The 266,155-nt window shown below is 47.0% G+C and overlaps 16 protein-coding genes and 1 pseudogene across 23 annotated transcripts; 10 read left to right on the plus strand and 7 right to left on the minus strand.

The window, feature by feature from the left end:
• The first annotated feature begins 2,899 nt into the window (after nucleotides 1–2,899).
• Nucleotides 2,900–4,370, plus strand: LOC117656807 (olfactory receptor OR9H1-like). The gene has a single exon (XM_087873191.1). The coding sequence runs from the start codon at nucleotides 2,906–2,908 to the stop codon at nucleotides 3,863–3,865; it is 960 nt and encodes a 319-aa protein (XP_087729317.1). The 5' UTR covers nucleotides 2,900–2,905; the 3' UTR covers nucleotides 3,866–4,370.
• Nucleotides 4,371–10,664: 6,294 nt separating this feature from the next.
• On the plus strand, nucleotides 10,665–11,615 carry LOC132710965 (olfactory receptor 5T17-like). The gene has a single exon (XM_060688641.2). It carries the CDS (start codon nucleotides 10,689–10,691, stop codon nucleotides 11,613–11,615), a length of 927 nt encoding a protein of 308 aa, XP_060544624.2. The 5' UTR covers nucleotides 10,665–10,688.
• Nucleotides 11,616–17,030: 5,415 nt separating this feature from the next.
• LOC132710995 (olfactory receptor 5T7-like) lies at nucleotides 17,031–18,402 on the minus strand. Its single transcript, XM_060688729.2, has one exon. It carries the CDS (start codon nucleotides 18,376–18,378, stop codon nucleotides 17,419–17,421), a length of 960 nt encoding a protein of 319 aa, XP_060544712.2. The 5' UTR covers nucleotides 18,379–18,402; the 3' UTR covers nucleotides 17,031–17,418.
• A 6,822-nt stretch (nucleotides 18,403–25,224) lies between these two features.
• LOC117656816 (olfactory receptor 5V1-like) lies at nucleotides 25,225–26,151 on the plus strand. The gene has a single exon (XM_034404994.3). The coding sequence runs from the start codon at nucleotides 25,225–25,227 to the stop codon at nucleotides 26,149–26,151; it is 927 nt and encodes a 308-aa protein (XP_034260885.3).
• A 1,255-nt stretch (nucleotides 26,152–27,406) lies between these two features.
• Nucleotides 27,407–85,134, minus strand: LOC117656814 (src substrate cortactin). 3 transcript variants are annotated; one of them, XM_087873549.1, is made up of 34 exons: nucleotides 84,861–85,134; nucleotides 80,328–80,609; nucleotides 78,700–78,852; nucleotides 77,128–77,283; nucleotides 76,179–76,319; nucleotides 75,189–75,311; nucleotides 74,249–74,362; nucleotides 73,096–73,498; nucleotides 70,024–70,109; nucleotides 64,710–69,565; nucleotides 61,151–63,089; nucleotides 59,531–59,712; nucleotides 59,229–59,310; nucleotides 58,654–58,791; nucleotides 57,264–57,422; nucleotides 56,848–56,933; nucleotides 55,807–55,941; nucleotides 55,173–55,278; nucleotides 44,628–44,711; nucleotides 42,817–42,890; nucleotides 41,115–41,244; nucleotides 40,825–40,935; nucleotides 39,230–39,284; nucleotides 38,490–38,600; nucleotides 38,295–38,405; nucleotides 36,994–37,104; nucleotides 36,800–36,910; nucleotides 34,608–34,663; nucleotides 33,613–33,682; nucleotides 33,135–33,274; nucleotides 31,906–32,004; nucleotides 30,920–31,244; nucleotides 28,866–28,937; nucleotides 27,407–28,564 (listed from the first exon to the last, which is right to left on the minus strand). In XM_087873549.1, exons 2-34 carry the CDS (start codon nucleotides 80,415–80,417, stop codon nucleotides 28,428–28,430), a joined length of 10,746 nt encoding a protein of 3,581 aa, XP_087729675.1. In that variant the 5' UTR covers nucleotides 80,418–80,609; nucleotides 84,861–85,134; the 3' UTR covers nucleotides 27,407–28,427. The 3 variants fall into 3 exon arrangements, with proteins under 3 accessions (XP_087729675.1, XP_060545247.2, XP_060545261.2); XM_060689278.2 differs by lacking the exons at nucleotides 27,407–28,564; nucleotides 28,866–28,937; nucleotides 30,920–31,244; ... (11 more) ...; nucleotides 42,817–42,890; nucleotides 44,628–44,711 and adding an exon at nucleotides 53,425–54,750; XM_060689264.2 differs by lacking the exons at nucleotides 55,173–55,278; nucleotides 55,807–55,941; nucleotides 56,848–56,933; ... (13 more) ...; nucleotides 80,328–80,609; nucleotides 84,861–85,134 and adding an exon at nucleotides 50,168–50,249.
• A 6,561-nt stretch (nucleotides 85,135–91,695) lies between these two features.
• On the plus strand, nucleotides 91,696–106,816 carry MIOX (myo-inositol oxygenase). Its single transcript, XM_034404998.3, has 10 exons — nucleotides 91,696–91,789; nucleotides 95,322–95,402; nucleotides 96,214–96,294; nucleotides 96,935–97,097; nucleotides 97,628–97,695; nucleotides 98,131–98,240; nucleotides 99,590–99,657; nucleotides 101,322–101,371; nucleotides 102,103–102,215; nucleotides 105,235–106,816. Exons 1-10 carry the CDS (start codon nucleotides 91,772–91,774, stop codon nucleotides 105,341–105,343), a joined length of 861 nt encoding a protein of 286 aa, XP_034260889.1. The 5' UTR covers nucleotides 91,696–91,771; the 3' UTR covers nucleotides 105,344–106,816.
• A 2,358-nt stretch (nucleotides 106,817–109,174) lies between these two features.
• Nucleotides 109,175–114,988, minus strand: LMF2 (lipase maturation factor 2). The gene is made up of 7 exons (XM_087873496.1): nucleotides 114,903–114,988; nucleotides 114,070–114,166; nucleotides 113,123–113,305; nucleotides 112,165–112,333; nucleotides 110,660–110,771; nucleotides 110,239–110,347; nucleotides 109,175–109,525 (listed from the first exon to the last, which is right to left on the minus strand). Exons 1-7 carry the CDS (start codon nucleotides 114,986–114,988, stop codon nucleotides 109,175–109,177), a joined length of 1,107 nt encoding a protein of 368 aa, XP_087729622.1.
• LOC117656813 (uncharacterized) lies at nucleotides 110,719–126,621 on the minus strand. Its single transcript, XM_060689282.2, has 12 exons — nucleotides 126,350–126,621; nucleotides 121,331–121,584; nucleotides 120,524–120,552; nucleotides 119,108–119,304; nucleotides 117,110–117,288; nucleotides 116,441–116,579; nucleotides 115,575–115,700; nucleotides 114,903–115,008; nucleotides 114,070–114,166; nucleotides 113,123–113,305; nucleotides 112,165–112,333; nucleotides 110,719–110,771 (listed from the first exon to the last, which is right to left on the minus strand). Exons 1-7 carry the CDS (start codon nucleotides 126,619–126,621, stop codon nucleotides 115,586–115,588), a joined length of 1,185 nt encoding a protein of 394 aa, XP_060545265.2. The 3' UTR covers nucleotides 110,719–110,771; nucleotides 112,165–112,333; nucleotides 113,123–113,305; nucleotides 114,070–114,166; nucleotides 114,903–115,008; nucleotides 115,575–115,585.
• On the plus strand, nucleotides 126,117–147,108 carry NCAPH2 (non-SMC condensin II complex subunit H2). 2 transcript variants are annotated; one of them, XM_060689286.2, is made up of 20 exons: nucleotides 126,117–126,818; nucleotides 126,956–127,057; nucleotides 128,240–128,295; nucleotides 128,631–128,715; nucleotides 130,275–130,346; nucleotides 131,418–131,497; nucleotides 131,616–131,770; nucleotides 132,592–132,687; nucleotides 134,367–134,479; nucleotides 134,579–134,650; nucleotides 136,251–136,317; nucleotides 136,775–136,882; nucleotides 138,695–138,748; nucleotides 139,827–139,897; nucleotides 140,870–140,969; nucleotides 143,232–143,300; nucleotides 144,627–144,682; nucleotides 144,878–144,979; nucleotides 145,629–145,778; nucleotides 146,778–147,108. In XM_060689286.2, exons 1-20 carry the CDS (start codon nucleotides 126,309–126,311, stop codon nucleotides 146,916–146,918), a joined length of 2,259 nt encoding a protein of 752 aa, XP_060545269.2. In that variant the 5' UTR covers nucleotides 126,117–126,308; the 3' UTR covers nucleotides 146,919–147,108. The 2 variants fall into 2 exon arrangements, with proteins under 2 accessions (XP_060545269.2, XP_060545266.2); XM_060689283.2 differs by having other exon boundaries at nucleotides 126,635–126,818; nucleotides 140,849–140,969.
• On the plus strand, nucleotides 143,305–144,621 carry LOC148112739 (uncharacterized; annotated as a pseudogene).
• Nucleotides 147,109–148,473: 1,365 nt separating the features above from the next.
• SCO2 (synthesis of cytochrome C oxidase 2) lies at nucleotides 148,474–151,050 on the minus strand. Its single transcript, XM_034404983.3, has 2 exons — nucleotides 150,960–151,050; nucleotides 148,474–149,575 (listed from the first exon to the last, which is right to left on the minus strand). Exons 1-2 carry the CDS (start codon nucleotides 151,018–151,020, stop codon nucleotides 148,662–148,664), a joined length of 975 nt encoding a protein of 324 aa, XP_034260874.3. The 5' UTR covers nucleotides 151,021–151,050; the 3' UTR covers nucleotides 148,474–148,661.
• A 9,543-nt stretch (nucleotides 151,051–160,593) lies between these two features.
• Nucleotides 160,594–181,725, plus strand: LOC132710967 (uncharacterized). Its single transcript, XM_087873497.1, has 12 exons — nucleotides 160,594–160,655; nucleotides 161,469–161,542; nucleotides 162,105–162,202; nucleotides 163,646–163,783; nucleotides 165,010–165,124; nucleotides 165,750–165,835; nucleotides 174,033–174,205; nucleotides 174,634–174,707; nucleotides 176,722–176,819; nucleotides 178,939–179,076; nucleotides 180,168–180,279; nucleotides 181,545–181,725. The coding sequence occupies exons 2-12, from the start codon at nucleotides 161,485–161,487 to the stop codon at nucleotides 181,628–181,630; spliced, it is 1,176 nt and encodes a 391-aa protein (XP_087729623.1). The 5' UTR covers nucleotides 160,594–160,655; nucleotides 161,469–161,484; the 3' UTR covers nucleotides 181,631–181,725.
• Nucleotides 181,726–189,743: 8,018 nt separating this feature from the next.
• LOC117656806 (C-type lectin lectoxin-Phi1) lies at nucleotides 189,744–196,969 on the plus strand. 2 transcript variants are annotated; one of them, XM_034404984.3, is made up of 6 exons: nucleotides 189,744–189,805; nucleotides 190,671–190,744; nucleotides 191,732–191,829; nucleotides 192,624–192,761; nucleotides 193,961–194,075; nucleotides 196,736–196,969. In XM_034404984.3, the coding sequence occupies exons 2-6, from the start codon at nucleotides 190,687–190,689 to the stop codon at nucleotides 196,819–196,821; spliced, it is 495 nt and encodes a 164-aa protein (XP_034260875.1). In that variant the 5' UTR covers nucleotides 189,744–189,805; nucleotides 190,671–190,686; the 3' UTR covers nucleotides 196,822–196,969. The 2 variants fall into 2 exon arrangements, with proteins under 2 accessions (XP_034260875.1, XP_034260876.1); XM_034404985.2 differs by having other exon boundaries at nucleotides 189,772–189,842.
• Nucleotides 196,970–201,227: 4,258 nt separating this feature from the next.
• On the minus strand, nucleotides 201,228–207,595 carry LOC117656803 (C-type lectin 1). 2 transcript variants are annotated; one of them, XM_034404980.3, is made up of 6 exons: nucleotides 207,542–207,595; nucleotides 207,061–207,134; nucleotides 205,822–205,919; nucleotides 204,120–204,260; nucleotides 203,089–203,203; nucleotides 201,228–201,461 (listed from the first exon to the last, which is right to left on the minus strand). In XM_034404980.3, exons 2-6 carry the CDS (start codon nucleotides 207,116–207,118, stop codon nucleotides 201,355–201,357), a joined length of 519 nt encoding a protein of 172 aa, XP_034260871.3. In that variant the 5' UTR covers nucleotides 207,119–207,134; nucleotides 207,542–207,595; the 3' UTR covers nucleotides 201,228–201,354. The 2 variants fall into 2 exon arrangements, with proteins under 2 accessions (XP_034260871.3, XP_034260872.3); XM_034404981.3 differs by having other exon boundaries at nucleotides 207,506–207,589.
• Nucleotides 207,596–213,824: 6,229 nt separating this feature from the next.
• Nucleotides 213,825–217,409, minus strand: LOC117656802 (lithostathine-1-beta-like). Of its 2 annotated transcripts, none has more exons than XM_034404979.3 (6): nucleotides 217,360–217,409; nucleotides 216,709–216,786; nucleotides 216,210–216,316; nucleotides 215,861–216,004; nucleotides 214,887–215,016; nucleotides 213,825–214,235 (listed from the first exon to the last, which is right to left on the minus strand). In XM_034404979.3, the coding sequence occupies exons 2-6, from the start codon at nucleotides 216,773–216,775 to the stop codon at nucleotides 214,162–214,164; spliced, it is 522 nt and encodes a 173-aa protein (XP_034260870.3). In that variant the 5' UTR covers nucleotides 216,776–216,786; nucleotides 217,360–217,409; the 3' UTR covers nucleotides 213,825–214,161. The 2 variants fall into 2 exon arrangements, with proteins under 2 accessions (XP_034260870.3, XP_060545284.2); XM_060689301.2 differs by having other exon boundaries at nucleotides 217,352–217,404.
• Nucleotides 217,410–230,837: 13,428 nt separating this feature from the next.
• On the plus strand, nucleotides 230,838–237,436 carry CIMAP1B (ciliary microtubule associated protein 1B). The gene is made up of 7 exons (XM_034404977.3): nucleotides 230,838–231,005; nucleotides 232,300–232,440; nucleotides 233,873–234,076; nucleotides 235,184–235,285; nucleotides 235,430–235,551; nucleotides 236,466–236,606; nucleotides 237,314–237,436. Exons 2-7 carry the CDS (start codon nucleotides 232,332–232,334, stop codon nucleotides 237,392–237,394), a joined length of 759 nt encoding a protein of 252 aa, XP_034260868.1. The 5' UTR covers nucleotides 230,838–231,005; nucleotides 232,300–232,331; the 3' UTR covers nucleotides 237,395–237,436.
• Nucleotides 237,437–246,174: 8,738 nt separating this feature from the next.
• Nucleotides 246,175–264,623, plus strand: TYMP (thymidine phosphorylase). 2 transcript variants are annotated; one of them, XM_060689291.2, is made up of 12 exons: nucleotides 246,245–246,465; nucleotides 249,015–249,081; nucleotides 250,675–250,708; nucleotides 251,044–251,193; nucleotides 252,712–252,914; nucleotides 254,256–254,354; nucleotides 255,243–255,372; nucleotides 257,867–257,985; nucleotides 260,149–260,311; nucleotides 262,189–262,419; nucleotides 263,817–263,957; nucleotides 264,331–264,623. In XM_060689291.2, the coding sequence occupies exons 3-12, from the start codon at nucleotides 250,678–250,680 to the stop codon at nucleotides 264,579–264,581; spliced, it is 1,518 nt and encodes a 505-aa protein (XP_060545274.2). In that variant the 5' UTR covers nucleotides 246,245–246,465; nucleotides 249,015–249,081; nucleotides 250,675–250,677; the 3' UTR covers nucleotides 264,582–264,623. The 2 variants fall into 2 exon arrangements, with proteins under 2 accessions (XP_060545275.2, XP_060545274.2); XM_060689292.2 differs by lacking the exon at nucleotides 249,015–249,081 and having other exon boundaries at nucleotides 246,175–246,465.
• Nucleotides 264,624–266,155: the final 1,532 nt, after the last annotated feature.

Consider the following 266,155-nt stretch of genomic DNA (forward strand, 5'->3'; position numbering starts at 1 on the left):
TGAACTTTAATAACCTGAAAATTCATTATAATGTAGAAACCACAGAATGTAGATGACTCCTAGTCAGGGAGGAGAGATGCAGCTCTTCTCAACCTGCCAGGCGGTCCCCCAGTTTTGAGCCCTCCGATGAGGAGAGATCGAAGTGGGGCCGCAGAGGCCGCGGTCCAGTTTACGAAGGCACCGGAAGTGCAACCGGAAGTCCCAAAGAGTTGAACTTTAATAACCTGAAAACTCATTATAATGTAAAAAAACCGCAGAATGTAGTGACTCAAGAAACCTTCTGGCCGTGTCCCCACACTGCAGAAGCTCCAGCTGTACAGAGGCACAAATTATAGAGCAGAGATGCCCAACTGCAGAGCTCCACTGCTCCATGGAGACCAAAAGCTTTGGTTACTAAGTCTCTTCAGCAAAGTAATCAGATTTAACAGATTAACAGAGCTGGAAGGGACCTTGTAGGTGATCTAGTCCAACCCCCATCCAAGCAGAAGACCCTACATCATCTGTGGCAAATGGCAATCCAGTCTCTTCTTGAAAGCTTACAGTGATGAAGTTCCCACAACTTCTGAAGGCAAGCTGTTGCATTGGGTTGATTAATCCTTGGCCTGCTATATCTCAGAGCCTGCCACAAGATTTCAACTCATCTCTTTCCCAGCGGCAGAGATGGAGGAAGTATGAGAACTGAAAGCAAATACATCTTGAAGGCACCATGCATGGAAGGTTATGTCCTGGACATATTCCCATAAGTCCAGAGGATATTCATTCCATCCTTTTCTCTGTGGTTGTTGGTCTAAGTTCTCTGCTTCCAGACTTTATCCCAAAGTTTCAAAGCTTTCAAAAGTAACTCCCAAGTGGGAAGCACATAGGTGCTTCAGTTCTTCTCCTTTGTGTTGCAAGTCATCATCTCCAGGGACAGGTCAGGTGCCATAAAAATTGTGTCGCTTCTTTCACCAGCATCTGTGACACAGGATAAACACAGGGCAGATGTGGGATCTCCAATGCCTGAAAGAGGCTGAAAGCAAGTAACTGAGACTCTCCTCAAAACAGAAAGGTCTACGGAGGAGTTGGGAAGGAAGAAGAAGCTATACCTTCTAGCTTCACCCAGGTAAGGAACTCAAGGGGCAAAGGGGATGCAGATCCACTTAGAGACAGTGTGTGGGGGAAGGGATTAAGGTGTTAACCATTTCAGATGCACCTGGACACCAACCATTGACTGGAAGGTGCAAAAATTGCATGTTTTTTGTGAGAAAAAGCTCACCTCTTTTTTTTTTTTTCATGCCTAGGGGAGCTAAGCTTTCTCTCCCACTCCTTTCCTCCTCCCCCCAAAAGGAGAAAAGGTCCTTTCTGATGTTCCATTGAACAAGCTACACAAGTTGGGAAAAATTGGAAAGGCTTTCAACCTAGAGGTTAAAACATATCAAGAAGGGTTGCAGGAACTGGGACTGGCTCTTCTACTGAAGAGAAGGACCAGGGGAGACAGGAGAGCATCTTCCAATATTTGAGGGGCTGCTACAGAGAGGAGGAACGGGGTTAAGCTATTTTCCAAAGCACCTGAAGTCCAGACAAGGAACAATGGATGGAAACTGACCAAGGAGAGGTTCAACCTGGAAATAAGGAGAAATTTTCTGACAGTGAGGACAATCAACCCATGGAACAGAAGTTGCCTTCAGAAGTTGTGGGAGCTTCATCACTGGAGGCTTGCAAGAATAGACTGGACTGCCATCTGTCAGAAATGGCGTAGGGTCTCCTCTTAGGCGGGGTGAGGGGATTGTACTAGATGACCTACAAGGTCCCTTCCAACTCTGTTTTTCTGTTAGCCTGTGTAGTAGGGAAGACACAGAGGAGAGGAGAAAGTCCAGAGAGCTGATGAAGGTCTAGAGAAGGAGAAGGGACAGAAGCAAGGCAAGGAGACAGTCTCTTCCTGTGCAGCCCCTCCCCCCTTTTCATCCCAGTCACATTGGGAGGAAAACACCCCTGAAGTCTTCCTTAGAAGACAGCGAAAATCCTTTCCACCTTTCTGTCTCCTGACAAGGCTCTAAGCAGACTGAGTAGCTGCACCTCCTCTTCGTTGGTAACACTGGTCTCGTTTTCATCTTGGTTTTAGGACCTTGCGCTGCTGCCTTGACCCAGGCCAGTGGTGTGATTGTGGCTCCAGGGAACCAGAAATTGAGCTAAATTGACAACCTAAGTGGGCTACACAAACAAAGACTTGTGCGTTACCAATGGCGGGTGATAGTTCCACACCATGCAAAGGTATAATTCTTGTCACATTTTATTCTTTGCTCAAATTCTCCTAAATGCTGGAATCAGTAATTTCCTTTTGTGACTACAGGGAAATTTGCACCGTAATTAGAGGTCTATCCTAATGATCCCCAAGATTGTGTCTGCCCCAACGATCAATATTTCATTACTATCACTCCTACATGTCTTACTACCTGGAGCCGCCCCCCTCTATTGGATGAGTTTATGGATGAGTCCCTTCAGCGAACCCCCAAAACAGGTGAAGGATCTTGGAAGGACCCAGTCCGTGGATTCATTCCCAGCTGTGTCCATCATCAACAATTCCCATTCTGCATCTTTGCAAAGGGTTGCAAATGGGGAAGCAATTCATCACGCACAGCTTGTGTTAAATGTCTTTGGGGCAGAAATGACTGCAAAGGTTAAGTTCAGTTTGTATTTGCAAACTTACTTAATTAAACCCATAAACACCCCCAGAATCATCTCTCTCCTACCTGATGGTTTTGTTATTCATGCAATGCATTGTTTAATTATTCCAGATGGCCTTTTGGGAATTCTAGAGGTTCACTCCTGCTTGGGAAGCTTCGTCTTCATGCCATGATTTGAAAGGAGCAGCTACTCCTGAATTCTGGCGCATTCCAACCTTGTGAACCACAGCTTGAGGGACCTCATGGAAGGTGTCAATCAGACATTGCAGGTGACCAAATTCTTGTTCCTGGGTTTCTCTGGCATGCCCAGAGGCCGCCCCTTCCTCTTTCTGCTCTTTCTGGCCATCTACCTCATCACCTTGGTGGCCAACTCAATGATATTCATTTTGATCCAGCTGGATTCACGCCTCCACAGTCCCATGTACTATTTCCTCAGCCATCTGTCCTGCTTAGACATTTGCTATTCCTCGGTCACCCTCCCCACCCTCCTGGTGAACGTCTTGCGCCAGCAGCCCACCATCTCCTACAACGACTGCATGGCCCAGATGTTCTTTTTGATGAGCTTTGCAGGAACTGAATCCGCCCTGCTGGCTGTGATGGCCTACGATCGCTATGCGGCCATCTGCGAACCTCTGCACTATACACAACTCATGAGTAGGAGGGTGCGAGTCCCTCTGGCTACGGCTTCGTGGTTCTGGGGCATGGTGGACTCTGCCATTCACACTGCCCTGGCCACCAATTTGGTCTTTTGTGGAGCCAACCAGATCCATCACATTTTCTGTGATGTCCCCCCACTCTTGAAAATTGCTTGCAGTGACACTTATGTCAATGAGATGGCTCTTCACACAGCAAGTGCCTTTGTGGGTCTGAGCCCTTTCCTCCTCGTCATCATCTCCTACGTCTACATCTTATCTACAATTCTGAAGATCCGTTCTAGCACTGGAAGGAGAAAGACCTTCTCCACCTGTGCTGCCCACTTGATTACGGTCATTGTCTACTTTGGGATGATCAACTTGAATTACAACCGTCCGAGTGCGGGCTACTCCTTGGGAGTGGACACCCTGATCTCCATCTTATATTGTGTTGTCCCACCTATGCTAAACCCCCTCATTTACAGCTTTCGAAACAAGGAAGTCAAAGGGGCCCTACAAAAGCTTCTACAAATTCAGGAAAAAGATGATGCGTCTCCTGGAAAGCAGTGAAGGAAAAACGTTGGTCTCTTTCCTAGTCTCTCGGCATATCCTATTTAGTAGACCAGCAACAGTTTTTCCAAACTGAGGGGTTGTGAAGATGTAAATTCAAATACGGTTGATTGGTTCAATGACATTTGGGACTCTACTGGCCATATCCTTCCTTCCTATGTCCTCATTTTGATTTGATCCCTTAAAGGGGAAAGGGGGAAAAGATCTGGAGTACTTTCTCCCACCAACCTGCGATACTCTGTTCAATGTATTTCCAGAAGGATCTTTTCCCTCTTCAGTGTCCCCTTGACTTCTTTCTCCCTGTGGTTCTCTCAGATTTTGTAAAATGATGAACAAAAATTACTGAATGTCCATCACCTGTTTGGGAGCCAATTAAGGACAATAGAATCCCATTATTCCCAAATACTAGATTATGATATTATAACTACAAGGAGAAGGCTGTGTGGGGCAATGAGTGGAGATAGATGATGGGTAGAACAATTGGAATAAAAGATGTATATCTTGGACAAAAGCTATGCTTGTTTTTCTGAATTTTCATTGGTTTCATTCTAAATGCATCCAGAATTAATCACGTCAATGGAAGAGCAGGAATGAAGGACCTGGAGACCCAAAATTTTATTAGGAAGAAGAAGCTTCTGATAGCCCACTGCAAGATGAGGCAGCTCTTTTCCACTTCCCCTACCTCAGGCAGGGTCGTGGACTGTTGTGTCACCTGGCAAGCAAGACAAAGGAAATGAAGAAGTTGGGGATGGACACCTTTCATTGTTCCTTTGCGATAGTGGGGAGTATCTGTAGTTTGTGTGGAGGATGAGGGTGGAGGTTCATTCTCTGAGCTTATGGGTTGATTTCCAAACATTTCGTTACCAGGTTCGGTAACATCTTCAGCATGACCCAAACCTAACCCATCACAAGACCCATCACAAAACCCTCACCTAATGTGACCCTCACCTCATGTGACCTCCCCATCACAAGATCTACTGACCACATGAAGCCCTTATCAGCAGGAGAACATCAACACTGACCTCCCCTAAACTCCACTGAAGATGTTGCTTAGCCCAGTAATGAAATGTTCAGAAATCAATCCACAAGCTTGGAGAAGGAAACTCCACCCTCATGGAGGGTGGAGATATTCCTTCTCCATTGATGTGTTTGTCATTCTCATTCATCTCCTCTCTACATATGACCAACGGTCCTCTCTTTTTCCCATCCACATTCTTTCAGCATCCCTCATTCTCTCCTCTTCTTCTTCTTCTCTCCCACATAGAAATAGGCCATTCCTGCTGCATTTATATAAAATATATAATATAATCTTCTTGTCATTTTTTACTGTGAGCACACTGGCACACATTAAAAATGAAATTCTGTTGCCTGCTCTCAAAAGTATACAGTTATATAACACACATGTAGACATGCTATATACATACATATGTACGTATATAGCACAATGTGATTACACATTGCTCCTAGAAGCATGAAGCCGAAAACACCAGCCTGAAGATGACAAATGAGACTTCACCGAAACATCGCCAAGACACTTACAATTTACGCGGGAGAAAACATGAATAACCAAAGACCTACATACATATGTATATGCCTACACCCATACATATAAATACGTATAAATATTCATCACTGTCCATCTTGAATATATAGAGGAAAGAGGTAGCTTGATGCTATATAGAACCCAGCTGTGACTGAATCTGGATGTTTTGCTTCGGGTGTCCTGAAGCCCCCTCCCAGAAGGTAATAAGGAAAATGGGTCATGGAGTAACAGGTCATGGAGAGGATGTGTAACATCCCAGACAATCCTGCAGACCCTACTCAAGCCTCACTAATACGTCATATCCTGAATAGAAGGGAGTGAACTCCCAATGATCTTTTCTGCTGTCCTCACCACTCTCTGCGGTGGATGTAGTAATGCTTCCAAACCAGACAGTCATGCAATATGACAAGATGCTCTCGACTGTCCCTCTATAGAAAGTGGTAAGGACAGGAGAAGGAAGGTGTACTTTTTTCATGTCATGCAAAAAATGCAGGCACCAGTTTCTCGCTGTTGAGCAACCAAGCTCCAATCAAATAAAATTAGTTTATTGTTTTTCTCAAACAAAGTTGGGAGCCAGTCACTACAAACAGAGAAAAACAAAAATAATTAAGACACGAGGGGCCCTTGGTGCTCTCTGAGCTTGCTTGTTTTCTTGCAGATATTTCATGACCCAAACTAGGTAACATCATCAGTACTAAAATCGGGGCGGGGGAGGGGGAAGGAGAGGAGGAGGAGGAGGAGGAGGATGACTATGGCATCCTTGGAGTTTGGTTATGTTCTTGCAGACGTTTCATGACCCAAACTAGATAACATCTTCATGATGTTACCTGCAAGAAAACAAGCAAGCTCAGAGAACCACAAGGATGCCTCATTTCAACCCTGAGCTACAAAGATTCTCCTTTGTTGATAACAAAGACATACCCAACGGGATGCCCTGTCCCTATTTCCACTGTTCTGTTTTCTCCTTTCTTGCTTTAGTTTTATGGTAATGAATCCAGTGTGGAGATGCTACTTCCTGGTTTTGTTGCTATTAGGGAAAAGGTGCTGCCTGTTTTCCCCCTCAAAATTTATTTATTTATTATTTGAACTTGTATGCCGCCCTATCTCCGAGGGGACTCAGGGCAGCTCACAACAATAAAAACAAGCCAAATCAATGTTAAAATACCCAATAAGATTATAGAAAAACCATTAAAATCACTTTAAAACCCCCTGCAGTCCAAACCAGCCAGGCAGAATAACCAAGTTTTAAGGTCACGGTGGAAAATGTTGCCTGATCCTGCCTTCAGGAGGTGTTTGGGCTAGAAGAGCTTCCAATCTCAGTACAATATATGTGGTACCTGACTCAAGACCAGTAACTGAGAGGGATCTTGGAGTCCTAGTAGACAATCACTTAAATATGAGCCAGCCGTGTGCAGCCGCTGCCAAAAAAGCTAACACAGTTCTAGGCTGCATCAAAAGAGGGATAGAATCAGGATCATGTGAAGTGTTAATACCAATTTATAAGGCCTTGGTAAGGCCACGCTTGGAATCCTGTATCCAGTTTTGGTCGCCACGATTGTAAAAAAGATATGGAGACTCTAGAAAGGGCGCAGAGAAGAGCAACAATGATGATGAGGGGATTGGAGGCTAAAACATATGAAGAACGGTTGCAGGAATTGGGTATCTCTAGTTTAATGAAAAGAAGGACTAAGGGGGACATGAGGGGAGTGTTCCAGTATTTGAGGGGATCCTATAAAGAAAAGAGGGTCGACCTGTTCTCCAAAGCACCAGAAGGCAGGATAAGAAGCAACAGGTGGAAACTCATCAAGGAGAGAAGCAACTTAGAACTAAGGAGAAACTTCCTGACAGTTAGAACAATTAAGCAGTGGAACAACTTGACTCCAGAAGTTGTAAATGCTCCAACATTGGACATTTTTAAGAAGATACTAGATAACCATTTGTCTGAAGTGGTGTAGGGTTTCCTGCCTAAGCAGGAACTAGGGGGTTGGACTAGAAGACCTCCAAGGTCCCTTCCAACTCTGTTATCCTATAATGTTCTATGTCTGGTAGAAAAAATAGAATAGAATAGAATAGAATAGAATAGAATAGAATAGAATAGAATAGAATAGAATAGAATAGAATAGAATAGAATAGAAGTTGGAAGGGACCTTAGAGGTCTTCTAGTCCAGCCACCTACTATTTCAGATAAGTGGCTGTCCAATCTCTTCTTAAAAACCTCCAGTGATGGAGGACCTTCTGGAGGCAATTTCTGTTCCACTGATTAATTGTCCTCACTGTCAGGAAATTCCTCTTTAGTTCTAGGTTGCTTCTCTCCTTGATGAGTTTCCATCACTTGCTTCTTCTCCTGCCTTCTGGTCCACTGGAGAACAGGCTGACTATTCTGAAGATTATCTACTCTGCAGTCAAGTCTTTGGAAGTGCTAGAGAATGCAGATGACTTCAAGAAATCATCTAACCACATCTACATGGTACAGAAGAACTGAAGTGGCAAAGAAATAACTGTGGAGATGTCTACCTCTATTGTTCCATTGCAGACCTTAAGCTCTCTCCCACAAGTCTTTCCCTATCTAGGACCCTCCAAAATTGGTGTTGAATACCAATAATGCCCAGCCATGGAAACTAAGACTTTATGGGAACTAAAGTCCAACACATGTAGAAGATCCTAACCTAGGAAAATTGAGAATCTACATAACCTAGGAAAGATAATTTCATCTCATGTCTTGGACATTCCAGTTTTAGGAAAAGCAGAAGATACTCAGTTCTCCCCTGAGAGTCCCTCCTTCTGGGTGTGGAAGTTGTCCTGAGTTTGAGGTCCCACCCTTTGCCCTTCACTCCACCCTTCATAGGGAGGAATCCCTAGTGTGCATCTACTTCACTTTCCTGCTTGTGGTGCATGTTGATCTTCAGGGACATTCAGATGCCATAGAAATCATCTCTCTTCTTTAGCCAACATTGGCTCCAAAGGTAACATAGACAAGATTTAGGGCATCTGATCCCTCAAAGAGGCTGGAGAAAGAAGCAGAGATCTCCTCCAGTCAGAAAAGGATATCAGGGAGAGCATGCAAATTCCTATCTTCCTTTCTCTCCCACTCCCCTTCTTGGTAGCACTGTTGGATCCCAAGGAGAGAGCTTCCTTGTGACTTCCCTTCCCAAAACTGCAGCAGCAGCAGAAGGAGGAACAGCAGCCAGATGTGCCAGCTTCATTCTGGAGGTTGTTACAAAGTGAGGAGGCCACAAGAAAAGGTAATATTGAAGGACATCAGACCTGGCAAAGCCCCCTGCAGCAGGGCATGAGGGTGGGTGGGATGCTGAAGGAAGTATTTTTCATGCACCCTTTTTAAATTAGTCTTTTTTGCTGTTCTGTAAGGTTCATGAATTGCATCTGATTCAGATTGTTCAATAAAGTCTCATTCTTTTCTGATGTCCGAGAGAGGAGAAAAATATCAAAAATAAAGTATTGGTGAGGAGACAACCAAGAACCTGGATCTTCTCTCTGGAGATCTTGACCCTAAACATGAGAATGGTGAAAATTGACTTCTTGATGTCAAGTCAAACATTTTGGGAAGGGACTCTTGGGTCATCTGCTGAGTACCAAACTCCCCACACCTTTTAAACTCCCCTTTACACAGACACACAAACAAACAAACACAGACACACACACCAGTGGAAACCCCTTTCTACATGGGTTAGAGAAAAGTTGCGTGTGAAGGAAAGGAATTTGGAAAGAGCATAGAAGTGTTGGGGAAGCAATGGAGATTTTGGGAGTGAGGCGAGGAGGAGAAATTCCAGAAGAGGATTTGCTGGCCAGAAGAAGAAGCTCAGACCGGTCCTGGATTCCTCCTGAGGACCAACATGGGTGGTCATTGATCAAAGCAAGAAAAAAATGAGCACCTCACTGGTCCATCAAAAGGGGGGTTGGGGTCACATGGAGGAGTTTGAAGTGTGGTTGCAGAGAGAGAGAGAGAGAGAGAGAGAGAGACAGAATAAATTCCAGGAGGACCATCTCTTAATGGTTGCTACTTCACACAACCCACTTACCAAGAAAGGGGAGACCTGTTTCATTTGGGATGTCAGTTTACACATAGTATGTATCTCAAAATGCTTTTGGGGAGAGTTAACTGGAGGGACATGGCTGTCATGAATTCCCCCCACTCATTGAAAGGAACCATGAAAACCCCCAGAAGCATCTCCCCCCCCAATGAAGGCTAAGCATGCAAAGCAAAGTTCAAACACTCCAGAGGGTCCTGGAGAAGCTTGTGAAGCTTCTTCTCAATGCTGTGATTTTAAATCTTCCCCCAAAAACTATTGTGAGGAAAACAAAGTCTTTGAGGAATGAATGTGTGGTAGCCAAATAGAAACACAGAAGGAATGTGTGTAACTTGGGGCAACCTTGAAGTCCTCATTTCTCAGAAAACGTCCCGTTCTCCGTAAGCTTTGTCAAACCTTCTATGGAAATGTAACTGATATCATTTATTTGTATTAAGACAATATTTTTTTCCTTGATGATAGTAACAGCAGAAGAGTAGAGAATGAACTTGAGGGTTGATTACTGTCAATAACTAAATTCACATCACCTATTATTTATGCAACTGTATGACTGTATCACTTTCTCCCCCTTTCCCAAAAAGTATGCCTCCTTTTGTCTGTAGGAATCCCTCCTGTCATAGTCTGGAGAGAATTTCTCCAGTCCACACTGTTAAGCAAATACTGCAGTGAGGCTGGATTATGGGTTTGGGGGTCCTGAGTTTGATTCCAGACGATCCCACCCAGTTGCTCGTCCTTGGTCTCCCATGACAGCTCAACCAGCAATGGAACCACCCAGAGATGCTCAGGCCTCTTGACGCTCAACAGTCGGAGATGCTGCTTTCTTCTGAGTAACCAGAAAGAGCAATTTCACCTTTAACTCCAACCCCAAGTAAGTGAATGGATTGCTTTGGAAAAGGGAATTTTGCTGCAATTCCTGGGGGCGACCTTTGAACCAGGAAATAGTCCACTTAATAGTCAGAGTCAGAGTCAATTTTCAGGCAAATCTTCCTGCTCCTATTGGAGTCAATGGATTGCATTTCTGCTGAACTATGTTTTTTCCCCAAAGCAGAACCAGCTCAGCTTGGCTCTTTTAAGAGGAATTAATGACTACATTCTTTTAATTTAAGGAATGGGAAGGTGATGGCAAATGATGATGTTTTTATCTCCTGGTGTGTCACAATTATTGTAAAGAATGTGAATACTTCCATCGCTCCCTCCTAAATTCTGTTCCTTGCAGCTAACTTTGAGGGACCTCATGGAAGGTGGCAACCAGACCCTGCAGGTGACCCAATTCCTGTTCCTGGGTTTCTCTGGCATGCCCAGAGGTCAACCTTTCTTCTTTCTGCTGTTTCTGGCCATCTACCTCATCACCTTGGTGGCCAACTCGGTCATACTCATTTTGATCCAGTTGGATTCACGCCTCCACAGTCCCATGTACTATTTCCTCAGCCATCTGTCCTGCTTGGACATCTGCTATTCTTCGGTCACCCTCCCCACCATCCTGGTGAACCTCCTGCGCCAACAGCCCACCATCTCCTACAACGAGTGCATGGCCCAGATGTTCTTCCTCATGACTTTTGCGGGAACTGAATGCGCCCTGCTGGCTGTGATGGCCTACGATCGCTATGCGGCCATCTGTGAACCTTTGCGCTATTCTCAACTCATGAGTATGGAGGTGCGAGTCCCTCTGGCTACAGCTTCGTGGATCTGGGGCATGGTTGACTCTGCCATACACACTGCACTGGCCACCGATTTGGCTTTCTGTGGAGACATCAAGATACATCATATCTTTTGCGATGTTCCTCCGATCTTGAAAATAGCTTGCAGTGACACCTTTGTTAATGAGGTAGCTCTTCACACAGCCAGCGCCATTGCGGGTCTGTGTCCTTTTGTCATCATCATCATTTCCTACATCTATATCCTATCAGCAATTTTGAAGATCCGTTCTAACACTGGAAGGAGAAAGACCTTCTCCACCTGTGGTGCCCACTTGATTACCGTCATCCTGTACTTCGGGATGATCAACTTGAATTACAACCGTCCGAGTGTGGGCTACTCCTTGGAAGTGGACACCTTGGTCTCCACCCTGTATTGTATTGTCACCCCCATGTTGAACCCCCTAATCTACAGCCTCCGAAACAAGGAGGTGAAAGGGGCTCTACAAAAGCTTCTGAATGGTTAGGACAGTGTTTTTCCCAACCTTGGCAACTCGAAGATATGTGGACTTCAATTCCCAGAATTCCCCAGTCAGCATGTCAACCTCTGAACCAGAAGCTCCTTAACCTTGACAATATGAAAATGCGTTGACTTCAACTCCCAGAATTCCCCAGCCACAGAGAAAGCCCTATTTATTTCTTTTTAATGGGACTCTATTGCTGTGTCTCGCATGGAGTGATGAGGTATGGAGGATCCCTGGTTTGTCTATGGAGATTCTCAGTCATCCAGGTCATGGCTGTCCCAAGGTGTTTTTTCAAGAGGCAGCTGGACTTTCTATGTTTTTCCTTGAATATTTATTTATTTATTATTTATTATTCATATTTCTATGCCGCCCACTCTCTGAGGACTCTGGGCGGCTTACACCAAAGACAGTATCCTAAATAGCATATTGCCCCCAACAATCTAGGTCCTCATTTTACCCACCTCGGAAGGATGGAAGGCTGAGTCAACCTTGAGCCAGTGAGATTTGATCTGCTGATCTGCTGAACTAGCAGTCAGCTGAAGTAGCTGCAGTACTGCACCCTAACCACTGCACCACCTTGGCTCTTATGTTTACCTTCTCATCCAAGAAGCTTCTTCAGTTGGGACTGAATCAGTGGTGAAATCCATATTTTTTTACTACTGGTTCTATGGGCATGGCTTGCTGGGCGTGGCAGGGGAAGGATACTGCAAAATCTCCATTCCCACCCCACTCCAGGGGAAGGATACTGCAAAATCCCCATTTCCTCCCCACTCCTGGGTGAAGGAAATTGCAAAATCTCCATTCCCACCCCACTTTGGGACCAGCCAGAGGTGGTATTTGCCGGTTCTCTAAACTGCTCAAAATTTCTGCTACCAGTTCTCCAGAACCTGTCAGAACCTGCTGGATTTCACCCCTGGACTGAATCATGGAAGATTGAAAGATATATATTCCTTCCAGTCATCTGGTTGTTAGAGAGTCATTGAGGCCATTTGGAGGTTTATCTGTGTCCTCAGGGGTCAGATACGACAACAGCTATCTCCTGTTTACAACGCAGTTACAAACAAGTTCCATACCCATTTGAACTTTGATTCAGGTGAACCTCAGGTCACAGTTAAACCTCCAAGTGGCCTCAATGACTCTCAGAGAGAGTACTAATGACCAGATGACTGCAAGGAACATAAATCCTTCCATTCACCATCATTCAGTCCAAACCAAAGAGGCTTCTCGGATGAGAAGACGGAGGCTGACAATATCTTCAAGGAAAAAGAAAGAAAGTCCAGTTGCCTCATGAAAAACACCTTTTAGACAGTCAAGAATTTTGCTTAGAATATTCAAATGGATCAATGGGATCAAAGAAAACAATCAACGTATCAGGCTAAACCCAAGAATTATATGGAACAAACAGAGTTCCATTATTTATTTGCTTACACAAAGCAGACAGAATCTTGCCAGAGTAAACCCTTACTATTACCTTAGCACTATTTTATTTTTTATTACATTACATTACATTGTATACATTGTAATATAATATAAATATTATATTATATTATATTATATTATATTATATTATATTATATTATATTATATTATATTATATTATATTATATTATATTATATTATATTATATTATATTATATTATATTATATTATATTATATTCATTTTATTTTAATTTATATTTTATATTTTATTTTATAATTCTATTTTTATGCTGGCCATCTCACCTGGTGAAGACTCTAAGCAGCTTGCCTTCATTAAAAAACTGGTTAAAAACATCAAAACATCAAATGTATTTGAATCCAGAATTTTCTACTTTTTTTTACACATCCACCAAGCACAAGAATTTCCAACATGACTTTGATGAGCCCTTATACACTCTAGACAATTTCTCTGGTGACATAAACCAACAGTGCATTCATTTATTTAAAAAAACTTTTACATTATCATATAAACCATTTGTGTTTGCCCATTATTTCTCCTCTACAAACTATTCCCCTAAATGAAATAAAATATTTACAATTCTTTATACCGCTGTCTTTATTTGAGCCCACAATCCTTCCATCAAATGGTCATCCAGACATTCCTTCAGTGTGACTTATGCTAACCCTAACCCAGTGGTCAGACTTCCCGGATGGGCAGCAGGATGATGGCGTTGAGCATCATTGGGGAGAGAAGAACTGGTAATTGTTGACATTTCCATAATGGCAAACAAATGATTCCTCAACCCTGGGCACATCTGGATTATGTAGAACATAGAATCAAAGGACAGGAAGGGACCTCACAGGTCTTCTAGTCCAACCTTTGCTCAAGGCAAGAGACCTTATATGATTCTGGATGAATGGTTGTCCAATCTTTTTTTGAAACCCACCAGTGATGGAGCACCACAACTCCAGGAGGAAGGCTGATCTATCATCTATCTATCTATCTATCTATCTATCTATCTATCTATCTATCTATCTATCTATCTATCTCCCTCTCCCTCTCCCTCTCCCTCTCCCTCTCTCTCATCTATCTCTCATCTATCTATCTCTCAATATATCTCTATCTCTATCTCTATTTCTATCTATCATCTAGCTAGCAATCATCTATCTATCTTTATCTCTTTATCTCTATATCTATTATCATCTATCTGTCTGTCTATCTATCTATCTATCATCTAGCTAACTAGCTAGCAATCATCTATCTATCCATCTTTATCTCTATCTATCTATCTATCTATCATCTATCTATGTCTATCTATCTATCTATGTATGTATCTATCTATCTATCTATCTATCATCTAGCTAGCTAGTTAGCTAGCAATCATCTATCTATCCATCTTTCTTTATCTCTAGCTAGCTAGCTAGCTATCATCTATCTATCTATCTATCTATCTATCTATCTATCTATCTATTTATCTATCTATCTATCAAATCTATCTAATCTATCTTGTATAATCATAAGGCTGGAAGGGACCTTAGAGGTTTTCTAGTCCAACCCCATGCTAAAGGCAGGAGATCATCTAGTCAAATGGTGCCTGTAACCAATTAATTCCCAGCACAATGGTGATGGGAGCAGGAGAAGAGGGCCCCTCTGAGTAATGTTTCCAGTAACAAGGAACCCCTTTGATTAATGTTTCTGGTTCTTTGAAGTAACAAGCAAGAATGTGAAATTCTGATAAGGACCAGCCAGAGACAAGAATGGCCCAAAGAGTTGAACTTTAATAACCTGAAAACTCATTGCAATGCAAAAACCAAACCTACTGAATATAGAACTGGTCATTAACAAGATCATGCTTAGAATATTATGGGATCATATGAACTGCTACATATACAAAGCTACTGAGCATGCTCACTGTATCACCATTGAGTCAAATGACATTGTGAATATGTTTGAACTATATATAAAATTATTCTCTATCTTTCTAAGTTGCTCTTCACCTCTTATCCGTCAGGCGCCTCTTCTTGCTTAGACATAAATAGAACAATATTAATCCTATTTGGGCTAATGAATCTTGCCAATATAACCGTAGAAAAATCTTTTTTTTCCATTGTTTAAATGGAATATCAGTTCTCAATATCAGTAACATCTGAAATACAAGCAGCATCTTTGGTAAAACATTCATCTTAATTACAGAAAATTCTACCCAGTAAAGATAATTGCAATTTGTCTCATCATAGTAAGTCTTTTTTTTAATATTATTCAAAACAGGCACAAACTTATTTTAAAACGAGAATTTATATTGGTCAACATTAGCCCCAAGATATTTCATCTTTTTCTCCACCTCCAACCTTCTTGTCAAAGTTTCACAATCTTGAACAGTTGTATTCTTAGCCACTTAGTTTTTGTTTTCTGTTTATTTAGCCTGAAAACTGCTAAAACTCCAAAGTCATTGAGTTTCTTCCTCAGATATTCCTTTGTACTTTCTGGGTCTTGCAGAAATACAACTAAATCACTAGCAAAAGTGTCGCCTTGGTTTCTTAGGAAAGAAAGATTCCCTACTTCATTTGTGTGAAAAGACATGCTTGTACTAAAGACCAAGTGGTTACAGTACAGCAAAGCCAGAATTAAAAGTTTGTGCATGAAGAGTCCCCAGTTAACTTTCCCTTTCCTGTTCCTCCCCCCCCCCCCAATTATCTCTTTATTATCCAGTTACATTCAAAGAATTTGTTTTGCAAATGGTCCCTGCATTAGTGGACTACATGTGCTTTCCCTCCCAGGCCTCTGCCTTGGGGTGTTGAACCGATGTCTCAGGATAGTATGATGAATAGTTTCTGTTTCCCCCCACCCCCTTCCCTGCAACTTGAGCAATTCCCCCCCCCCCCATTGGTTTAAGGCAAGCTGGGATCTAGCAAAGCGATGCTGAAGCTGGAGATGGCAGTTCTGACAAAGCGTTCTCAGTTTACAAATTTTTTTTTTATTATTTTTACACCCATTTTTTGGTCATATTGGATAATTAGAATTCCCAGCTCTAATATAAACAACTGTGCAGTCAAAGGACATCCTTGCCTCGTGGAAAATACCTTGAAAAATATTTTGGAAATAGGTGGGAGAAAATTCTTCAGATCTTTTTTCTTTTCATTCCTACCTTTTTTTTTCAAAAAGTTTTTTATTTTTATTCTCATAAGCATATTTGAGTGTACAATCTTTTATCCATCATTTTCCATTCATCTTATCTTTTAACTTTAATTTTTAGTTGTTCGGGGCTGCTCTTTTACCATTTACCCTCCTTTATTTTACCACAAACTTTCCTCTTCTCCTCCCCTTCTCTTCCTTCCTCCATCTCTTCCTACTTTCTTCTTTCTTCCTCTCCTTCTCTTTCTTACTTTCCTTTCCTTTCCCTTCCCTTCCCCCACTTCTCTCTTCTTCCTTCTTTTCTAACCCTCTCTCCTACTCCTCTTTCCCCTTCCTTTTCTTCTTCCCCTTTTTCCTCTCTTCTATCTCTCCCTCTCCTTTCCTCTCTTCTCCCTTCCTCTCTCTCTACTCCTTTCCCTCTCTCTTGTTCTTTCCCTTTTCAGTTCATTCTAGAATGGCATTCGAGCAGCCCCAATTATCTATTTACATCCATCATTTCAGTTACTTATTTGTTTAGTAGTTACATCTATTTCATCATTTGTGTATGCTTTTATAATCATCTCACTTTTTCCCTCCCCCCCCCACTTTTCCCTTTACCTAGGCATCATCTGGGTTTCTATTCTTCTAATTATTTTTGCTCTTTTTCATCTTTTCCCTATTTTATCTCCATACTTTTATTCATATTTCTTTTCTAACCAATCATAAACTTTTTCCCATGTCTTGAAATACATCAACTCCTCTTTATCTTTTATTCTCAGTGTTAGTCTGTTCATTTCTGCACATTCTAAAATTTTCTTTCTAATTTTCTTTCTAACCCTTCCAACAGAATTTTATTTGCTTTCCAATTCTGTGCAAATACAATTCTGGCCACTGTTATTATATGAATAATCAAATATATATCTTCTTTATATATTTCTCCGGTAATATTCCCAATAGAAATATATCTGGTCTTAACTCTATAGGTTGCTGCAGCATTCCCTCTAACCATGTCTGTATTTTAACCCAATAGTACTTTGCTTCTTTGCACGACCACTTCATATGATAATATGATCCTGGCAATTGGTGACATTTCCCACCTTAAACGGTTAAAGCAAAATGGGGACATAGGAAAGAAGGATACTGGCAGGAGAATCCCAGAGACATTGAGCAAATGTGTCATATTAAAGTTTGCAGTTACCCAACCCCCCATTTGGGAAAACAAAGTTGTTGGCCCATAGACAGGGATAAGCAGAGAAGGTAGGAAGGTTTTTCCTTCACTGCTTTCCAGGAGATGCATCCTCCTTCTCCTGACTGCCCAGAAGTTTTTGTAGGGCCCCTTTGACTTCCTTGTTTCGGAGGCTGTAGATTAAGGGGTTCAGCATGGGGGTGACAATACAATAGAGGATGGAGACCAGAGTATCTATGCCTAAGGAGTAGCCCGCACTGGGACGGTTGTAATTCAAGTTGATCATCCCATAGAAGAGAATGACGGTAACCAGGTGGGCACCACAGGTGGAGAAGGTCTTTCTCCTTCCACTATTAGAGCGGATTTGCAGAATGGAAGATAAGATGTAGAAGTATGAAATGACAACAAGGAGGAAAGGACACAGCCCTACAAAGATACTTGCTGTGTGAAGAGCCATCTCGTTGGTATAGGTGTCACTGCAAGCAATTTTCAAGAGTGGGGGAACGTCGCAGAAGATGTGATGGATCTGGTTGTTTTCACAGAAGGCCAAATCAGTGGCCAGTGCAGTATGAAAGATAGAGTCAACAAGACCCCAGACCCATGAAGCTGTAGCCAGAGGGACTCGCACCTCCATACTCATGAGTTGAGAATAGCGCAAAGGTTCACAGATGGCCGCATAGCGATCGTAAGCCATCACAGCCAGCAGTGCGCATTCAGTTCCCGCAAAGGTCATGAGGAAGAACATCTGGGCCATGCACTCGTTGTAGGAGATGGTGGGCTGTTGGCGCAGGAGGTTAACCAGGATGGTGGGGAGGGTGACCGAAGAATAGCAGATGTCCAAGCAGGACAAATGGCTGAGGAAATAGTACATGGGACTGTGGAGGCGTGAATCCAACTGGATCAAAATGAGTATGACCGAGTTGGCCACCAAGGTGATGAGGTAGATGGCCAGAAACAGCAGAAAGAAGAAAGGTTGACCTCTGGGCATGCCAGAGAAACCCAGGAACAGGAATTGGGTCAACTGCAGGGTCTGGTTGCCACCTTCCATGAGGTCCCTCAAAGTTAGCTGCAAGGAACAGAATTTAGGAGGGAGCGATGGGAGTATTCACATTCTTTACAATAATTGTGACACACCAGGAGATAAAAACATCATCATTTGCCATCACCTTCCCATTCCTTAAATTAAAAGAATGTAGTCATTAATTCCTCTTAAAAGAGCCAAGCTGAGCTGGTTCTGCTTTGGGGAAAAAACATAGTTCAGCAGAAATGGATTTCCTGACCCATTGTCTTCAATAGGAGCAGGAAGATTTGCCTGAAAATTGACTCTTTGACTCATATTTAGGTTGACTATTAAGTGGACTATTTCCTGGTTCAAAGGTCAAGCCCCCAGGAATTGCAGCAAAATTCCCTTTTCCAAAGCAACTGCACAGGGATCCATTCACTTACTTGGGGTTGGAGTTAAAGGTGAAATTGCTCTTTCTGGTTACTCAGAAGAAAGCAGCATCTCCGACTGTTGAGCGTCAAGAGGCCTGAGCATCTCTGGGTGGTTCCATTGCTGGCTGAGCTGTCATGGGAGACCAAGGACGAGCAACTGGGTGGGATAGTCTGGAATCAAACTCAGGACCCCCAAACCCATAATCCAGCCTCACTGCAGTATTTGCTTAACAGTGTGGACTGGAGAAATTCTCTCCAGACTATGACAGGAGGGATTCCTACAGGCAAAAGGAGGCATTCCTTTTGATACATTTTGGGAAAGAAGGAGAAAGTGATACAGTCATACAGATGCATAAATAATAGGTGATGTGAGTTTAGATATTGACAATAATCAACCCTCAAGTTCATTCTCTACTCTTCTGCTGTTACCATCATCAAGGAAAAAAATATTGTCTTAATACAAATAAATTATATCAGTTACATTTCCATAGAAGGTTTGACAAAGCTTACGGAGAACAGGACGTTTTCTGAGAAATGAGGACTTCAAGGTTGCCCCAAGTTACACACATTCCTTCTGTGTTTCTATTTGGCTACCACACATTCATTCCTCAAAGACTTTGTTTTCCTCACAATAGTTTTTGGGGGAAGATTTGAAATCACAGCATTGAGAAGAAGCTTCACAAGCTTCTCCAGGACCCTCTGGAGTGTTTGAACTTTGCTTTGCATGCTTAGCCTTCATTGGGGGGGGGAGATGCTTCTGGGGGGTTTCATGGTTCCTTTCAATGAGTGGGGGGAATTCATGACAGCCATGTCCCTCCAGTTAACTCTCCCCAAAAGCATTTTGACATACATGCTATGTGTGAACTGGCATCCTAAATGAAACAGGTCTCCCCTTTCTTGGTAAGTGGGTTGTGTAAAGTAGCAACCATTAAGAGATGGTCCTCCTGGAATTTATTCTGTTTCTGTCTCTCTGCAACCATACTTCAAATTCCTCCAAGTTACCCCAACCCTCCTTTTGATGGACCAGTGAGGTCCTCATTTTTTTCTTGCTTTGATCAATGACCACCCATGTTGGTCCTCAGGAGGAATCCAGGACCGGTCTGAGCTTCTTCTCCTGTCCAGCAAATCCTCCTCTGGAATTTCTCTTCCTCTCCTCACCCCCCAAAGCACCATTGCTTCCCCAACATTTCTATGCTCTTTCCAAATTCCTTTCCTTCACACGCAACTTTTCTCTAACCCATGTAGAAAGGGGTTTTCACTGGTGTGTGTGAGTTTGTTTGTTTGTGTGTCTGTGTAAAGGGGAGTTTAAGAGGCGTGGGGAGTTTGGTACTCAGCAGATGACTCAAGAGTCCCTTCCCAAAATGTTTGACTTGACACCAAGAAGTCAATTTTCACCATTCTCATGTTTAGGGTCAAGATCTCCAGGGAGAAGATCCAGGTCTTTGGTTGTCTCCTCACCAATACTTTATTTTTGATATTTTTCTCCTCTCTCGGACATCAGAAAAGAATGAGACTTTATTGAACAATCTGAATCAGATGCAATTCATGAACCTTACAGAACGACAAAAAAGACTGATTTAAAAAGGGTGCATGATAAATACTTCCTTCAGCATCCCACCCACCCTCATGCCCTGCTGCAGAAGGGGGCTTTGCCAGGTCTGATGTCCTTCAATATTACCTTTTCTTGTGGCCTCCTCACTTTGTAACAGCCTCCAGAATGAAGCTGGCATGTCCTGCTGCTCTTCTTCCTTCTGCTGCTGAATCTTTCCCAGTGAACATTTATGGGATCCAACAACTGAGAAGGGGAGTAGGAGAGAAAGGGAGGAAGGAATTTGCAAGCTCTCCCTGGTATCCTCTTCTGACTTGAGGAGGTCTCTCCTTCTTCCTCTGAGCCTCTTTGTGGTATCAGATGCCCCAAATCTTGTCAGTGTCACCTGGCTGAAGAAGAGAGATGATTTGTACAGCATCTGAATGTCCCTGGAGATCAACATGCACCACAAGTAGGAAAGTGAAGTAGTTGCACACTAGGGATTGCTCCCTGCAAAGGTTGGAGTGAAGGGCAAAGGGTGGGACCTCAAACTCAGGACAACCTCCACACCCAGAAGGAGGGACTCTCGGGGGAAACTCCATGAGAACAGAATTACAAACAAATCCACGAAGCGGGGGGGGGCTGCTCCTGCAGGGAAGGCTTTCATATTCATGAGTGTCCACCCCAGCTTCTCCACTGCTTGCCATGTGACACAGCAAGTCTCAATCCCTTCCTGAGGTAGGGAAAGTGGAGAAGACCTGTCTCCTCTTGAAGTGGATCAATCAGACATTTCTCTGATGGGTCCTCGGTGTGCACTGGGCTAAGAACCTTACTGTTGTTTGTGGGTAAAATTGGGGTCCTGCAAAGAAGTCATCACGTAGAGCAGAACAGTTTGACATGTGTTAAACTGCAGCCATTCTTCATATCTGTTCAAGGCCTGGAGACTAAAACATATGAAGAACAGTTGCAGGCAGAGGTGAGATTCAGCCGGCTCACACTGATTTGAGCAAACCGGTTATTAACTTTTTGCCCAGTTTGGAGAACTGCCTAATCCCACCTCTGGCTGGCCCCACCCGCCCAGCCCCTCCCAGGAGTTGGTTGTTAAATTATTTGAATCCCACCACTGGTTGCAGGATTTGGGGTTGGCCAGTCTAGAGAAAAGAAGGATTAGGGGGGGACATGATAGCATATTTCAGGGTCTGCCCCAAAAAAGATGGGGGGGTCAACCTATTTTCCAAAGCACCCAAAGTCAAGACAAGAAACAATGGATGGAAACCAACCAAGGAGAGAAGCAACCTAGAATTAAGGAGAAACTTCCTGACGGTGAGGACAATTAACCAGTGGAACAGTTTGCTACCAGAAGTTGTTGGTTCTCCATCACTGGAGCTTTTTAAGATGAGAATGGACAAACATTTTTTTCTGACGTGGTGTAGCATCTCCTACTTGAGCAGAGGGTTGGACTAGAAGACCTCCAAGGTCCCTTCCAACTCTGATATTCTGTTCTGTTCTGTTCTGTTCTGTTCTGTTCCGTACCATTTTTATTCCTATTCCTATTATTTCTATTTCTGTTCTATTCTAGTTCTGGGGATCCTGTGTTTTGAGGGGTCAGACCCAGATCCAGCTCACAGCATCCTTCCATCTATTCTCTCCACCAGCATTGGCCTTTCAAGGGCTCTGGGTGGATAAATCAAACTCTTCCACGGAGGTCTCATCTCTGCAATTGGCTGTCACCCCAGGTTTATCAGAGCAGAAAGTCATATTTTAGGAAGCTGAATCTAAACCAAGAATAACAGGAACAGTAAAGCATAGGTAGTCCTCAACTTACAACCATAATTGGGAACAGAACATCCAGCATTAAGAGATATAAGAGCCGTGGTGGCTCAGTGGTTAGAATGCAGTATTGCAGGCTAACTCACTGCTCACTGCCAGCAGTTCAATCCTGACCACCTCAAGGTTGACTCAGTCTTCCATCCTTCCGAGGTCAGTCAAATGAGGACCCAGATTGTTGGGGGCAAGAGATTGACTTTGTAAACTGCTTAGAGAAGGCAATAAACCACTTTGAAGCAGTATATAAATCAAAATGTTTGGTTTTTTTTAATTTGATTTATATGCCGCCCTTCTCCGGAGACTCAGGGCGGCTTACAAGGCGTTAAGCAATAGCCTTCATACTTTTGTATATTTATACAAAGTCAGCTTATTGCCCCCACAAACTGGGTCCTCATTTCACCTACCTTAGAAAGGATGGAAGGCTGAGTCAACCTTGAGCCTTGGGAGAGATTCGAACCAGCAATAAATTGCAGGCAGCTGGTATTAATAACAGGGTGCTTTAGACCACTGTAGTACCAAGGCTCTAATGTTATTGCTAAGTGGGAAGGAAGGAAGGAAGGAAGGAAGGAAGGAAGGAAGGAAGGAAGGAAGGAAGGAAGGAAGGAAGGAAGGAAGGGAGGGAGGGAGGGAGGGAGGGAGGGAGGGAGGGAGGGAGGGAGGAAGGAAGGACTCTGGTGGCACAGAGGTTAGAATGCAGTATTACAGGCTTACTCTGGTGAGTGCCAGGTGTTCGATCCTGACCGGCTCAAAGTCGACTCTGCCTTCCATCCTTCCATGGTGAATAAAATGAGGACCCAGATTGTTGGGGGCAAGATACTCACTCTGTAAACCACTTAGAGAAGGCAGTAAAGCACTGTGAAGCGGTATATAAGTCTAAGGGCTATTGGTATTGTTAGTGCTATATAACTAAGTCCAGAGGACATCCATTCAATCCTTCTATGTGTGGATGTTGGTCTAAGAAGTTCTCGGCTCCCAGCCCTTATTCCAAAGTTCTTAAGTTTTCAGCAAGGATCTCCCAAGTGAGAAGCATGGAGATGTTTTGTTTTTCTCCTTGGTGGTGGAAGTCATCTCCAGGGACGTGTCAGGCGCCATGAAAAACACAATTTTTTCCCCGCAAGTATTGACTCTGTTCGTGACACAGGATGAATGCAGGGAAGTTATGGGACCTCCAGTGCCTGAAAGAGACTTGAGAGCAATAAACTAAGACCCTCTTCAAGACAGTCCCTTGTCCCTCCTCAAGACAGAATGGTCTACTGGGGAGTTTGCAAGTGGTGGGAAAAAGGAAGGAGAAAGAAGCTCATGTCTGCCAGTTTCATCCAGGAGGCTCTGAACAGGTGAGGAACACAAGGGACAAAGAGATCTCAGATCAACCTGGAGAAAAGGTGTGGGGGGGGGCGAGATTAATGCACGCACAACCCATTTCAAATGCACCTCAACACCAGACATTGTCTGGAACAAGGGTCTCCAACCTTGGCAACTTTAAGACTTGTGGACTTCAACTCCCAGCTTTGCTGGCTGAGGAACTCTGGGAGTTGAAGTCCACAAGTCTTAAAGTTGCCAAGGTTGGGGACCCCTAGTCTGGAAGATGCATAAACTGCATGTTGATGGTGAGAAGAAGCTCACCTCTTTTTCTTGCAAAGCTTTCTCTCCGCCTCCCCTCAAAGACAGAAAAGGTGTTTTTGTTGAGCAAGCTACACACATTGAGAAGAGACCTGGAAAGACTTTTATCTTAGTGGTGGAGTAGGGAAGACACAGAGGGGAAGACAAAGTCCAGAACATGAATGATGAAGGTCTGGAGGAGAAGAGGCTCAAGTGAGGCAAGGAGACAGTCTCTTTCGATCCCCTCCCCACCTTTCATCCCAGGTATTTTGGATGGATGACCTCCCACCCCCACCCCAAAGTCTTCCTCGGGAGGGAGGGAGGGAGAGAACCCTTTCCTCCTTTCTTTCTCCCTGAGGAAGACCAAGTGGCTGCATTTTCTCTGTAAGCAATGATGGGCTAATTTTCATCTTGGCTTTTGGTCCTTGTCCTGATGTCTATGGACCCAGCCCAATGGTGAGATTGCGGCCACAACAGGGATTGTGGACACCCAGGAATGGAACTAGTTTTGTAAAGTGACTTAGGTTGTTGTGCATACAAAGGCTTGTGGGTGATCAGAGGCAGCTTGTAGCTCCATAATTACAAAGAGGTTATAATTCTTGACATATTTATTCTTTGCACAAACCCTCCCAAATGCTGGGACCAGAAATCTCCTCTTGTGGAAGTCTGTAGAGATTCTCAGTCCTCCTTTGGTTGTCCCAAAGGCGTCTTTTCTGGAGGCAACTGGACTTCCATATTTTTTTCTTCTGAAGACGTTTTGCTTCTCATCCAAGAAGCTTCTTCAGCTCTGACTGGATGGTGGGGAAGGGAAGGGCTTATATTCCTTACAGAGAGCTGGAAATGTGCATCCTTTTAGAGGGTCCTTGAAGAATTTGCATCCTTTAGAGGGTCGTTGAAGGACCCTCTAAAAGGAGGCAAATGACCAGCTGTCTGCAAGGAATATACATCCTTCCATTCCCCTCCATCCAGTCAGAGCTGAAGAAGCTTCTTGGATGAGAACTGAAACGTCTTCCAAAAAAAACCCCCAAGAAAGTCCAGTTGTCTCCTGAAAAAGCACCTTTTGGTCTCCTCTTGTGGCTACAGGGAAATTGGCACAGCTATTAGGATTCCCTCATAATGATCAGGTGCAAGAACTACTCTTGAACCTTTGTCTCCATCACCTTCTTAACCCTTCATTTGGGGGAGGAAGATTGGGAAGGAATTCAGCTGTTCATTCCCAGCTGTGTCCATCATCCACCCTCCCCATTCTGCATCTTTGCACAGAGGTGTGAAAGGGAGAATGCCAGGTGTAACGGACTGCCACTCCACTGAATCAAACCTATAAACATTCCCAGAATCATCTCTCCTACCTGATGATTTTTTTTATTCATGCCAACCATTAATTATTCCAGTCCAGTGATTCACTCATCCTTGGGAAGCTTCTTCTTCATGCTGTGATTTGATACCAGTGGCTACTCCTAAATTCTAGTGCATTCCAACCTTGTGCACCACAGCTTGAGGAACCTCATGGAAGGTGTCAATCAGACGTTGCAGCTGACCGAATTCCTGTTCCTGGGTTTCTCTGGCATGCCCAGAGGCCACCCCTTCCTCTTTCTGCTGCTTCTGGCCATCTACCTCATCACCTTGGTGGCCAACTCAATGATAGTCATTTTGATCCAGCTGGATTCATGCCTCCATAGTCCCATGTACTATTTCCTCAGTCATCTGTCCTGCTTAGACATTTGCTATTCCTCGGTCACCCTCCCCACCATCCTGGTGAACCTCCTGCGCCAACAGCCCACCATCTCCTACAACGAGTGCATGGCCCAGATCTTCTTCCTCATGACATGTGCTGGATCTGAATGCACGATGCTGGCTGTGATGGCCTATGACCGCTATGCGGCCATCTGCAAACCTTTGCACTATTCTCAACTGATGAGTAAGGAGGTGCGAGTCCCTCTGGCTACAGCTTCATGGATCTTGGGCATGGTTGATTCTGCCATTCACACTGCCCTGGCCACCGATTTGGTCTTCTGTGGAGCCAGCCACATCCATCACATCTTCTGCGATGTCCCCCCACTCTTGAAAATTGCTTGCAGTGACACTTATGTCAATGAGATGGCTCTTCACATAGCAACTCTCTTTATAGGAGTCTGTCCTTTCGTCCTTGTTGTCATTTCCTACATCTACATCTTATCTACAATTCTGAAGATCCGTTCCAGCACTGGAAGGAGAAAGACCTTCTCCACCTGTGGTGCCCACTTGATTACGGTCATTGTCTACTTTGGGATGGCCAACTTGAATTACAACCATCCCAGTGCAGGATATTCCTTGGGGGTGGACACCCTGGTCTCCACCCTGTATTGTATCATCACCCCCATGTTGAACCCCCTCATCTACAGCCTCCGAAACAAGGAGGTCAAAGGGGCCCTACAAAAACTTCTGAATGGTTAGGACATTGTATCCCAACCTTGGCAACTTGAAGATATGTGGACTTCAACTTCCAGAATCCCCCACCCATTTAAGATCGCTCTACTTATTTCTTTTTAATGGGACTTTATTGATGTCTCTGGCAGAGAACAATTCGGTGTTTGTCTTGTTGTGTTCAATACGGAGCACTGAGAACTCTTCCTTCAGAAAGAGTCTCAGGGAAGTTTCAGTTCAATCAGAACCCTACACAACTGAAGCATCAACATGGGTTTCATTTCCAAGGTGCAACACCATGAAGTGCCCAGAGTCACTTTGTTGAGTTGGGCAACTATAGAATATGAATGAATGAATGAATGAATGAATGAATGAATGAATGAATGAACACTGTGGGAAGACTCATCCACTTGGAACCTCCAATGTTATAAAATTTAGGAACCTCCAATGTGTGGAAGCCCCTCCCCCCTCCTAGAAGAATGAAATATTTTGGGGGGTATTAAAAAGGAAGAATATTGTATTCCCCTAAAGGAGAAATGGAGAAACATGCTCTTCAAGACAGAAAGCAGACTCAGTCTTTCTTTCTTAATAACCCAATATTTTGTGCGCCCATTAAGAAAGATCGGGCCAGCTTATTCACAAAACAAAAGAACTTCACCTCCAGCGATGGGATTAAAAATTTACATTCTCCTCCATCCAAATTCTAAGAACAGGACATGACCATTCAGGACATAATAAGATTAACCCACTACCATTTAGCGCAGTGTTTCTCAATCTTGGAAGCTTGAAGATGGGTGGACTTCAACTCCCAGAATCCCCCAGCCAGCTGGCTGGGGGATTCTGGGAGTTGAAGTCCACCCATCTTCAAGCTTCCAAGATTGAGAAACACTGATTTAGGAGAAGACACAGAGCTCATTACATTGCACAATTTGCTAAGGGCATTTCACTCATTGCACAAAACACATACACACACAGAGAGAGAGCAGCATTTCAGGACCTGTACAAAAATCCTGGGGCTCATCTAGCTAATTGTTCAGCTGACCCAGAACTGCACCCGGTCTCTGCGTGTGGGTCTGTTCATCAATAACCCTTCTCTCTGATCAGCCTCCATCTTCTTCCCAGCGTCTTTCTCCCAGCTTGGAGCTAAACCAGGGGGATTTCCCTTCCAACAAATGATAATTGAGCTAACCAGTTAGATCACCAGATGCCGTTGTATTTTGCAGCTATAAATTTGCAGATCGGAAGTTATCTCATACGTTGACATGTAACTGGGAAATTAAACACCTTTGGATTTAAATACATTTAATGTTGTTTATGGTTTAATATGACACGTCCTCTGTTTGCCACAGGTAGGAGTGCAAGCTATGAGGATAAGAGGCCAGGTGGTCTGCTTCCCACCAGTTGCATTGATCAAGAATTGGGGGGGCGGTGCTGAGCTCCAGTCCAAGTTGGGGAAAGAAAGACAGACACAAGAGGTTAAACAGAGCTTTCCATAGTTTCACATCCAACATTCAGAGATCATCTTCTTTTAAGGACCCCATAATCCCTTGCGGGGCGGAGTCTGGGCAACTGAATGGAGCTGACTGTTTACTGGCCAGATGCCCTTCCTGTCACCAATGCGGAGTTTTATTTTCAGCAGATCTATTCTCATTGTGACCAGTGGGAGAAATATCTGCCTCTACCAAGGATCAAACTCACAGCCTCCTGAGTGTGAGGCGAGAGCTCCACCTCTAGGCCACCGCAACACTCTACCCAACATTCAGAGATGCCAGAGACTTATTTTGGGGCACCTGCTCAAAAGCAGAAGAGCAGTACCCATGGAGAGGCTGTGATAGAGGTACAAGGATCGTCACTTTTTTTTTCAGTGCCATTGCAACTTTGGTTGCTAAACGAAAGGTTATAAGTGAAGGACAACCTGTCTGAACAGAACTAATCTCCATCCTTCTATGCCCATGGAGCTTTCATGCCTGTTTTCTCTTGATCCATGAGCGATTTAGCCAAGATGGAATTAGGAGTCCAGGAAAGATTGGGCAGGGGGAGATTTTGGGGATCCACTGACGGAGATTAAACAAACCAGTTGCAGCCCGAATAGGTTCAGAGATCACCGCGTGACCAGAAGAGCAGAAGGACAGATCCTGGCGATGTACAATTGCTCGAGGAAGGAGAAGCATCTGATTGTTCCATGCAAGAGGAGACAAGTCTTCTCCACTTCTTCTACCTCGGGGCAGGGTTGTGGTCTGTTGTGTCACACAGCAAGTAAGGGTACTGGAGAAGCGAGGGATGGGTGCCTGCCGTTGGGCAGGACTTCATGGAAGGAGCTTCACATAGTTAGCAGGGAATAAGCCAACTCTGCCACGGCAAGATCCACGCCACCAGCCCTCATCCACCTGCTCGATGGATGTGATGGTCTCTCCAGGGTCAAAGGAAATCTCATCATCCCCCTCTGGGAAAAAAAACGGAGAGGGTCATAACTAGCAGGCAACACTTGTTCAGACCAAGGGTAAGTATCTTCCTGACATTTAGAACAATCGATCAGTGGGATGGCTTCTTTCCAGAAGTTGTAAATGCTCCATCACTGGAGGTTTTCAAGAAGAAATTGGACAACCAATGGCAAAGTGTCTCCTGACTGAGCAAGGGGTTGGACTAGAAGACCTCCAAGGTCCCTTCCAACTCTGTTAGTCCTCACCCGTCACAATCACCTCCATGTGCTTCCCAGCCCCCATTATCCAGAAGCATTGACCCACCTCCTTGATAGTCATAGAGGGCCAGAGCAGAGAGGCTTCCTTCATTCACATCATATATATGCTCTTCAACACCTGAAAAAGAAAATTGTAGAGGTCGGGCAGGGGTGAAATCCAGCAGATTCTGACAGGTTCTGGAGAACCGGTAGCAGAAATTTTGAGCAGTTCGGAGAACCAGCAAATACCACCTCTGGCTGGCCCCAGAGTGGGATGGGAATGGAGATTTTGCAGTATACTTCCCCCAGGAGTGGGGAGGGAATGGGCCGAGGTGGCGCAGTGGTTAGGGTGCAGTACTGCAGCTACTTCAGCTGACTGCTAGTTCAGCAGATCAGCGGATCAAATCTCACCGGCTCAAGGTTGACTCAGCCTTCCATCCTTCCGAGGTGGGTAAAATGAGGACCCAGATTGTTGTGGGGCAATATGCTATTTAGTATACCGTCTTTGGTGTAAGCCGCCCAGAGTCCTCGGAGAGTGGGCGGCATAGAAATATGAATAATAAAATAAATAAATAAATAAATTTTGCAGTATCCTTCCCCTGCCACGCCCACCAAGCCACGCCCACAGAACCGGTAGTAAAAAAAAATTTGGATTTCCCCACTGAGGTGGGGTATCTTATTATGACCATCGTCTGACTGATCCTGCCTCAACTGCTCCCATGCTCCATGGTGCAAGAATTTAAATCAAGGCACATCTATCCCAGAGGGATATATTCCAAGTGGGATCTTGGAGTCTTGGTGGACAATATGAGCCAGAAGTGTCATACAGCTTCCAAAAAAAGACAACGCAATTCTAGGCTTCATCAACAGAGAGATAGAATCAAGATCACATGAAGTGTTAATAGGACTTTATAATGCCTTAGTAAGGCCACACTTGGAATCCTGCATCCAGTTTTGGTTGCCACAATATAAAAAAAGATGTTGAGACTCTAGAAAGAGTGCAGAGAAGAGCAACAAAGATGATTAGGAGACTGGACTGGAGGCTAAAACATATGATGAACGGTTGCAGGAACTGGGTATGTCTAGTTTGATGGAAAGAAGGACTAGGGGAGACAGGATAGCAGAGTTCTGATATTTGAGGGGTTGCCCCAAAGAAGAGGGAGTCAAGCTATTCTCCAAAGCACCTGAAGGCAGGACAAGAAGCAACGGGTGGAAACTCATCAAGGAGAGAAGCAACCTAAAACTAAGGAGAAATTTCCTGACAGTGAGGACAATTAACCAGTGGAACTCCTTGACTCCAGAAGCTGTGGATGCTCCAACACTGGAGGTTTTTAAGAAGCAACTGGACAACCACTTGTCTGGAATGGTAGAGGGTTTCCTGCCTGAGCAGGGAATCGGACTAGATGACCTCCAAGGTCCCTTCCAACACTGTAACTCTCTTAATCTGCTACCAACAATGCTTCAAACTGTTGGATAACTTACCCCTTCCCTTCCTACTCTTACCCTTGCAAAGCTTTTTTTGTGATGTTCAAAGGGAATTTGTCTTCCTGTTGTTTAATTATTCTGTGTCCTGCATTCTGAGGGAACTGGGAAGCTCTTAAAGGGGGACCTGGCTGGGGAACTGGGATCATTCTTCCAAACGCAGTCTCGTTCTCAAATCCAACATATTTATTTATTAAGCTTTATATGACCGCCCAGCTCACGGTGATTGTAGATGGCTTACAGAAATAAAATCTCCAATATAAACCCTCATCCACAGGTGACAACAATCAAACCAGCCACTTGATGGGTTCCATATCATTCTTTGGGGTTCCCTGGACCGCTTGGAAAACCAGGGTTTTCAGGGCCTTTGGAAAGACTGGTGGGACCAGTCTTACCTCCGCAGGGATGATGTTCCACAGGAAGGGAGCCACCACAGAGAAGGCCTTGCTTTTTGATCCCACCAGATGGACCTCCTTAAGAGAGGGAACTTGTAACACACCCTATGTTCTGAAGTGACCTTCTCTAGCCCAGCTTTTATTAAGCAACAACCAGCACGTACTACACATTTACGTCAAGACTTGAGTCCCAGCATGAAGGTAAAGTTCAACCTACTCAAGCAACTCGCTCTGCTTCTCTCACCTGAAGAAGTCATTCCTCCAGGCTGGCCGCTGCAGAGTTCCTCATAATCCTGGTCCCCCTCAGCACCATCATCTTTGGAGACGTCCTTGTGGTCTGGCATTTCCTCATAATCCCCCCCTTCGTCGTCAGCTAAGGGAGGAGGTTCCTCGTAGTCCACGTGTCCAACCACCTCCTCATAGTCACCTCCGTCCTCGATGCTTTCCGTATAGATGGGCTGCTCCGGTTCCTGGTGGCCAGGAGGTGGGAGAGGAAGCTCTCTGGGGTCACCATGAAAGTCCAGGCTCCGTGGGGGAAGAACAGGGGGCTCCTCCTCTTCCTCTTCTTCCTGGGAAAAGAAGAACCACGTCCCTCAACAAACTCGCTTCCTATCAAGGGTTATTTTTTGCTGGAGGAACCAGAATTTGACTAGATGGGACACCCACCTAGGACAACTGTTTGTTCATAAAGACAGACAGCAATAGTCCACACTATATGATACCGGTAATCCTTGACTTATGACCATAAATTGAGAAGGAGGAGGGGGCAGGAGGAAGAGGAGGAGGAGGAAGAGGAGGAAGAGGAAGAGAAAGAGGAGGAGGAGGAGAAGGTCTGTAGGGTCCTGGGTGGTCTCTGAATTTGATTATTTTCTTGCAGATATTTCATGACCCAACTAGGTAACATCATCAGTGCTAGAAGGGAGGGGATTTGAGGAGTGCAGGAGGAGGAGGAGGAAGAAGAGGAGGATTGTGGGTGGTCTCTGAGCTTGGTTATTTTCTTGCAGATATTTCATGACCCAACTAAGTAACATCACTGGTGCCCTGATGATGTTACCTAGTTGGGTCACGAAAAGTCTGCAAAAAAACAGCCAAGCTCAGAGAGTACCAGGGGGCCCTCAGATGCACAGAAGCTGCCTGGAAACCAAGGGCTCCGTAAGCTGGTTCCCCTTGATGGCAGCAACATCGTACCCTTGAATTCACATTCAGACATTACTCATTCGGTCTCCCTACCTGGTGTTGGGGAGGCAGAGGGGGCAGGCTGCCCTTTCGGGGGGTCTGTCCAGGCACTGACGGAGGGCTCTGATCTCGCTCTTCACTCTTCTTCAATTCCTTAAAAGAGGAAAACATCCAGCAATTTCTTCCTGCAGACCAACCTTTCTTTGATTTTCCTCCATTGCAGAAGAAATTGCCAACACAAAGACTACTAAGTGCCCATGTGTCTCCCAAAGAAACACTTCCATCCCCATGAAGAGGGGGACGATTCTGATAAGGTCCTTCAGGGTAGAGTCTTCTGGAATTTCTTGGCCTCAACTACTCCCTTAGTTGGCTTAGTATCCTAGTATTTGAGGGGCTTCCACAAATACTTATATTCCAAAGCACTTGAGGGTATAGGACAAGAAACCACGGATGGAAACTCATCAAGGAGAGAAGCAACTTGGAATTAAGGAGAACCTTCCTAACAGTGAGGACAATTAACCGGTGGAACAGCTTGCCACCAGAAGTTGTGGATGCTCCATCACTGGAAGTTTTTAAGAAGAGATTGGACAGCCACTTGACTGAAATGGTCTAGGGTCTCCTGCTTGAGCAGGGGGCTGGACTAGAAGACCTCCAAGGTCCCTTCTAGCTTCATTCTGATTGGCTGAAGAGTATGGGTAGTCTTCAAGTTGCAACAATTCATATAGTGTCCGTTTGAAGATGCAGCAGCACTGGAACAAAATGACTTGTGATTATTTTTCACACTGATGACTGTTGCAGTTAACATGAATGTTTCATTATCAAAATTCAGCCGCTTGGCAACTGACTCATATTTATGACATATGGGTTGTGTGGGTGCTGTGATTCCTTTTTGCGACCTTCTGACCAACAAAGTCAACTGGGAAGCCAGATTCACTTAACAACCGTGTTACTAACTTAACAACTGCCGGGATTCACTTAACAAGTGTGGCAAGAAAAGTCGTAAAATGAGGCAAAACTCACTAAACAGCTGTCTCGCTTAGCAACAGAAATGTTGGCCTTAATTGTGGCCAAAGTCATGGACTGCCTGTACACACATGGAGTGAAGGTGAAGACACATGGCTAACTGGCCCCAGAGGCATGGAAATCAGCTCCACTTCTGTGAAGTTGTGATAACACATAGATATAATCCTAAACCAAGAAGGACTTAACCCCAGAGATTGCCTCTAAACCTGGTTTGAGTTGAATGATGGAGAACCTACCTAGTCAAGACTCAAGATCCTCACCTTTGACTTCTCTTGGCTTTCCTGAAGTTCCCGGGCCTGGCGACGGGTTCGTTCTTCCTCTGCCTTCTTCTTGTTCTCTTCCTCTGCAGACTTGGCCATGTTTTCAAAACGTTGTCTCAAGTTACCCATCCCAGCAGAAGCTGTTTCCAAAGAGAAGGTCAGTAGAGGGGCTTCAGGATTGTGAGAAGAAGCTTCCTCCATCTCCAATCAAAAGAAGACATGGAACTGTCCCTGGTGGGATTGTGTAGGTCCTCTGATTGACTGGTCTTCAGAAAAGTGCTATGAAACATCCAGTCACTCCTTAAACCAAGAGTGTCCTGTCCAACCATGGCCACTTTAAGACCGGTGGACTTCAACTCCCAGAATTGATTCCACATTCCACACATTCCGTGTACGTCTTGCCAGGGATGAGAAAAGGGCATTTTTTGCTCTCTGTGAGATCTTTCCCTTCTTCCCAGGTGCCCATGGATGAACTTACCAGCTTCTACAGGTTTTGTCTTCTGATATGAAGAAACGGGAGCTTCCATTTCACCAAAACCAGCAGCACTCTGCAAGAGAAGTCAAGGGAAACCGATAAAAGACAATGTTTGTAGCCCAGGGTGGGTGCTGTCTGGGCTTGGTGGTTTTCTTGCAGACATTTCATGACCCAACTAGGTAACCTCATCCATGCTAGAAGAAAGGCAGAGGAGGAGGAGGAGGAGGAGGAGGAGGAGGAGGAAGAGGAGGAGGAGGAGGAATGTGGGACCCTTGATGCTCTCTGAGCTTGGTTGTTGTCTTGAAGACATTTCATGACCCATCTATGGAACATCATCAGTGGTTTCCCCACTCACTTCTAGCACTGAAGTTGAAGTCCACGTATCTTCAAGTTGTTCAGGTAGGCAAACTAATCTAGGTTTATTACACCCATTCCTGATTTATCCTCTCCCTGAAAAACCTGAAGATTTTTTTCCTTTTAGGTCAGATTGGAAATGGCTACAATGCAGCTTAATGGCACCGCTTTAAGAATGGAACAACCATGTTAGTTGCAGAGGGTCCAAAAAAGCCAACATGGAGCTCAATCACAGACCCATAGATTTCCCACCCACCCACCCCTCATATTTTACATGGACCCCGGGCAAGACAGACATACAATAAGCAGTGGGGCTTCCATCATGCAGAAATGGACAACATCTCGACATTCTTTTACTTCCCTGTGTATCTCCAGGGTAGCATAAGTCCATCACCAGAGGATAGAAGGAAGTTATGGACACCCTGGCTCTAATGAATGAGAGTTGTAGTCCAACATATCTGCAGGGAAAAAGATTGGAGAAGCTTCTCCTGAAGCCTTGATATCAGGAGAATAAAATCAAGCAGTGGGGCCAGAATGAGAAGCATTCGTGGTAGAGAATTTGAGTGGGTTAATGTCCTCCTCAGCATCTTCTCCCAACCATCAAGACCCAGTTGAGCCCACCCCCAGGTTCAACCTCCATTTACCTTGTCCACTCTGTCTTTCTGCACCCCATAACGGCCTCCAAAGCCTTGAGAATGGTCTGCAATAGAGAAAACAGCCAACTTTTTATGGAAAGTAGAAGCATGAATTGATCTCAGGAATCCAAGCTTAAGATCCTTTCTTCTCAGTTGTCTGTGCAGCTGTCCTAAAAGGCTTGATGCTGCATTGAAAGAGTTATCCCAAAGGTCCTTTTTCCAATAGGCAACTGGACTTCCTTGGGGGTTTTTTTACTTGAAAATGTTTCGCTTTTCATCTAAGAAACTTCTTTGGTTCTTCAGAACGAAGGAGAATTGAAGAGGCTGCTTGGGTGAGAAGGGAAACAGTTTCAATGAAAAAACCAAGGAAGTCCAGTTGCCTTTTGGAAAAAGCTGCTTTGGGGCAACATGACCTAGACAATGGAGAACCTTGAAAGAGTTGACCCTGGGTCCTATGATGATGCTGATGCTTTAAACCAGGGGTCTGCAACCTTAAACACCCAAAGAGCCATTTGGACCCATTTCCCACAGAAAGGAAAACACCGGGAGCCACAAAACCCTTCCCGTGCCTGACTATTTCTCTAGCGGCCACAAAACCAGCATATGTAGTTGAATTAAGCATTCTGTTTTCTTCTGAAACTTTTCTTTTCTTGGATTTATCCATGGTAGCCCTACCGGGGGTTGAAAAGCTCAATAAATCGCATGTAAGTGTCACACATTGGCAGCTGTGAGTGATATTTTGAGTGACAGGGAGCCGCAGCAGAGGGGTGAAAGAGCCACATGTGGCTCCAGAGCAGCAGGTTGCTGACCCCCTGGTTTAAACACTAGTGACCACCTAAGAAATACAACCTTACGATGCATGTCGACACACCAAGACCACTTCGCACAATTAAAATTTGACTGGAGACTTCATAATACATCCCATCTCCTTCTCTAATCCCACCTAGGACTCATGGGTTTGAACCAGGGGTGAAATGCTCCCAGTTTGGACCAGATCACCTGATCCGGTAGCGATGGAGGCGGGTGGTTCAGAAAACCACCTCTTTGGCAGAAAAAAATGCTTTTAAAAGTAAAAAAAAAAGCCTTTGATGATCGCGCGGCTCAGCTGGGATCCTCAAAGGCTTTTAAAAGCATTTTTTCTACAACCTCTTCAGAGGTTGTAGAAAAAATGCTTTTAAAAGCCTCTGAGGATCCCAGCTGAGTTGCCTGTTCGGCAGAGGCTTTTTTTCTTTTAAATGCCTCTGACGATCAGGCAACTCAGCTGGGATCGTCAGAGCCTTTTGAAAGCATTTTTTACAACCTCTTCGCCGAAGAGATTGTAGAAAAAATGGTTTTAAAAGTTAAAAAAAATTGGCCACACCCACCCAGTCACATTACCCCACCACCACCAAGCCACGCCCAGAGAACCGGTAGTAACAAATTTTAGATTTCAGCCCTGGTTTGAACTTCTCCTTAGGTATCCAACTCAGGTTGGATTGAGGGTGATTGAGTCTTTCTGCACCACCACTGTCCTGCCTAAACTAGCTGTACAGATACAGCAGATTTCAGAAAGGCAGAGACACAACTAAGGTGGCTAGAATTGGGGTTCTGGTGGAGTTCTGCGGGTGCCACCTGCCTCTTTGTAGTAGATGCAAATAGCAGAATAACAGAGTTGGGGAAAAAAAACCTTGGAAGTCTAGTTCAACCCTCTGCTTAAGCAGGAAACCCTATACCATCCTGGTCAAATGATGGTCCAATCTATTTTTGGAAACCTCCAGTGATGGAGCACCCACAACTGCTGAAGGCAACTTCTGTTCCACTGGTTAATTGTTCTCACTGTCAGGAAGTTTCTCCTTAGTTCTAGGTTGCTTCTCTCCTTGGTTAGTTTCCACCTGTTGCTTCTTGCCCTGCATTCTGGTGCTTTGGAGAATAGGTTGGCCTCAACTATACACAACTGAGAAACTAGGAGAACAACAGGACCTTTGAAAATAATAAAGGGTGCCAAAAATCTGTTACCCTTGATTGTCCCCTGTATGGCAGAAATACAACCACTCTTTCAGGTTTTGGAGCCTCAAAGTTCTTGAGAAGAACCTGGAAGCTTGAACTTGCAAAAGAAGAACTGGAGCTTGTGATTCTTAACTAAAAGATTTCAGAACATGGTCTCTATGTTGTATATGTATGCTCTTCTAAGAGATTGCCCAGCCCTATCTCCTTCCACAAACCTGTTTGAGATTCATGGGGCTTGACTTCTTCCTTGTGGGCCCATCCCAAGGCAGACTTGTCTTGGCGGTCCTTCTGCACGCCATACTTCCCACCAAATCCAACGGCATGATCTGCAATAAAAGAACATGAGGTTCTTCAGAAAGCTATGAGAGGCTAATTAAGATGAACCAAGGTTGACTTGCAGCTTCCAGACCTGTCTGGGATTCATGGGGCTTGACTTCTTCCTTGTGGGCCCATCCCAAAGCAGACTTGTCTTGGCGGTCCTTCTGCACGCCATACTTCCCACCAAATCCAATGGCATGATCTGGAATGAGAAGACGCAACATTTTTCAGAAAGACAAAGAGGCACGAGAGGTTGTTTGAGAAGAAACAAATGGACTTGCAACTCCCAGGGAGAGAACACAAAACAAATCAGACATTTTTGATGGATAGATAGAATCACAAAGTCAACAGACTGCCAGACTTGGCACAACCTAATAAGCCACTCACAAATGCAAAGCTTAACCTGTGTGAGTGGAGCCACTAAATCTTCAACTGACCTGGCTGCGTGCCCATAGTCAGTATGTTGTGAGGTCCATGGTGCTCTCTGATCTTGGTTGTATTCTTGCAGATCTTTCATGACCCAACTAGGTAACATCATCAATGCTAGAAGGGACTGAGTTTGCAGAGAGAAGGGGGAGGAGGAGGAGGAGCAGGAGGAGGAGGGTGTGGTCCATAGTGCTCTCTGAACCGGTTTGAATTCTTGCAGATATTTCATGACCCAACTAAGTAATTTCATCAGTGTTAGAAGGAAAGGGGTTTGAGGAGTGCAGGAGGAGGATGAGAAGGAGAAGAGGAAAAGGAAAAAGGAAAGAAAAGGAATGAAGGGGAGAAGGAGGAGGAGGAGGAGGAGTCCTTGGTGGTCTCTAAGCTTGGTTGTTTTACTTGCAGACATTTCATGACTCAACTAGGTAACACCATCGATGATAATGAAGAGGATAGTCCTGATGATGTTACCTAGTTGGGTCATGAAACGTTTGCAAGGAATCCACCAAGCTCAGGGACCACCAAGGACTCCACAGTTCAATCCTGAACTACAAATATTCTCTTCTCTTGGAGCCAATATATTGCAAGGTGAGTAGGTTCTAAAGTTTTCTAAGTCTTTCTTTGTGACTTAGGCTGATCATTAGCTCTCAACCAAAGCTATCTCCCCATTTTCATAGGGGGAAAATGGACTTGCCGCTCCCAGTCCAAGTTCCAAAGACAGATGGACTTCTTTCTCTGGGAGCTTCCAAGTGGAGGTTGGACAGCCGTCTGTCTGGGATCCTTAAATTTCTGTTCCTATCCTGAGCCAATTCTAGAGTTCATGTTCATGATCTGAGAAGCTCCTCATGTAGCAGACTAATGGGGAAGAAAAGCAACCCCGTGTACATATTGGCCCCAAGCAAGAGATGGGCCAGCCAAACTAAAGGACCATCAGGCCACAGCTTCAACCCATCCGTCTTTTCTACAGACCTGTCTGGGATTCGTGGGGCTTCACCTCCTCCCTGTGGGCCCATCCCAAGGCAGACTTGTCTTGGCGGTCCTTCTGCACACCATACTTCCCACCAAATCCAACGGCATGGTCTGGAATGGGAGAACACAATGTTTTTCAGAAAGCCATGAGAGATTTAATTGAGATGAACCAAGGTTGACTTGCAGCTTCCAAACCTGTTTGAGATTCATGGGGCTTGACTTCTTCCTTGTGGGCCCATCCCAAGGCAGACTTGTCTTGACGGTCCTTCTGCACGCCATACTTCCCACCAAATCCAACGGCATAGTCTGAAGTGGGAGAACACAACTTTCTTCAGAAGGTCAATCCCATGGATGGTCTGAAAATCTACGGAGATCCTCGGTCATCCAGGTCATGGGTTGTCCCGAAGGTGCTTTTCTTCAAGAGGCACCTGGACCTTCTTGTTTTTCTTTGAAGATGTTTCACTGAGAAATCCAAGAAGTTTCTTCCGTTCCAACTGAATGGTGGTGGTGCGGGGAAATGGAAGGAGTATTCTCAGAGAGAATACTAATGACCAGACGACTGCAAGGAATATAAATCCTTCCATTCCCCACCATTCAGTCAGAACGGAAGAAGCTTCTTGGATGAGAAGTGACAACTCTTTAAGAAAAAACCAGGAAGTTCAGTTGACTTTTGAAAAAGCATCTTTGGGGTGGTCTGAAAAGTTGGCATTTTAAAAACCCACTCATTTCATTCTCAGGGTCCAAGGACACTGAGCACCAGAATAGGAATCTGGGGTGCCTCACCCCTGGGAAGAGATTGATGCATCAGTGAAAGTAAATGGGTATCCTTGGGGCCCTTTTACTGGGGAATGTGCTGTGGGAACTGGAGAAAGCATCCGGGGGCAGAGGGGGGAGAATGCCCAGAAACCTGGGGGGTGGGTTGTCTCATAACTTACCTTTTTGGGAGGTGTGTATTTCTACCTCTCCCTTGTAGTCAAACCCAAGTGCAGACTGCAGGGAAGGGAAAGCAAGAGACGTTATACAGATATCCCCCACCCCTCAGAATAATTATATCCAATAATTGTATTGATCACTTGGAATCAACAACCTCCCATCGACCTGTGCGCTCCCACAGAGAGGGCCTCCTTGGGGTGCCATCAGCCAAAAAATGTAGGCTGGTGACCCCCAGGGGGAGGGCCTTCTCTGTGGGGGCACCTACCCTATGGAACCAGCTGCCCCCAGAGATAAGGAGAATCCAAGACCTCGGTGCCTTCCACCGTGCCCTTAAAACTTTCTCTTTTCAACAAGCCGGGCTGGCTTAACACATTTTTAATTTTTAATTTTTAATTGGTTTGTCATTTTAAACTGGGGCCAAATTAATATATATTCTTTTAATTGTTTTTAATGTTTGTATTGTATGTTTTTATCTGGCTGTACACCGCCCTGAGTCCCTTGGGAGAAGGTGCAGTATATAAATTTGAAATAAAATAAAATAAAAAATAAATAACTTGATGGGTCAAAATAATCAACCATACAGTAGCTTGCCCTCAATGTATTTGTTGTTTTTTGTATTGTAAACTAGCCAGAGTCCCTTAGTGAGATGGGCAGGGTATAAATTTGATTATAAATAAATAATGTTGAGTGGGAAGAAAATAAAATGGGGAGGGAGGGTAGCAAGGGGGCTGGAAAAGAAATAAAGTTACATTCAATTATTTGGGCTGTTGGGAGTCACCTAATGTCAGGAGGAGGAGGAGGAGGAGGACAACTGTGGGGTTTTCTTTGTGTTTTCTTCCAGATGTTTCATGATCCAACTAAAAATATCATCAGTGCTAGAAGGGAGTGGTGTTTGTGAGGAGGAGGAGGGGGGAATCTGAGCCCACAGAAGGAATGGAAGAGACCCTCCCTAGTATCTTCCACCATAAAGGAGAGGGGGAAAGATGTATAGTACTTTCAGACTTGCAAGATTCTGTTACTATAAGTTTACAATAGTATTAGCACCCATGGTGGTGCTTCTTGCCTGAGCTACACTAAAGGGCTGACCTCTAACTTCCAAAGAAAGCCTCTGTCAACTTGCAAAGCTTTCAAGTTGCCATGAGCAGGAGGGAGGGAGAACTGATGGAGCTGATTGACTTCTCTCACTGAAACTACATTCCACAGATGCCTTTCTACCACAATCAGTAGGAGAGCATTGGATTTCACAGCCAGCCAAAGTGGCTAATTGGAGAATGTGATTTATGACATGGCCAGGGAGGAGGGGAGAGACAGGGTCATGGGGGAACGTAAATCTACATGGGATTAGTTCTAACTGCATCCGAATATTGCCGAAATGGTGCTCCTAATTGGCTCGTGGCCCATGAATTAATTAGGGCATCTTTCGGAAACTTCACAGCCCCATTTGTGACTGCAACACCAAAGAACATTGACTGCAAAATTCCATTGAGTCAAATGGATTTAAAGAAGTTAAACCATCCAACCTCATCACTTCTCTTTCACGCTGCAATAAGTATTATAACCAAAATAGTAGGCAGAACAGTAATCAAACGGTTCCAACCTTATCTGCTCGGTCCTTCTGAATGCCGTACTTTCCACCGAATCCCTTGGCTGCGTCCGTCTGGGAAGAGTGCATGCCGATCTCGGCCACATATTCGTGGCCCAGGGCACTCTGGAGAACCAAGAAAAACCAGGGTTATCTCCTGGCACGCTTGTTATTTGGATTAAGTTCTCCAGAAGGTCAAGCTGCCTTGCAGAAGAGCAGCTGTGCGAAAGACCAAGTGGAGATCAGTTGAGAACTTCAAAAAAAGAAGGGGGAAAAAAGAACAGAGCCCCACATCAAGATTGTACCTTGTCCATACGATCCTTCTCGGTTCCAAACTTGCCCCCGTAGCCATAGGAAGCTTTGGGTGCCGTCTCCAGCTCCTTCTTCTTGAGAACTTCATGTTCCTCAGATACCTTGCTTCTGAGCTGGTGGATGCTGAAAAGAGACATCAAATACGTAGCAAATTTGAGAGGAGGAGGAGGAGGAGGAGAACTGTGAGGTCCTTGGTGCTCATAGATGGTTCATGATGCAACTAGGTAACATCATCAATCCAAGAGGGATTTATTGAATGGATGAGAAGGAGCTGAGAAGGTTCTTGTGGGGTTCTTGATGCTCTTTGATCTTGGTTGTTTTCTTGTAGACATTTCACGACCCAATTATGGAACATCATCAGTGCCAAGGAATATGGAGTGTTCGCCACTCACACTGATGGTGCTACCTAATTTGGGTCAGGAAACAGCCACAAGAAAACAACCAAGCTCAGAGAGCACCAAGGACCCCTGTAATTCCTATCTTAGCTAACTTTGATTAATTTTAATGTTTAACATTTAACAATGTTTTATATTGTCATTTTTATACGATTGTCTGCCGCCTGGAATCTCCTCTTGATAGCGAGATGGGCAGTGTATAAATTTAATCAATAAGTAAATAAAATAAGTCAGGAGAAAGCTCAGCGGAGATATTGAAAGAAGAGAAACGGTCACCAAATGCGAGGGCTATGATGTCCTCCAAGATGAAGAAAAGCAGCACTTCTGCCTTTCTCCAAATAAATACATACACAAAAGTTGTCTGAAAAAGAGGAAGGACCTCACTTCCTCAGTTTTTGGAGAACAGAACAAGGAAGCAACATAAATTGTGGGTCACAGGATTCCATTCATGCTGAAGAACTTCACGGTCAAGTTGAAGCACAGCCTGTTCTCCCTGGAGGAACCCCACCAGGTTCTCCAACTTAGTGCCTTCGGGGTTGGATTGCAAATTCAATGCTTGTTTAGGGAAGATGGGTATTATTCTCCAATGACTCTGGACAGGAAAGGGCAGGATAAAGTCTTGTGCAAGGATCTGAGCTATGAGTCTTCAAATATGTGGAACAGGATGGAGAATAAGAACTTCTGAAGTTCTTCTTTCTCCTTCTAATGGTTCCTGGTCCCCAAATTCAGAGACTGGGAACTGTGCCCCAAAATAACACTTTTCATTTGTTGACATGAGCTCCATTGATCAAAGTCAACAAAGTCACTAGTCCTCTTAGTATTTCTCAATCTTGGTAGCTTGAAGATGGGTGGACTTCAACTCTCAGAATTCCTCAGCTGGCTGGGGAATTTTGGGGGTTGAAGTCCACCCATCTTCAAGCTACCAAGATTGAGAAACACTGTTCTTGGACTCCTCGGCCCCAGCTCCCACTAGTAGCTCGGTCTTTCTCTGTAGTTGGCCTTCAAAAGTCTTGGCCAACATTTGGGTGAGGACACCACTTCCTTTCCCTGAGAGAAGCAGACACTGCTATGGTAACCACCAACAGAAGAAATCCAACTAGAGCCTCAGTCCAGCTCCCCTCCCTCCTTCCAACATGTGTGAGACACTAAAGCCCTCCTTCCAACATGGCTCTGGGCTCCATTATGGTCATACCTCGAGGACCGGGGCCAAGGGTTTGGGGGGAGGGTCACAGGCCTACTTTTGACCCAGCAGAAGTTGAGGTCTAGATGAAAGAGAAGACGGGATGGAGAAGCCACTCACTTGATGTGTTCTGCACGGCCAGAGCCTTCGATGGTCTTAGCCCCCCACCTCTGCTCCTTCTCTGAAATGTCGTTCTGTCAACAAGAGGAGATAAGAAGTTACACCTGGTGGGACTCAGGAGAAGGTGTCTTGGTGCCCATCCATGGAACATCATCTCCATGATGATGAGGTCAGGTTGCCTCCATCTCCACCAACCTTCTGGAAGTCCTTTAAAATGGGCTATGTATGTGCCTACATATCGATCTAAAGCCAGACATATCTCTGTTAGGTATACTACCAGAAAAGCATGACAAAGGGGTTGCATATTTAATATTACATGTGTTGATGGCAGCAAGAATTGTATTTGCACAATATTGGAAAAATGAGGAAATTCCTGCAGATGAAAACATAATTTAAAAAATATTAGACTGTGCAGAAATGGAATAGGCTAACGTTAAAGATAAAGGATGAAGAAGATACAGAATATTTTTTTAAAACATGGGATTTGTTTGACAATAAAGGTAGTAATTAGAAGTTGGTGGTGTACCACTATATACAAGTAAATATTGTTACTATTATTGATATTATTTATAAGTAAATAAAATGTTTATTAAGCATTCGTTTATGTTAAAGAAAAATGTACAAATAAAATTTATGAAACGGGCTATGCCTGCAGCCTTGGGGATCTCCAGGGACTGAAGAACTGATAAGATGGCTACAATCAGTGATGGGATTCAGCCAGTTCAGGCCGATTCAGGCGAACCAGTTGTTAAATTGCTGGCTGGCCCCGCCCCTCCCTTCCCTTCCCTGCCCCGCCCCTTCCAGGCGTCCTCATGCGCCCTATTTTGGCTCCTAGGAAAGTGCAAGGAGGCCTACTAGGCCCAAAATGGGGCGTGGGGGGGAGATAAGCAAATAAGCAAATAAACAAATAGACAAATAGAGAAATACAGAAATACAGAAATACAGAAATAGAGAAATACAGAAATAAAAAGACAAATAGACAAATAGAGAAATAGAGAAATAAAGAAATAAATAGACAAATAGAGAAATAGAGAAATAGAGAAATAGAGAAATAAATAGACAAATAGACAAATAAACAAATAGAGAAATAGAGAAATAAATAGACAAATAGAGAAATAGACAAATAAATAGACAAATAGAGAAATAGAGAAATAAATAGACAAATAGAGAAATAGACAAATAAATAGACAAATAGAGAAATAGAGAAATAAATAGACAAATAGAGAAATAGAAAAATAGAAAAATAGAAAAATAGAGAAATAGAGAAATAGAGAAATAGAGAAATAGAGAAATAGAGAAATAGAGAAATAAATAGACAAATAGACAAATAGACAAATAGAGAAATAGAGAAATAAATAGACAAATAGACAAATAGACAAATAGAGAAATAGACAAATAGACAAATAGAGAAATAAATAGAGAAATAGAGAAATAAATAGACAAATAGACAAATAGAGAAATAGAAAAATAGAAAAATAGAAAAATAGAAAAATAGAAAAATAGACAAATAGACAAATAGAAAAATAGAGAAATAGACAAATAGACAAATAGACAAATAAACAACTTTTCTAAAGTTCCTCCTCGTTTCTCGTTTTTTCGATCCCTCGTCTCTATTGGGGAAGGGGGGATGACCTAAGAGTTTTCCCTGCACTGTCGCGATGAACATCTTGGCTTCCTTGAACTGCGCCCTTATAGGACCCCCCTTTCTGCCGCCTCAGAAGCAGCTGTGCCCATCCCTGTGGGAGCCAGGCAGAGCCCCATGGGTCTGGAGCTCCTGAACCACGATCGGCCTGGGAGCACAGAGGACTTACCACAAAATCCGGATCGGTGTCCCAATCATCTCCTTCGGTCTCCACCTTTGCAGCCACGTTGTGGCCCGCCACAGCTTTCCACATCTGGGAGAAGAGAGAAAAGAAAAAAGGAAGGAAGGAAGGAAGGAAGGAAGGAAGGAAGGAAGGAAGGAAGGAAGGAAGGAAGGAAGGAAGGAGATAGGGAGAAGGGGAAGGGAAGGGAAGGGAAGGGAAGGGAAGGGAAAGAAGGAAGGAAGGAAGGAAGGAAGGAAGGAAGGAAGGAAGGAAGGAAGGAAGGAAGGAAGGAAGGAGATAGGGAGAAGGGGAAGGGAAGGGAAGGGAAGGGAAGGGAAGGGAAGGAAGGAAGGAAGGAAGGAAGGAAGGAAGGAAGGAAGGAAGGAAGGGGAAGGAAGGAAGAAGAAGAAGGAAGGAAGGGGAAGGAAGGAAGGAAGAGGAAGGAAGGAAGGGTGAAAGGAAAGGAGAGGAAGGAAGGGGAAGGAAGGAAGAGGAAGGAAGGAAAGAAGGGAAAGGAAGGAAGAAGAAGAAGGAAGGAAGGGGAAGGAAAGAAGAAGAAGGAAGAAAGGATGAAAGGAAAGGAGAGGAAGGAAGAAAGGATGAAAGGAAAGGAGAGGAAGGAAGGGGAAGGAAAGAAGAGGAAGGAAGGAAGGGGAAGGAAGGAAGAGTAAGGAAGGAAAGAAGGAAGGGGAAGGAAGGAAGGAAGGAAGGAAGGAAGGAAGGAAGGAAGGAAGGAAGGAAGGAAGGAAGGAAGGAAGGAAGGAAGGAAGGAAGAAGACTCCAAATCAAGCACAAGATTTTTCAAAATGGAGGGATTTCAGCACGCATTACACATTCATTAAAATGGCTGATGATCAGAACAGGTAGTCCTTGACTTACAACAGTTTGTTTAGTGACTTACGGCACTGAAACAAGGGACTTATGACCATTTTTCACACTTACGACTATTGCAGCCTCCCCGCGGTCCCGTGATCAAAATTCAGACGCTTGCCATTGAACTCGTATTTATGACGGTCGCAGTGTCCCCTGGGTGAGGGGGGATCACATGATCCCCTTTTTGCGACCTTCTGATGAACAAAGTCCACGGGGGAGCCAGATTCACTTAACAACTGTGTCACGAAAGGTCGTAAAATGGGGCAAAACTCGCTTAATGACTGTCTCACCTAGCAATGGAAATTTGGGGCTCAATTTTGGTCGTAAATCGAGGACTCCCCGCCTAGCTGAAGCCAGTGCGCATCATATTCCCAAAACATGAGAAGGTCCCTCCTTGGACAGGGGTCTCTTCCTTCCCCGGATGATTTAAAAATTGCTCAGGAACAGAGAATGTGGAATGTGCATGATAGTAAGTCCTCGACTTACGACCGGTTGCTTGGCAACCATTCAAATTTATGACAGCCCCACAAAAGCTACTTATGACCCCAATTTGAAATGCCAACATTTATCCCCCTCTGCATTTCACAGGCCCAGGTTTTATGGCCCTTTGCAACGCCCTTCCATGAAAACGATAGTCAACCAATGTGTTTGCCAGAAAAGAGCATTTATTCCCAGCGTCTGGCAAAAAAAAATTAAAATGCCCCAGGACAAACAGTGGATTCGCTTAACGACCACAAGGTTTGCTTTAAGGACGGCCACCCAAAAAAAAAGAAAAAAAGATGGCACAATCGGGCACAGTCATGTGACCCCCTCCCCTGGGGCCCCCGCTTTGCCATCGTCACAAATTACAGATTGGATTACGGTTGTAAGAAGAGGACTTCAATGCATCAATTGATCAGAATAGAGCAGGAAGGGACCTCGGAGGTCTTCTAGTCCAACCTTCTGCTTGAGCATTAGACCATTTCAGACATGAGGCTGTCCAGTGTCTTCTTTAAAAACCTCCAGGGATGGAGCACCCACAACGTCTGGTGGCAAGGAGTTCCACTGATTAATTGTTCTCACTGTTAGGAAGTTTCTCCGTAATTCTAAGTTGCTCAAGGTCTCATTGCTTTTCTTTGGCTGCTGAAAAGCGCCACCCACCCACCCACCCACGACAACCTGTCCTTGGAGAGGAGGCGGGGGGTTGGACACCGGTTTCCACTTCTTGTGGCCGTGACCACAGAAAAAAAGCTGAATTGGCGCATGAACCCACAGAGATCTCAGCCAAAGAGCTGCACGTGCCGCACAATGCTTGCAACAGAGCGATCGTTTCCTTTTGACTTGCATCCGGCTGACTGGAGGATGGTTAGCTGAGTTTCCATCTCTCCTCTGCACCACAGTTGCAGAGCGAACAACCATTTAAGGAAGGGGTTACAAGCCCTAAAAATTAGTCCCACACTGCGAGGGACCCACAGCCCAAAGGAAGGGGAACGTGCATCTCTCCGATTTAAAGGAAGAGAGAGACTAATTTTATTTTTTAATTATTTAAAGCATTTATATGCTTTAAATTTAATTATTTAAAGCATATATAATGCTTTAATTTAAAGCATTATATAAATTTAATTAGCACCCATCTTCTCACTAGTCCTGGGCAGCTCCCAATCAAAAGTTAAAACAACTTATAAAACCATATTAAAACTATAAAACTAAACACATTAAAAACAACAATAACTTGGTGCCAAATTGATTCTAATTCATGGTTATTTAATCTTTGCTCAGCGCATGGGGGAAAGCCAGCTCTTCAAAGCCCCATGGAAGGCAAGGAGGGTGGGGGGCCTGCTGAATTTTAGGGGGTGGTCCATGGGGCAGGGGCCGCCCCTAAAAAGCCCCCCCTCCTAGCTCCTATCAGGGGCAGCATGGTGACTCATTGGTTAAGATGCTGGGCTTGTCGGCTGGAAAGTCAGCAGCCCAGGTTCGAGACCCGAGCTCCACGTAATGGGGCGAGCTCCCGTCCTCACCTCAGCTCCTGCCAACCTAGCAGTTTGAAAATGCAAGTAGATAAACAGGTACCACTTAGGTGGGAAGGTAACCGATGGATGGAGACTAATCAAGGAGAGAAGCAACCTGGAACTAAGGCGAGGTTTATTGACAATTAGAACAATTAACCCTAAACTTGGCTCTCTACCTGTTAACTCTTTATCCCGAATAGAGTCTTCGGTGAACCCCCTAAGTTATAGAGGTAATCCTCGATTTACGACAGTTCACTGAGTGGCCATTCGAAGTTACCATACAAGGGACTGAGAAAAGTGACTTACGACCGTTTCTCACACTTATGACCATTGCAGCAAAATTCAGCGTCATTGGAGGCTTTTAAGAAGAAACCGGACAGCAGGGGTGAAATCCAGCAGGTTCTGACAGGTTCTGGAGAACCAGTAGTGGAAATTTTGAGCAGTTCAGAGAACTGGCAAATACCACCTCTGGCTGGCCCGAGAGTCGGGTGGGAATGGAAATTTTGCAGTATCCTTCCCCTGCCACGCCCACCAAGCCACGCCCACAGAACCGGTAGTAAAAAAAATTGGATTTCACCACTGCCAGACAGCCACCTATCTGAAATGGTACAGGGTCTCCTGGTTGAGCAGGGGGTTGGACTAGAAGACCTCCAAGGTCCCTTCCAACTCTTGTTATTCTGTATTCTGAACACATCCAGATGTCTCCTTGGCCCTCACCTCTACACCAACAGCACCACCACAGACACCTGCAAGATGCCTTCACATGGTCTTTGTACCATCATCTCCAAGCAATGCCACTCTGGATTCTACTTGAGCCCACCCACCCAGATTTTGGTCGAAAAGAATCAGCGGAGACAAGGTTGACCTCAGGACCCATAATGAGCTGCAACGCCAGAGAGCCTGGTGCTTCTAGAGACCCAGAAAGTGGGAGACCCGTGAGTTCAAGTCTCAGCCCAGCCCACCTCGCAGGATTGCTGTTACGGGGGGGGGAGGGAACAGAGGAAGAGGAAGAGGCAGGGGTGAAATGCTCCCAGTTTGGACTGGATCGCCTGATCCGGTAGCAATGGCAGTGGGTGGTTCGGAGAACCGGTAGCAAAAATCCCTGCGCCCTCCACCGCCATGCCCAGCTGAGCTGCGTGATTTTCAGAGGCTTTTTTTTTTTACTTTTAAAAGCATTTTTTCTACAACCTCTTCAGCCGAAAAAATGCTTTTAAAAGTTTTTTAAAAAGCCTCTGATGATCGCGCAGCTCAGCTGGGATGGTCAGAGGCTTTTAAAAGCATTTTTTTTTTGCAACCTCATCGGCCAAAGAGGTTGTAGAAAAAATGCTTTTAAAAGTAAAAAAAAAAAAAAAGTTGGCCACGCCCACCCAGTCACATTACCCCCCACCAAGCCACGCCCACAGAACCGGTAGTAACAAATTTTAGATTTCACCCCTGGGATGGGGTGTTGGATCTGTTTGCCACGCCTTGTGTTATTTTGTAAAAAAAAAATTGAAAAAGTGGGATACAAATAAATAAATAAACAAATAAAATAAACTGCCCACAAGGCCAGCTCACAGCGCTGCAAGAAACTTCCTGCAGCTTTTAAAGAATTTGAAAGCATTTGCAAAAACTATGCAGCCAGGAAACGCTGCTGAAAAAAAATCAGAGGCCCCGACTTCCGCCAGACGTCCCTCCCTGCCCTCTCCCAGCCCTTGCGGTGGTCCCTTTTCTGGGACACAGACAGACACCCCCTGGCCTCCCTGTCTCAAAGGGGTCCTTTCTTCCTCCACTTTGCTCCAGATGCTGCCCTGTGGAAGCCCATTGGTGGGCACAAGGCAATGTGGGCAGCAATGCAGCTGCTGGGTCTCCACCTTTGCAGACACACCACAGATTTCCACATCTGGGGGAAGGGAGAGAAGGAAGAAAGAGAGAGAGAGAGAGAGAGAGGGAAAGAGAGAGAGAGAAAGAAAGAGAGAGAGAAAGAAGGAAAGAAAGAAAGAAGGCCCAGAAAGAGAGAGAAAGAGAAAGAAAGAAAGAAAGAAAGAAAGAAAGAAAGAAAGAAAGAAAGAAAGAAAGAAAGAAAGAAAGAAAGAAAGAGAAAGAAGGAAAGAAAGAAAGAAAAAGAGAGAGAGAAAGAAAGAAAGAAAGAAAGAAAGAAAGAAAGAAAGAAAGAAAGAAAGAAAGAAAGAAAGAAAGAAAGAAAGAAAGAAAGAAAGAAAGAAAGAAAGAGAAAGGGAAGGCAGGCAGGCAGGAATGAAAGAAACAAGCAAGCTCCCTCTGGAGATCAGAAGCCCAAGAGCCAAGGGAAGGGGCCCCTCTCAGTCCCTTTGGCCCCCTGCGCTCAATCAACCCACGGAACAGAAGTTGCCTTCAGAAGTTGTGGGAGCTTCATCCCTGGACGCTTTCGAGAAGAGACTGAACTGCCACCTGTCAGAAATGGTGCTTGGGGGGGGGGGGGTTGGACTAGATGACCTACAAGGTCCCTTCCGTTAACTCTTGTTAATCTGCTCCCCCGTGGCTGCCTCTTCCCACTGCTCCTTCTTGCCAGGTCGAAGCAACCCTCCCCGGATCCCACCAGCTCCAGAGATGGACGGGGCCACCGGGCGCCTTGGAGCAAGCAAGATTGACTTTACATCCCCATCCACAGCCCACCCGCGAGCGCCCAGCACCCCCCGCATGCGCTGCGCATTGAAGCCTCCATACCTTGCCCCACAGCCTCAGTTCCACCTCTGGCAGCGTCTCTGCTCGGCTTCCTCTCCCTCCCCACAGTTTGGTTTCACTTGCAAACCTTAAGTTCCTGTTTGAAGTTCACCAAATCAGGAAGGTTTTGCTTCTTCCTGGGCCCGTCTCAGCAGAAGAAGACCAATGGCTTTGGGGAGTGGGTGGGTGGGGGGCTCAGCCCTCCTCTGCCCAACCAGCCCAGGGGTCTAAATCTGAGCCCACGCCAGGCGTGTGGGGAGAGGTGGAAATCGCTGCACGTTCCCAAAGAGGTGACACGACAGGAAGGTTGTAATATCTGAAGGTCTGCCGCAAAGAAGCCAAATATTCAGAACTAACACCATTGGAAGGTACCTTGTAGGTCATCTAGTCCAACCCTCTGCCCAAGCAGAGAAACCTTACACCATTTCTGACAAGATGTGGAGTCTGGCCCCTAAAATTGGAAACATGGTCTTGAGCAAGAGTGAAATCCAGCAGGTTCTGGAGAACTGGTAGCGGAAATTTTGAGTAGTTCGGAGAACCGGCAAATGCCACCTCTGGCTGGCCCCAGAATGGGGTGGGAATGGGGATTTTGCATTATCCTTCCCCCAGGAGTGGGGAGGGAATGGTTTTTTTTTTTAAATTTGATTTATATGCCGCCCTTCTCCGGAGACTCAGGGTGGCTTACAGTGCGTTAAGCAATAGCCTTCATCCTTTTGTATATTTTTACAAAGTCAGCTTATTGCCCCCACAAACCGGGTCCTCAATTTACCTACCTTAGAAAGGATGGAAGGCTGAGTCAACCTTGAGCCTGGTGGGATTCGAACTTAAAGTAATTGCAGGCAGCTGATGTTAATCACAATGCTTTTAGTCTGCTGAGCTACCAGGCCCTTTGGGAGTATCCTTCCCCTGCCATGCCCATCAAGTCACACCCACCAAGCCATGCCAGGCCCAAGCCACGCCCACAGAACAGGTAGTAAAAAAAAATTGGATTTCACCACTGGTCTTGAGGGACTTCTATTCAAGTAGGAGACCCTGCAGCATTTCAGATAAATGAGGGCGTCAGATTCTCCAAAGCACCAGAAGGAACAGGTGGAAACTCATCAAGGAGAGAAGCAACCTGGAATGAAGGAGAAATTTCCCGATAATGACAACCATCGGAACGGCTTGCTTTCAGAAGTTTTGGGTGCTCCATCCCCAGGTTTCCAAGAAGAGATTGGACAGCCATTTATCTGAAGTGGTGTAGGGTTTCCTGCCTGAGCAAGACAGGAAGGTTGGACTAGAAGACCTCCAAGGTCCCTTCCGTTATTCCTCTGCCATTACAGCAAGACATTCTGCCGCCCGAGGATCTCCGATGTGGGGCAAATGGTTTGGCTTCCAAGATCAGTTGCTTAGAAGCATGAAATGGACACTTTGATGGTGTTTGATGGTGTTCATGCAGGGGTGAAGTTCTCCCGGTTCGGACTGAATCACCAGTTCGTACCGGATTACCCGATCCGGTAGCGATGGTGGCAGGTGGTTCGGAGAACTGGTAGCAAAAATCCCTGCGCCTCCCCCCCCCCCCATGCCCAGCTGAGCCATGCAATCATCAGAGGCTTTTTTTTTTTACTTTTAAAAGCATTTTTTCTACAACATCTTCCAACGAAAAAATGCTTTTAAAAGTTAAAAAAAAAAGCCTCTGATGATCCCGCGGCTCAGCTGGGATCCTCAGAGGCTTTTCAAAGCATTTTTTTCTGCAACCTCTTGGCCGAAGAGGTGGTAAAAAAAAATGGCTTGAAGAGTCTCTGACGATCCCAGCTGAGACGATCCCGGATCGGCAGAGAGGCTTTTCAAAGCATTTTTTTAAAAGCCTCTCTGACAATCCCAGCTGAGTTGCCTGATTGTCGGAGGCTTTTCAAAGCATTAGAAAAAATGCTTTGAAAAGTTTAAAAAAAAAAAAAAGTTGGCCACGCCCACCCAGTCACATTACCCCCACACACACACCAAGTCATGCCCACAGAACCGGTAGTAACACATTTTACATTTCACCCGTGTTCATGTGTCTTGTATATAGGAATGAAGCAGAAACCAGAGTCGCTCAAATAATGAGGTGGAATGGCATGTGCATTTATTGCATAAATAGGAAGTGCACTCTGCACATGTTCAGAAGCAAACAAGAGGCAATGGTTCAGTGAAGCACGATGCAAAAATAAAATAAATTTAGGAAGCACCTCAAGGAACGTCAAAGCATCTTCCTCTTACAATGTGCTTCTTCATAGCCAACGTGCTTACCTGTGTAGGGCTTGCCTGCAGGGGCTACCTGTCCCACAGGTGAAAAAGTTGTTCCTCCCCCCCCCCCCCCAAGCAAAGCCAGCCCGTTCCCAACATTGCTTCAGGCCACCCAAAATCCTTTTTTAAAAAAGACTTACCTTTAGATCGGAGGTGCCCGTGCTTGGCCCCTTTAAGACCTGTGGACTTCAACTCCCAGAATTCCCCAGATGGGGAATTCTGGGAGTTGAAGTCCACAGGTCTTAAAGGGGCCAAGCTTGACGCCCAACCCTGCTTTAAATGTTTCTCAGCTTGTATTTTTTCAATGCTTTTGCCCAGGGAATCAAAGTTTGAGGAATCGTGGCGCAGACGCCTTCCCAATTAACGATACCACGTTGGGTTTTGCAGCGGTTCAAGAGGGACCTCATTATGTCCCCGTAATTGCGTACGGCGAGACTTCAAAGCAACCTCATTAATTAATTCTGCTCGATCTCCAGATGCCCCAGTGGAGGTGTGACATTCTGAGGCCCAGGGACTAGCCGGCCTCTAGAGATCTGGGGATTTGCCCTCAAACGCAACAACTCGAAGGCGTGTGGACTTCAACTCCCAGAATTCCCCAGTCAGCATTTACTAGTCGTAGTCCTCGAGTGGTACGGTGGCCTAGAGGCGGAGCTCTCGCCTCACCATCAGGTGGCTGTGAGTTCGATCCTAGGTAGAGGCAGATATTTCTCTCTTTGGGCACAATGAGAATAGATCTGTTGAATAAAACTCCGCATTGGCGACAGGAAAGGCATCCGGCCAGTAAAACACTCAGCTCTATTCAGTTGCCCAGACTCCACCCTATAAGGGATTCTGGGGTTGTTAAAAGGAGATGATTTACTAGTCGTAGTCCTTGACATATGGCAGTCGTTAAGTGAGTCACGGCCAATTGATGACCTTTTTGCAAGCAGACCCCTCCCCCATCAACTTCAGAGCTCCCGATTACCTTTGAACAAAACGCTACTCGCACTCAAGACTCTCAGAAAAATAAACATCTTTATTGCACAACAAAGGGGTGGCAGAGAACCAGAAGGCCGGGTGGAGGGGATAAAGGCACCCCCAGACCACGGGGAGCGGACCCCCATTACGTGCCAATCGAGGTCCGAAAAGCAGATCCCGGGCCAGACCAGGAGAGGCCTTTTCTTCTTCTTGAGTGGCCAGAAAGGGAACCCCCCGACCCATAACCCACAACCCTTCCCCTTCAAGCCGAGGAAGTGGCTTCCTCCTCTGGGATCTGCTGGACAACCTTCCATTAACTGACCGCCAGAGGTCCAGAGACTGGAGGGTCAGGGGCTGTCCAACCTCCTCAAAACGTTGTGAGAACCTAACTGCAGGACCCCCGACAGACCCTTCCTCCTTCTTGACTCTCTGGAACAGGACAGGGGTCCTCAACCCCCTGGCTGCAGCCCACTACCGGACCTTGAGCCCTTTGGAACCGGGTTCAAATGGCAGGCAAGCGTCTGCATACATGCACGCATTCCCACTTGTGTCAGCAGCCATCACGGGCGCACAATGCTCCGTTTGTGCGAGAAGTGAGCAAGCACGGGCGCAGGGTTGCTCACCGCTCGCACAAATGGAGGTGCGTGCACACATGTGCGCTTTCCTGCCACTTGCACGGATCCATCCCCTCTCTCCTGGGCCGGTCCCCAAATCCAGCAAGATTGGGGAAACTCTTTGTCTTGCGGGCAATATTTCCAGCTCCGGGGGCTAAAACGGCGCCCCCCCCCCCCAAACGGTATAGAAAGAGAGAACTGATGTTTAACGTGAGTTAGAAGTCTACCTGTCAGTCAAGTCCCAAAAGAGCAGAAATCTTCTGCAGGAGTCCCACTTTAACTGATTATGATTAGTGCCACCAAAAGGATGGGAGGCGGGCACCTTCGTGGCTCCGCCCTTTCCCCCACCCCAAATCAACGGTGATGCCAACCCCGATTCGGCCGGCATTCGAGGCCCAGAAAGCCCTGGCACTTCCCTGGAAGGAGCCGCACAAACCCTGCATCGCCAATGGCTAAGAAAGGCCGTCGCCTGCTTTAACTAGCCAGGATTGCGTTCGACCTCTGGCAGCCTTGACGACGCCACGGGTGAGCCGGGAGCCTCCCCGTGTCCAGACCGGCAGGGTCCCCCAGGTGTCGAGGTCCGTGGTTCATCCGAGTTCTCGTGCCCCGGTCTTCTCACAGGCGGCCCACGGCGTGGAGGAAAAGCAAGACGTGGATCCCGAAGAGGTAGACGGTGGCCAGCAGGGAGAAGAGCCTCCGGGGGCAGAAGACGGAGCGCAGGGCACGCTGCAGCCCCCTGGGCCCTCGAGCCTGTGGGGGGGGAGGAGGAATTAGGGAAGGCGGGCATTTCGACCCCAGAGCCCCAGCCCAGTGGACGCCAAGAGAAGTGGAAAGGGACGATGAGGGACGCTGTCCGACTGGAGGGACAGTCCACGCCAGAAAGGGGAAGTTGGACTTTCCGCTCTGTTTGTGAGTGAAAGGAAGAGTGAAAGTTCATGATAAGCCCTTATTTCTGCGATCCCCGGGCTGGGGAAGGGAGGGAGGGAAGGGAGGAAGGAAGGAAGGAAGGAAGGAGATGGGAATAAGAGGGAGGGAGGGAGGAAGGAAGGAAGGAGTGTAGGGGAGGAAAGGAAGGGAGGAAGGAGAGGGGAAAGACTAAAATGTGGTGCCTTCTAAATAGGCATCACAGGGACCCTCAACAGTGGGCTGAGGGGTCCCGGTGCCCCCCTTACCTTGCTGAAGGAGCTCTCTGCAGACCCCAGCAGCAGGGCGTGTTCAGAGCTGGGAGGCATGGCAATGCTGGTCTCCAGAGACTGCGCATACTCCTCGGACTCCAACCTGGGTGGCAAGAGGCCTAGATATCAGGGTCCTGTCCCTGAGGCCACCCATGGCCCCTGGCCTCCCCCACCTGCTGCTCCCCGGAGACCTGAATACCCCTCCCCAGAGACCCAAAGTACCCCTTCCCTTGAGCCGCAGCTGGCTGGGGAGCGAGCGCTGCAGCCCGACCTTCCCTGAGCCCTGCGGAGGACCCGGAGACATCTCTGAAGGCCTCTGAAGGCCCCGTGAACCAGGCTGCCTCCTTCCACCCAGGAGTCCCCCTCCTCCCTCTCACTGATCAGCCTCGGAAACGCCCCCCTCGGGGCCAAGCCCACCAGGGCGCTGAGACGGGAAACCCTCCCAGGGGTCTGCAGGGCTGGGAAAGGGACCACGACAAGATGGCTCCGTCCACCAATTGAGTCAACGGATTTAACCCACCCGCTTGGCCGAGGGTTGCCAGAGCAGAGGGGGGAGCCCTTCAGACAGGTTCCCCGGAATAGCCGGGAGGGAGGGAGGGAGGGAGGGAGGGGGCCAGCCCTGCCCCAGCACCTGCGCATCTGCTCCTGGGCTGCAGAGCAAGCCTCCTCAGCGGCCAGGCGCCTCTCCTGCTCCTCCTGCAGCAGCTGCTGAAGCTGAGTCAGGCCTTGCCTGGCAAGGCTTTGCTGGTGCTTGGCCTCCGAGAGCCTGGGAATGGAAGGAGAAGCCCCGTGAGAGAGGCGGGAGGCGGGGGGGAAGCAGCAGCCCCCAGGACGGACCCTGACTCTTCAAAGAGAGGCAGACCGGGCCCGGATGTCCCTGGGATCAGAGGCGGAAAGGAAGAAAACTCTCCTGTTGGGGAGCTGCCAGCCAGGCTGGAAGGAGGAGTCAAGCAGGGAAGTAGCCTTGAATCCTTGAGTAGCTGCAAGAGGCATAAGACTGAAGCCACCCCCAACCTATCGCCCATGAAGCGTTATTTGGGGGTTCCCAGGGGAAGGCAAGAAGTCCGGGCAGATTCTTGTAAATACAGGCACTCCTTGACTTACGACCACAACTTGGGCCCAACATTTCTATCGTTAAGTGATGCAGGCGTTAAGTGAATTCTGCCCCATTTTCACAACCTTTCTCGCCACATTTGTTAAGCGAATCACACTTCATTTGATAATTTAGTCACAGGGCTGGATCCGGGTTCCCTCGTTGACTTTGCTGGTTAGAAGGTCACAAAAGGGGGGTCGCGTGACCCCGGGGACGCTGCGACTGTCATAAATACGAGTCAGTTGCTAAACCCCTGAATTTTGATCGCGGGGCCCTGGGGATGCTACTAGAGGGGCGTGAAAAACGACCGTAAGTCCCTTTTTTCAGTGACGTCATCACTTTCAAACGGTCACTGAAAGAACTGTTATAAGTGGAGGACTGCCTGGATAGGCCGAAGCCAATAAAGCTGCTTGTGTTGGCTATTAGTGGGCGGCCCCGATTCCTTGAACCCGATACCTCCGTTGGGGGTCAGGCCTGGGGGGCTGGAACTGAGACTCCCAAGATCGGTGGAAAATTGGGGCGAAAGGGATCAGGCGGCCCAGGAACCCCCAAGTTATTTCGCTCGCCCGCCACACTCACTGCGCCTGAAGTTCCTGCAGCTCCCGTGCGTTGGTCTCGTCTTTTTCCTGGGGGGCTCCGGGGGCGGCATCGGTCAGGAGGGGTCCCTAGGGTAGAAACCTGGCGTGAAGATGGGGCTCCCTCTGCCTTTGCCGTCTGACCGTGTTGAGCACAAACTCGACTGACGGAGGCCCCGGCTTACGCCAGGCAACCTGTGCCACATGGAAACCAGATGCGCTCACCACACGGGGCAGAAAATGAGGACGACCCCTTCCCCATGCGCAAAGCAGCTGGTCTCTCTCGCTTGGAGGGACAGGGGTGGCAGGAGCAAAGGCCTGGATCCTAGAGTCTGCCTCCCCACTCTGCCCCTCCTGGCCCGAGTGGAACACGGTTGGGCCATGAGATGGGGGAGCCCAGACCCCCTTCCCTGGCCTTACCACGGTCTTCGCCGGCCCCTGCCATTCCTGCAGCTGCTTTTCAAGAGCCGCACAACGGGACAGAGCCTCGTTGTGTTGCTGGCGGCTTTCGCGGAGGCTGCGGCTGCTCCCCCGGAGTTGGAGAGCGAGCGTGTTTTTCTCTTCGAAGACCTGCGAGAGCTGGAGAGATGAGCGACAGCATGAGGCTGGGGGAGGGGGGGGTCTTCTCAGAGTCCCCCCACCCACCCAACGGGAAGCCAGCATAACACATCACTGGAGGCCTGAAAGTAGCTAGCTGGATTCATAGATGTTTGAGATGATATTGGCTGCATTGGGTCTGGGTTTAGTGCGACCCCCCCCCAACCGATGGAGGCCCTCAGCAAACCATGGCTAAAAGAAGCCAGGATTAAGAGAAGGAGTCTTAAAGTTGGCAACTTGAAGAATTGTGGACTTCCAACTCCCAGCATTCATAGCTGGCTGGGGAATTCTGGGAGTTGGAGTTCAGCAGTTGTGATGACCCGGGGCACGGCATAGAGGCAACCAAAGCATCTGACAGTTCAAACCGCCCCTTTATTGCTCTAAATTAATTTATTGCTTTATTGCTCTATTGCTTTATTGCTCTCAAACGCTCCCACACTTCTGGCAAGCCTCAGAACAAAGTGGTCTCTCTCTCTCTCTCACACACACACACACACACCTCCAGCAGCCTCTAGCTGCAAGTAGTCCAGTCCAATGCTGTGAGCACCACAGCTGCAAAGCAAGAAATCCAGCAGGGCAAGTTGAGGAGTCCAGGAAGCAAAGTAACAAGGCAATTAATCCGGAAAGAATGCAAGGAATCCAGGAAAGTTCAAATGCCCCTCCCCACAGCATCTCCTTAGGTCTCAGTCTCCAGGTGTGCCTTGTGAAGAGGGGCGGGGCGCTCTCCTCCCGAGTAGTCGGGTCAGCCTGCGCTGTTCCCGCCTTCTCTCCACTCTCCATGCTCGAGGATCAGGAGGGGGCGGTCCTTGCTCATTGCCTGAGCTCTGTTTCTCATGTTCACTGCTTAGTCATCCTCCCCCGCCTTCCTCCCTGCCTACAAGCCATCTCAATCCTGAAAGGCCCAGGCCTGACTGGCCCTGCTCCTCCCCATTTTCCTCCCAAGCCAACTTGATCTCCGTCGGCTCCAGTTCCAGCTCGTCTTACTCCGCAGATTCAGGTTCCGACAGGGGCATGACACAAGTCTTCAAGTTGCCAAGTTTGGAGAGCCTTGACTCAGAGCACAATGCAAGCCCAAGATCCAGAGGGTTGAACCACTACGAGAGGTTGGACTGGAGATAGCCAGCTTCCCAGGAAGGACACCCTCTCCCCACAGTTAACCCCCTGGAAAAGATCTCCCTGCCCAAGAGAAGGACGCCCCAGATCTCTGCCCCACCTTGCTGTTCAGCTGCTGGATGCGTAGCTCCTTCTGATGAAGGTGCTTCAAGCTGTTCCCAAGCTGGACCTGGAGGTCCTCCATGGATGCCATCTGGCCAGATGTGTCTCTGTCGGAGCTAGTCGTCCCCGAAGACCCCTGTGGAAAGGCCCAGTCAGCTGTTGCCCACATTTTTATTTATTTTTATTTAATTTGATTTATATGCCGCCCTTCTCCGGAGACTCAGGGTGGCTTACAGTGCGTTAAGCAATAGCCTTCATTCTTTTGTATATTTTATACAAAGTCACCTTATTGCCCCCACAAACTGGGTCCTCATTTCACCTACCTTAGAAAGGATGGAAGGCTGAGTCGACCTTGAGCCTTGGAGAGATTTGAACCAGCAATAAATTGCAGGCAGCTGTGTTAATAACAGGGTGCTTAGACCACTGTACTATCAAGGCTCTGTTGTTGGATCTTGTTGTTGGATCTTGTGTTTGCCCAACAAGATCCTCCCACCATCCACTCTGGCCTCGGACGGTTCATAGGTGGCTTCCAAACCTTCCAAACCCTCCTGCCCTCCGGACTGCCTCACTCACCTCCCTCTGCTGCTTCTCTGCCGCCTGGGCGCTGCTGGGTGGGCTCTGCTGCCTGACCTGCTCCCAGCCTGCCTTTTCTTCCCTGGAAAAAACAAGCCCCAAAAGCGAAAGGAGGAAAGTCAATGGGGAGGACGGGACTTGATTCCCTTAACAACTGCAATGATCTGTTTAACGACCGTGGCAAAACAGGTTGCAAGGCCAGGAATGACTCCAAATGACTCTAAGCCTTGCTTAGAAACGGAAATTCCTGGCCCCGCAGAGGTAGTACGTCGAGGGCTGCCTGCATGGCTCCATGGGCTCACCTGAGTTGCTGGAGCTCCAGCTCCACGGAGGTCCTCTCCTGCTTCAGCTTCTCCTGGAAGAGCTCCTCCTGCTGCTCCATCTCTTGCTTCTTCTGCTGGAGCTGGGCCTTCAAGCGGCTGATCTCAGCCGTGTCCACCCCCACCTGGAGATACTGCTGCTGGAGGTTCTTCAGCTCCTCCAGCTGGAGGACAAGGAGAGGAGAACCTGCTTGTCAAGGCTCCCGACGAGATCGACTGCTTCTCCAAAACAGGTTAAGTAAGGGGCCAAGGATCCCCCACAAAAGATTCTGACATCAATGGAAGAGAATATCTGTAGCAGCAGCTCAGGGTTGAACTGGGGGGTTCCCTGGTGCTCTCCGAGCTTGGAGGTTTTCTCGCAGGGGTTTCATGACCCAACTAGGTAGCATCATCAGAGCTGGCCCTGAAGGTGGTACCTAGTGGACCCCCAAGGACCCCACAAAAGATCTCCACAAAAGGTAGCAGGAATTGAGTATGTCTACTCTGACGAAGAGAAGGATTAGGGGTGACATGCAACATAGAACAACAATGGCTCTGATAGCAGCGCTATCGTAACAATGATACACGTATCATAACAATATCATCGTATCACATATCTTAACAGTGATAACAATGATACCCGATAGCAGAATTCCAGTATTTGAGGGGCTGCCACAAAGAAGAGGGTGTCTAGCTATTCTCCAAAGCCCCTGAGGGCAGGACAAGAAGCAACGGATGGAAACAAATCAAGGAGAGAAGCAACCTAGAACTAAGGAGAAATTTCCTGGCAGTTAGAACAATTAATCAATGGAACTGCTTGCCATCAGAAGTTGTGAATGTCCATCACTGGAAGTTTTAAGAAGATGTTGGATAACCATTTGTCTGAAGTGGTTGGACTAGCAGACCTCCAAGGTCCCTTCCAACTCTGTTATTCTATTCTGAACATCCTCAGACTTTTGATCTGCACCCAGCATGATTTTTACAGTGCTACTCCCAAGCATTCACTCCTGAAACTCAATCTAGGGACTGATCTGCTTGGGCTTCCTCACTGGAGCTCCCCCCCCCCCCACTGCAACCTTCTTGCAAGGTGGTTTTGGATTGAAATATGCAGCCCCAACATTTCTAGAGGAACAGTCTTCCTTCAGAACATCCACAGTACAAATGCATTCCTTGCTTGCATTTATGAAGTGGTTTTTTTAAAAAACTGAAGAAAATTTATGTTGAGTTTTCAAGACAAATGGTGGAAGAGTCCAGAAAACCAGGAGATGCTGACATTTCACCCTCCACCTATTATTCTCAAAAACATCTAAAGGCAGGAGAAGAAGCAACGGATGGAAACTAAACAAGAAGGGAAGCAACCTGGAATTAAGGAGAAATTAATTCCTCCTGACAGTGAGGACAATTAACCAGTGGAACAACTTGCCTCCAGAAGTTTTGGATGCTCCATCACTGGAGGTTTCAAGGAGAGATTGGAGAAGAGCTACTTGTCTGAAACAGTATAGGTTCTCCTGCCAGTGGAGGGTTACATGCCAGCATCTTCTGGTTGAAAAAGAAGACCTCCAAGGTCCCTTCCGACTCTGTTATTCTGTTACCTTGCCCACACAGCGGAGATTCAAGACTTACCAACCGGTCTCGGTCGTTCTGCAGGGACGAGAGTGCCTTCTTGAGGCTCGACGTTTCGGCAAGACTGGAAGACACGTTGGCAGCCGACTGCAGCTTCACCTCCTCCGTCTTGCGGGATTTGTCCAGCTGGCTCAGCAGACGGTCTCGCTCAGCCTGCAGGCTGGCCATGGCCTGGGAGAAGGCCTTCACTTGGCCAGAGGCCTTCTCCAGCTCCGACGAGAGGCGAGCAAGCTGCGAGTCTTTGGATTGAAGCTGCTGGTTGAGTTTCTCCAGCTTCTCCGAGAAGCCCTTCTCTTCCGTTGAGTCTCGGAGAGCGGCGAGTTCGGAGGTCAGGCTGTCCCTCTGCTTCTCGAGGGTTGTTTGTGTCTCCTGGGCGTGGAGCTTCTCCTGATGGAGGCTTTGGACCAGCTGCCTCTGCTCTTCCAGCTCTGCAGCGTATTTCTTCTCCAGGGCACGCCGTTCTTCGTGAGACTGATCCCAACTGTCTTGGAGAGAACTCATGGCTTTCTTGAACGACTGGATTTGGGCCTTCAAATCCTGGTTTTCTTCCGTGACCACAAGGAGGTTCTGCTCCATCTGCAGGAGGTCCTTGGCCAGCTCTGCCACCCGTTCTTCGGCTGTCTCGGTCTCATTCCGCAGGAGTCCAGTGTCGTGATGGAAGCTCTTGAGCTCTTTCTTCATCTTGGCTTCCGCGTCCTGCAACTTCTGATGAAGGCCAGCCAGCTCTTCTTCCAGGCCCGCCACCTGCTGATTTGCCAGCAACAACTGCCCGCCCAAACTCTGGATTTCATCCACTTTCTCTTGCAGCTGCAACTGCAGCTCCAACATGGAACCCCCTTCCCGCAGAACCTGCATCTCATCCTGCAACTGGGAGAGGGAAGATTTGAGAGCCTTGACCTCCTGGCCCAGATTCTGCTTCTCCAGCTGCAGGGCCTCCACGGTTCGCTGTAGGTTGGCCGAACCAAGTTCAGACTCTCGCAGTTGTCCTTCCACCCCCACCTTCTCCTTCTCCAGAGCCTGGATCCGGTCAATCTGGGTTTTCAGCAGCTGCTTCTGCTGAGTGTCCTTGATGGAGATGACTTGATTCAGGTCTTCGCGATACCGTACCAGTTCGGCATCCAACTTGGCGTTCTCTGCATGCAAGTCATCCATCTGACCATGGAGGCTCCGAAGTTGCTCCTTCAAGGAATTGTTCTCCGAGGCCGCTTCCTGGATGAGCTGATCCTTTTCTAAAATGGCGGCCAGGTGACGTTGTTCCAGCTGCCGATAGTTTTCCAGGACTCTGTCCCGGTCATCTTGCAGGGAAGACATGGATTTGGTGAAGGAATCTAGCTGAGCTTTGTACTGCTTGCTCTCTTCGTAGATGTTTTTCAACTTCTCCATGAGACCGGTCACTTTCTCCTGAGATTTTGCCTTCTCAGCCTCCAAGGCCACCTTCTCAGCTTCAGCCTTGGCCATCTGGTTCTCCAACTCCTTCAGGTCTTCCTTGTGCTGTTCTTGGATTTCTAGCAGGGCTTCGGCTACGGCCTCTTCCTTGGCAGCCACAAGGCCGACAATCTTCTGCTCCTTGTCGCTCACCTCGTTGTGGAGTCTCTCTGTCAGCTCCTTGGAAGCCCGCAGATCAGCCTCCAGCTGCTCCAGACTCAACCTGCAGTCCTGAAGACTGGCCTCGTGGCTCTTCACCGTCTCTGACCTCTCAAGACGTGCCCGGTCGCAGTCTTCAAAGGAGGCCTGCAAATCGGCAAGCTGCTTTCTCAGAGACCCAAGTTCTCCTCCTTGCTGGAGAACCTGGCTCTGGGAGTGGCTCAGTAACCGCTGGACCTCTTCCAGTTGAAGTCCAAGTCTGTGCTTCTCCTCCTGGAGCAACCCGACTTCTTCTCGATGGTGCTGGAGCTCCTCCTGGGCATGAGACTCTTGGGCTGATTGGCTGCGTTCCAAGCTGCAAGCAGAAATGGTAGAATCTGAGAAGAGCCCGTATACCAGGGGTGTCAAACTCAATTTCATTGAGGGCTACATCGGGGTTGTGTTTGACCGTAGGGGGCCCGGGGCGTGGCCAGCTCGGTGTCACTCATGTTGGGGGCACCTGTCTGTGAAAACGGGCTCCCGAGCTCAGTTTTCGGCTGCGACGGCTTCCTGCAACCCTCTGCCAGAGAAAACGGAACCCAAACTTTGTTTTCGCTGGCAGAGGCACCGTGAGCTGGTCCTTCACTGCTTCCAGGGCAGCCCAGCAGGCCAAATCCAGCCCGCAGGCCTTGAATTTGACACCTCTGCCATATACGTTCCTTTCACTTTTACTCATTGCCCTCCATCCAAACCAGCCACCTGAAATGCTAACGGAGTTCTCCACTACTAGCAGAACCATAAATAAAAGGGCTCTGGAAAATATTCCCATGAAGTTAGGGTGGAGGCTGGGCCATATTTAACTGCAGGGCATGAGGGAATCCAGAGGACTGAACCAATGGACAGTCAGAAAAGCCCAGGAAAGAAACAAGCTACTAGATCTGTTGACTTCCCTTCACAAAAAGCTTCTGAAAGTGGGAGGAAATGTCTCAGGCCAAGGTTGGAATGAGATCCCTGGGTCAGTTTCAAAGAATGGGTTGGACCATTGCCAGCTCAGAACGCTTTAAGGTGAAGGAGGCCCTTCTCCAATATGGAGGGGTTGGGTTTTGGTGACCCAGTGATTTTTTTTTGCAAAGTCTCGACCTACTAAGAGAAGGAAATAGTTGTAGCTCAGGGTTGAATGGTGGCCTCTTTGGTGCTCTCTGAGCTTGGCTCTTTTCTTGCAGGCATCTCATGACCCAACTAGAGAACATCATCAGTGTTAGAAGGAAGTGGGGTTTGTGGAGAGGAGGAGGAGGATTGTGGGGTCCTTGCTGTGCTCTGAATCTTGGTGGTTTTCTTGCAGACATTTCATGACTCAACTGGGTCACATCACCAGTGCTGGAAGCTTGTAGCACTGATGATCTTAACTTAGTTGGGTCGTGAAACATCTGCAAGAAAACCAACTCAGGGAGTACCAAGGGCCCCACAGTCCTTGTCCTTCTTTTCATCCATTCCACAACCCCACTCCCTTCTAGCACTGATGATGCTACCTAGTTGGGTCATGAAACATCTGCAGGAAAATAACCAAGCTCAGAGAGCACCAAGGACCCTACACTCTCGATCTACTCCTCAATCCTTATCTATCCCGAGTTAAGTTAGCCCAAAGAGAAAGTGGACACCTCTTCTCTGCAAAGTGTTTCGCTACATCTCCAAGCCTTGACCCACAACCTGAGCCACCCGGTGGCTTCAGCATCGAAGACAGCATCAGGTAGGCAAAATAACGCCACAGTGAGCTCAAAATCTGCTTCCACTGACTCTAGTAGCTTTGCCAAGAGGACAGACTCAAATTCAACCTCAGTGACTCTCATCTCCCACGCTAAAATGAGCACAGAAGAAATGGGGGTAAGGAGATCTGCGTCCTTCCCCTTGGCTCACGTACTCTAGTTCTCCTTCTGCTAGTTATGAAAAAGTGCAAGAGCCCCAGAGGAACCCCGGAAGGGGTCAGCCGCTGTCTTACCTGGCCACGAGGCCTTGGAGGTCTTCCACCTGGAGAGCCGTCTTCTTGGCCTGGTCTTGCAAGGCAGCGCAGGCCTCTTCTCGGGCAGAGAGTTCCTGCTCCTTCTTCTCAATGGCCTCACTGAACTTCTTCTCCCACTGCCTGGACTCGTCTATCACCCGGTCCCTGTCGTCCTGCAGGGAGGACATGCTTCTGGTGAAGGCCGCCAGCTGAGCTAAGGTGTGGTTGAGGCTGCCCTGAAGCTGTTTGGCTTCTTGGTCCTTTTGGCGAAGGGACACCTGGAGGTCTCGTGCCGACTCCTCCGCGAACACCTGCTTTTTCCGCAAGGCCTCCAACCTCTCGTCCATGTTTCTGATCTCCTTCAGGTGCTTGGCCTTCTCTTGTTCCACATGTCTCTCCAGCTCCTTATCTTTTTGACTCAGCTGACTTCTGACCTGAGCCTGGCTGGCCTGAAGCTCCTCTTTCACCTTCAGGCTCTCCGCCACGACTCGGGCAGCTTCGCTCTGAGTATCGTCCAGCAAGACCCTGCAGGAAGCCAACTCAGCCTGGACCTTCTTGGTCTTCTCCTCTGCCTCCACCATGCTCTTCTTGGTGGTCTCCAGCTCTTTCTTGGACTCACTCTGGACGAACTCCAGGGCTTTGATGGTTCTCTCCAAGCCACTGATCTTCTCCTGGCTCTTAATGCAATCTCTCTGCAGCTGCCTCACTTCTTGCTGTTTCTCTTTCAACAATTCCTGAAGTTCTCTAGTCTGAGTCCGGCCGTTGTCTCCCTTCCAGGCGCTCTTGACTTTCTCCACGTTCTCTTTCTTCTCGGCTTCCACCTCAAGCTTCTCCCTCAACAGATGCCGCTTCTCGTCTTCCAGGAGGCTCAGGGCCCCCTGAAGACCTTCCATCTCACTGAAGAGCTGCTGGTTCTTGCTCTCCAGGTTGGCCATGTCCTGCTGGTAGTTCCCAATGCTCCCGTTCAACTCGGCCAGCTGGTTCATCAGCCTCTCTTCAAGGTCATCCTTCTCAGTTTCCAAAGCTTCTTTCAACGTCAATGCCTCAGCCAGCTGCTCCTTGGTTTGCCCACAAGCTTCCTCCATTTTGATGACCTTTTCTTGGAGAGCTTCCAATTCCTGGCCTTTCAAAGCCAGTAAGCCCTCCAGGCGGTTCTTCTCTTCCTTCAGGACCTCCAAATCCCCATGGGCCTTATTCATTTCCTCTACCGCCATCTTCCTCTTATCTTCTAGTGCCGCCATTTGTTCCTGAAGCTCTGCTACTTGTTGACTATCCCCAACTCTTTCATCATACAAGGGGCCAGCTGTGCTAAGCTCTTCCTTCTTGTCCTCAAGGCTCGGAGTGACAGTGATGAGAACTTCAGAACCCGTGTCTGGATCTCCTTCCTCAGCCACCTCCTCTGAAGATGACATCATGGTGGAACCAACTACCTCGCTTCTGGCCACCATCTCCTCTTGGGTGCCTCTCTGATCTTCCTTGTTTTGCAATGTCTGCCTCAAGCTTTGGATTTCCTGCTTCAAGAGGTCCTTTTCGGCGACCAGCGCTTTCATCTCATCGGAAAGAGCCTGGCAATTGTTCTTGGAGGTCTCCAGCTCTTCTCGAAGAGCAGAATTGGTCCCACCCTGTCTACCATCCCCGGGATGGATTTCCAACCTCAGCTGCTCGTTCTCTTCCTCCAACTCCAGGATCTTCTGCTGCTTGGACTTGGCAAACTTCCTCATCTTCTCCCTCATGCCTTCCATCTCCTGTTCTGCTCCCTGCAGGCGAGCTTCCCCATCCTTCTTCTCGGCTTCCACCTCTTTTAGTCTGAGGAAGAGGTCCTGCTTCTCCTGCCGGACGCTCTCCATCACCCGCTGGATCCGCTCGGCCTCATCGCTGACGTTCTCATACGATTGCAGGAGCGTCTCGTACTCCTTCTGCAGCTCCTCATGTTTCCTCCGCCACTCGGAGAGCTCCTGGGCCTGCCTTTCCTTCAGCGAGTCCATTTCCTCCTCCAGTCTTGTCTTCTCCTGAGTCACCCCTTCCAGTGCCAACTTCAGACTCTCACAGGAACCGGTCACGTTCTGGTTTTCCACCAAGGCGTTGTCCACTGCGGAAATGAGTTTGTCCCTTTCCTCCTTGAGGGTCGCCAGTCTCTCCAACAGGACCACCTTCTCCTTGTCCAGCTCAGACGCCCGAAGCTCTACCTCTTGAAGATGGAGAGAGGTGCTTTCCAGAGCGGCCTTGGTGCCGGACAACTCGTCCTTCAGCCCCTTGCTCTCTTTCAGGGCTTCCTTCCTGGAGATGAGAGCTGCCTGCAGTTTCCTCTGGAGCTGGGCTTTGGACTGGGTCTCTGCCGATTTCACCTGCAGCTCGGCCTGCAGCTGCTGGGCTTGGTCCAACTGTCCCTGCAAAGCTTGGATCCTATTCTCCCTCTCTTGCAACTCAGCTTGGAGGCCACCCAGGGACACGTTTTTATCTGCTAACTGGGAGTGAAGGCCTTGGATTTCTTCTCTGCTGTTGAGTTCCTTCTCCTCTTGGTGGCATCTCAGTTTCTCCTGCCTGGCGATTTCTTCCTGGCTCTCCTGCAACTCCAGCTTCAGGCTTTCCATGCTGGCTTCTGCCTGACTGCAGGCAGCTTTGGCCATCTCCACTTCGGCGAGAAGTTGCTCGACCTTTTCCTGGAGGAGCAGAACCTTCTCAGACTTGGCGTCCAGTTCGCCTTCCAGATGCGTGAGGTGGGCTTGCAGTTCTCTCTTATCCGCCTGAAGCTTCTCAAAGTCAGCCTTCAGCTGGGCCACAACTGAGTCTTCGGTTGCCAAGGAAGCGCGTTCTTCAATGACCTCCTGGCCAAACTCCTGCACAAGCCCTGATGCTGGACCTTCAGAAGAAACATCTCCAGCAGGTTTCTGAGGAGGGAAGCTCTCTGGGGCCTTGGAGAGCGTCTGGAGCTGGTCCTGCAGGTTCTCCTTCTCCCTGTTTTCCTGCTCAAACTGCTCTTGTAGCAACTTGTAGTCATCCTTCTGCTGCTTTAGCAGTTCGCGATAATGACGATCCTTCTCCTTGGCTTTCTTGATGGTCTCCTTCCGCGAGACCAAAGCTTCCTGCAGCTTCTTTTGGAGCTCTTCTCTCTCCTGGACCAGTGCCGAGAACTCTTCTTGGAAGGTCTTATTTCCTCCTTCCGGGCCAAGGTCAACGTTGCTGCTTGACCTACCTGCCCCGGAATCTGCTGAGCTGGACCCCTCCAAATTCTGATCCGCCGGACTCTGTTTCTCGGGGGACAACTTGCAGTCTTTGAGCTCAGCCTGCAGGGCGTTGATCTGAAGGTCCTTCTGCTGCAGGCTTTGCTGCAACTCTGCAATCACGGTCCGTGGCCACGTGCAATCTTCTTCCTCAGGGGTGACCTGCGACGTGGCTTCCTTTGCAGAGGGCAGCTGGTTCAGGGAGGCAGCCCTGCCCCGCCTTACGGGATGCCCTTGGCCGCTAGGGCTCTCAGAGGGATGTCCACCTCCTTCGTTCTCCTGAGCCAGCCCCTCCTGGCTCTCAGCTGGAAGCGCTTCCCCTCCTTTTCCTTCCTGCTCCAGCTGGCGAACCCTGCCGAGGAGCTCCTTCCTACTGAGAAGAGCAGCCTGCAGCTTCTTCCTCATGAGCTCGTTCTCCTTCCTTAGAACTTCCGCTGCTTCACTGGCGGGCAACTCCTCGGCCAGCGGCCGGCTCTCCTCTGTCTCCACCGCCTGCTCTCTGGTCTCCTTCCCTTGCTGCAAGATGCATAGCTGCTCCATCGCGCTCTTCAGCTCTTTCCCCAGCACAAACTTCTCCTCGTTGAGTTGCACCATCCGGTCAGACATGCCCACGCTGACTTCGGCCATCCTCCGTTCCCGCTCCAACACTTCCTGCTGGAGCCTCTCCACCTCCATGGAGTTTTCCGAGAGGAGCATCGCCAGCTTGGTGGCTTCCAGCTCCTTCAAGGCCAAGGCCTGGGATTGCTCCTCGGCCTTCATGGAAGCCTCCTGCGCCTGTTCAACCAGGGCTCGGCCATTCTCCTGCTCCTTCTGGAGCTGGCTGAGGAGGTTCCTCCCCACCGTCTCTTGCTCCGAGATTTGACGCTGGGCTTCGTCCAGGTCATTCTGCAGAGCGACAATTTTCACGTCCTTGGATTGGGCCTCGTTTCTCAGGCTCTGAATCTGCTCCTTCAACAAACCCAGGTGAGAGATTCCACTTTCGTAGTTGGGAAGCTGCGGCTGCAGCTCTGGATGAGCAGGGATGCCTTCGGGCTGAGCTTTCAGCTCTGCGAGGAAGCAGAGTTCCTTCAGGCGGGACAAGAGCTGGTCCTGCTCTGCGTCCAGGGTCTCCGCAGCCCTGGCTGAGGCCTCCACTTGTTCTTGAAGCTGGCCAATTTCTGTGCTTTTCTCCTCCAAGATTCTCTGGTGGGTTTCCACGGCTTCCTGCTGCCTTCTTTGCAGTTCAGCGACTTCTAGCTCCAACCTGGTTATCTTCTGCAACTGCAGCCCAGAGTCTGGAGATGGTCCCTGAGCTGTTTCGTTCTCCTCTGGTCCCAAGAGCAGCCCCAAAACAGAAGGAGAGTCCTGGATGTCTACAGTGACCAGAGAGCTGCTGCTTGAGTCACTCTGGATGGGCACGGCCCCTTCTCCCTCTCTCTCGCCATCGCTCCCCTGGGGACCTCCTGCTTCGGCCTCCAGGCTGCTGGAGAGAGGAAGCTGCCCCTTGAGGAAAGCGATCTCTTCCTGGGCCTCCTGTAGTTCCAGAAGCAGGATGGACAGATCACGCTGCTTCTCCTCAGCCAAGGATTCCTGGAGATCAGGCTGTCCGTCTGGTTGGGCCAGCAGGGGCTCCTCCAGGGTCCGGTCTGCGCTGGACTGAAAGAAGGAAACGAAGGAGTCATTCCTCTACAAGAAGCAGATATTTTATTTTATTTTATTTCATATTTTATTTATTTTACCTTTTCTTATCCCAAAGGTGCTTTTTTTTCAAGAGGCCATTGGACTTTCTGGTTTTTCTTTGAAGACGTTTCGCTTCTCACCCAAGGAGCTCCTTCAGCTCTGACTGGATGGAATCCTTCCCTTCCCCACCATCCAGTCAGACCTGAAGAAGCTTCTTGGATGAGAAGTGAAACATCTTCAAAGAAAAACCAGAAAGTCCAATGGCCTCTTGAAAAAAAGCACCTTTGGGACAACCAGGACCTGATGGATGACTGAGAATCTCCACAGACCTTACCTTACTTTCCTTTATTTCACTACGTGCCTTCCCTGCGGTCACTTCCCAGGAAACCTGGCCTTCCCACCTCTTCTGCAAAGGTATTTACAGAAACAATTACCTGGTTCAGGGGAGGAGACAGGACTGCGGCTGTTTCCACTTCTGGCTGAGACAAGCTGAGCTCCGGGGGTCTTTCAGGGGTCTCGCCTGGGGCAGAAAACGCAACATGAGCTTTCACTCCAAATCAGAGCCACATACACACACACACAAGCCGAGAAGCAGAAAATGGCCACCAAGTGAAGCTCTCTCCTTAAATCTGCTCTTGGTTAAGGAGCAGCCAGACTGAGAGGCCATTTTCATTTGGCAAAAACTGAAAGGACTTAAAATCCTGAAGGCTGCCACGGGCACAACCGACATGTTGGGCTGTTCCTGAGCAGGGGATACTGACACGGTGTCAGAGCATAGTAGGATGTGCATAGTAGCATCATAATACATAGTAGTATGGTAACAGAGGACCTGACTTAGATGAGGGGATAGAAGGGAAACAAATCTGCAGGTGACACTAAGCTAGCGGGAACAGCCAACACCCCAGAAGACAAGCTCAGGATCCAAAAAGATCTTGACAGACTTGAACAATGGGCTCCAAGATCACCGCAGATGGGGACTGCAGCCAAGAAATTAAAAGACGCTTGCTCCTGGGGAGGAAAGCCATGGCAAATCTAGACAGCATACTAAAATGCAGAGACATCACCCTGCCAACAGAAGTGCGTATGGTCAAGGCTCTGGTTTTCCCAGTTGCAATGGATGGCTGTGAGAGTTGGACCATAAGGAAGGCTGAGCGCCAAAGAATGGAGGCCTTTGAACTCTGGTGCTGGAGAAGACTCCTGCGAGTCCCTTGGACTGCAAGGCGATCCAACCAGTCAGTCTTAGAGGAGATCAACCCTGACTGCTCTTTAGGAGGCCAGATCCTGAAGAGGAAACTCAAATTTTGGCCACTAGTGAGAAGGAAGGACTCCCTGGAGAAGAGCCTCATGCTGGGAAAGATGGAGGGCAAAAGAAGGAGGGGACGGCAGAGAACGAGGTGGCTGGATGGAGTCCCTGAAGCAGCTGGCGTGAGCTTAAATGGACTCCAGAGGATGACAGAGGACAGGAAGGCAAGTTTTCCATGGAGTCGCGATGGGTCGGACTCAACTTCGTAACTAACAACAACAATAATCCAACAACATGAAGTTTAATGTGGAGAAAAGCAAGGTTTTACACTTGGGCAGGAAAAAAACCCAAAGGTACAAGTACAGATTAGGCGAAACCTGGCACAAAAACTGTGAGAGGGACCTTGGAATCCTAGAGGACGATCCCTTAAACGTGAGCCAGCCGTGTGCAGCAGCAGCAGCCAAAAAAGATAATATAATCCTTGGTTGTATAAAGAGAGGGAGAGAATCAAAAACACATGAAGTATTAGAACCGCTTTATAAAGCCTTAGTAAGGCCACACCTGGAATACTTGCATCCAGTTTTGCTCACGTTACACAAAAGATCTTGAGACCTTGGAAAAAGTGCAGAGAGGCACGAGAAAGATGATTAGGGGGCTGGAGGCTAAAACCTATAAAGAACGGCTGGAGGATTTGGGTTTGGCCAGTCTAGAGAAAAGAAGGACTAAGGGGGACATTCCAGCAGCATTCCAGTATTTGAGGGGCTGCCACAAAGAAGAGGGGGTCAGTCTATTCTCCAAAGCACCAGAAGGCAGGACAAGAAACAATGAATGGAGGCTAAAAAGGGTAGAAGCAACCTGGAATTAAGGAGAAACTTCCTAACAGTGAGGACAATTAACTAGTGGAACTCCTTGCCACCAGAAGTTGTGGGAGCTTCATCACTGGAGGTTTTCAAGAAGAGACTGGACAGCCATTTGTCTGAAATAGCACAGGGTCTCCTGCTTGAGAAGTGGGTTGGACTAGAAGACCTCCAAGGCCCCTGCCAGCTCTATTCCGATTGAATGGTTGACATTTTACAATCAATCAAAATGTGGGGATGAGTGTTGCTAACAGCCTAACCAGAAAAAAGCACCAGCTGATGGAGAATCTATCCAGGTTATCTCGGGAATAGAATGAGGATCCCTGGGAACAGACATACTTTCATTACTGGGTTTGCTCTCTATTTATATACTTATTAGCTTGCCTTGTCAGTGTTCCTGGGACTGTTCTTGGTTCCTTCATTAGTGTGGTGACCCCGACTCCCAAGCCTGTCCTAACAGAGGAAGAGGACTCAGAAGGTGATGGGGACGAACTGACAAGGCCTCCCTCTCCAGGACCCTCCTCTCTGGCAATGCCTTAGGTTCCATCCGAAGGCCAAGAGGAACAGCCTGGGATATGCCAGGAGGAAAGCATATCAGAACAACAACAGATAGGGAGCGAGGATGATGAATCCTGGCTTGATCCCAGGCAGCGTCGGAGGGAGAAGCGTGCACAGCAACGGAAGAGGCGTGGGAGGGCCAGAGATTGAGCTGAGTCACTGAGCCACACCCCATAAGGAATAAAAGTGGGTGGGATTGCTCTTCAGGCTTTGTGATGGTCAAAGTTAAAAACCTGAGTCTCACATCGCGTTACCTGGAATCTGGCTTGTACATCTTTGGATTGGACCTTGGCTAAACTCTTGTTTCGTGGATTACTTTTTGCTACTGGACCGGACTGAGGATAAACTCTCTCTTGCTTACTGTGAGTGAAAATTGACTTGGCAGGCATTACGCAGTTTACTGCCAAAACTCTTATCTGCAAGGGTTTCTAGTCTAATTGCTTAATAAAATCTTGGCAGGCGCGCCTGGTGGTGTGTTTGCCTGTGTGGGGACGGGGGACAGAACAATTAGACTGTTGTTTATTGGACTGAATTGGTAAACTCCTTGAATCCAGCAGTAAACAATACCCCAATTAGGAATCACCAACTCAGACAAACAATCAAACAGTAAACAATAGCCTGATCACGAAGAACACTGCCACTAGTATGTAAACAGAGAGCAAACCTCCCTTCCAGCACTGATGTTGTTCCCTAGTTGGGTTATAAAATGTCTGCAAGAGAATCACCCAGCTCAGAGAGCAACCAAGGACCCCACATTTCAACCCTGAGCTACAAATATTCTCTTCTGTTACTTTGATTCCTTCAGGAGGACGTCGCTGCTTCCTTACAGATGGGTTTTTTCCTCTGACCTTGCGTGGTAGAAGCGTCGTCAGGCGGGCTCTCCGGTGGCGCATCCCCCTTCTGCCGCAGCTGGGCGTTCTCTGCTTGGACAGCCTCGTAACTGGCATGGAGGTCCTGCTCTGCTTTCTGAAGCTCGACCATCTCCTCGTTCTTCTCGGCCACCTCCAGGGCGTGCCTGGCCTCCTCGGCCTGCCTCTCCTGCTCTCGCTCGGCCTGGGCTGCTCTCGCCTGGGCCAGCTCTTGGCTCAGCTCTTGAACCTCCTCCTGGCTCTGCTGGAAGGCCGTCTTCTGCTTGGCCAGCTCCAGCTCCAGCCTCCTGACCAGGTTTAGGGATTCCTCCTGGGCAGAAGCCAGGGTGCTTCTGGAGGTGTCCAGCTCTGCTTCTGCCTTTTGCAGCTTCTCCAGGAGATTCTAGGGAAGAGAAAGACGGAAGCGTGGAGCTCAGCCAGAGATAGGAAGGACACCATCTTCATTGAGGAGAAGACAACAGAAAATGGACAGCAGAGGAATTCTGGTGGGGGGAGGGAATCAGTCATTTCCCCCTCTTAGGTGGGGTTATATGTGGGGGTAGAAGAAGGGAGCTATGCGCATAGAAGTTGCAAAAGCCAGATTGCTGGATGGATGGATGGTTTACTCCACATCCTGACAATGGAGCCAAGACGACCCAGGGAGGAAATATCAAATCCAGGAAAACTGTTGCCTCTAATGTAAATGAGTTTTCTTAAAAAGATATTTTACGACACAATAGAAGTTTTTTTAAAAAAATGAAAACTAATATAAAAATCAGAAAAAGGGATTTTTTTTTAAAAAAAAAAAAAAAAGGAAGGAAAGATAGAACGTTGCCTCTTCCTTGCATCAAGGAATTGCCACCTCTTTCCCCTCTAACCCTTTCTAATCCTTAAATCCCTAAATCACCAGCTCCGTCTTTTTGTTCTTTCAGCAAAAAGTCCAGCTCTAGGTTTCCATTTTTTAAAAAACAAAGTCTTAAATGTTTGTTTGTTTGTTTGTTTCCCTGACCGCACGATCATGTTAAAAACTTGGATTTGCTTTATTTAAAAGTCAGGAAGTAATTCTGCTCCTGGATGTGTGCATTTTTTTTTTTTTTTGCAAACCGAAATTGCAATAAAAGGCGATTCTTGTCGGGATACCCAGGGGCGATACCTGCTTTTCTTCCTGAGAGCTGTTCAGTTCCTGCTGCAGCAATTCGACCACCTGCGTCCGGCCCAGCAAAGCCTCCTCCTGTTCTTCCACCTTCCGCTGCAGCTGCCTCAGATTCTATTGTGGGGGAGGGAGGAAAGAGAGACCCCAAAAGGCCCAGGTTCAAAAGCCACAAGACTAAAATACAGATTTCTCACTGCCGGCTTTGCCTCTGGCCAGATATAAGGAGTCCTCGGCTTACGACCACAACTGAGCCCAAAATTTCTGTGGTTAAGTGAGACCTTTGTTCAGTGAGTTTTGTCAAGAGGAACTGGCAGAGACATGGTAACAAGGCCAGCCAATGAATAGGCATAGCAACTAAGTCAGCCAATTGGGAGCTGAGACGGACTGGAGCTCTCAGGGCGTGTCTTAGTCTGCAGCTTCTGAGTCTGTGCAGAGAAACTGAAACTAGTCTGCTGCTGGAACTGAAAGCAATCTCTCCTCTGCCTGTGAATCTGCTGTTGGTATTGTAAATTTACTTCATGTATTATTGTGTATATAAAGAAGTTAATGAATCCTGCTGCATCGGTCTGCCTGTGTGTGCTTTCTGGATTTAATTTCTGCAAGAAACTCTGACATGCTTTGCCCCGTTTTACGACCTTCCTTGCCACAGTGGTTACGTGAATCGTTGCAGTTGGTAACTCAGTCCTTAAGCGAATCCGGCTTCCCTGTGGACTTTGTCAGAAGGTCGCAAAAGGGGATCACGTGACACACACACAGGGATGCTGCAACCGTCATAAATAGGAGCCAGTTGCTGAGCGTCCGAATTTTGATCCTGTGACTATGGGGATGCTGCAATGGTCGTAAATGTGAAACAAAGTTGTCACTTTTTTCAGTGCCATTGTAACTCTGAGTGGCCCCTACTACCTGTAAATCTTTGGCAGTTTTCCCGAAGCCAACCCACCTGCTGCATTTCTGCTTCGCGGGCCGACCAGGCCTCTACCTGGTGGATTTCTGCCTGATGCTGGAGAGCCTGTTCTTCGCGGAGTGACTCTTTCTCCAGCACTTCCCTTTGAAGGGAGCTGATCTGCCGAGAGAAGAATGAAATAAAATGAGGATTATAATGGGGGAAGCCTCAGGAGAGTCGCTGGAGCCCCTGGGGCAGAAAAGAGACAATGCTAAAATAATCCCTTTCCATGGGCAGCCTGGAAGTTGGGAAAATGCTTTTGGTTCAAATGTACCAGGCACCTGGAGGCGAAACTCTCCCACGCAGGGTTATCTCTCATTCACCAGGTGCCTCGTGAGAGGCTGAGGCTCTTCTTTTCTGCATTATTATATTCACATCCCACCTTTATTCTTTCTACAGATAAGGTGGGGAAGATGTCCAACGCACCTTCCTCCTTCTTCTGTTGTCCCCACAACAACAACCCTGTGAGGTGGGTTGGCAGAGAGAGAGAGAGAAGGTGATTGGGCTAAAGGCACCCAGGTGGCTTTCACGCCTAAGGCGGGACTAGAACTCACCATCTCCTGGTGATTGACCCAAAGTCACACGGTCAATTCTCATCTCTAATGAAGGACTAGAACTCACCATCTCCTGGTGATTGGCCATCACAATCCTGGTGATTGGCCCAAAGTCACCCACCTGGCTTTCATGCCTAAGGCAGGACTAGAATTCACATTCTCCTGCTCTCTAGCCTGGTGCCTTAACCACGAGACCAAAACTGGCAACATGCTTCAGCAGGCAACTTTGGACCACAATTTCAAACTGTGTATGGAAACACCAAAGCATTGCTGGACAAGTTATAGGAATTTCACAGGAGAAGAGAAAACACCTAGTAATCTATAATGTACAGTCATTGGTTTTATGGTTCCCTTGCCAATATTAGCCTGAGAAGATCTCAAGAGGTCAGAAAACCCCCCAAAAAAGCCCAGATGGGCATCGCGGATTCCCCACCTGGGCCTGGGCATCCCCGAGTCTTCCCGTCGCTTCCTCCAGCTGCCCTCGGAGTTCCGTCACCGTTTCTTCCTGCTCCTGAAGCTGCCTCCTGAGGACGCCCGTCTCGTCCACCGTCCCGTCGCTTAGGCCATGGTCACCCTGATAGCACCGAAGACAGGCATGAGTTTTGGGAGAAGATTTAGGCAGTCCTGGACTTTTCAAAAGTTGTCATGTTTTAACAGATTAACAAAGTTGGAAGGGACCTTATAGGTCATCTAGTCCAACCCCCCCCCACCCACCCACCCAAGCAGGAGACCCTACACCATTTTTGACAAAGGGCAGCCCAGTCTCTTCTTGAAAGCCTCCAGTGATGAAGCTCCCACAACTTCTGTTCCATGGGTTGATTGCTCTCACGGTCAGAAAATTTCTCCTTATTTCCAGGTTGAATCTCTCCTTGGTCAGTTTCCATCCATTATTCCTTGTCTGACCTTCAGATGTTTTGGAAAATAACTTGAGCCCCTTCCTCCTCTCTGGGGCAGCCCCTCAAATATTGGAACCCTGCTCTCAGGTCTCCCCTGGTCCTTCTCTTCACCAGACTAGCCAGGCCCAGTTCCTGCAACCGTTCTTTATATGTTTGAGCCTCCAGTCCTCTAATCATCCTGGTTGCTCTTCTCTGCACTTTTTCTAGCGTCTCAACATCTTTTTTATAGCATGGCGACCAAAACTGGATGCAGGATTCTAGGTGTCCTGAATCCATGTCTTTATTGGCAGGGATAAGTTTGCCAGTGGAAGTGGGCAGAGGGTCTGTGGACGGGAAGGGGCTACGTGGCTGAATGGGACTCTCTCACTCAGCCAAGAAGCTAAGAAAGACATTCGCAGGACAGCCACTCCCTCCTCCCACGTGGGACGTTTTGGACGCCCGGCTTGGAGGTGGTGCCTTGGTCCCTGCGGAGGGGAGGGGGCTCACCTGGACAGGAGGCGGGGGCCCTTCCGGCTGCCCCTCGGCAGGTGGTGCCCTTCCCTGGGCCGTCAGCTCCTCGATGCGCTTGTTCAGGTTGGCCACCTTCACTTTAGCCTGCAGCTTCAGCTTCAGCAGTTTCGCATCGGCTGCCTGCCTCTCCTCCTGCAGGGGAACCACGACGTCACACACAGGGCCAGAGCTACGGGGGCGTGAGGGGCAGGGGTGACCCTTGCAGGAGGATGCCCGGAGGGGTTTGTGGAAGAGAGCTGTCCTCTGCATCAGGTGAACAAAAGATTCAGGGAAGCCCTTTCGGCCCAGAAGGGAAAGCTCATTTCCTGGGGGTGTTTGGGGGCGATTCCTGCAGGGCCAGGTTACTTCCCCTCTCTTGTGTATTTATTGATGGATTTATATCCCACCTTTATTACTTTTACAAATGACTCAAGGTGAGAACATACCCAGCACACCTTCCTCCAATCTTCCCTCCCGTAAGGTGGGTTGAGCTGAGAGAGGAGGACTGGCCCAAAGTCACCCAGCCGGCTTTCCTGCCTAAAGTAGGACTAGAACTCACCGTCTGCTAATGATTGGCCCAGAGTCAGCCAGCCAGCTCTCATGTCTAAAGTAGGACTAGAATTCACCGTCTCCTGGTGATTGACTCAAGTCACCTAGCCGGCTTTATTTATGGCATTTTTTTTTTTTTTTTACTAAAACCAGTATTTACTTCTCTTTTTCTGCAAGAACACCTCATAGCAAACCGAGGATCTACTTAAACAATCATGGTATTCATTTAACAAGTGCCACACAAAAGGCCATCCAATCAGGTCCGGTCACTTGATGACCTGCTCTACGACCATCACAACTTACGATCGGAATAGGCAGGCTCCATTACAGTCCTAAGTTAAGGACCCCCTGCGGCTGAACTAAAAATGTAATAATTTTACAGTTGCCAAACACTTCGCGCAAAAAATTTCTAGCCCATTTTTTTAAAAAAAATTCCTTCTAGGGAATTGCTTTTCAGCTTTTAAATATAGCAAGCCCACCCATGCTAATTTTCCTATGTTTCCCCCCGCCCCACTTTCCCCAAAGTGCAGCAGGAAATAGTGGAGCAACCTTGTCCAAGTGTAGCAGCCCAGTTGGGGGCCAGATGCAGCCCATTGCTGATGGCTGCTAAAACTCCCATCCCACCCACCCATTAACTCGTTTAAGTTCATCCTTTATTCCAGGGGTCTCCAACCTTGGCAACTTTAAGACTTGTGGACTTCAACTCCCAGAATTCCTCAGCCAGCTTTGCTCCACAAATCTTAAAGTTGCCAAGGTTGGAGACCCCTGCTTTATTCAATACAGGGCATTTGTTGCCAAAAACCAGAAGTAAACACTGGTTATCATAAATATAGCCAGTTGAATGAATTTGAGCCAATCACCAGGAGATCGGGAGTTCTAGTCCCGGCTTAGGCATGAAAGCCAACTGGGTGACTTTGGGCCATTCCCCAGGAGGCTGTGAGTTCTAGTCCCACCTTAACACACACACACACAAACGGAAGCTCCTGTCCAGGAGAAAGAGGGCGTCTGCTTTCCACCCACCTGAAGCGTGGCCTCCTTCTGATGGAGCTGAGCGTCCTTCTCCCGCACCAGGGTCTTCAGCTGTGCCACCAGCTTCTCCATGTGGGCCAGCCGTTCCAGGACGTCTTCTGGGGTCTCCTCCCCATTCTGCTGGCTGGATTCAAACTCCGGTCCCTGCAGAGGAGGAGAAAAAAAAAATGGGAAGCAGAAGCCCTTAAGTCACCCCTGTAGCTTTTCAAGCTCTCGGTCCCCAAACAAGGGTTGGTGTCACATGAATGTCCGAGAAGGGACTCGCCATTCATTTAGTGCTCCTGGGGGGGTTAAGATGCAAAGGAGGCCAGACGCTTTGGCTGTCGCTTTTGTGAAAGGCCCAAACCCAGTGGTGAAATCCAATTTTTTTTATTATCGGTTCTGTGGACGTGGCTTGGTGGGTGTGGCAGGGGAAGGATATTGCAAAATCCCCATTCCCACCCCACTCCTGGGGGAAGGAGATTGCAAAATCTCCATTCCCACCCCACTCCTGGGGGAAGGAGATTGCAAAATCTCCATTCCCACCCCACTCTGGGGCCAGCCAGAGGTGGTATTTGCCGGTTCTCTGAACTACTCAAAATTTCCGCTACCAGTTCTCCAGAACCTGTCAGAACCTGCTGGATTTCACCCCTGGGTCAACCTCTATATTCTGCCACAAATGACCAAGTCTCAAAGATTTAAAAACCTATCTGTTTCCTCCGAAGCTGAGGGCTAAGATGACTAAATTAAACTAAAAATTAAAATTAAATATAAATGTGGAATAGGTTGCCTGTTACAGATTATTAAGTGGTGCTAACTGGTGCTTTATTTATTTATCATCTTTTAACGACCCCATAATCCTTTGCGGGGTGAAGTCAGGGCAACTGAATGGAGGTAGCAGAGTGTTTTACTGGCCGGATGCCCTTCCTGTCACCAATGCAGTGTTTTGTTCAGCAGATCTATTCTCATTGTGCCCAGTAGACAGAAATATCTGCCTCTACCTAGAATTGAACTCACAGCCTCCAGATTGCGAGGCGAGAGCTCCACCACCAGGCCACCGCATCACTGCTTTATTTATCCTATGTATATAGGTTGCCCTTTATTTATACTCGTATATGTTGCCCATCTCACTGATAAGGTGACTCTGGGCAGCTCCAGTTGACTCAAGATCGTTTTATCTCTAGTTAATTAATTTAAAGTGTTTATACAGCCACTCAGTTTTATAGCTGTTGCTTTGTCAATGTTCCACCATCCAATTGACTCAAGAACAATTAAGAATGCTGGCTTTGAATAAAAGGAGGCCTGTAATTGTAGGTTGACTTGCATCAAAGCAAGGAGAGATTAAGAAGAAATTTCTTTGAAGTGGGAACAATTAACCAGTGGAACAGCTTGCCACCAGAAGTTGTGGATGCTGCATCACTGGAGGTTTTTAAGAAGAGACTGGGCAGCCACTTCTCTCAAATTGTACAGGATTTCGTGCTTGAGCAGGGGGTTGGACTAGAAGACCTCCAAGGTCCCTTCCAGCTCTCTTCTGATTGAAACTGTGGGTGCTCCATTACTGGAGGCTTCTAAGAAGAGATTGGGTTGGATTGGGCAACTTTCTCTTGCCAAACTGGTCCGGGACAGAACAGGCGACTTACAGCGGGGGACGGTGCCGTCCCGCCATCTTCTCCTTCCCCAGAGAGCTCGTGCAGGACAGTGCTGGCCAGCCCCGACAAACGGCTGAGCATCTTCACCCTCCAGGCAACCAGCGGCACAGGGGGAGGAGGAGGAGGAGGTCGGCTGGAGCATAAAAGGAGCACAGAAGGTCCAGAGAAGGAAGGAGTCACAGCTTGCAAGCCGCCGGGGTCTCCGATAGGCTGCCCAGGTGCACGTTGGTTTCTTCCTTGGCGGGCACTCAGCTGCTTTGGCCGTTAGTTTTTCTGCAACAACAATCATAATTTAACCCAAAGTAAAAGCTAACACACTACACAGCTCTGTGTTTATGTCCCAGAGTAAAAGATATCCTGTGCACATCCTTAGAAAACATAGAAGAAAACATGCAACTCAGCCTTTGTTTGGATCATTTATTCACTTTCGGTTTCTACAGCCACCCCAACTCAGCCAAGTGACTCTGGGTGAAATGTGCCCATTGCCCAGGGGAAAAAAGACCCAGGGGTCCTGGAAAAAACATTCCGGCAAATCAGTGTTTGGGAAGCCTGCAATGAATGCACAAACACTTGGCAGCCATTTCGTGAGAGCGCCCGCAAGGCGCTCCCCGAATCCCATCCATTCTGTGCTCTCACGCTGCCAACGCTAGGTAAAAGAGCCATCACCGGGAAGGGACGTTCTAACACGGTTAAACTGCCAGAATCCTGAAGAGTCACAGTACTATGTTTTGGAAGCAGAGGAAGTTCCAAGCAAGGCGCTAGTCCTCATGAGATCTGAGTCATGTAATCTCACAGAGGGCTTCAAAGCAAAGAACAGAGTCAGCTTTTAAGTCGCTGCTAAAGCCAGGATTCAAACTGTCACATCATTCAAATGAGGTATAAGTGGCACAGGAGTATCATACACCGTTCATGCCTCCCAATCAATTCCAATAGGAATCGATTGATAAAAAGCCTTCAAGTTAATGAACTAGCCCTAGTCCCAATCTGAGTATGGCCCTAAAGGAACAGATGTGCAAGGGGGCACATATGGTCCATGCCATTTATTTGAGTATATGGTCATACACAAATTGGGACTAGGGCCAGATCATTACCTTGAGGGTCAGAATGCTTTCTATAAATTGATAGAAAAGGAAGGTATGAGGAGTAATCTGTCTGTCTGTCTGTCTACATCTATCTATCTTTTCTATCTTTTCTATCTTTTCTATCTTTTCTATCTTTTCTAACTTTTCTTTCTTTCTATCTATCTATCTATCTATCTATCTATCTATCTATCTATCTATCTATCTATCTATCTATCTATCTATCTATCTATCTATCTATCTATCTATCTATCTATCTATCTATCTATCTATCTATCTATCTATCTATCTATCTATCATCTATATCAGTAGTGGGTTTCCAAAAATGTTGCTACCAGTTCTGTGGATGTGGCTTGGTGGGTGTGGTAAATTCCTGGAGCAAATTTTTTTCCTTGTGCTAATCAAGCTATGCTGAAAATGAAAGTAAAGCAGGCTGTCTGCGGTTTACTGCAATGCAAAATTAGGCAGAGGCAGAGGGAAATTTCTTTTTCTTCTTTTTCCTCATTAAAAAAGGTAGGTACAAACAATGGAAAATTTAGGGCAAAAGAGGAGAGTTCAAGATTTTAAAACACAAAAGAAAAAAAGGAGAAAGAAAAAGACAAAAATAAAAATGGGGAGAAAAAGAAATGAAAGAGAAAGATGTTATACATATTTAGAATTGAAATATGAATAGTAGTAAGAAATAAATGGGAAATCATGATTGTAAAAATGAAATGAATAATAATTGGAATGTCTGTCTTTGTATTTTTGAAATCTAGACAATGATAAGGTTTTTTTTTTTTTTTTTTAGAAATATGTATAAACTGTAAATTGAAATACCTTTAATGGTATATGGTGGTGAAAGTAAAAACGGTTTAAGTTGTAGCTTGGATAACAGCTAGAACATTTTAAAATTTAATTAGGGAAATTGTAACAATTGAAATATTTTTAATTATATATTGCGATGAAAGTAGAAATGATTAAGTTGTGATTTGGAGGATTATATGGGCAAAACTATTTGGGTTATTGGGAGAGTTTAAAATGTGAAAATGAGTAACATAACGGGAAAGCTCTATTTAACTAGGGAATTGTAATAATTGAGATGCTATTAATTGTATATTGTGTTGAAAGCAGAAATGGTTAAGTTGTGGTTTGGAGAAATATATGGGGGAAATATATATATGGTTTATTATTATTGGTAAATATAATTAATTGATTTGTAAGAAATTGGATTGCATGGAAATAATTGGAATATTCATGTTCATATTGATTAATATACAAAAAAGGTAGTTATATAACTAATTGGTTTATATTAAAATGTTGAATTTGTATTAAACAACTGTAATATTACATAATTAAACAATGTGAGGATGGATATAAAAAATAGATGACAATGGGAAAGGGTATAATATAGAAGAGAAGAGAAAAATTGAATTTGATTAAGATTAGAGATGAGGATGAAGAGTAATATTGGTTTTTTTTAAAAAATAGATGAGGAATATGGCAAAAAGGAAATATAGAAATTGTAAATTTAATTGAAATGGCTAAACACTGTTTAAATTTGTGAACTCTGTTCAAACAAATACTCTGTTCAAAGAAAATACATTGTATGTTTGTAGGTGTGTTTGCCTAAAAAATAAAAAAAAAATTATAAAAAAAAACAAAACAAAAAAGGTAAGTGCGTCTTATACTCCGTACGGTAGATTGTTGGGCTGAATCTTTAAACTGCTTAGAGAGGGCTGGAAAGCAGTGGGAAGTGGTATATAAGTTTAATTGCTATTGCTATTGTCCTTCCATCCTTCCTTCCTTCCATCCCTCCCTCCTTTCCTTCAGGTTGATTCAGCCTTCCATCCTTCCGAGGTGGGTAAAATGAGGACCCAGATTGTTGGGGGCAATTATGCTGACTCTGTAAACCGCTTACAGAGGGCTGGAAACCACCGTGAAGCGGTATGTAAGTCTAAGGGCTATTGCTATGTATCTATCTATATCTATATCTAATCTAATCTATACATATACATACACATACACATACATGCACATATATACATATACATACATACATACATATATATATGTATATATGTATTTTTCTCTCAGCCAGGTTTTTCCTACATAAATCAAGATCTTTATACAGCCATAGTTCAGTGAAATCTCATTCACTAGTTTCTAGGCTTTATCAGACAGCAAACCAGCATTTTGCTATCTGTTGCGAGACTTAAGGGAGTTAAATGCTGGTTTGCTGTCTGATAAAGCCTAGAAACTAGTGAATGAGATTTCACTGAACTATGGCTGTATAAAGATCTTGATTTACGTAGGAAAAACCTGGCTGAGAGAAAAATACACATAAAGACCTACGAAAAGAGAATAATATATTTGCTGATAAAGAAATAAAGGGAGACTAGAATAGATCTATTTCAATAGCTTGAAAATAGATCTATACTCGCCTCCCTTTATTTCTTTATCAGCAAATATAAATTTGGTATAAAAATGGCTTGTCGTGAATGCGACGGATTGGAGCTGAAAGACGAAAGGGAAAGAGGATGCTCCCTCCCATATTGGGGTAGACCAGGTGCTGCGACAGAAAAACACTTAAGAGATAGATAGATAGATAGATAGATAGATAGATAGATAGATAGATAGATAGATAGATAGATAGATAGATAGATAGATAGATAATAAATAAATGATTAATAGAGGTAGAGATACTATTGATTATAGATAGATAGATAGATGGATAGATAGATAATAAATGATTAATAGAGGTAGATAGAGATACTATTGATTATACATAGATAAATAATGATTGATAGAGATAGATAAATAGAGATACTATTGATAGATAGATAGATAGTTGTTTTCTGAGGTTTTCGCGGGTGTTTGTATGTAGGTCTTTGGTTATTCGGGTTTTCTCCCACATAAAATTGGAAGTATCTGATAGATAGAGATAGATAGATAGAGAGATAGATAGATAGATAGATAGAGATAGAGAAAGAGAGATGGAAGGGAGGGAGGGAGGAGGGGCTCCTGGGGGCTCCTGGTTCTTTCCTTGCAGACCTTTCACGACCCAACTAGGTCACCTCATCCGTCCAAGAAGGGGGTGGGGGTGGGGGGAGGGGCGGCCGAAGGCTTCTAAGCTGCTGTCTGGGCAGCAGGAGGCGGACGTCTCCAGGGGGCACCCCGAGGTCCACAAGCCGGTCCCCGCCGAGACCCTCCTCCCCCCGCTCCTCCGAGGGGCTCCTAGGGTGCTTTTATCAACCTGCAGGACGGAGGGGGGGGGTGAGAGAAAGACGCTGCACCGGTTGGGTCTCGGCCTGCAGAGCCGGTGGGCGCTCCGAGCTCTTCGAGGGCAAAGCAGGCCGGAGTCCAACCGGGGCTCCTGAAGAGTTGAGGCCTGCGCCGCCGCCCAGACGATTGAAAGGGGGGAGATTTGAGGCTGAGAGAATCGGCGACCCCGGGCGAGACTCACCGCTCCGACGCGCCGCCGGGTTCCGGCCACATCAGCACCGGAAGCGCCCCGGTCTCCGGCCTCTCGGCACTTCCGGCTGCCTCACTTCCAATCCCCCGCCTCTTTCTCTCCGATCTCGGCCAATAGGAATGGGTAATAGTTGAGACAGACAGGTTCTTTGTCCAATCGCTCGGCGCGGCTTGGGCTGTTGCTGTGGTTTCGCGGAGGAGAAGGGCGGTCCGGGTCACGCCTCTTTTTCCACCAATGAGCAAACGCGACTTGGGCGCCGCCCTGCCCGCACCAAAACAAACCAAAGGAAGCCAATGGGAAGAAGCGCTCGTGCCGCTCGGAACCAATCGGCGCCCGCGCCGCCTGGAAGAAGGGACCAATCGGAGTCTGAGGGGGCGGGGGCAGAAAAAAGTTAAACCGTCCCCGTCCAGTGGAGGGGGAGGGCATCGATTTGCATATGGTAATTTATGTTAATGTTTGAGGTCTCGCCTGCAGCATTCAATGAATGAAAGAAGCGGAGAAAGGCAGAAAAGCTTTTAATCCTTTTTTATGTTAATTTTTTTATTTTTTTTAAATGTATTTAACAATTTTCAACAGAGTCCCTTTGAAGAGTGAGATGGGAGGCATATAAATGTAGTAAATAAAAGAGGGAAGGAAGGAAGGAGAAAAGGGAGAAAAAGAGAGATAGTAAGGAAAGGAGTGAAAAGGGAAGAAAAGAGGGAGAAAAAGAAAGGGGGAGAGATGAAAAAGGAAGGAAAAGGAGAGAAAGGAAAAGAGAAAAAGGGAGAGAGGGAAGGGAGAAAAAAAAAGGGAAAAAACAAAGGAAGAGATGAAAAAGAAAGAAAAAGAAAGAAAATGAGAGAAAGAGGTGGAAGGAAGGGAGAAAAGGAAAGAAAAAGAGGAAGAGATGAAAATGGAAGAAAAAGAAAAAAGAGGGAGAGAGGGAGAGATAGGAAGGAAGGGAAAAGGAAAGAATAGAGGGAGAAAAAGAAAGATGAAAAGAATGGAAAGGAAAAGAAGGAAGGAAAGAAGCAAAAAAGAAAGGGAGGAAGAAAAAGGAAAGAGAAATAAAGAATCCTGTGTATGAAATACCTCCCCACACACACAATATATATAAGGAGGCATCAATCAACCTTCTATCAACAAACCAAGCATTTTTTTCCCTTACACCCTCTCCCAATGCCTTTGTCTTCTGCAGGACAGGGCCAGACGGATGCCTGGAACTACAACTGCCACATCCCCAGCCAGATGGGAGTTGTAGTTCCATCCTTGCTTTCCCACCCACTCCCCCAGGTGTGAACAGGAGGGGGAAGGATACAGCCAATGAACTCAACAGCTGGACCCAAGTGGAGGGGGGGAGCTCTCCTCTGAAACACAGACCCCATGGGGATGGGGATCCCCCTCAACCGGCCCCACTTTAAGCTGGGTGGGCTTCAACTCCCAGAATTCCCCTGTCTTGCTCTTCTGCCTGGGGAATTCTGGGTGACGAAGTCTTAAGACCCATCTTAAAGTGGCCGAGGTGTGTTTTTGTTGTTTTTAAACACCTGTAGTTTAAACATTTTGTAAGGTCCCAAAATATACTTGAGTCACCAGAATGCAAAAAGAGAGACTCAAAACGAGGCTTGCAAAAAGAAGCAGATTTTATTTATGGCCAAAAACAAAATACTGGGTGGGACTATATCCAGAACATACAGATAAAATGCATGTGAGGAGATAGCCACGCCTTGGGGAAGGTATGGCGTCCTTTTTATACCTTCAGAGGCATCATCTTACTACCCAATTCTGGCCTCCTAGTTTAGGTTTGTGCATTCCCTGTTGCCCTGCAAAGGAATAGAAGCCTCCCAATTAGCCTTATCTCTTCCTTGAGCATTCCTTTGTTTTTCTCAATTGGCCATTTGGCTCCCTGGTTCTGCAAGGAACGAGCTTACACAGATCAAAGGTGTAAATTAGGGCTGAAGTGTAAATTATCCCTTGAATGATGTCTGCAGTTCCAACTGAGATACACGTACCATGCTCTTACATGGCACAAGAAAAACAGGAAGAAGATTGATATGGGTTCAGGTCAAATGGCAGGAACATATGTTTGACAAATACCAAATACATTACAGAGGCCTAATAACAGAATATGTTTGTTACAGGAGATACAAATATAAAGGTATATACACAGTATATGTGTGTTATACAAATACAAAGGCTATATATGTATTACAGGAACCTAATCATTACAGAATAACAGGTTTCTACAAATTCTAGTATACCAGTATATTATATTCTAGTATTATTTATTATATCCTTATTACTGTTTCCCTTCAACTTAATATTAAAAACCAGAGAAAAGGGAACTTTGGAATGGAGAGAAATTCAACTTGGTGGCCAGGAAGGGTCAGAGGAGCCACAGAGAAGTAAAAAGTGGGGAGTCCTTGAGGCAGGGAAACCAGTTCCGTCCGGCTTGTCTGGCCAGAACTAATCCAGGCCCAAATTCTCCTTAACTTTGTCCCTTTGCCCTGTCTGTCAGCTGGACTTTCACTGTAGCTGAGCCCAGAAAACGGGAAATATGGGTTACTGGTTAAAATACTGAGCTGTGTGTCATTCTCAGGGTTTTGCCTTTGCAGCAGAATTGAGTTGGGTGGCCCATGCACATAAATAGCTATAAAAGTTAAAGAATATGGGCCTGGCTAGTCTAATGAAGAGAAGGACCAGGGGGGTGACATGATAGCGGTCTTCCAGTATTTGAGGGGCTGCCACAAAAAGGAGGGGATCAATCTATTCCTCAAAGCACCTGAAGGCAAGACAAGAAAGAACCAATGGAAACCGATTTGATTTGATTTGATTCAATTCTATTTTTATTTTCTATTTTTTCTATTTTCTATTCTATTCCTATTTTCTATTTTCTATTTTTTCTATTTCCTAATTTCTATTCTATTCTTTTTTTTCTATTTTTATTCTATTCTATTCTATTCTATTCTAATTCTATGAGGTACTAATACCACTCTATAAAGCCTTAGTGAAACCACACCTAGAAAACTGCATCCAGTTTTGGTCACCACATTATAAAAAAGACGTAGAGACTCTAGAAAGAATGCAGAGAAGAGCAACCAAGATGATGAGGGGACTGGAGGCTAAAACATATGAAGAACCGTTGCAGGAACTGGGCTGGCTAGTCTAGTGAAGAGAAGGACCAGTCTTCCAATATTTGAGGGGCTGCCACAGAGAGGAGGGGTCAAGCTATTTTCCAAAACATCTGAAGGTCAGACAAGGAATAATGGATGGCAACTGATCAAGGAGAGATTCATCCTGGAAATAAGGAGAAATTTTCTGACTGTGAGAACCATCAACCGATGGAACAGAAGTTGCCTTCGGAAATTGTGGGAACTTCATCACTGGAGGCTTTCAAGAAGAGACTGGACTGCCCTCTGTCAGAAATGGTGTACTGTATAGTCTCCTGCTTGGGTGGGGGGGTTAGACTAGATGACCTACAAGGTCCCTTCCAACTCTGTTAATCTGTATCTTTATTCTATTCTATTCTATAGGGAAAGAATCACATTGATTAAAATAAAAGGTCTCAAATAATATTTTCAACACCAAGTCAGCCAGGAATTAATCAAAATACAGTATGTACAAAGAAGCAAAAATTAGAAATGATTGACTGGGCCGTCCATCCTTCCCCTCTCTTTGCCAGCTTCCTTGCAAAACGGACAACTTGAGACACAAACAGGCAGCAGGAAACCTCTGACAATGCCATAGGATTAGAAAGTTTTCAAAGGCCGGCTGTGAGTCATCTCCTACCAAGTAGGACAAATGCAACCTTGTCCCAAGCATGACAAGCGAAATTGATCAAGTGTGAACACGGACCTTGGACAAGAAATTACAAAGATCGGCATGGTGTAAATAATAAAAATTTTCTTTAATAAATATCTGAGCCAACTTTTACTCGGGCATGTTCGGGATGGACTTCTGTCCCAAGCATGTGAGGCTTCTGCAGAAATAAACAACTAAAAAAAAAAAAAAGATTTGTTTTCCTCATTGCCAAGTGATTTATTAACCATTCACACCGGGGAAAACAGTTAGGAGCTGAAGCATCAGCCAACAGGTCTACAGGGAAGATCCTGCCTCTATTGCAGCTGCTTTTAAGGGAAGCCTTTTTGGGAAGGAGCCATAGACAAAGCAACTCAGATAGACCTTTGTCAGCTTCTTCCTTCCCACCTTCAATGACTTCTCTTCACGGTGTCCCTCCAAAGCAGCTTTCGTATGACCTACCCTTATCCTCGTCCCTGGATTAGCCTGTCCCTGTTTTCTAGGATCACCCAATCCGTTGAGGCATAAATTGGCTAAGTTCCTAACTGCATGCCAAACCCATATTAAATAAACAAACAGACCGAAGCTCAAGAGAGGTTAAAATTAAGCAAATATGCCAGGTTGTTAATTGATTGGGTTAAATGGATGGGGAGTTCAATTCCCAGAATTTGCCAGGGTGGAGGAGAAGGAAGAGGAAGAGGAAGAGGGGGAGAGAGAAGGAAATGAGGAGGAAGAGGAGGAGGAAGAAAGAAGAAGAAGGTAGGAGGAGAAAGAAGGAAGAAGAAGAGGAGGAGGAGAACATCCAGCTTCTCTTGAACGTGAGCACAAGGAGCTTGGGAAACTGAAAAATGAGATGATAAAAGCCTAGACTAGCACAATACCACTGAAAAAGAAAAATGAGAGATTCCAGAAGAAACTAGCATGGCTGAATAAAGAACTCTCTGATAAACTGAAAGACAAAAAGGACAAGTATAAAAAGTGGAAAGAGGGACACATAAAGTAGAATACCAGCAAATAGCCTGAATCTGCAAAAATGAAGCCAGGAGACCTGAGGATTCACTAGATCAGTGTTTTTCGAAGTTGACAACTTCAAGATGCGTGGACCTCAACAACCAGAATTCCCCATTGAAGCAATTCTGGGAGTTGAAATCCACACATCTCAAAGTCACCACATTTGAAAAACCGATCTAGCCTGTCTAAGATTAGATCTTGCAGTCTAGAGACGCTTGGTCCTGCTAAGTTCAACTTCCCCTTAATGCTAAAGTGGGAATTCAACTAAGTTCAACTTCTCCTTAATAGTAAAGTGGGAATTAAAATTAAAGATCTACTTCCACCGCCAGGAGCCCTGTTGTCTTCTGCTTTGCCACATCCTTCACTTCTGCAGGCTGGAGGCCTCTTGGCGAAAATCCAGATGTTTGTCAAAATATCGTGGCGTGTTTTCATTCTCCTGGCACAGGAGAAGGCAAGGAAGTACAGGCCTTTCTTTCAGAAAGTGCACTGCAGGGTCAGGAACCAAAGCGAGGCTGTCCTGATTTTATGGTTGGTTTTTAAAATTTGATATTGATTTTAATTGAAACTTTTTAAATTATGGGCCAAACTTTATTTAATTATTTTTAATTGATTTTAACTTTTGTGTACAAGTGTTTTATTTTGGCTGTTCACCGCCCTGAGTCCGAAAGGAGAAGGGCGGTATAGAAATCTGAAAAATAAATAAATAAATAAATAAATAAATAAATAAATAAATAAATAAATAAATAAACTTCTACTCCAAAAAAGTAAACTCTGGAACAATTTACACCCGGTTTCATACGCTGAACTCTGAACATTCTGTGTTAAAACAACCACTTTCTCTACATTTGACAAAACCATCAACAGGAAGGAGAATGTGAGTTTTATTTAGTGTCCTGAACTACAAGATAGAGACATTCTGACACCATCATTCAGTAGATGGCTTGCTACCATTTTGCAGTGCTCAGGACTCTAGAGACCATAACAGATGCTGCTGGTGGTGGATCCTTTCTAGCAGAAAACCCCAAAGCCCAGATCAGTGCATAAGCTAAGACCTATAGCATTTGTGGTGAGTCTTCCTTACCAAGGGAACATCATCAGTGCTTAGAAGTCTTCTACCACTACTTTCTAGCATTGGTATTACCTACTGTAGTTTGGGAAATGAAATGTCTTCAAGAAAGCAAGCTCAGAGAACACCAAGGACCCCACAGTTCTCCTCCTCCTCTCTGCAAACCCACCTCCCTTCTAGCACTGATGGCATTACCTAGTTGGGTCATGAAATCTCTGCAAGAAAATCAGCACGTTCAGAGAACCCCACAGTCCTCCTCCTCCTCTCTGCAACCCCCCTTGTTTCTAGCAGTGATGATGTTATCTAGGTGGGCCATGAGACGTCTACAAGAAAACAGCCAAGCTCAGAGAGCACCAAGGACCCCTAAAATCAAATTATTTCCACAGAAGCATCTGAGCTGAAGTGAGGACCTTCCTCTGGGTTCCACAAATTTAGCAAAACAACACTGCAGTCTTCGCGTGACCCAAACCCTGACTTTGTGAGATGGCCCTCCTTCTTCTCAACCATCATGAAGTTCCCACCAACAGCCCAACCTCCCTTCAGCATAACGGCCCACATGAATCTGGTCCTGCTGGAAGAACCTTTGTTGGCTTGATGCTTTTGTCCTGTTTTACCCCCCTCCAACTCAGCTCTCCTTGGCCCCACGTGAGGAAGCCAATAACACCTGAACCCAGTCCAGCCCCATGGATGGAGGCCTGGTCATGCTCCTTTGGCTGCCCTGTGCCCTGGCGAAGGCAGTGACCGAGTCTCAACCTTTGCTTGGCTTGGAAGTGGCTATGGCTCAAATTCCAGGGGCAAAGGAGGATGCCCCCTGCCCCCCAGGACTCCTGGGGAGCACTTCTCCTTCCAATAAACGTCAGGCATTAATTGTTTGCTCACGCCAGAGAGGAGTTTGGCCCTGGTGGGTTAACGGATGACTTATTGTCCCGTTAACACTGACATCTGTTGCCATCTATAAAACCGAGGGTTATAAATCCTGGAGAAGCAGGCAGATAGACCCCTTCCTAAGACTGCTGCCTTCCTGTGCCTCTCCTCTCCCACAGCTGCAAGGATGAAGGTGGTGGGCCCGGTAAGTGACACACACACACACACTCAAACCCAGCTGAGCATAGGTGTGGTGAAGGAGAAGTCACAGTAAGAGGAACGGAAGGATCCTGGTTGAATATCAAGAGGTTGTGTTCCTACAATGTGCTGGACCACACAGCTTGGTAAACTTGCAGAATATTACAATAACAAGAGTTGGAAGGGACCTTGGAGGTCTTCTAGTCCAACCCCCTGCTCAAGCAGGAGACCCTATACCATTTCAGACAAATGATTATCCAACATCTTCTTAAAAAGTCAGGTGATGGAGCATCCACAACTTCTGGTGGCAAGCTGTTCCACTGGTTAATTGTTCTAACTGTCAGGAAATTTCTCTTTAGTTCTAAGTTGCTTCTCTCCTTGGTTAGTTTCCATCCATTGCTTCTTCTCCTGCCTTCAGGTGCTTTGGAGAATAGCCTGACTCCCTCTTCTTTGTAGCAGCTTCTGAAATATTGGAAGGCTGCTATCATGTCACCCTTAGTCCTTCTTTTCATTAAACTAGACATGCCCAATTCCAGCAACCGTTTTTCGTTCATTTTAGCCTCCAGCCTGCTAATCTTCTTTGTTGCCCTTCTCTGTGCGCCTTCTGGAATTTCAACATCTTTTTTGCATCATGGTGACCAAAAGTGGATGAAATATTCCAAGTGTGGTCTTAGCAACGCAGTGTAAAGTGTTATTATCACACTTCATGTGATCCTGAAAATATCCCTCTGTTGATGGAACCTACGGTAGGACCTCATTGGCTCTTTTTGGCAGCTGTAGAACACCGCTGGCTCATAGTTAAATGGCGGTCTATCACTTCACGTCATCTTGGTATTCTCCTTCAGTTGATGCAACCTTGGTTAGTTTTATTCTGGCTTAGATTCTTGATAACATTGAGTGTTGGGCGAGCCAAGCCTGCTGAGTTTGTTTATGATTCACCCTGTTGTGCACATCCCAGAAGATGGGTTGAATTTGCAACCAGTTGAAGCATTTTATTCAAGTGGGAAGAAGCAGAAAACAGCCTCACGGGCTTCGAAACCTGGTCTGTTCGATCCAAACGGCCAAACATTCATGGAACACGTGAATTTGAATAGCTTCAGCGATTCCAGAGGCCTCCAGTTTATTCCTCATGATACCAGGAGACCTTTGACAGCCCTATATTCCAACACTGGAAGTTTTTAAGAAGATGTTGGATAACCATTTGTCTGAAGTGGTGTAGGGTTTCCTGCCTAAGCAGGGGGTTGGAATAGAGGACCTCCAAGGCCCCTTCCAACTCTGTTATTCTGTTTTCTATATAAATGCTGTATTTTTCATTTAGCAATAATAATAAGATGTTTCTTTCCTTTTCTTTTTTTCTTCTTGTTCTTTGTTTGGTTTGCATTACTTCTGCTAAGATGGAGCTCTGGATTTTCTGCTCTAGATAACAAATAGATTTAACCACACAAAACACAAAATTATGGGGTATTTTAAATTCAGCCAAATTATTTAATTCGTTTTTAATTCATTTTAATTTTTTTGTATTTATGTGTTTTATCCCATGGCTGTTCACCGCCCTGAGTCCTTCGGGAGAAGGGCAGTATAGAAATTTAATAAAATAAATAAATAAAATAAATAACACAGCTGATCGCAGGACAGATGAAGTCCATGCTCCTCTAAACATCTCCTTGCTGGCTCTAGGTGGGATCCTGAGCAAACCCTGCTCAGGCCCATCTCATATCTACAAGTGAAGGTGATTCAGCTTGAGATGCTACCCAAATTCACCTCCTCTGTTGAAACCAAGCCAGGCCCCTTCCTCAAGCAGTGAAAACATCTCACCCCCTTCCCAGAGGTGGGTTGCACATACTTTAACAATCAGTTCGCCGAAAACGTGAGAGAGCGTGCATGCCTTCCGCATTTGCGTGCAACACCTAAAATAAGGCTTTTTTGATGGGGGCAGCTTCCTGCACACCTGTTAGGTCAACCACGGTTAGTAGAACGGGAGGGGCGCGCAAATCAGCTGGGCTGCGGGGCGAGGCGAGCGAGACGGAAAGTGAGATATCTAGGACTGGATAGCGTACGGCGGGTGGGCGGGGCCAGCCAGTGCTCGGAACTACCGGTTCAGGTGAACCGATCCGAACCGGCAGCAACCCACCTCTGCCCGTTCCTAAATCTTCTTTTCTGCAAGAAGATGTATAATGGTGACGAGTCATGACAGCAGAACAAGGCCTTCTGTGTTTTCCTATCCTTGACCAGAAAATCCTGGTAGTTATTGAAGCCACTTGAGTGAGGATTTTGACCCTGTGGCCTAATACAGCCTTACTAACTGGGGGATTCTGGGAGTTGAAGTCCATACGTCTGAAATTATGCCAAGATTGAGCCACACCAGTGGTGAAATCTAAAATTTGTTACTATCGGTTCTGTGTGCGTGGCTTGGTGGTGGTGGGGGGTAATATGACTGGGTGGGCATGACCAATATATATTTTTTTTACTTTTAAAACCATTTTTTCTACAACCTCTTTGGCGAAAAATGCTTTCAAAAGGCTCTGATGATCCAAGCTGAGTTGCCTGATCCGCAGAGGTTTTTAAAAAAGCCTCCGCCGATCAGGCAACTCAGCTTGGATCATCAGAGGCATTTAAAAGAAAAAAAGGTGGTTTTTTTTTCTTTTAAAAGCCTTTGACGATCCTATCTGAGCTGCGCGATCATCAGAGGCTTTTTTTTTTTACTTTTAAAAGCATTTTTTGGCCGAAGAGGTTGTAGAAAAAATGCTTTTAAAAGTAAAAAAAAAAAAGCCTCTGATGATTGTGCGGCTCAGCTGGGCATGGGGGGGGGCAGGGATTTTTGCTACTGGTTCTCCGAACCACCCGCCTCCATCGCTACCAGATCGGGCGATCCGGTCCGAACCGGGAGCATTTCACCCCTGAGCCACACTGTTCTAGGCCAGAGGTCTCCAAATTTGGCAACTTTTAAGACTTGTGGACTTCAGTGCCACACAATTCCTCTGCTGGCAAGGAGAACCGGTTGTTAACTTTCTGAGCAGTTTGGCAAACTGGTTGTTGAAAGAAATCATTAGGGCAGAGAACCGGTTGTTAAATTACTTGAATCCCACCACTGCCCACTACTCTAGGCCAAGTGAAATGGTGACAGATATCCATATTCCCTTCAGCATTTATTGACATGGGAGTTAAGATGTGTAGGACCCAAATTTTAAACATTTAGATGGTCTGCTCAGGTCCGTGATCTGAAGGATTTGAGAGGCAAAGAGAGGGTCAAAGTATTCTACAAAGCACCAGAGTGCAGGACAAGAAACAATGGATGGAAACTAATCAAAGACAGAAGCAACCTGGAATTGAGGAGAAACTTCGTAATAGTGGGGACATTAACCAGTGGAACAGCTTGCCACCAGAAGTTGTGAGTGTTTCATCACTGGAGGTTTTTAAGAAGAGACTGGACATCCACTTGTCTGAAATGGCATAGGGTCCCTGCTTAAGCAGGGAGCTGGACTAGAAGACCTTCCAGCTCTATTCTGATTGATATTAATATTGAGACCCTCTTTCCTCAGGCATGTCAGTCTTCAGATCCTCCGCAGGCTGATAATCATCTGGAGAACCCAAAGTCCAAGGAAAACTTCAGGAATTTCAAGGTCAGTGAAATTCAGCAGCAGATGGACAGTGTCTCTGTTTTGTCCCACAATTCCAGAGGATCAGGTTGAAAAATGCTGGGTAGGAGATGAATATGAATATATTTTGAAAACACTTCATAATTTAAAGGCACTAGTGCAAAAGTGTGCAAAGTCTGTTCTGGGAGGGACCACCAGATGTTGGGGCAGAGGCAACTGAGGCTGGACAGAGGAAGAAGAGGGGGAGGAAGGGAAGGGGGAAGGGAAGGGGGAAAGGAAGGGGAAGAAGATACAGGAGGATGAAAAGGAGAAGGGATGGAGGAGGAGGAGGAGGAGAACTGTGGGGGTCTTTGGTGCTCTCTGAGCTTGTTGGTTTTCTTGCAGATGTTTCATGACCCAACTAGGGAACATCATCAGTGCTAGAAGAGAGGGAGGTTTGCTGTTGGTGGGAGTATTCTTAGTCATTCCTTGGTTAACCTGTTGTTTACTATCATTGCTTGATTGGGGCATTGTTTACTGGTTGGTGCTGAACTTTGATTATCAGGATATAGATTGCTGGTCAGGAGGCGTTGTGGTCTTTTAGCTTTGTTATTGCCTCTTTCGAATGATAGGTAGCTGTTGTTTATCTCTATGTGCCTGTTGATGGTTGATCTGTCTGAGTGCCAGGCTTCCAGGAATTCTCTAGCACTTTTGGACTTGACTTGGACAACACCTATTCTGGGAATTGAAGTCCACCCATCTTAAAGTGGCCAAGTTTGGGGGGTGGGTGGTGGAAACCCTCTGCCTTGGATTAATGATTGTTACTCACTGCAATACTTCCAAATTGTCATTTCAGGAGGGGGCACTGATTGACCGAGTATACCACACTTATCTACTCATGCACACCAACCAGACTGTGGAATTTGTGCAGAAGAAGGTGAGTTTGCCCAGGCAGACCCCATCTCTCTTCTGGGGAGGGTCTCTTGGGCACCGAGCATGGTTCAACGCATCCAGGTGATACCAGCAACAAGAGAGGCCTATCTCCAGTTCTTTGGGGGCTGTATGGATACCCCAAGGGTTGCCAGCAAGAGACCCATCAAAGTCTTCATTCCTTCTGGGTTTCCTTCCAAGTTAGTCTAAAATGACTTGCTCTTCTTAAGATCCTACCTCATTTTCAAAATTTGCCTGAACAGTTAGAACATAGAATAATAGGTTTTCTAGTCCAACCCATGCTCAAACAGGAAACCCTCTACCGTTTCAGATAAATGGTTGTCCAATTTATTCTTGAAAATCTCCAGTTATGGAGCATTCACAACTTCTGGAGGCAAGTTGTTCCACTGATAAATTGTCCTCACTGCTTCTCTCCTTGATTAGTTTCCATCCGTTGCTTCTCGTCCTGCCTTCAGGTGCTTTGGAGAAGAGGTTGACCCCCGATTCTCTGTGGTAGCTCCTCAAGTATTGGAAGACTGACACCATATCATCCCTAGTACTTTTCATTACACTAGATTTCCCTCAAGTTTGAAGAAAGCATCATAGCTCTAGTCCATCATAATGTCCTCACAGTTCCCTCTCCCTAGAACGAGCAATACGGTGGCTGTAACCTCCGTCAGATGACCATCATGGAGGGCTTGGAGTTGCTGGACAATGTGGTGGACGAATCGGACCCCGATGTGGACTTCCCCAACTCCTACCATGCCTACCAGACAGCAGAGGGCATTCGGGAGAAACATCCTGAGAAAGGTGAACTTCTTGATTAGATCTATAGTCCCTAGGAGAACAAGAGGCTCTCTCCCCACTTCTACCTAGATGCAGAAGATGACAATTGTTTGGGGTCCTGCAGATATTAGAAGGATCAAATTATTTGGGTGCCAAGTCATGTCTAGTTTCCAATTCTGAGAGATGATGGAGACCATCACCCATAATTCCCCATCTATCATGGCAGAAGATGCTCTGGGACTGTTTGTAACCATTGAGCAATGCCATCTCCATGTGTCTTCAACACATGATGACCTCAAGCAGAGCAGAGATGTTTTCCAGGGAGCCGTCAACACTCCTTGCTGTCACCAGGAGAGGATAATGTTCAGCTGGACCTTTCCACATGCGAGCCCTTTCTCCTAACCCTCTAGATCTTCCACATAGCTAAGTCCTGCTCTGATCCTGGCATCAAGATGTTCCATGAGGCACCGGGTCTAAGTTGATGCCCCAACTGAGGTTAGAGGGACCTGTCAAGGGACTGAAACAGATTCTCACTCTCTCTGGTCCCACCCTAGATTGGTTCCACCTGGTTGGATTGCTCCATGATTTGGGGAAGATTTTGGCCCTGTCTGGTGAACCACAGGTGAGATGAAAGACAAGGGGCATGGAAGAGAGTCAACATTTCCAGTTCCTGCTCCATAATACCCAGTGTTTACATTATGGGGCAGAAAAATGAGGTTTGTGCTCAGAAATGGATGAAGAACCTAAAATCTGAGCATCTATAATTGATACATATTGAGGAATCACTAAATCAAGGGTCTCCAAACTTGGCGACTTTAACACTTGTGGACTTCAACTCCCAGAATTCCTTGGCCAGCCAAGGAATTCTGGAAGTTGAAGTCCACAAGTCTCAAAGGGGCTAAGTTTGGAGACCCCCTGCACTAAATTAAATGGTGTGTTTAATTGCACACTTGCCAATAGTGAGGATAGAAAAATGGGGTTCAGTCCGAGGGCAACACTATCAAATAAAGAGGAACCGAGGTGTGATGGGGCGTTTTGATCTTGGTTATTCCTACAGTGGGCTGTGGTGGGAGACACCTTCCCAGTGGGTTGCAAGCTGCAGGACTCCATCGTTTTCAAGGACTCCACGTTCCATGACAACCCAGATACAAGGAATCCTCTGTACACGTAAGTTCTTGCTTGACCTTGCTTTGAGGCCACCCTTGGATGGATGTAGAAGTCTACAAGGTAGGGCATGTGGAGCCGAGATCAGCAGCCACTTGGCTCCTAGTCTCCCTGGTCCTCCTTCCACTGTCGCCTCTCCATCTCTGATGGAAGACCTTATCTGCTGAGGTGTCTATGGAGATTCTGTGTCATCCATCAGGTCCTGGTTGTCCCAAAGGTGCTTTTTCAAGAGGCAACTGGACTTTCTGGGTTTTTTTTGAAGATGTTTCGCTTCTCATCCAAGAAGCTTCTTCACCTCTGGCTGGATGGTGGGGAATGGTAAAACAGATAAAACACCCAGACATAAACTGAGCAAAGTGGTATATGCTGTACAATGCAGTGAGACGTGTGCAGATCTGAATATTGGGGAAACAAAACAACCACTTCATAAGTGCATGGCACAACATAGGAGAACAAAGCCACCAGGATTAGATTCAGCAGTCCACCTGCATTTAAAAGACAAAGGCGGCTCTTTTGAAGGCAGCAAAGTCCATATTTTGGACAAAGAGGACTGCTGGTTTGAAAGAGGGGTCAAAGAAGCCATCTATGTCAACGTTGAACAGCATTCTCTCAATAGAGGGGGGAGGGATACGACCTCATCTATCTCCAATCTACAACATGGTCTTTTCAGCAGTTCCAAGAAGACCCCACACCCATTTGCACCACTCAGGTGACCCTGAGGACACAGATAAACTTCCAAGTGGCCTCAACGACTCTCTGAAAGGATGCAAATCTCCAGCGGTCTGCAAGGAGAATAAATCCTTCCATCTTCCACCATTCAGTCAGCACTGAGGAAGCTTCTTGGAAGTGAAATGTCTTCTTGAACGTTTCACTTTGAACGTTTTTCAACGTTGCCTCTTGAAAAAGCACCTTTGGGACATTATTTGCTGAGGGTTACTAGTGATTGTACCAGTACTATTCTGCATCTCTTTGGACCTACAACCTGGCTCCATCATGTTTGCTTTGAAACCAGAGGCATGCAGGATGGCTACTGTTGGCATTTATCAAAGGCTTGGCCAATTACCTGATGTTCCACCTGCAGGTGGCCCTCCAGACAAAGGGTCTCCAACCTTGGGAACTTTAAGACTTGTGGACTTCAACTCCCAGAATTCCTCAGCCAGCAAAGAGGAATTCTGGGAGTTGAAGTCCACAAGTCTTAAAAGTTGCCAAGGTTGGAGACCTCTGCTCCAGACTCTTGTCACCTTCTTCAGAATGTCAATTAGAGATACTGGCTCTTCTCAAATCTTCCCTCTCGCAAAAGCTTCCAGACCAAAGAATTTCAGCTCCGACCTTCTCTCTTTTTACCTCCTCAGGACCAAGTATGGGATGTATCAGCCCCACTGTGGCTTGGAAAATGTCCTGATGTCCTGGGGCCATGATGGTAAGCGCTCCAGTTCTCAAAGAACACACACAAACACACAACCCCTAAGTGTAAGCGAAAACAAATCCCAGTTTATCTACAGACATTCTCAATCCAAGTTACGGTTGTTCCAAAGTTGTAGGTGCTCCATCACTGGAGGCTTTCAAAAAGACACTGGACAACCATTTATCTGAAACTGTATAGGTATCAGGCGTGGAAGCCATCTTTTGCATTGGGCCTTCAGGCCTGCCACGTTTACTACAGTGGGAAACTGGGAGGGGGAATTGTATGGAGCACGGGTGATATGTAGTCTGTCAGGTTTCAGTGTCGTCTTCAAATAAATTGCATTTCCAAACAAATAGTCTTTGATGAAATCTTTCATTTATTAAGCACGACAATCTGTCCCTGATTATGTCGTAGCCAACACTGACTTCCTGACCCCAAACTTTCCCTTTCCGTTCCCCAATTCTCTGCGTCTCATTGGCCATCTTCCAAATCACTCTCCCCATATCTATTACTTCAGCTCCCAGGAATGTCCCTCCTCCCATCTCATCTCCTAGGGGATATTATCTTCAGGGAAAATAAGTAGGTGAAAAGTCAAGCGTCCTCTTGCCAGCTGCCCCCTCTTCTCCTCCTTATGTCAGCACTGGAACGAATGTAGTTTGGAGTGCTGACATAGTCATAACAACATTCCTTTCTCAGAGAGTCAAGGTCACTCTGCCCTGCACCTGGAGGGCTGGAACTGGGAGGCATTTCCAGTTGAGACAGTGTTTGGATTGGACCATGTGATGGACTTGTTGGTGTTGCCAGGGACTTGAACTTTTCTTTGAGTGGGGAAAACCTGCAAACTTTCAGATTCAGGTTTTCCCAGATGTGTCAATATGACATCTGTAATAAAAATGTACTTTTGAGGAAACTCAAGCCTCAAAGGTTTATTTCATTAGGGGTGTTACTTGGAACCCTGACAATAGGTCTCCTTCTCGAGCAGGAGGTTGGACTAGAAGACCTCCAAGGCCCCTTCCAACTTGGTTATTCTATATAGGCTACAATGCAGTGGTGAAATCTAAAATTTGTTACTACCAGTTCTGTGGGCGTGGCTTGGGGGGGAGTAATGTGACTGGGTGGGTGTGACCAATTTTTTTTTAAACTTTTAAAACCATTTTTTCTACCACCTCTTCAGTGAAGAGGTTGTAAAAAAATGCTTTCAAAAGGCTCTGATGATCCCAACTTGGACCGTCAGAGGCATTTAAATGCCTCTGACAATCAGGCAACTTAGCTTGGATCGTCAGAGGCATTTAAAAGAAAAAAAAGTGTCCAATGATCGCGTGGCTCAGCTGGGCATGGGGGATGGGGACAGGGATTTTTGCTACTGGTTCTCTGAACCACCTGCCTCCATTGCTACCGGGTTGGGCGATCCGGTCCGAACCAGGAGCATTTCACCCCTGCTACAATGTAGTAGAAGGACAAATGAGGAACGAAGGAAGCAGTTGAAGCCAGATTGCAACTTCTGCCTTCTCCAATTTGGTGCTGTCCTCATGCCACAAAAACAGAGGGATTATGGGAGTTGAAGTCCAATTTACCCGGAGGAGGTCACATTGGCTGGCCTGGATGCCGTTTACAATTCTGCAAATACTGTAACTCTCTACCTTTTTTCTTTCTTTCTTTCTTTTTTCTACCTGCTCCAGAGTACATGTACCAAGTGATGAAGAAAAATAAATTTGCTCTTCCGGAAGAGGTAGGAGACTGAGAAGACGGGTCTGCTTCCTTGTTCTCCTTGGGGCGGATGTGGGGGACAAATCCCCACCGTTTCTTTTCTCTTGGGAGGGATTTCCAGGGTGCCATCTGAATTTGAGGTCTCCAGCTGCCTTCATTGCAGTGGACTGGCCTTGCTTGAGGGGGGTGGGCGCTGTGAAAGTATGTTTTTGGAGATATATCCTTCTCCTGGTCCAGGTTAACCTACAATAGGTTCAGAGGTGGGATTCAGCCAGTTCGGATCGGTTCAGGCGAATCAGATGCTAATTTTACATCTGGTTAGCCGAACCGGTAGTTGCAAGGATCAGCTGGCCCCTCCCACCCTTCCCCTACCAGGAGTCTCCAAGCGGCCCGTTTTGGATGCCAGGTAAGTACAGGGCCCGTGTGGAGGCTCTGGGAGGGCGAAAAATGGGCCTCCCGGAAGTTCCGGAAGTCCGGAAATGGGACCGTTTCCGGCCTCTGGAGGGCCTCTGAAGCCCAGGGGAGGCAGTTTTTGCCCTCCTGGAGGCTCGAGAAAAGCCTCCAGAGCCTGGGGAGGGCGAAAATGTTCCTCCTGCCATGGTGCAGGAGTAGCCAAGTAGGCCACCTGGCTATGCCCACCCAGCAACTTGGCAGAGAACTGGTTGTTAAAATGTTTGAATTGGGTCCAGGTGTGGGTAGCTGCTGCACCGGTCCTTGCAATGTCCCTCCCTCCAATCTCCTTGTTGCCTACAGGCCTTCTACATGGTGCGGTTCCACTCCTTCTACCCCTGGCACACCGGAGGGGATTACATGCACCTGTGCAACGCCAAGGACCTCCAGATGTTACCCTGGGTGCAAGAGTTCAAGTAAGGAGCTCCAAGCCATGAAGGGGGGGAACGGAAAGACCAGGGATGGGAGAAGGGAGGAAACCTCCGCACCATTCTGGAACTGTTAATAGTGCTTTGATAAGGCCACCGTTGGAATGCAGCATCCAGTTTTGGTCTCCACGATGTTCCAAAGGATGTGGAGACCCTAGAAAGAGCGCAGAGAAGAGCAACGAAGAGGATGAGGGGCCTGGAGGACGAAACATACGAAAAACGGTTGTTGCAGGAATTGGGGATGATGAGGTGAATGAAAAGAAGGACCAGGGTGGCACGAGAGCTCTGTTCCAATATTTGAGGGGCTGCCCCAAAGAAGAGGGGGTCGATCTATTCTCCAAAGCAGGGGTCTCTAACCTTGGCAACTTTAAGACTTGTGGACTTCAACTCCCAGAGTTCCTCAGCCAGCAAAGGAACTCTGGGAGTTGAAGTCCACAAGTCTTAAAGTTGCCAAGGTTGGAGACCCCTGCTGCAAAGCACCAGAAGGCAGGACAAGAAGCAACGGATGGAAACTAATCAAGGAGAGAAGCATAGAATAACAGTTGGAAGAAACCTTGCAGGCCACTTCTACCGCCTTACAGCTGCCTGCAATTTGGCAGTACACATCCCGCGTCTTAGCCACTGAGCCACCGCGTTTTAGCATTCCAGAAAACCCCCAACTCCAAGTAAAGATTGTTTTTTTTTTCAAAAAAGTTTTTTTATTTTTATTTCTCATAAACACATTTACACGTACAATCATTTCCATCATTTTTCATTCATCTTTTAACTTTCATTTTTCATTTTTACTTTTTTGGGGCTGCTCTTTTACCCTTTACCTTTACTCCAACCTTTCTTCTCTTCCTCCCCTTCTCTTCCTTCCTTTTTCTCCTCCTACTTCCTTCGTTCTTCCTCTTCTCCTTCCTACTTCCCCTTCCCTTCCCCCACTCCTCTTCTTCCCCCATTCTAACCTTCTCCTCTGCTCTTCTATCCCCTCCCTTTTCTTCCTCTCCTTTTCCCTTTCTTCTCTCTCCTCTCCTCTCTTCTCCCTTCCTCTCTCTCTCTCCTCCTTCCCCTCTCTCTTCTTGTTTCCCTTTTCAGTTCAATCTAAAGTGGTATTCGAGCAGCCCCGATTTTCTAATTATCTTTATTCTCATTTCAATTTCTTATTCAATTATTATTTATTTTTATTTCATCATTTGCGTACATTTTTATAATATCTCACTTTTTTCCCTTTTACCCTCCCCCCTCCCCTTTCTCCTTTTACTTGACATCATCTGGGTCTCTATGTTTCTAATTGTTTTCTCCCATCTGTTCTCTATCTACTTTATCTCTATATCCTAATTCATATTTCCTTTCTAACCAATCATAAAATTTATCCCATGTCTTGAAATACATCGACTCAAGTAAAGACTCTGAAGCAGGCATTTTTCAAAGTTCTCTTTACTAGAATAGGTAAACTGGCACATCTGGGGAAAACCTGAATCTGAGAGGTCCATATTTTCCCTCAGTAAATCAAAGCCCCCAAAACCATCCCCTCACTCCTCAGTCGATCACATGCTCCAATCACCGTCCGTCCCATCTCGAGACAGCACTCCCACCACTCCAGATGCAAGGATCGGCCTGACCTTGACCGAGAGGAAGAATGCTATTATGTCTACAGACAACCCCTCTACTAACACCCCCCACACTTTCCCACACAGAAGAAGGTGGCAGCATGGGAGCTTCCGGCCTAATACAACTTCCAAAGCTGACACCACGTCCCTCTCAAACTGCTTAGAGAGGGCTGTGAAGCACTGTAAAGCAGTATATAAGTCTAAGTGCTATTGCTAATCCAAACCCTCTGCTCGAGCAGGAGTCTCTATACCAGTGATGGCTAGCCTTTTTGCCATTGCGTGCCAGGAAGGGGGGGCAGGGGGGGTCGCCCGCGTGCGTGCTCATACCCATAATTCTATGCGACCCACCCACCCCCTGCTCACCCGCTCCTGGCACACAATGGCCCTGTAGGCCCGTTTTTCTTTCTCACCTGGCTCCAAGATCTCTCTAGGCATCTGGGGAGGGCGAAAACAGCCTTCCCCATCCCTCCAGAGACCATCCGGAGGCCAAAAATGGCCTGTTTCACAACTTCCAGTCCCACCGGAAGCTGAGCTCACGTGCCCACTGATATGGTTACATGTGCCAGCTGTGGCACGCGTGCCATAGGTTCACCATCACGGCTCTATACCATTCCAGGTAAGTGGATGTCCAGTCTCTCCTTAAACACCTCCAGTGATGAAGCACCCACAACGTCAGGAGGCAACTTCTGTCCCACTGATTAATTCTTCTCACTGTCAGGAAATTTCTCCTTAGTTCTCGGTTGCTTCTCTCCTTGATTAGTTTCCATCCAATGTTTCTCCACCCTAGAACTAAGGAGAAATTTCCTGACAGTGAGAAAAATTAATCAGTGGGACAGAAGTTGTGGTTCTGTCTCACTGGAGGTCCTTAAAAAGAGAGCGGGCAGCCACTTGTCTGGAATGGCAGAGGGTCTCCTGCTTGAGTTGGGGGTGGGTGGACTAGAAGGCCTCCAAGGTCCCTTCCAATTCTTGTTATTGTTAGACCAGAGCGGAGGAGGCATTGCAACATTCAACCTCTATCTTGCAGCTTCAAGAAGGTATCTGTGCACCCAGATTGCACAGCAACTCATTTGCTTATCAGATAACTTTTAATATTCATTTGCAATGATTTCTTCTTGCTGGTTTAATATTTGTTAAGTTTGTCTGTCTGCTGCAGCCTCCTTCCTTCCCACCTGGCCTGTGGCGCAGCACTAAACCTGGTCTTTTTCTAGCAAAGACTTCACCCTCTGTCCTAGTCATCTCCTTGCTGGTGGCCTCAAGAAGCGTTGGAGATCCCTGGAGCGAGATGTTGGCTTTTTCCTGGCTTATCAAAGCCTGCTCAGAAGAGACCCAACATCACCATGGCTTCAGGATAACGGGGAGCCTTCCCTCTCCGCCCCCACCTCCTCAATAATCCCCCCTTTGTGCCTCTCTTGCAGCAAGTTTGACCTCTACACCAAGTGTGAAGAGCTTCCCGACCCGCAGCAGCTGAAGCCCTACTATGAAGGCTTGATAGCCAAGTACTGTCCAGGCCAACTGTCCTGGTGATGGCCTGGACCTCCAACGGCATTGGGCCCCTCTGCTCCTGCTTCTTCCTTGCAGCAGCAGCTGCCCTCCAGATGTGCTGGACCCCTACTTCCATCATCCCCCTCCCAGGAAGGAGAGGACTTCTTTCTGGGTTACGTTTGAAGCATCAAGGTCTCCTGTGGTCCAATTGATGCTTGTTATTTTAACTGTCCAATTCTTAGCAACTTCTCTCCTCTCTATCCTGTCAATTGCAGTTTTTTCCCTATTATCGCATGTTCAACTTTTGCATCAGTTTTGATGGTTATGAAGCCAGCGTGGTCTTTGCTCGCCCCTTCTTCTTCTTCATCCACTAACTCAGTGGCCCCCAACTCTTCGGGCACAAGGGACCGGTTCCGTGGAGTTTTTTTCCCCATGGACCAGAGGGGGACGTGGTTTCACATCCTGCCTGCATCCCAGATGGGGTTTCGCTCATTTGTATAGCCCGGTTTCTGGCATGCCGTGGCCCGGTGGCAGTCCGCAGACCGGGGGTTGGAGACCTCTGTACCAGGGGTGAAATTCTACTGGTTCGCTCCGGTTCGGGCAAACTGGTAGTGATAATACTGGTTCAGTTGAATGGGTAGTTAAAAATCTACCGGTTCGAGCGAATCGGTAGTTAAAAAAGCTACCAGTTCGTCCAAAGTGGTATTTCAGACGATCAGCTGTGCTGCGTGGTTTATATGCTAAATCGCGCGGCACAGTTGTCTCCGCCCCTCGCTGTTCTACTTACCTAGTGAAGTCTTCTTTTTCCACGTGAAGGGCGTGTTTGGTGCGCAGTGCCCATGTGTGCGTAGCGTGTGCATTTGGCGCACGGCATGCATAGGCAGTCAGTGAACTGGTGGTGATCCACGAAGGATTTCACCACTGCTCTGTACTAACCCTTCCTAGCATCACTTGACTTTTCCAGGGAATTTGCATTCGTGATCTGGCCGAAGTAAATCGGACGCAATCTTGTGATTTTTAGCTTCTGGTTTTAATGTCTGGTTGTATATAATTCAGCACCTTCGCTCAGGCTGTCCATGGCACAGGTAATCCTCAAATTATGACAACTAAGCCCAAAATTGATGCCGTTAAGGGAGACATTTGTTAAGTGAGTTTTGCCCTGTTTTACCACTTTTCTCGCCAGTTGTTAAGTGAATGGCTGCACTTGTTAGTCACACGGCTGTTAAGTGAATCTGGGTTCCCCATGGACTTTGCCCATTGGAAGGTCGCAAAAGGGGAATGATGGGAGTCGGTGGTCTAGCATCCAAATGTAAATCACATGACCATGGGTTGTAAGTGTGAAAAATGGTCACTAAGCAAACTGTTGTAAGTCGAGGGCTACCCCTACTTTGTGCCACAAGTTCAAAGGCGCCAATTTTTCTCCGATGCTTTTTCATGCCTTTTTAAAGTGATTAATTTAATCCATGGTGACCAAGGAGTTTTATCTCAATATTAATAAAATGTGATTGAAAAGTTGATCAGATCTTTTTTTTGGTTGGTTTTGTTCCCAAGCTGGCATCCAAGATCGGCCGGGGGGTCTCGGGTCTTCTGCCCACAGAATCCAAACTCTGAGATTCTTACGACCAGCAGGAAGTCCTCGATATACGATTGAAATTGAGCCCCAAATTTCCACTGCTAAGTGAGACAGTTGGGAAGTGTGTTTTGCCCCATTTTACGACCTTTCTCGCCACAGTCATTAAGCGAATCACTGAAGTTGTTAAGTCAGTCACACGGTTGTTAAGTGAATCTGGCTTTCCTGTTGTCTTTGCTCGGCAGGTCGCAAAAGGGGATCACGTGACCTCGGGACACTGCGACCGTCATAACTATGAATCAGTTGCCAAGCGCCTGAATTTTGATCATGTGACCCCGTTAAGTGTGAAAAATGGTCATAAGTGACTTTTTCCAGTGCTGTTGTAACAGCTGCAGTGATTCACTTAACAATGGGTGGCAAGAAAGGTCATAAAATGGGGCAAAACTCACTTAAGTCTTGCTTAGCAACAGACGTTTGGCTCAACTGTGGTCGTAAGTAGAGGATTATCATAAATTGGTTCAGTCAGTGGCAAATTTTCCACCTCTTCCCCTTTCGTGGTTCCAGCCATCTCTCCACAAACACAGATAGTCCTCGATTTACAATGGTTCATTTAGTGACCGAAATTACAACAGCACTGAAAAAGGTGACTTACGACCGTTTTTCACACTTACGACCTTTCCAGCATCCCCATGATGTTCACGGGATCAAAATTCAGACGCTTGGCAACTGACTCGTATTTATGACGGTTGCAATGTCCACGGAGGTCACGTGTTTCTCCTTTTGCGACCTTCTGACCAGGAAAGTGACTCACTTAACAGCAATGATTTGCTTAACAACCGGGGCAAGAAAGGTCATAAAATGAGGCAAATCCACTTAACAAATGTCTTGCTTAACAACATAAATTTTGGGCTCAACTGTGGTCGTAAGCCGAGGACTACCTGTATGCATGCATGTACACACACACACACACACAGAGAGAGAGACCTGGAATGTACAGGGTTTATTTAGAAAACTGAAGCCATCTCTTGGGTCCCGCGTGTGAGAAGCGCCAACTCTGCTGCCCCAAGGCGCAAAGGGTGGAGCCCAGTGGGGCGCCTGTTGCCCCCAGCCTCAATGATGCAGCAGGGAGCAGCGAACAAGCCCCCTCCTCCCCAAAGAAGGTTGAGGGAAGGGCTGGGATGGAGATGGGGAGGGAGAGGGGAGGGTTCGGCTGGCAGATGAGCCCCTAAAGCCAAAGCTGAAACTTCAGCCTCGGCCACGTTACCCCCAACGTCTGATTCAAGACCCTGGTGGGATATGGGGAGGGAGAAGGGGAGGGGAAGGAGGGAGAGAGGGAAGGAAGGAGGGAAAGGGAGGTAGGGAGGAAGGAGTAGGAATGGAGGAAGGAAGCTAGGAAGAAAGGAGGGAAGAAAGGGAGGGAAGGTTGGGGATAGGGGAAGGAGGGAGGGAAAGGGAGGAGTAGGAATGGGGGAAGGAAGGGAGGGAAAGGGGAAGGAGGGAGGGAAGGAGAGAGGAAGAGGACGGGAAGGAGGGAGGGAAAGGGAGGGAGGAGTAGGAATGGGGGAAGGAAGGAAGGGAAAGGAAGGGAAGAAAGGAAGGGAGGGGTGGGGATAGGGGAAGGAGAGAGGAAGAAGGGAGGGAAAGGAGAAGGGAAAGGAAGAAGGAAGGGAAAGGGAAGGAAAGAATGGCGGGAGGAGTGGGCAAGGAAGGAAGGAGGGAGGGAGGGAAAGAAGGAAGATAGAGAGGAGGGAAGGGAGTAATGGAGGGGAGGGACTCCCGAGACTCACTTCACCCTCCCCACCCCCCACCTGCCAGGAAGGACAGAACGTTCCCTGGGGACCCCCAAAGAACCCAAAGGGACGCAAACCCCACCCCCCAACAACTGACCCAGGCTGCTCCCAGCTGACCAGAGAGAATCACCCATCCATGCCATCGCGGAGAGCGAGGAAGGGGCCACGGAGCAGGAGGCTGAGAAGAACAAGCGGTCGGGGGTGGGGGGCTCAGCCCAAACAGCCTCATCCCTCCAGCTGACCAGGAGGGGGGGGGGCAGCAGCGTTGCCCCTCCCTTGATGCGAGAGGGAGGACCTTCGGGTGGGTGGGGGGGAGGCGTGTTCAAAGGGGTTTCCATCCACCCCACAGCTGGTGTGCGTGCGTGTTTGTGTGTGACGGGAGGAGGGAAGGCAACCAAGTCCGACAACGGGGGGGAGGGCAAAGGCTCTCCCCCGCCCTAGTCATGTCCCGCCTGGCGTCTCGCAGAGGCTGGGTTTGGAGGGGGGGGTCCCGGTGCTGCCGCCCCCCCGGCCTTATTTCTTCTTCTTCATGTGCCGCAGCCCGTTGGAGGGGGTCTCGCTGGCTGCCCGGCCCTTCTCCTCCTTCCTGCGCAACTGCCCGTTCTTTTCTCCGCCCGGCTGGTCTCCGCCGCCACCGGGATCGGCCACCGCATCAACCGGCCGACTCGGCTTCTGCTTGCCTCCGGTGGGGACCCCTCCGGCCAGCAGACGGGCCCCCAGGCCTCGCAGGATGCCCACAGCCGCTGCGGTCAGGTAGAGGGACCAGATGATGGCCGGGCCGGTGTACAGGTGGAGGTGGACTCGAACTCGCTGCAGCAGGCTGGGCAGGAGGGCATCCGGGGGGCGCTTCCCGGCGGGCTTGTCCTGGAAGAAGAGGGGGAAAATCTTCAGTAAGACAGGCTCACACACACACCCCCCTCAGGATTTTTTGGGGTGACCAAGAGAGGGAGGGGGGTCCAGGTTGAGTGGAGGCTACAGGAAGTTCTCGACTTACAACAGTTCGTTTAGCGACCATCCGAGGTTACAACAGCACGGAAAAAAGGGAATTTATGACACTTTCTCACACTTATGACAGTTGCAGCAGCCCCTGGTCATAATTCAGACCCTTGGCAACTGACTCGTATTTATGACGGTTGTAGTGTCCCAGGGTCGTAGAAGCCCCTTTTGCGACCTTCGGACGAGTGAATCCAAGGGGGAAGACAGATTCACTGAACGACCATCTTACTAACGTCACGACTGCGACAATTTGCTTAACCACCATGGCAAGAAAGGTCGTAAAGTGGAGCGGAACTCACTTAACAACTGTCATGCTTAGCAACGGAAATTTTGGGTTCAACAGTCATATGTTGAGGACTGCCTGTAAATTTTTTGGGGGGCGGGGGGAGGGGGTGTACAACTGCCAAATTCCCTTTTGAAAAATATTGACATTGGAAATATTTTGTGGCTTCAATTTTGGTTGGTAAAAAAATCGACACCCATCCACCCCCGTTTCTACTCCAGACTGGGCCGACATAGCCCCCCTTCCCTCTCCTCGAAGCTGGCTGCTCCCCCCCAACCACAATGCCCATGCTCCTCACCTTGAGCCCGTGCTGGGCCAGCTGGGCTTCCAGGTTGGGGTCTCCCAAAAAGACCACCGGGTAGAATTCCTCAATCCGGTGACGCCGCCACCAATTTTGAGGGAGGGTCCTGCCGGGAGGAAATGGGGAGGGGGGAGGTGAAGCTGGATGTTTTCTCCACCCAGGGGGCTGCCTGCACTCCTTCTGGCCCCTAACTCCTTCTGGCTTGGGGTGGGGGCTACAGTTCCCCCCCCCATTCCCAGGCCTTGCTGGGGGAGCCAAATCCTTCTCGTGGAGACACAGAGAATATTTTATAGCTTTAATTGGTTTGATTGGCCTTAATTGGCCTTTCCCAAAGGGGGAGGGAGGGGGAAAAACATTTTCCTGGACTGAAGATTTCCTCCCCCAACACCGTCCTCCCTCCTCCCCACCATCCACTCACCCGTCTGTCTCTGCCTCCGTGAACCAGTACTTGTACAGCTGGGCCCGGATGTAGGTGGGTGGGTGGTCCCTGAAGGGGTACTTGGAGTCGTCCACCTGTATAAGGTGGATCACTGTAGGGAAATCGGGGGGTGGGGGGGGAGGGAGATGGGTCAGTTGGTCAGCTGAAAGAAGAAAATTGAGGGTCCCCTGCCCCCCCCCCCCATTGACATCCCTCATCATCCTGAAGATGGATGCAGGAGCCACAGAGAGGCTCTAATCTGCCTAGATCCCAGGTGGGCAGACACCCCCACCCCACATTGGAGCCCGTCTGGTACAGCCTGTTTTCTCAGACATTCATCCAGGTGTTGCCTTCCCAAAGGCAACTCCCTCGTTCTCCTGAAGGAGAGGCTGGATGTCAGGTTTCGATGTTGTCTCAAATAAAATAAATTGCATTTCCAAACAATAGTCTTTGAAGAAATCTTTCATTTTATTAAGCACGACAACCTGTCCCCAATCGTGGCATAGCCAACTCTGACTTCCTGACCCCAAACCTTCCCTTTCCGTTCCCCAATTCTCTGCGTCTCATTAGCCCTCTTCCAAATCACTCTCCCCATATCTACTACTTAAGCTCCCAGGAATGTCCCCCCTCCCATCTCATCTCCTAGGGGATATTATCTTCAGGGAAAATAAGTAGGTGAGAAGTCAAGTGTCCTCTTGCCAGCTGCTTCCTCTTCTCCTTCTTATGTCGGCACTAGAGTAAATGCAGGTTGAAGTGCTGACATCGGACTTCCGTGCGTACAAGATCCTTTTGGGTGGGCAAGGGTGAATGGCTGCAGGGGTCTTCTCGGGCCCAATCCCACCCACCCCCAGCTCCCTTCTCTGGCCGTTGCACCCCACCGTCCTGGGTCCCTGCCTCTCAACTGCGCTCTATGGTTCAAGGGGTCTCTCTGGGACCCTGAAGACAGGGCTTGGAAGAGGAAGGAAGGGAGGGAGGGAAGGAAGGAGAAAGGGAAGGAGGAAGTAAAGAAGGAAGGAAGGAAGGGAGGCAGGGAGGAAGTGAGAAAGGGAAGGAGAAAGAGGGAGGGAGGGAGAGGGGAACTAAGGAAGGAAGGGAGAAAGGGAGGGAGGGAGGAAGGAGAAAGGGAAGGAGGAAGTAAATAAGGAAGGAAGGAAGGAAGAGAGGGAGGGAGGGAGGAAGTGAGAAAGGGAAGAAGGCGAGGGAGGGAGGGAGGATGGAAGGAAGGAGAAAGGTTGGAGGGAGGGAGGGAAGAAGGAGAAAGAGGGAGGGAGAGGGGAACTAAGGAAGGAAGGAAGGGAGAAAGAGGGAGGGAGGGAGGAAGGAGAAAGGAAAGGAGGAAGTAAATAAGGAAGGAAGGAAGGAAGAAAGATTGGAGGGAGGGAGGAGAAAGAGGGAAGGAGGAGGGAAGTGAGAAAGGGAGGAAGGAGAAAGGAAAGGAGGAAGTAAATAAGGAAGGAAGGATGGAGGGAAGGAGGGAAGGAGGAGGGATTATCCAGCAGGCTCACCTTCCTTCTTGCCCTGCAGGAGGCGGTAGACGAAGCTGGTGAACCAGGGGCTGTGGCTGTGGTGGCCCAGAGCAGCGAACCACATCTGCCAGTCCAGGCGGGGCTGGTGTGGGGCCACGATGGGCGGGGGAGCGCTGATGTTGCCCGGCTTGTACATGAACTCGATCTCCTGGGGAAGTGGGCAGAGAGCGCCGGTTGGACCTCCGTGGCTCCGCCCCCTCTTCCCTGCCAGGAGGCCCCGCCCTCCCGTTTGTGTCAACCGATCAATAATATTTATCTGGCCAATGATCAGCCAAATTTAGAAGGAAAAAAAACCAAGGCATGCCAGAGTGAAGCCAATAAATACAATATCCTACTAACGGTTAGTAAAATTAATGGTAGAATAGGATTTGCAGAGAAGAGGAGGAGGAGGAAGAGGAGGGAGAGGAGAGGGGAATAATTGTGGGGTCCCTGGTGCTCTCCTAGCTGGGTCCTTTTCTTGCAGATGTCTCATGACCCAACTAGGGAACATCATCAGTGTTACAAGGGAGTGGGGTTGTGGCAAAGAGGAGGATTTAGGGCCCTTGAAGCTCTCTGAGCTGGGTTGTTTCCTTGCAGACATTTCAGGACCCATCTAGGAAACAGCATCAGTGCTAGAAGGGGGCTTTGCTCTCATTCATATACTAGTGGCTTGTCCCATCAGTATTGGTGGACATGTTTTCTCCTCGGTGGTTCCTGCATTTGGCTGTGGTTTACTGTTTGATTGTCTGATTTGGTACTTCCTGAATTGGGCTATTTCAAGCCTTACAACTGTCTCTTTCAAATGGTGGGTAGATGTTATTTATCTCTACATGCCTGTTGATGGCTGACTTGTCCGAATGCCAGGCTTCCAGGATTTCTCGAGGGTTTTGGGGTTTAGCTTGAGTCAAGGAGGATCAGCCCCCAGCCCTCCCTCTGACAGCACCCCAAAGCCACTCACCGTCCACGTTTCCTTGTCATGGCTGCCTTCCAGCACCACCTCCGGCCGCCCACCGACGCCCGTCATTCGCCGGAAGAGCCCGTAGGAATTGGCCAGCTGGTAGCGATCCACAGCCCCAAAGGCCTGATGGATGCCTGGCCAGAGCTTCCCATTGGACTCGTGCTCAATGTACGTGAAGGGAACCTGGGGAAGGAACAGAGGGATGTGATTTGAACCCACAACATCTTCTGGAAAGCAACAGCAACGACATCAAGACAGCCCAGTCGGTCTGACCCAGATCTCAGTCCAAGATGTTTTGATGAGAATCAAACTCCTGGCTGTGGGCATTGCAGTCTAATCACTGCACCACCAGGGCCTGCCTGCCTGCCTGCCTGCTTGCCTTCCTTCCCTCCTTCCTTCCTTCCTTCCTTCCTTCCTTCCTTCCTTCCTCCCTCCCTCCCTCCCTCCCTCCCTTCGTTCCTTCACAATAGCCCTTAGGCTTATATACCGCTTCACGGTGCTTTACAGCTCTCTCTAAGTAGTTACAACATAATTGCCCCCCAACAATCTGGGTCCTCATTTTACCCACCTGGGAAGGATGGAAGTCTGAGTCAATCTTGAGCTAGTCAGGATCGAACTCCTGGCAGTGGACAGAGTCAGCCTGCAATACTGCATTCTAACCACTGGGCCACCACCACGGCTGTTATGTTTTAAAGCAAGGCAGGACCCTTAAATATACTGACTTATTTAGGAATTCTGGGGGTTTTGCTGCTCGGGAGCCACTTGGGTCTCCCCCAAAATCTTCCTCCTACGGTATGATTCACCCCAATTTCTACACCCCCAAAGAAGCCCAACCACATCCGGCATGAAGCCTATTAAGGCGTAGCAACCCCTCTCAGGCTGATGCCACCAGGTATGCTCATCCTGGCCCATCTGCCCCTGCCCCCCCCCCCCCCCCCAAGACTCACCAGGCTGATAGTGAACATCCCCAGGGCAGCTGTGGCGAAAATGGCCCATTGCACGACAGCCCAGAGTTTCCAGAAAAAGCCCCGGACGCAGGCACTCCTGGGGGGGAGGGAAGGAAAGGGACATCAGGCAGGAGGTCCCCAGAGACCTCTCCAAATATTGGGGGTGATGGGACATTCCTTTAAGAGACAAAGGAGCAAAGCTGGTTCCGGGCAATTCTGGGAATTGAAGTCCACCTATTTTAAAGTGGGTAAGGTTTGAAAAAGACTAAAGAATAATAACAGAGCTGGTTAAATTGTAGGAAACAGCATTCGTGGATCTGAAAAATGGACTGTGAGGAAATGGAAGAGGAAGAGGGGGAGAGAGAAGGAAATGGAGAAAGAGGAGGAAGAAAGAAGAAGAAAGTAGGAAGAGGAAGAAGAAAGAAGAGGAAGAAGAAGAGGAGAAGGGGGAGGAAGAGGAAGGGGAGAGAGAAAGAAATGAGAAAGGGAGGAAGAAAGAAGAAGAAAGTAGGAGGAAGAAGAAGAGGAGGAGGAGGAAGGACGACCGTGGGAGTCCTCGGTGCTCTCTGAGCTTGGTGGCTTCCTTGCAGACATTTCTTGGCCCAACCAGCTAACATCCATCAGTGCTGGAAAGGAGTGGGCTTGGGGAGGAAGAGGGGGAATAGTTATGAAGGAGGAGGAGAAGAATTGGTGAAGGAAGAGAAGGAAAAATGATGGTGAAGAGGGGGAGGAGATGAAGGAGAACAGAGCCAGTTGAGTCTTGTCTTCTGGGGGTGAAATAGTGGCCTGCCAACTGCCGTCCCCTTCCTGCCCCAAGTCAACTCCCGACTTACCTGTATCCGGCCTGAAGGATCTCCCACAGCAAGGAGAGAAGCCCCACGGCCACCAGAGGGAGGGTCACCATCTTCAGCCACTGCATGAACTCGTGGAAGGTGAACGCTGGAGAGAGACCAGGTTGAGGGAGGGTGTGAATGGACGAACCGGAGCCAGGAAAGGACCCGGGTTGCCCACCCTTCTCTCTCTCTCTCGGCCCGGATCCAACAGGTTCACACAGTGTTACTGTATTGCACCCCTCTTCCAATGGGGGAGGACCCCAGGTCTCCCAGCCCCCCAGGAATTGTACCCCCAGCTCTAAAACACGAGGGTTGGGGTGGGGGCAGCTACGAGGCACCCGGGACCCCTTCAAGTCTTGCATTTCACAGGGCAAGGCCTCCTCCCCCTTGGTGAGGAGGGGGTACAAAGGGAGCAGAGTTCTTGGGGTGTGGGACAAATCTTGCACGTGTGCACTCACATGGGGGCGGTGGAGGGGAGGAGGGGGGAATCCTTGGGCAAGTCTGAGAATGTGAGAATAGGGCTGGTGGGTCAGGGCTGAGCCCCTTGCATGCCGAAATGGGGAAAAAGTTCACCCCACCGCAGCTGAGGGACTGCCAGGACACCCCACATGCCCCACATGACACCCCCCCACTGCCAACTGAAGCCCCCCCTCTCCCCCCCCAAAGAAATACCTGTCTTGGTTTCAAGGAGTCTCTTCTCCCAGTTGATGGTCAGCCCAAAGTAACGGCTGGTCCAGAAGATCAGGAGGCCGTAGACAGCCAGCTCTGCCAGCAGGGGGGGCAATCGCCAAGCCCAGCCTAAGGGCCAGAGAGGGCAGGAACAGAGGGAGGGGTCAAGGTCAAGGGGGAAGGCTTAGGGGCCCCACAGTGGCCGACCGCGGGCACTGAGGATGGGGGCCTAAGGGCCCTGCAGAGGGGGCTGGGCTGCAGCTCCCATCAGGCAGCTCCCATCAGGCAAGTACTATCAATCCCATCATGCACCTCCCATGAGATGCAGCTGGACTACAGCTCCCATCAACTGCCTTCATGCAACTCCTAATCAATCCCATCATGCAAGCACCATGAATCCCATCATGCAAGTACCACCAAACCCATCATGCAAGTACCATCAAATTCATCATGCAAGTACTACCAAACCCATCATGCAAGTACTACCAAACCCATCATGCAAGTACCACCAAACCCATCATGCAAGTACCACCAAACCCATCATGCAAGTACCACCAAACCCATCTTGCAAGTATCATGAATCCATCATGCACCTCCCCATGAGAAGCGACTGGACTGCAGCTCCCATCAACCCCTTCATGCAAGTACCATCAGGCCCATCATGCAAGCACCACCAATCCCATCATGCAAGTACCATCAAGCCCATCATGCACCACCCCATGAGAAGCGACAGGACTGCAGCTCCCATCAACCCTGCCACTCTGGATAGCCAGACAGGCGGCATGTAAACAGAATAAATAAATCGAGGAATGCGCCCAAGGGAAGCTCCTCCTCCTCCTCGTGGGGGGGCTGGGGGCTGGGGGACTCACCGCCACTGGCTTTCTTCCGCCCGTGGCCCAGCCACAGCCCCACGTGCTCGTCGTCCAGCAGGGAGCAGCTCAGCACCAGAGTCAGCAGGTTGAAAAAATTGTAGTTGCCGGTGAAAATGATCAGGGCTTGCAGAAGGACCTGGAGGAGGGTTAAAATGCAGGGAGTCCTCGACTTACGACCACAACGGAGCCCAAGGTTTCTGTGGCCAAGCAAGATAGTTGTTCAAGGAATTTTGCGCACCATTTTACAACCTTTCTCGCCCCAGTCGTTAAGTGAACCACTGCAGTTAAGTTGGTGGGACGTTTTTGCAGTGTCCCGGGGTCCCCGATTCCCTTTTTGTGACCGTCTGACCAGCAAAGTCAAGGGGGAAGCCAGACTCACTTAACGACCGTGAGACTCATTTAACAACCGCAGGGCTTCGCTTAACCAATGTGGCGAGGAAAAGTCATAAATTGGGAGCAAAACTAATTTCTTCACTTAACGACATAAACTTTGGACTCAATTGAGGTTGTAAGTTGAGGCCTACTGGCACCTGACAGTGCCAAATAAGTGTGCAAATTCTCCCTCTTAAGTTTTGCTGCGAACCTTCTCCTTGGGGGGCATTCAGACCAACCCCCCCCGCAACCCCCAGCGCTTGCCAACCTCACCTTCCCAGCGCCCGGCCGTACCTGGGTGTAGAAGGCAAAGAGGCGAAGGCGCCGGAGCGGCACGAAGAAGAGGGGCGGGATGGCGATCTCGATCACGTAGGTGGCCACGACGCTGAGCTTCTGGAACCAGAAGGGCATCTGGTGGGCAAACCAGGCGCTGGGCGTGGGGATGCACTGGGTCTCGTAGTGGTAGGTCAATGCTGGCAACAGAAGGGGAAAGGGGGAGAGAGAGAGAGAGAGAGAGAGAGAGAGAGAGAGAGAGGAGTAAGAGGAGAGAGAGAGAAAGGGAGAGACAGACAGAAAAAGGGATAACAGGAGAGAGAGGGAGAGGAGAGAGAGAAAGAAAGAGAGGGAGGGAGGGAGAGAAGGAGAGAGACAGAGAGAGGGGGAGAGGAGAGAGAGAAGGGGAGAGAGAGAAAAAGAGTGAGAAGGAAAGAGAGAGAGGGAGGGAGAGGAGAGACAGAGAAAGAGAGGGAGAGAGAAAGAAGAGAGACAGAGAGAGGGGGGAGAGGAGAGAGAGAAAGACAGTGAGAAGGGGAGAAAGAGAAAAGGAGTGAGAAGAAGAGAGAGAAAGAGAGGGAGGGAGAGGAGAAAGACAGAGAGAAAGACAGAGAGAGGGAGGGAGAGAAGGAGAGAGACAGAGAGGGAGAGGAGAGAGAAAGAAAGGGAGTGGGAGAGAGGGAGAGGAGAGAGAAAAAAAGAGAGGGAGAAAAGAAGAGAGACAGAGAGAGGGGGGAGAGAAGGAGAGAGAGAGAAGGAGAGAAAGAGAGGGAGGGATAGAAGGAGAGAGACAGAGAGAGGGGAGAGAGGAGAGAGAAAGAGAGTGAGAAGGAGAGAGAAAGAGAGGGAGGGAGAGAGGGAAGGAGAGAAGGAGAGAGAAAGAGAAGGAGAGAGAGAGAGGCAGAGACGGAGACAGAGAAAGGGAGAGAGACAGACAGAGGGGAGGGAGAGGAGAAAGACAGAGATGGAGGGAGAGAAGGAGAGAGACAGAGAGAGGGAGAGAGAGAAAGAAGAGAGGCAGAGAGAGGGGGAAGATGAGAGAGAGAAAGAGAGTGAGAAGGGGAGAGAGAGAAAAAGAGTGAGAAGGAAAGAGAGAGGGAGGGAGAGGAGAAAGACAGAGAGAAAGACAGAGAGAGGGAGAGAAGGAGAGGAGAGAGAAAGAAAGAGAGGGAGAGAAGAAGAGAGACAGAGAGAGGGGGGAGAAGGAGAGAGAGAGAAAGAGAGAGAAGGAGAGAAAGAGAGGGAGGGAGAGGAGAGGAAGGGAGAGAAGGAGAGAGAAAGAGGAGAATGAGAGAGAGAGAGGCAGAGACGGAGAGAGAGAAAGGGAGAGAGAAAGGGAGGGAGAGAGAAAGAGAGAGGCGGAGAAGAGGTGGGAATATAGTTAGTTAGTCCTTGATTTATGGATGCAAAACAGCCCGAAATTTCTATTGCTAAGCAAATCTCTCATTAAGTCACGAGAGGGTGGGAATATAGGTAGTACTCAACTTGCGACCATAGTCGAGGCCAAAATTTCTGTCGCTAAACGAGAACATTGGTTAAGTGAGTTTTGCCACTGTCGTTAAGCGAATCACTGTGGCTGTTAAGTGAAGCATGCGGGTTTTATGTTCCAAGTTTCAGTGGCTGGCAACACATCCGATTTAATGAATAAATTGAACAAGAGACTTTCTAAAACAGGGGTGCGCAACTATGGCCCCTTTAAGACCTGTGGACTTCAACTCCCAGAATTCCTGAGGCAAATGGCACATCCCTATTCTAGAACAAGATTTCCTTCCCACCCAATTAGCTTTTGGAGCTAGGGGGGGGGGGTGTCCCTGCAAAACTGTGCAACCCCACACAGAATAACAGAATTGGAAGGGACCCTGGAGGTCATCTAGTCCAACCCCCTGCTCTCACGCAGGAGAACCTGTCCTAGGGATTCGAACCGCCGAACCGCCGACCTTTTCTGATCGACAAGCTCAGCGTCTGAGCCCCCGGGGCCAACCGGTCAGGCAGTTTCTCTCTCTGTGCTGGCTGACTCACCTGTGAGCCCCCACCAGGTGGGGCAGCGGCTGGTCAGCTTCACCACCCCGGATGCGAACATCAGCCGGAAGAGCAACCAGCGCACCAGCCAGAAGGTCACCCCGTCGTGCGCCCGCCAGGTGGTGGACTTCCACTTGAGCAGGTGCAGGGGGGCCACCAGCACCGCCAGGAAGCCCGTCTCCAGCAAAAGGCTGTCCCTGGTGGAGAAAGACGAGGGTCAAAAGAGCATGGCTAGAGCGCCCTTCCCCTTGCCAACCCTCACAGGGGCTCTAGGAGGCCCTCCCCGTGACGTAGAAATCGCAGGCAGTCCTTAGGAAACGGCTATTGTCTAACTAGTTGGTCAGGCAATATATAAACTATCAATACATGTTTGTCAAAAGGTATTATATTGCTTTAAGACTGTATTGCATCATCCTGTATCCTGATTGGCTGAGCTCTGTAGCCAATGTACTTAAGGGGAAGCCTGAATCATGGCTTGTGGACACTACACCATTTTATCTGCTTATCTCTACTTGTTCTCTCTGCATGATCACTGTTTGATCATTGCTACTTGCAGTTTTCTGCTATTTATTGAATGTTATAATAGTGAACTTGTTCTTGTTTGAAACTCAAGAACTGTTTTATTGTGTAATGACAACAACTGGTAAGAAGACTTTGTACTTGGAATATCCCTGAATTGATATTTTAACTATCGCCTTATCTGTGTATGACTTGGATTGTTATTGGACTTTGCTTTACTTTTTTCTAAAAGTAAAAGACTACCACAACTCAGTGTGTCAGTATATTAACTGTGGTTATTCACTCTCAGCCGCTTTCATACTCAAGGGGTACTCTGCTCAATAACCCATAACATCGGTTATGAGCCAAGAATATCCTTAACACTTACGACCACCATTTGAGCCCTGGCTGAGTGGGTCAGGGATTCAGTGAGATTTGCTGCCCCATTTTACGACCTTTCTCGCCACAGTGGTTAAGTTAGTATCAATCCGAATAGAGAGGGGAAGGGAGCTTGGAGGTCTTCCAGTCCAGCCCTCTGCTAGAGCAGGAGATCTTATACCATTTCAGACAAGTGGCTGTCCAGTCTCTTCTTAAAAGCCTCTAGTGATGGAGCTCCCACAATCTCTGGTGGCAAGCAGTTCCACTGGTTAATTGTCCTCACGGTTAGGAAGTTTCTCCTCAATTCCTGGTTGCTTCTCTCCTCAATGAGTTTCCATCTGTTGCTTCTTGTCCTCCCTCCCTTCCCCTCTTCTTTGGGGCAGCCCCTCAAATACTGGGAAGACTGCTTAACAACTGTGGCAAGAAAGTCATAAAATGGGACAAAACTCACTGAACAAATGTCTCGCTTAGCGACAGAAACCTTGGGCTCGATTATGGTGGTAGGTTGAGCCCCACCTGTAGAAGCCCAGGGCCACTTACCATTGGAAATAGAGGAACACCTGTCCCACCTGCAGAGAGAGAACAAAAGAAGGAAAATCCAATCAGCAGCTGGAGTGGCTCGTCAGGTGCCTTCTACCTGAGTTCAGACTGGTTTTCCCCGATGTAAACCATATCCCACTGGCTGAATCTACCTGCAAAGTCTCCATCCTCCACCCCAGCCACTAACTAACCACTAACCCCACTAACCATTAACTAATCACAATGCAACAACTCCTCCCTCACTCGTTTGGCCACCCTTATGCTAGGAATTTGGGAATGGCCCTCTCTGGGATGAGACCTCCCCCCCCCCACAGAACACCCCTGTAAGGTAGGCTGGGCCAAGCATGCATGATGGCCTCAAAGTCCCCCCACGGACCTCCCAGGGAGAGGGTGTGGCTTGAACCCAGTTTGTTAGTGCAGTGTTTCCCAAACTTGGGAACTTCAAGATGTATGGACTTCAACTCCCAAAATCCCACAGCCAGCCATGCTGGATGGGGAATTCTGGGAGTTGAAGTCCACACTTCTTAAAGTTCCCAAGTTTGGGAAACACTGTGTTAGTGCAACACAACTCCCAGAATTCCTTCTTCACACTTTCTAAAGCATGGACTCCCAGAATTCCTTAGCCAGCATTTTCAAAAGGACTTCAACTCCCAGAATTCCTTCTTGGCACTTTAGAAAGCATGGACTTCAACTCCCAGAATTCCTTGCCAGCTCCTTCCAAAGGACTTCAACTCCCAGAATTCCCCAGGCAGCACCCCTGGAGGGCAGGGAAAGGTCCGGCTCCAGCCCCCCCGCCCCCCCCGGTACCTGGTAGACGGAGAGGTAAAGGCCCCAGAGGGCGAGGAAGACCAGGCTGTCCCGCAGGGGCTCCAGCACCAGGGCCCCGAAGGAGAGCAGCGTGCCCATCAGGCACAGCAGCTCCAGGCCCTGCTCCGTGTCCAGCCCCAGGTGGGGTCCCAGCCACAGCAGAGTCGGGGAGTCCCGCAGCTGCTGCCAGAAGCCTTTGCCCGTGAAGCGAAGCATCTTCCGGGCGGGCAGGATGCCATCTTTCCCGTAGAGGCCTGCAGGGAGGAAGGAGGGAGAGAGAAAGAGAGAGAGAGAGAGGCTCCAACGGGGCACCCTGGCAACGGGGGCAACGCCACACAACACACACACACACACACACACACACACACACACACACACACACAGTCATCCTAGTGCTTTTGCAGGCATCTGAGGCAGGGAAGTGGGGCCTTGGCATGCAGAGAGTCCTCGACTTACGACCACAATTGACACCCCCCACTCCCATTTCTGCTGCTAAGCAAGACAGGGAAGTGGTGCCTTGCCATGCTGAGAGTCCTTGACTTACAACCAGAATTGACCTTCTCCTCCTCTCCCCTCCTCCTCCCCCCCTCCATTTCTGCTGCTAAGCAAGACAGGGAAGTGGGACCTTGGCATGCAGAGAGTCCTCGACTTACGACCAGAATTATTTCGCCAAAAATTTCGGTTGCTAAGTGAGGCTGTTGCGAAGTGAGCTTTGCCCCCTTCTACCGCCTTTCTTGCCACCATTGTTAAGCGAAACACTGCAGCCGTTCAATGAGCCACACACTGTTGTTCAGCGAATCCGGCCTCCCTCCCCATTGACTCTGCTTGTCAGAAGGTCGCAAAAGGGGATCACCGGGGGAAGTGGGGGGGGTGGACACACTGCGGGCGTCATAAACGTGAGTCGGTTGCCAAGGGAACGCCGCAACGGTCATAAGTGTGAAAAATGGCCATAAGTCCCTTTTTTCAGGGCTGATGGCGCCACGGTTGTTAAGTGTCAGAAACAGTCCTCAGTCCCTTTTTCCGGTGCTGTTGTTAACTCTGAACGGTCAGTAAATGAACGGTCGTAACTTGAGGACTTCCTGTAAAGGGGCTTGGCCAGAAATGGTTCTCCTGGATTCCTCCCAATTCGTTGGCTGCAGGTTCCCAAAACTTACTCCAAAGTTCCTCCTGAGATATTCCACTCTTGAATCCAAGCTAAGAGCTAAAGCCCCCTCCGATAGCCCAGGGGTCTCCAACTTCGGCAACTTTAGGCCTGGCGGACTTCAACTCCCAGAATTCCCCAGCCAGCAAAGCTTAGCAACTTTAAGCCTGGCGGACTTCAACTCCCAGAATTCCCCAGCCAGCAAAGCTTAGCAACTTTAGGCCTGGCGGACTTCAACTCCCAGAATTCCCCAGCTGGCTGGGGAATTCTGGGAGTTGAAGTCCGCCAGGCTTAAACTTGCCACGATTGGAGACCCCTGCAATAGCCGGCTAATTTCCCCTTTTCAATCTTCCTTCCAATCCAAGATTAATTCTTTCCTTTTCTTCCACCACGGCATGCCTTAAAAACCTCTCCGGCATTTTAAGAAATGATTTTCTCGCTCTTCATTTTTTCCCCACTTAATGGGTTTGGCAGCCATTGTCTGCCCCTTTTTCCCCTACCAAACACACCTTTGCTTCACCCCGAATGTACACACACCGCACCCTGCGGAAAGTCAGACTGCCCTTCGCAAACTTTTGTTCATTTTCACCTCTCCGAAACCTTAAGCTAAGAATTCGGGTAAACAACTTCTGAGATTCGTTTCGTTGCTGCATTTCTTCTTTCTACAGGCAAGTCCTCAACTTACAACGGTTCCCTTAGTGACCTTTCCCTGGGAATTTGTGAGCGTTCTCCACATTTACGCCACTTGCTGCATCCCCACGTGATCCAAATCCAGAGGCTTGGCAACTGACTTGTACTTACGACGGTTGCAGTGTCCCAGGGGTTGTGTGAATCCCCTTCTGCGACCTCCGGACAAGCAGAATCAAAGGGAGAGCCAGATTCATTGAACGACCTATTTACTCATTGAACAACTGAAGTGATTCACTTAACAACGGTGGCAAGAAAGGTCGTAAAATGGGGCAAAACTCACTTAACGAATGTCTCACTTAACAACAGAAATGTTGGGCTCAATTGTGGTCGTTACGTCGAGGACTACCTATACCCGTGATGGCAAACCTATGGCCCACGTGTGCACATGCACATCAGCCAGCTGCTCTCTCTTCCAGGTTCGGCACGCATGCGCTCCAGTTTTCGCACTCGGTGCTGAAAAGATTCTCCATCATTGACCCTATACCATCCCAGACAAATGGTTATCCAATGCTAATCTTGAACGCATAGGTGTAACATAGAATTCTAGAATCCTAGGGCTATTAGTAGTAACAATATAGTAGTTGCTGGCTTGATCCCACAGTTTTGGTTAAATTTAATTGATTTTAATTGGGTTGTCTTAAATTGCGGCCAAAAATATTTAATTATTTTTAAACTGTTTTTAAATTTTGTATGTTCTGTTTTATTCTGGCTGTTCACCGCCCTGAGTCCTGCTGGAGAAGGGCGGTATACAAATTAAAATAAAACAAAATAAAATAAATAAATAAATAAATAAATAGTAACTGCGCGAGAGAGTCCTAGTGGACAATCCCTTAAATAGGAGCCAGCCATGTGCGGCAGCAGCCAAGACAATCCTAGGCTGCATCAACAGAGGGATAGAATCAGGATCACGTGAAGTGTTGATACCACTTTACAAGGCCTTGGAAAGGCCACACTCGGAATATTTGCATCCAGTTTTGGTCGCCACGATGTAAAAAAAGATGTGGAGGCTCTAGAAAAAGTTGCAGAGAAGAGCAACAGAGAGGATTAGGAGGCTGGAGGGTGAAATATACGAAGAATGGCTGCATGGATTGCGAAGGTCTAGTTTGATGAAAAGAAGGACCAGGGGAGACATGAGAGCAGTGCTCCAATATTGGAGGGGCTGCCCGAAAGAAGGGGGAAACTTAAATTTTCCAAAGCACCAGAAGGCAAGGCAAGAAACAATCAAGGAGAGAAGAAACCTAGAAGGAAGGAGAAATTTCCAGATTGTGAGAAGAATTAATCAGCGGAACTGCTTGCCTCAGGAAGTCGGGGATGCTTCATCACTGGAGGTTTTTAAGAAGAGACTGGACAGCCATTGGTCTGAAATAGTATAGGGCAGTGTTTCTCAACCTTGGAAGCTTGAAGATGGGTGGACTTCAACTCCCAGAATCCCCCAGCCAGCGCTGCTGGCTGGGGGATTCTGGGAGTTGAAGTCCACCCATCTTCAAGCTTCCAAGGTTGAGAAACACTGATATAAGGTTTCCTGCCTGAGAAAGGGGTTGGACTAGAGGACCTCTAAGGTCCCCTCCAACTCTATTATCCTGTTTAATAAAAATAAAGGACGAGGGGTGACTTGATAGCAACGTTCCAGGATTTGAGGGGCTGCCCCAAAGAAGAGGGGCGGTGGGGGGGGGGTTTCCACCTATTCTCCAAAGCCCCTGAAGGCAGGACAAGAAGCAACGGATGGAAACCGATCGAGGAGAGAAGCAACCTGGGACGAAGGAGAAGAAGACTTAACGAGTGGAACAAATTGCCTCCAGAAGTTGTGGGGGCTCCAACACTGAGATTTGCAACAAGTATTTGTCTGCGATGGTATAAGTTTTCATGCCTTGGGCAGGGGGCTGGACTAGAAGACCTCCAAGGTCCCTTTCCAGCTCTTGTTCTTCTGTTAGGGCTGGAAGGGACCTTGGAAGGTCTTCTAGTCCAGCCCCCTGCCCAAGGCAGGAGACCTTCTGGACCAGAGGTCTTCAAACTTGGCAGCTGGAAGACTTGTGGACTTCAACTCCCAGAATTCTCCAGCCAGCTATGCTGGCTGGAGAATTCTGGGAGTTGAAGTCCACAAGTCTTCCAGCTGCCAAGTTTGAAGACTTCTATTCTGGACAAATGGCTGGATCAGGAAGGGGAAATCTTTTCTCCAACAGGAGGAGGAGGAGGAGGAAGGTTGGGGTGGGGTGGGGGGGCTTGAAGGGCCCACCCAAGGCCGAGACAAAGAGGGGAGAGGGCCGGTGGGCCACACCAACCCCCCCCCGCACTCCACGTGTGAGACTGTTTGCACAACTGCTGCAGCGCCAGTGCCACGTGGAGCTCCTGGGACAGACGTGGGGGAAAAAGGGGGGGGGGCCCACAGGCTAAAAAAAAAAACACCCCATCCAGCTGGGATATTGGGAAAAGGGGGCGGGGCTAAAGCAGAGGGAGGGGCAGAAGAGAGCAGTTCTTTATGCAGAAAAAGGAGAGAGACCCCCACAGCCAAGCCCCCTCCCCCTCGGTTTCTCCCAGGGGCTGCTGAGAAAAGGGGTGCAGGGAGGAAGGGGGGGGAGTCCCAAGCAGGAGAGCCCCTTGATGGGTCCATCCTCCCCCAATTTAAAGTCTTTCAAGCGCCCCCATCCCCAAAGTGAGTGGGGGGGAGAGACCCCCCCATAAAATGAAGAAGCCCACCCAACTAACACCTGGTTCAACCCAGGGTTTATTGGGGAGGGGGCAAGGAGCTATGGGGAGGAGGATGCTTGCCCCTCTCTCCCTCCAGGGAAGCGGGGTCCGAGACACGGGTCAGGGGGGCACGTGAGGACACGGGACTCCTTTGAGGAGGGAGGGGCGCCCCCTTCAGACGTGGAGACCCTCGCGCCCCGCCAGATTTCTCCCCGGGAGGGAGCCACTGCCCAAGCCCTCCCTTGGCCGGGACACGTGGACGGCTGCAGCGGGACCCAGAGGCGGAGAAGCCGGTGCCTTCGCCCGAGCGGCTGGCGGACTTTCGGCGCCGGGCCCTCCGCAAGGTCACTAAGCGGGACACAGCCCCCCCCCCACTCCCCTCTCCCGGGCCTCTTCCCTCCCCGGACGCCCCTGCGAGGACTCGGCTTGTGCTTTGCGGGAAGGGCGAGGGCGCCCCGGGGCATGTGCAGAGCGCTCCCCTTCCGCCGCCGCCGCAGGCTCACCGGGCACCTGGACGTAAAGCGAGGCGAAGGCGGCCAGGAAAGCGGCGGCCAAGCCGCGCAGGAAGAGCTGCCGGGCCAGGCGGGGAACCTCCGAGGCCATCGCGCCTTCCGCCCTTCGCTCGCTCGCTCGCTCGGCTACAATGTAGCCAAAGGGGGCGGGGATAGAACGCGGGGGCGGAGCCGGGACCAGCGCGGGGCGGGGGGGGATGGACGTTGCGCGACGTCATCACCGTCGGCCCTTCGCAGGGGGGGGCGGCGCCTCGCGACGTCATCGCCCCTCCGTGTCGCGCGCCGATGGCGTCAGCGGCCGGGCGGGAAAATCAAAACGGCCGCCGCCGCCTCGGCCGCCGCCGCCGCCGCCATGGAGGACGCGGAGTCGCGCTTCCTGCACTTCTTGCAGCCCATCCGGGACCTGACCAAGAACTGGGAGGTGGACGTGGCCACGCAGCTGGGGGAGTACCTGGAGGAGGTAGGAGGAGGGGGAAACGGGGGGGGGGAAATCCTCGCACAACGACCCCGCGAGGTAGGCCACACACACACACACAGAGAAGGGGGGGGGGCTGCATTGTGAGCGCCCCGCCGCCTCTTCTCCTTCTCCCCCCGCAGCTGGACCAGATCTGCATCTCCTTCGACGGCGGGAAGACCACCATGAACTTCATCGAAGCGGCGCTGCTCATCCAGGGATCCGCCTGCATCTACAGCAAGAAGGTGGGAGGGGAGGGGGGGAGGGGGGTGGCCTGGAGGGGGGTGGAAGTGGTCTGCCAGGGGGACAAGGGGAGGGTCCCATGGGGGGATGGGGATGTCCGGGGGGGAGTGGTCTGCCAGGGGGAGAGGAGGAGGGGGGGCTAAGTGTTGGGGGGGAGTCGTCTGGGGAAGATTTCCAGGTTGGAGTGGGGGGTGGAATTGGTCTGCCAGGGGGACAAGGGGAGGCCCCACAGAGGGGAATGGAGGATGGACCCATGAGGGGGGGAGGGGGATGTCCGGGCTGGGCTGAGGAGAGCTCTGGGGGATGGCCTACCAGGGGGACAAGGGGAGGGCGCCATGGGGGGGGGCCGGATGGAGGATGGACCCATGGGGGGGTGGGGGTTGACCAGGTAAAGGGACAAAGAGGATGGCTCCATAAGGGTGGGGTGGGGAGGCCCCTGGGAAAGATGGCCAGGTGGGGGAAGAAATGGTGGGGGGGGGGTTAGGGTTAGGGGAGGGCCCCGTGAGGTGATCGGGATAGCCAGGTGGGGGAGATAGGTTGGCTCCAAAGGGGGTGAGAGGGATGACTGAGGGGGCACCTGGAGAGGATGGGCAGGAGGATGGCCCCATTGGGGTGGGAAATGGCCCCATGGGGGGGATGGGGGAATGCCTAAGTGGGAGGGGTATCTGAGGGGTAAGAGCCTTAAAGATGACCAGGAGGAGGGAGACGTACATTTGTTCTTTTGAGGGGCTGTTTTCCATCTCAGCCCCTTCCCCCTTGCTTCACAAATTCTTCTGAATTCACAAAATCGAGAGTTGCAGGGGAAGCAACTCCAAAGTTCCAAAGAATTAAAGAGGAGATTTTAACTGATTGTGGACAGAAGGTATTTGTAATTAACCTTCCTGTCAAGTTTGTAATTTCCTGTGCTTCTCATTCTTGGTGACTTTAACAGGCAAGATTGAGAGATGCTGTTTTATACCAATTGCCATGATTGTTTTAATTAGGGACATTGGAATGGACTCTTAACAGGGAGGAACTGATTGAGTGACTGGTCACCAGGAGCAGCAGATGGACATCCTTGCTCTCCATCAGACTGAAAATTCATTTTCAGACTTTTTTTTTTTTTTGAGCAAACTCCTTGAGGACTCTTCCTTTGGGGATTATTCTCCATTTCATTCTCTGATCTATTGCATTTGTTTTCTCAGGTGGAGTATCTTTACTCACTGGTGTACCAAGCCCTCGATTTTATCTCCAGTAAGAAGTGAGTAAACCCCTCCTTGGGAAGAGAGGAAGGAAAAAGGGAAGGAAGGAAAGAAAGAAAAAGGCAGGCAGGCAGGAAAGGGTATGAAAAATGGGCAGGAAAGAAGGAAAAAAAAAGAGGAAAGAAAGGAAAGGGGAACAATCCCATCCAGTAATGTGTTTGCTTAACAACCACTGCATTCACTTAAAGACAGCAGCAAAAGTCATAAAATCAGGTCAGTTGCAGTAACTGTGAGGCTCTATTACGGTTGTAATTTGAGGACTGCCTGCATTTTCTGGAATAAACTGCTGATTTCCCTTCTGTGTCTCTCTGTCGTAATTCTTCTTACAACTTAGGCGGGAGAAACAGCCCATGTCAGTCGGTGCGGATGGGACCGACGGGGATGTCAGCGCCGGACCAGGAGCAGAAGAAGAAGAAGAGGTGAGCTCCGGGGTGTTGAATCCAACAACCACAGCAAATCATGGCCATAAAACGCCTTCTTCAGCCATTGTGAGACATTACTAGTTACAGATTACCAGGTGGATCCAAACCCTGCGTTCAGAGTTTTACTGTGCCACAGGAAGTCTCGTTTCCTCCGTTTTGCCAAAGCAGTTGCCAGGGTGGATTTGATTCAAGTCGATTTAAATCGTGATTTAAATCACTAGTAAAAAGGCTTGATTTAAATCGACTCGATTTAAATCATAATTTTTAAAGAGCAATTCTGGCCGGTTGTTGACTCGCCGAGAGTCCCAGTATTGCAGAATATACAGCCTCCTCATGCTACAGAACTAAGCTCCATTTCATGCTGAATAAATTAAATTATGAATTTATCTTAAATAGAAAATGATCTTTAGGTAGATTTTTACTCCAAAAGCATTTTATTAAAATAAATTGGAAAAACATCAAAAAAATCTGATTTTTTAAAAAATTTATTTATTTATTATTCTGCACGCTCCCTTAAGCGTGCAGAAACAGCTGTATGTCAATCTACGTCTCCCGTGGGCGTGAAGTTTGCCATCGGTTGCTTCCCCCGCACACGTTATAGACTTCATTAATGCTCTTGCTTAGATCTTTTAGGCTGATTTTAACCACGTTAATGTAATGTCGGTCCTGATGAGTCAGTATAAAATGCTTGCATCTACCGCTGCTCGTCTTTTAACTGAATTGTTTAAATTATTAAAAGGGACTAATTGTTTTAAAATAAGATTTGTCTTACCAGTTTGTATCTAAAGTGGTGCGGTGGCCTAGAGGTGGAGCTCTCACCTCACAATCAGGAGGCTGTGAGTTCAGTCCAAATATTTCTCTTTCGGGGCACAATGAGAATATTTCTGCTGAACAAAACTCCGCATTAGCGACAGGAAAGGCATCCGGCCAGTAAACACTCAGCTCCATTCAGTTGCCCAGACTCCACCCCGCAAGGGATTATGGGGTTGTTAAATGATGATGATGATGGTTACCAGTCTGTATCTGAATTGTAAAGGAATGGCAGATAAGGGGTGCCCACGACCTGTCTTTTACTTGGGTCAGCTTTCATTCCGTCCAGCCAAGGCGGGGGCAGAGGCTCTTTCTGGCCCAGACAGCTCTTTCCTTGGTTTCTTTTCTGATGGAGTGTATCAGGGTTCCAAGTAACACCCCCAATGAAAGAAGACTCCAAGGCAAGGAATTGCTCATTTTATTAGAGATGTCATATTGGGACATCTGGGAAAACCCGAATCTGAAAACTTCCAGGTTTTCCCCACCCAAAAGAAAGTCCAAGTCCCTTCCCCCTGCACCCACATGTCCGTCACACGGTCCAATCAAGGCACCGTCTCAACTGGAGTTGGGATCCAGGGCAGGATGACCTTGACTCTCTGAGAAAGGAATGTTGTTTTGACTACATATCACCCAGGCTCCATACAATCCTCCCTCCCGGTTTCCCACAGCACTGAATGGGGCAGCCCTGAAGACCCAAAGTAAAAGGTGGCTTCCAGGACTAACAGGCTGCCTCTTTCTCCATGCAGTTCCTCTCCTTGGACGACATCCAGCAGGCCAGCAGAGCCAACATGGACCTGAGGGACGACCAGCAGCACAACGTTAGTGGCTCCACAACTTCTGAACAAGGGCAGGGGGGCATAAGGAAGCCTTGCGCAGCTTTGTCTGCTCCCAGGGCTACACACAAACGCACACACACACAACACCTTTGCAAGTTTACAAGAAGTCCTCGACTTACAACGACTCGCTTAGAAACCAAAGTGAACAACGGCCCTGAAAAAAGCGACTTTTGACCATTTTTTTCTCACTGATGACCATTGCAGCATTCCCCACAGTCACGGGATTCAAATTCGGACGCTTGGAAATTGCCTCGTATTTATGACGGTTGCCGTGTCCCCGGGGTCATGTGGTTCCCTTTTGCGACCATTCCGGCAAGCAAAATCAATGGGGGAAAGCCGGATATGCTTAACGACCGGGTTACTGACTTCCCAACTGCAGTGAATCGCTTAATGACTGTGGCAAGAAAGGTCATTAAATGGGGCAAAACGCAACCAACGTTGGGCTCCATTGTGGTCGTAGCTCAAGGACTGCCTGTACTATGATTGCTGTCGGCTCACCGAGTAGGCAGTAGGGGCTGGTGGGCTGTAGTTGCAGGTACTCCTCGATTTACGGCCGCAATGGAACCTAACATTTATGCTGCTCAGCAAGACAATTGTTAAGTGAGTTTTGCCCCATTTTACAACCTTTTCTGCCACAGTTGTTAAGTGAATCACCGCAACGGTTAAGCTAGTCACACGGTTATTAAGTGAATCAGGCTCCCCCGTTGATTTTGCTTGTCAGGAGGTCGCAAAAGATCACATGGCCCCCGGGACACGGCAACCGACACAAGTCCATGCCAGTGGCCAAGCATCTGAATTTTGATCATTTGACCACGGAGAGGCCGGAACGGTCATAAGTGTGAAAAATGGTCCTAAGTCACTTTTTTCAGTGTGATTGTAACTTCGGTCACTATAAATGAATAGTTGTGAGTGGAAACCCTCCTGCCCCACAGCCAGGGCTTAGGAGAACAGACAAGCCTTCCCCAAATCCCACCCCTGGGACCCCCCAGCACCCTTCCCACCCACACCCCCTTCCCTTCTCCCCCTCTTGTAACTTCTCTGCTGCCTTTGCAGACGGTCCCCATTGTTCCCCTGACCCCCATGGCTCTGGTGCCCCCCGAAGAGTCGGAAAAGAAGGACAACCCCCTCTTTAGGTAAGAGGCTCTCGCAGGGTCCTCTGGGGGGGGATTCCCTCCCCGTTCTCCAACCATGGGGTACGAGGTGCGGCATCCCCTGGCCGCCTCCGTCTGATCTGGGCTTCTTTCCTTGCAGCCGGAAGGGAGAGCTGCTGGCCAGCAGGAAGGACTTCCGGATGAACACCTGCACCCCCCACCACAACGGGCTCTTTGTCTTGGAACTGGCGGGGGTCTCGCCCACCCAGTGCCAAGAGGGCAGGGACGGCGGTTGGGGCCACGGCAACCCCAACGGTACAACTGGCATCCACCACGGTGGATCCTCCTTTTAAAATTTAGTTCATTCTTTCGATTTGGATTCTTTTTCACTTATTATTTCGATTTTTTTTTTTTTTTTTTGGTTTTACTTTTTTTGTTGTTTCAGCTTAGTTTAGTTTTGACTTCATTCTACTTTTAATTTTGTTTGATTTTACTTTGGTTTTATCCTTTAACGATTCACTTTGTTTTACTTTTATCATATTCACTGTTAAATTGCATTTGTTTTCAATTTGATTTTGTTTGATTGTGCTTGGTCTTAAATTTTTCTTTTTTTTTTCATTTTGAATTTTTTTTTCTGTTATTTCATTTGGTTAAGTCTAATTTTTAATTTTGCTCAGCCTTGACTTAAATCATTTTTATTTCACTGTTTTATGTTTTAAGTATAATTTTATTTTTTAATTTTACTTAACTTTTTAATTTCATTCAGCTTTAGTTGTTTTTAGCATTTTATCTTTAATTTTAACTTTATTTTCATTTTATTATTTTATTTTTATTTGTTTGTAATTTTATATTTTTATTTTCAGTTTTGTTTTATTTTCTTGTTTATTATTTTCTTGTTTTTTTCTTTTATTATTATTTTATTTTAAGCATGTGGTTTGTCGGGAACCGGGTAGAAATTTAAGAAAAGCAGCAAATGCAGCTCCTAGCTTGCTGTCTGCAAAAGATTTGCCACCCCTAAAGAAAATTGGATTGATAGACCTGGGACCATCTCCCTTCACGGGGTGTCCTGTAGAACCAGCCGATCGGCAGGGGAGTTGTGCTAGGTGTGCTCACACACACTTTTTGCTTCCGTGCAGGTGTCCAGAGCCTGGCTCCAACAGCTGGCTCCATGCCCATGGAGGTCAGCGGGTGCGAGACCCCCGTTCTCGCTCTGGACTTCTCTGGAGAAGGAAGTGAGTCACAGGGACCCAATGAATTGAGGGGGAGGAAAAATGAACGTTCAAGAAAGTTGGAGTTAGGGGAGGTGCCGGTAGGAAATCCCAGCTGGGAAATGGGATGCCAGCTCAAAGCTCACCGTCTTGAAAGCCTTTTATACGCGGTCTCTCGCTTAGCAGACCCTGCAGGCAGTTAATGAGAATTTAGAGCCAGCTAAAGAAGAAACAAAATATTTTTTTGATATGGGACATATTCTATCAATGACTAGACAACAGAAACAAGTTAGAAAGGAGGAGATATAAAAAGAGGAAATGGTAAAGTGGAGAGGAGTTAAAGAAGATGATGTTAAGTGCTAAGTATTAATGTTATTAATATTATTAATATGATGGAGATGAATTATCACAACAAAGATGTATAATATGACTATTTAAACATAACTACCCAGAACCCACAGTTTGATGAAAATTGAATGTTATATAAATAAAACATGGGGGGGGGAGAGAGAGAGAATTTAGAGCCAGCTAGGGGCTCTATAGGCTGATACACTGGACAGGGAATCTTTGGGAATATTTGTAGCTCAGGGTTGGAACTGTGGGCTCCTTGAAGCTCTCCGAGCTTGGTGGTTTCCTTTCAGTCATTTCATTACCCTACTAGGTACCATCATCAGTGCTAGAAGGGAGGGGGGGGTTGTGGAATGAAAGAAGAGGAGAGGCAGGAGGAGAAAGACAATGATTATGGTGTTCTTGGTGCTCTCTGAGCTTGATGGTTTCCTTGTAGACGTTTCATGACCCAAACTAGGTAACTTCATCAGTTTTGGAAGGGAGGAGGGTTTGTAGAAAGGAGGAGGAGGAGGAAATGGACTATCGGGTCCTTGGTGCTTGGTGGTTTTCTTGCAAACATTTCATGACCTGACTAGGTAACAACATCAGTGCTAGAAGGGAGTGGGGTTTGAGGAGTGGAGGAGAAGAAGGGGAAAGAAGCAGAGGAAGGAGGAGAAGGAGAACTGGGGTCCTCGGTGCTCTCTGAGCTTGGTGGTTTTCTTGCAGACGTTTCGTGACCCAACTAGGGAACATCCTCAGTGCATCTAAACAGGCAGGAGACCCCACTCCCTCCTAGGAGGGTCTGGCCTGAGAGGCATTCTCAAAATGACAGCCCTGCCCCAGTGGTTTCTTTTATTGTCTTGGTCCTGCATCTTCCTCCTGTCCCCCAAGGCCATTCCTTCCGCCTACTGCAGTCGCAGTTAGCCACCCTGAGCCAGTGGTGGGATTCAAATAATTTAACAACTGGTTCTCTGCCCTAATGACCATCTGGGTAGGTGTGGTCATGTGACGGTGTGGGCATGCCCAACTCAACGTCACTCAGGTTGAATGGGCGCTTCGCCTTAGCTGTTACAATGTAATAAGGGTTAAGCAGAGAGGCAGTTTCTGTAAGCAGGGCAATAAAGATTAGGCTAGAAACAACACCAGAATGTTGTAATTCCTTACAGGATTAGCCCTGTAAAGTGGAAAAAGACAAAATAAGATTTCTTCCAACAACCAGTTCTCCAAACTGCTTAGAAAGTTAACCAATTCTCCCGAATAAGTGCGAACTGGCTGAGTCCCACCATTGCCCTGAGCTCTGCGGGGCTAAACTCTTCATTCTCGTTCTCTTTCCTCCCCCGGGAACACCCCCTCCCCTCCCCCCCCCCCTGGAGCAGTGAACCCCACTGATGACCATGAAGATGGTGGTGAGGACTTTCTGCCAGACATCCCAGAAGAGGGTCAAGAGGTCCCCTGCGCCGGAGCAGAGGAAGACGTCGCGCATCAGACGGTACTCGGAGGCAGGAGGGCAGCCTAGGGTGGGACGGCAGAGGGCGCTTTTGGTACAATCCGGAGATGAGACACCCCTCCCCCTTTCTCTGTCTCCTAGAGCGCCCCCCAGAGCAAAGGGTACGCATTGCGGGAGAGACTCCCTGCCCTGGATGCCAATCCCCACCTCAAGGTAAGGAGCAGCCCCGTACATCACCCCATGTTTTGCCAGTGGTGCTCCCAGGAGCCTTTCGACCCAGGCAGTCCTCGACCTTGTGACCGCAACGGAGCCCCAAATGTCTGTTGCTAAGCGAAGATACCTTTCTTGCCACGGTGATGAAAAGGATGGCTACGGTCATTAAGTGAAACGCATGGGGATCTAGCTTCCCCCACGGACTTCGCTTGTCAGAAAGTTCGCCAAAGCGGGGATTGTGTGACACACACACACACACCCCAGGACGCTGCCAATGTTGAATTTGGATCACGTGACCCTGGAGATGCTATAACAGTTGCAAGTGTGAAAAACGGCCATAAGTCACTTTTTCAGTGCTGTTGTAACTCTGAACGGTCACTAAACGAACCTCTCTTAGCCTGGTAGCTTGTAACAAAAGGTCTCTCAGTGGCTGTAAGCCCTGAAGTTTAGCTGTTCCCCTCTGCCCTAGAGAAGCTTCCAGATGTGAGGATGTGCCAGGCCGAGCCACGTCTCTGCCTGATCTGAAATCAGAAGAGAGCTGGAAGGGACCTCCGAGGTCTTCTAGTCCAGCCCCCTGCTCAGCAGGAGACCCTATAAACCATGATGAAGCACCCACAACTTCTAGTGGCAAGCCGTTCCACTGGTTAATTGTCCTCACTGTTAGGAAGTTTCTCCTTAGTTCCAGGTTGCTTCTCTCAGATAGATAGATAGATAGATAGATAGATAGATAGATAGATAGATAGATAGATAGATAGATAGATAGATAGATAGATAGATAGATAGATAGATAGATAGATATAGATAAATATAGATAGATAGATAAATATAGATAGAGAGATGATAGAAGATAGATATGATAGATAGATAGATAAATATAGAGATGATAGAAGATAAATATGATAGATTAGATAGATAGAGATAGATGATAGATATGATAGATAAATATAGATAGAGATGATAGATAGATAGTTTATATATTTTTTTCTTTACAATACATAAAAACTCAATATTTGCATGAACAGTGTGTTGTCTGGGTACAATTAATTTTGAAAAATAACAGTAATAACACTAATATTCATAGCATAGATAATCACATCATGATAATATTTGCTTAGCCATACTAATAAACCTTTATTGTATAGTTAATCATTCTCTTAAACTTTTGAGTTTCTAACTTCTGTTTCTATTACCTAACCGTTGGTAAAACAAATCCCATGTTAAAAAAAATATTCTGTTTCTTCCTTCTCCTTTATTTTGAGTGTTAATCTATCCATCTCTGCGCATTCTAATATATATATTTTAATTTCCCTTTCATCTGTAGGGATCTCTTCATTTTTCCACTGTTATTAGGTTACTTCTCTCCTTGATGAGTTTCCATCTGTTATTTCTTGTCCTGGAGCCTCTGGAGCTTTGACCCCCTCTTCTTTGGGGCAGCCCCTCAAATACTGGAAGGCTGCTATCATGTCACCCCCTGGTCCTTCTCTTCATTAGACTAGCTGGGTGGGGCTCCTTTTGTGGTGCTGAGGCCCAGTTCTGAAGCCCCAGGGGACACTCAGTCTCTGAACGCGAGGCCCACCAGCTGCTTCTCCTTCTCTTCCAGGACACGGGGGACCCCTGGCGCGGCCTCGACCCCTTCAGCTCCTCGGAAGACAAACCCTTGAAGAAAGGTGCAGATCCCCCGGGCCCATCAGGGCATGGAGGGGAGGATTTGAACCCAGCACCTTCAGCCCTAGAAGCGTCTCTGGGAGGGACAGACCAGGGTTGTCCACGGGGAGAGGTCAGAAAGTCGAGTCATGTTGGCTCCATCTTGACCGTTTGACCACATTCTGTGGACAACACCCGGTGTGGACCACAGCTCCCCTGCCAGGTGAAAGTTATGGGAGCTGTAGTCCAAGGCATCGGGGCAGGTTGGGTTCTAAGGGAACGGGAGGGGGCTTCCAGACCTGCCCGAGCATTTCTCACCATCTCCTGGAGAACTTGAGCTGATGGAACCAGGCGGGCGGCCAGACTCCTTGACCTTGGGAGGGATCCTTCCTGCAGCCGCTGCCCTTAAGAGAGGTGGGCTAACCTGCCCGGGCCTGGATGGAGAAGCAGATGGTCCCACCCACTCTTTTCCCTCTTCAGGGAGACCCTTCACCGTGCCCCGCGGCCTGGAAGATTTGTCCGGTGCCAAACGCAAAAGACGTCCGTCCTCCAAGCTGGAAGATTTTGTGTCGTGGTTTTCGTCCTCTGGTGAGTGTCCTCGGCTTGGGCTGATGTCGCCCTCCAGTCCAGGGGGGGGAGAGGCTCGGGGGCAGCCCTGCCCTTGCCCTGTCTATCCTTTAAAAAAAAAAATTAGTGGACGTTTTGGAAAAAATATCCGGTTTTCAGCTCCAACCGTCACAAGCCACGGGGTAGGTGATTGCAGGACGCTACAAACTGCCGCAAACGGGGTTGTGTTGCTGAGCATTTGAAGTGCGGTCACCTGAGCCCAGGTAGAGGTTGACCATCAGAACTGGGGTGTAACCTCCCCCTTCCCCTTTGCAGGTGGGTCACACCTTTGAGTGGCCGTTAACCAGCCGTAAGTTGAGGACTAGCTGTTAAAAAATGGTTAACAGGGATTTGAAGATTAGTGTAATGTTTAGCTTAACCTATTGACTGTTTAGCTCAGGGCTCTGCAACCTGAAGCACTCAAAGAGCCATTAGGACCCGTTTCCCACAGAAAAGAAAACACCGGGAGCCACAAAACCCTTCCCGTGCCTGACTGTTTCTTAGAGCGGCCACGAAACTAGCATACATAGTTGAATTAAACGTTCTGTTTTCTTCTGAAACTTTTCTTTTCTTGGGTTTATCCGTGGTTGGCTTACCGGGGGTTGAAAAGCTCAATAAATTGTGTGCCGGCGGGTGTTGCACATTGGCGGCTGTGATGCTTATTTTGAGTGACAGGGAGCTGCAGCAGAGGGGTGAAGGAGCCACATGTGGCTCCAGAGCAACAGGTTGCTGACCCCTGGTTTAGCTTAACCTATTGACCTATTGACTGTTTTTTTTTTCCTTTTTTTATATGTGTGTGTGTATTTGTATGTGTGTGCGTATAGATGTATGTATGTAAAAGAGGAGGAGAATTTACTGTTTTTTCCTTTTTTTTTCAGCTTCCAGCCAGGCTGGATTCTATAGGTTAAACCAGAGGTCTTCAAACTTGGCCGCTTTTAAGACTGGTGGACTTCAACTCCCAGAATTCTCCAGCCAGCATAACTCTGGGAGTTAAAGTCCACAAGTCTTAAAGCTGCCAAGTTTGAAGACCTCTGTCTTTTTTTTTTTTTAAATAATTTTTATTGAGTATTTTACATTTTAAAACCAAACACACAATAGCAAAAGAAGTCAAGAGACAAAAAACAAAAGCACACACACATCAGACGTTAAAATACAATACTAACAACAGATATATACAATTTTACAACTTTCTGCATCGACTTTTGTCTTTACTCTTAGCTTCTATCCTCCCGCTCCTTCTCTTTATTTTTAAATACTCTTAATTAACTGTTTTGTTAGCAGGATCATTATTTACATTTATATCCAGTATGTTAATACCTAATTTCACTTTATATTCTTATTTCTTAATTTGATTTTTGTTTTCCAACCACATATAAAACCTATTCCACGTTAAATTTTAACTTAAATGTTAAATTTATTTGTTACTTGGATTGTCTTTTTCTCTTTTCTTTCTCTCTCTCTCTCTCTCTCTCTTTTTTTGCCCCGCCTCCCCCCCCTCCCCGCGCCGGACGTATGGCTTGGTTTTCCCTTTGCTTTCCTGTTTTGTCTTTTACCTTTTGTGATAAACTAGACAGACAGAGACACGGCCGCCTTCTGGCCACTGGAAGCCCTCCTTGCCTTCCCTCCCTTTTGCCTCCCTTCTGCTTCTCACCTCGGGAGCCCGGACAGCCTTCCTGTGCCGTGGGGCGGGAGGGTGGGAGGAGGCCGAAGGGCTGCTGTGACCCCCCCCCCAAAAAAACCCCTCCTGTACCCCCCCCAATACTCCCCCAGCTCAGAGCCTTGCTTGCTTTCCAGAGCCCGACCAGGCTGGCAGCCAGAGAAGCCGCTGGAAAGGCTCCACGTTCGCTGGTGAGTCTTGTGGGGGAAAGAGGATCCCTGGCTGGCATTGTGTGGGGTTGGGGTAGCAGCAGGGAGGTGGCCCCTGATCCCTGCAGGGCTTGCCCAGAAGCAGAGGCACTGACAGATGGGGGTGGGGGGACAGGCAGGCAAGCAGAGGGAGCTGGGGGGCCAGGAGAGGCCTGGTTCTTAGGGGCCCCCCCCCCAATGCTGGGGTCACTGGTGGCTTGAGGACGTTCCTGCTGCCGGGTTAACCTCTTTTCACTTTTTAGTTATTTATTTGCATCCCACCATTATTGTTTTTATAAATAGATCAAGGTGGCAAACATATCCAGCACACTTTCCTATTTGCCCCGCAAACAACAATCCTGTGAGGTGGGCTGGATTGAGAGAAACGGGGATCAGCCCCAAAGTCACTCAATTGGTTTTCATGCCTAAGGCGGGACTAGAACTCACGGTCTCCTGGTGATTGGTCCAAAGTCAACCAACTAGCTGTCAGGTCTAAGGCGGGACTAGAACTCACGGTCTCCTGGTGATTGGTCCAAAGTCACTCAGCCGCCATTCATGGCTAAGACGGGACTAGAACTCACAGTCCCCTGGTGATTGGTCCAAAGTCAACCAACTAGCTGTCAGGTCTAAGGCGGGACTAGAACTCACCGTCTCCTGGTGATTGGTCTGAAGTCAACCAACTAGCTGTCAGGTCTAAGGTGGGACTAGAACTCACCGTCTCCTGGTGATTGATCCAAAGTCACTCAGCCGCCATTCACAGCTAAGGCAGGACTAGAACTCCCAGTCTCCTGGTAATTGAACCAAAGTCAACCAACTAGCTTTTGGGCTGGAGGTGGGACTAGAATTCACCATCTCCTGCTTTCTAACCTGGATGCTTTAACCAGTAGACCAATCTTTGAATATTTTAACTCGGTTTTTAATTTTTACTCGTCGGTTTTAACATGTTCTGAATTCTTTTTTTAACCTATGCTTGGAGCCGTGCGTTTAACAGGGTTTCATTAGGATGTTATAAACTACACGGAGCCATTTTGGCATGATGGGCGGTGTAGAAAATTAAATAAACCTTGTCATTTCTGAGCAGACCTGGAGGTCCTGTATTGGAGGAACGTGAAGGAGCGCCTGGCGGCCCAGAGGAAGCTGCAGAAGAGGATGGTGAGTGGGGAGGCAGAGCGGCTCATGGGAACAAGGGCTGGCATTCTGGACTGGCCCAGAGAAAAGGAGTGGGGGGGGGGGGGGCAACGCAACTGAGAGGAACCTCTTGGAGAAGGAGGAGCTTCCTTCCTTCCTGCAGCCTCTCTGGCTTACATCCTTGGGCCTTCTTCCAGCAGTAGGGGCCTTTCCAAGTGGATGATGTTCCCTAGTTGGGTCATGAAACGTCTACAAGAGAACAATCAAGCTCAGAGACCACCAAGGACCACTACCACTTCTACTACTACTACTTTTTTTTTTTTTAATTTGATTTATATGCCGCCCTTCTCCGGAGACTCAGGGCGGCTTACAATGCGTTAAGCAATAGCCTTCATCCTTTTGTATATTCATACAAAGTCAGCTTATTGCCCCCACAATCCGGGTCCTCATTTCACCTACCTTAGAAAGGATGGAAGGCCGAGTCAACCTTCAGCCTGGTAGGATTCGAACCTGCAGTAATTGCAGGCAGCTGGTCTTAATAACAGGGTGCTTTAGACCACTGTACTACCAAGGCTCTTCTTCTTCTTCTTCTTCTTCTTCTTCTTCTTCTTCTTCTTCTTCTTCTTCTTCTTCTTCTTCTTCTTCTTCTTCTTCTTCTTCTTCTTCTTCTTCTTCTTCTTCTTCTTCTTCTTCTTCTTCTTCTTCTTCTTCTTCTTCTTCTTCTCCTCCTCCTCCTTCTCCTTCTCCTTTCTCCTTCTCCTTCTCCTCCTTCTCCTCCTCCCTTCTCTTCCTCTTCCTCCTCTCTTGCAAATCTCATTGCCTTTCTAGTACTAATGACATGACCTAGTCATGAAACATCTGCAAGAAAACCACCAAGCTCAGAGAGCACCAAGGACCAGTTCAACCCTGAGCTACAAATCTTTTATTGATTCCTTCTGTGATGTGACGCTAAAGCGGGCATGTTTTTAAATACAGCTTTTCCCCCCCTTGAACCAGCGTCCGCATCTGAGGTTGCAGTTCGGAGAGCTTGGCGCTCTGGAGATGGACCGGGAGGAGGAGAACTTCGATGTTGCGGCTGCTGCCGACGATGGGCCAGGTACGTCTTCCACACTTCCTGGTAGCTGGGCCAGGGGACGGCCCTCTCTCCTGTCTGGGGGGAGGGTGTGGAGACACCCCCACCCCACCCTTGTGAGCTGCGATCTCTCAACCTGCTGCAAGAGATCCCTTCTCAAGTTAGGACTTGGTTCTCCTCAATTCACCTCCATCTGGATTGTGACGTGTTCTGTCCCCCTTCCTCACACAGGCAAACGGAATACCAAGCACGCCTGCCAATATTTTATTAGGTAAACAGATTAGAATTCTTGGCAGACCAAGTTTTGGCAGCAAACTGCCGAATGCCTGCCAAGACCATTTTCACTCCCGTAAAGTAGAAGAGGACTTATCTTCAGTCTGTTCCAGGAGCAACAAATTATCCACGAGACAAGAGTTTAGTCAATGTTCAGTCCACAATATATCCAAGCCGAATTTCAGAGATCACGATGTGACTTTCAGGGTTAACTTTGTCCGTCACAAAGCCTGAAGAGCAATCCCACCCACTTTTATCCCTTGTGGGGCGTGACTCAGTGACTCAGCTCAATCTCTGGCCCTCCCACGCCTCTTCCTTTGCAGCGCACGCCTCTCCCTCCAACACTGCCTGGGATCAAGCCAGGATTCATCATCATTGCTCCCTATCAATGGGTGCTCCGATTATGCCTTCCTCCTGGCACATCCCAGGCTGTTCCTCCTGGCCTTCGGATGGAACCTGAGGCATTGCCAGAAAGGAGGGTCCTGGAGAGGGAGGCCTTGGCAGTTCCTCCCCATCACCTTCTGAGTCCTCTTCCTCTGTGAGGACAAGCTCGGGAGTCAGGGTCACAACATGAGAGTTGGAGCAGAATTTGTGCATTGAGAATAGATCTGCTGAACAAAACTCCGCATTGGCGACAGGGAGGGCATCCGGCCAGTAAACACTCTGCTAGCTCCAGTCAGTTGCCCAGACTCCACCCCGCAAGGGATTATTGGGGTTGTTAAAAGGAGTTGATGATGATATAGAATCTGGTTTATATAGCTGGTCCTCAACTTGTGCCCAGTCGCTTTAGTGACCGTTTGGAGTTACAATGGGCTTTCAAAAAGCTACTTGGAGCCCACCTTAAACTTACGTCGACCCCACCTCCCTTGCACTTTGGGGTGCTTGACAAGCAGCCTGACTGTACAGGTAGTCCTCAACTTACAACAGTTAATTTAGGGACCGTTCACACTGGTGACATCACTGGGAAAAAGTCACTTATGACCGTTTTTCAACCTTACGGCCTTTTGCAGCCTCCCTGTGGCCATGTGATTAAATTCAAACGTTTGGCAACTGACTCATATTTATGACGGTTGCAGTGTCTCCAGGGTCACGTGATCCTCATTTTGTGACCTTCCGGCGAGTCAAATCAGTGGAGGATGCCAGATTCCCTTAACAGTCGTGTTACTCACTTAACAACTGCAGTGATTCACTTAACAACAGTGGCATGAAAGGTCATAAAATGGGGCAAAATTCACTTAGCAAATGCTTCGCTTAGCAACGGAAACATTGGGCTCAATTTGTGATTGTAAATTGAGGACTAAGGGCACTATCACAACTATCAAGCCTTTATCTTATAGTCACAGATCAGGGCAAAACGCAAACAGGTCATTTTAAAAGCTGAAATAACCATAAAATCCACGAGGTTAAAATAACTTAAAAAAACTTATCTTTTTTTAAAAAAAAATCTTTAAAAAAAAGTTATAAAAAGCACAACAATTTGTGACTTTTTTGTGTGAGTTTGTGGCGAGAAAAGACCGTGTGATTTGCTTAACGATTGCAGTGACTCGCTTTACAACGGTTGTAAAATCGAGTTCGGTCACGTGGTGCCTCAACATACAACCGTAGCACCCAAATGCTGGCGTCTCCAGGATGGCCGTAAGTTGAGGACTACCTCTATTTAACGGGGGGCCTCTGCGTTCCAGCTTCATCAAAGGCCTCCTTAGCAAGAGGGTTAAAGCCACAGCCATGGTGGTTAAGCCAATCACTGCCATTGTTAAGTGAATCATGCGGTCATTAAGCAAATCGGGCTTCTCCCATTGCATCACAAATGGTGATCGTGTGACCCCCGAGAAGCTGCAACTGTTGTAAATCCTTGCCGGTTGCCAAACACCCGAATTTTGATGTCGACTAGGGACGTAAGTGTGAGGAATGGTCGTAAGTCCCCTTTTTTAGTTCATTCAGTGTAATGTTGATCAGTCGCTAAACGAATTATTATAAGTTGAAGTTTTGCTGGAACGTCTTCTCCTTTCACAGAGGACTTTGTGGCGGATGAGGAGATCCCCCCGTTGGAAGCCTCCGAAGGGATGCCAGGCGGCGTGGCAGGTAATGGCTGGGTGAACTGGCCTCTTTCTGTACCCAGGGCATCCATCTACTCATCCATCCAACCAACCATCCATCCATCCTTCCATATTTCTATTCAACTATCCATCCAACCATCCATTTAACCATCCATCCATCCATCCATCTTTCTATTCAACTATCCATTCCAACCATCCATTTAACCATCCATCCATCCTTCCTTCTAATCATCCATGCATCCACCCACCCACCCACCCACCCATCCATCCATTCAACCATCTATCTATCCATCCAACTATCTATCCATCCTTTCATTCAATGATCCATCCATCCATTCAACAATCCATCCGTCTTTCTATTCAATTACCCATCCATCCTTTCATTCAATCATCCAACCATCCATTCAACAATCCATCCATCTATCCTTCCAATCATCCATGCATCCACCCACCCACCCATCCATTCAACCATCTATCTATCCATCCAACTATCTATCCATCCTTTCATTCAATGATCCATCCATCCATTCAACAATCCATCCGTCTTTCTATTCAATTACCCATCCATCCTTTCATTCAATCATCCAACCATCCATTCAACAATCCATCCATCTATCCTTCCAATCATCCATGCATCCATCCACCCACCCATCCATTCAACCATCTATCTATCCATCCAACTATCTATCCATCCTTTCATTCAATGATCCATCCATCCATTCAACAATCCATCCGTCTTTCTATTCAATTACCCATCCATCCTTTCATTCAATCATCCAACCATCCATTCAACAATCCATCCATCTATCCTTCCAATCATCCATGCATCCATCCACCCACCCATCCATTCAACCATCCATCCATCTATCCATCCATCCTTTCATCCTTTCATTCAATCATCCAACCATCCATCCAACAATCCATCCTTCCAATCATCCATGCATCCAGCCAACCATCCATCCATTCAACTATCCATCTGTCTTTCTATTCAATTACCCATCCATCCTTTCAATCATCCAACCATCCATCTATCCTTCCAACCATCTATCCTTCCAATCATCCACCCACCCACCCATCCATTCAACCATCCATCCAACTATCCATCCATCCTTTCATTCAATCATCCAACAATCCATTCAACAATCCATCCTTCCAATCATCCATGCATCCATCTACCCACCCATCCAACCATCCATCCATCCATTCAACTATCCATCCATCTTTCTATTCAATTACCCATCCATCCTTTCATTCAATCATCTTCTGGGCTGGGAAAAGAAATAAGAGGTGCAGAGATTCCTCGTGGGAAACTGGGAGGGCCCCCCCCCTCAATTTCTCCATTTGCTTTCAGATCCTGGGGAAATCCCCTCTTCCCTGAGCTACGAGGAGCTGGTCAGCAGGAACGTGGTACGTGTCCTGACCCCCTGCGGAGGAAGAGCAACTTAGGCGATTAATGTAACCACCACCTGGGGGGGGGCTTCTTTGTGGAACATCATTCTCCCGAGGGACAGCTGCCCACCTCCCAAAGTTCCTTTTCCAAAGGCCAGGCTGGTTCCTTCCCTTCCCCGTGAGAGACCCTCTCTTTCTCCCCACTGGTTTCAGGAGCTCTTCATGGCCCACTCCCAGAAGTACGCCCGGGAGACGGTGCTGTCCCAGCGGGTCCGCGACTGGGAGGAGATGATGGTCCCGCAGCTGGAGGAACAGGTGAGGTCAGAGGCAGGGAAGGCACCCAGGACACGGGATGGGGAGCCCTGGTGGTGCTGTGCTTAGAATGATGTAAAGCACCATGAAGTGGTATAAAAGTCTTAAGTCATATTGCTAAGGAGGGAGGAAAGGAGAGAAGGAAAAAAGAGGAAGGAAGGAAGGTGATTGAGAAGGAAGAAAGATGATTTAAGAAAAAAGGAAGGAAGAATATTGAGAAAGAAGGAAGGTGATTGGGAAGGAAAGGATGGAAGGAAGGAAGATGGCTGAGAAGGAAATATGTTTGAGAAGAAGGAAGAGTGAGGAAGGAAGGAAAAAAGTGAGTAAGGAAGATGATTGAGAAGGAAGAAAGGAAGGAAAAAAGAGCGAGGAAGGAAGGTGATTGGGAAGGAAGGAAGAGCCCTGGCAGTGGTTAGGATGCAGTATTGCAGGCGAATTCCTCTGACTGCCAGCAGTTTGATCCTGACCAAGGTTGACTCAGCCTTCCGTCCTTCTAAGGTGGGTCAAATGAAGACTCAGATTGTTGGGGGGCAAGAAACTGTTTCTGTAAACTGCTTAGAGGGGGCTGGAAAGCACTTGTGAAGCGGAATATCAGTCTGAAGTGTTAGGGCTATGCGGCCTTCAGCATCCAGCTCTCTTCCTCCTTGCACAGGAAGCCCGCGCCGCCTTCGACATCCATAGCTACGGAGACCAGCTGGTGTCCCGGTTCAGCCGCGTGGGCGAGTGGCATTCGTTTGCCAGCCTGCTGGCAGGGCAGCCGGCCTTCGAGGTCTGCCGGGCCATGTTGGCCTCCCTGCAACTGGTGAGGATGTCTGCAACCTGGGGGGAGGGGCCTGGGAGGAAGGCTGGGCCAGGCCGCTGCCCCACGAGGAAAGATCAGGACCAGCGGGATGAAACGGCGAGGAACTTCCATGCCTGGGGCAAGCCGGCAGCCAGTGGGACACGTTGCCCCACAGAGGGGAGGGCTATCCTACGTGGGAAGATTGTGTGCACAGGTGCTGTTGTTTTTGGGCAGGGGTCTCAGAATCTGGCAACTTTAAGACTTGTGGACCAACTCCCAGAATTCCATAGGATAAACCAGGGGTCTCAAACTTGTCAACTTTAAGACTTGTGGACCTCAACTCCCAGAATCCTGGGAGTTGAAGTCCACAAGTCTTAAAAGTTGCCAGGCTTGGAGACTCCTGCTATAGGGGCCGCATTTTTCAGTCTGGGCTGCTGGCTGCCTGGGGAATTGTGGGACTTAAAAGTCCGTCTCTGACTGTCCAAAGCGAAGTTAACACTACTTCAGGAGATCCTCGCTGAGCAGGGGGTGAGCTTAGTTGATCTCTTAAGGTTCCAGTTCTGGGATACTAGAATTTCCTTTAGAAAATCGGATCCTACCAACAGAAGTGAATATTTCTAGCTCTGGGCTCAACTGTGGGGTCGTTGGTGCTCTCTGAACTTGGCTTTCTTGCAGACGTCTTATGACCCAACTAGGTAACATCATCAGTGCTAGAAAGGAGTGGGGTTTGAGGAGTGGAGGAGAAGAAGGGGAAGGAGAAGAAATAGGGAGGAGGGGGAAGAGAAGGAGGAGAACTGGGGTCCTTGGTGCTCTCTGACCTTGGTCGTTTTTTTGCAGACGTTTCGTGACCCAACTAGGGAATATCATCAGGGCTAAAAGACTAGAAGGCTTGTAAGCACTGATGATATAACCTACTTGGGTCATGAAACGTCTGCAAGAAAACAACCAAGCTCAGAGAGCACCAAGGACCCCACACGCTGGACCCTTTCATCCCCGAAACGTTCTTCTGTGTTCCTCCAGGCCAACGACTACACCGTGGAAGTCTCCCAGGGGCCAGGCCTGGAAGAGGCCGTCGACACCATGGCACTGCGCCTCCTGAGCCAGGAAAGGGCCCATCAGCGCTTTCACACGTACACGGCTCCCTCGCTCAGCAAGCAGTGACGCCCCTCTCACCTCCTCTGTGCTGTGCCTCTATTTGTGTACATATGTCCATATATGTGTATATATTTGCTTGTATGTAAATGTATGAAATTTGTATAGCTTTATCCTGCCCTTACATACACCCCATCCCCTCCAAGTGTTTCAGCAACGGGCCCTTTCCCCTAATAAAAGGTGCCTTGTAGAGACGCAATTTGTGTTCCTTTTTGTGTTCCCAAACCTTTTAATCATCCAATTAGTGCAGGGGTCTCCAACCTTAGCAACTTTAAGACCTGTGGACTTCAACTCCCAGAATTCCCCAGCCAGCCCCCCCCCACCAGGGACCCTCAGAGCCAAAGGGGTGGGGTGGGGGGGAAACATTAGCCCTTTGCAACATGTCCTGTGTACCTCCTGCCCCATCCCTGCTTTGCCACTCTTAAAGAGTCAGTCCTTCGCCGCCAGCTGCCCTTCCAGGAGCCTGGACTACAATTCCCATGTTCCTTGGCCAGGAAGCCCTTTCGCTTGGCTACTTGTGGGGGGCGGGGGGGGTGGCTGCTGAGAACAAAACTCAGGCATGTTTGGGACGTCATGTTGGATAAACGGTTCCATGGTTTTAAGTTACTCAACTTTTTAAAAGTTGTCTGGACTTCAACTCCCAGAATTCCCTAGCTAGAATGCGCATCTTTTCTCCCCCTTTTCTTTTTGTGATTTAACTTTTCATTAGTTTATCGAAGTATAAAATGCAAAGGGAAAAAAAAACAACCATGGAAAAGCAAGAAAGGGAGTGAAAAAGAAGGGATGTTGTGTGAACCTAAACTGCAGGCAGCTTCAGATACGATTGTACAGAAAGGGGAAATGAGCGCTCAGGTGCTCTTGGACATACGACTGTGGTCCGAGGTCGTAAAATGGGTCGGTCACACGACCTCCCTGGTTTTATGACCTATTGTGCAGCAGTCCTCAAGCGAACCCAATGCTTCCCTATGGGAACAGTTTGGCCAAAGTTTTCAGCATCCTCCTCATAAAACACGGGATAGCCATGTTGCCACGTGTCCAAAATTCAGGCCTGTGACCACCCCAATCCAGGTCCCAAGTCCCCTTCTTCAGTTGGTCGGAATTCAAAGACTGCCTGTACTTACGACAGTTTGTTTAGCGACCGTTCAGTTACACCACCCCTGAAAAAAGTTATTTATGACCATTTCTCACACTTACGACCGTTGCAGTATTTCCCCAGTCACAACCGACTTGTCTTTATGACGGCTGCAGTATCCGGGGGGGGGGGGAAGGATGTCATGCAATCCCGTTTTGCGAGTTTCCTAATGAGCGAAGTCAACGGAGGAGTGGGGGGTGGGAAGCTGGATCCACTTCACAACCCTGTGACTATAAGAACTGCAGTGATTCACTTAACAATGACAAGACAAGAAAGATCGTAAAACGGGACGAAACTCGCTGAACAAGTGTCTCACTTAGTCATGGAAACGTTGGGGTCAAGGGCGGTTGTAATTATACAAACACCGCCTGGATGCCAATTTTAAGAAAAGGGAAACGCCGGTTGATAATATGCAGACGATACGAGACACCATTTCAGAGTGTGATTATTGTTACCGCGACAATCCCTGCAGAACCCGCCGCTCCAAAACGGCACGCAGGTCTGCCAAAACACACACACAACCTACGGCCTGTCTTCTTGCAAGGCTGGGCCCCATGGGCCGAGAGCGCCCCAAACTAAACCCCTCCCATCCCCCAGTTCGCTTCCCCCCCCCCTCCGGCTCAGGCGAGGAGAGTCTTGTAAGTGGCCATGTGTCCCCGGATGCTCTCCGCAATCTTCACGTCCGTCTTGTACCGGTTGTAGTAGTCCAAGAACAGCCCGTCCGGGCTGAGGAGGTACAGAATGACCGTGTGGTCTACCAGATAATCATTGTCCTCGTCTTTGGGGCCGGTGCTATAGTAGACGCGGTAAGACCGTCCGGCCTTCTGCACCTGTTCCGGTGTGCCGGTCAGCCCCCGCAGCCGCGGATGGAACTCCTTCACGTACTTGGCCACGGCCTCCACCGTATCCCGCTCGGGGTCCACGGTGATGAAGACGGGCTGGAGACGGGGCAGTTTGGGGTCGGCGTCCAACATGTTCACCACTCGACTCATCTTCTCCAGCTCTTCCGGACAGATATCTGGGCAGTGAGTAAAGCCGAAGTAGAGAAGGATCCAGCTGCCTTTGAGGTCCTCCTTGGAGCAAGGACGCCCCGTGTGGTCCACCAGCTGGAAGTTGCCTTGCCCGATCGCCACTTTCCTCAACTCCTCGATGCGTTTCTGCTTGTCCAGTTTCTCCTTCTCCGACCGGAAATACAGCCACGCCAGCACCAGCTGAAGAGTCACGAGGGAGACCACCAGCAGGCGGGTCCTCAGAGGATATTGGGGCTCCGGTCGGGGGGGCTCAGAGGAGCCTTGGGAGGAGGGTCTCCAGAGGGTCAAAGCAGGCTGGCCGGCGGGAACCGAGAGGCGGAAGTCGTCCACCCTCCAGAATGGAGAAGACCGCCAGGCTGGGTGGCGGCCAAAAGCAGCAAGGGGACTTAGACAGCGGGACGGTGGGCGGGGACTGCCAGCCAGGCTCCTCCCCCAGAGGGTGGAGTAGCCTCCCAGCCGCCAAGGCTGCAGCCTAGCCCAGCACTGAAACATCCCCCGAAGAGCTGGAAAGACAAAATGCAGGAATTCAGTTTGCATTTGCCTATCACGAAAATGTTGCTTTTCCCTTCACAATTGCAAGCTGGAATGAAGGAGAAACTTCCTAACAGTGAAGACAGTTAACCAGCGGAACTCCTTGCCACCAGATGTTGTGGGTGTTCCATCACTGGAGGTTTTTAAGAAGAGGGCGGACAGCCACTTGTATTGAATGGTCCAGGGTCTCCTGCTCCAGCAGGGGGTTGGACTAGACGGTCCCTTCCAGCTCTGTTCTGATTGATTGATGGATGGATGGATGGATGGATGGATGGATGGATGGAATAGAGGGGGAAACTCCGAGCTTTCTCAGCCTGGGCTGCTTGAAGCCGGGTGGACTTCAACTCCCAGAATTCCCCCTATGGGGAGGGGGGAGGAGGGGCTGAAGGGGAATTCTGGGAGTTGAAGTCCACTCGTCTTCAAGCAGCCCAGGCTGAGAAACATGGTGCCAAACCTTTGCAGGCCCGTCCTAAAACCTTGGAAGGACAAAGGAGCACCAGCCCCAACGGAGGGGCTCAAGGGGAACCCCGCTAGTTTTAGGGGATGCTATTCGGTTTTGCTTGCAAGCCGCAGCCGGGTGGGGGTGGGGGACCCCCAAATCTGCCCTCCTTGGGGGGGTCGGGCTGAAGCTGAACCCAGGAGCTGCTTCTTAATCCCTTGGCTGCTGGCGGGGTCAGACCCCGGAGATCTTGGGGGAAGGGCCTTGGTAGTACAGTGGTCTAAGGCACCCTGTTATTAAGCTGGTTATTAAGACCAGCTGCCTGCAATTACTGCAGGTTCAAATCTCACCAGGCTCAAGGTCGACTCAGCCTTCCATCCTTTCTAAGGTAGGTAAAATGAGGACCCAGTTGTGGGGGCAATAAGCTGACTTTGAATAAATATACAAAAGGATGAAGGCTATTGCTTAACACATTGTAAGCCGCCCTGAGTCTCCGGAGAAGGGCGGCATATAAATCAAATTTTAAAAAAGGGGGGGGGTCCCTGCAACCCTCCAATGCCCCAAAGCCCCCCTCCCCCAATTAAGGGGATCCACAGGTTGGAGGTCCTGCGGCTTGGACCCCTGCCTGGAAGTTGCCACCAGGAGGGAGAGGAGGACCCCCAGCCCCACTTCCCTGCCCCCGATCCTGCGACCCCCCACTTGCAAGCCCCCCCACCCATACCCCCGGGTGTTTGCATGCACAAAGACCCCTGGATTTCCCCCCCCCCCACCCCCAATTCCAGCCTTGCACTCCCTCTCCCATCCTCCCCGGCCCGCATGACTTATTGCAGCCCAGGATTCCAAAGATGCGCCCTTCCCCCCGCCCCTGCCCCCTCCCCCACTTGCTCCAGACACGTGTTCCCCCCCCCCCCACTCACTTCCGTGTCGCGCAGCTCGGAGAAGCCGGAGAGCCCGGGCAGAGTTTCTCCTCCTGCGCATGCGCGCCGAGTCTGCTGCCCTCGCTCCTCCTTCTCCTCCTCCTCCTTTCCGCGGCTTGCAAAGAGGCCGGCAGGGGGCGCACAATCGCAGCGCTCAAGCCAGGCGATGCGCGGAATCCGCTTTGGATGGGGAAGAGAAAGCGCGCGCCCTTTTGGCATAGGGGCGGTGGGGGCTCACACACACACACACACACACACACACACACACACACACACACACACACACAGACCCAGGGGACACGGCACCACCTCCTTGGAGCCAGGGCTTTGGGGAGCCCCCCTCCTCAAATTCAGGATCAGCATTGCCCCTAGATCAGGGGTCTCCAACCTTGGCAATTTTAAGTCTGGAGGACTTCAACTCCCAGAATTCCCCAGCCAGCTTACTCCAAAGTTCCTCCTGAGATACTCCACTCTTGAGTTCAAGCTAAGAGCTAAAGCCCCCTCCAATAGCCCAGGGGTCTCCAACCTAGGCAACTTTAAGCCTGGAGGACTTCAATTCTGGGAGTTGAAGTCCGCCAGGCTTAAAGCTTGCCAAGGTTGGAGACCCCTGCCCTAGACCCTCAAGGGCTCTTTGGCAGGCATGCAGAAGACGGGAGTTTGCCCCGATTTTCGGGTGCTGGGAGACAAGTTGGGAAGGGGTCAGTGGGGGGCCTTGATCTGCCCCCGAGGCCAGGCATAAGGACGGTCGTGTGAATTTGAGGGGCCGAAACTCCAGAGTCCAGGAGCAGCTTTTCCATCTGGAGTGATTGCAAAGGTTTGGACGAAGCGGCTCTTTGTGTAAAATCCGGGGGAAATCCTGAGCTCATCCAGGCTGCAAGGGTCCCCTCCCCTCGAAAACACATCATGGGGGAGGGGGTTACCTGCCAGTCTTCAGTCCTGACTTCCTCCCCACCCCCCACTCCCCATCCACTCCAGGAAAAAATCTCTTAACAGAAAGAGCCTTGGTGGTGCAGCAGACTTAAGTGCTGTTAAATAGCACCAGCTGCCTGCAATTACTGCAAGTTCAAATCTCTCCAGGCTCAAGGTTGACTCAGCCTTCCATCCTTTCGAGGTAGGTAAAATGAGGACCCGGATTGTGGGGGCAATAAGCTGACTTTGTATAAAAAAAGAACACCGCTTTGGGGGGCCAAAAGCCCTACTAAGTAAGTATATACAAAAGTATGAAGACTATTGCTTAACGCATTCTAAGCCGCCCTGAGTCTCCGGAAAAGGGCAGCATATAAATCGAACCAATAAATAAATAAATAAATAAATAAATAAATAAATAAATAAATAAATAAATAAATAAATAAATAAATAAATAAATAAATAAATAAATAAATAAATAAATAAATAAATAAATAAATAAATAAATAAATAAATAAATAAATAAATAAATAAATAAATAAATAAATAAACAAATAAATAAATAGTAACAGAGTTGGAAGGTACCTTGGAGGTCATCTACTCCAACCCCCTGCTCACGCAGGAGACCCATACTAAGGATTCGAACCGCCAACCTTTCTGATGGACAAGCTCAGTGTCTTAGCCACTGAGCCGCCTAGTCTTCTTTGCCTCTGGAAGGCTCCCTGGGCTTGAGTCCGTTTTATGCTCACCTGGGCGAAAGAGAAGCCCCTTTGTGGAGGCCTGAAGCGGGAGAGAGATCTGAAGACCCCCAACTCATTGGTGGTCCTGTCCTCCTGCAAGCCAGCCTTGATTCAGACATTCTCTCCTTAATGGAGCAGGAGGTTGGACTGGCCCAGAGCTCTCCGAACTTGGCAAGACTTGTGGACTTCAACTCCCAGAGGTCCATGGCGTGGTTGGCTGGCTGGCTGGGGGATTCTGGATGTCGAAGTCCACAAGTCTTAAAGTGGCCAAGTTTGGTTGGCTGAAGAATTCTAGGAGTTGAAGTCCACCCCAGTGGTGAAATCCAAATGTTTTTACTGCCGATTCTGTGGGCGTGGCTTGGTGGGCGTAGTGTGGTGTGGCTTGGTGGGCGTGGCAGAGGAAGGATAATGCAAAATCCCCATTCCCATCCCACTCTGGGGCCAGCCAGAGGTGGTACTTGCTGGTTCTCCAAACTACTCAAAATTTCCGCTACTGGCTCTCCAGAACCTGTCAGAACCTGCTGGATTTCACCCCTGGTCCACCCATCTCAAAGCATGCTGGCTGTGGGATTCTGGGAGCTGAAGTCCACAAGTCTTCAAGTGACCAAGTTTAGAGACCCCTGTACTTGAAGATGTCTGAGGTCCCTTCCAACTCTGTTCTGTATTTTTTATTCTATTCTAAGAAATATGTGGAGACTGTAGAAAAAGTGCAGAGAAGAGCAACCAGGATGATTAGGGGACTGGAGGCTAAAACATACAGTACGAAGAACGGTTGCTGGAATTGGGGGTGTCTAGTTTGATGAAAAGAAGAACTAGGGGTGAGATGATAGCAGTCGTCCGATATTTGAGGGGCTGCCCCAAAGAGGAGGGGGGCAAGCTGTTCCCCAAAGCACCAGAAGGCAGGATGAGAAGCAACTGATGGAAACTAATCAAGGAGAGAAGCAACCGAGAACTAAGGAGAAACTTCCTAACAGTGAGGATGATTATGGTGAAGCGACTTGCGTCCAGAAGCTGTGGGGGCTCCATCACTGGAGGTTTTTAAGAAGAGCCTGGCTATCCATTTGTCTGGAATGGTCTAGAGTCTCCTGCTTAAGCAGGGGGTTGGACTAGAAGACCTCTAAGGACCATTTCAACACTGTTATTCTATTCTAAACGAAAACAACCCCTTAAGGCCAACGATGACTGAGTTCTTGTCCGCTCCTTAAACTTTGCCATTTAGCCTGAAGGTCTTTGTGGCTTGATGGTTATTAAAGGCTTAGCTGGGAGTGGTAAGGGAACAGTTTATTTCCTTTATTTATTTATTTTTAAGAAAGGACACGGAAATAGCAAGCACCACTCGTAGCCTTCGATTCCAGAATCAATTAGTCAAATCCATCTCTCTGTCCGTCCATGGGCTCCGTGGGTGCACAGCAGAGCAAATATCCGGGTTCAGCAGCCGTGCTCAGAACTACCAAGAGGGATCAGACGGCGAAGGCAGAAATAGAGGAGCCCCAACAATTTTGCCTCGGTATGCCCATTATTTGTACCCTATGACTATCATTAAGTGTTGTACCTTATGAATCTGGATGAACGAACCTTTTCTTTTATGTACACTGAGAGCGAATGCACCAAGACAAATTCCTTGTGTGTCCAATCACACTTGGCCAAAAAAGAATTCTGTTCTATTCTATTCGAGTGTTGGTTGGTTTCTCTCCCCACTTGACTCTCGAGGAAATGGGCACAAGCAAGACCACCGAGCTCAGAGAGGACCAAGGACCCCATCGTTCTTCTCCTCCTCGTCCTCCTCCTCCCTTCAGTTAGGGGTGGATGAGGAGAACCAAGTATGTGGCTAGAAACCAGGAGACTGGGAGTTTTAGTTTCCCGCCTTAAGCATGTGAAATTAGCTGGGTGACTTGGGCCAAACACCAGGAGATGGTGAGTTCTAGTCCCATTTTAGGCATAAAAATTGATTGGGTGTTTTTGAGCTGATCACCAGAAGACATGGAGGCATGAAAACTGATCTGGTGACTTTGGGCCAGTGACTCAGCCCAATCTACCTCACAGGGTTGTTGTGGGGAAAAGAGGAAGAAGAAGAAGGTGTATTTAGAATAGAGTAGAGTAGAGTAGAATAGAATAGAATAGAATAGAATAGAATAGAATAGAATAGAATAGAATAGAATACAGTATTTTTTATTGGCCAAGTGTGATTGGACACACAAGAAATTTGTCTTGGTGCAGATGCGCTCAGTGTACATAAAAAAGGATGATGTAAGCATGAAGGAAAGGTTTCCCCTGTTCAGTCGTACTCGACTCTAGGGGGCAGTGTTCATCTCTGTTTCTTAACAAAAGGAACCAGTGTTATCCCTAGAAGCTTCCGTGGTCATGTGGTCAGCATGACTCTACACCAAGGCGCACAAAATGCTGTTACTTTCCCACCAAAGTGGTACCTATTTATCTACTCTCATTTGCATGCTTTCAAACTGCCTGGTGGGCAGAAGCTGAAGCAAGTAATGGGAACTCATCCCATCATGTATAACTTGGGTCTTGAACCCAACTGTCAGATTTCCAGCTGACAAGCTCAGAATAGAATAGAACAGAATAGAATTCTTTATTGGCCAAGTGTAATTGGACACACAGGGAATTTGTCTTGGTGCATATGCTCTCGGAGTACATACGTAAAAGAAAAGATACGTTCATCAAGAATCATAAGGTACAACACTTAATGATAGTCATAGGGTACAAATAAGCAATCAGGAAACAATATCAATATAAATCGTAAGGATACAAGCAAGAAAGTTACTGTCATATGGTCATAAGTGGGAGGAGATGGGTGATGGGAAGGATGAGAAGATTAATAGTAGTGCAGACTTAGTGAATAGTTTGACAGTATTAAACATATTCACCATCTTGAGTTACTTATAAAATCAATAAAAGTTGAGGTTAAAGCAAACGAACGAACGAAGAGTTGGTCCCACATACCAAAGTGGCTTCAGTTGAAATTGTTCATGTCTTGGTCTGTTCCATCACTTTGGGGTAGAGAAATTGGGGAAGCAGAAATAAAATGTTCTTATGTTGGTAGGTAAACCTCTGTGTGTGTGCGTACCTGTGTGCACAAATATAATGTGGGTTTATAGAAAACATTTTGCAATAGGATTGAGCAAAGCCTTGAGTGAATACTTCCGACAAATGACATTTAATGACCGAACCAATCCAGCTTCGGATGGCTTAAAAAATTTGTTTCCTTGTTCCTTCTCCTTTTCTTCCTGTTTTCCTTTCCAAAGAGAAGAAGGCAACTTTGGGCTTCTGGAACTTAGTGTCAGTTGCTTTGTGGCGCTCTCTTTTTTCGAGGCTGCTCCCTGTGAAAGGAGTTTAAAACCTGAGAAGTGACCGTGCTGAGCCTCTCACACCAGCAAAACCTCTACTAGATTCAGACAACGGGTTGAAATATCCCTACCTCTTTTTAACACAACCCACAATACTTAATTGTTCTGTGGCTTAGTGTGTCATGCGGAGGAAGCCAAGATGGTGGGTTTCAGCTTGCTGCAGCTGTACAAATCCAGAAGGGGGAATTCACTCAGTCCAAAATTAAAAGGGTGATATTAAAAAATTAAAATGGAATGGAATGGAATGGAATGGAATAGAATAGAATTAGAATAGAATAGAATAGAATAGAATAGAATAGAATAGAATAGAATAGAATAGAATAGAATAGAATAGAATAGAATAGAATAGAATAGAATAGAAAGGGACCTTGTAGGTCATCTAGTCCAACCCCCTGCTCAAGCAGGAGACACTATACCATTTTTGACAGATGGCTGTCCAGTCTCTTGAAAGCACCTACAACTTCTGGTGGCAAGCTGTTCCACTGGTTAATTGTCCTCACTGTTAGGAAGCTTCTGCTTAATTCCAGGTTGCTTCTCTCCTTGGTTGGTTTCCATCCATTGCATCTTGTCCTGCCTTCAAGGGCTTTGGAAAATAAGTTGACCCCTTCCTCTTTGGGGCAGCCCTCCAAATACTGGAAGACTGCTATCATGTCACCCCTTCTTTTCTCTAGACTAGCCATGCCCAGTTCCCGCAACCGTTCTTCATGATTGGATTGAGGTAATTTTGCAGACAAATCTACATTAAAACAAATTTGGTCGGTTTGTGGTTCAGCTTTTCTTCAAAACCCAGCCATTCATTCAGCAGATTGTGTGAACGAAGCATCCATTCCCTCTTCTTAACCCGGGTTGACTTCTTGGCCTACTGTGGGAACGGAGCGAAGCCCCCCCCCCCGGGGAGGATGCTGGGAGCTGTTCATCCCTGCAGGTCCTGAAGGAAAGTTAGAGAAATCTCGCTCACAAAGAGAGAAAATCAACCTGACAACAGCAGCCCCAAGACGTAGAGGAGGTGGCAGGGGGGGGGGCTCCCCTTGTCTGGATTCCCCCAATGGGTGGGGGCTATAATTTATTTATTTATTTGTTTCAATTTGTATACCGCCCTTCTCCAATAGGACTCAGGGCGGTGAACAGCCAAAATAAAAACAAAACATACAAAATTTAAAAACAGTTTAAAATAATTAAATATTTTTGGCCGCAATTTAAAACAAACCCAATTTAAAATCAATTAAAATGTAACCCAAAACTGTGGGGTCAAGCCAGCCCAGCTAGTTGAAATAAATGGGTTTTCAGGGCCCGACGAAAAATCCGGAGGTCTGATATTGTACGTATCTCTGGGGGGAGGTTGTTCCAGAGGGTGGGCGCCGCCACAGAGAAGGCTCTCCCCCTGGGGGTCGCCAGCCGACACTGTCTGGTGGACGGCACCCTTAGGAGGCCCACTCTGTGCGACCGTACTGGCCGGTGGGAGGCTATTGGTGGCAGAAGGCGGTCTCATAGATACCCCGGCCCTAAGCCATGGAGCGCTTTAAAGGTGGTCACCAACACCTTGAAGCGCACCCGGAAGACCACAGGAAGCCAGTGCAGCTCACACAGGAGAGGTGTCACATGGGAGCGCCCCGTCGCTCCCATAATCCCCCGCACAGCCGCATTCTGGACCAGCTGGAGCCTCCGGGTGCACCCCAGGGGGAGCCCCATGTAGAGAGCGTTGCAGTAGTCCAGGCGGGAGGTGACGAGTGCCTGAGTGACCGTGCGTAGGGAGTCCCGATCTAGAAAGGGGCGCAACTGGCGTATCAGGCGAACCTGATAAAAAGCCCCCCTGGCCACGGCCGTCAGATGCTCTTCTAAAGACAGCCGTGCATCCAGGAGGACGCCCAAGTTGCCATGTAATCAGCCATGTATCTGGGTTTCTTTCCTTTGTTGTTGCGCTAAGCAGGAGCTGGGCTGGACAGTTCAACCTTGAGCTACTAAGAGTCTCTGGTACAACATGACAGATTATGGATAGGCAACCCAAAAGGATGCTGTGTCCTTCCCTAATTATTGCAAGCTAACAAAAGCAGAGATGATCCAAACAGGATCCGGGGGGCTGCCAGGAAACCCTTAGGATTCCCCAGCCAAAGTAGGGGATCAAGATCTCCATGAAAGTGCCTGGAGGAGCCCAGCCCCACCCCAGGCCCATTCTCAACAAAAGACCAACGCTCAGATGTGTTCAAAAGAGAGTTTATTGTCACCCAGAATGCAACTGAGACTGCCTCAGGGAACTATGAGGGCATCAGCAGAAGTGGGGGGGGTGGGACTCTTGGATAAATGTCTTCAGCTACTAGAAGTTTCTTTGATTAATGTTCCTAATAGATTAAGGTGTCTTTGAAGGGATCAAGAAGCTCTCCGTAAGGAATGCAGAGTCCGATAAGAACAGATTCAAACTTGCCAAGGACAAATATTTTCCTTTTATCCTACATTGACCTGAACTTTAGTAACTCATTAGATTGTGGGAAACGCACAACCTGGATCTAAGCATTAAGAGCCTTGGTGGCGCAGCAGACTAAAGCGCTGTTAAGTAGCACCAGCTGCCGGCAATTACTGCAAGTTCAAATCTCACCAGGCTCAAGGTTGCCTCAGCCTTCCATCCTTTCGAGGTAGGTAAAATGAGGACCCGGATTGTGGGGGCAATAAGCTGACTTTGTATAAAAAAGAACACCACGGGGGGGGGGGGAAGCCCTACTAAGTAGGTATATACAAAAGTATGAAGGCTATTGCTTAACGCATTGTAAGCCGCCCTGAGTCTCCGGAGAAGGGCGGCATATACATCGAACCAATAAGAAAGAAAGAAAGAAAGAAAGAAAGAAAGAAAGAAAGAAAGAAAGAAAGAAAGAAAGAAAGAAAGAAAGAAGATCCCACAAAGAATATTATGGGATGCTATGAAATGTTACACACGACATACTAAAGTTATTGAGGATGTGAGTTATATCACAGCAGCGTAAAATGATATTAGCCAATGAAAGAATTGATTCCAAACACGATATGTTTGAACTGCATATAAAGCAGCTTCCCACTCTCTCCTCTTTGAGGGAGGAGCCCTTCCTCTCTCAGGTACATAAATGAAGCAGTTTTAATTGGTGAGTTCTAATCCCACCTTCGGCATGAAAGCTGGCTAAGTGACTTTGGTTCAATCATTAGGAGGCAAGGAGTTCTAATCCTGCCTTGGGACTAGGTGTGGGTGGGTGGGTGGGGGTGCATATATGTGCACATAAATGCAATGGGGGTTTATGTAAAACATGTTGCAACGTGGGATGAGCAGACATTTGATGTGGCAATTCCCGCAAATTTCTTTTGATGATCCAACCCATCTGGACTCGCATTGTTTAAAGAATTTGCTTCCTTCTCCCCTCTCTTCTCCTTCTCCTTCCTGGTTTCCTTTCCAAAGGGAAGGAGGAAACTTTTGGCTTCTGGCACTTTCTGTCGATGCTTTGTGGCGCTCTCTCTTTGGGAGGCTCCAGGGACCGGCGTTGAACATTTTAAAAATGGAAGAAATCAATGAATAAGATGAGCTGCTCCCTACGAAAGGAGTTTAAAACCCGAGAAGGGACCGTGCTGAGCCTCTCACACCAGCAAAACCCCTGCTAGATTCAGACAACGGGTTGATCAGCTGTGAGAAACATCCCTACCTCTTTTTAACACAAGCCACAATACTTAATTATTCTGTGGCTTAGTGTGTCATGCAGAGGAAGTGGCTGCTGTACAAATCCAGAGAGGGGGGTTCAATTCTGTCCCAAATTAAAGGCTGACGTGGGAAAGTCCTTGGATTCCGCAAAACACAAGAAGAACCTGGAGGCATGAAGTCAAAAGGACAGGAGGGATGTTGGGAAGCCATGTTAGAAAGTCGGACTTCACAGAAAGAGCAGTCGAAGGTTGCAACCAGCATCCAGCACAGAGGATGGGCCAATCCTCAGAAACTGAGTTTAAACATGGCTGGGATAAAGACATGTCCATCATCTGAAAAAACTTAAGAAATAAAATCAAACACAAACTTAAGCTGCAGATCCGATGGTCCACAAGTCTTTTGCTGCTGTCAGTTTTCTATGTTTCTGCATTGTAGGGAGTTTGAAAGGGAGACTCAGTGAAAACAGTTGTGTGGTTTGTGGTTTGGCGTTTCTTGAAAACCCAGCCAGTCATGCAGCAGATTGTGTGAACGAAGCAACAATTCCCTTTTCTTAACCTGGGTTGAGGTCTTGGCCTATTGTGGGAATGCAGGGAAAAACCCCCTGGGGAGGATGCTGGGAGCTGTTCATCCCTGCAGGTCCTGAAGGAAGGTTAGAGAAATCTCACTCATAAATCTGACAGCCCCAAGGCCCAGAGGAAGGAGGGGAAGGATCCCCTTGTCTGGATGCCCTCAAGGAGTGGTGTCCGGGATGCTTTCCTTTGGATTGCTGCCCTGAGTAGGGGTTGGGCTGGATGACCTCAAATTGCAAGTTTCTCTCTGTGAGATCTCACCTGGCAGAATGTACATTCCATGAGATTAAAGTTTTTTGTGTGCAAACAAGCTACATCCTGGTTGTTAAACCAAAACTCTCTTTCTCTACCCCCCCACAACAGAAATCTACCCCTGCCCTGCCTATAAATGCCTCTGTTTCCTTTGCAGGAAGGAAGCTTTGAATTGCCACCGTACAGACTTGCTAATCCAGGAGGCAAAGGGACAGGTGAGTGCAGCTCTCCCCCCTGTGGGCACAACTGACAGGTGAGGGCCCTGCAGCAGATCGCTCCTGTATCTGTCTCTCTCCCCCTGAAGGGACCTCTTGCAGGGGGCTGCAGGCAATCCTTATGTTCCAGCAGGGGATCTGGGAGGCAGGGACCAAGGGATCTTATTGGGGGAACTCCAGTGGTGGGGGAGAGAAAGAGACCCAAAGGAGATCCTTTCTTAGGAACTCCCCCCACCCAGTCATGACATGCCAGTGCAGGATTCACTCTAACTCTTTATTTATTTATTTATTTATTTATTTATTTATTTATTTATTTATTTATTTATTTGTCCAATTTATATGCCGCCGTTCTCCGTAGATTCAGGGCAGCTTACAATGCATTATAGCAATAGCCTGCATACTTTTTTTTTGTACATACCTGCTTATTAGGGCTTTCGGCTCCCCCTAAGCAGTGTTGTTCTATACAAAATTGGCTTATTGCCCCCACAATCTGGGTCCTCAATTTACCTACCTCGAAAGGATGGAAGGCTGAGTCAACCTTGAGCCTGGTGAGACTCGAACTTGCACTAATTGCAGGCAGCTAAGTGCTAGCACTTAACAGAGCTTTAGTCCGCTGCACCACCGAGGCTCTTTAAAGCCGTTATGAGACCAAGGAGGGAGAAATGGGGGCCAGATGGGGAGGGCACCACTGTGAGACAAACTATGGGGCTCCCGGCTTGGGGCCAAGTGGTGATGGGGTCCCCCTTCCTGGGGAGTCTCTCCCAGAGGCCTTGCTCCCCCTTCTTCATCTCCCCTTTTTGCTCTTCTCTGCAGGGAAGGAAAGAAGAGCATGCAGCCATTCATCTTTGTGAGCCTCGGCTTCCTGGTCGTGACCCTCTCCTTAAGTGGTGAGTTCGAGCAGGGTCTCTTGTGGTCCAGAGACACCAACTCTCTGGCCTCTGAACCCCCTCCTGATTTGGCACCCACCCCCACCCCCACCCCAAATATCCTCTCGCTGAAGTTGCTTTGGTTCTTGTTTGGTGCAATTTAGACCCCACCTTCTCTCTCTGCCCCAGGACTCTTGGCAAGATCTCCCACTTTCCAGCCTTCTGCCCTCACCCCCCCGAGACCAAACGGGCTCAGTTGGGGCCTTGGGGCCCAAGTCCATAAAGGTTCTTCTGATTCCTGAACTGGGCATGAGAGGCCAAGGAAAGTGGAGAGGTTCACACGGGACTTGCCGCTTCGGGGAAATTAACCAAGGCTAAACCTCACCAGGCTTTGGACAATTTGCAAATGCAGTCACCGTGTCTGTAACCCAAGTCAGATTTAACTGATTGTCATCAAAGATGGTTATACTTACTGTAGTAGGTCAAGAATGTTCTGCTGAATGTCCTCCTCCTCCTCCTCCTCCTCCTCCTCCTCCTCTTCTCCTGTCCATCTTTTCATTGGGTTTCCTCTTTTCCCACACAGGAACTACAGCTGATCCCCAGTGTCCCTTCAATTGGTCCTTCTATAATGGGCATTGCTACAAGGTCTTCAAAAAACTCAAGAGCTGGAACAATGCAGAGGTTAGGAATGTTTGTGTGTCTGTGACTCTCTTAGCCCAGGCAGAGGAGAAGTCTAAGCAGAGCCTCCCAAAGCCCCCCGGAGTCCCCTCTGGCTACGATGAAATGGAGGGAGACTAGGCTGGGTGTGTGAAACGTGTATGATTATAAGTTCAATGCAATTATTCTATGGATTCTTCTTCCTCTGAGTCCACTTGAACTTCCCTTCTCCACTTTTTGAGCCCGGAGGAAACGGTGCCAGGAAAAGGCTTGATGCCCGTGGCTGCCAATTCCTCCCCTGTCTCAGGGCATAAGATTGGCGGATGGCAGCAGCCTTATTGGTAGCATATGGGGCCGATTAAGGGCACGGAATTGCACTTTCCTGGTTTGTTTTCCTGCCATACATCTCCACCAATGCCTCTCCTTGATGTGGGATTTTTAAAATTTAGTTTTATCCCATGTTTATTATTTTTTACAAATACCTCAAGATGGCCAATACACACAATAGGCTTTCCTCCTTCTGTTTTCCACACAATAACAATGGCACAGTGGCAGATAGGATAGCACTCCAGAGGGTCAACGTCATTGCCCAGAGAATCCTTTGTTGCCCTCCCCCCTCTTTGGAAGAGCTTTATAGCTCCCACTGCCTTAAGAAAGTTCATTCTTACAGATCCATCTCATCCTGGGCACTCTTTTTTTGAACTATTACCATCTGGCAGACGGTACAGGATAATAAAAACAAGGAGAATAGAATAGAATAGAATAGAATAGAATAGAATAGAATAGAATAGAATAGAATAGAATAGAATGGAATGGAATGGAATGGAATGGAAAGGAAAGGAATGGAATGGAATGGAATGGAATGGAATAGAATAGAATAGAATAGAATAGAATAGAATAGAATAGAATAGAATAGAATAGAATAGAATGGAATGGAATGGAATGGAATGGAATGGAATGGAATGGAATGGAATGGAATGGAATGGAATGGAATGGAGAATAGCTTGACTCCCTCTTCTTTGGGGCAGCCCCTTGAGATATTGGAAGGCTGCTATCATGTCTCCCCTAGTCCTTCTTTTCATTAAACTAGCCATGCCCAGTTCCTGCAACCGTTCATCGTATATTTTAGCCTCCAGCCCCCTAATCATCTTTGTTGCTCTTCTCTGCACATTAGGAGATAGGTTCAGTTGTAATGTCAAAATAAGAATAGATTTATATAAAGAATTCAATGGTAAGCTATAACTATTATGACACAAAAAAAAATTGTACTCAGACAACACATTGACTAATGAACGATGAAATGTTTGTTTTAAAGGGAAAAAAATAAAAAACTTTTACAAAAAAAATGATAATAATAAAGTCAGGTCCCTGCTCTTTTCTTTTCTCACATGCACCAATGCGGAAGCAGAGGCCACCTAGTCCTTCTCTACCGAACAACTGTCTTTCTCTGTTGTCGTTCTCTTCCAGATGTTCTGCAGGAAACAGGAGGAAGGCAGCCACCTCGCCTCCATCCAAAGCTGGGCAGAGGCAGCTTACGTGGCCAGGGTGGTCTCCCACGATGTCTTCCTTCTCAATGTCTGGATCGGACTGAGTGATCCACGGAAAGTAGGTCCTTTCTGATGCTAGTCTTTATGGATTCACCTGGACTGTTGCTAAGGGGTTTTATTGTTGAATCCTCCAATAGGAGATAGAGAGCCTTGGACAACACAATAGAAAATAGAAAAAACTTTTACTCCCATTCTCTCTCTCTCTCTCTCTCTCTCTCTCTCTCTCTCTCTCTCTCTCTCTCTCTCTCTCCCCCTTACCAAATCCTTCCTGCCCCACTGAAGAACTGACTGCTGTCTTTAAAGCCCCAAAGGGACGGATCCTGCCCTGGCCCCCATCTCAGCATCAGGGCCTCCCTTCCTCTTCATGGCCCCTTGGGTGGTCTCCAAACCTGGTGGGCCATGAAGTGAGGGACTGCAGGGCCTGGCCTGGGAGGGCTGTTCTTTCCTCTCCCTTTTTTTATTTTTATGCAGAAATTCCTCGTTTCTGTTACCCAGAGGTAGGATTCAGCCAGTTCCAGCCAGTTTGAGTGAACTGGTTGTTACATTTTAGTGCAGTTTGGAGAACCAGCGAACCGTCTGCGGCCGCTGCCTCTTTGCTGAGGCAAAGAAGGATTGGCATCAGCAGGCGAGTGTCTCGGGGTGGAGTCATGCCCAGCTGCACCAACATAGGCCGGAAGTTCCTCATTTCTGTTACCGGCAGGTTTTCATCTTCTGCTCTGTTGCATTTTCAATTCCTGAAAAATATATGAATATATATTTGAACATATACAAAGAAGGGGGTTTCCCTGAAGTTTTGCTCAGCTCCTGATGTCTTTGTGAACAGAAATATTCAATTTCTGGCAACAACAGAGGAGTAGTCTGACACACACACACCCCACTGCCTTAACTAACCAACTAACTACTTCTAGGATGCTTTTCCATTCCTAAGTGCCCCAATTCCCGATAGCCCTGGGGTTCTGTTGGTGGTCCCCCAACCAGTTAACTTTAACCCTATTTATCTTTCTGACATCAATCAGTATCATCTGGAGCTGTCACCAAATGGTGACTTCATAGAGACCTCCAGGTAGTTTTCTTCTATTTCTTTCCCTGCATCTCCTGATTGTCACCTCTCCAAGCATTTACCAAGTTTAACCCTGTTTACTTGTTCCAGGTTAACTGAGATCGATTAGATAGATGGGGGAGAGAGGGGGAGTATTTGCTCTGGCCCTTGAAACCTACCAGCTCTCTGCCTCTGGGCCCTGAGTAGCTCCTCGGTTAGCTCAGGTGGCTTCTCTGTCATTCTAGCAACGCACCTGGGCGTGGAGTGATGGCTCCAGGTTCAGCTACAAATCCTGGAAAGGAAGAGAACCCAACAATTTTTTGTGGAGAGAGTACTGCGTTGAACTGTGGAGCTTGTCAGGTAAGCCGAGGTGGACGGGAGGGAGCCGAAGGTTGCTTCCCACAATGGGGACCCAAGGGAGCCTTCTGGCAAGCCTTGGCCACCGATGACCTTTGTTGACCTCTTGGAGCTCTGAACCACCACACTCCTACCCTCTGACAAGGGAACCCAAAACATTGATAGGACACACCATTAACCATGAAAGCCAGGGTTTCTTCAAACACTCAAGCTGTAGAGCCAAATTATTACAGGACTAAAGTTAAAGGTAAAGGTTCCCCTCGCACATCTGTGCTAGTCGTTCCTGACTCTAGGGGGCAGTGCTCATCTCCGTTTCAAAGCCGAAGAGCCAGCGCTGTCCGAAGACGTCTCCGTGGTCGTATGGCCAGGATGACTCAATGCCAAAGGCGCACGGAACGCTGTTCCCTTCCCACCAAAGGTGGTCCCTATTTTTCTACTTGCATTTTTTACGTGCTTTCGAACTGCTAGGTTGGCAGAAGCTGGGACAAGGAACGGGAACTCATCCCGTTAAGCAGCACTAGGGATTCGAACCGGTGAACTGCCGACCTTTCAATCGATAAGCTCAGCATTTTAGCCACTGAGCCACCGCGTCCCATTCTTTAATGAAAATTTCTCTTTTGCTACCCAGGGTATCTCAAATGGAACGATCAGAATTGCGGATCGCTGCGTTATTTCATCTGCAAGTTCCAGCCACAGGGTGAGGGAAGCACCTGGTGAAGTCTGGAGAGACAAGGAAGCCCCCCCGCCGCCTGCCAAAATCTCCGCTCTGCACCCCATCTCTTCATGGATGCTTTTTGTAGCTTGATCTGACTTTGCTCCTCCTGATGGGCCAGAAGGTCAAATAAAAACCTATCCAACATAACTGGCCTCCTTCATTCTGCAGAGCCAGGAGACTGTTGAGGTCCGAAGTTCCAGACCCCCCAAATCGTCTGCATGGATGGCAAGGCTTGGCCTTGAGGGGTGTTTGGGTGGGGTGTCTCATTAGAAGGACCACTCATTGATGCTATGATGCTTTCTTGGACGTCCACCTCAAGTCACTCTGGCCACGCAGAGGTCAAGTAGGGTCTGTTTATTTCTCACTCATCCCAGGGTCAAAGGGGCCCCCAACGGTGCAGGTGAACTCCAGCCCTGCCCTCAGTTTCCCCTCAGCCTGGATTCCCCAGCTCCATAAACTAGGTCCTAGCTGACCCACGTGGCAAAGAGGGAAGCAGCTATACCCACGAGCCTTGGTAGTACAGGGGTTTAAGGCACCCTGTTATTAAGCTGGTTATTAAGACCAGCTGCCTGCAATTACTGCAGGGTTCGAATCTCGCCAAGGCTCAAGGTTGACTCAGCCTTCCATCCTTTCAAAGGTAGGTAAATTGAGGACCCAGATTGTGGGGGCAATAAGCTGACTTTGTATAAAATATACAACAGGATGAAGGCTATTGCTTAACGCATTGTAAGCCGCCCTGAGTCTCCGGAGAAGGGCAGCATATAAATCAAATTAAAAAAAAAAAAAAAGTCCAGAGTTCCAACACCCAAAGAACCATCAGAGAGTCAAGTCCAAAGAGGGTTGGACTAGAAGACCTCCAAGGTTCCTTCCCGCTCTGTTATTCTGTCTGTTATTCTGTCCACAAGCAAAGTCCAAGGTTCAGAGTCCAAAAACACAGTCCAGAGTTCAAGGAACAGGGAGTTCAGGGAAGCCAGGAAGGTGCACCCCAAAACGAGCAGGATTTCCTGACAACCCCCCCCCCCGTCCCCAGCTGTTCCTTGGGAGGAGAGACGGGGCTGCTTCTTCGCAGGCAGCCTTGCTGACCTCCTCTGTGCCACTTTGCTCTCCTCCCCTGTGAATCGAACGGGGGAGGCAGCTTTTCCCCATCCGACGTGGTCTGGAGCCTGTCATGTCCACTGGCCATCTGCAGCTGCTCCACTCCTGCAGGCAGCTGTCTGTCCGGTTGGCCAGCCCTCCCCCCTTCCAGGTGGTCCTGGGGCCGCCTCGTCCTCAACCCCTGGATGATTTTCAGCCAATCACCAGGAGGCTGAGAGTTCTAGTTCTGCCTTAACCATGAAAGCTGGCATTGTCGACCCAGATAGAGACTATAAAAGCAGAAAAATAAAAAATAAAAGAACGCCCTTGCCTAAAAGTTTCTTTGATCTGGTGGACGAATTAAATTTGATTGAACATTGCATCCCTTCGACAGACAATACTCCTTCTATTCGAATGCACAGAATTCCTGGTCTAGAATAGATACGGTATGGGCCACTAGGAAATTAGGATTGGAAATTAAGAAGGTCGACATGGGCACAAATGCCTGGGCAGGCCACAAGCTTCTCGAAATAAACTGGCAGTATAGGAAGAAGAGGAAACAACAAAGATGGAGATTACAGACGAATCTACTGAATGAAAAAGAGTTTACAGTTAAATTGAATGAAGAAGTAAAGCACTTTTTTATGGAAAACGGTAACCAAGGTACGGCTAGAGAAATCGTTTGGGATACCATGAAGGCCTATGTGAGAGGAGTGACTATATCTTATATGGCGTTTAGAAATAAAGAAAAAAGGAAGACCAGGGAATCCCACACCAAAAGATTAGAAGAAGCGGATAACAAACTACAGCAAAATCTGGGAGACGAAGTGGCCAAGCAAGAGTGGATGATGGCGAGACATAGGCTGAATATTTTGGATCAGGAGGAGATAGTGCAGAAAATAAAAAGAACAAAATATTATTACTATGAGAACGCTAATAAATCCGGAAGGTGGCTTGCATATAAATTAAAAAAAGAGAATGAAAAGAGTCAAATTTTCGCATTAGAAGATTCGAAGGGTAACCTCCTGACGAAAGAAGAAGATAAATTAGAAAGAACTAGAGAATTTTATGAAGCTTTCTATAAAGAAGAAGAGATTGAGCCAGTTAAGGTGGAACAATATTTGATGGATGCAAGCCTACCCCACATAACAGAAGAAGAGAGGGAAATGTTGAATAACAAAATTACAATAGAGGAACTCAAAACTGCCCTTACTAAAATTAAAAAGAACAAAACCCCAGGTCCAGATGGACTACCAGGGGAAATTTATATAAAATTTGATGAAACAGTACAATTAGAATTACTAGAAATTTTTAATGAGGTTTTGGTTGGCACAAGAATCCCGGATACATGGAGGGAAGTGTATCTCACTCTCATATTGAAAGAAGATGCAGATCCGAAACAGATTGCAAATTATAGACCCATCTCCTTACTAAATTCAGATTATAAATTGTTTATGAGTATAATAGCCGAGAGGGTGAAATTTTTTTAAATCGTTGGATCCACCAAGACCTTGATAGTATGAGCCTTGATAGTACAGTGGTCTAAGCACCCTGTGATTAACACAGCTGCCTGCAATTACTGCTGGTTCGAATCTCTCCAAGGCTCAAGGTTGACTCAGCCTTCCATCCTTTCTAAGGTAGGTGAAATGAGGACCCAGTTTGTGGGGGCAATAAGCTGACTTTGTACAAATATACAAAAGGATGAAGGCTATTGCTTAACCCACTGTAAGCCGCCTTGAGTCTCCGGAGAAGGGCGGCATATAAATCAAATTAAAAAAAAAAAAAAGACCAAAATGGATTTCTCCCAGGGAGACAAATGAGGGACAATCTGAGAACGGTTCTAGATGTCATAGAGTATTACGAGCAACATCCTGAAAAGCAGCTGGCGCTAGTATTTGTGGACGCCCAAAAGGCGTTCGACAACCTGAATTGGAGCTTTATGGTCAATCAAATTAACTTAATGGGATTTGGAGCAAATTTTAGAAAAATGATTGAGAATATTTACCACAATCAGAGGGCGAGTATATTGATGAATGGAGGCAAGACCCGAACATTCCAGATCCAAAAGGGAGTAAGGCAGGGATGCCCCCTATCACCTCTACTTTTCATTCTGGCATTAGAAGTGCTGCTTAGGAAGATTAGATCGAATAAAGAAATTAAAGGGCTAGAGATTAGGAAAGAAATTTTTAAAACGCAAGCTTTTGCTGATGATGTGGCTCTAATATTAGAAGATCCTTTAGAATCTGGCCCTAAATTATTACAGGAAACACAGAAATATGGAGAAGTTGCCAGCTTTAAACTTAATAAAACAAAAACCAAAATAATAGTGAAAAACGTAACAGAAGCATATAAGAAAGAGTTGGAAGATACTTTAGGCCTCCAGGTAGTGAAGAAAACAAAATATTTAGGAATATGGATTACATCGAGGTATTCATCATTAAAAGAAGATAATTACACTCCACTATTGCAAAAAATATATCAGGACTTAGACAGATGGAAAAAGTTAAAATTGTCTTTCGCGGGTAAAATAGCAGCTATTAAGATGAATATTCTCCCTAAAATTACTTTTCTATTCCAAAGCATACCGGTGAGTCTGGATAAAAAAAATTTCGTAGACTTTAACAAAAGAGTTAGGAATTTTTTATGGGAGGGGAAGAAGGCGAGGATCTCATATAACACACTGCAGGGGAAAAGAAACATGGGCGGCTTTGGACTCCCTGATTGGGAAGCTTACCAAAAGGCAGCGAAATTAGTCTGGATCAAGGAGTGGGTCACATTGCAAGATAGGAGAATTTTGACCCTAGAGGGTCATGATTTACAAGAAGGGTGGCACGCCCATTTGTGGGACCCAAGAAACAAGAAAAAATCTTATTTTCATAAACACAAAGTAAGAGAGACCCTTATACAAACGTGGGAGGCAATTAGGCAGCGGTTTTACACCAAAGTACCAAATTGGCTCTCTAGTATGGAGGCTTTGTCCTCCCCAAATAGAAGAGATATTACAAAATTTGACACATACAAGGATTTATTAGATGAAAACGGGACCCTCAAATCGCTGGACATACTGAGAGACCAAGGATTTAATCTAGATTGGTGGAACTATTTGCAGATAAATTCAAGGTACCAGAAGGATAGGGATCAATTTGGCATAGAAGCAAAGTATGAAAATCTAGATAAAATTTTGTTAGGGGTGGAAAAGAAAATGCTAGCAAAAATATATAACCTTTTACTAGATAAAGATAGGGCTGAAGATATAGCTAGAAACCAATTAATTATTTGGGGAAAAAAACATTGGATATAATTTAAATTTTAATGATTGGGAAGAGGCCTGGAATAGAAATTATAAAATGACCAAAGCCGCAACATACAGGGAAAACCATTACAAGATGCTCCATAGGTGGCACCTAGCGCCAGCCAGACTTGTGAAGATGTTTCCTAACGCCTCAGCAACCTGTTGGAAGTGTGGTAAGGAGATCGGCACCTTCTATCAGATGTGGTGGACCTGCTCAATGACAAAAAGGTTCTGGTCTAGAATTCGAATCTGGTTACGGGAGATAATTGATGTGGAATTAGATTTATCCCCCGAAATTTTTCTCCTGGGAATAATCAGTAATGGATTTACTAAGGAAAAAATTCAATTTATAATACACATTACGACAGCGGCCAGATTAGTCCATGTGAAATTTTGGAAAGAAAAAACCATACCACCGGAGGAAATTTTAATAAATAAAATTTTAGAGTGCGCAGAAATGTCAAAACTAACGAACGAGCTAAACAACGACAAGGAGTCTAAACACCAAGTAGTATGGGAAAGTGGAATAAATGGTTAAATAATAGGATAAAATCATGATGTCAGGGTATGCTTATTATTATGCTTATTACTTGCAATTTAAGTGTGAAGTATATCTGATATATATCTTGTAAATATGTACAAACACTGCACTTCTGATTTTAGTAGAGATTTGTTGTTATTCTTTTTTAATTACAAAACTAATAAAGTATATTAAAAAAAAAAAAAAGAAACCTGGCTATGTGACTTTGTGTTATCAACGCTTCGTTGAGTGAGGGTTACTTCCCCACCGCCTTGAAAGAGGTGGTGGTGAGGCCTCTCCTCAAGAAGCCGTCCCTGGATCCGGCAATATTGGCCAACTATCGTCCTGTCTCCAACCTTCGCTTTATGGCGAAGGTTGTTGAGAGTGTGGTCGCACGACAGTTTCCGCAATTCCTGGAGGAAACATCTTATCTAGATCCGTTCCAGTCGGGTTTCAGGTTTGGGCACAGCACAGAAACGGCATTGGTCGCGTTGGTTGATGATCTCTGGAGGGCTCGGGACAGGGGTTGTTCCTCTGTTCTGGTCCTGTTAGACCTCTCAGCGGCTTTTGATACCATCGACCATGGTATCATGCTGCACCGGCTGGAAGAGTTGGGGGTGGGAGGCACCGTGTTGCGGTGGTTCTCCTCCTTTCTCTCCGACCGGTCGCAGTTTGTGTTGGCAGGGGGGCAGAGGTCGACCTCGAGGCCTCTCATTTGTGGAGTGCCGCAGGGATCGGTCCTCTCGCCCCTTCTGTTCAACATTTATGTGAAGCCACTGGGTGAGATCATCCGTGGCTTTGGGGTGAGATACCACCAGTACGCTGATGACACCCAGCTGTACATCTCCACCCCAGGCCACCCCAACGATGCCCTTGAAGTGATGTCCCAGTGCCTGGAGGCTGTACGGGTCTGGATGGGGAGGAACAGGCTCAAGCTCAACCCTTCCAAGACTGAGTGGCTGTGGCTCCCGGCATCCCGATATAGTCAGTTGACTCCATCACTGACTATTGGGGGCGAGTCATTGGCCCCCACAGAGAGGGCTCGCAATCTGGGAGTCCTCCTGGATATGCAGCTGTCCTTGGAGGAACATCTGACGGCTGTAACCAGGGGGACCTTTTGTCAGGTTCGCCTGATTCGCCAGTTGCGGCCCTTTCTTGATCGGGATTCCCTGTGCACAGTCACTCACGCCCTCGTCACCTCTCGCCTTGACTATTGCAACGCTCTCTACATGGGGCTCCCCTTGAGGAGCACCCGGAGGCTCCAGCTGGTCCAGAACGCAGCAGCGCGGGTAGTGACGGGAGCAGCATGGCGCTCCCATGTAACACCGCTCCTGCGCGAGCTGCACTGGCTCCCAGTTGTCTTCCGGGTGCGCTTCAAGGTGTTGGTTATCACCTTTAAAGTGCTCCATGGCATAGGGCCTAACTATCTCCGAGACCGCCTGCTGCTACCAACGACCTCCCATCGACCCGTGCGCTCCCACAGAGAGGGCCTCCTCAGGGTGCCATCAGCCAAACAATGTAGGCTGGTGACCCCCAGGGGGAGAGCCTTCTCTGTGGGGGCACCTACCCTCTGGAATCAGCTCCCCCCAGAGATAAGGAGAATCCAAGACCTCAGTGCCTTCCGTCGCGCCCTTAAAACCCATTTATTTAAACAAGCCGGGCTGGCTTAAGATGAAATTTTTAACTGTTTTTAAATGTTTTAAACGTTTTTAATTGGTAAATGAGTTTTAATTGGGCCAAATTTATATATCTTTTAATTGTTTTTAATATTTGTTCTGCATGTTTTTTTAATCTGGCTGTACACCGCCCTGAGTCCTTAGGGAGAAGGGCGGTATAGAAATCCAATATAAAATAAAATAAAAAAAATAAAAAATCCAATTAAATTAATTTGGCCCACAATTAAAAGCACCCCTGTATAAGACCCATAATTAAACAATTTAAAAATTAAAACAGTTTAAAAGAGTTAGGCCAGCCCGGCTTGCTGGAATAAAAACATCTTTAGGGAACAGCGAAAGGTGAAAGCTTGGCCCCCTCTCTGCCTCCGACTCAGAGCCCTCGTCCTAGCCCTCCCCAGACTCCAGGACTGGCCCACCCCAACCTCCCTACTGTCCAAATCTGTTGCCAGCTGTGCTGGCCACTGGCGGGCCACAACACTTTGGGCCACTCACAAGGACGCTATGAGTTCTTGGGACTAAGACTGTATGTGCGTTTGTGTGCATTTGTGTGTGTGTATGCAGACATACATCTGCATATGTGTGTTCATAAATGTGGTTTTATGTAGAACATTTTGCAATATGGGATGAGAAGGCTTTTGACGTGGTAATTCCCGCACATGACATTTGATCCAATCCAGCCTTGGATTGCTTAAAGTTTTCGCTTCCTTGTTCCTTCTCCACTTCTCCTTCCTGGTTTTCTTCTCAAAGGGAAGAAGACCACTTTTGGCACTGTGCCACTGGGTGTCACAATGCTTTGTGGGGCTCTCTTGTTCAGTTGCTAACACTAAGCTTGCCAACCACTAGTTTAAAAAAGTCCGTGCTGCTCTGGGGGTTTGGGAGGATCCTTGTTAAGTGGCCTAAGATCCTGGAGAAATCGCAATTTGTTGTCGTTAGAGTTTGAATGCGCCCTCCGGGATAGCTACAACTGGAAGGTTTTCCATGGGTGCAGCTATAATGATTTCATTGAAATATGAATCCTGACCCATTGAAACATTGGACACTTTTTTAAAAAATGGAGGAAGTAAATTAATAAAATGAGCTGCTTCCCATGAAGGGAGAACCCCCACCAAGTGATGGTTCGGAGCTTCTCACACCAGCAAAACTTCATCAAGATTCGCACAACATGTTGATCAGCTCGGGGAAATCCTTTCAGCGGTGTTAACGCAAATCACAAGGCTTCCTTAGTTACCCTGTGGCTTAGTGTGTCGTGCAGAGGAAGACAGGAACAGCAAAATCCATCTTCCTAACCTGGGTTGAGGTCTTGGCCTATGGTGGGAATGCAGCGAAGGCTTCTCTTAGGAGGATGCTGGGAGCTGTTCATCTCTGCAGTTGCCAAAGTTAGGAAAGTCTGGCTCACAAAAAGAGAAAGTCAGCCTGTCAACAACAGCCGCAGCACCCAGAGGAGGTGAGGGGGCAACTTCCCTTATCTGGATGCAGGGGGAGTGAGGGGTGAGCTAGCTATGTGTCCCAGGGGCTGAGCAGGAGCTGGACTGGATGGCCTCAGGGACTGTTTTACAATTGGCAGGATTTTCTGTCCTGGCAGAAGATAAATCCTGTCAGATTAAAGCTCTTTTGTGCTACTTCCTGGTGGTTAGAAAAAAAACTCCCTTCTCAAGCAATTTCCTTCTCTCCCACCGTGCCCCTCTCCCCTCCCCAAAAAATCCACCCCCCTGACTTTCCTTGCCTATAAATGCCTCTGTTCCCTTTGCAGGAGAAAAGCCTGGAGTTGCCACAGACAGACTTGCTACCTGTGGAGGCAAAGGGACAGGTGAGTGCGGCTCTCCCACCTGTGAGCACCTGACAGGTGAGGCCCCTGCACCAGGTCCCTCCTTCTTCTTCTCTTTCTCTCTCTCTCTCTCCATCTGAAGGGACCTCTTGCAGGGGGCTGCACGCGATGTCCAGATTCAGCAGGGCATCTGCAGGAGGGTCCCTCAGGCAGAGAGTGAGGGATCTGTTGGGGATCTCTGGGGAGAGAGAGAGATGCATAGAAGAGACCTTCTCAATCATTACACAGCAGGGAAGGGTCTGTGGACCACCAAGGCTGTGACATGACCAAGGAGGGAAGAACAGGGCCCAGCTGAACAAGCGATTCCAAGCTTGGTCCCGGGTTGAATAGGGGGTCCCTCTTCCTTAGGGGGGTCTTCCCAATGGTCTGCCTCCCCTTTCAATTTCTCCCCTCTTTTATTGCCTCTGCAGAGAAGGAAGGGGAACCATGGGGCGATTCATCTTTGTGACTCTCAGCTTGCTGGTCGTGGCTTTCTCCCTAAATGGTGAGTTTGAACAGGGGCTCTCGTGTCCCGAGAAGACCATTTTCTTGCTTCTGAGCCCCTTCCTGAGTTGACCCTCCCAGCATCCTTCCTCTCCCTGAAGTTGCTTTTTCGTTTGGCTTCTTGTGCAGTTTAATCCCACCTTATATGTCTGCTGAAATCCGTTTGCAGAGATAAAAAGCTAAACTTCTTCTTGTTGTACCATATCTGTCATTGGACATTGGCCATCCTATTTTTATCAACAGCCGCATGAAAAAATGCTGCTGAGTTTTGTCCAAACCAGTCCCTTAGATTTTGAAGCCATTAAGATTCTTCTTCTTCTTCCTGGACCTCCTTTGCCTTCAATCTTTCCGTGGAGGATGAAGTGAAGGATGCCGTATTTTTCTGGGTGCCACATCACATGTCCTAAATATTCTAACTTTTGCCTTTTTTAATGGTTTTCATGATTTCCCCAGGCGGCTTATCCCCTCCTCCTCCCCCAAAAGCCAATCTGCATTAATGCAATTGAAATGCACAATTAATTAAAAGTTAAAACCTTGGGATAAATGCATGCATTTATTATTAAGAGTGGCCCCCACTTCTTGCTAAGGATTTTGCTCCTTTGGATCCACGCAAAAGTTTACACCCAAGAGGTGGCAGGGCATCTTCCGAAGGGGCTCCCCTGCGCAGTGGGCAGAAGGGGGGAAATCCCCCAACGAATGACCCCTGAAGACCCTGGAGCAGTTGTGGGGCGTCTATAGTAGGAGGCCAGCACAAATCATTCAGGACTGACCCGCATTCTGTGTGTGTTGCATTGGACAACAGCCTCGGTGCTGCCTTCTTCAGCAGTTGAAATTTCGAGAGGGTTTCAAGGGTAGCCCCCGATGAAGCCCATTGCAGTAGTCTGGACAGCTTGTGAGACTTTCTCAGAGAGGTTTGCATTTCGCACCCTAGAGCCACGTGTCCGAAGGTTAAAGAGGCTTAATGCCAGGCCTGCCTCAGCTTGAACCTCTAAGTACAAACGACAGCAATAGCAATATCCCTTAGACTTCACAGGGCTTCACAGCCCTCTCTAAGCAGTTTACAGAGTCAGCCTCTTGCCCACAATAATCTGGGTCCTCATTTTACCGACCTCGGAAGGACGGAAGGCTGAGTCAACCTTGAACCGGTCAGGATCAAACTCCTGGCAGTGGGCAGAATTAGCCTGCAATACTGCAGTCTAGTCACTGTGTCTCCAAAACCCACCCACCCTTCCTTCCTTCCTTCCTTCCTTCCTTCCTTCCTTCCTTCCTTCCTTCCTTCCTTCCTTCCTTCCTTCCTTCCTCCCTCCCTCCCTCCCTCCCTCCCTCCCTCCCTCCCTCCCTCCTTCCTTCCTTCCTTCCTTCCTTCCTTCCTTCCTTCCTTCCTTCCTTCCTTCCTTCCTTCCTTCCCACTTAGCAATAGCACTTAGACTTATATACCGCTTCACAGTGTTTTCCAGCCCTCTCTAAGCAGTTTACATATATCAGCATATTGCACCCAACAATCTGGGTCCTCATTTTACTGACCTTGGAAAGATGGAAGGACAAGTCAACCTTGAGCCAGTCAGGATCAAGCTTCCAAACAATCGTGTAGCAAGAGTGAAGTGATCCCTGACACTTAATCTGGTTCGTGAAAGAAACCTATTTAATAATAATAATAATAATAATAATAACAACAACAACAACAACAACAACAACAACAACAACAACAACAACAACCTATTTTCTGGCTTTGCACCGTCCACTGAATGATAAAGTAACCCAAGTGGACAAAGTCACACAAGATATGAAGCTTCCAGGGAATTAACCAGGATTAATTTTAACCAAGGTTTGGACAATCTGCAAATGCCACAACAGGTCAGTTTCAATTTACTGTCATCAAAGATGTTGGCAACTCAGCAGGTTAAACGTGTCCTGCAGACCCAGTTTCCTCCTCTTCCTCCTCCTCCTTCTCCCCCCCCCTCCTCCCCCTTTTCTCCTGGCCATCTTCTTATGGGGCTTCCTCTCTTCCCTCACAGGAACCGGCGCTGATCACCCTTGTCCCTTGGACTGGTTCTCCTTTGAGCACTTTTGCTACAAGCTCATCAAACAATGGAAGACCTGGGCCGATGCAGAGGTTAGAAGTGCTTGTGTGCCTGTGAATCTCCTAGCCCAGGCAGAGCCCCTGGAAGACCCCCAAAGACCCCTCTGGCTGAGCTGAAGTGGAGGGGCACTCAGCTGGGTGAAAGTAGCAAAAGTAGCAAAAATGCAGATATTCTATGGACTCTCCTTCCTCCTTCCTCCATTTGAACTTCCCTTCTTCAGCCTTTGAGCCCAGAGGAAACGGTGCCAGGAAAAGATTTGATGCCCATGGCTGCCAATTCCTGCCCTGCCTCTGGGCATAAGAGGGGCAGAGGGCAGCAGCCTTATGGGTGGCCTATGGGGCCGATGAAGGGCAGAGATCGGAAGCTTTCCTGGTTTGTTTTCCTCCACTCCTGCCATCCATCTCCCCCAAAGCCCCTCCTTGATGTGGTTGGTTTCTTTGTTTATATCCCCTCTTTATTTTTATTTTTTTTATAAATAACTCAAGTTGGTGGACATAGCCAACGCTCCTTCTTCCTCCTATTTTCCTCCCGACAACATCCCTGTGAGGTAGCTTGGCCCAAGAGGGAGCGGCTGCATTGCAAAGAAGTTCCTTTCACCCCCCCCCCAAAGTAGGGGTGGGCTGCTTGGGGTTCGCAGGGGTTCAGGGAAGCTCTAGCTAAGATTCTGTGCAGTTCAGAGAACCCCCCAAATCCCACTCCTGGCTGGCCCCACCCACCCCGCCTGCCCCTCCCAGGAGTCCCCAGGTGGCCCGTTTTGGATGCAGGCAAGTGCAAGGTGTGCACGGAGGCTTGTGGAGGGCAAAAAACAGGCCTACCGGAAGTTCAGGAAGGCCAGAAATGGGACTGTTTTTGGCCTCCAGAGGGCCTCCAGAGCCTGGGGAGGCCGTTTTCACCCTCCTGGAGGCTCGAAAAAAGCCTCCGGAGCCCAAGGAGAGCAAAAATGCCTCCCCTGCCGTGGTGCAGGAGGCTGACTAGGCCACGCCCACTATGGCCACGCCTACCCAGCAACCGGGCAGAGAACCCCTTGCTAAAATGTTTGAAGCCCACCCCTTCGCATCCCCCCCTCCACAGAGTTCATGACAGACTGCCACTGCTTGGCAGCGAAACCCAAGCGAGTGTAAAGTGGCATCTGACAGATGGGCAGTAGCTGGCATGGAGGCCTCCCCAAACATTCAAGGCTGAGATGCATTTGGCCACCTCCAAAATTTCGCATACTCTTCCTTCTGCTCCTCTTGGAAATTTTGTGCAAGACACACCTTTGTTGAGCCAGAGGGGACCCCACAGTCCAGACACAAATGAGGAGCGGGGCATGTAGAGCCCACTGCCTAAAAGGCTGGTCCTGGGTTCAACCTTAATTAAAGGGGAGGGGGCAGACATTCTAACTTCTGAATCGGGAATTGTTCAAAAGCTGAGGACGACGACAAGGGTCTACTAGCAATAGCAATGGCACTTAGACTTATATACCGCTTGACAGTGCTTGACAGACCTCTAAGTGGTTTTGCAGAGTCAGCATAATTGCCCCCCAACAATCTGGGTCCTCATTTTACTCACCTCGGAAGGATGGAAGGCTAAGTCAACCTTGAGCCGGTCAGGATTGAACTCCTGGCAGTCGTCAGAATTAGCCTGAAATGCTGGATTCTAACCACTGCGCCATCAGATAGATAGATAGATAGATAGATAGATAGATAGATAGATAGATAGATAGATAGATAGATAGATAGATAGGTGGGTGGGTGGGTGGGTGGGTGGGTGGGTGGGTGGGTGGGTGGGTGGGTGGATGGATGGATGGATGGATGGATGGAGGAATGGAGAGAAAGGAGGGAGGTAGATAGAGATATAGAAAGATAGATAGCAATAACACTTAGACTTATATACCGCTTCATAGTGCTTTACAGCCCTCTCTAAATGGTTTACAAAGTCAGCATATTGCCCCCAACAATCTGGGTCCTCATTTTACCGACCTCAGAATGACGGAAGGCTGAGTCAATCTTGAGCCTCCTGAGATTCAAATTGCCAAATTACAGGCAGCCGGCAGTGAGCAGAATCAGCCTGCAGTACTGCACACTAACCACTGCGCCACCACGGCTCATGGTGGCTCTACTTTCTTTCTCTGTTGAACGAGGGTCTTTCTCTGTTGTCCTTCTCTCCCAGACGTTCTGCGTCCAACAGCAGAATGGCAGCCATCTCGCCTCCATCCAAAGCTGGGCAGAGTCAGCTTACGTGGCCAATGTGGTCTCCACCAATGTGCGCCTCACCAGTGTCTGGATCGGACTGAGTGATCCAGAGAAAGTAAGTCCTTTCTAATGCTAATCTTTATGGATTCACCTGGACTGTTTCTGATGGGTTTTATTGACAAGTCCTCCAATGGGAGTCAAAGATTCTCTGTATTGAGTGTTCTTGCCTTGGACAACACCATAGAAAAAACATTTACTCCCATCTGGTCTCTCTCTCTCCCCCTTACCAAATCCTTCCTGCCCCACTGAAGAACTGATTGGTGTCTGCAAAGCCCCAAAGGGACGGATCCTGCCCTGACCCCCCATCTCAGCATCAGGGCCTCCGTTCCTCTTGAGGGCCCCTTGGGTGGTCTCTAAACCTGGTTGAAACTCTGGTGGGCCATGAAGTGAGGGACTGCAGGGCCTGGCCTGGGAAGGCTGCTCTCTCCCCCGTCCTTTTTTAAAAATTTTATTTTATGCAGAAATTCCCCATTTCTGTTACCGGCAGCCTTTCGTCTTCTGCTCTGTTGCATTTTCAGTTCTTGAAAAAATGCTGGATCATATACAAAGAAGGGAAATTTCCCTGGAGTTGAGCTCAGCTCCTGGTGACTTTGTGAATTTGAAATATTCATTTCTGGCCACAACAGAGAAGTAGGTCCCACCCACCGCCCATCAAAGTAAATAAATAAATAAATGAAGATACCCAGGATGCTTTCCTATTCCAAATTGTCCCCTATAGACATGGGATTCTTCTATGTCTGGTCCTCCAGTCCAGGAATCCTTGCCTTTGACCCTATTTCTCTTCCTAAGATCAATCAGTATCATCCAGAGCGATCTCCACGTTGGGCATCAAGCCAAGTGGTTCTCTAGCTGAGCTGGTGACTTCATTGATACCTTCAAATAGTTTTCTTTCAAGTTGTCTTTTCACTAGATCTCCTGATTCTCACCTCTCCAAGCCATCACCAAGTTTCACGCTGCTTGGCTGTTCTAAGTCAACTGAGATTGATGAGAGAGAGAGAGAAAGAGAGAGAGAGGGAGGGAGGGAGGGAGGGAGGGAGGGGGAGAGAAAGAGAGAGAGAGAGAGAGAGACTATTTGGTCTGCCCCTGGGTCTTGAATAGCCAGAGCCCCCTCCTCAGTTGGCTAACGTGGCTTCTCTGTCATTACAGAAAGGCACCTGGGAGTGGAGTGATGGCTCCAAACTCGGTTACACATCCTGGGCACGAAGAGAACCCAATGACCTTGATGATAAGTACTGCGTTGAGCTGTCCAGAAGGTCAAGTAAGTCGAGATGGAGGGGAGGGAACCGAAGGCGTGCTTCCCACAACGACAACCCAAGAGACCCTTCTTGCAACCCTGACCCCTTCGCCACTGATGACCTTTGTTGACCTCTTGGACCTCTGAGCCGCCACAGTCCTATCCTCCATTCAGACAAGGGAACACAAAACATCCATGGGACACACCATTAAACATGAAAGCCAGGGTTTCTTCAAACACTCTAACTGTGTTTGCAAATTATTACAGGGCCATCAGCTCATAATTAAACAAACCATCTCCATCTTCACCTACTTCCTCAGGCCATCGTTGTCCGAGGACATCTGGATTGGCATGGGCTCTTTCCTTGCTTTAATACTTTATCAAATGTCTATTCCCATTGCAGTGAGTTGAATTGTATATAGATATACAATTATTATTATTAACACAGTTATAAACTAGTCACAAGAACAGTCTAAAAACCAGTTTGTTCTAATGGTTAAGGCACCAGATTAGAAAGCAGGAGTCCTGCCTTAGCTGTGAAAGCTGGCTGGGTGACTCTGGGCCAATCACCAGGAGACTGGGAGTTCTAGTTCCACCTTAGGCATGAAAGCTGATTGGGTGACTCTGGGCCAATCACCAGGAGACTGGGAGTTCTAGTCCCACTTTAGGCATGAAAGGCAGCTGGGTGACTTTGGGCCAATCACCAGGAGATGGTGAATTCTAGTCCTGCCTTAGGCATGAAAGCTGGCTGGGTCAATTTGGGCCAATCACCAGGAGGCTGGGAGTTCTAGCCCACCTTAGGCATGAAAGCTGATTGGGTGACTCTGGGCCAATCACCAGGAGACTGGGAGTTCTAGTCCCACCTTAGGCATGAAAGGTAGCTGGGTGACTTTGGGCCAATCATCAGGTGACTGTGAGTTCTAGTCCCGCCTTAGGCCTGAAAACCGGTTGGGTGACTTTAGGCCAGTCCCTTTCTCTCAGCCCAACCCACCTCCCAGGATTGTTGTTTTGGGGCAAAGAGGAGGAAGAAAGTGTGTGTTTTGTGTGATTTATAAAAATAATAAAGGTGGGATGCATATGAGTTAATAAAAATAATTTTTAAAAAGGTAAAATAAAATAAACCTGATGGCTGGGTATGTTATTCAAGTTCCAACACCTTGTTGAGCCCTCCCTCTTCCCATTTTTTGGCACTTTCGTGTGTCCTCCTGGCCAAGAGGGAGGGGCCATCGAAGGGGTCTTCTGGATCAGTCTGCGGGATTCACTGGAAAACTTTCTCTTTCGCTGCCCAGGGTATCGTGGATGGAAAGCTGTCGACTGTGAATCCAAGCGTTTCTTCATCTGCAAGTTACAGCCGAAGTCTGAGGGAGGCACCTGATGAAACCTGCAGAATTAAGGAAGCCCCTCACCCACCCACCCACCGACCTGCCGAAATCTCTGCTTTGCATCCCTTCGCCTCATGGATGCTTTCTGTAGCTTGGATCTGATTTTGCTCATCCTGATGGGCCAGAAGGCCAAATAAAGTCTGTCTTAGCACAACCAGCCTGGTTTATTCTGCGGGAGCCTGTTGAGGTCCGAAAGTGAAGACTTCTACATGGCGAGGCTTGGCATTGGGGGGCAAGGGGGGGTGCTATCTCAACAGGAGAACCATCGGTTGATGCTTTGAGGCTTTCTTGCACGCCAAACCTCATTTTAATTGGAGGCTTACAGAGCTTACCGAATAACAGAGTTGGAAGGGATCTTGTAGGTCATCTAGTCCAGCCCTTTGCCCAAGCAGGAGACCCTACACCATTTCTGACAGATGACAGCCCAATCTCTTCTTGAAAGCCTCCAGGGATGAAGCTCCCACAACTTCCGAAGGCAACTTCTGTTCCATGGGTTGATTGCTCTCACTCTCAGGACATTTCTCCTTATTTCTAGGTTGAATTTCTCCTTGGTCAGTTTCCATCCATTACTCTTTGTCTGGCCTTCGGGTGCTTTGGAAAATAGCTTGACCCCCTTCCTCCTCTCTGTGGCAGCCCCTCAAATATTGGAAGATGCTCTCCTGTCTCCCCTGGTCCTTCTCTTCACTAACTAGCCAGGCCCATTTCCTGCAACCGTTCTTCATATGTTTTAGTCTCCAGTCCCCTCATCATCCTGGTTGCTCTTCTCTGCACTTTTTCTAGAGCCTCAACATCTTTTTTATAATGTGGTGACCAAAACTGGATGCAGTACTCTAGGTGTGGCCTTACTAAGGCTTTCTAGAGTGGTATCAGTACCTCACTTGATCTTGATTGTATCCCTCTGTTAATGCAACTTAGAATTGCAGTGGCTTTTTTGGCTTCCACCACACACTGCTGGCTCACATTTAATTGGTTGTCCACTAAGGCTCCAAGATCCCCCTCCCAGTTACTACTGATGGGCTTCAGCACCAATTTACTGCCCCCAAAGCTGATTGACTCTTGTGATCACACTTCTGGGTATGAATGCAGCTTCCTGGTAGAAGAACATGGGGTGGGATGATGGGGTGGGTCCCTGGGATTTTAGGGTCTCTGGTCAAGGCCTGGAGGAGGCAATGGATATCCTTTTGGTTGGGGTCCCACCTCCCCAACCAAGATCTGAGGGGGCTCTATTATGGGAATAGCTGGCAGAAGCAAGGGTCATGCCAGGTGATTATTCCGTCAAGCCCGAAGACCACCGAGATGCCCCCTGCCCCTGATTTGTCTCCAGATGGACCGTGGTGACCAACTAAGAACTGCTGTGGCCGAATGCAACTTTGTAGAATGCTGAGACCCCTCTCCTCCCCTCACCTCCCCCAGCCCCTCCATTTGGATTTGCTGCAGGTTGAAATGTTTTCAGGAGGGTCCCAAGAGTGACAGCCCCTTCAGCCAATCATTGTGGGGGGAAAATGTTCAGGCACAAAAACCCTGGATTTTTTTCCCCCTTGTCCCTCTGCACCCCCAACTCTTTTTCTTGTAAGACTGAGTAGGCAGGGTGGACAGGAGCCCCAGTTTGGACTGGGTGAGACCCAGGGTGCGCAAGAGGTTAAAAAGAGGAGGCTAAAGACCAGGAGATCACACCAATTACGGTAGCTCTGCTTTGGGCACAAAACCAGCTGGGAATTTGGGGCTGGGGCATTCTCTCTCAGCAGGGGATCAAGGCCTCCATGAAGGTGCCTGGGGGAGCCCAACCCCCCACCAGGCCCATTCACAAAAGACAAACACTCAGATGTGTTCAAAAGAGGGTTTATTGTCACCCAGAAGGCAACTGAGACCCCCTCAGGGACCTGTGATGGCATCGGCAGAAGGGGGGTGGGGGGGCTCCTGGATTAATGTTTTCAGTCTATATTATAAGCAACTGCGTTCTCTTCGCCAATGATGTAAAACTATTTAACACCACCGACAATGCTGCTACCCTTCAAAAAGACCTTGACTTTGTGTCGGAATGGTCAAACAATTGGCAACTCCAAATCTCAACCAACAAATGCTCTGTCTTACACATTGGCAAAAAGAATCAGAACACAAAATACAAGCTGAGTGGATATGACCTTCCAGATGACCCTCACTCTGTGAAGGACCTTGGAGTACTCATATCTAATGATCTAAGTGCCAAAGCCCTTATATATTATTATATAATAAAATAATATTTTATTATATAAATAATAAAATATAGAAGTTTCTTTGATTAATGTTCCTAGTAGATTAAGGTGTCTTTGAAGGGACCAAGAAGCTCTCTGTGAGGAATGCAGAGTCAGATAAGAACAGATTCAAGCTTGTCAAGGACAAATATTCTCCTTTTATCCTACATTGACCTGAATTTGTATAACATATTAGCAAACTCATTAGAATGTGGGGAACACATCTCCTGAACATGAGGATGAGCATGAAGAAGATCATGCTAAGAACATTATGGGATGCTTTGAAATGTTACATGCTACATACTAAAGTTATTGAGAGAACGCATGTTATACCACAGAGACATAAAATGATATTAGCCAATCAGTGGTGGGTTTCAAAATTTTTTACTACCAGTTCTGTGGGCGTGGCTTGGTGGGCGTGGCAGGGGAAGGGGCCTGGTGGCTCAGCAGACTAAAAAGCATTGTGATTAACACCAGCTGTCTGCAATTAAAGTAAGTTCGAATCTCGCCAGGCTCAAGGTTGACTCAGCCTTCTATCCTTTCTAAGGTAGGTAAATTGAGGACCCGGTTTGTGGAGGCAATAAGCTGACTTTGTATAAATATACAAAAGGATGAAGGCTATTGCTTAGCACATTGTAAGCCGCCCTGAGTCTCCGGAGAAGGGCGGCATATAAATCATTTTTTTTTAAAAAAAATCCCCATTTCCTCCTGATCAGCTGGGACTCGGGAGGCAGAGAACAGATGGGGATGGGGCCAGTCAGAATTTTTACTACCGGTTCTCCAAACTACTCAAAATTTCCACTACCGGTTCTTCAGAACTGGTCAGAACCTGCTGAAACCCACCTCTGTAGCCAATGGAAGAACTCATTCCAAACCCAAAATGTTTGAACTGTATATGAAGCAACTTTTCTCCTTTTTTTAAAGGGGTCCCTCTCTTATTTTAGAAATAAGCCATTTTTTTCCATTTTCAGGACAAGGTTCGATCAACCACTATGACCCCCAACATGGAACCCATTTAGCACTTGTGCCGGGACAAAATTGGACAAATTAGCTTTGGACTGATTGCAAACCAAGTCCTGGATTTCACACTGACCCACAAAACCATCCATTCTCTTGGTGGTGGAACAAGGGCCAAACAAATCTATCCTGGCCAAAGCTAAGGGCCTTTTCCATGTTAATGTTTACAAGGAAAAATCAAACGGAAAAATAAAATGTTAACATGTGCAAGTAAAATCGAGGTGTGCTTAAACCAAACAAACAGCTGAAAGGAAATGATGGAGACTTGGCCCTCTGATCGCTCCTACCGAAAATTTGCAACTTTCAAAATTCCTCTTCCCAGGTAGGCCCATGAACATCTGAGGGTCCTTTTGGGTCATTCCTAGTTGCTCCTCCACCAAAGAGCCAGCTTTGGCAGCAAAATCAGCTGTTTGTCGGCAGGAGAGAGAAATTGCCCTGCCGCTCACTGAACCATCTTTGGAAGTCTCCAGGACCTTTTCTATTGTAATTTAACAAAGCCAAGAACCAGTTTGTAACTTCGGCGGAAGACCTCGGTGCCTTCCGCCGTGCCCTTAAAACCTTCTTTTTCCAGGAAGCTGGGCTGGCTTAACATAACATTTTTTAAAAACATTTTTAACTGGTTTGCCATTTTAAATTGGGGCCAAATTAATATATATCCTTTTAATTGTTTTTAATGTTTGTATTGTATGTTTTTAGCTGGCTGTACACCGCCCTGAGTCCCTCGGGAGAAGGTGCAGTATATAAATTCGAAATAAAATAAAATAAATAAATAAATAAACTTATTTATTTGTTAAATGTATATGCCACCCCTCCTACTGTCCTAAGTGACTCCAATTTCCCCAGCCTGAGGCCCTCCGGATGTCTGGAAGCAGCAAATGCCAACAGGGTTTTTTGGAGGGTACCAGGGGAAGAGATGAGTTTTGCGAATCAAATCCAATTGGTCAAGAGAACATTGTGTAGGCATTGTTTTCTCTTCCCCATACAACAAATGAGAGAAGACAACCTTTTCATGGGAAGTGAACCACCTTGGTCTAGTGGTTAAGGTATGAGGGTAGAAAGCAGGAGACTGGGAGTTCTAGTCTCGCCTTAGGCATGAAAAGCCAACTGGGTGACTTTGGGCCAATCCCCAGGAGACTGGGAGTTCTAGTCCCACATTAGATATGAAAGCCAACTGGTGGCTTTGGGCCAGTCCCTCTTTCTCAGCTCAACCACCTCACAGGGTTGTCCTTGAAGGCAGCCAGTCAATGCCTTCCAGGGCAAGGCGGGCAATCACAAGGACCCTATGAGTTCTAATCCCACATTCGGATGCATGCGTGTGTGCATAAATATAACGTGGGTTTATATAAAACATTTTGCAATAATGGACGAGCAGACTTTTGACGTGGCAATTCCTGCAAATGCCATTTGAGACCCAACCAACCCAGACTTGGATTGCTTAAGGATTTCACTTCCTTGTTCCTCCTCCTCCTCTTCTCCTTCCTGGTTTGTTTGTTTTCAAAGGGAAGACGGCAACTTTTGTCTTGTGGCATTGTGTCACAACGCTTTGTGGGGCTCTCTTGTTCAACTGTTAACACTGAGCTTGCTGACCATTAGCTAAAGCAAAGAAAACCCTTGATGCTCTGGGAGTTTGGGGGAATCCTTGTTCGGTGGCCCAAGAGTCTGAAGAAACAGCGCTAGAAATGGCGTCTCCGTCCACTCCATGGAGTTAAATTGGGCCCCAGGAGACCCACATCAGGAAGGTTTTTCTAGCCAACTTTTTCTTCTGGCAACTAAGTCAGTGGTAAAATCCTCCTCGGTTTGCCACTGGTTTGCTTCCCGCGCATGCGTGGTGCATGCCAAATGCATGATGAGCACATTCATGTGCAATGCGCACCAAACATGCACTTCATGTGAAAAAAGGAGGCTTAAGAAAGTAAGTAAAACAGTGAGGAGGTGAGAACAGCTGTGCCGCATGATTTATATTCCCTAGAAAGCAGTATTTCCTGCTTTCTAGCGAATATATCGCGCGGCACAGCTGATCATTGGAAATACCGGTTCGGATGAACCTATAGCATTTTTTTTACTACCAATTTGCCCGAACCAGTAGCTTTTATTATTACTGGTTCACCCAAACCGGTACGAACCGGTAGCATTTCACATCTGAACTAAGTCCAGAAATCATGGTTGCAGCTATATTGGAAAATATAGATTTTAATATATGGGGATACTCCCTGGAGACAAGAGCTGTCTCAGAGTAGAAGACTGTCCTTCTAAAGCTGGTGGGGTCTCCATCTTGGAAGTTTGACAGAAGAGGCTTCAGGGATGGTTGGACTGATTTGCCTGCATCCTGCAGAGGATGGACCACCTTCAAAACATTGGACACTTTTTAAAAAAAAATATGGAAGAAATAAATTAACAAAATAAGCTGCTTCTAGGAAGGCTTTGAAAGAGAGTGAAAACCCGAGAAGTGATTGTGCCGAGTTTCTCACAGCAGCAAAACCTCAACTAGATTCAGAAAATATGTTGACCAGCTCTGAGAAATACTTTGAGAATACGGTTTTAATTAACTCAAATCGCAATGCTTGCTTAGTTATTCTGTGGCTTAGTGTGTCATGCAGAGGAAGCCAGGAACAGCCATTTCATTTCCTTAACCTGGGTTGAGTACCTCGCATATTGTGGGAATGCAGAGATTCTTGGATGAGAAGCAAAATGTCTTCAAGAAAAATGAAGAAAGTCCAGCTGATTTTTTGAAAAAGCACCTTAGGGCTCCCAAAGGTGCTTTTTTAAAAAAAAACTCAGCTGGACTTTCTTTGTTTATCTTGAAGATGTTTCGCTTCTCATCCAAGAAGCTTCTTCGGTTCTGACTGAATGGTGGAGAATGGAAAGATTTATATTCCTTGCAGTCATCTGGTTGTTAGTATTCCCTCTGAGAGTCGTTGAGGCTGTTTGGAGCTTCTTCCGTGCCCTTACGGTCACCTCAATAATGCAAAAAGAGGGGTCAAAGAGGCCATCTACATCAAGGCTGTCAAACTCCCGGCCGGTGGGCCAGATGCAACACACGCTGGCCACACCCACACCCGGTTTACCAAAGTCCCGATACATCACGTGATGCCACCATGACAATGTGAGTTTGACATCCCTGATCTCCATTAAAGCTGAACAGAAGGGGAAGGATACGATACCACCCATCTCCTGTTTATAACACAGTCCTTGCAAAAAGTTCCGAAAAGGTCCCACAGCATTATTCAGGTGACATTGAGGCAGTGGTGAATTGCAAAAGTTTTTGCTACCGGTTCTGTGGGCGTGGCTTGGTGGGGGGTTATGTGACTGGGTGGGCGTGGCCATTTAAAAAAAAACTTTTTAAAGCATTTTTTTACTGCCTATTCACCTGAACCGGTAGTAAAACAATGCTTTAAAAAATTTTTTAAAAGGTTCCAACGATCGCGCAGCACAACTGTGATCATCGGAACCTTTTTTTTTTTTTTTACTTTTTAAAGCAAAAAGCATTTGCCCAGGTTCGCCTGGTGCGCCAGTTGCGCCACTAATTGTACCGTGATGCCCTACGCACAGTCATTCGTGCACTTGTCACCTCCCGTATTGACTACTGCGATGTTCTCTACTTGGGGCTGCCCTTGAAGACCACTCGGAGGCTTCAGCTGGTGCAGAATGCAGCCGCGCGGGTAGTGATGGGAGTGTCTTGACACTCCCACGTTACACCTCTCCTGCGCGACCTGCATTGGTTGCCGGTTGCCCTCCGGGTGAGATTCAAGGTGCTGGCAATTACCTATAAAGCCCTACATGGCTTAGGCCAGGATATTTGGCTGACCATCTGCAGCCAGCAACAGCTTCCCATCGCCCTGTGCGTTCCCACAGGGAGGGCCTACTCAGGGTGCCGTCGGCCAGACAGTGTTGGCTGTGTACCCCCAGGGAGAGAGCTTTCTCTGTGGGTGCACCCACCCTTTGGAATCAACTCCCTCTGGAGCTCCGGGTGGCCCCCGACCTTCGCTCTTTCCACCGTGGCCTGAAAACGTGGCTATTTCACCTGGCCGCTCTGGACTGATGTGGGTTTTAATAGAATTTTAACTGGGTTTTGTTGAATTTTTGTTAATTTTAACCTGGATTTTTGTTTTAATGGTTTGTTGCTTTGTTTTAATTGTTGTGAGCCGCCCCGAGTCCATTGAAGATAGGGCGGCATACAAGTTCCATTAATAAATAAAATAAAATAAAATAAAATAAAATAAAATAAAATAAGAAAGAAAGAAAGAAAGAAAGAAAGAAAGAAAGAAAGAAAGAAAGAAAGAAAGAAAGAAAGAAAGCATTTTAAAAGCATTTTTTTACTATCAGTTTGCCTGAAAAAAATGCTTTAAAAAAGTAAAAACAAAGGAAGTCCTTTTGGAAAAAAAACAAAAAACACCTTATGGGACAGCCATGGCCTGGGTGATTGAGTATCTCCATAGACATCCCTTCAGAGGCTGCTGGGAGCTGTTCCCTCCTGCAGGTTCTGAAGGAAAGTTAGAAAAAACAGTCTCACTCCCAAGGAGAGAAAATCAACCTCTCAACAGAAGACCCAAGAGACCCGGGGGAGGTGGGTGGGCTCCCCTTGTCTGGATGCCTTCAAGGGCAAGGGGGCTAATCAGCCATGGCTCTGGGTGCTTTCTTTTGGATCACTGAGCAAGGGCTGAACCGTTTCAAATTGCAGGATTCTCTCGGTGACACCTGTCCTGGCAGAAGGTAAATCCTGTCAGATTAAATTTCTTTTGTGTTTCTAAACTGCTTCCTGATGGTTAGACCCAAAAATCCCTTCTCAAGCAATTTCCCTCTCTTCCCTCCCCAAAGAAATCTACCCCTTTCTTTGCCTATAAAAGCCCCTGTTCCCTTTGCTGGAAGGAAGCCTGGAGTTGCCACTGAGTAGATTTGCTACCTGTGGAGGCAAAGGGACAGGTAAGTTGTGGCTCTCCCACCTGTGGACACCTGACAGGTGAGGCCCCTGCAGCAGATCTCTCTCTCCATCTGAAGGGACCTCTTCCAGGGGGCTGCTGGCAACGTCCAGGTTGCAGCAGGGGGTCTGCGGGAGGGTCCCTCAGGCAGGGAGGAAGGGATGTATAGGGGGATCTCTGCAGTAGATAAAGAGAAGGACACAGTAGATCACAACCTACTTCGTGGTAAGTTAGACCAATGTGGGATAAATAGCATTACCACCAGATGGATTTTTAACAGGCTGACCAACTGCATTCAACATGTAGTCCTTTATAGAACGGCATCTGCATGGAGGGAAGTAAACAGTGGGGTCCCACAAGGCTCCGTCTTAGGCCCAGGACTCTTCGATATCTTCATAAATAACTTAGAAGAGGGGATAGAAGGGGAACTCCTCAAATCTGCAGATGACACTAAACTGGCGGGAATAGCCAACACCCCAGAAGACAAGCTCAGGATCCAAAAAGATTTTGACAGACTTGAACAATGGGCCCTATCCAACAAAATGAATTTTAATGTGGAGAAAAGCAAGGATTTACGTTTAGGTAAGAAAAACCGAATGCACTGGTATAGTATAGGTGGTACCTGGCTCAATTGTAGTAATTGTGAGAGGCATCTTGGAGTCCTAGTAGACAATCACTTAAATAGGAGCCAGCAGTTGCATGACCAAGAAGGAAGAGTCCAGCTGGGCCCCAGTGCAAAACTCTGAGACCAATTTTGGAATTCCTAGCTTGGTCCCAAGTTGGTGGTGGGGTCCCTCTTCCTTGGGGGGGGGGCTTCCAAATGGTATCACTGCCCCTTTAACTTCTCCTCTCTTTGCTTCTCTCTGCAGGGAAGGAAGGAAGACCATGGGGCGATTCATCTTTGCGAGTCTCAGCTTGCTGGTTGTGGCTTTTTACCTGAGTGGTGAGTTTGACTGGGTCTCTCGTGTCCGGAGAGTCCAACTCTCCTGCCTCTGAACCCCTTCCTGATTTGATGCCCTCCCCCCCCAAAAAAAACCCTCTTGCTGAAGTTGTTGTTTGGCTTATCGTGCAATTTCGACCCCACCTTGTCTCTCTGCTCCAAGGCTCAGGGCTGTTTGCAGCAATGCGATAACAAAGCAAAATCAACACAATCGAAATGCAGAATTAATGAAAAGTTAAAATGTTGGCAAAAATGCATCCATTGATCATTTTAAAAAAAGAATGCCCTCTTGCTAGAGGTGTCTCTGCATGGGATCCACCCACGAGCTTAGATCCTTTCCCAGAAAGCTAAGAGCTGGCAGGGCATCTTCAGAAGGGGCTCCCATTGGCAGTGAGTAGAAGGGGGGTCAGACCCACAAATAATCACCCCTGAAGCCCCTGAGCAATTATGGGACATCCTGGTGGCCAATGCACCATATAGGTCTCTTAAGGAGAGACCTATATGATCCCAGTACTTTGCACTGGTCAACAGCCTGACTGTTACCTTCTTCAGCAGTTACAATTTCAGGAGAGTTTCGAAGGCAGCCCCACATGAAGCCCATTGGAATAGTTGTGAGGGTTGTGAGACTTGCTCTGGAAGGTTCACATTTCACACCCCAAAGCCAAGTGTAGCAAGGTTGAACAGGCTTAATCTGGCCCTTGAAGGAACCCATTTTCTAGCTTTGCACAGTTCATTGAATGGTAGACCAAAGTGAACAGGTTCACACAAGACACGCAGCTTCAAGGAAATTAACCCCAGTTCACCAGAACCAAGTTTTGGATATTGTCCAAATGCAGCTTCCGTGTCTGTAACCCAAATCAAATTCAATTTATTGCCATCAAAGATGATTGCAACTCAGCAGGTTAAGCATGTTCTGCAGAATCCAGCTGTCTCCTTCTGCTCCTTCTCTCCTGGCTATCTTCTCATTGGGCTTCCTCTCTTCCCACCCAGGAATTGGAGCTGATCACCATTGTCCCTTTGGTTGGCTCTCCCACAATGTGTCTTGCTACAAGTTCTTCAAAAATTGGATGACCTGGGACCAAGCGCAGGTTAGATATGACCCATGCTTTTGAATATGAATGGAATATGAGAGATTGCTTGAGACGGGTGGGTATAGACATTGAAACTCAAATAAGTAAAAACAAAATCTCCTAGTCCAGACAGAGGAAAAGTCTAGGCAGAATTTTGCAAATCCCTCAAGTCCCTTCTGGCTGGCCAAAGACCCATAAAGGGAGACCTGGAGGTCAACTAGACTGTGTGCATGAAAAGGTAGTACAGATCATCATTTTAGGACAGTCTGACATGAAAGTATTCTGTGGACTTTATACTGGGGTAGACTTTCGTGGCCAGTATTTAGTGTTGATCTTCTGGGTTGAGTGACCATCTCCTAGAGAACAGATTTCCTGCTGTTTTGCTGGCAACTCTGGCTGGTATCTTCTGGCCTCTTGACCACCTGGGCTCTGAAGGGATGGGGGGATGAAATGAGTTTTAATTGGGCCAAATTTATATATCTTTTAATTGTTTTTAATATTTGTTCTGCATGTTTTTTAATCTGGCTGTACACCGCCCTGAGTCCTCAGGGAGAAGGGCGGTATAGAAATCCAATATAAAATAAATAAATAAAAATAAATCTGAGATTCTAACGCATGAATTTAAGTCTGGAACTGTTCAAGAGCTGCAGACTCCAGGAAGGACATCTGCAGGGGTCAACGAAATCAAGACTTTGGCCGGGACCATGCCATCAGGTCCCTGCTCTTTTCTCACAGGCACAAATACACACAGATAGAGAGGATGTTCCTTCTCTGCTGAATGCGTGTCTTTCTCTGTTGTCGCTCTCTCCCAGAGGTTCTGCATGGAGCAGCAGGAAAACGGCCATCTCGCTTCCATCAAAGACGTGGAAGTGTCTTTTACGTTGTCCAATCACATTTCTGAAAGATTGAAATTCTTAGATGTCTGGATTGGATTGAGGCTTTCAAAGAGGGTAGGTCCTTTCTATTGCTTTATCAATGCTTTTTTTTTAACCATTTCTAAGGGGCTGTTTGAAAGGTGGTAGGGAATCTCTCCGCTAAAAGACACCAGCGGGCAGTGTTCATCTCTGTTTCTTAGCAAAAGGAGCCAGCTTTATCCCTAGAAGCTTCTGTGGTCATGTGGTCAGCATGACTCTACACCGAGGCACATAGAATGCTGTTACTTTCCCACCAAAGTGGTACCTATTTATCTACTCGCATTTGCATGCTTTCGAACTGCCTGGTGGGCAGAAACTGAAGCATGTAATGAACTCATCCAGTGGTGAAATCTGGTTTGCTACCAGTCCGTGGCTACACATGTGCGCCACGCGCCAAAAGGAGGCTTGGGAAGGTAAGAAGAACAGTGAGGGAGTGAGAATCAGCTGTGGCGCACGATCTTGGATACCTTTTTAAAAACTTTTTAAAAGCATTTTTAACTACTGGTTCCAGAGAATCGGTAGTTAAAAATGCTTTAAAAAGTAAAAAAACAAAAAAGTTCAGACAATCACGCGTTGCTCAGCTGATCTTTGGAACTTTTCTTTTTTTTACTTTTTTTACTACCGGTTCAGCGAACCAGTAGCAATTTTACTACCAGTTTGGGCAAACCGGCCTGAACTGGTAGCATATCACTCCTGAACTCATCCCATCATGTATAACTTGCATCTTGAACCCAGCTGTCAGGTTTCCAGCTGACAACCTCAGCATCTTTAACCCCTGGATTATCGCGGCCCCTTTTAATGGAAGCATAAATATTCATAATTAGTACATGGGTAATAGATGATGCAAGGATAAATATTTCATAATGAGCAAATGCCAGGCTATTTCCCTTCCCATCTACTGTTGCTATCCCTAAGAAACAGTTATTGTCTCAACAAAGAAGCAACATATCAGTTACATTGGAAAAGATAAACCATATCCAACATGGAGGACTGTCCACCTTATTTGAAGGGGAAGAGGGGGGAGAGGGAGAGAGGGAGGGAGGGAGGAGGAGGGAGAGAGGGAGAGAAAGAGAGATGGTCTATTTGGTTTATATACAATAAAAGAGTTGGAAGGGACCTCGGAGGTCTCCTAGTCTGCCCCTTGAAATGTGCCAACGTTTCTCTCTCTGTCCCTGGGCCCTGCATAGCCAGAGCCCCTTCCCCAGTTGGTTAACATGGTTTCGCTTTCATTACAGAAAGGCATCTGGGAGTGGAGTGATGGCTCCAACATCACCCACACATCCTGGGAACAAGGCGAACCCAACAACTTTTTCAACAAGGAGTTCTGTGTTGCGCTGACAGCCGGGTCACGTGAGTCAACATGTTGGGGGCATCTGTTCTGACCTAGGATTACTGAGTCATTACAAGACACAATTAGTCCCAAAAAAACCTATTTTATTGTAACAGCTGAGAATTATTTTCATTCCCAGCTGACTCCCAATTAGTTGCAAAAAAAGTCCTTCAGAAGAAGTCCTTCGGGATAATCACCAACCTTTATCTTCTTTGACACATTGCCAAAGGCCTTACTTGGCAAAGCCCCATGGAGTTCAGAAACAAACAAGAGATGCCAACTGGAAACAGAGTTAGCAACTTTGCTTTCCTGCAAAAGACCCAAAGTGCCTTTGTTTCTCTTTTAAGCCTTATGGGAGGGGCCAATCATCTCATGGCCTTACTCCCAAGTTGTCCCTTTTGCTTTAGCTGCTCTTGCCTTCTGGCAGCTCTGCGCATGCATGCACTAGGAACAGACTCCTCCTGTTCCTCTGCCTCTCTGCTACCCGACTCTGGGGGCTCCGGAATCCATGCATCATTCCCAGTTGGCCCTGGCCCCATCTCTGCCTCTAACACAGAGCCCTTGTCCGGACTCCAGGACTGGCCCATGTTCCTCCCCAGACTCCTCACTGTCCGACTCCGCTGCCAGCTCCACAGGCTGCTGGTGGACCACAACAGCAACTGAGGGTGCACTTCCAATAATAGGGACCCATCTGATCCCATCTTGTAACATTCACTCCTTGACCACTGATGACCTTCGTTGATCTCTTGGATCTCTGAAATTCCTTACACTTTGTACAGACAAGGGAACACAAAACACCCGTAGGAGAAACAAAATTGAAAGCGTAATTCTTTCGAAAATCGGGACTGTAAGTAGAGATTGTTGCAGGATTATCATCCCATAATTCAGGGGTGTCAAACTCAAGCCCGTGGGGTACTTTCTTTTATGTACACTGAGAGCATATGCACCAAGACAAATTCCTTGCGTGTCCAATCAACTCTATTCTATTCTAAAAATTCTATAGATCCGGCCCACGGAGCCGGCCTTGAAAGCCAAAATGCGGCACAGACGGGGGGGGGGGGTAGTGCACCCCTGTTTTGACTGCCGGGGTGGTGCAGGAGGCAGTCCAGGCCCAAAACGCTCCCTCCGTGCCCCTGCACCTGCACCCCATTTTGGCTGCCAGAGTCCTGCAGGAAAATAGTTGGAAACACAGGCACCAACCAGAGGAAAAAGAATTGGTCAGGAAAGCATTTTTTCCAAAAAGGAAGTGGCCAAAGAGAGCAGACTCCAAATATAAGGTGCAAGGAGACACCCTGTCGCAGAAGAAATATGGATGGCGTAGGAATGAGAAAAGCAGTTTAAAAAAACAAACTGTGGACTGGATAACAGACTCCAGTTGCAAGGAAATCCCTCTTCCAGGGTCCATTTCAGAAGGCACTGAAACTGGGCACGTGGTATAATTCTCTGCACTGGCAGGTTCAAGAGGTTCCTGAGTTGGGAAATTTTGACCCCTAATTTTGCTTCACTGACACTCGTTGAGAGGACGAGCTGGCTGGGGGATTCTGGGAGTTGAAGTCCACCCATCTTCAAGCTACCAAGATTGAGAAACACTGCTCTAATCTATTATCTGTCTCCTTTCTCTCATCTCTATTTAGCTATCTAGCTATTAAAAAATTTGATTTATATGCCGCCCTTCTCCAGAGACTCAGGGCGGCTTACAATGCGTGAAGCAATAGCCTTCATACTTTTGTATATTTATACAAAGTCAGCTTATTGCCCCCACAAACCGGGTCCTCATTTTACCTACCTTAGAAAGGATGGAAGGCTGAGTCAACCTTGAGCCTGGTGAGATTTGAACTCGCAGTAATTGCAGGCAACTGATGTTAATAACAGTGCTTTAGTCTGCTGCGCTACCAGGGCTCTTGGTTAGTAGATATCTACTAACTATCTGTCTACTAGATAGCTAGATAGCTACCCTATCTATCTATCTGTCTGTCTGTCAATCAATCTACATTTAGCTGTCTGTCTGTCTGTCTACCTATCATTAAATTATATGCCACTCATCTCACTAGCCAGCTGAGTTACAGTATCTGCTGAACCCAAAGCCCATTATAGCAGATGAGGGTCTCATCCTGTAATACCCTCATGTCCTCCTGCAAATGAATTTAGAATAACAGACTTGGAGGTCTTCTAGTCCAACCCCCTGCTTAGGCAGGAAACCCTACACCACTTCAGACAAATGGTTATCCAACATCTTCTTAAAAACTTCCAGTGTTGGAGCATTCACAACTTCTGGAGGCAAGTTGTTCCACTGATTAATTGTTCTAACTGTCAGGAAACTTCTCCTTAATTCTAAGTTGCTTCTCTCCTTGATGAGTTTCCACCCGTTGCTTCTTGTCCTGCCCTCAGGTGCTTTGGAGAATAGCTTGACTCCCTCTTCTTTGTCGCAGCCCCTGAGATATTGGAAGACTGCTATCATGTCTCCCCTAGTCCTTCTCTTCATTAAACTAGACATACCCAGTTCCTGCAACTGTTCTTCGTATGTTTCAGCCTCCAGCATCTTTGTTGCTTTTCTCTGCGTTCTTTCTAGAGTCTCCAGATCTTTTTTATATCGTGGCCACCACATGAAGGGAGGCACCACTGAAAAACTTCTTGCCGACTCTGAGGGAGTCACTACAAAACTTTCTCTTTTGCTGCCCAGGGTATCTCCAATGGAATGATAAGGACTGCACGCACCGGCATCCTTTTGTCTGCACGTTCCAGCCCCGGATTCAGGCTGGCGGCTGATGAAGGTCGGAGAAGCAGCGAGGCCCCCCTGCCTGCCGAAATCTCTTCTCCACACCCCTTTGCTTAATGGATGCTTTGCATAGCTTGGATCTGATTTTGCTCATTCTGATGGGCCAGAAGTTTGAATAAATTCTGTCTAGCATTACAAGTGTCCTTTATTTTTAAACTCAGAGACCCCTAAGCCTTCTTATATAGCAAGGGTTGGTATTAAGGGGAGGGGGTGTTTCTTTACGAGGACCATCCATTGATGCTACATTGCTTTCTTGCATGTCCATCTCGCTTTAACTGGAGGGCTGAGAATCTGCTGGGCTTCAACACCATTTTGCTGTCCCCCAAAGATGATTGGCGCATGTTCCCCACTTGGAGCATGAATGCAGCTTCCTGCTAGAAAGACCATACGGGTGGGATGGTGAGGTGGGTCCCTGAGGGCCAGGGCTGCTCCATCAGGCTGCTCCATCAGAAATGCAAAGATCTGAACCTCCTCTGGAGGGCACTGAAGAGCTCATGGTGCCTCTAGCCCTCGGCGCCCTCTAGCAGCCCAAGGCCATAGTGGGAACACCTTCAGCCACATCTGTGAAGAAGAGCCACATCGCTGGGGGATTCTTTTCATCTGGCCTTTGAAAGAGTTGGGGGTCTTCAGTCAAGGCCTGGAGGAGATAATAGAGGGGATGTCATGGGGGGAGCATGTCTGGAGGCTCCATTATGGAAATGGCAGACAGAAGTCAAGGTAACACTCAAGAATGATATGGTAGGCAAGAAGAAGACAACTAAGATGCTTTGTCAAGGAATTTCACAATTGGTGTCCAAAGGAAGTCATAGATGCCGACATGAACTTGTAGTTTTATATAAATCAACGTATTCTACATCTATATTAATAGTAAACTAGATTGTCAGGAGAACAGGAGCATTCTGAGGTAAATCAGCATAGGAACATCATCCTGAGGTAAATCATCACAAGAACATCATCCTGAGGTAAATTGGGAGTGTCAAGTTCGTGGCCCGGGGGCTGGATGCGTCACGTGTTGGCCACGCCCACACCTATTTTAGCAAAGGGGAAAAAAGCTGTGATAGATATGTCATGTGACGACAACGTATTGTTGCGAGTTTAACACCCCTGAGGTAAATCATCACAGGAAGATCATCATGAGGTAAATCACAGGGCACACAGAAGAAAAAGGCGGGGGGGGAGGGAAACTCACCCTCCACACCCGCAGCAACCAATCACAGTGCAAATCGCTTCTCGCAGGAGCCGGCACTCTCCAACCAATCAACTACAAGATGCAAATGTTTCTTTTAACTAAGACGGTTGTTCTCTGTGGATCACAGAAGGATAGGAAGTAACCAGAGATTTATTTGATTATTACTTATAAATATGTGTGCATCCATCATTTCCCTCTCCTTTTTGAAATGTACAAACTTGAGTGCATCTCTTTGCCTCAGGGATGTGTCTGCCACTATTCTTTGAGAAGGGGCCCTCTCCAGTCTCTAAACTGTTACGGAATTTGGGCAGCAGGCATCCAAATGAAGTCAGAGACTGCAGCTTTATATAAATAATTATAATAATTTACATCTATATTTACGACAGGCAAGATCAGGCACATCACTATATCATGATGTAGACAACACAGAGAGACCTGCTTCTCCGCTGAACAAATGTCCTTCTCTCCCAGAGGTTCTGCATGGAGCTGGAGAGAGGCAGCCATCTGGCCTCCATCCTTAGCAGTGAAGAAGAAGCTTACGTGGCCAAGATGGCCTTCAAAACTGAAGGGTTTTGGAATCTGCTGGGCCTCAGCACCCCTTTCCTGCCCCCCAATGCTGACTGGCCCCTGTAATCCCTGCAGGCAGCATCCTGATAAAACAGACATGGGGTGGGATGATGGGCTGAATCCAAGAAGCTCTTTTCCGGTTGTTGAGTTTTCCAACTACCATTTGGACGCCTGCTGTGGGAGATTTGGGGATCCCTCTTAGGAGCCCCGAGATTGTGAAGAAAAGGCATCTCGGTTGTCTCTCTCCACTCCATGGACTTTAATTGGCCTTCAGGATGGGCACCTCAGGAAGGTTCCCCTAGCAAACATTCTCCCCTGCCAACTAAGTCCAGAAATTGCCGCCCCCTGCCCAGTTACACCCTCATCCCTCCTGGGTGGTGAAAGGCTCTAGGACAGAGGTCTTCAAACTTGGTAGCCTTAAGACTTGTGGACTTCAACTTCAACCAGCTGTGCTGGCTGGAGAATTCTGGGAGTTAAAGTCCACAAGTCTTTAAGCTGCCAAGTTTGAGGACCCCTGCTCTAGGATTTTAACTATTAGGTGGGTCCGGGCAGTGATTGACAGGGGGACATTTCCGGTGGCTTTTAAGAAATCCCTGGTTCACCTCCTCTTTTAAAAAACCAACACTTGATCCCACCTGCCTGGGATCCCAACTTTCCTCCCGTTTCCAACGTCCTCTTTTTAGGGAAGGTTGTCGAAAAGGTGGTGTGGCCTGGCAGCTCCAGAGGGTCCTGGATGGAAAAGACCCCTTCCAGTCAGGATTCAGGCCCAGTTATGAGATAGAAAGAGCATTGGTCACAACTGATGATCTCTGGTGTGAGTGTGTGCTGTCCCGTTCACGCACATACACACCATGGGTGTAAGGAATCTTTATTAAGGCTTCTGAGCCTGAATTGGTATTCCCCAGCAATTCCCTGTGCCAGCTCAACCCCAATGAGTTCCGCAGGCTACTCAAATGGAGCCAACACTAGTCCTCAAGGCAAAGGTGAGCCCAGTCCACTAGGCAAAGGCAAGGCCACAGGGCAAGGCAACAGTCAAAGAGACACGATCTGAAGTTCAAGGCAAGAACACACAGCAATGAAATGGACATGTTGTTCCCAGCATCATTGCCATCTTTTGCCACCGTTTAATGACCCCGTAATCCCTTGAGGGGTGCAGTCGGGGCAACTGAATGGAGTCAGCAAAGTGTTTACTGGCCGGATGCCCTTCCTGTTGCCAATTCGGAGTTTTGTTCAGCAGATAAGTTCTCATTGTGCCCAGAGAGAGAAATAGCAACCTCTGCCTAGGATTGAACTCATAGCCTCCTGATTGTGAGGCCAGAGCTCCACCTCTAGGCCACCCCACCACTCAGCATCATCTCCATCTGTCTGCTGTGCTAAATAGTCAGCTTCTGGGCAAGGCTGCCTCCTTGCAACGTAACCAGGCTGACCCCTCTTTCAAGCCACTCCACCATCCCGCTCACCCCCAGGCCCTTTTGAGCAGGATGGTGCATTCATGCCCGGAGTGGAGGTTGCAAGCACCAATCAGCTTTGGAAGCAGGAAAGGGGGTTCTGAGGACCAACAGGTTCTCAACCCTCCAATTAAAATGAGATGGACATGAGATGGGCTGAGTAGAGAGGGTCTCCGCCTTTAAATTCCTGGGAGTCCATCTCAGCGAAGACCTCACCTGGAAAAACAACACAATCCAGGTGGCCAGGAAGGCCCAACAGGCACTCCATTTCCTTACGGTCTTGCAAAAAAATAAAGTGGGACAACACTTTATTCTGGAAGGAAAATAAACACTTCCATCTGGAAGGAGATATAGAGGCATAGGCAGCCACACAAACAGGCTGAAGAACAGTTTTTAACCGTGGGGAGTCAGACTCCTGAATGGAAAATAACTCTACAACATAGTACGATTGACTTGCGGGGCCAGCGGGACGTGCAATAAGTTTACACCAGGGGTGGGTTCTAAAATTTTTTATTACTGGTTCTGTGGGAGTGGCTTATTTTGTGAGCATGGCTTTGTGGTGGGGGGGGAATGTGACTGGGTGGGCATGGCCAACTTTTTTTTTTTCACTTTTAAAAGCATTTTTTCTACAACCTCTTGCGGAAAAAAATGCTTTTAAAAGCCTCTGATGATCCCAGCTGAGCCGCGCAATCATCAGAGGCTTTTTTTTACTTTTAAAAGCATTTTTTCGGCCGAAGAGGTTGTAGAAAAAATGCTTTTAAAAGTAAAAAAAAAAAAAAAGCCTCTGATGAGGTGGGCGGGGTAAGTGAGCAGTGACTGGGCCGTGGACCGGATTGGGGGCATGGCCAGCCAATGTTATTACCAGTTCTCCGAACGACTACAAATTTTTACTACCGGTTCTTGCAAACCGGTGCGAACCGGGAAAAACCCACCACTGGTTTATCCAGTGCAATAGGACTGGGTGTTTGTTAGTAGGATTCACTGGGATAGGGATTTTTAGTTTTAGTTTTTTTTTTTTGTCTTTTACTGTGAGTTGTATTGTGTTGGGGTGGGGGTGCACGAAGGGAGGCTCAGCCGATCTCATTGTACACACGTTGTACTCTGACAACAAAGGTTTGAATTTGAGAACACTCGGGGGGTCCTGAGCTTTGGATCTCCACCGTCTCTGGATATCCAAAATAATCGAGGCCAGTCATGCTAGAGAGAATTTATTTGACCTTCTTGAACATCAGGAGGAGCAAACTCAGATCCAAGCTACAGAAAGCATCCATGAAGCGAAGAGATGCAGAGCAGAGATTTCAACAGGAAGTAGGACTTCATTATTTCCTGTTTGGAGGATCCAAGACGTTCATCTCAGTCTTTGGCTGGAACTTGCAGACAAAATTGTGCCTGGACCCACAGTCCTGATCGTTCCACCCGACGTAAACTGGGCACCAAAAGAGAAATTTAGATCACCTTTTGCAGTGACTCCTGGAGAGTCCCAGAAGATCCTTTCAGGGGCTCCGTCCTCCCTCAGTTGAAGGAGGACCTGAAGATACCACGGGTGGAGAACTGATAAAACGGGCTGGGGGTTCAGCAGGGGGTCGTGACCCAGATGACTTACCTAGCCACCCAGTTTCTTTTGTCTATTTTTAAATTTAATTTAATTTTTTTATTCATTTGTATCCCGACTTTATTAATTTTTACAAAGAACTCAATGCGATGAACATATCCAACGCACCTTCCTCCTCCTCCTCTTTTTGCCAGAACATCAACCCTGGAGGTGGGCTGGCCACAGGGAGAGGGCTGGCCTGAGGTCACCCAGTCATCTTGAGTGCCTCAGGTGGGACTAGAACTCACTGCCTCCTGGTTTCTAGCCTGGTGTCTTAGCCAGTAGACCAAACTACCTTTCAGGCTGTTGAGGCATGTGTTAATATTTCTCTTCTACACACACAAAATGTATAATTGAGCTCCATCTCACTGCAATGGGGGGGTAGAAGATTGATATATATCTGAGCAAGCAAATGAAGAAAATGCCAGGCGTCCTGTGACAACGATGGCCTTTCGGAAGAAGGTTAAGATGGAGCTTCTTAGTTTAATTAGGAGCTGATGGTCCTGTGATAAGCATTACTACTGTAATTCTCTCTACATGGGGCTCCCCTTGAGGAGAACCTGGAGGCTTCAACTGGTCCAGAATGCGGCCACGTGGGTGATTATGGGGGCGACATGGCGCTCCCATGTAACACCTCTCCTGTGCGAGCTGCACTGGCTTCCGGTGGTCTTCCGCGTGCGCTTCAAGGTATTGGTTCTCATCTTTAAAGCCCTCCATGGCTTAGGGCCCAGGTATTTACAAGACCACCTTCTGCCACCGATAACTTCCCACCGGCCAATACGCTCCCACAGAGAGGGTCTCCTCAGGGTGCCGTCGGCCAAGCAATATCGACTGATGACCCCCAGGGGAAGAGCCTTCTCTGTGGGGGCACCCGCCCTCTGGAACGAGCTACCCCCAGGAATACGACTGATCCCGGACCTCCGTACTTTCCGTCGAGCTTTGAAGACCTTCCTATTTCAGCAAGCCGGGCTGGCTTAAAATTTTAATGGGTTATTTTATGGGTAAGGGTTTTAAATTTTTGGGACGCCAATTTGATTTAATTCTGTTTTAATTTATTTTAATTTTTATATTGTGTGTATTTTAATCTTGGCTGTTCATCGTCCTGAGTCCTTCGGGAGAAGGGTGGTATAAAAAATTTATTATTATTATTATTATTATTATTATTATTATTATTATTATTATTATTATTATTATTATTATTATTATTATTATTATTATTATTATTATTATTATATTTTCATGTACAGCTCCACTTCCATTTTTAATGGTGTGCCCCATGGACGTGTTGTCTTCCCTTGTCTGTACAGGGTGTCGGACTGTGGCAACTCAGAGCTCTGAGAGGTCAACAAAAGCCATCGGTGGCCAAGGGGTCAGGATTGCCGGAAGGGTCCTCTTTGGGTCTTCATTGTGAGAAGCGCATCCTCCGTGACTTAACACAATGTGCACCATCACATTGACTTACGTGACCAGGCTGACAGCACAACACAATACTCCATGTTTGCATGGTTGTTGGGCTCTCCTGGCATCCAGGATTTGTAGCTGAGCTTGGAGCCATCACTCCATTGCCAGGTGCGTTTCTGTAATGAAAGGGAAGCTCTGTTAGCCAACTGAGGAGGGGGCTCTGACTCTGCAGGGGCAGAGAGGGAAAAGCTGGCAGGTTCCAAAGGGCAGACTAGAAGACCTCCGAGGTCCCTTCCAACTCTTTTATCCTGGTATTATTCCAACTATTCTGGTGGCAGCCCTGGAAGATACTGACTGATCTCAGGAAGATAAATAGGGTTGAAATCAATGAATCCTTGGGTGGGAGACTACCAATAAATCCCTCCCCCCAGGTCTATAGGTTACAGTTGGTAATGGAAAAGCACCATTCATTCATTCATTCATTCATTCATTTTGATGAGAGGCAGGACCTACTCCTCTGTGGTTGCCAGAAATGAATATTTCTATTCACAAAGTCATCAGGAGCTGAGCTCAACTCCAGGGAAGTTTCCCTTCTTTGCATATGATCCAGCATTTTTTCAAGAACTGAGAATGCAACAGAGCAGAAGACAAGAGGCTGCCGGTAACAGAAATGGGGAATTTTCTGCATAAAATAAAAAAGGGGGAAGGAAAGAACAGCCTTCCTGGGCCAGGCAAAAGAGTTCCTCAATTAATGGCCAACCAGAGTTTCAACCCAGTTTAGAGCCCATCCAAGGGGCCATAAAGAGGAAGGGGGCTTTGATGCTGAGATGGGGGGGCAGGGCAGGATCCATCCCTTTAGGGGTGGGTGGGGGGCTTTAAAGACATCCGTCAGTTCTTCAACTGGGAAGGAAGGATTATAGTAAGAGGAGAGAGAGACCAGATGGGAGTCAGTAAAAGTTTTCTATTTTTATTTTCCAAGGCGAGAACATTCCGGAGAGAGATCTCTGCCTCCCGTTGGAGGATTCCTCAATAAAACCCATCAGAAAAACAGTCAAGATAAATCCATGAAGATTAACATCGGAAAGGACTTACTTTCTGTGGGTCGTTCAGTCCAATCCAGACACTGGACCGGGGGCTGGCCCCGTGGGAGGCCAGCCCGAACATGAAAGCTGCTTCTGGTTTGCTGTGGATGGAGGCGAGGTGGCAGTCTTTCTGTTGCTGCAGGCAGAATCTCTGGGGGGGGGGAGAGATGAGAGAGAAAGAAACCTGGTTAGTTGAGAAGCAGGTATGCGTGTTTGTTTCTCTGAGAGAAGAGCAAGGATTTGATTGCATGGTACCTGGCCGCCATCTTGATTTCGTTGACACCCACGGTTGGAACATGGTTTTTGAACCATTCCTGATTCAGCTTCATGAGTTTCTGACCCCCACCCCCACCCCACAACACCCCCCCCACTTTAGCAAGGCCCTTAGACTGAACCCAGGACCAGCCTTTTGGGTAGTGGGCTCTACAGACCCCACCTGCTTCCTGTCTGCGGAGCCCCCTTGGGCTCAACAAAGGTGTTTGGCCACCTCCAAAATTTTGTAGTTTCCAAGAGAAGAAGAAGAAAAAAAACTTTGCAAAATTTTGGAGGTGGCCAAACGCCTGCCAGCTTTAAGCATTTGGGGAGATGTCCAAGCCAGCTACTTTTTAATGCATCCTACAATTCATGCACGTTCAGGCGTCTACCAGCTGTTTAGAATAACAGTATCACAGAATTGGAAGGGGCCTGGGAGATCTTCTAGTCCAACCCCCTGCTCAAGAAGAAGAGGAGACCTTATACCATTTCAGATAAATGGTTCTCCAATCTCTACTTAAGAGATGGGAGCTACTTAGGGATGGAGCCCCCACAACTTATGGACAGAAGCCGTCGCACTGATTGTGTTCTCTTTCATTTTAGGTTGCTTCCCTTCTTGATTCGTTTCCATCCATTGTTCAAATATCAGGGAGTATTTTAAAACTTAGGTTTAGCGCTCGTCTAAAATGCTGCTATTACACTACTCATTTAGAGTAGCCCAAGAATTGGGTGATGGGCTTAAGGGAGAGGTTGCACAATGTTATCCCCCTACCCCCACCCCCCACAAAGCCTCTCACCTGTCAATCTTGAAATAAGTTTTGACAAATGTCTAATCCCCTCATCTGACTTCTGTCAAAACTTGCTTCCTCCTCCCTCCTCCCTCAACCAAACTGAGAGCCAACTAAGAGCCAGGAGTCTGTGAGTTCTAGTGGGCGAAACAGGAGGATGGACTACCTATTATGCGTGTTGGTCATCTTGAGTTATTTGTAAAAAAAATAATAATAAAGGTGGGATAAAAATACATTTAAAAAGAAAACCCAAAATAAGGAGGGGCATTGGTGGAGATGGATGGCAGGAGGGAACAAACCAGGAAAGTTGCAAATCCCTGCCCTTAATTGACCCCATAGTCTACCCATAAGGCTGCTGCCACCTACCCATCTTGTGCCCAGAGGTAGGGGAGGAATTGGCAGCCAGGGGCAGCCAACATGATCCTGGCACCGTTTCCTGCTGGCTCAAAGAGTGGAGAAGGGAAGCTCAAACGGGCTCAGAGGAAGAAGAGTCCATAGAATATCTGCATTTCAGGCTATCCCAAAATGTTGATCTTTGCTACGCATGCAGGCATCCAGCCTTGTCTCCCTCCACCAGCCCAGCCAGAGGGGTCTCTGGGGGTCTTCCAGGCTCTGCTTGGACTTCTCCTCTACCTGGGCTAAGAAATTCACAGGCACACAAGCACTACTAACCTCTGCATCGTTCCAGGTCACGGATCTATTGAAGACCTTGTAGCAAAACTCGTTATAGGAGGCCCAATCGGAGGGGCAGTGGTGATCAGCTCCAGCTCCTGTGCGGGAGGAGAGAGACCCCAATGAGAAGATGGCCAGGAGAAGAGGAGGAAGTGGAGACAGCTGGGTCTGCAGAACATGCTTGACCTGCTGAGTTGCAAACATCTTTGATGACAATAAATATCAACTGACTTGGAGCTGCATTTGCAGATTGTCCAAACCTTGGTTAGAGCTAATCCTGGTTCATTCCCTGGAACCTCCATATCTTGTGTGACTCTCTCCACTTGGGTTGCTTTCTCAATCAATGGACGGTGCAAAGTCAGAAAGGAACCTCCAAGAGTCAGATGAACCTTTGCAGGCCTCAAGTCCCAACTGACCCAAATTGCTCTAGTGGTTAGAGCACCTGGCTAGAAAGTGGGAGACCAGGAGTTCTAGTCCTGTCTTAGGCACGAAAGCCAGGTGGGTGGTTTTGGGCCATTCCCCCCCCTCTCTCTCTGTGCCCAACCCCCCTCACAGAGTTGTTGCTGTGTGGAAAACAGGAGGAGGAAGGTATGTTGGATACCTTCACCGCCTTGAGTTCTTTGCAAAAAATAATAAAGGTGGAATACAAATAAATAAGTAAAAAGTATGAAGCTTCCAAAGCCAGTCAGATGTAGCAAAAATCATCCCCACTTTGGTTGCAACCTATCCAGACTACTGAAATGTACTTTTTGTGGGGCTGCCCTTGAAAGCCTCCTGAAATTACAATTCCTGCGGAAGGCAGCAGCCAGGCTAAAGGCTGGTGCAAAGCAGGGGGATCAGGTAGGTCTGCCCTAAAGGAACTCCACTGGCTTCCTGGGTACCCCCAAACGGCTCAAGCCCGAAACCCCTGAATGGCTGATTATTTGTGGATTGCTACCCACTGCCCAGGAGAGGCCCTTCTGAAGATGCTGCTCCTCTTGTGTGGGCCCCATAGAGAGCAAATCCTAGCATTCAACGTGTAATGATCAAGACCCCTTGGATTTTTGCCAAGGGTTTAACTTATAATTCATTCTCCATTTCAATCCTGTTCATTTTGCTTTGGTTCTGTATCGTTGCAGAGTCCTGGGTCTTGGGGCAAAGAGAGAAGGATGCTGGGGGGGGGGGGTGTCAAATCAGGAAGGGGTCTGAGGTGCAAGATTGTTGGTCTCTCGGGACCCCAGAGACCCCGATGGAACTCACCACTGAAGGAGAGGGCCACGACCAGCAAGCTGAAGCTCATAAAGATGAATCGCCCCATGGTCTCCTTTCCTTTCCTGCAGAGAAGAGGGGAGAAGGGGAAAGGAGAGTGAGACCCGGGGAAAAGCTCCCTCAGGAAGGAGACCTCACATCCAACCGAGGACCAAGCTGGGAATCCCAATTTTTTGTTTGCCCAGCTGGACATAATTTCTCCCTCCTTGGTCACCCAGCAGCCTGGGTGGGGCACAGTGAATCCTGGAAAGTCTCTCCCGTCCATCTCTTTCTCTTCCCCAGAGATCCCCCCCAGAGACCCCTTGCTCCCTGCCTCCTGCAGATCCCCTGCTGGAACATGGACACCAGGTGCAGCCCCCTGCAAGAGGTCCCTTCAGATGGAGAAAGAGACGCAGAGGGGATCTGATGAGGGGATGAGGGGATGAGGGGATCGCACCTTTCAGGTGCCCACAGGTGGGAGAGCCGCACTCACCTGTCCTTTTGTCTCCACAGGTAGCAAGTCTGCTCAGTGGCAATTCCAGGCTTCCCTCCTGCAAAGGGAAGGGAGGCCTTTATAGGCAAGGAAAGGCAGGGGTGGGGGGTGGATTTCTTGGGGAGGGGGAGTGGAGGGAGAAGGAAATTGCTTCAGAAGGGAATTTTTGGTTTAACCACAAGGAAGTAGCACAAAAGAACTTTTATCTGACAGGATTTACCTTGTGCCAGGATAGATCTCACACAGAAATCCGGCAATTTGTAATAGTCCCTGAGGCCATCCAGTCCAGCCCGTGCCCAGCACCTGAGACACATGGCTGCATACACATGGCTACACACACAAACACACAAACACATACACACACACACAGGGCATCTGGGTCCTGGGGCTGCTGTTGTCAGGTTGATTTTATCTTTTTCTGAGTGAGATTTCTCTAACTTTCCTTCAGGACCTGCAGGGATGAACAGCTCCCAGCATCCTCCCCAGGGGGGGCTTCGCTCCGTTCCCACAGTAGGCCAAGAAGTCAACCCGGGTTAAGAAAAGGGAACGGATGCTTCATTCACACAATCTGCTGAATGAGTGGCTGTGTTATGGAATGAAAGACTGAAAAACATTCCTGGGTCAGCCAGATACAGTTTATTGCGCAGGTTCAGAGCCAGATTTGTACCTGAAATTCTGAACCCCGGAAAGCTCTGATACAACTGCTTATATATGTTTCCAAGACAAAGGGTTTGGTGAGCACATGCATTTTTCCATATATGGTTAACATACACTTGTTATATGATAATTGACACTTTCTAATTACTAAACCATTATTGTCTAGTTTATAAGATTATCTTTAGCTAGACAACCTTCCTTAGTTCTGTAATTACTAATACGGGAGATTTATTGCTGTCCTTAGGTAGTAAGTAACTCTTCGTAACATACATGTCCTTGTGTCTTTGACAGTGAGGCCCCTTAGATGTTTTCCATACGGCTGTCCTTCCGTGACAGCTAGGCCTCATCAGAAGATATATTACCAATAATGGGATTTAGCTGATTTTTAATCTAATCTCCAAACAAGCACATTTCTCCCTTATAATAATGTGAATAGAGAGGGTCCTTTAGTGTTCATGTAACTGATCCTGTATGATTCCCACTTTGTTCACATTAGCTGAGTTTTCAAGGAACGCCGAGGCACACAACTGTTTTCACTGAGTCCCCCCTGCAAACTCCCTACAACACACTTTAACACAGAAACATAGAAAACTGACAGCCAAAAAAGACCTCGTGGTCCATCACAATTTATGTTATGTTATTTTATTTCTTAATTTTTTTCAGATGATGGACATGTCTTTATCCCAGCCATGTCCAAACTCAGTTTCTGAGGATTGGGCCCTCTGTGGTTGCAACTTTCGACTGCTCTTTCTGTGAAGTCCGACTTTCTAACATGGCTTTCCAACATCCCTCCTGTCCCTTTGACTTCATGCCTCCAGGTTCTTCTTGTGTTTTGCTGAACCCAAGGACTTTCCCACATCAGCCCTTTAATTTGGGACAGAATTGGACCGCCTTTCTGGATTTGTACAGCCGCCACTAAATGAAACCCTCCATCCTGGCTTCCTCTGCATGACACCTGAAGCCACAGAAGAACAAGCCAAGCATTGTGGCTTGTGTTAAAAAGAGGTAGGGATGTTTCTCACAGCTGATCAACCCGTTGTCTGAATCTAGCAGGGGTTTTGCTGGTGTGAGAGGCTCAGCATGGTCCCTTCTCGGGTTTTAAACTCCTTTCATAGGGAGCAGCTCATCTTATTCATTGATTTCTTCCATTTTTAAAATGTTCAACGCCGGTCCCTGGAGCCTCCCAAAGAGAGAGCGCCACAAAGCATCGACAGAAAGTGCCACAAGCCAAAAGTTTCCTCCTTCCCTTTGGAAAGGAAACCAGGAAGGAGAAGGAGAAGAGAGGGGAGAAGGAAGCAAATTCTTTAAACAATGCGAGGCTGATTTGGTACGGTCATCAAATGCCTTTCCCTCAAAACTTTGCTCAATCCATATTGCAAAATGTTTTACATAAACCCCCATTATCTTTATGCACACACACATTTGCAATCCTGTACCTGTCAACATGAGAACCTTCGTGTCGTTTCTGCTTTGCTGTCTCGCAGCCTCAAAGTGACGGAACAGACCAAGATATGGACCACTGAAGCCGAAGGACCCTGAAGCTGAGGCAGATACCCTTTGCCTGGCCACTGTCTTCTGCCTTCAGAGGCCCTGAGTCAGGAGCTCTTAGCCAACTTCCACTCAGGCTCCAAGGAAGCAACACTCACATCTGTCTCTGTGGTTGTTAAGTATTTATTAGTTTGTCAAACATGTACAAGATAACAGGTATAAATGTAAACATGGATATGAACGAAAGAAATGAATACAAATAAATGGGGACAGTAGGACAGGGACGATAGGCATGATGGTGTGCTTATGCACGCCCCCTTTACAGACCTCTTAGGAATGGGGTGAGGTCCACAGTAGACAGTCTGAAGTTGAAGCTGTGAGGGTTTGAGGATGTAACAAAGGACTCAGGTAGAGCATTCCAGGCACTGACCACTCTGTTGCTGAAGTCGCATTTTCTGCAATCAAGTTTGGAGCGGTTTACCTTGAGTTTGTATCTATTGTTTGCCTGTGCATTATTGCGGTTGAAGCTGAAGTAGTCATTGGCAAGTAGGACATTATAGCAGATAATTTTGTATACTGTGCTTAGATCGGACCGCAGGCAGCGCAGTTCCAGATTGTCCAAGCCCAAAATTTCAAGACGAGTAGCATAAGGGATTCTATTATGAATAGGGGAGTGGAATACTCTTCTCGTGAAATACCTCTGGACTTGCTCAATCATATTAATGTCCGATATACAGTGTGGATTCCAGGCAGACAAGCTGTATTCGAGAATTGGTCTGGCAAAGGTTTTGTATGCCCTAGTTAGCAATACAATGTTACTGGAGAAGAAGCTTCGCAAAATTAGGTTAACAAGTAATGCCTTTTTGGCGATGCTGTTGCAGTGGGCTCTGGGGCTTAGATCTTTTGAAATGAGTACTCCTAGGTCCTTGACAGAGTGAGGGTTGTCTACGAAGTCGTTTCCGTCCAACTTGTATTTGGTGTTCTGATTTTTATTGCCAATGTGTAGGACAGAGCATTTATTAGTCGGGATTTGGAGTTGCCAAATGTGTGACTATTCTGACACATGGTCGCTTTGTAGGGTAGTGGTATTGTCAGTGGTGTTGAATAATTTTACGTCATCAGCGAAGAGGACGCAGTTGCTTTTAATATGCTCGCATAGGTCATTAATGAAAAGCAGAAAGAGAGGGGGTCCTAGAACGCTGCCTTGGGGGACACCGCTGTTAACTGGTGCTGGATTTGAGAAGGCCCTCCCTATATCTTGACTACTTGTTGCCTGTTTGACAGGAATGTGGCTATCCACTTGTGCAGGGATCCAGAAATGCCATAAGAACTTATGCCATAAGTGAATCGAGCAGCTACTATGCAGTGGTGGGTTGTTACCGGTTCAGTCCGGATCTTGTGAATCGGTAGTAACAACGGCGGGAGGCTCTGCCCACCTGCCCGGATGTCATCACAGATGCTCTGCGCATGCTCTGTGCAGAAGTGCCGTGTGCGAGTGAAGCAAGTGCTCCAGTTGTGAACCAGTAGCAAAGGTAAGTGGAACCCACCCCTGCTACTAAGTGAATGCGGCTTCCCCCAAGACTACACGAACTTGTGGTTTTATACAAATAAATATATATTTCACAACTCTATTTACAGTATTAGTATGTAGGGAAACAATAATGATAGAATATAAAATACTGATATACTAGATTTAGTAAAAACTTGTTGTTAGGAAATGGTCATTGCCTAACTAGTTGGCCAGGTAATATATAAGCCAACATTATATGTTTATAGTATGAATACGTATAATATAGCTTTAAGAGTATTGCTGAGTCATTCTGCATCCTGATCGGATGAGCTCTGTAGCAACTGTATTTAAGGAGAGCTTGATTGTGGTCAGTGTGGACATTACACCATATTGTTACCTGCTGCTATGTTGTAGATATCTTTGATCTCTTTACATGGTCAATTTGATCATGGTTTATTTATTACTACTTTTATGAACTGTTTTTATATTGTTCCTGAATGATTCATGTATTGTTCTATGAACCGGTAAGAAGTTTTGTATCTCTGGATTGATTATGCATGGCTAAGACTTGGATTGGTAAAGGGAGTATGATTTTGCTTTGCTCTATAAGTAAACTACTTTAAAAACCAGTTTGTATGCAGTTTATTCACAACTACTCTCAGCACCGTTTCCGTGCGCAAAACTCTACGCTCTGCTTTATAACCATTCCTGGTTATCTTACAACTATATCCCTAACACTTGTTATTCTGTAACCATTAGGTTCCTGTAACACATATATTGTGCCTTTGTAGTTGTATCACATATAATATTCCTTTATATTTTGTTGCAAACATATTGTTATTATCTGGTATCTGTCAAACGTATGTCCCTGCCATTTGACCTGAACCCATATCAATCTTCCTGTTTTTCTTGTGCCATCTAAGAGCATGGTACGTGTATCTCAGTTGGAACTGCAGACATCATCCGAGGGATAATTTACACTTCAGCCCTAATTTACACCTTTGATCTGTGTAAGCTCGTTCCTTGCAGAACCAGGGAGCCAAATGGCCAATTGAAAAAACAAAGGAATGCTCAAGGAAGAGATAAGGCTAATTGGGAGGCTTCTATTCCTTTGCAGGGCAACAGGGAATGCACAAACCTAAACTAGGAGGCCAGAATTGGGTATTAAGATGATGCCTGTGAAGGTATAAAAAGGACGCCATACCTTCCCCAAGGTGTGGCTGTCTCCTCACATGCATTGTATCTGTATGTTCTGGATATAGTCCCACCCAGTATTTTGTTTTTGGCCATAAATAAAATCTGCTTCTTTTTGCAAGCCTCGTCTTGAGTCTCTCTCTTTGGCATTCTGGTGACTCAAGTATATTTTGGGACCTTACAATTACATCATGAGGTAATTCCTCAGGTAAATCAGAGAACAGTATTCAGAGCAAACACACAAGAAAAAAGGCGGGAAAACAAGGAAACTCCCCCTTTACACCCAGCAGCCAATCACAATGCAGATTGCCTCATGCGGGAGCCAGCATTCTCCAATCAATCAACTTCAACCGTGTATTCTTGCCCATTGTACAATTTACTGTTCCCGCTATTAAATAATTTAACAAATGGCCCCCCTCCAGAAATTGTGTGTGCTCCATCACTGGAGGCTTTTAAAAAGAGACTGGACAATCGTTTGTCTGAAATGGTGTAGGGTCTCCTGCCTAAGCAGGTGGTTGGACTAGATGACCTCCAAGGTCCCTTCCAGCTCTATTCTGATTAATTGACTGGTTTCAAGGAATCCATTTTCGTCAACAAACTTCCCTTCATTGGATGCATAGAGATGGTTGACTCCTAAGAAAGAACAGTTGAAATATCTATCATTGCATTACTTGCAAAAATAAGGAGAAGACGGGAAGCATTGCTGGTGAGAAACAACTTTTATTCAGCAGCTCATTTTGATAGAAGTGAATGTTTGTAACTCAGAGAAGCAAGCTAGGAGGAATTTGACAAGAATTAATCAGTGGAGCAGCTTGCCACCAGAAGTTGTGGGTGCTTCATCACTGGAGGTTTTTAAGAAGAAATTAGACAACCATTTGTCTGAAATGATGTAAGGTCTCTTGCTTGAGCAGGGGGTTGGACTAGAAGACCTCCGAGGTCCCTTTCCTGATATTCTGTTATTCTATCAGATGCAAATGAGGATCCAGAACAGGTCGACTTTTATTTGCATTAAATTCTCAGAAATCTCAGGATAGCTGTGATGCATGAGATTGGGGGGCTGGACTGAAGCATGGCAGGTAACCCCCCCTCCCCAATCAGTTTGAGGTGACAATCAAATTGCCACCCAGGTAGACACAGGAATCGGTTGGATTTCGCAGAAGAGTTGCTTCATCCAAGCCGATTCAATCTCCCCAATAGAGCAGGTATTTCAACTCCCCCCAAAATCCCAGGACCACCCTTATGCCTTTGGGCTGATGGCTTCAAAGTGCTTTGCAAACCAAGGTCTGGGGGTCACACTGACTCCCCCCCCCCGAGAAGGGTGTGTAGCTGTGTTCGCATCTATTCTCTTGGCAGCCAAATAAGGGCCAAAGAAATCTCCCCTGGCCAAAAGAGGAAGGACCTTTCCCATTCTAGTTGAGTAAACCCAAGACGCAGTTTGCTATTCATCTATTGATTTATTTGTTCAATTTACATGCAGCCAAGCGTCCCAGGTGACTCTGGGCAGCTTTCAGTAGAAGGGAAACACAGGTACAAACATCTTAAAAGCATTGAGGTTAGCAACCATCAACAATGAGCAAGAACCGCAGGAGGGCGAGGAACTTTGCACCAGGGCACACCAGAGAAGTGAGGTTGGTTGTCCGATTGGGAGGAAGACGGACAAGGAGGGTCAGGAGGTTGATCTCCCGTGGAATCGGGGTGCTGCGGAAGCCGCTGTAGATGCTCCCCAATGAGGAAGAGGCCGTCTGCTTGTCTCCTCTGTGGCTGGTTAGGCCTAGAGGGTAGCTTTGTACTTGCAGATGGAGGGCAAGACACTGTGACAGGTGAACTGCGTCCACCTGGCTGAGTCTGGAAGGGAGAAGGGCCAGAAAGGCTGTTAGACTCGGAATGAAGAAAGTCATCATTTTAGTTGATTGAAGGGTGCCATTTAGGGAAGGAGGCAGGGGGAGGAAGAAAAGAAGGGAAGAAGGGAAGGAATGAGGGAGGGAAGGGGAAGAAGAAAAGGAGAGGGGAGGGGAAGAAAGAAGGGGGAAGGGAGGGAGGGATGGGAGGGAGAGGGAGGGAGGGACGGAGGGAGAAAGCAAGGGAGGGTGGGAAGAGGAGAAAGGGAGGGGGAGGGAGGAAAGGAGGGAGGGAGGGAAGGAAGGAAGGGGGAGGGGGAGGGAGAAAAGAAGTGAGGGTAGGAGGAAGGAAGGAGGGAGGAGGGAAGGGAGGGAGGGAGGGAAGGAAGGAAGGAGGGCAGAAGAAACGGAGGGAGGGAGGGAGGGAGGGAGGGAGGGAAGAAGAGGAGGGAAAGAAGGAAAGGTCAGAAAAATGGAGGAAGCCTGGAGGGAAGGAAGGAAGGGGGGAAGGGGAGGAAGAAAAGAGGGGAGGGGGAGGAAGAAAAGAGCGGAGGGGAGGAGGAAGGAAGGAGAAAGGAAGGGAAGGAAGGAGGGAAGGAGACTTCCAAGGGGGTCCCCCTCCCTCCACCCCTTTTTCTGTAGAGGGACTGAGACGCACTTCCTGGACTCTGGATGTTGGCGACGGAGATGCACTGAGAGCTGGAAGCGGTGCTGCTGGGGGCTCTGTTGTCCCAGAGGGAATCTCCTGGGGTGTAGCTGGTTGCGTCACTCCATTGCCAGTTGAGTTTCTATTGAGGCAGAAATGGGACATTCATTGAGTCAAGCATTTGTTTTATTTTATTTTATTCTATTCTATTTTTATTTCCCCAGCCTCGTGCCCTCCAGATGTCTGGCATCATCCACTGTCCATAGGTTTGTTTGGTGGCAGGTGAGAGAATCAAAGACAGTTTGTTAAGGAAACTGTTAGATCGGCATAAGGACATAACAGAAACATTGTGTAGGCTTCGTTTTCTCCTCCCCACAATGTCTCACACACACTGAGGTCACTTCACAGAATAAAGTGGCAGAAGACAACCTCTCCAGGGAAAAGTGGGCCTCCAGAAGTTGAGGGGGCTCCATCCCTGGAGGTTTCTAAGAAGCAACTGGACAACCATTTGTCTGAAGTGCTCTAGGGTCTCCTGCTTGAGCAGAGGGTTGGACTAGAAGACCTCCAAAGTCCCTTCCAGCTCTGTTCTTCTATTATCTTTGGCGAAATGGGTGGCTAAAAAAATTGATTAACAAATAACTCAATGAAAAATGGAATCTGACTGTGGAGAGGTCTCTTCTTCCCACCTGGAGATCTTAAGGGCACCAAGAAGGATCTCTTAACTAGATTGTGGACTCATCTTCTCATTCCCATCAAGGAACGTCCTCCTCCCCAGTCAGTGCCGTCCCCAGATATTGGCCTTGGGGGCTGCCCAGAACTCCCCACTGGCCCAGAGCTGATCCCAAAGCCCTAAAACCCTCTGTGGCCTTCCACGGAGGATTGGGGAGAGGAAAGAGGAACGCCAAGGCCGTGGCTGGAGTGGCTGGTGGTCTGTGAGATGAAGCCACCTCAGAGGGATCCCAGACCACCCACAAAGACATGCCTACATTGTTCTCTTGCACAGCGTGCATCCCAATCCAGGCATTTGTGGCGGTGCTGGTGCGCCTGATGTGGGAGGAGACAATTCTTTCCTCAGCAGCAGTCCGAAAAGTGGCCAGGTGGCCTCCACTCCTCAGGTGTTGGCACTCAATCTGCAGACACAAAGAGAAAGAATTGCAGAATAAGAGAGTAACTGAATTCCAGAGTAACAGAATAAGAGAATAGCAGAATGATAGAACAGTGGGTGGGGGGGAAGCCTAAGGATCCTTGCAAGATTTTGCCATGAGAGCCAATCTCAGTTAAGGGGGATTCTGGTCTCCCTGACGGGGCTGACAAAACTTTGCCTATCACACTGACCTCTGCGTCGTCCCAGGTGAGGACCCTATAAATTGGGTGATAGCATTGCAGTCGATAATAAACGGCCTGATTGGGACACTTGGCTCGAGCCTGGATTTTGGGTGATCCTGAAGGAGACATAAGAACCATCGTTAGAACAACTGCTTTGGAGGGGGTCTCGTCTTCCAGCCCTCCAGATGAAATGGAGTCCAGGTCCATTCCAACAACACCACCTCGGCCACCTTTCAGGACAGTCAGGAAGACGTTTTTCCAGCTGCCAAAGCTGCATGCATCTCCCCTGGTGCCCAAGCACCAGGAGGGAGGGCACGTGAAGCTTTGCCCCCAAATGGCATCGGCTGGGCCTCCTTCAGAGGACATGGAGGGGGCAACCAAGCTCTGCAGAAAGAGGGCAGGTAGACAGGGCTCCATCTCCCAGCTTCCTTCCAACTGTCCTCCAACTCCTGATATTGGCCCCCTGTGTTGTCCACTGGGCTGGCTTAATGGTGGGACTGGCACTCACCTTCCCCCAAGGAGCTCCCAGTCAAGCAGGCCAAGAGGCAGAATCCCCAGAAGGCTTGGCGTCCCATCCTCTTGCTCTCTTAAAGCAGACAAACACAAGCACAATAAGTGAGATGGTCCCAGAAGATCTTCATGGTGCCACCAGCAGAAGGCCAAACAGAAGGTGGAAGAGAGATGGAGCTTTAGGACCCCCTTAGTTGGGGCTGGATGCGGAGAACCAAGGATGGGCAGGAGAAGATCTGAGTTGCCCTCCTTCTCCCCACCACAACCTTAGAGAAAAATTCCATGTTTGGTGGTTGTGGATGATCCTAAAATGGTTGTGAGTGACTTCCTAATGTGAGGATTTAATGACTGTAGCAACACTATTCCTTCCTTCCCTCCCTCCTTTGTTTTTGCCTTCTCCTTCTTCTCTTTCCATCCTCTATCCTTCTCCTTCCTTCCATCCATCCTTTCTCTCTCCTTTGCTTTTGCCTTCTCCTTCCTTCCTCTCTGCTTCTCCCCTCTCCCTCCCTCCCTCCCTCCCTCCCTTTTCCTCTTTCCTCCATCTCCTTTTCTTCCTGCTTCTCCTTCCATCTTCCCTTCAACTCCAAGAAAGGCAGAAGACCCAATCGCAAGATGATGGAGAGGCAGGAAAGGATGCCCACCTCCTCACCTCTGCTGCCTCCTGCTAGATGACCGCCTGTGTTCTCTCTTCTCTCAAGAGTGTCCGATCTGCCAGGCCCCTGAGCTATTTATAGGGAGTGGGGCAGCAATTCTGCAGATGCAAGCAAGTAATCTCACCCAGGGCAAACAGCAATTTGAGACTTTGTCCCAGTCACTTGAGGAAAGCATTCAGGAAATAATTCTCCGGGGAAATGAGAGAAATCCCATTCTGGCTGGGATTTGGAAAAAGCTGACAGATTGGTGATAAGGCCAACCTTGAACTTTTGATCATAATCATAATCAAAAGTTTATTTGTCAAGCATATATAACAGGTAAAAGTCTAAACATAATTTGAATACATGAAAAGAGTCAGAAAAAAGGAATATTAGGACAGGGACAGTAGGCACGCTGATGCACTTATGCACGCCCCTTACAGACCTCTGAGGAATGGGGTGAGGTCCACAGTAGGCAGTCTAAGATTAAAGTTTTGGGGGTTTGGGGAAGAAACCACAGAGTCAGGAAGTGCATTCCAGGCGTTGACCACTCTGTTGCTGAAGTTGTATTTTCTGCAGTCTAGTTTGGATTGGTTTACCATGAGTTTGTATCTATTGTGTGCTCTTGTATTGTTTTGGTTGAAGCTGAAGGAGTCATTGGCTGGTAGGACATTGCAGCAGATGATTTTATGTACTATGCTTAGGTCAGATTGAAGTTGGCGAAGTTCTAAATTGTCTAAGCCCAAAATTGCGAGTCTGGTGGCATAAGGTATTTTATTGCAGGTAGAGGAATGGACGACTCTTCTCGTAAAATATCTCTGGACTCTTCTCAATTGTATTTATGTCCAATATGCAGTGCAGGTTCCAGACAGATGAGCTGTATTCAAGAATTGGTCTAGCAAATGTTCTGTATGCTCTAGTTAGTAGTACAACATTACCAGAGAAGAAGCTATGCAAGATTAGGTTAACAACTCTTAAAGCCTTTTTGGCAATGTTGTTACAGTGGGCTCGGGCACTTAGATCTTTAGAAGTGAGTACTCCAAGGTCCTTGACAGAGTGAGGGTCATCTACAAGGTCATGTCCATCTAATTTGCATTTTATGTTTTGATATTTTTTTTGGCCAATGTGCAAGACAGAGGATTTGTTGGTTGAGATTTAAAGTTGTCACTTGTTAGACCAATCTGTTCCATTTTCTTTACGCTTTTCCTTCAGCAACCCTTTTGAGACAAGCTCTCTTTTGGGGATAACACATCTTTATGGCTGGGTGAGAAATATTCTTTTCCATGTCTCCATATCTGTTCCCTTGTCCAGGGGGAAAGAACCAGGGGTGAAATCCAGAAGGTTCTTACAGGTTCTAGAGAACCGGTAGTGGAAATTTTGAGTAGTTTGGAGAACTGGCAAATACCACTTCTGGCTGGCTCCAGAGTAGGGTGGGAATGGAGATTTTGCAATATCCTTCACCCAGGAGTGAGGAGGGAATGGGGATTTTGCAATATCCTTCCCCTGCTACGCCCACCAAGCCATGCCCACAGAATCGGTAGTAAAAAAAAATGGATTTCACCACTGGAAAGAACCTATTTTTTACTCTCAGTTTTGATAAACCTGGCTTTAAAAAAATAATCTACAGGGATTTATCTAGGCAGTCTCCCAGAAATAATAGGGTTGGGCAGGAAGAAGACAAAATTACCGCCTAGGATCTTGTCCAAAACGTAACCCATTAATGAATTGGAGGCAAGGAATGCAATAAAATTACCTTCATAATCCAGAAAAAATGAACTAATCCAGAAAAATTGACAAATACACACACACAGAAACTCACATACACACATGTAACCCTCGACTTAACAACAGTTCGTTTAGTGACCGTTCAAAGTTGCAGCCAAAAAGTGACAATTTTTCACATGACCATTGCAGCATCCCCAAGGGTCACATGACCAAAATTCGAACACTTGGCAACTGACTCATATTTGTGACGGTTGTGGTGTCCCGGGGTCATATGATCCCCTTTTGTGACTTTCTGATTAGCAAAGACAATGGGGAAGCTGGATTCACTTCACAACTGTGTGATGCACTTAGCAAGTGAAAGGTCATAAAATGGGGCAAAACTCAATTAACAGCTGTCTCGTTTAGCGACCGAAATTTTGGGCTCAATTGTCATACATTTAGGATTACCTGTATCTACATAAACACATACATATACAATAGTGGCCAAAATTGTGCAAACCTTTTGGGGAAAGTGTATTTTCTAAAACTAGCTAATAACACCACTTTTTTTTAGAGTAGTACCATAAAATTATATATCAATGGAAAGATAATTGAATCAAGAATGTAATGCAATAACTTTTATGAAGGATTGCTATTAGAATAGCAGTTACAGTGTAAAGAAGAAAAATGAAACACGTAGAAAAAAACGAGATATGCAAAAATGATCCCCACGTCAGTTAATCCTTAGTTGGGTAACCTTTAGCATGAATGACAGCCTTACAACGTCTTCCCATGGAGTGAACCAAGTCTTTGAGTTCTGCAGCTGTTATCATGTGAAACCAAGATTGAATGATGGCTTCTATTAACTGGGTTTTATTGCTGGGTTGCTTCTGACTGGCAAGTTTCTTTTGTTGGCTCTATAGATTTTCCATTGGGTGAAGGTCTGGGCTATTCCCAGGCCGTTCCAGCAGTGGAATAGGATTATCTTGAAACTCCCCCACAAAAAGTGTTGTTATTAGCCAGCAAACCTCACAAATACACTTTTCCCAAAAGGTTTCCACAATTTTGGCCACTACTGTACCAGTGATGAAATCCAATTTTTTTTACTACTGGTTCTGTGTGTGTGGCTTGGTGGGACTTGGTGTGTGTGACAGGGGAAGGATACTACAAAATCCCCATTCCCTCCCACTCCTGGGGGAAGGATATTGCAAAATCTCCATTCCCACCCCACTCTGGGGCCAGCCAGAGGTGGTATTCGCCGGTTCTACGAACGACTCAAAATTTCCGCTTCCGGTTCTCCAGAACCTGTCAGAACCTGCTGGATTTCACCCCTGTACTGTACATATAATAAACACACACAGTGTATATTTATTTAAAAATATTTCACACGAAAAGAACAAATGTCAACTTGATAAATGAAACTTGATAAGAAGAAAAGTCCAGCGTGTTCATGTCTTTAGAATACTTGAAGATGATAAAAAAAAAAACTACCATAAACTGCAATAATGTGAAACTCAAATGAAGAAATAATCGAAGGAAGAAACATTCTGCAGATTCATACAGGCACATGAATCATAGGTCAAGAAACTGGAACTCTGGGGATGAATATTCATAGTTCAAAAAAGTTCAAAGAAAACATGGATAATAATGAAGTCATAAACCTCGCAAGAGGATTGCAGAATGATAAGAGAGCTCATTAGAACAGTATTTGTCAAAACATGACAACAAATTTGACATCATTGCAAACTTGACAACATTAAGACCTGTGGACTTCAACTTCCTCAACTCAAGTATGCATCATAATTTTTTCAGACTGGGCTATTTTTAAAAAAATATCGTCGATATTATGACTTTTGAAACAGTAACATTGCCACGGTGCTTGCAAATGGTTGTCACCAGAAATTTTCAAGAAAAGATTGAACAACCACTTGTCTGGAATGGTATATAAGGAGTACTGCTTTGGGCCGGCGGTTGGACTAGATGACCTCCACGGTCCCTACCAGTCCCATGATTCTATGATTTTTTTTTTAATGTATCTGATCATAGTGCAGAATTCTGAAGGCAACCTTCAGCTTGCCTTCAGAAATTGTGGGTGCTCCTTCACCGGAGGCTTTCAAAAAGAGTTTGAGCAACCATTTGTCTGGAATAATATATAAGATCTCCTGCTTGAACAGGGAGTGGACTAGAAGTCCTCCAAGGTCCCTTCCAACTCTACTATTATTATTTCTATTCTACTCTGCTGTGCTCTACCCTACCCTACCCTACCCTACCCTACCCTACCCTACCCTACCCTACCCTACTCTACCCTACCCTACCCTACCCTACCCTACCCTACCCTACCCTACCCTACTCTACTCTACTCTACCCTACCCTACTCTACCCTACCCTACCCTACCCTACCCTACCCTACCCTACCCTACCCTACCCAATCCTATCCTATCCTATCTTATCCTATTCTATTCTATTCTATTCTATTCTATGTGTATTTCATAGAACATAGAACAATAGAGTTGGAAGGGACTTTGGAAGTCTTCCAGAAATCCAACCACTGCTTGAGTAGGAGACATCATTTCAGATAACTGGTTGTCCAATCTCTTCTAGAAGCCTCCAGTGATGGAACACTCACAACTTCTGAGAGCAATCAATTGGTTGATTGCTCTCAGCGTTAGGAAATTTCTCCTTAGTTCTAGGTTGCTTCTCTCTTTGCTTATAGTATCGAGAAATTGGTACTTGCAATGGAATGCATGGGTGACCTTGGTGAAAGGGTGGAAGAGATGTTCCCTAGGAAATCACTAGAGAAGAAAGATAGGAGCCTTCAGTAGCTTAATGGTCAGAGGAAGAAACTTAAAGAGGATCCACCTTTCTCTCTCTCTCTCTGTCTCTCTATCTGTCTGTCTCTGTCTCTCTCTCTTTCCTTGGGTTCAGCAAAACAGAAGAACATGGAGGTCAACAAACATAAAGTCAAAGGGACAGGAGGGATGTTGGGAAGCCATGTTAGAAAGTCGGACTTCACAGAAAGAGCAGTCGAAGGTTGCAACCAGCATCTAGCACAGAGGATGGGCCAATCCTCAGAAACTGAATTTAAACATGGCTGGGATAAAGTTGCTCATCCAAAGAAAATTGAGAAATAAAATCAAATCACATAAATTGTGATGGACCACGAGGTCTTTTTTGGCTGTCAGTTTTCTATGTTTCTGTGTTAAAGTGTGTTGTAGGGAGTTTGCAGGGGAGACTCAGTGAAAACACTTGTGTGCCTCGGTGTTCCTTGAAAACTCAGCCACTCATTCAGCAGATTGTGTGAACAATGCATCCGGTCCCTTTTCTTAACCCGGGTTGAGGTCTTGGCCTATTGTGGGAACGGAGCAAAGCCCGCCCCCCCCGGGAGGATGCTGGGAGCTGTTCATCCCTGCAGGTCCTGAAGGAAAGTTAGAGAAATTTCACTCACAAAAAGAGAAAATGAACCTGACAACAGCAGCCCCAAGAGACCCAGGGGAAGTGGAGGGGGGACTCCCCTTGTCTGGATGCCCTCAAGGGGTGGGGGCTAATGAGCCACATATCTGGGGCTCCTTCCTTTGGATTGCTGCACTGAGCAGGGGGTGGGCTGGATGACCTCAAGGAACGATTCGAACTGTCAGATTGTCTCGGTGACATCCCTCCTGGCAGAGTGTAAATCCATCAAGATCTTTTGTGCAAACAAGCTACATCCTGATTGCTAGACACTCTTTCTCTCTTTCTCTTTCTCTTTCTCTCTTTCTCTCTTTCTCTTTCTCTCTCTCTCTCTCTCTCTCTCTCTCTTTCTTTCTCTTTCTCTTTCTCTCCTTCTGTCTCTCTCTTTCTTTCTCTTTCTCTCTGTGGCAATATTTTTAGGATCAGACTCAATAATAATAATGAGAGTTAGAGTTTCAAATATATTTCTCTTTAATTATAGTAGGCATTCTATATTCACTGAATATTCACAGATAGAAGCAAAGAAAATGGTGAAGGTGGCTCCTTATATATACAAAGGGTGGAGCCAAGAGTAGGAGTGGTGAATTATGAATACATTAAGAAACAAAGAATAAGTTAACCCCTGATACCCCATATATACATTATTTACACAATAGGGAATAAGGCATTTACATCTGACAAATCCCCCTCTAAATGCCGGTTCGCTATACAACACCAATTACATTCAGATTCAGGACAATATAAGACATACAATTTGGAAGTTAAGTATTTGTGCTGTTTAGAAGGTAAAGGCTTCGTCAATATGTCAGCTAATTGTTCAGAGGTATCGCAATGCACTGCTTTGATAAATCCATCTTGAGACAATTGTCTCACATGCTTAAATTTTATATCTATATGCCTGGATCTTTGTCCAATGGCATCGGATCTAGATATTTCAATGGCCGCTTTATTGTCTTCATGCATAACAAAAGGTAAAGCAGGTTTTTTCCAAACATCTGAAATTAAATCATTAAACCATACAAGGTTATTTGCAGCTTTGGATAAACAAACATATTCCGCTTCTGTGGTTGAAGTGGCTACCAGTTCTTGTTTACCAGTGTACCAGTAAACTGGACAGTCATTTAACAGAAAAATATAACCAGAAGTACTTTTTCTGCATGATGTATCTCCAGCCCAATCCGCATCTGCGTAACATGTAAGTCTTGGTTCTTTATTATCACTAGGCTCTAATACTAGACAAAAGTCTAATGTACTTTTCAGATATCTTAAAATTCTTTTGACAGCTTCCCAGTGATACATTGTTGGTTTACTAACGTGCCTTGATAATAAATTGAGTGGTAATGCAATATCTGGCCTGGTCCAATTAGATATATAAAGAAGTGAACCTATGACTGATCTATAAAATGTATTATCCTTGAATTCAGGGGAAGATTCATCAGTATTTCTAAGGAAATCAGTTTGCATAGGAGTGTCACAGGGTTTGGCATTGTTTAAATTGCATTTGTTTAGAAGTTCGATAATCTTATCTTTCTGGGTAAGTTTGAATCCCCTTCTAGTTTTGTTAATTTGTACACCAAGGTATTTGTTTACTTTACCTAGAGATTTCAACGAGAAATGTTCATTTAACTTGTTTACAAAGATTTCTCTTCTCTCTCTATGTTTTCCTATATATAAAATATCATCTACATAAATCAATACAAACTCAACGTGATCATCACTCTTTTTGACAAAGAAACAGTTATCAGCAGTGGTAGCGTTGAAATCCATGGTTTTAAGTACTTTTACCAAGCAATCGTACCATCTTTTGCCAGATTGCTTTAATCCGTATAAACTCTTGTTCAATAGCCAAATTTCATTTTTATTGGTGTATTGACTGTGAGGTGCTCTTACGTATATTTCCTTATCCAGTTTTGCGTGTAGGTACGCAGTCTGTATGTCATATTGAAATACATCAAGATTGAGTGTGGATGCTACTACTAGAGCTGTTTTAACACTCTCTGTTCTTACTGTGGGGGAGTATGTGTCAGTATAGTCCTCCGGATATTTTTGTGCATAACCTTGTGCAACCAATCTAGCTTTGTATAAGGTATTGCCTCCTTCTAGATTCTTAATTTTATAAATCCACCTGGTACCAATAATTGTTTTATCTTTGGGTGCAATCGCAGGTGTGAATACATTTAATCCTTGCAAACTCTCCATCTCTTTTTTCATAGCTAGTTCCCATTTTTCTTTTTCTTCACGAGGTAGTTTTAATACTTCCTCATATGTATTAGGTGTTATTTGCTCACCATCCATATGCATTATGTAATCTTTGTATTTATTTGGTATTTGATTTCTGTTGTTCCTAATAGCTCTTTCTGGTTTGCTATGGTAGTCATGCAAATATCTTGCTTCCTTTTTTGTTAATGTGTCTGTCTTTATTTTGTGTTGACTATTTGTCCATGTTTTGGTTTTGCTTTTATTTTTGTTAATATTTTGATTTTCTATCGTCCCTTCCTCACTAGATTTGGTATCCTTGCATTTATTCGGAAATATTTCATTAAGATGTAATTTAGACCAGTTGGCCTGTTCATGAAACACAGCTGTTCTGGAAACTATAAATTTATTATTATTATCAATGAATCTGTACCCTTTGGTGCCAGTTTCATATCCCATAAATCTTAATCTTCTGGATACGTTTTCTCCCTTTCTTCTCAATTGTTTGGGTATGTGTACGTCTGCAGTGACCCCAAATATGTGCATGTGTGCTAATTTTGGTTTCCTATTATACATCACCTCATATGGTGTCTTATTCACAATACTGGACCAGGTTCTATTTTGAGTGTAATTTGAATAATGTAGGGCTTCTGACCAAAATTGTTTGCCTAAACCAGCATCCTCTAATGTGCATCTAATCATGGTTTGTAATGTGGAATTTTTTCTCTCTGCAATCCCGTTTTGGAACGCAGAAAATGGACTAGACGTGTAATGTAGCATTCCTCTATCCTTTAACCATTGGGAGAATTCTTTAGACATGAATTCACATCCCCTATCTGTCATAATTTGTTTTATTCTGATATTATGTTGTGTTTCTATGCGTTTGTAAAATTCCTTAAATTTTTGAAAGGTTTCATCCTTGTGTTTTAATGTGTAAACAAAACCATAGCGACTGTAATCGTCTACTATTGTTAGGAAGTAACGTTTTCTATAAGTGATTGATGGAGTTAATGGACCAACTAAGTCCATGTGTACTAAGTCAAAAATTTTGTTAGTTGATCTGGTGGATTTTTTTGGCCTGGGACTAGTTTTTAATTTAGTAGATTTACATACTGAGCATTCCAAATAATTTTCACAATTTTTTATTTTGACACCTTCTGCGTGTTCAGTCATTTTTTGTACTACAGGAAAACTTGCATGTCCTAACTTCCTATGTAAGATATGAGCACACTCGTCATGAATTGGTTTACCTATTTTTGGTTTCTTCTCATTGTGTGTATCTGTGTGATCATGAGATATTTTACATTCATCATTGTCACTGTTACTAATATTTTCATCATCTGCCTCAATGCAATCTTCTATATTTGAATCAATGTTATGTAACCATCTTTCTTTTGTTATCAGATAGGGTAGGCCTCCTTTAATCATCACAGTGCCTACATTTGTTTTATTCTTCTCTAAAGTTGCTTTTCCCTTTGAGAAAACTATATTGATGTCAGAATCTCTGCTTAATTTTATGACACTTAGTATGTTATGAGGTATTTCTGGTATTAACAATACCCCCTCTATTTTTCCTAGACCAGGCAAGGTCACATTCCCTCTGCCTAATACTTGAACTTTTTCTTGATTAGCTACCTTTATTACAAACTTATCTTCTGTAAATGAAGACAATATATTTTTGTTATTAGTGGTGTGATTACTTGCTCCAGAATCAATAAGCCAATTATTGTTCTCATTTGGTTGCGTTTTAGTGCTATCTTGTTTATTTAGTCCATTCAGTGAACCAGATTTTCTCTCTTTTGAATTTTCTCTGCCCCCTCTACTTTCTCTGTAATTTGGTGGGCTTCTATATTTATGTCTATCTGTGGAAGACTGTCTATAATTGTATTTATTCCTGTATTCTGACCTATGTCTTCCCTTTGGAATTTTGGGGCAATCTCTTCTATTGTGTTCTCTGGACCCACAATTGTGGCATTTAAAAGTTTCATTATATTTTTCTTGGAAAGCTACCTTCCTAAAAGGTTTGTGTTCTGTGTGATTGCTATAACGATTTTTTCTTGAATTGTCTTCTGCTATCAATTTGTTAGACAGACTTTCTATTGACAAATATCCTAGATTGATGGTGTCTAAGTGTGACATAAAACTATCCCATGATGGATCAAGTGAGTTGATAATAACACTTTTCATTGTTTGATCTGAAATCACTTCCCCCCTCAAATGCAGCTCAGCTCTTATTTTGTTTAAAGATATTAAATGCTCACTTATGGAAACCCCTGGTTTTACTCTGGAAGAAAAGAAGTCCTTAGACATTCTTGTGGTGGTAGCTACACTATCGCTGTGAAACAAATTAAACATGCATTGAATTATTTCTGAAACAGTTAGATTTGGTTTGATGCTATGATACATTGCAGGAGACACGCTAGATATTATTAAGAAAAATGCCTTATGGTGTAAACAATCTATTTTTAAAGTCCAAGGTCTTCTTGGGGGACTAGTGATAAAAAATAGTAAATTTTCTTTCATAAAGACAACCTGGAGCTGTTGATACCATTCTTGTAAATTAATGCCATCAACCCTAAGTTTTGGGAAGTCACTGGGTAAGTTACCCACATTATTTTGTCCATTACTTACAACCTGAGGTAGTCCGTGGTCTCGCAAGTGTAGGAAATTGCAAAACGGCATGGGAATGCTCGCAACGAGTCTGCGCGGTTCTCTGGCCAGTTCAAATCTTTCCGGACCGTCTACGTAGTTTCGCACATGCGCGTTGTTCATTTCTTCTTTGACGTCGTCGTGGAAGGTTCTCTCCATTGTAGCTCGCTCGCTCCGTTCCTCTTCTGACGAGTCGGTCTCTGGCTCGGTCTTAGGAGTTCTGATGGCGGCGGCTGTTCTTCTCTTTCTTTTGGGTGCGTTGGCACTTGCTTCGGTCTGCGGTGTAGGGCGGAATCGACATGGCTCTCTGGGCTCTGGCGTCGTCGTTCTCGAAGTCAGGATGGGAGCGTGCAGGTCTTGAAGTATCGGCTTGTTCGCTTGCTTCTTCGTTGGCGCTTTGGAAATTTTTAATTTTGGCCCGAATGCAGCAAAAAGCGTCTTCATTGCTGACTTTACTTGGGATTTCGTTAAGTCGTTTTCATTTTCTGATTCTGGCTCTTCCGAAGAGTTTGAATCCTCCTTTTCACTTTCGTTGTCTGATAACGTTTTTCGCGCCAGAAATTTTGAACTGAGCATTTTGATTGGCTCTGCTTCGCTTACTTTGGAGGCTTGTTGAAACCAAGATGGCTGCCATTCAAAATTTCGCGCGGGATCACATCTTTTCTTTTTCATAACGACTTTCTCTGTAGTCATCTCACTCACAGTTTTTTGGTCTTTGGGTTTCTCTTTAGCGATGTTTTTCTCTCTCGCTGCTCCGCTGTTCTTCAGCATTTCTTGGAGGTTCGCGATGAGGCTTTCATCATTCTTCTGGCTTTTTAAAAGCTTCAGTATCTCTGACCTGAGTTCGTTATTTTCTATTTCGATTTCCTCCTGGCCATCATTTTCATTTATTAGTTCTTCTTCTTCAGTGGTGTATTCTTCGGATTCTCTCGAAATCGCGTTTGTGGATTCGTTGATTATTTCTTGTTCAGTTTCTATTTCTTTGCTGTAGGCCCTGGTGTTGGGCCTATCTTTCTTAGACATTTTTAGTTATTTATTGAGTCAATTAACCATCCTCTGCTACCAGTTTGTGGCAATATTTTTAGGATCAGACTCAATAATAATAATGAGAGTTAGAGTTTCAAATATATTTCTCTTTAATTATAGTAGGCATTCTATATTCACTGAATATTCACAGATAGAAGCAAAGAAAATGGTGAAGGTGGCTCCTTATATATACAAAGGGTGGAGCCAAGAGTAGGAGTGGTGAATTATGAATACATTAAGAAACAAAGAATAAGTTAACCCCTGATACCCCATATATACATTATTTACACAATAGGGAATAAGGCATTTACATCTGACACACTCTCTCTCTCTTTCTCTCTTTCTCTTTCTCTCTCTCTCTCTTTCTCTCTCTCTCTCCCCCTCTCTCCCTCCCTCTCTCTCTCTCTCTCTCTTGCTCGCTGTCTCTCTCTGCCTGGATGCATGTAAATGTGTGTGTAAATATTTTGCTGAGGACTGATCTTTGCTTTTAGCTACAAGTGTGCTCCTGAATTGTATGTTTAGGGATTAAAACTTGGTAACGGAGAAAACATCTTGGCTAGAAATTCAGAGTGTTTCTTGTGGCAAATCTTTGCTCTGGAGATACACTTCACAATAATATGAAGGGTGATTTTGCTAATAACTCAAACATTTGAGTCCAGGGATTTGAGTTGTTAATTGGAGCAACTGGCAAATGAAATGACCAAATATTTTAACAAAACCTCGCCCCTCCTTCTGATCATTCACAATGCCTGAGTTGTTTGTCCTTTTCCCACCTGGGGCTTTGTAATTGTGCTGCTTTCCTGAAAGGTGATTACAGAGGTCCCCAAACTTGGCAGCTTTAAGACTTGTGGACTTCAACTCCCAGAATTCTCCAGCCAGCATAGCTGGGAGTTAAAGTCCACAAGTCTTAAAGCTGCCAAGTTTGAAGGCCTCTGGGTTATTACGAAGACCAAGAGAAGAGGCTCTGGATCCTTCCTATCAGCCGAGAGGCAAAAGACTGAATGTCAAGTGTACATAAAATACACTGAATGGTTCTCAGAGTTTGCTTAGGTTGCGCTGGCACTGAGCACAGAAACGGACAAAAGACTGAATTTCGAAAATGGAAATAATCAAACAAGAACGTGTCCTTCTTGTAAGCCAGGCGTGGGGAACTATGCGCCATTTATGACTCGTGGACTTCAGCTCTCAGAATCCCTGAGCCAGCATGGCTTCAGGTCCAGGCTCGGGTGTGGCTCAGCAGGTCACCTGGGGCAAGGATCCACTTCCTTGCAAAAGGAACTGACTGTCAGGTGCACAGCTCAAGCCCATGAGAGCAGAGAAAAGAGAAACCAGGTTTAAACTCTTCAGAATTGGACTGCAAGGTGGCAGGGAAGAAAGGGAGGGAGGATAGACAGAAAAAGAAAGAGAGAGAGGGAGGGAGGGAGGGAGGGAGAAGGCAGGCAGGCAGGAAGGAAGGAAAGAAGGAAGGAAGGAAGGGTAGACAGAAAGAGAGAGAGAGAGAAAGAGGGAGGGAGAGAAGGAGAAGGCAGGCAGGCAGGCAGGAAGGAAGGAAGGAAGGAAGGGTAGACAGAAAAAGAAAGAGAGAAAGAAAGAAAGGGAGGGAGGAAGGAAGGAAAGAAGGAAAGAAGGAAGGAAGGGTAGACAGAGAGAAAGACAGAGAAAGAAAGGGAGGGAGGGAGGGAGAAGGAAGGAAGGAAAGAAGGAAAGAAGGAAAGAAAGAAAGAAGGAAAGAAGGAAGATGGGAATGAGAGGAAGGGAGGGAGGGAGCTCTGCAAAGGACCTTAGAAAGGAGGAAAAGAAATACATTTTTTGGCATATAGCCCAGTATAGTTTTGTTAGGGGGGTGCTATCTCACATTAGGTTGCTGAGAATACGCATTTTAAGTTACAAACAAGGCTAACTTGGCAGCCTGGAGGTTTTATCTATTCTATGCAGATTGAGCATTAGGTCACAATGGAGCTTCTCTCAGCAGCAAGGAATATCAAGAGTTAGGTACACTCTGTACATGCTCTAATCCTCTAAGTCCCTTCCAGCTCTATTCTATTCATTCATTCATTCATTCATTCATTCATTCATTCATTCATTCATTCATTCATTCGGTGTCCTGGGGTGGTGTGTTCCCCATCGGCTGACAAGCCAGCTCAACGGGGAAGCCAGATTCACTTAACAACCCTGTTACTAACTTAACAACGACATCAATTCACTTAACAAATGTGGCAAGAAAACTTGTCAAATGGGGAACTCTGGGTGGGAGTCGAAGTCCACAAGTCTTAAAGTTGCAAGGTTGGAGACCCTGCCTGCCTGCCTGCCTGCCGTAAAGGAAAGGGAGAGGGCGCTCTCTGGGCGTGTGCAGAGTGCCTTTTCGCCAAAGCTCCCGGGAGGGGCTCTCCGGGCTGCCGGCGGGGGGGTGGGGGCGGGCAAGGGGGAGGGGTTAAGGAGGGGTGGAGGGATCCGCTCGAGAGGGGGGGCGGGAGGAGGCGGAGGGCGGGGCCAGTTGCCGGGTGACGCTGTACACAATGGGGGCCGGAGCGGGGGGGGGGGCAGGAGGCGCCCGTCCCGCTGCCCGACTCAGTGCTGTGCTGCTCCCGCGGGCGCCTCTACGCTCTGCCTTGCGCCTGGTCTCTCTGCGGTCCGCCTCCAGGTGGGTGGGCCCCCTTCGGCGCGGGATCGAGCGGGGGGGGGGGATCTCCGATTCTTCTTCTTTTTTTTTTTTGGCTCTCCCGGACCCCCTTCGCACAACCCGCTCTGCCCCTGCCTCGCTCTCCCGACCCCCGACCCATTTCGGGGCAAGCTTGGTTCGCTTTCGGGGAGGGGAGCCGCGGGGAGGGGTGAGAGGGTCCCTGCACCCCACAACTGATGATCCCGCCGAGCCCCCTGCCAGTCGCTGCCGGAGCTGGACCCTCGAGCGGGGGAAGGGGCGGCTGGATCCCCGCCGAGACCAGGGACCTGCTCCGACTACCAGACCCCAATTCAGATCCCCTCTTCGCCCCATCTGGGCTGGACCGCGGACGCCCCTCCCCTCCCCTCCCCACCCAGCAGACACAGATCCCCGCCTCCCCTTCCCCCCGGGATCCCCTCGATGGGGTTCCCCCGCGCCACATCACGAGTGTTTGGGGGGGTTGGCTGGCCGACAGCGCCTGGCCGGGGAGGGGGTCTCAAAACCCAAGTCTCCCCGCTCTTCCTTCCACCCCGCCACCCACTCACCCACCCCCAGGCCCTCCTGATTTCCGCAAACTGGACCCATCCAGGTGGGAAGAGGGGCCGAAATTCGGGGTGTTTCTGTACTAACCCCCCCAAATGACCAGCACGTTAAATGAACAGGTGCCCTGCGCACGGATTGATGGCTTTTACTGGTCCCTTTGAGTTGAGATATAGGATTAGGATCCCTTAGTTGATCCTTTCCCTCGCTGCTCATCACAACAGCCCTGTGAGGTAGGCTGGGCCAGCAGAGAGCAACTGACCCGAAGTCAACTCCATTGGCAGAAGGGACACTTGAGCCTCGCTCGGCCACCCCACTTCTCTACTTCTGCATCAATGTTTCTCAACCTGGGCCCCTTTAAGATGTCTGGACTTCAACTCCCAGAATGTCTGGGACTTCAACTCCCAGAATTCCCCAGCCAGCTGGCTAGGGAATTCTGGGAGTTGAAGTCCAGACATCTTAAAGGGGCCCAGTTGAGAAACACTGATCTGGTCCAATCCTTTCTAGACTTCACCGCCTGGTTGCCCAGCCTGCCTGTCAAAGGATTAATTGAACCATAGGCTCTCTTAATTAATTAATTAATTGATTGATTCCTCCCTCCTGCTCCTCCCTCCCTCTCTGGCCAAGGCAACCCGCTCAGGCCCGGCTGGGGATGATGGATCGGACCCAGCCTTGCAGGAGAGTGTTGCAAATACTCTTAGTTGGTCAACATCCTTCTCTCTTCCTCCTCCTGCAGATCTACTGAAGAGTTAGCACCACCCAGCGAAGATGTCCACAGACGTCTGGGTAGGAACGTGGAGACCCCACCGGCCGAGGGGACCAATCGCTGCCCTCTACAGCAGCCCCGGACCCAAATATGGACTCCCGACTAATGTGGGTGAGCATCAGCCTTCTGCACTCTGGGGTCTCCTTTTAATCTTCGAAGAGGGGAAAAGGCAGCCTTCTTTCTAAAAACAATGAAGGTGGGATGAGAAAGAAAGAAAAGAAAAGAAAAGAAAAGAAAAGAAAAGAAAGAAAGAAAGAAAGAAAGAAAGAAAGAAAGAAAGAGGAAGGAAGGAAGGAAGGAAGGAAGGAAGGAAGGAAGGAAGGAAGGAAGGAAGGAAGGAAGGAAGGAAAGGGAGGGACCAAGTGGAGGGAGGGAAGAAAAAGAGACAGAAAAAGCGAGAAAGAGAAAGTGAGAAAATGAGAGCAAAGAGAAAAGGGAGGGAGGGAGAGAGAGAGGGAGGAAAGAAGAAAGAGAGAAAGAAAGAAAGAAGGAAGGAAAGAAAGAAAGAGTGAATGAGTGAATCAATGAATAAACCAATCAATCAATCAATCAATCAAGGAATCAAGGAATCAAGGAACCAATCAATGAACCAATGAATGAAAAAGGGATTGGATAGATGACTTCCAAGAGTTCTTCCAATTCTGTTATTCTGTATTCTGAATGAATGAATGAATGAATGAATGAATGAATGAATCTGACCATAAGCTTTAGATAGGAGTATTTTTTTTAATCCACCCAACTTCCTGTCAGGGAACATTTTGATAGTCAGTGGCACAAAAGAATACCCAATTAAAACAAACTAACTCAGATTGGACCTGGAAGCAATTTTTTCCAAGCATTTGCAACCGAAAGAGAGTCCCTGATTCCTAAGACGGCTGGTCTCTCCTTCTGAGGATGGTGCACTGATGATGTTCCCTAGTTGGGTCATGAAATGTCTGCAAAAAAACCAGTCCAGCTCAGAGAGCACTAAGGATCCCATACTCCTTCTCTCCTCTTCCTCCCCCTCCTTTTGCTCTTCCTCCTCTTGCTCTTCCTCCTGCTCTCCACCAACCCCCCTCCCTTGTAGCACTGATGATGTTCCCTAGTTGGGTCGTGAAACATCTGCAAGAAAACAGCCCAACTCAAAGAGTCATGTCATGTCTCTTCTTCTACATACTTGGGACAAGCCACCCCTTGACCCATCCTATGGACCTTAGTGAGACCCAGTGGGTGTTGAGCGGGGCAGGGGACCCCACACCAGGGATGAAATCCAGCAGGTTCTGACCGGTTCGGGAGAACCGGTAGCGGAAATTTTGAGCAGAGTGGCCCCAGAGTGGGGAGGGAATTGAGATTTTACAATATCCTTCCCCTGCCGTGCCCCCCAAACCACGCCCACCAAGCCACATCCACAGAACCAGTAGTAATTTTTTTAAAATTTCACCACTGCCCCACACCCTTTCTTAGCACGCGGGGGGTGGGGGCTTGATGGCTGCAGGAGCCCAGCTATGGGGCACTTCTTCTCCATTGCAGGTCCCATTCACTCACGCTCTCCTCCTCCGTACAGGTTACCAACAACACGATCCCTCTCGATTCCGGGCCCCGGCCTACAGCATGGGCAGCCGACGTTTCCAGATGCTGGAGAGCTGTTCTCCCGGGCCGGGCTACATGGTCCCCACTAACATGACTATGAGAGGCAAGGATGGCATCCCCGCCTTCTCCATCTACGGGCGCCCCAAGGACGGGGCGACCTTTCGGACGCCGGGGCCAGGTCAGTGTCGGGATCGAGGTGCCCAAAGTGTCCTAAGTTACCTTACCACAGTTCTCTTAGTGGCTGTCCAAAGTTACAAGCCCAGTAAAAAAAGTTACGTCCATGTTTCACACTTATGACCTTTGCGGCATCCCTAGGTTCACCTGATTTACATTCGGATGCTTGACAACTGATACACATTTATGACGGTCACAGTGTCCTGGAGGGGTTGGGTCATGTGATCCCCTTTTGCGACCTTCCGACAAGCCGGGGAAAACGGGTTCACTTAACAACCGGGTTACTAATTGAACAACCGCAGTGATTCACTTAACAAAGGTGGCAAGAAAAGTCGTAAAATGGGACAAACTCACATACATTTCACTTAGCAGCATAAATGTTGGGCTCGATTGTGGTCATAACTCAAGGACTACCTGTGTTCTGCTCTATTTGGGGAAGGGCTGTGGGTTTTTCAAATCTTCTTTTTCCTTTTTAAAATCCAATTCAAATTTTTAAAGTGTTTAGTCTTTTAACCATATCTCCAGATTAGTTCTCTTAGTTCTGTTCCAAAATTAATTGTTACTCAGGCCTTTGTCTCTTTAAAGTTGTAGTTTTTAAAAATTTTCCAAAGCCCCTTTGTTGCATAGCCGCTGTTTTAGGCTAGGGGTCTTCTAATTACTAATAATGTTCCAAATGTGGTTGCAAGCCTGGGCTGTTGTCACTCACCCGGCTTCAAAAAGCTCCGTCTTTCTCCGCTTTCCTCCAGCACTTTTCTTGCCTGGTTGTCCCAGCTTCGCGGCAGCCACCATGGCTGCTGCCCCCCGCCGCCGACTCACAGAGGGTTCCCTCCGACCTCCTAGGAATTTGCCTGTTCCTCTTGGTCGTCTAAGGCACCCCTCTTCTTCCCCCGTCCTTGCAAGACGGGTTCGGTCCGAAGACCCATCGGCGGCGGTTCGGCAGCCGGGGGTTTCGCGGGACTCTTCAGAGCCTGCTATTTCCCCGACTGTCTCTCCGTGATGTCAAACCGGAAGTCCAGGCTGTGGGTTTTTCAACCCCTTGTTCTCCGATGACCTCCTGAGCTGCTCCTGCTTTTGGGACCGAAGAGAATTCCACCTTTTCTTTCGTTCGCAGGTCGTTATTCTCCGGAGAAAGCCGGGAAGTTGGCTTATCCGTGTCCCCCAAATTACTCCATGGCTTCACGGACAAAGGACTTCCAGAACGAACAGACGCCGGGTGAGATGTGTTGCTTTGTTGTGTTGCATTGTGTTGCTTTGCCTTGGGGTGCTTTGGGTTGGGTTGCTTTCCCTCTGCAAGCAAAGCCCCTCTGCCACCCCCATCCCAAACCATGACTGTCCCCTTCCTCAACCCCCCCTCCAGGGCCCGCCGCCTACGGCCTCCCTCCAATGATGGGCCCCAAGGTGATCGGCAAGAGCTCAGCCCCCAATTACTCCATGTTTGGACGCAGCGCCATTGGCAGCTTCTACGAGGACCTCAGCCGGGTAGGGGGACCCCTAACCTCTTCTCTTCCTCTTCTCTTCCTCTTCTCTTCCTCTTCTCATCTCTATTCTTCCTCTTCTCGTCTCTTCTCTTTCTCTTCTCTTTCTCTTCTCTTCTCTTTCTCTTCCTCTTCTCTTCTCTTCTCTTCCTCTTCTTGTCTCTTTCTCTTCTCTTCCTCTTCTTCTTCCTCTTCTCTTCCTCTTCTCTTCCTCTTCTTGTCTCTTCTCTTCTCTTTCTCTTTCTCTTCTCTTCTCTTCCTCTTCCTCTTCCTCTTCCTCTTCCTCTTCTCTTCCTCTTCTCTTCCTCTTCTTGTCTCTTTCTCTTCTCTTTTCTTCCTCTTTTCGTCTTCTCTTCCTCTTCCTCTTCCTCTTCTCGTCTCTTTCTCTTCTCTTCTCTTTTCTTTCTCTTCTCGTCTTCTCTTCCTCTTCCTCTTCCTCTTCCTCTTCCTCTTCTCGTCTCTTTCTCTTCTCTTTTCTCTTCTCTTCTCTTCTCTTCTCTTCCTCTTCCTCTTCTTGTCTCTTTCTCTTCTCTTCTCTTCTCTTCTCTTCTCTTCGCTATATGCTGTATGCTGTATGCTGTATGCTGCATGCCAGTAATGGCTAACCTTTTCCAGACCGAGTGCCCAAAGCGCAGATGCACCCGAACCCCCAAAATTCAATAGAATCCTATCCTATCCTATCCTATCCTAGTTTCCTGCTTGAGCAGGGGGCTGGATTAGAAGACCTCCAAGGTCCCTTCCAGCTCTGTCCTATTGAATGGCATCTGGAAACCCAGCAGCTCATGCAATAAATGGGGTACCCGGGCAAAGCTAGCCCCCCCCCAATTACTGTGCATTCTGCCGCAATTCTGGACGGGGTGGGTGGGTCGGGGCTCTTGGGAGAGTGCAGGTGGCTTGTGATGCTCAACCTCCCCACAGACTCCGGGGCCGTGCAATTATCGGGTGGTGGAGACCAGCGTCTACAAGAATCGCCCCCCACATTACAGCATCATCGCGCGGAACATGCTTCCAGGGGACACGACCATCATTCCGGGCCCCGGGGCCTACAGTCCGGAGAAGGTGAGGGCCTGCAAGGGGAGAGGGGCTTCTGCGGGGCTCCCGTGTAGCCGAGGGGTCATGGGACGCAAGGGGGAGGGGGGCTGCTCCCCAACTCAGTCCTTCCTTTCAACCATTGGCTTCCTTGGCCTCTGCCAAAAGTCCCTGAGTTACGACCATAATGGAGCCTGCCCCTCATGGGCGTAACTGACGATGGTCGTAAAGCGGGTCAGCCACCTGCTTAATTTCAAACATTTCCTTCCTTCACCTCAGCCAATACTGGGAGTCCTCGTATTACGACCATAATACAGTCTTTCCCCTCATAGTCGTAACTCACGATGGTCGTTAAGCAGGTCAACCCCCTGCTTAAGCTTAATCACCTCCTTTCCTTACAACACAGGGAGTCCTCAAGTTACGACCATAACAGAGTCTTCCACTCATGGTTGTAACTCACGACGGTCGCAAAGCAGGTCAACCACCTGCTTCATCATCTCCTTCCTTACAGTGCAGGGAGTCCTCGAGTTACGACCACAGTGGAGCCCTCGTGGTCGTAACTCCTCATGGTCCCCCGACCCCTCCCCCCCCAATTTTGCCAACTTCAAGCCGACCTCTTCTGCGAGGCTGGGGGGGAGGCAGCTTCCTAGCCCCCTCCCCTTCTCTTCGCCCCCACCCCAGGAATAACACCGCCTTCTCTTTTTTCCCCTTTCCTTCTCTTTCCCCAAACCCCACAGCACAACCCCCTCCGTGGCTTGACTTTTGGGATCCGCCACTCGGACTACGTGGCTCCTCTGATTGTGGACGTGGCAGATTAGGCCACGGCTGGGCAGGCCGGACAAGAAGCCGTTCTTTGCCAAGTCTGGGTCTCTGGTCGATGCTTTGGGGGGGGCGTGGGGGGTTCCCGTGTGGGGCAGGGAAGAAGCAATGAGAGGCTTGGGAGGGCCTTCAGATTGGGCTGGAAGGAGGGGGGCTCTTAGGGACCCCCTCCAGTTCCCCTAGGAAGGTGGGGGGGAGGCTGCAGCGTCCAGGGGTGCCCCACTGATGCGACCGTTTGGCCGGATTGCTGTGCCAGGCTGACATTTGGTATTGGGCCTTTGGAAACCCACTATTTTTTTCTTTTTTGACCCCTGGCATGAACCAGGGTTCAAAAGATCAATCAACCAATCAGTCTTCTTTAGGGGGGGTCTGCCCAAACAGGGTCAAAAAAGTCAAGATGGCGGCCACCTCGCTGGAATCAACGCTGCCCGTAGCTTCAATTGCCGCACCTTAATTTGTTTTGCACCCATTTTATGGATTCTTCAAGCGGTCCGTGCCCCATTCAGCGACTGGAGGGGCAGATTGCATAACTGGCACAAATCACACTTTTGCCTGGCATGGCAAAACTCCGCCTGCTGCGAGTTTCTGACCACTTTGGTTGTGGAAGCACAAACGCACAGCGATCTGGGGCCGTTCTGCCCCAGCGTCCTGAAGCACCCCGCAAACCAGGATCCAAGTGTTAGTCTACAGAAGGGCTCTCCAAACCTGGCCACTTTGAAGACTTGTGGAATTCTGGGATTTGAAGTTCACTAATCTTAAAAGGGACGCAGTGGCTCAGTGGCTAAGACGCTGAGCTTGTCGATCGAAAGGTCGGCAGTTCAGCGGTTCGAAACCCGAGTGCCGCGTAACGGGGTGAGCTCCCGTGACTAGTTCCAGCTTCTGCCAACCTAGCAGTTCGAAAGCACGTAAAAAATGCAAGTAGAAAAACAGGGACCACCTTTGGTGGGAAGGTAACAGCGTTCCGTGCATCTTTGGCGTTGAGTCATGCCGGCCACACGACCACGGAGACGTCTTCGGACAGCGCTGGCTCTTCAGCTTTGAAACGGAGATGAGCACCGCCCCCTAGAGTCAGGAACGACTAGCACACATGTGCGAGGGGAACCTTTACCTTTAGTCTTAAAAGTGACCATGTTTGGAGACCCCTGGCTGAGGAATTCTGGAATTTGAAGTCCCCAAATCAAATTGGCTGTGTTTGGCGACCCCTGGTCTATGGGGCTTAAAATGACCAGATGTAGCATTGCACTGCAGTGGGGAGACTTTGGGTGGTGGGACAGAGGGACAATGTTTGGCATGTCGAGGGAAGAGAATATTTGCAGCTCCGGGTTGAACTGTGGGGTCCTTGTTGCTCTCTGAGCTTGTTTGCTTCTTTGCAGATATTTCGTGACCCAACTAGGTAACATCATCAGGGCTAGAAGGGGAGGGGAGGAGCAGGAGGAGGATTGTGGGGTCCTTAGTGCTCTCTTATCTGTTACCGTACTTCCTTGCAGTACATACATACTTTCATGACTCAACCAGGTAACATCATCAGGGCTAGAAGAATTGAATTAGAAAGCTTCTAAGAAACTGATGATATTCCCTAGTTGGGCCACAAAATGTCTACAAGAAAAGAACCAAGCTCAGAGAGCATGGCTGGCTGGGGAATTCTGGGAGTGGAAGTCCACCAATCTTAAACTTGTCAAGTTTGGAGACGCCGCTGGCTGAGGAATTCTGGGAGTTGAAGTCCGCCCGTCTTAAAGTGGCCAAATGTGGAGATCTGAGGAATTCTGGGAGTTGAAATTCCGCAAATCTTAGTTGCCAAGTTTGGAGACCCGGCTGGCTGAGGAATTCTGGGAGTGGAAGTCCGCCCGTCTTAAAGTGGCCAACTTTGGAGACCCCCTGCTCTCGGATAACATCTGCCCCCACCGTCCTTCCGAAGGAGCCTGAAAACCTGACTCTGAGGTGCCGATGGGGCTGTTCCATACAGGAAGGGGCTGCTGAATTGATGACAGAGTCCACCTTCCCTCCGAAACTCCCTCCCCCTCGGTTCTCTGCTCTCCACCCGTCCATCTTTTCTAGTTGTCATATTGAAGTATTATTACAGAGGCCTTCAAACTTGGCAGCTTTAAGACTTGTGGACTTCAATTCCCAGAATTCTCCAGCCAGCTGGCTGGAGAATTCTGGGAGTTGAAGTCCACAAGTCTTAAAGCTGCCAAGTTTGAAGGCCTCTGTATTATCATCATCATCATGTTCTTTTTCATTGCTTATTTTGTGGCTCTATTATTTTACTTCTCTTCTGCTTACATTCTTTTCATGTCGTCCTTTTCATTGTTGTAAGCCGCCTGGAGTGGCCCCATGGCAAGATAGGCGAGCAATCAATCAAATAAATAAATAAATAAAGCAAATATCTAATTTGTGCATCTTTACCTTGGACCAAAAAGATTCTGGAAAGAGGCTCCAGTAAGAGGGGTGGGGGGAGGTGTCTGTTGTTGGTTTGCAAAATGGCTCCATGTTGCACCATTTCTCCTGCTAAAATTGGGCACAATTGCTGCCACAGCGTAGACTGCCAACCCTTCAAGGTAGGCCAGGTTAGGAAATTAAAGCCATGCAGGCTCACCAGTGGTGGGATTCAAGTAATTTCACAATCGGTTCTCTGCCCTAATGATTTCTTCCAACAACCAGTTTTCCAAACTGCTCAGAAAGTTAACAACCGGTTCTCCCGAAGTGGTGCGAACCGGCTGAATCCCATCACTGAGGCTAGGTATTCCTCAGTTTGTGACCACAATTGAGCCCAAAATTTATGTTGCTTGGTGAGACGGTTGTTAAGTGAGCTTTGCCTCATTTTACAACCTTCCTTGCCACGGTTGTTAAGTGAATCACCGCAGTTGATAAGTTAGCAACATGGTTGTTAAGTGAATCTGATTTCCCCATTGATTTTGCTCGTTGGAAGGTCTCAAAAGGGGATCATGCGACCCCCGAGACATTGTGACGGTCATAAATACGAGCCTGTTGCTGAGCGTCTGGATTTTGATCACCTGACCACAAGGGTGCTGCAACGGTTGTGTGAAAAACTGTCACAAGTCACTTTTTTCAATGCTGTTATAACTTCGAACGGTCACTAAATGAATGGCTGGAGATCAAGAATTCCCTGTACTACCAGTATTTTCTTTTTTAAAAAATATATAATATTTATTAAATTCCCAAAGATTAAAATACACAGTACAGAAAGAAACATAATACACAAAAAAAAGCAAGAAAAACACACACACAAAACAAAAAATATCAAACATATCAAAATTTCAATACTAATAATTTTTTTGCATCGGTATCTAACCTATTTTACCTCTTTACACAAATTCTACTTCTAAATATCTCTGTCTTAAACTTACATCTTTATTTAAATTATCTTGACTTCTATTTACAATTCGATCTCATAACAAAAACATCCATTAAGTTTTAACTTTACTCTCCAGCCATTTATTCCATATTAAATAGTACTTGGTGTCCTCCCTCTCCTTCATTTCCATAGATAATCTGTCCATCTCTGCACGTTCGTATATTTTTTTTTACTATGATTTGATCTGGAGGGGTGTCTGGTTGTTTCCAATTTTGTGCTATCACAATTCTACTGTCATCCAGACAGATGAGCTGTATTCGAGAATTGGTCTAGCAAAGGTTTTGTATGCTCTGGTTCGTAGTGTAATATTACCAGAGAAGAAGCTACGCAAGATTAAGTTTACAACCCTTAATGCTTTTTGGCAAAGTTGTTACAGTAGAACAAGTGAAGGAGACAATGATAGCATGGGCAAAAAAACTTTGGCTACACCATAGAACCAGATAAATGGCAAATATTATAGGACAGGAACTATAAATTAACAATATCAACTGCAAATTTATAAAAATTTATAAAGAAAATTTGTATAAGATGTTTTATAGATGGCACTTTGCACCGGCGAGGTTGGCAAAGATGTTTAAAGATAAATCAAGCTAAATGTTGGAAATGCCACCAGATACCTGGGTCTTATTATTATTATTATTATTTTAAAAAAATGATTTATATGCCGCCCTTCTCCGGAGACTCAGGGCGGCATTGTAAGCTCAGGGCGGCTTACAATGCGTTAAGCAATAATTATCATATGTGGTGGACATGCGTAGAAGCAAAAAAATACTGGACAAAAATACATACGTGCCTGGAAAAGATGATAAAACAGCACATTGATTTAAAACCAGAAATATTTCTGTTGGGGATTTTACCTGAAACCTGTAGTAAGGGGAATGCGTATCTAATGATTCGTGTATTAACTGCAGCTTGAATTGTATTCGCACAAAATTGGAAAAGTGAAGAGATCCCTACAGATGAGAATGTGATTAGGAAAATATTAGAATGTGCAGAAATGAATAGATTAACACTTGCAATTAAGGAGAAAGAACAAAGTGAATACTACACGATATGGGAATTATTTTATCGATGGTTAGAAAATAAAAACGGAAGCTAGAAATAGGGAAATAAAAGAAGATGATTAATATGAAAATATGTTAAGAGAGAGACGTAAACACTATGATGATGATTATTATTATGATGTCTATTAGGATTATTATGTTTAATATTCATATTATATTCTTATTAGAAGATATGTTAAGAGGGAGAAGTGAATATGTTTATAATGTTCACTATTAGTATTGTTAAATCAGAGAATTAATATTAATGTTATGAATAATGTTGTAAACTTTGATTATTATTGCACAAAGATACACGTACCCAGATGACACACTGTTTAATGAAAGATGGAATTATTATACTAAAAAAATAAAAAAAAATCTTTTAAAAAAGGCCGTCACACAGACCAAATCCCTTTGATCCCCAAACACCAGATGAGTTGCCAGAAATGCTTCTTTTGAGGCCCCAAAATCTGTTCCCTACCAGCATAATATTTCCCACGATCCTTGTTGCCTCTTGGTGAGATGGGCAGCATACAAAGTCTAATCAATGCACATTTGCCCACCTCGGTTAGGTGAGTCCAGTGGAGAGGAGGCAGCAGTTCCTGGCACACCATAACTGGGCCCTGAAGCTCAGCAGGACCCGGACTCAGATTCTCCGCGGACAAGACCCTGGGACGATCAAGAGCTGGGTTTGACCGAGAGGAAGCTTCTCTTGATCATGGGCTCCGTCCTCCAGAGAGGAACATGCTGGGTCAAGGGTGTGGTGGAAGGAAAGGATAAGATAAAAACACCAATTTTGAAATAATGAAGGAAAGAAATAACTAATGAGAAAGAAAAAGGAAAAAGGAAAAGAAGGAAGGAAGGAAAAAGAAAAAGGAAAAGGAAGAGAGAGAGAGCGAAAGAAAGAAAGAAAGAAAAAGAAGGAGGGAGGGAGGGAAAAAGGAAAGGAGAGGAGAGGTAAATAAAGGAAAACAAGGAAAGGAGGAAAGAAGAGAGGGGAGAAAGGAAAAAAAGGAAAGGAAGGTGAAGGAAAGAAGGGAGGGAGGGAGGGGGAAGGAGGGAAGAGAATTGAGGGAAGAAAGTGAAGGGAAACAATAATAAGGATAGAATATAAAATACTGATATACTAGATTTAGTAAAAACTTGTTATTCTGTAACCATTAGGTTCCTGTAACACATATATTGTGCCTTTGTAGTTGTATCACATATAATATTCCTTTATATTTTGTTGCAAACATATTGTTATTATCTGGTATTTGTCAAACGTATGTCCCTGCCATTTGATCTGAACCCATATCAATCTTCTTCCTGTTTTTCTTGTGCCATCTAAGAGCATGGTACGTGTATCTCAGTTGGAACTGCAGACATCATCCAAGGGATAATTTACACTTCAGCCCTAATTTACACCTTTGATCTGTATAAGCTCGTTCCTTGCAGAACCAGGGAGCCAAATGGCCAATTGAGAAAACAAAGGAATGCTCAAGGAAGAGATAAGGCTAATTGGGAGGCTTCTATTCCTTTGCAGGGCAACAGGGAATGCACAAACCTAAACTAGGAGGCCAGAATTGGGTATTAAGATGACGCCTCTGAAGGTATAAAAAGGACACCATACCTTCCCCAAGGTGTGGCTATCTCCTCACATGCATTGTATCTGTATGTTCTGGATATAGTCCCACCCAGTATTTTGTTTTTGGCCATAAATAAAATCTGCTTCTTTTTGCAAGCCTCGTCTTGAGTCTCTCTCTTTGGCATTCTGGTGACTCAAGTATATTTTGGGACCTTACAAAAGGAAATATTATAAAGAAGTGACTTAAGAGCAGCTGCAAGTACATTTACAGTTTACCCCTTCTAAGGTTACAACATCATTTCCTTCTTTCTCTTTCTGATCCACCCTTTCTAATCCTCAAACCCATAAAACCTTCATTTCTTTTTTGGTTTCCAGCAAAAAAAAAAAGGGGGGGGGGAAGTCCACCGGGGCTTCCAGTCCCCAATGCATGCATTCTTCTCCTTTGTCTAATAAAACGAGTCAGTTTCTCCATCTCTGCCAATGGCCTCGTCTTCAGCAGCCACCGGTCCTTCCTTCAGAGTCTTTCCGGTCTTGGGAGCATCCAATAAACTTGAGAAAGGCTGATTTAGAGGCTGCAGAAAAACTGGGTGCTTTGTGGTTTTGTCTGATGCCACATGAGAGTCTTTGTCTCAATTTGCACCACAAAACACTCAAACCACAAACAATCAAAGTTTCTTGGTCTGGGCAAGTTAAGGGAGTGTGTTGCCCAATTTAACACTAAATGCTTGTTGTGGGAGCGATTTATTCCTTTGTTCAATTTCTCTAACCGCCCCATCTCAGTGGACGATCTGGGGGGAGCTTACAATTCAGAACATACATTGCAATTTAAAAAAAAATTTTTTTTTTTAAAGAAATGTGTATTTTTCCAAGACACTTTTCAATGTCTTATTTGTTATGGTGTTTTTTTGTTTTGTTTTTTTTTAAAAAAAATATTTTGGTGTTTTGCCTTTTAACTTTCCTTGAATGAACTCAATATTATTATGGGCCGTCCCCGACAAACGTCCACAAGGGAGCCCAACATTTCTGTTGTTAAGCGAGGCATTTCTTAAGGGAGTTTTGCCCCCTTTTATGACTTTTCTTGCCATCGTCGTTAAATGAATCCCTGCAGTTATGACACAGTTAAACGAATCTGGCTTCTATTTGGCTTGGATTGTCCAAGGGCCGCAAAAGGAGATCACGTGACCCTGGGATACGACCGTCGTAAATACAAGTCAGTTGCCAAGGGTGTGGTCACGTGGTCTCGTGAATATTGATCATGAGACCACGGGGATGCTGCAACGGTCGTAAGTGTGAAAAATGGTCATAAGTCCCTTTTTTCAGTGCCGTTGAAACTTTGAAGGTCACTAAATGAATTGTGGTAAATCGAGGATTACCTGTATTATAAAAAAAAAAATTAAAAAACATCTTAAAACAAGGACAGATTTTTTTTTAAAAAGTAAAATGTAAAGTAATGGGTGAGCTTGGAAGCCACACAAACAGAGGTCACTTCAGGACACGGGAAAACTCGGTGTGGCTTAAGGTCAGTGTTCAGTTCGTGGCCTCCCTGGCCCTCTGCCCTTTCCCCCTTTTTAAAGCCCTGGCTGGGGGGCAAAGGGCAAGGCGGGGGGGCATTGAAAGTATCTCCACCCCTCTAACTCAGTTGGGGGGCCAAGAGGGGGCTGCCCCATTTGGGGACCATGCTGCATCACTCCGGGGCTTAAAAATAAACTTTTCCCTTACATAAATAAATAAATAAATAAATAAATAAATAAATAAATAAATAAATAAATAAATAAATAAATAAATAAATAAATAAATAAATAAATAAACAAACAAACAAATAAATAAATAAATAAATAAATAAAAATAAAAGTTTATTAGCTCAATGCAGAAATCTTTTTTATTTCAATCTTTTTTTTCCTATAACATATTAAAATTCCAATTTCAGTTAAACCGTCTGTTGTCTGGGTACAAATAATTTTAGGAAATAATAATCAAAATGTTTACAACAGTATTCATTACATTAGTATCGATTATAATATTATTATTAATAGTAATAATGTTTGCTTAACCAATTTAACATACTTTTCTTATATCACTGATCCTTTCCATCTATTTTCCCCGTTTCTAGCTCCTGTTTCGGTCAGCTAACTATTGATAAAATAAGTCCCAAGTCCAAAAGTATTCAGCTTCTTTCTTTTCCTTAATTATAAGTGTTAGGCTCTCCATTTCTGCACATTCTAGTTTTTTTTTTTTTTAATCACATTTTCATCCATTGGAATCTCTTCACTTTTCCATTGTTGTGCAAATACAATTCTAGCTGCAGCCAGTTACATGTAAAATCAAATATGCATTCCCTTTATTATACTTATCCGGTAAAATGCCCAACAAGAATGTCTCTGGTTTCAAATCAATATGCTATTTGGTCATTTTTTTTCCAGCCATGTATGTATTTTTGTCCAATATTTTTTTGCTTTCCCCTTTTAAAAAAAAAAAAAAAAAGTGAGTAGCCCAATGCAGAAATCTTGATGCCAACCTGCTTGGATAGCTTCCACGCTCTATAAACCACTGAGATTGTAGCAGGACAGCAATGGGTAAAAACCAAGTTTTTTTTAAAACCCCCAATGCATGTTTGCACCACCAACATGTCAAAGATTAACAGACACAAGGAAATGTGTGAAAGGAACCTGGTTGCAACATTTCCAGTTCTTGCCAAAAGCCCCAGACAATCTTTTGCTCTGGTTGGCAGGGAGGGGAGGCTGGCAAGGAAGTAGATGGAACCAAAAAACCTCTAAAAAGCACTTCTGAATTTTCTCCTCCTTGGCTTGGAGAAATACAGACACCGCCTTGGGCTCTGGAAAAAACCCTCCGGCCAACTTTCGTTTCCGCTTTGCTCCAAGAAGAGCTGGTGCTGCTGGTCTCTGCCACCTGCTCTCCTCCTTCTCCTGTGCCCGGATCCCGCTTGATCTCTTCCTCGGCCTCTGCCAAGGCCAGCCTCACACCCTCCTCCTCCTCTGCCCCTTGAAGAGGACCGGGACGTGTCTGGTGGGACTTCCGGACAGGCGTCTGCTTACTCCTCCACCTCAGGGAGGACTTTGGAGCTGGCAGGTGAGTTCTGCAGGTGTGGCCAACCTAACTACAGGGGGGGTCTGGGCAGGTGCTTCAGGGAAGCTACCTGGAGACGGTGACAACCCAGACACCTCTTTTCTGTCAGGGCTGGGTCTCCTCTCCTCAGCTTCCTTTCACCCACCTGCTTGTCTCTCTCTCTCTTTCTCTCTCTCTCTCTCTCTTTCTCTCTCTCTCTCTTTCTCTCTCTCTCTCTTTCTCTCTCTCTCTCTTTCTGGATTGGAAGAGTTCGCAGCCCCTTCCTCATTCCTGCAGCTTCCCAGCAGTCCCTTGCCTTTCCCTTCTTGGGGGGGGGCACCACCAAGGGATGGAAAAATACAGAATGACAGTGTTGGAGGGACCTTGGAGGTCTTCTAGCCCAACCCTCTACTTCAGCAGAAGATCCTCTACCATTTCAAACAAACGGCTTTTCTTAAAAACGTCCAGCGATGAAGCCCCCACAATTTCTGGTGGCCATCTGTTCCCCTGGTTAATTGTTCTCACTGTCAGGAAGTTTCCCCTTAGTTTCTTCTCTCCTTGATGAGTTTCCATCCGTTGTTCCTTGTCCTGCCTTTGGGTGCTTTGGAGAATAGGTTGACCCCCTCTTCTATGGGGCAGCCCCTCGAATACTGGAAGACCGCTATCATGTCGGAATACAGAATGTAAGGGATCTTGGGGGTCTTCTGGTCCAACCTCCTGCTCAAGCAAGAGACCTTATACCATTCCCAGTCTCTTCTTAAAAACTTCCAATGTTGGAGTACCACAACTTCTGGAGGCAAGCGGTTCCACTGGCTAATTGTTCTCACAGATAGATGGAGACTAGCCCAGAACAAGGAAAAAGAAACTGGGTTAAACTTGCAAGCAGGGAACTTTGGAGTCTGTGGGAAAATTTCTTTCTTTCTTTCTTTCTTTCTTTCTTTCTTTCTTTCTTTCTTTCTTTCTTTCTTTCTTTCTTTCTTTCTTTCTTTCTTTTCTTTCCTCCCTCCCTCCCTTTTGCGTAGCTCCTGTTCATTTCAGAACATCTTGTGATGGAAAACATCTAAGCCCCTTGTGTCCCCTGTTGTGATGGACGCTTCCTTCCTTCCTTCCTTCCTTCCTTCCTTCCTTCCTTCCTTCCTTCCTTCCTTCCTTCCTTTCTTTCTTTCTTTCTCTTTCTTTCTTCTCTTTCTCTCTCTCTTTCTTTCTTTTTCTTTCTCTCTCTCTGTCTCTCTCCCAACCCCCTTTTTGCACCCTCCTCTAAGCTTAGGCAGCATCTGTGCAAGAGAGCCCTAGTAAGAGAGCCCCAGATCCATTTCTCCTGCATCCCAGAGCTGGAGGTCAAGCTGAGAAATTCAGCAAAACAAGAGGCAGAATCTCAGAAGGGGACAATGACCAACCACTTCCTTCCTTCCTTCTTTCCTTCCTTCCTTGCCATTGCCAGAAAATGGCACAAATAGTCATTGCCACATTTGTTAGTCATCGGCTTCAAGCTCTACTTTGCATAGGTAGAAAGCAAAAAACAGATGACAAATTTCCCATCCAGGCCAGCCCTTTTCCTGCAGCTGCTTCAGAACCAGGAAAAAGGAAGTGGGTTAAATTTGCAAGCAGGATAACTTTGAACCCTGTGAAAAAGGATCTTTCTTTCTTTCTTTCTTTCTTTCTTTCTTTCTTTTTCTTTCTTTCTTTCTTTCTTTCTTTCTTTTTCTTTCTTTCTTTCTTTCTTTCTTTCTCTTTCTCTCTTGTTTTCTTTCTTTCCTTTTTTCTTTCTTTTTTCCTTCCCTCTCTCTCTCTCTGCCTCCCTCCCTCCCTTTTCTTTCTTTCTTTCTCTCATTCATTCATTCATTCATTTTCATTTTCCTTCCTTCCTTTCTCTCTCTCTCATTCTTTTGTTTTCTTTCTTTCTTTCTTTTTTCCTTCCCTCCTCCCTCCCTCTCTCTCTGCCTCCCTCCTTTTTCTCTCTCTTTCTTTTTCTCTCATTCATTCATTCATTTTCATTCTCCTTCCTTCCTTTCTCTCTCTCTGTTCTTTTGTTTTCTTTCTTTCCTTCCTTCTTTCTTTCTTTTTTCCTTCCCTTCTCCCTCCCTCTCTCTGCCTCTTTCCTTCCTTCCTTCCTTTCTTTCTTTTTTTCTTTCTCTCATTCATTCATTCATTTTCATTCTCCTTCCTTCCTTCCTTTCTCTCTCTCTCATTCTTTTGCTCTTGCTTCTTTCTTTCTTTCTTTCTTTCTTTCTTTCTTTCTTTCTTTCTTTCTTTCTTTCTTTCCTTCCTTCCTTCTCTCTCTCTCTCTCTCTCTCTCTCTCTTTCTTTCTCTCTTTCTATTTCTATAGCTGCACATCTCAGCAAACGCATCTGGGAGGCTCACAATTCAAAATCTTGAGTTGCCTGGATTGGATAAACCTAATGCCATTAATGTCACAGAAAGATTCTGCAATTTGTAATATTAACTAAATGTTGGGTTCAAATATGTGCAGCAAATCAAGCTCAGGTGAATTCCATTCTTCTGTTTAGTTATACTGAACATTTTATTAAACCTTTTTCTCCAAAAATCTAAAACTTTCTGACCCTCCCAACAGGAGCTCAAAAACCTTCCCTTCGATTTACAACCTCGCCAGCAACTCCCTGAATATTCAGAATAGCAAGGTGAGACTCTTACCAGAATTTGATGAGTTTGATTGGCCAGTGATTGTAAACCTTTTTTGGCCACGGTCGTTAATCAAATCACTGCAATTCTTAAATGAATTGTGCGGTCCTTAAGCAAATCTGGTTTTCCCCATTGACTTTGGTTGTCAGAAGCCGGTCAGAAAGTTTGTAAATGGTGACCCCAGAAGGCGGAGACCATCAAATAAATGCCAGTTGCCAAATTTTGATCGTGTAACCGTGGGAAAGTTGTAATGGTCATAAGTGCGAGGACAGGTTGCAAGTCATTTTCCTCAGCCCCGTCATACCTTCAAACTGCTGCTGAACTAATGGTCCTGTAAAACCTTAAGAGGCCTTCTCAATGTATAGATGCTGAGAAGAGTCATAAGTAGGAACCCCGGATGTAAATCACTTTTCTCAGCCCCCGTTGTAACTTCAAACTCTTGCTAAACCAGGAGTCTGCAACCTGCGGCTCTGGAGCTGCATGTGGCTCTTTCACTCCTCTGCTGCGGCTCCCTGTCACTCAAAATATGTGTCACAACTGCCAATGTGCAACACCCGCCGGCACGCAATTTATTAAGCTTTTCAACCCCCGGTAGGCCAACCATGGATAAATCCAAGAAAAGAAAAGTTTCAGAAGAAAACAGAACGTTTAATTCGACTACATATGCTGGTTTTGTGGCCGATCAAGAAACAGTCAGGCACGGGAAGGGTTTTGTGGCTCCCGGTGTTTTCTTTTCTGTGGGAAACGGGTCCAAATGGCTCTTGGAGTGTTGAAGGTTGCAGACCCCTGTTCTAAAGCTATGGTTGTAAGTTGAGGACTACCCCATACGAGATTACGAGGCTTTTTGTAGATGCTGAGAAGACTCTCCGGGACGCCCTAGGCCCCTTCCATTGGCTGGGAAATATTGGGGTTGCATTGCTGGGCCCCAGAGATGCCTGGTTGGGTTCAGCAGTTCTCCTTCTCCAATCCGGAGCCCTTTGGATGCCTCAAAATTAGTTCTGGCGTTTTCTGTGGGTTTTTTTTGACATTCCAGATGTTAAGGTGGGACTTGTGGCAGAGGTGCACAACAGCTAAATTGGAGGTCTTCTAATCCAGCCCCCCTCTGCTAAGGCCGGAAACCCTCTGCCATTTCAGACAAGTGACTGTCCAGTTTTCTTCTTTAAAAACTTCCAGTGATGAAGCACCCACAACTTCTGGAGGCAAGGAGTTCCACTGGATTAATTGTCCTCACTGTTAGGAAGTTTCTCCTTAATTCCACGTTGCTTCTCTCCTTGGTTAGTTCCCATCCGTTGCTTCTCCTCCTGCCTTCAGGAGCTTTGGAAAATAATTTGACCCCCTCTTCTTTGGGGCAGCCCCTCAAATATTGGAATGCTGCTGTTATGTTTCCCCCTTTAGTCCGTCTTTTCTCTAGATTGGCCAAACCCAAAACTTGCAGCCATCCTTTGTATGTTTTAGTCTCCAGGCTTCTTGGGAGTAGCCTGTGGAACTCATTGGGACTGAGCTGGTCCCAGCACCAAGGGATGCTAATTCAGGTTTGGAAGCCTTTGTAAAGGTTCCTACCAGCACTGATTGCATTGTTGTTCCTTCCGCAGGTGATGTCTTCCCCAAGAGATCCGAGCCATCCAGGTAATTCCCCCCTCCTCAGTTTTCAAGGAGGGGATGCATAGTTAGCAAAGAGATGATCTCCATGGGAAGAGATGTGGCCATTTGCATATTTGGAGTCTTGGAAGGAGGGGTCTTGGTCAATTCAAGCCAAGGCACACAGGGGGAGATGGAATAAGATATTTTAGGATTGCTTGGCCGCAGCTGCTCTGCCCATGTGCAGAGTGCAGTTTCCCCTCTGCTAAGCATGGGGGATCATGACGCTTTCTAGAGGGGGGGGCAAGGAAGGGAAGAGCCCTTTTCCTGCCAAATCATTGCCCCTCCCCATCTTCACTGTGGCCCCTGCTTTGCCTTGGCAGGGCCCAGCCCCACGGCCCCCGAGGAAGGCAGTCAAATCAGCATCCCGGGAATTATTCGGAAGAAACGAGATGGTGAGACGCTTCAACCGGAGGAAATCCGCTACTTCGTGCAAACTCTCGGCAGCGGCAGGTCACGGGAGGGGCAAATCGGTGAGCCTGGCAGAGGAGTTGGAGAGGGGCTGGCATGGGGACCGGGAGGGCCTGGGGGCTGCCCTACAGCTCAGACTCTTCGGCCATCAATCCCTTTGGGCCCACCAGAACCATGGTTTGCAAACGAGGGCTTCAGAGGTGGGCTTCAGCAGGTTCTGACCAGTTCTGGAGAACCGGTAGTGGAAATTTGGAGTAGTTTGGAGAACCGGTAAATACCACCTCTGACTGGCCCCGCCCCCATCTATTCTCTGCCTCCTGAGTCCCAGCTGATCGGGAGGAAATGGGGATTTTGCAGTAACTTTCCCCTGCCACACCCACCAAGCCACGCCCACAGAACCAATAGTAAAAAAATTTGAATCCCAGCGCTTTAAAAAAAATAAATATCTTTAAAATTAAACAATATTTTTTAAAAAATCCAATTTAAAGAGTTAAATATTTTTAAATAAAATAATTGAATATTTTAAAAGAATTTTTTTTTAAATTAAATCAAATGATTAAAAAAATTATGACACAGCTGTGGTTTGCAAATGAGCTCTTTTTTTTCAAAATTCAGTATTTTTAAAATTAAATATTTTTTTTAAAATGTAATTGAAGGAGTTAAATATTTTTAAAGGAAATAATTGAATATTTTAAGAGAAATAATTTAAAAAAAAATAAATCAAATAATTTAAAAAATTATAACACAACTGTGGCTTGCAAATGAGGGCTTCTCTCTTTTTTCACAATTCAATATCTTTAAAATTAAATAATTTTAAAAAATAAATTGAAAGAGTTAAATATTTTTAAATGAAGTAATTGAATATTTTAAAAGAAACAATTAAAAAAATTGAAATAAAATAATTAAAAAAATTATAATAGAATGTTACATATTTTGAAATGAAACACAAAAATGCTTTAAATGAATTTTTAAATGAAATAATTGAATATTTTTAAAGGACACACTTAAACGTTTTCAAGTTAAACAAATGAAGGAAATAATTAAATGTTTTTGAATTGAATAATTAAATATTTTAAGTGAAATAAATATTTTAAATTAAATATTTTAACAAAAGTGAAATATTTTTAAATTAAACATTTTAATTAAAGAATGAAATGTATTAAATCATTGCTAAAATTAATTAAATTAAATGCACGCAAGGAAAAAGCATAGATGAAACTATTAAGACAGGGAAAGAAACTGAGAGAAAAAAACCCCAAAACCTAAGAATTGATTTACAGACATATCCTTATCAATAAACTGGTGCCATGATTTATTACAGTCATCCAAAGCTCATCTATGTTTAACCAATTCTGTGAACATTTGTCCTTCCGAAGCTGACCAGTAAATCTTTTAACTCAAGACCATTTCCTTTATCCAGAAGTCCAAAGTCATTGGACTTTAATTTTACAAACAACACTTTCCCATTTAGTGGGCTTAGCCACAGTTAAACCACGATTTAGCCATCTTGATTTGCAGCCACGAGGCCTCTCCTTTTTCCAGTCGGGACCCCCACTCACCCCTCTCCTCTCTTCTTCCAGGGGCCATGCTGATGGCCATCCGTTGGAGAGGCATGGAGCTGTCCGAGACGCTGGTGCTGACCCGGGAAATCGCCGCTTCGGGGACCACCTTGGAGTGGCCGGCCCAGTGGCGAGGGCTGCTGGTGGACAAGCACTCCACGGGGGGCGTGGGGGACAAAGTCAGCCTCCCCCTGGCTCCCGCGTTGGCGGCCTGTGGCTGCAAGGTATGTCAGGACAGCCAGATGCCCTCTTGATGGCTCACATCTGGCTTTGCTGCCAGCTGGCTGTGAATCCTGGTTCTCTTAACGTCTGAATGTGGGCTGGGTACTCTGCAAATCCAGGTTCCCTGGATTTCTTCTCATCTTTCCTATTACCTATCTCCTTTTCTACTTACGATATAAATCGTAGAGATACGAGCAACAAAGTCATAACTTTGTTGCTTGTATTTTTACGATTTATATTGTTTTATTTAATTTCCTAGTATGATTTATGTTGATTGCTTATTTAGTATCCTATGACTATCACTGTTGTATCTTATGATTTATGATGAATGTATTTTAATGAGGACTGTTAAGGATATTGTTGTTGTGTTACCAACCAGCAGAGTGTAGAGCACAGAGAAACGTTGCTGAGAGCAATGAATAAGAGATGTGCAAACTGGTTTATCAAAAGTTTACTTTATAGTGAAAAAACAATCTCATAGTCTTTAAATCAATCCAAGTCTTTGCCAGTTAAATCAGTCCAGTGATACAAAATCTTCTTACCACACAAACAGTAGTTGGTTAGAATAACAAACTCACTCTGGTTCACAAACCACGATGGTAGCAGATCCATCCAACAATGATAGCACAATGGTAGCAACTCCACACACTATGGTAGCATATCATCGTTGGATGGAATTATGGGAGTTGAAATCCACCCGTCTTCACATCTGCTGGTTGGGGGATTATGGGAGTTGAAGTCCACCCATCTTCAAACTACCAAGATTATTGAGCACTGCTTTAAAGCTTGGGATGCCTGCTCTTTGCTTTCCCTGGGCAGAATCTGAAATGAAAAAACCCCAAGAAGGGACATTAATGCTGCAGAATTGGGGATGGGTGGAGTTTTCTTAAAATCTGATATTTAGGATTTGGGTCAAGCACTGAAACTTAAACCCCTCTCTTAGTGCTTCTCCAATGCACAAAATGAACGTCAGCAACTGGATCACAGACTTGGGTGGGAGGACGTCCTCTGCCCAGGAACGGGGAACGATGCTTCTTCTTCTTCTTACGAGCTGATCCCAGAGGCTTTTTTGCCTCCTCCACCACATACCACAAAGACCAGCTGGCCGGCATGCCAGAACCTGGAAGAACAACGGGCCATGGCTGGTGTGCCATAGGTTCACCATCATATACAGTATACTCTATGCTCTTCTGTTCTAAGTAGAGTTTCCTTTTTCTTGCTACAGTTAAAAATAGTTAAGCAGTAAAGCACATGGTGACTGTACTCTTTGTTTGTTCTGTGGTGTTATATATAAACAGAATTTCTAACACAGTTAACCCTTGGTGCCTCTTTCTCCTGAGCAGGTGCCCATGATCAGTGGCCGAGGACTGGGCCATACTGGGGGCACGCTGGACAAGTTGGAATCCGTGCCAGGCTTCTGTGTTTCCCAGAGCCCAGAGCAGGTGAGGAGACCGATGTGTTTCATGACTCAACTAGATAAAGGCATCAGTGTTAGAAGGGAGTGGGGCTTGTCCTGTCACTGTGGCTGAGGGTGTTACTGTTTTCTTGGCAGTTCCTTAACAGGGCAAAACAACTTGTACAGAGAGCAAATCCCTAGTTTTCCCTAATTGGATTATGAAATGTCTGCAAGAAAATAACCAAGGACCCCAGGGTCTCAGTGTCCCAGTCCTCCTCCTCCTCCTCCTCCTCCTCCTCCTCCTCCTCCTCCTCCTCCTCCTCCTCCTCCTCCTCCTTCTCCTCCACCACCCTTCCTACCCACTAGCACTGAAGATGTTCCCTAGTTGGGTCATGAAATATCTGAAGCAACTCAGAGATTATCAATGATCATACAGGCCTCCTCCTCTTCTTCCTCTACCTCCTCCCCCCTCCTCCCCCCTCCTCCACAATCCCCCTCCTTTCTAGCACTGATGATGTTCCCTAGTTGGGTCATGAAACGTCTTGCAAGCAAACAGCCAAACTCAGAGAGCACCAAGGACCTCTCACAGTCGACCTCCCTCTCCTCTTCTCCCTCCTCCCCCTCTTCTCACAACCCCCCCTCCCCTATAGCACTGATAATGTTCCCTACTTGGGTCACAAAACGTCTGCAGGGAAACCCACCAAGCTCAGAGAGCATCAAGGACCCTACAGTTCAACCCTGAGCTACAAAGATTTTCTCCTATGCGTTTCCTTCGAATAGATCCAAAAGGGACCGGTGTGTTTGTGGTTTAGGGCGTTGTGAGAACTTGGGCTGAGGTTCTCCCTCACTCAAGCCTTGCCTGGGCAATGAAGGAAGAATGAGGCCAGAATCCTGCTTCTTGGACCTCAAACGATGGGCTTTTTTCCTCCCGCAGATGAAAGAGATCCTGGAGAAAGTCGGTTGCTGCATTGTGGAGCAAAGCCAACATCTGGTCCCAGCCGACAAAGTCCTCTATGCCCTGAGAGATGTCACTGCCACGGTAGACAGTCTGCCCCTCATCATCAGTAGGTCCTCTAACGCTGGACGGACTCACGGCCGGCACTGAATTCCGGCAGGATTTCTCCGCCCTCTTTCAAGTTTTTTATTTTATATTATTTATACCTATCAATACATGAATAGTGTGATGCCTGGGTATCAAACATTTCAATACAAATAGACCTAATATTCATAGTTATTACATTTTGTTTCCATTGTTTCATTTTATTTAAACATACCTAATACTACTGCCCTTCAATTTCTAAACCTCCCTCTTATTATTACATATATCTTGTTATATTAATATATATATATGTGTGTGTTTTCTGAGGTTTTCGTGGGTGTTTGTATGTAGGTCTTTGGTTATTCGGGTTTTCTCCCGCGTAAAATTGGAAGTGTCTTGGCTATATATATATAGTATATATATCTATTTTCTTACTTTTCGTAGGTTTTATGTGTGTTTTTTTTTTTTAGCCAGGTTTTTCCTACGTAGCCAAGATTTTTCTACAGCCCTAGCTCAGTGGAGTCACATCCACTCGATTCTGGGCTTTTTTTTCTTCTGGTAGTATATATACTAGTATATATACTATTATTCCACTCTTATTTTTATCTCTATTCTAACTTTTTTTCCCCATGTCATCGTAATATTCAAAGGCGTTTCTTTTCTATCTTCTATCTTTCACCTGCTTTGTTATTCATAGTTCCCTTATTTAGCTCTTCACATCTATTTATATTAAAGTTTCATCCTTCCTTCTTTCATTATTCAGTGTTTCAATGTACCACATCACAATCATTTAAACATATACATCTATTCATGTTCTTTCCAATCATCCAATCCGTGTGATTTTACTATTAATACACATGTTTACATTCAAATGTATTCTTTCATTATCTGATCACCCATTGTTTAATTTTATCATTTCACTGCCGATCATAATATTTTTATGCCTATTTAATGATATCATCATTCCATGATTTCTCAGCCCGGATGCATCAAAATGTTGGCCTTTCTAGTCTGCGGGACAGCCTGGTCAGAGTATTTTTTTTTTTTTTTTTTTAATTTGATTTATATGCCGCCCTTCTCCGAAGACTCAGGGCGGCTTACAATGTGCTCAGCAATAGCCTTCATCCTTTTGTATATTTATACAAAGTCAGCTTATTGCCCCCACAAACTGGGTCCTCATTTCACCTACCTTAGAAAGGATGGAAGGCTGAGTCAACCTTGAGCCTTGGCGAGATTCGAACCCTGCAGTAATTGCAGGCAGCTGGTCTTAAGCAGCTTAATAACAGGGTGCCTTAAACCCTAGTACTACCAAGGCTCTGTAAAGATACAAACACAACTGAGCCCAGCATTTCTGTTGCTAAGTGAGATGTTTCTTAAGTGGGCTTGGTCCCATCTTACGACCTGTCTTTCCACCGTCGTTAAGTGAATCATAGCAGTTCTGTTGGGAACAAGGTTATTTAGTGAATCCAACTTCCCTGTATTGACTTTGCTAGTCAGAAGTTCGTAAAAGGGGATTGCGTGACCCCGGGATACTACAACCGTCATAAATAGGAGCCAGTTTGGGTTCAACTGTGGACGTAAGTCAAGGACTACCTGTACAGAGAGTCCTCAATTTACAACAGTTCGCTTAGTAACAGTTCAAAGTTATAACAGCACTGGAAAAAGTGACTTATGACCATTTTTTACAATTACGGTCGTAAGTGCAGTATCGCCAGGGTCACGTGATTTACATTCGGATGCTTGACAACTGGCTCACATTTATGACGGGTTGCAGTGTCCCGGGGGAGTGGTCACACGATCCCCACTTGTAACCTTCTGAGAAGCCGAGTCCATGAGGAAGCCAGATTCGCTTAACAACCAGGTTACTAAGTTAACAACTGCAGTGATTTACATGCCAAACGGGGCAAAAAAAGTCGTAAAACGGGGCAAAACTCCACTTAGCAACAGAAATGTTGGGCTCAATTGTGGTCATAAGTCGAGGACTACCTGTACTTCACAGAAAGAGTAGTGGGAGCTTGGAACCGACTTCCAGCAGAGATTTTGGGTCAATCACCAGGAAATGAGTTTAAGCATAATTGGGATAAACACAGATCTATCATCTTCTTTTTCTTTTAACGACCCCATAATCCCTTGCGGAGTGGAGACTGGGCAACCGAATGGAGCTGGGTGTTTTATTGGCCAGATGCCCTTCCTGTTGCCAATGAGGAGTTTTGTTCAGCAGATCTATTCTCATTGTGCCCAGAGAAAGAAATATCTGCCTCTACCTAGGATCGAACTCACAGCCTCCTGATGGTGAAGCGAGAGCTCCATCTCTAGGCCACCGCACCAGTCTCATATCTATCATCTGCCAAACATAAAAATAAAATATAAAAATGTTAATTAAAAAATAAGAAATAAATTAAAAACAAAACTAAATAAATAAATAAAGGGCAGACTCGATGGGCCATGAGGTCATTTTCTGTCTTCAGCTTTCTATGTTTTGTGTACCAGGTCTCAGCGGCTCCTTTCTTGGCTCTTAGGTTCCATCCTGAGTAAGAAGGTGGTGGAGAAGCTTTCCGCTCTGGTGCTGGATGTCAAATTTGGCAGTGCCGCCTTGTACCATACTCTGGAGAGCGCTGAGCAGCTCGCCCAAAACCTGGTGAGACCGAAGCTGCCCCATCCGGCGTCTTTCAGGGGTTGGGGGTTGGATGATGGCGATGGTTAGCATCACAGAGAGATGGGTTTCCTTCTTCCCAATGTTGTCCTTGGAGATGACTACCATCTCTTCCATCTGAGGAGCCACCTTTGCAAGGATGAAGCTCAACCCCTTGGGACAGAAGTGTTGTGTTGGCCGCCGGCTCCTCCAGCAGCCGAGTCAGAGGAGGAGGAGGAGGCAAGGGAGTCTGGGTCCGCATCTAGGCAACATGGGAGCTCCGAGGGGGAAGAGGGAATGGACCTGTCAGAGAGAGAGAGACAGAGGAGGAGCCTGGGCCGTCTGTCAGCCCTCAGGTGGAGAGTCAACAGCCCCCAGGTCTGGAGGTGGCTGATGAGGAAGAGGAGGAACAGTTGGGTCCAGTGCTTGATGCTCAGAAGGCAGAGGAGAGGAGAGCAGTGGAAATCTATGGGCCGGTCCTCGGGACGGAAGAGCCACCGCTGCTAGCGAAGCCCCACCCTAATTCTGGGGATAAAAGGCAGGGAGCAGAGATGAATAGATGTGGCGGACAACTATCCATCTTCCGGATGGACAGACTTGTTAACTTGAGAAAGAAACTTTTTGCCGGGACTGCTGGCGCTCCGAATAAAGGTGTCAGACTTTGATGCTATCTCAAAATAAATGAATTTCCAAACTGCCAATCTTTAAGGAAATCTTTTCTTTAATTGAGCACAGCCACTGGATCATGACTCGATGCGGACAAGACTGACCTTTTGCCCCCCAATCCCTCCCTTTCCGATCCCCAAATCTCTGCTTCTCATTGGCTATCTTCCAAGTCATTCTTCAGACTCCTTGTCTCGTCATTTCCCAGGAATGTCTCCCCCCTTCATTTCCACGACAACCGGACATCAAAGGGACTTAGCAGGCAGAAGTTCAGAGCTTATCTCTCTCTCTCTCTCTCTGCTCTCTATGCCAGCGTCGAAACGCTGACATCAGGAACCTTTTGAGTTGACTTCAGAGGGTTTGTCGTGTTTGGGGAGCTGGCTCAGAACAAGAAGTCTGGAGAAGCAGCTGGTGACATCGTCCCCTCTGATGTTTTTGTGGGTGCTCCATCACTAGAGACTTTCAAAAAAAGAGACCGGACAAATATGGAAATTCTCAGTCATCCAGGTCAGAGCTGAAGAAGCTTCTTGGATGTGAAGCGAAACGTCTTCAAAGAAAAACCTGAAAATCCAGACTGGACAACCATTTTGCTGAAATGGTAGAGGGCCTCCTGCTCGAGCAGGGGATGTAGAACATAGAATAATAATAGAATTGGAAGGGACCTCGGAGGTCTTCTAGTCCAACCCCCTGCTCAAACAGGAGGCCCTATATCATTTCAGACAAATGATTGTCCACTCTCTTTTTGAAAGCCTTCAGGGATGGAGAGCCCACATCTTCTGACTAAAAGACTAGAAGACCTCCGAGGTCCCTTCTGACTCTGTCCTTAGATCAGAGGTCTTCAAACTTGGCAGCTTTAAGACTTGTGGACTTCAACTCCCAGAATTCTCCAGCCAGCTGGAGAATTCTGGGAGTTGAAGTCCACAAGTCTTAAAGCTGCCAAGTTTGAAGACCTCTGCCTTAGATGTTCTCCTGAACAGTTGTGGAACTCTTGAGAAATGATGGAGGTAGACTGATGATGTCAAACCAGATACATGGCTCTCCTCCAACGCTAGATTTTTAGCCGCCTCCAACTTGTAATCCTCCAGATGAGTTAGATTTCAGCACCCATAATCCTTAACCAACCAAGGCAGCTAGGGAAATCTAGGTTAGAACGTAGAATAATAGGGTTGGAAGGAACCTTGGAGGTCCTCCAGTCCAACCTCCCCACTCACCCAAGCAGGAGATCTGAAGGTTGTCTGAAGGGCTGTAGGATGAATCTCTAGCCTGAAGAAGGAACCCAAAAATTCCCTCACGATTTTGGACACCTCTTAACTCAGGCCACCCAAATGGTTGAGTCCAATCTGCAGATCAGAAGAAGTTTAGAAGATGTACAACGCAAGAGGGCCATCTAGAAGGACCACTCATTTACCTTCTTGCAGAAGCTTCCATAAAGATCTGGGACTACTTCCCCCAACTAAGGGTGGAGAACTCTCACCTTTTCCCGCCTGTTCTCTCCATCTTCCCCAGGTGTCCGTCGGAAACCAGCTCGGGACGAAAACAGCGGCAATTCTGAGCAGGATGGATGAGCCCGTGGGTGTCCGGGTGGGCAACTCCTTGGAAGTCCTCGAAGCCTTGCAGTGCCTGGAAGGAGGTGGCCCCGGGGACCTCCGTGAGCTGGTCACCACACTAGGTGCGTCTCAGTGATGGCACCTTGATGGTGCACCTCAAGCATGTACGGAAGGCGGGTGAGGAAGGTTTTGGGTGGGGAGGTCAGCCCCACCAGGTAGATCAGAGCACGAAATCAACTTCCCAAGAAGGCAAAGTCTACTTTGACGGAGATGGCTGAGCGAACAACCTCTTGCAAGTTGGATTGTGATGTTCCTCTTCCCCTCCTTGAGTTAGGGAGGTGTCTATCTGACCACTTCCGACTTAAGCCACATCGTTCTCCTTGGAAGCAGAACTGGCCTGTCTCTGTCGAGGTCACCCTCCTCACTCTCCACCCCATGCATGGAGGTGTCAAGAAAGGGACCTTCTATTATGTGGCCAATTGAGCCAATCAGCATTCTGGGGACAAAGCAGGTCCCATTTGGGGAATGAATTCTGTGGAAACCTGTACACCAGCTTTCCCCAGTGTGGTGCCTGCCAGATGTGTAGGATGTGGCAGTGTGTAGGAAAGGAAGCTCTCTCTCTCTTTTTTAATGTATGCTTTCTCCTCCTTTACCTTCTCTATCACCACTACTATCATTTCTCTTTTCTCCTTCTCCATCTTTTCCTTCTTCTCCTTCTCCTCCTCCTCCTCCTCCTTCTCCATCTCCTTTTCCTTTCTCCTTCCCCTTCCTTTTTTCTCTCCTTCATTCCCTCTCCTCCTTCTCTATTGTCCCTTTCTCCATCTTCTCTGTTTTTCCTCCTCCTCTTCCTCCATCTCCATCTTCTTCTCCTGTTCCTTCTCCTCCTTCTCCTTCTCCTTCTCTCATCTCTCTTCTCCTTCCTGTTTTCTCTTCTTCATTCCCTCTCCTCCTTCTCCATCGTCCCTTTCTCCATCTTCTCTGCTTTTCCTCCTCCTCCTCCTCCATCTCCATTTTCTTCTCCTGTTCCTTCTCCTCCTTCTCCTTCTCTCATCTCTCTTCTCCTTCCTTTTTTCTCTCCTTCATTCCCTCTCCTCCTTCTCTATTGTCCCTTTCTCCATCTTCTCTTTTCCTCCTCCTCTTCCTCCTCCTCCTCCTCCAGCTCTACAATTTGCATACAAGCCACCAGGAGGGGATAAGCCCCGTGGAAACATTTCTGCAGTGACATTGTGATATATATGACCCCCTAACCCCCTACCGCCCTACCTCCCTACCTCCATCCCTACCTCTATGGATGTCTCTGCAGCCCTTTGCAGTAGAACACCGAGATAGGCAGACGGACTGGCAAATAGACCTTAAGATTGCGTTCCTCCTTTGCCTACCAACACACATGACATCAAGGCCTACCGTATTACTTACTTTTTCGAGAGGGTGAAAAAAACACACTCCAGGAGCGGTGAAACTCCTTCCCAGTCCAAACTGGTGGGCAGTATGTCCAAGCAGATCCTTGACTGTGGGGATAATTGAATAAGTACCGTATTTTTTGGACTATAAAACGCACTGGTGTCTAAGACACACCAAGATTTCGAAGAGGTAAGTAAGGAAAAAATAGTGTTTGCCCTCCCCGGCCCCCAGGAGCACTCTGCAGGCCTCCCAAACTCTCTGTGTGCTCCATTTTTGTGAAAACCGGCCCATTTTTTGCAAAAATGGGATGAATGGGACAGGGCTTCGGGATGGCTGTATTCGGTGTATAAGACGCACCAACATTTCCACCCTCTTTTAGGGGGGGGGGGGGAAGTGCGTCTTATACTCCGAAAAATACAATACCTACCTGGAAAAGAGGGTTGGGCTAAATGACCTCAAGGGCCCCTCTTGACCCTTGCAGTCTACCATCTACGCTCCCCCAGTCCCTGCATGGCTGAGCCCCCCTCCCCTTTCTAAATGCTCCCTCTGGGCTCAGTGGACCAGGCCAACTGACCGGCTTCTCTCTCTCTCACTCCAGGGGGCATCTTGCTGTGGCAGAGCGGGCGCGCCGACTCTGTGCCCGCAGGGGCCACCCAGATCGGCCAAGTCCTGAGCAACGGCGCTGCCCTGCGCACTTTCCAGGCCATGCTGCGGGCTCAAGGGGTGGAGGCCGAGGTGTCCCGCCTGCTGTGCGAAGGGACGGAGGAGCAGCGTTTGGCAGTGCTGAAACAGGCTGGCACCCAGGAGGAACTGGGGGCTCCAGAAGAAGGTATGGAGTGGGCGGGAGAGGGGGGGCTGCAAATCTCTCTCCTTCCCCCCCCTCCTTCCGGCCCTTTCCTGCAGAGGCTCCTGGGCAGGGCTGCTGGGCAGAGGAAAGATGGATGATGGGTGTTTAGAAATGCAGGTAGTCCTTGACTTACGATCAAAATGGAGCCCCAAAATTCCCTTGCTAAGCAAGACAGTTGATAAGTGAGTTTTCCTCCGTTTTACGACCTCTCTTGACACAGTTGTTAAGCGAATCACTGCAGTTATTTGGTAAGTGACCTGGTTGTTAAGTGAATCTGGCTTCCCCATGGACCTCACCTGTCAGAAGATCACCAGGAGACGGTGAGTTCTAGTCCCACTTTAGGAATGAAAGCCAGCTGACTGACTTTGGGCCAGTCGTTCTGCCTCAGCCCAACTCACCTCACAGGGTTGTTGTGTGTGTGTGTGTGGTGGTGGGGGGAAATAGGAGGAGAAAGTAGTCTTAGATATGTCTGCTGCCTTGAGATACTTATACAGCAAAAAAGGGGAAGGAAGGAAGGAAGGAAGGAAGGAAGGAAGGAAGGAAGGAAGGAAGGAAGGAAGAAGGAAGGAAGGAAGGAAGGAGATAAATAGATGATAGATAGATAGATAGATAGATAGATAGATAGATAGATAGATAGATAGATAGGAAAAAAGAATGAAGGAGAGAGAAAGAAAGGAAGGAGATAGATAGATGATAGATAGATAGATAGATAGATAGATAGATAGATAGATAGATAGATAGATAGATAGATAGATAGAGAAGGAAGAAAAAGAAGGAAGGAAGGAGAAAGGAAGGAAGGAGATAAATAAATGATAGATAGATAGATAGATAGATAGATAGATAGATAAGAAAAAAAGAAGGAAGGAAGGAGAGAGAAAGGAAGGAAGAGATAAATAGAAAATAGATAGATAGATAGATAGATAGATAGATAGATAGATAGATAGATAGATAGATAGATAGATAGAGTAGATAAGGAAGGAAGAAAAAAGAAGGAAGGAAGGAGAGAGGAAGGAAGGAGATAAATAGATGAAAGATAGATAGATAGATAGATAGATAGATAGATAGATAGATAGATAGATAGATAGATAGAAGGATGGATGGATAGATAGATAGATAGATAAGGAAGGAAGAATAAAAGAAGGAAGGAAGGAGAGAGAAAGGAAGGAGTGAAAGGAAAGAAAGAAAGAGTCCATAACAACAGGGGACATAATAGGCCCAGATGTTCTCCATCCGAAGATGCTCTGAAGGAAACAGGAGCTGTGCAAAATACGGAGTCTCTTTCAGGGACTGGAGAGGGGGGTGTTGTCCCTCCCCCTCCCCATTCCTCCCCCTCCCAGAGTGGAGGGGGCACCCAGTCTGCCCGTCTTCTCTTCCTGCAGGGACCGTGCAGCAGATCCAGGCTCTGCCCATCGCGCAGGTGCTGCATGGCTTGGGAGCTGGGCGGACCCAGGAGGGGCAGAGGGTCAACCCCCGAGTGGGCGCAGAGCTGCTGGTCTCCACGGGGAAGCGAGTGGCCAAAGGTAATAATGGCTGCGGATCCCACGGTGCCCAGAGGGTGGTGGGCAATGCCAGGGAGGCGTTCGACCAATCAGAAAGGGGGCCCAGGTAGCTGCAGGTGCAGTCCCCTCCCCCAAGCCAGAGGAGGGGAAGGGGGAAAACTAGGGAATCCTTGGGGGTCTATGGGAAGGTTTGTTGTTTCACAGACGTTTCGTGACCCAACTAGATAGCATCATCAGTGCCTGAAGGGGGTGGGAGGAGGAGAAGGAGGACTGTGGGCTCCTTGGTGCTCTCTGAATTTTCTTCCAGACGTTTCGTGACCCAACGAGAGAGCATCATCAGTGCTAGAAGGAAATGGGATTCATTGCTCTCTCTCTCTCTCCCTTTTCCTTCCAGGAACTCCATGGATCCGAATCCACTACGATACCCCCAGGCTGAGCCAGACCCACCGAGAAACCCTACAGAAGGCCCTGATTCTGGGGGACCTGGAGCCCTTCATCCCTGCCTCCAAGGTGGTGAAAATACTCCTTCCTACCAAAGAGCCAGCAAGGACTGGGTCACAGGGGGAGAGGAAGGGGAGAGAGCAGGCCCTGGACCAGCCAGAAGGAGGAGGGTTTCAAGAAGAGGCTGGACAGTCACTTGTCTGAAATGGTCTAGGACAGTGTTTCTCAACCTTGGTAGCTTGAAGATGGGTGGACTTCAACTCCCAAAATCCCCCAGCCAGCGGTGCTGGCTGGGGGATTCTGGGAGTTGAAGTCCACCCATCTTCAAGCGTCCAAGGTTGAGAAACACTGGTCTAGGGTCTCCTGCTTGAGCAGTGGGCTGGACTAGAAGACCTCCAAGGTCCCTTCCAGCTTTGTTCAGATATTCTGGCTATGGGCACTTTAAGCGCTGTCAACACCACTTCAGCCAACTGGTGCTAACTGATTCAATAATTCAGACCGTAACAAAAACATTCTAACTTATATGTATAGGTAGACCTCCACCGATGGCCACAATAGAGCCCAAAATTTATCTTGCTCAGCAAGACATTTGTTAAGTGCGTTGTCCCATTTTACGACCTTCCTTGCCACAGTCGTTAAGGGAATCACTGCAGTCGTTAAATGAATGACGCGGTTGTTAAGTGAATCTGGCTTCTCCGTTGGCTTTGCCAGAAGGTCCCAAATTTTTCTCCCCTTTCTTTTAAATTTTTTAAACTGAAATTTTAATTTGTTTTAAATTATTGGGATTTTAATTATCGTGGGCTAAATTATTTAATTTGGTTTTAAATTGTTTCTAACTTTTGTGTTTCTGTATTTTATCCTGTGCCTGTTCACAGCCCTGAGTCCTTCGGGAGTAGGGCGGTATACAAATTTAATTAAAAAAAAAAAACGGGAATCACGTGACCTCGGGACATGGCGAATCGTCATAAATGCGAGTCAGTTGCCAAGCTTTTTGGATAACAGGATCATGGGGATGCTGCAGTGCAGGGGTGAAATCCAGCAGGTTCTGACGGGTTCTGGAGAACTAGTAGCGGAAATTTTGAGCAGTTCAGAGAACTGGCAAATACCACCTCTGGCTGGCTCCAGAGTGGGGAGGGAATGGGGATTTTGCAGTATCCTTCCCCTGGAGTGGGGTGGGAATGGGGATTTTGCAGTATCCTTCCCCTGGAGTGGGGTGGGAATGGGGATTTTGCAGTATCCTTCCCCCAGGAGTGGGGTGGGAATGGGGATTTTGCAGTATCCTTCCCCTGGAGTGGGGTGGGAATGGGGATTTTGCAGTATCCTTCCCCTGGAGTGGGGTGGGAATGGGGATTTTGCAGTATCCTTCCCCTGGAGTGGGGTGGGAATGGGGATTTTGCAGTATCCTTCCCCCAGGAGTGGGGAGGGAATGGGGATTTTGCAGTATCCTTCCCCTGGAGTGGGGATGGGAATGGGGATTTTGCAATATCCTTCCCCTGCCACGCCCACCAAACGACGCCCACCAAGCCATGCCACACCCACCAAGCCACACCGACAGAACTGGTAGTAAAAAAATTTGGATTTCACCACTGCCGCAGTGGTCATAAGTGTGAAAAATGGTGATAGGTCACTATTTTCAGTGCCGTTGTAGCTTTGGACGGTCACTAAATGAACTGTTGTTAAATCATTCGAAACTTATCAAATTTCAAATTGGTGTACTGTAACTTGAAACTCTGCAGCCTCTCAAGTTGGCTAACCACAAGCAAAATTGGGAGCGGCAA

Source organism: Pantherophis guttatus, chromosome 7 (assembly GCF_059756535.1).
Source record: "Pantherophis guttatus breed Tessera chromosome 7, ASM5975653v1, whole genome shotgun sequence".
In the NCBI taxonomy this organism is placed as follows: domain Eukaryota; kingdom Metazoa; phylum Chordata; class Lepidosauria; order Squamata; family Colubridae; genus Pantherophis; species Pantherophis guttatus.

What these genes read in the sequence shown, in the direction of transcription:
- LOC117656807 (XM_087873191.1), top strand. Translation starts at nt 2,906, where the DNA reads ATGGAAGGTGTCAATCAGACATTGCAGGTGACCAAATTCTTGTTCCTG.
- LOC132710965 (XM_060688641.2), top strand. Translation starts at nt 10,689, where the DNA reads ATGGAAGGTGGCAACCAGACCCTGCAGGTGACCCAATTCCTGTTCCTG.
- LOC132710995 (XM_060688729.2), bottom strand. Translation starts at nt 18,378, where the DNA reads ATGGAAGGTGGCAACCAGACCCTGCAGTTGACCCAATTCCTGTTCCTG.
- LOC117656816 (XM_034404994.3), top strand. Translation starts at nt 25,225, where the DNA reads ATGGAAGGTGTCAATCAGACGTTGCAGCTGACCGAATTCCTGTTCCTG.
- LOC117656814 (XM_087873549.1), bottom strand. Translation starts at nt 80,417, where the DNA reads ATGCTCAGCCGTTTGTCGGGGCTGGCCAGCACTGTCCTGCACGAGCTC. An exon ending in CAGAGAAGCAGCAGAGGGAG is followed by an intron (nt 58,792 to 59,228) that starts GTGAGTGAGGCA and finishes GCCTTTCCACAG; the next exon opens with GGGTCTTCGGGGACGACTAG. An exon ending in AGGGGCCGGCGAAGACCGTG is followed by an intron (nt 56,934 to 57,263) that starts GTAAGGCCAGGG and finishes TTTCTACCCTAG; the next exon opens with GGACCCCTCCTGACCGATGC.
- MIOX (XM_034404998.3), top strand. An exon ending in TGGAATTTGTGCAGAAGAAG is followed by an intron (nt 96,295 to 96,934) that starts GTGAGTTTGCCC and finishes CCCTCTCCCTAG; the next exon opens with AACGAGCAATACGGTGGCTG. An exon ending in CCCTGGGTGCAAGAGTTCAA is followed by an intron (nt 102,216 to 105,234) that starts GTAAGGAGCTCC and finishes CCTCTCTTGCAG; the next exon opens with CAAGTTTGACCTCTACACCA.
- LMF2 (XM_087873496.1), bottom strand. Translation starts at nt 114,988, where the DNA reads ATGCAGTGGCTGAAGATGGTGACCCTCCCTCTGGTGGCCGTGGGGCTT. An exon ending in GGATGTTCACTATCAGCCTG is followed by an intron (nt 113,306 to 114,069) that starts GTGAGTCTTGGG and finishes TTCCTTCCCCAG; the next exon opens with GTTCCCTTCACGTACATTGA. An exon ending in ACGGAGGCAGAGACAGACGG is followed by an intron (nt 110,348 to 110,659) that starts GTGAGTGGATGG and finishes TCCTCCCGGCAG; the next exon opens with GACCCTCCCTCAAAATTGGT.
- NCAPH2 (XM_060689286.2), top strand. Translation starts at nt 126,309, where the DNA reads ATGTGCAGAGCGCTCCCCTTCCGCCGCCGCCGCAGGCTCACCGGGCAC. An exon ending in TGCTGCCGACGATGGGCCAG is followed by an intron (nt 140,970 to 143,231) that starts GTACGTCTTCCA and finishes CTCCTTTCACAG; the next exon opens with AGGACTTTGTGGCGGATGAG. An exon ending in TGTTGGCCTCCCTGCAACTG is followed by an intron (nt 145,779 to 146,777) that starts GTGAGGATGTCT and finishes GTGTTCCTCCAG; the next exon opens with GCCAACGACTACACCGTGGA.
- LOC117656813 (XM_060689282.2), bottom strand. Translation starts at nt 126,621, where the DNA reads ATGACGTCGCGAGGCGCCGCCCCCCCCTGCGAAGGGCCGACGGTGATG. An exon ending in GTGTTCCTCTATTTCCAATG is followed by an intron (nt 119,305 to 120,523) that starts GTAAGTGGCCCT and finishes TTTCTCCACCAG; the next exon opens with GGACAGCCTTTTGCTGGAGA. An exon ending in GCGGAAGAAAGCCAGTGGCG is followed by an intron (nt 115,701 to 116,440) that starts GTGAGTCCCCCA and finishes TCTGGCCCTTAG; the next exon opens with GCTGGGCTTGGCGATTGCCC.
- SCO2 (XM_034404983.3), bottom strand. Translation starts at nt 151,020, where the DNA reads ATGCGCAGGAGGAGAAACTCTGCCCGGGCTCTCCGGCTTCTCCGAGCT. An exon ending in CCGAGCTGCGCGACACGGAA is followed by an intron (nt 149,576 to 150,959) that starts GTGAGTGGGGGG and finishes TTGTCTTTCCAG; the next exon opens with CTCTTCGGGGGATGTTTCAG.
- LOC132710967 (XM_087873497.1), top strand. Translation starts at nt 161,485, where the DNA reads ATGCAGCCATTCATCTTTGTGAGCCTCGGCTTCCTGGTCGTGACCCTC. An exon ending in CGTGACCCTCTCCTTAAGTG is followed by an intron (nt 161,543 to 162,104) that starts GTGAGTTCGAGC and finishes TTTCCCACACAG; the next exon opens with GAACTACAGCTGATCCCCAG. An exon ending in TGAGCTGTCCAGAAGGTCAA is followed by an intron (nt 180,280 to 181,544) that starts GTAAGTCGAGAT and finishes TTCGCTGCCCAG; the next exon opens with GGTATCGTGGATGGAAAGCT.
- LOC117656806 (XM_034404984.3), top strand. Translation starts at nt 190,687, where the DNA reads ATGGGGCGATTCATCTTTGCGAGTCTCAGCTTGCTGGTTGTGGCTTTT. An exon ending in GATTGAGGCTTTCAAAGAGG is followed by an intron (nt 192,762 to 193,960) that starts GTAGGTCCTTTC and finishes CTTTCATTACAG; the next exon opens with AAAGGCATCTGGGAGTGGAG. An exon ending in TGCGCTGACAGCCGGGTCAC is followed by an intron (nt 194,076 to 196,735) that starts GTGAGTCAACAT and finishes TTTGCTGCCCAG; the next exon opens with GGTATCTCCAATGGAATGAT.
- LOC117656803 (XM_034404980.3), bottom strand. Translation starts at nt 207,118, where the DNA reads ATGGGGCGATTCATCTTTATGAGCTTCAGCTTGCTGGTCGTGGCCCTC. An exon ending in TGACCTGGAACGATGCAGAG is followed by an intron (nt 204,261 to 205,821) that starts GTTAGTAGTGCT and finishes CCCCCCCCCCAG; the next exon opens with AGATTCTGCCTGCAGCAACA. An exon ending in GACTGAACGACCCACAGAAA is followed by an intron (nt 203,204 to 204,119) that starts GTAAGTCCTTTC and finishes CTTTCATTACAG; the next exon opens with AAACGCACCTGGCAATGGAG.
- LOC117656802 (XM_034404979.3), bottom strand. Translation starts at nt 216,775, where the DNA reads ATGGGACGCCAAGCCTTCTGGGGATTCTGCCTCTTGGCCTGCTTGACT. An exon ending in TCACCTGGGACGACGCAGAG is followed by an intron (nt 216,005 to 216,209) that starts GTCAGTGTGATA and finishes TTGTGTCTGCAG; the next exon opens with ATTGAGTGCCAACACCTGAG. An exon ending in ACGCTGTGCAAGAGAACAAT is followed by an intron (nt 215,017 to 215,860) that starts GTAGGCATGTCT and finishes CTGCCTCAATAG; the next exon opens with AAACTCAACTGGCAATGGAG.
- CIMAP1B (XM_034404977.3), top strand. Translation starts at nt 232,332, where the DNA reads ATGTCCACAGACGTCTGGGTAGGAACGTGGAGACCCCACCGGCCGAGG. An exon ending in TGGACTCCCGACTAATGTGG is followed by an intron (nt 232,441 to 233,872) that starts GTGAGCATCAGC and finishes TCCTCCGTACAG; the next exon opens with GTTACCAACAACACGATCCC. An exon ending in TCTACGAGGACCTCAGCCGG is followed by an intron (nt 235,552 to 236,465) that starts GTAGGGGGACCC and finishes ACCTCCCCACAG; the next exon opens with ACTCCGGGGCCGTGCAATTA.
- TYMP (XM_060689292.2), top strand. Translation starts at nt 250,678, where the DNA reads ATGTCTTCCCCAAGAGATCCGAGCCATCCAG. An exon ending in GTCACGGGAGGGGCAAATCG is followed by an intron (nt 251,194 to 252,711) that starts GTGAGCCTGGCA and finishes CTCTTCTTCCAG; the next exon opens with GGGCCATGCTGATGGCCATC. An exon ending in TGGCGGCCTGTGGCTGCAAG is followed by an intron (nt 252,915 to 254,255) that starts GTATGTCAGGAC and finishes TCTCCTGAGCAG; the next exon opens with GTGCCCATGATCAGTGGCCG.